This window comes from Balaenoptera physalus (genome assembly GCF_965194825.1).
Source record: "Balaenoptera physalus genome assembly, chromosome: 17".
Classification (NCBI taxonomy): Eukaryota; Metazoa; Chordata; class Mammalia; order Artiodactyla; family Balaenopteridae; genus Balaenoptera; species Balaenoptera physalus.
The window spans coordinates 4992234-5280591 of record NC_138895.1 but is presented as its reverse complement, the minus strand read 5'-3'; the positions used below and the strand labels follow the sequence as shown (position 1 = coordinate 5280591).

Here is a 288358-nt window from a genome sequence, read left to right as displayed (position 1 = left end):
GCATCCCACTCTGGGATCCTCACAAATCAAAAATATAGAGCCGGACAAAGTGGATAGAAATAGGGTTTCAGTGCAAAGGCGGAGCCTACAGAATGGAGTATTTATGGAACACCTACAAGTTGCCACAAACTTAAAGTCTATATTTTAATTATAAAGTATTAAACACAGTCAATAGAATATAAAATATAAATTCTATATTTTAATTATAAAAGATTATATTCAATAGAATATAGAATATTAAAGTCTATATTTTACTTCTAAATATTTTATCTATCTAAATACCAGACCAGGACTTCCCTGGTGGTCCAGTGGTTAGGATTCCTTGCTTCCACTGCAGGGGTCACAAGTCTGATCCTTGGTCAGGGAACTAAGATCTGCAAGCCACGCGGCTCGGCCAAAAAAAAAAAAAAAAAGGAAGGCCACAAAGGCATTCTTGGAAATATGGTGACTAGTAAGGAATCATGTTCATAAGTTTGATAAGAATTTGTACTTTGATGACTGGATGAATGGTTGGTTGGTTGACTATTATTTTTTTTTTTTTTTAAATTCAGGTTCTTTTATTTATTTATTTATGACTGTGTTGAGTCTTCGTTTCTGTGCGAGGGCTTTCTCTAGTTGCGGCAAGTGGGGACCACTCTTCATCACGGTGCGCGGGCCTCTCACCATCGCGGCCTCTCTTGTTGCGGAGCACAGGCTCCAGACGCGCAGGCTCAGCAATTGTGGCTCACGGGCCCAGTCGCTCCGCGGCATGCGGGATCTTCCCAGACCAGGGCTCGAACCCGTGTCCCCTGCACTGGCAGGCAGATTCTCAACCACTGCGCCACCAGGGAAGCCCTTGACTATTATTTTTGGTTAAAGTCTATGATAAAAAATAATACAAAATATAATATTTATTGAGTATTCTAAAAAATAGTCTTGCATTAAAATCAACCAGAGTTTTTATTCTTCAAACTAAAGAAGTTATATTCAACTCAAGTGCATCACAAAATAGATATTTACCCCTTTACCAAATACATTGCTTTGGTCATGTGTGAACATCAACTAGGAATCTATCCAATATTATGACATAACAATAATTAATTTTGGTGTAGAATATCCAGATCCAATTCACGTGCATTATCTTGTTTGACTTTCACAGTTATTAAGTCACTCCATTTTCTTCAGATCAGATTTCCCACCCCAGGGACATGACTGCCTTTATCACAGGCAAATTTGAGGGGCCTTAGTTAAGGGCTCCCTGTATCCCCTAAATATTTTTGCAACCTGCTCACGAAGGCTTGACATCTTTTCATAAGAGGTAAATCTTATGAATAAAGACCAAAAAAATTTTCCATGGGATAGGTGATACTTTATTCAGTTTCACACATAAGTGTGAAGGTAACACGGTAAATAAGAGTTCAGGCTCTAGACAGACCAATGATGAAACATGGGCTCAGCCATCATTAAACATGCTTCCTCATCTGTAAAAGGGAATCATGATTATGTATTATCTCTACCCCATGTGTTTTTTCCCAGGTTTCTTTTTTTTATAGGAGAGATTTATTTGAAGAAATATTGCAACATACAAAAACTACATAAAGTTTTAATTTCCATTCATACGGTGGTAAATTCGATACAATGTATAACAAAAAGAAAATTTTTTTATGCTTAAAGTACTGCACAGTTTGATCTCTAAGTCCAATTAGTTGATAAGCAAACCTCACAGAACAGCTTCATGTCAGCCAAGGCCACAAACTCAGTAAACGTTAGCTGTTCTTGCTCTCCTTCTTGGACTGATGGAAAAGGAGAGACAGTACGAAGGGAACCAAGCTTTCCAAGGGGATGAGAGACATAATCCACAGAGGAGAAAAGCACGCCAAAAGAATTAAGAAGTTCGTGTTGGGCATAGTGGACCAACAGGCCAAATCCCCAACTTTGCTTGTTAGCTGGTGGACCAGCCCAGGGCCAGTGAGTCTGACTCATCAGTGAGGCAGAGCAGCAGTTCACCACCAGATGGCAGCATAGACCAACTGCCATTTTCACCCTTGGGCAGCATTGCAGCTTCATGATGCAGAACTATATACAATGTTCCAAAGAAGAACCGGGTTCACAGCTATGGAAACAGGTATTAGCCCATTCAGACTCCCTTTACTGCACCACCTAAGACTGGAGCGCTGATGTTCCTGAATTCCCTTTCCATCCACTTTCCCTCACTCCCCCTTTTCTTCTTGCTGTCCTTGGGAACGTAGAATAACTAGTAAATCTGATTTACTACAAAAAAGAATCATTCCACTCCCAAATTGAAGAATTGCAGGGTCCACTCTGCGGCAAGCATCTTAGCCGTTCTTCCTAAACCCACAGTGGTTCAGCTACAGTTAAAACTTTTATTAAAACAAAACACCATTTGCTATGCTTAACAGTACCACCAGTAAGAGGTAAATCACATTCTGACAAAAGTAGTTCAAAACAGAAGACGCCGCAGAGATCCACTTGCTTTTTTGCAGAAAGTCAAGCATTATGCCATCAATATCCTTTAAGATTAATTTTCAGATACTGAATAGCTTCTAAATGGATTCATACAAATAAAGTATATTGCATTCAAAAACCCAAAGTCTTTATGAGCTTTCATTGTTGATCGAGGCAAACAGATCATTTTTCTTTATAGCCACCAACAGGAATAACATTGCAATGATCTACCATAGATCAAAGTACTCTAGGACCATCAGTCTGAATCCACTCATTTTTCATTCGCGCCAAGTAAGTCATTCAAGGAGAATTTCACAAATATACATAATGTCCCCCAAAATGCTATAATTTACATTTGCTGCTTAGATTTTGTCAACAGATATGAAAACGTATGCATCCAAATGATTCCCTAGAAAATACACATTATGCAGAAGTTGAAAACAACACGTTATTCTTGCTTATGTCACTGTTTACCTGTACCTGAAGTTTTCCCTTAATCTGCCTTTTTTGTTGCGATGGAACCTGGCCTGGTATTGCAGTTATGCACACATCCCTTGTTCTGTAGGTACACCTAACTTTAATGTGGATTAAATGTGAGCCCATGTTAATTTTTAGAATATTTCCCAAACTATCTATTAATAATGACACTACATTGAGCTGAAGACAACAAAAACATCTACTATTTGAAATATATAGCCTTACCCTTAAGTCAACATCACCAGTAATTACCCTCATCAGAGATACTAACTAATCACATCATGTGTGTCTAGTATGAGGCACCGGAAAGGCCACAATAGCTCTCAGATAGGACTCTTTCCAAAACAAAGCACAACCTGAATCCAGTCGTGAGGAAATCACAGATAAGCCCAAGCTGGAGAACATTCTACAGATAAATGGGTTGTACTCTTGGAAAATGACAGTCATGAAAGAAAAAAGGAGAAACTGACCCAGATTAAAGAAAACTGAAGAGATGTGGAAAAAACTCAGTGCAACGTGTGATCCTGGATTGGATCTAGAACCAGGGGGAAAAAATTGCTATATAGAACATTACTGGGACAATTGGTGGAATTTGCATAAGGTCTACAGATTAGATAATAATAATGTATCAATGTAATGTTCCCTGATTTTGATGATTGTACATGGTTGTGTAAGTGGAGGTCCTTGTTCTTAGGAAATATACACTTAAAGTATTTAGGGGTAAAGGGCAATGTACTCTCAAGTGATTCAGAAAGAATACATAATTTTCATGTGTAGGGGGAGAGAGAATGTGCAAACATAGCAAATGTTAACAATTGGTGGATCTGACTAAAGAGTTTGTCAAAGTCCTTTGGATCATTCTTGCAACTTTTCTATCAGTTTGAAATTGTTTCAAAATAAAAGGTAATCCTTTAAAAAATGGTAGCCAGAAAGTCATTCCAGGCTAAGATCCAGTAAAGTAATTTTTACTTATTCTTTTCTTAATGAAACAACATGTACCAAGACCAAAAAAAAAAAAAAAATAGAATATTTACAAAGAAAGTAAAATCACCCACAATCCACCTCCCTACTCTGAAGGCATTCCCATGATGACAGTTTTCCTCCCGTGTCCTTGCTGTCATGCATCTGTTGTCCCCTCTGTGTGGTTACCATCACCTGTTCCAAGACTCCATAATCTGTTGTCCAAAGATTGGGCTCCCCGCCTCTACATGTCACCTCCCCATCTATTCTCACCAGAGCAGCTGAGGTGTGCCTTTTGTGTTTGGCACTTTCAACAAAGTTGTGCACATTCGCCAGAAAACCTCACAGGAGGAGAGATCTGGGCGAAATACATAATGAAGTGTCTGGCTGAATATTCTTGCATTTGAAGACATCCAAGCTTTGTTTAATCCTAGTAAAATCCCTTCTCCTGTCACTCATCCCTAGAGTTCACCTTCTACCCAGTTGAAAAGGAGACCAAATGTCCCCACCTCCACTTTGGTTCTCCCCCCTCCACCCCTGCATGTATCTCACACTATGGCTCTCTACCTGGGCATTTCCGAGGCCAGGTGGCGGTGTCCAAATCTCTCAAATTAGATCAGATTGGGCTCTGCACTCCGAGTGAACCAGAACCCCTGGGTCTCACTGAAATCAGCAGGGCAAGGGTTAGGCGTCTGATCCTGAGTGGAACTCTGCCACTAGCCAGCTGTAGGACTTTGGCAAATTGTATAATCTTTCCTGTCCCCAATTTTCAATTAAGTAAAACAAAGGCAGGGTTAAATAACTTCTAAAATCACTTTTAATTCTGAAAGACTATGATCTATGATTCTATAGCCGGGAAAAGTAGAAATAATCAGATAGAAAATCAGGAGTAGAAAACTTTTGAAACACAGCAGAATGAAAGATGATTATGAACAACATAGGTTTACTTTAGGACCTAGATGCAGAAAATGGAAGAATAAGACTCTCCTTACACATACTGGTGGAATAGAATTAGAGACTGGGAATTGTACAATGAGATGATTAATGACTTAATAAAACAGTAGACCATGACTCTTACCAGCTATGGATGAATGACACATCTCCAAATGCTGTAATTAAATATCTCTGAAACCAAATTCTAGCGATGAGTAAGCTTTTCTTCCTTTATACTTTCAGTAGCTTAGGAAGGAAATACAGTCAGTTTTTTAGGTTATTAGATCAATGGTTCTCCAAGCATGGTCTATGAGTTTAGACCAGAGATCAGAGCATTTCAGAGGGAGAAGGGTTGATGACCACCAGCCCAACTTTTCAGTTACTGCACAAGGAGAGTAAAGACCAGGCTGGTTGAGTGACTTGTCGAAGGTCACACAGAACGGTGGTTCACTCCCAAAATGTCTGATGGGTAGGGTGTCCCACTGCCACACATCCTCGTCCGGGAAACCCTTCTCACTAGTCAGTACCAGACTGGTCTCTGGTGCTCTTATTGAAACCATGGCCAGGCTTCACCTCTAGCACTGATTCACACGCTTCACCCCTGTATACACTTCACCCCTGGGACCGTCAGGTTAGGCAGGTCATGTACAAGGAGACCTTTTGCTGTACTGGAGTCATTCCACCGCTCTGGGATGGCATCCAAGATGCACACCTTCTGCCTGCCTCCCTGATGTGGATCCCTCTGGCAACCATCCAGGTGTTTTCAATTTTTGCAACGGCAGTAGATGAAGGGCTCCACACTGCTCCAGGGGCATGTTATCTCCATCAACGTGTCCTCTAGAAATTTGGAAAGTTTGAAAGCCAGTACATGTTCTGACCTCAAACGAACATGTTCAAGAAAAAAGCCAAGTCCACTTATAGGAACACCCAACAGTATGTCTCTTCTCTGGTTTTGCCCAAAAAGTAAAGATAGAGTTAAGGGGGACTCCATGATAGAAGCTAATTCCTTGCATTATCGCTATTGGCAATAGTAAAGATAGCTTTCGTTACTTGACATGGTGATGGTGGTTTCCATTGTGGGATGGGATGGAACAAAATAAGCAAGCATCGTGCCTTTTGCTGGCCTTGCAGTGAGCTTTCCACAGCACCTCTTGTGTTAATCCCTAGACCCTGGCAAGGCTATATGAGAGCGATGCTTTTGCAGTTCACCTTCCTCTGGGCAGGGACCACTCTCTGCAAAGCCTCGGGATCCAGAGAGATAGTGCACCTGCCATCACACATCGCCTTGCAACGTTTTCTCGTGAAAACAGACATAACGTTTTTTACCTGGTAGGAAGCATCTTCAGTACAGAAAAGAATGTCATTCCTTGAATCTGTCAATAAAACCTCCCTAATCACCTGGAAGGTTTTTTTCTACACCTTTCCAGGTCTCTCAAGTTCTTTTGTAATCTATAATATTCCAGAGAAATGAAATTGATTTCTCACCAATTCAAAAGTTTGAGAATTCCTAGCCCAGAAATTTGGATTTCAAAGGACATGGATCCGAGGCCCTCATATGAGAGAATCTACACCTACAATTTAATTGGTGCGAGCATCCCCAGGAAGGGGAAGTGGTAGAACTATGGGATTCAATTTCCCTGTTTTTGTAAATCAGACTGCCTGAATCTGAATCTCTATTCTTTAACTTACTGGCCATGGGAACTTGGGCAGATCACTTCACCTCTTCAAATCTCATTTACATCATTTGTAAAAACAAGTTTGATGATAAACAACGAACACATTTCAGATATTACGGTTGTTATTATCATTACTATTAATTATTAGTTGTTCAGAAGGGAATATCACATAAAATTTCGGGTTGTGGGTTCTGAAATTACATTGCCTAAGTAACAATCCTGGCTCCATCCCGTGTTAATTATGTGACTATGAGCGAATTATTTAACCTCTCAAGTCACAGGTTTTTCTTCTCTTGTTTGATAATGAACCTTAAGTTCCAAGGACAGTGTAGCACATAGTAAGACTCGATAAGTATTTGCTGAAAAACAAACAAAAAGGTTTTTGCTGTACAAATGAATGAATGTCAAAAGATAGATATTTCTCTAATCCTCAGGTCATAAAGCACACCCTATAGACTGCTAAATCTTTTCCTTGCTTACTTTCCTTATTATTTCCTTGTTATGAAGAATCAATGAAGAAAAAATGCAACATATCCACAAAAGTACATAGCACAGCACTTGGTGTGTAGTAAGTATTTTTAAAATATTAGTTATTGTTATTATCAGTGGAAAGGCAGCAGCAGCAATGGCAGCAGGAGTGGTAGTAATACTGCTTTATTTGGGAGACAACTTGTAATTATTAACAGTGGAATATCTCTGGAAAATGTTCTTGGCAGAATTAATAGTTCCATCTTTGACTGGAGCTCATTACAAATACCCATCTTCTCTGAACAGCGCAAGAAGCTTTGAAAGAATGTTCCGGATGAATTGGGAGTGCACGGCATCCAGTAATGTGTAGACAGGGAAACATTTTTTTCCCTCCTGAACTGTTCCACTGGACTTATTAAAAATCTTTCATGTGTTACTTTAATAGTTGGGATACTAATAAAAACAATAACAATTCCTGCCAATATTTATAATATAAAATTTTTCACTGGTCTGACACTGAGTATTTTAAGTATTTACCTGAAGTCCAATTTATTCTCGCGAGGCACTATTACATGAGATGTGCGCTGGATTTTAAGTTGAAACAAAACCAAACAAACTGTATGTGAAACGCTCCTCCAGCTGCTGTCTTGGGTAGAATATTATGGGCCTGGACCATCGTCGAATATTTTTTCATCTGTTTCCTCCTCTTCAGTAGCTGCCCCTCCTGTCTTCCAAGGTGGTTATTGCAGATGAGATGAGGAAAACCTTGGATCCAATTGTAATTGAAGTTGTATAAATTTAAGTTGTTCTTATTTCAAGATGTGAGCTCACTGCCCCCCCCCACACTGGTTCTTGGATTCTGTTTGCACTCACTGAAAAACAACTCATTTGGTTGGTACATTTCCTCCACCGTCGGGGCCTGAATTTGGCTCGCAGAAAGGAGGACAGGCCGTCTCAGAACTTGCTGGAAGGTATCCGGGTGCACACCTATCTGCACTGGAAACAGGGAGGCCATGCTTCTGCAGCAGGAGCCTTTCCCAGACTCCTTTAAGGAATGTTACCAGGCCTTCTCAGAGCTGTGCGCAAGCCAAAATATATATTGACATGATAGACCACAATGGATTTAAGTGTTTAAAGTCAAAAATACACTTTTAAAAATAAGTACTTAAGTTGGCCGCTTGAGCAATACCTGGGTGCCAAAGTGAATTTGTTTAGAATAAACCACCAAGTATACTTTTTTTTAACATTTTTGCACGGAAGCAAGGAAAACCAAAGGGGAAAAACACAATTCCGTGGAACACTTCCTTGTGTCTACATTATGGAACAATTGCAACTTGTAGCAGAGTTCTATCGTGAGGCCAGCAAATTCTGACAGTCTCTATAAAAATGTTTAGCTTCAAGTGAAAATTAAAGATGCTTCTATGCTCCCAGCTCTGTGCCCTTCTCTCTGTCTCACATGTGTCCCTTACACTTCCTGTAATCCCCTTCCTGACGGCCAGAAAATCTGCTGCAAAAGAATCTCCCAAACTTGGGAAAAAATTGCAAAAATGTCGGCTGCCTATTTTTCACTGATGTGTCCGTGGGCGCACAGACTCTGCTCTCTCTTCCTTTGGTTACAGCACAAAGTTCCTATTACTCTCCCTGGTTGTCTCCATTGTTTTAATTTGGGTGGGATATTGTGAAATATTTTGACTTGGGCAACGTCTTGTGTGGGTGGGCTATGTAGGGTGTTCTGAATGTAGAGGTGAATTTGTCTCATTCACTGGGTTCCTTTTGGGAGACACCAATGCCTCCAGCATACTCTAAGAAGTGCTATTTTATTCTTTTGTGAGGTTTCAAGCACCAGCTTGAAGCATCAGAGGGGAGAAACCGTGTTGACCTAGGTAGGTGGTCAGAGCATTCTTGGTCGTATCATGTCCTCGGATACGCAGACACTTGGGCCATCACACTCAGGGGCGGGGTGCAGGGTGGCCCTGGGAAGGTCTTGGAATTTGCCACAGGGTTTCTCGTTCCTCCACTTCTCCTGACCCGGTTCTTCAGTCCAAGGCTGGGAACTGGGGAGCAGGGCCCGACTCTGGCATAAATGTATAGCAGTAGGTCAGAGGCGGTCAAATTCTCCCCCTGGCTTAGAGGGGACCTCTGCAATTGAGACTCAGATTCATCACGTTTGCTTGCCTCTGTCAGAGGTGAAGGTCCAATAAATAGTGTTTAGCAAGGTCCCCGGCAGCTAGGACAGGGCACAGCATGTTTCCTCAAAGGGAAAGAAGTTTTTCTTCCCTCTCCCTGAGATGACATTCCTCCAACCTCAAATGAGAATCCTGAGCATTTTCCCCCAGCCCCTGACCACAGCTCCGAGCTCGACCACGGGTACGCAGTGCCACGTCCTGGAGGAAAGAGAGAAACTGAGGCAGCCATGGAGGTGCTGCGAGTCACGTCAGCAGGCAGTTCACCGAGTTTCTCACTTAGGATCTTAGAATCCCCTGTGGGAAGAGATTTTCTTCAAAGGCGTTTAGCACTCTATCGATCCAAAATCGAAAGCGTTTTTGAATCCCAAACCTTCCTGCAGAGCCTTTGTTTATTTTATGTATGACAACAGCTCTCGCTCCTTGCTGCGTGTGGTTTTGGAGTTCACGGCACACTCTCACTGTCCTGCCTTCCCTGTTGTCCTTGGTTGCCTGGACCCTGGGAAGCTTCAACACTACTTTTCACTGTGCATTTCCATTACCTCGATAAATGTGATTTCCAGGTTCTTTAAATGCCTATTCCTGCTCTCCTGCTCTCCCAGGGACACTCGTATGACCTCTTTTACCTCCATATCCTAAAACCCAGGAGACGTTCATTAGAAAAGCAAAGTCAGAATAGCAAGAAGCAAAGTCACCCGTTGCGTGGTGGCCCCAACTGCTGCCGGAGGACTGAGCACACAGCATATCCACGTCCTCTCCCCCTCCGACACCCACTACTCCTCACCCGTCTTCTCCTGCCTTAATAATCCCTTTGTTCACAGCACTTATAACTTTCTAACACACTAGTTCATTTATTGTGTTTATTGCTAATTCATTGTCTCTCTGTCTCTCTGTCTCTCTCTTCAGTCATATAAGTCCCATGAGGGCACAAGTCTTTGTCTATCTTGTTTGGTAATGAACCTTAAGTTCCAAGGACAGTGTAGCACATAGTAAGTACTCGATAAGTATTTGCTGAAAAACAAACAGAAAGGTTTTTGCTGTACAAATGAATGAATGTCAAAAGATAGATATTTCTCTTATGCTCAGGTCATAAAGCATACCCTATAGACTGCTAAATCTTTTCCTTGCTTACTTTCCTTATCTCTACGTACAAAGCTTTGGCAAAATTTTAAACTTTGTCCATGTTTTTCTTCTGCACTCTCTACATCCTTCCATAATCCCTGTGGCCCAGAACTTTTATTTAACCTAAACAAAACCATTTCTTTCGTCCAGTCTGACCCATATTCTTCAAAGAGCCCCATGTTTCAATATATAATGCGTTCTCTCTCGGTTGTTCACCCCTTCTAAGTAAATCCATCCCATCATTTGTTTTATTGTTTAGAGAAGTATTCAAAACTTCAGCGCCATAAACACTTCAGGAGGTAAGTAAGTCTCTTCAAATTAGAAGAGAGTCAGACTATCTTTGTAAATATGCTACTGCCTTCTTGAAGATTACTAGTGCCAAATCATACAATCTTATGCAGCTGGCCCTCTCCCTTAACGATACCCAGATAGTAAAATTACTATAATTACTTTTGCAATCACTCAGCACTAAAGAACTCTTAGTCAAGATGAGGATGCTATTTTGAGAGTACAAGGAGTTCAACAACATGGAAATAAGTGGTATTGATCTACTATTCCCGTGAAGAGAAAAACAAAGTATAAGGTCTCTGATTTTCAAAATGTAATCTCCTTGAATGGAGATTTCATGAGGGTATTTTACTTCTCCTTCTCCTCAAAAGGGAGGGATACAGAATAAAAATAGCTGATACTTATTGGTGCTTCCTATGGTCCCGTTACTGTGCTAAGCTTTTTACAGACATCATCTGACTCGATGCTCAAAGGAACTATAAAATGTTGGCATTTTACAGTTGCAGAACTTGAGGTTTCTGCATCTAAGTAATTATGCAAAGCCCACAGCTTAGGACAGCTAGAAAGAAGTGGCGTTACAAATCGAGCCAGAACAAGGCAGAACCCTCACCTTCAACCACCAACCGCACGCCTCTCACCCTGTCCCTGATTTCCTCTGCTTTCCACATCTTCACCCCACCCCCATCCCCAAATGATAAATAAAGGGGTTTCTAGAGACATACAGGTAACTGACCCAAACACTGCTCTAAGCCGTCTTGTGCTGGATCTCGGGGGCCACGCGGCCATGAGGGGCTGGAGCCGTGCCTGCCGGGGAACAGGACTCAGGAGAGTTAACCAGGCGGGGTTTGCTGCTATTCTTGGCGTTGTTTGGTCTTGTTTTCCCAAGACGTAGAGAAATATAGTCTATTGAGGTTGTGAAAGACATTCTTCAAGAGTGGGAATTACATACAGAAGCTGTCAAGGCTCTGGAATGCTGCTCTACAAGATGACATCTACGTTGAAAGGGAGAAGGAAGCAGGGAGACAGATGACAACTCCAGCAGCCGAGCCCATGAACCACGAATTGAAAACGCCCCAACCGCTGGCCACAAGTCCCCAGTCTCTAAGGGGCATAGGTATGTGTCAGGAAGCACTTTGGCACAACAAAATGACAAAACCCATGTTTATATCCAGGAAAAAAGTGTGCTTTGCAGATGACCCAGACCTTGGCCTTCCTTCCTCGTTCTTCACGACAAAGAGCACGGTCATCTCAGCAATGTCACATCCCACTGTCACCTCAACGGCAGAAGGAGCAGGTAGGGTTGACAGGGCACCCGGCAGCAAACATTTGAAAGGCTTCTTAGAAGTTTAGTAAAGAATCAGTCACACAGTCACAGACGCTGATTAGTTTGTAAATTTCTTCCTAGAGTATAAATCCTCATTCACTTTTACATCCAGTGCAGAAGCCTTTCATTTGTGCCCAAGACTCAATAAGTACTAGATGGTGACATGAGTAGTAATTGGAATACCAGGCAGAGTCAGGAGCTGCAAAGGAAACGAAAGACGCTGAGGAGGCCGGGTCCACGCGGGAGAAATGCGAGGGTCAGGAGGCAACTGCACCAAACCGCAGTTTATAAGCTGCAAGTCTCACTCCTGCATCTGCAAGCCGGGAAGACCACCAGCTTCCCAGGGGTGGGCTGCGAGTTAAATACGACCTTGTTTCTGACAATACCTTGCAAACTGCAAGGTGCTGCACAAGGTACCGTGGCGGTCGGTCCCTGCTTTTGCAGTTTAGTGCAGGACGGGGACAACCTAGGTCTACAATCAGGGACATGATGGAAACCAGCATCTGATTAGGGCCAGAGCGGAGTAGAGCTGCACTTAGCGCTCAGGCAGCAGGAGGTGCAGAGGGTGAAGAGCCGCTTCTGGAGTGGGGCTGGGACTAGCGTGAGGCAGAGCTGACCCAGCAAGAGGCCAGGGCGACTCCTGAAGCGAACAGAGGACAGCTCTGGAAGAGAAGAGGAAGGAGAGGGCTCTTGTGCGCCGGCAGAGGGACCACTCAGCCCGCGCTCAATTCTATCCACGCACGTCGGGCCCTGAACGCCGATGCCTAGTAAGTTTCTTCGGAGTGACTTGGTAAACATTTCCTGTTCTTCTAATCTGACCCCCACCCCCAAAATGAATTTTTTTGTACTTGTTCTTGCTTATTAGAGATTTCAGGTATACATGAAGTGACTAGGATAGCAGTAGAGTGTGAGAAGAAAATGAGAGGAGAGAACATTCTGGCCCAAATTACATAATAAAACTGTAAAAGTGAGGGCGTGAAATAAAACAATGATCAGTTTGGCTTCTTGCAACCTCTTCTAGCAGAGATGGGGTTTGGGGGTATTTTTTAGGGAGGGCTTGAGGGAGGGGGTCAAGTAAGAAGATTGTAGTAGTTGATATTATGGTTTTCAGAGGAGACCAAAATCAGTCAGGCTTTTGCTGATTACATATAAATCCACTATCCATCTTTATCAGTGCATTTCAAATATTAATAATATCTACTTGAACAACACACGTGAAGTCTGCTTTGGGTTTCACAACAACCTACAGGACAGTTAGGGCGTATTCACAGTACGAAAGGCTCTAGAAGGGTAGGCGATCTGCTCAGGACTGTGCAGGCAGGCAGTAAGGGGCAGAGCCCAAACTCACACCTGGATGTTGTGACTCCAAATGCAATGCCGTTTCCACATCATGTTGTGTCTCGCTTCTGGGTATTAAGTGAGGTTTTTGGTTTAGGTTCTAGCGCTGGAAGCTTTACTTGCATTGTGAACGATCTTCACCCTCGGTGCCCACCTCACTGGGCAGCTCACTCTCTCCTCCCTCATCTCAGCGCCCTACACTTGCCCCTTCCTCATCCTGCCTGCCCTGAAGACGGGCCGGGAGACAGTCCCGACTCTATTCTTTCTCCGGGAGGACGATCGGAACTGGGGAGGAAGCCGAGCTGGTACCAAGCCGACCTATTTGTGGTCTCTAAACACAGTGATGAAATAGAGAGAGAATCTGAGCGCACCACCCTGCCGCCTCGGGCTTCGAGCGTGGACACGACCAACGACACAGGCAGCTCCTCATAAGGATGCCTGTGCACGAAAGCTGTTCCTGTGTTTATAACTCAAAGCACAACCGGTTCACCTCTTTCAGTCTCCTTCTCAGAATAAAGCATTTCACACTTAGGAGACATTTCTTTTACTCTGCTTCTGCAAAATAAAAACAAAAGGTGAAAACTTAAAAGCCCATCCGGGTGACTTTGCCTGGTTCTACCTCGTCTGATTATATGAACTCACAATGTGAGAACCACTGCAGCGGGGGGCTGAGGGGGGCGCGATGGGCCCTGACCGGGGCGGCAGGGAGGCTGCAGAGGGGGCCGGGGGCTGAAGGCCCTTTGAGACCTGACTGCGGCCCCGGGAGGCCTGGGCGCTCGGCGGGGAGGACCGGGCCGCCCAGGGGCAGCGATGGTGCAGGGAAGACACTGAGCCTGGAAGGAGTGGCAGGGACATTCCCGTCTGCCTCCCTCTCTGAAGTCTAAGGTCCTTGAGGACAGAGCGTGGGCCTCGTGTGTCCAAAAACACACCCTCCCCAGCCTCCTCAAGGCTGCACCCTTTACAAATGTCGCCAGATCTAGAGGACCTTGGAAACCAGGGGAAGGAGTGTGGCTGTCCGTCCTGAGGTAATGGCAGGTCTTGGGAAGTCTAAGCAGGGGGCTTGCTGGGGTTGCATTTAGGGAGGTCCTCCGGGCTGCGGTCCCAAGAAGGACCTGGAGCAGGGCAAGGGTTCCTGAGGGAAACAGTGTAGACGGTCGCAGGGATCCAGGGTCATCGCGATAACCTCTGTCTCAGCGCCTCCAGAACTATCCTTCTAAACACACATGGGACTTGACCTTCTCCATCTCAGAACTCTGCAGAGCTTTTCTTTCTGTACAGAGGGAAGTTTAAGTCCCGGGAACAGCATTCAGGGCCACACACAACATGAGCCCAGCCCGCCTGCCCAGAGCCCCTGCTGCATCCCCTTCACCTACTCTGCTCTAGTCAGTGAAGAGGACAGGGCCCCAGATATGCCCCACAGACGTGCCCCTTCGTGTCTGTCGAGGCCACTCACCCTCTGGGAAGCTTGCTCTGGCCGCTCCCGGGAGCATCTTGAAGTCCCCTGCAGCCGGCGGTACCTTGCTGTTCCCACACTGTTACCCCAGCGCTTTGCACGTTGCGGGCACCTGGCGAATGTTTGTTGAGCAGAATTGAACTGCAAGTGCAGTGCTTGTACTTGGATTCATTTAATATTTATTGACCACCAGAAACCATAGGCAAAAAGACTGATCTACTTAATTACCTTAAAATGTAAAACACTGCTCAGAAATGAAAACACAAAGTTAAAAGACAAACTGGGAGAAATATACAGAATACATTTGACTAAGAGGTAATTCCCTTACTATACCAAGAGTTCCCCAAATTGCTCACACCAACAATCTAAAAGAAAATGAGCAAAGGAAATAAATACGCCCATTCCATTTCTCACTCATCAACTTACAAGGATGAAAGTTTTAAAGTGCCCAGTGGGACTGAGGGCGTGAGGAACGAAGACTCTCAGGCTTTGCTTCTGGGCGAGGGAGTGTGCTTCCTGTGGGAGGGGGTTTAGCAACACCTACACGAGGCAAACTACTGAAACCTTCCACTCCTACACGCGTAGCGTACAGATAAAAACGGAACAAGCAAAGAACCGCAGCTGTCGCCTCGTTCCTAAGAGGGGACCCCTCAGTGGGAGACTGGTTTCAGGATGGTGTACCTGCACAGTGAAAGAACTAGAGGAAATCTGTTACCACGCATGGGGAATTGTTCCAAACTATATCGCTACGTGAGAAAAGCAGAGGGCCCCCGCTCGTGTACTATGATGTGCCTTTTGCGCAAAACAAATAAACAAATATGCAGATACGTTTGTACATACATATAAAACCGTGAAAACCCTTGACGTTGGCTGCTTCTGGGCAGATTTATTTACATTGTAAACCCGTTGGCATTGTTTGAACCTGCGTTTTTTTTTTTAATAAATTTATTTATTTATTTTTGGCTGCGTTGGGTCTTCGTTGCTGTGCACGGGCTTTCTCTAGTTGCAGTGAGCGGGGGCTACTCATGGTTGCGGTGCGCAGGCTTCTCATTGCAGTGGCTTCTCTTCTTGCAGAGAACGGGCTCTAGGTGTGCGGGCTCAGTAGTTGTGGCATGCGGGCTCAGCAGTTGTGGTTCGCCGGCTCTAGAGCACAGGCTCAGTAGTTGTGGCACGCAGGCTCAGTAGTTGTGGCACGTGGGCTCAGTAGCTGTGGCTCGCGGGCTCTAGAGCACAGGCTCAGTAGCTGTGGCACACGGGCTTAGCTGCTCCGCGGCATGTGGGATCTTCCCGGACCAGGGCTCGAACCTGTGTCCCCTGCATTGGCAGGAGGACTCCTAACCACTGCTCCCCCAGGGAAGCCCTGAACCTGCAAGTTTTTCAATGCGTTCAATTTTAAAAGCCTTCCCTCCCCAAACACATACACAGCTGTCGATCCTTTATTACGTACTAGACACTTGCCAGGAGTTATGGGCAGAACCACAAATGACATTGCTGCATCCTCCAGGAGCTTTCAGATAGATACAGTGATTCTCAAAAGGACTGTTTTTGCATACCACACACACATGGAACCTGCAATGAGACGCTTCCTACCAGCGTGAGACGCACGGGAACACAGAGTAAAATACCTTCTATGCATCTTGTTAGTCGATAGTTGCTTCCAAAGGCCTGCCTGACTCCCAAATTTCTCAAGGCACCTACTCACGTCCTGACACAATTAATTTATTAGCTTCACCTCTCCCAAAGTAGAATCTTAGAAAGAGAAATAAAAGAGTGGCACATTTAACAGTGATGACGAGGGAAACCCCTGGGACTCTGTCCCTTCAAGTGGTGCAACAAGATCTCTAACAACCAGCTTACAAGAATAGTGTCCTGAAGTCAGCAGGGTGTGTGCAAAGGTGTAAGCAAGAAATTAGGAAACTACTGAAGACAAAGTTAGAACTCAACAGTGTTGCCTGGGTAGAGCCACATTATGCTTACATATGTTAAGAGTTTGCTGATCAGAAATCCCCAGTTAGTCTGTCTTCCAACGTACTTCATAGAAGACACACCTATAGATGCCAATCATCAAGGAGCTGCACCATCACCGCAGAACCACAGTCATCAGGACGGTGCGCTACCGGCATTAGGATCAACACAGGGATCAGGGGGACAGAACTGAGGTCCAGAAACACGTTCACAAGTACAATCAGCTGCTGTGCCACAAAGGTGCCAAGACAACTCAGGAGAAACCACAGGCTTCTCAACAGAAGAGGCAGGGACGACAGGCAGGACAGCCACGTGTGCAACAGAACGAAGCTGGACCCCTACCTCACACCACATTCAAAAATTAACTCAAAATGGATCAAAAGCTAAAACCATAAAACTCTTAGAAAAACCACAGATGTAAACCTTTGGACCTTTTCTTAGATATGTCACCGAAAGCTACAACAAAAAATGAGTCGGACTTCATCAAAATTAAAAGCTTTTTTTGTGTTTCAAAGGACACCACGAGGTGAAAATACAACCCACACAGAATGGGAGATACAATTCACAAACCATGTGTCTTATAAGGGACTTGTATCTAGTACATAAAGGACTCTGACAGCTCAGTAATAAAGATACACAACCTAATTTAAAATGAGCAAAGGACCCGAAAGAACATTTCTCCAAAGAAGATATACAAATGGCCAATACGCACGTGAAGATGCTTGGCATCATTAGGCATCAGGGAAATGCAAAGCAAAACCACAGTGACATACCAGCTCACGCCCACTAGAATAGCTGTAATCAAAGGCAGATAATAAGGGTTAATGAGGATGTGGAGAAACTGGAACTCTGATACATTGCAAAGTGGTGCTGCCGCTTTGGAGAACAGTTTGCTGGTTCCTCAAAAAGCTAAACACCGTTACCATATGACCCAGCAATTCAACTGCTAGGTATACATCCAGAAAGAAATGAATGTCCACGCAAAACCTCGTACACAGAAGTTCAAGAAGCAACATGACTCATAAAATAGCCAATAGTGCAAACCACCCAAATACCAATCAACTGATGAGTGTATAAATAAAAGTGGTACATCCATACAATCGAAGGTTACTCAGCAGTGAAAGGGAATGAAGTACTGATACACGCAACAGGAATGAACCTTGAAAACATGAGGCTAAGTGAAAGAAGCCAGCCACCAAAGACCACATGTTGTATGATTCCATTTCTGGAAATGTCCAGAATAGGCAATGCTAGAGACAGAAGGTACACTGGTAGTTGCCTAAGTGTTGGGGAAGTGGAGGAAGGGTGGTGTTAGGAGGAAAGGAACAGTGTGTGCTAACAGGCACAGGCTTTCTTTCTGGGGTGATGCCTCCTGAAGTCCACTGTGCGGACAGCTGCTCAACTTCGTCAGTACACTGAAAACCATCGCATTGTACACTTTAAATAGATGGCTTATAGGGTTTACAAACTGCATCTCAATGAACCTATTAAAAAAAAAAAAAAAAAAAAAGAGCTAGGCCAGGACAAATAGCTACCGGATGAACGCTGCTGTTGGTATGCACCTTTTAAAAGGGTGACATTAAAATTCCAAACCCTTGAACAAGCTTCAAAGTACTGAAATGCTTCTTACACAGTACGTATTAGTTTCTTGCCAGCTCCTATTTTAATCCATCATTTTAGAGCAATCAGTACAAATCAAAGAATTTCTGAAAGAATCTATCTTTTATTCAAATAGAATCGCATCTGAAAATCAAGATCATATGGTTTAGAAACATCTGACCCCGGTTTTGGATTCAGACCAACGAGATGGATAGTCCGTTGTCAGCATCCGTTAAAATAATACTCTTGCTCCAGGACCAGATGAAAAAAAGGGACACAAACTATTCGTTTTCACTGACTTCATATATACATTAAATTTTATCAAATAATGTATCTTTTACAATTCTGTAAATGAAACAAACTGGATTTTAAAAGGCGGTGAGTTTGAGAGCTGCTACACAATCCACCCCGGTCACTATACTGAATGTTCCTGCTTTTATATCATAAAATGAAGCTGAGCTCCAGCCTCATCCTGTGTTGCAATCACCTGATGAACCCCAAACCCTCCTTTGTCCACCTCATCCTGCAAGTAGAAATCCTACTTCTGGAAGTATCACCTTTTCTTTCCATTGTTGTGGTTCAAGGATACTACGCCTTCACAAGGTTGTCCGGTATTCATAGATTTGAGCTACAGAATCCTTTGACTAAGCCTTTCCTTAAAGAAAGAAAATGAAGAAAGCCAGTTCTTTCTCATGCCACTTAAGCCAACCTTGCCTTTCCCCTGCTCCCCTAACCTTTTTAAACCGAGGTACGTGAGTGAAGTCAGGGCAGGGATCTTACTAGCACACTGGGATTAGACGCCCGCCACGCACCCACCCTGGACTTACCTTCCCGTCTTCTCCCCACCACTCAGTCCCCCACCTCACCCTCCAGGGGGACCGTCTACACACTGCGCTCCAGATGTGGCTCCAGCTTTCCCTCCATCATGTTGTCACTCACATCACTTCTCTTCCTTGGAAGCACTGCTCCCCTTTCACCCCCATTAAGTCCTTCCTCGTTCACGACTTACCTCTCTTTCGAAACCCAGCGGAAAAGCTCAACTCTTCATGGAGTCTTTCCTGACGCTCCCTTGCCTTCAGGAAGTCTTGTAAACTTGGTGACACGGCACAGCCAGAGTGGCCTGCTCTCGTTATGGCACTGAGAGCAAACACAGAGGACACAGGGCTTCCCCTGGTGGAATCTGAGATCTGTCTGGGTAAGGCCTGGAAGGTCTTAAGAAGTTACCGTAACCACTTATTAAACATATTCATCTGCTTCTGAGTTAAATAAACCACTTTAATGCAAACACTCAATAGGGCATCTTGCCCATTGCTCCCAAGATTATGTCTCTCTCTGCTGCTGTAGGCATAGACGGCTTCACTCCATTCCGTCTTCTCTGGATCATGATAGCATTCTGTGTGCATGTACAAAAAAGAAGAAACCAAAATCAGTCAAGTACTAAATGCTAATCAATTGCCAGTAACCTGCTATTGTGGTCTTCAAAAAGGAAACATAAAAAACCGAGTTTAAAAAAAAAAAAACAAAGAATGAATTCTAGGACTCCAGATACTGTTTTCAGACGATTGTCAATTAAACAGAAGTGATTATTCGCACAGGAATACGTTAACTGGAACTGGGGTGGGGACACACTTTGTAACTTCAGGCCCATCGAGAGGAGCTACGGAATAACCGCCGAATGAAACCAACAGGTGATCTAGCCGAGGGACGGGAAGCAGCTGCAACCAGCGCTCAGAGCAACAGAAATTCTACGGCAACGTCCGCCAAAAATGGGACCACGGGTGATGGCGGGAGAGGAGGGAGAGGAAAGCCAGCCTGATGCGCGCTGTGACGGGGTGAGCCACCCGTTCCGCTCACCTCCAGAAAACTCCACTTATAACAAGGCCATCACTTTAGGGCCGCAGACGCTTATGCACGTAGGGAAGACCCACCTCTATGACAGCTGGGAGGAGGGTGAGGCAGCTACTGAGAGCGCCCAAGGATCCTTCAGGGCACACGGAGGATCAAGCCGAAAAGGTAAGTTTCCGAGAGCCATCACTAAGGAAGGACTGCGGGTACTGACAAACTTCAGGCTTCAGTTTCAAGGCGGACAGATGAGTTTTAACATAAAGGTAACCAAACCAGGCTTACCCAGAACTTCCGGCAGTTTTTGTACTTCAGGAAGTGAGTGGAACACCTTCCCCTCTCATAGTTATTCTCATCCATACATCTGGTAGAAGCATCAGATTCCTTAAATACGGAAGATAGGTATCACTTAAGAGGTGGAATGGCATCTAAAAACAAACAAACTTCTGAAGCTGCTTCCCCCCCAGAGCAGGTAACGTGAAATAGTTCCTTTTCGTTCATTTGAACGAACAGATAATGAACAGGAACAGAAATATCTTTCCAACTATCCCAGCATTCGTTCTGCTCAAAGCAGACATCTTCCTTTTCACAGTTGCGTCCGTTCTCTGAATATCTGATCACAGGAATTCGAGTCGAAGCACTGACCGAGATCACTTAACCCAGTAACCGTGCAATGAAGAGGCCGAGGCAAGGTGCAACGTGCTCAAGATCACGATGCAAGGAGTTCCCTGGCGGCCCAGTGGTTAGGAATCGGCGCTTTCGCTGCCGGGTTCAATCCCTGGTCTCGAAACTAAGATCCCACAAGCCACGCGAGGCGGGGTGGAGCGGGGAGGGCATCACTGCTGTACACGGAAGCAAAACCCAGTCGCCCGACTCGGAGGGCAGCTCTCCGCCCCTCCAAGTTCTCGCTTGGACTTGAATGTTTGAGCTGAGGTGGTTTCCAGAACCTAAGTAAGTTGCTAATGACCGGTCTGCATTGAGGTAACTTAAATTAACGACAGTCATCTCAACGCATGTTCGGCTATCCTTTGCTCCATTACGCAAGTAAATACACTAGTATGGGAGCAATTTTAATAGGTATCATTAATATCACTTCAAAACCACAATGAGCAAGCAACACAGGGCTAAGAGTTCAAAGGAGGGTAGCTGCCATTTGGGAGTTAAATTTCAGCTGTCTGAACTGGAAGTAGATTGGAGAACAAACTTCAAAGTGAAAGGCATGATTCTGAGACTCCAGCTAAAGGAAAGTTTTAAATAAAGGGGAAGGTAACTTGCTTCACAGATCTAAGAAACAGGGTCTAGCTAAAGCTGTTAAACAGATTTCATATGTATGGCAAAGCTAATTTTCTAAGCTGAATATTTAATGAATGTGTATATGTGGAAAATGCATATAGGATCGGGAATATAATTTTCATAGCACCAGTCCGATGACTGCATTATTCAAGAGTGACAATGCCACAAGTAAGAACCGCTAATCTTACCAAATAAATGCCAATAAAACCTTACCATTACAAGAAAATGTTCTGTCTACATGGTACCTTTGTGAAAACCTTCAGGCTTTAAATAGCCTAATTCAGTTATCAGCCCTTATCCTAAGCCAGGCTGTCTCAGGGACATGATGAAATCATTGCTATCAAAACATAAATTTCAGTGACCGTTTAAAAATACCTACTTTCCATCTTTGCGTGTTTGGACTCAAGAATTTCCTCAGTGTTACACATGCTTGTCTAGTATAACAGTGATGTTATACAAATTAGGGAAACTTAAAAGAGATGAATCCTTGTTAGCTAGATTATGAATATCTAAAAATGCTCTACTGAAATAAGGACACACAGGCCAGGAATATTTCTTGTACAGAAATAACTTTATTTAAGAACTGCAGAAAACTGACGCCCACAAAATCAGAAGAAGCCTGTTTTTCCAACTTAATACTCGTGACAATTAAAAACGAACTGGCTTACCAACAAGCAAGGATTTATGTCAGGATCTCTCAGCCTTCCAGTTACCACGGACATCCTAACTGTCTTCTTCCTGCAGGCAGATGTTGGGGAAGAGTTACACAGCGGATGACAATATAAGCCAGTAAATCTCATCAGCTCCACAAGTACATGAAAAGTTAATTTTGGCATAATGATTATCCAGTGAGGAACTCATATAACCTCTGTATTTTCAGAGTAAAGACTTGGATGTGATTCTCCTTTGCACTGACGTGTGCCTCAGCACAAAGGCCTTATTTAAATTACTGAAGTGCATCTACTGAAATTTGATTACAATGTCCAGAAAGAAAGATAGTTCAGCTAAACTTTGGTTTTAGTTTACTCCTATTTCTAAAGGTTAAGCAATTAAATGTATTAACGAAACCTAAGAATACCGCATGCACTCTATTACTTCCTTATTATACATGGATTAGCACACAAAATAAGGGTGGAATAATTTAGTACAACCCAACTTTAGGAAAAACATTTGTTAACTAAAGTACGTGAATGTCTACTCCATGGCCGGCCCTGGGGTGGCCAATATACCAAGAACAAAAACAAAACAAAGTTATTACTTAGTTGACATTCTGAAAAGTTAAAAAAAGAAATCTGAAACTTAACTTCCAGGGGCATCTTCTATTTAACTGATACTTGCCAGGGTTGAAGGAAGTCAGGGAATGCTACTGTGGAGCATTCATCTTCCAACTAAAGCCGTATCCAGATACAGCTCTGAAGAAGCCTGTATCCATTAAAGACGATCACAGCTCTCTCAGAGCCAATCAGTGATTCCAAGTCAACTCATATACTCTTACAACAAGTATGTCGACTCTATCGCAGGACAACTACTCTCTATAATGAAGTTAATTGAAATTGGTATACTATTATCTTCAAAGACATGCCATAGAAATGAACTAAAAGAGAAAACTAAAAAAAAAAAAAAATCAACTAACTGTTAATTACTAAAAAGTAATTTTTTGTTTATTTCAACATATTGGCATACTATCGATGAAGCCACCCACAAATATTTTTAAACGCTCTGCACTAAGTTTAAGGAACTTACTCCTGAACGGTGTTCTAGCTTAACTGTCTTTTACCTAAAGATCAAAGGAGAAGCCAGCAAATAATGCAGTATGATTTACCAAAAACACCACTGAATGAAAACTGCATCAGTATAACCAGACAGAGCTCAGAATTTTTGTACAAAGTGGTTTCGACTTTCCTTCCCCAAGATGGGACCATCAAAAAATATCAGTTATGTTAAAATAAATAAAGTACATTCAGGAAAAACAATCAAACCCCACAAGCTCCTGAAAAGTGAAGGTATTCTGAATCTTGAGTCAACTAGTACCGTTTCTCTATTAAAAGACCAGGATGTCCAGGCTAAAGGAGGTAACCTTTGCAAAGAAGGATGGAAAAAAGTCTAATCATTCGGGGGTCTTTTCAGTACCCACTAAGTAATCCTTCTATTTTATGATCTTCACTGACCAATACACGAGTATACCTAGCTAGCAGAAACATCTTGGCAAAAAGGAAATTCAAGATGCTGTTCAACTATATGTAGAAGCTTCTTCCTCTCCTGAATACAATTCCTTTGCAGGCTTCCCTTCTTCTTATGAGAGGTGAGGGCACTAAGTAAATTCACAGTCTTCCTTTCTGCATCTGTCCTATGCTGTGAGAGCAGAGAACTCTGCTTAGCTGTTCATATGCCTTGGATATAATCTCAACAACAATCAGACGCAGACAGAACTCAGGTTGCCTGCCTTCTGTGAAAATGTTCTGCTTCGCATTTTATCATTGTCATGGGTCAGGAATTCTTTACAAGTAACACCGGGTAACATCACATATACCGAATCAGGTCTGCTGTAGGAGTTTATCCACCTTTCATTTCCTTTCCCTTCCGGATTCTAAATACAAGTCAATCTAAGTTTGGATTTCCGACTGTCACCTTCTTTGCATGAATCCTCATGTATCAACTGGAAATGAAGAGGAAATGTCAGTTTACAGTGAGGAGCGGGGCTGAAGTCGAGATCGAGTGTTCCGCCAGCGAGGCCTTATCTACTTAGTTTCTGAAGGTACCAAACAAACGTGACGAAGCTCTACTTGCAGGGGACAGTCAGAAAGAAACCAACGATTTGAGAGAGGGGCCGCAAAAGCACAGCACGTTTGAGGAATAGCTCTAAAACCTTTTCCAAAGGGCAAACTGCTTTAAAAAGTATTTCTTGATTTCCCACCCAGTGAGTGGTTCAGGTCCCCACTCCGAGCAGCTCCGCAAGGGAAGGGGGACGCGGACGCTGCTGACCCCTGCAACCCAGCCCTCCCAGGCTGGTCCTTGCCCTGGCAGGGGCTGCGGCCCTCCCAAACCGCAGGGCAACCGTCGGGAAGCTGAAACACGTCCTGAGAGGCCCTCAAGCCTTTAACCCACGGCTGGGTGCAGGCAGGCAGGGTCAGGAAGTCGCGGTGGCCCTGCGGAGGGGGCGGGGAAGGCGAGCGGAGAGCCTGGAGCCAGGCGAGCCCCAGGCCCCGCTGCCTCCAGCGAGCTGCCCGGCCCCCCGACGGCGGGCGCAGGTGAACCCACCTTGCTCCGACCTTCACCTTCGACGGCGCCCAGGAGGGCAGGGGGAGAGAAAAACGCAGGGAACTGGGGGCAGGGCTAGGCAGTTACGCTCCAAAGGCTGGGAAGAAGGGTGAAGGAAGGGCCAGGGGTGCCCAGGCAGGGGGCAACTTCCTCGTCCCCGGACCGAGGAGACCCGTGTTGCGGGGAGGATGTGACGGGAAGGGGCCCGCGCCCAGGCGAGGCCTGGTGGAAGCGGCGTCACGCCGGAGAAGCGGATGCGGGCCCCGCGGCGGCCCAGGCGCGCCGGTCTCTCCCCGCAGCCCGGCAGCCGCCGCAGAGGGAAGGGCGGGGAACTACTCACCTCGGGCGGCCGCTTCACCAGCGCCCAGGCCGTCTCCAGCTCCAAACACGTCAATGGCTCACGCAGCGGGACCTTAAGTAGCGCGCATCCCAACGTGCTGCCCCCGCTCCCCGGCGGCCGCCGGCCCAATCGGGGAGCGGCGCCGCCTGACTGACAGCCGAGCGGGGCCTGGCGCGGCGGGGGCGGGCGGGCCTCGCCCCGCCCCCGGCCGGCGGGAGGAGGGCCGAGGCGGGAGGAGTGGGCGGGGCGGCGCGCGCGGCCCCGCCCCCTAGCGCCCCCCCGCGCCGCGGCCCGCCTCTTAACACTTCGGCTTGACGGGCGGCGTGGCGAGCCAATCGGCGGGCCCAGCTGCGGCGGCGGCGGCGTCCAGTGGTCGACCCCGGGGCGGAGCGTGCGGGGGGGGCGGGCGCAGCGGCGGGCGGGGGCAGGGGGCGGGCCGGCGGGAGGCGGGGGCGGCGGCCGAGCGGGCCGGGGGAGGCAGCGGTGGGCGCGACGTCGGCGGCGGCGGCGGCGGCGGCGGCAGCTGCAAGTTGGGCTGCAGGGGCAGCGCATACACTACAATGGCTGCTGGAAAGAGGCGTAAGGAAACAATTTCCAGGCCCGCCGCGTCCAGCCCGAAATATGAGAAAAAAATTATTAGAAATTCCGCGGGCGGTGTAAAGGCGGCGGACGGGCCGGAGGGAGGATGTTAAAGCCCCGCGGTGAGTTCTCCCGGGGTCCGGGGCGGCGGAGAGGCGTTTAGCGGGAGAAATATCAGGGTTATTTAAATTATGGGACTCGCCGAGGGGGCAGAGGAGCCGCGGCGGCGGCAGGAGGAGGAAAAGTTTGTGCTACTCTCAGCCCCTGCTCAGGACCCCAGAGAGAAAAATAATAATAAAAAATAAAATAAAATCATTCAGCGGGGGTGCGAGGACTCCCGGAGTCGCTGCTGACAGGGCAGGGGGCGATGCGGCTGGAGACCCGAAGGTGAGGTCGGTGGGAAAAAAAAAAACCCCTTTATTCAGGGTCTGGAAAGTTTGAAAAGTTTTCCTCCTCCTCCTCCTCCTCCTCCTCTCTGGTGCTGTGAATATTGTGACAGCGGCAGCGGCAGCAGCGAGAGCGGAAGACATTAGAGACCCGAAAAATAAGGGAAAAATTAATATAAATTCAGTTTTACGAGTAAACTCTCCGCATTTTCCACCAAAACATCCCGGGGGAAGGTCGCTTCCCAAAGGGCCTGGCGGAAACCCGCAGTCGGCAATATTTGGGGGGCACTTTGAGTGACTTGGGGGAACTTTGCCCCTTTTTCAAAAGAGGTTTTTCTTTTTTGGAGAAACGGATTTGTTTTTGCCCTTTCCTCAGGTGGGCGAGTCGGGGTCGGGGTGCGGGGTCTACGGGGAGGTGTGAGCCCGGGGTGTGTGCCTGCGGGAGGAGGGGTGGTAAATGAAAGCAGGAGATCTGCACAGAGCAGGGACAGCTTGTTGTCAGTATCATAAACAACCAAAATGGAGGGAGAACTCAGGCATATAACCAAATAAAAATTTTTTAAAAATCGCAAAAAAATCCCAAAAAATCCGGGATGCTCCCCCTTTTCTCGCTCAAGGTAGAAGGATGAACCGCCTTTCCCCTGAAGCCCATTTTGACTTTGCAGGGACCAAGGAGTTAATATTTATTTATTTTTTAAAACTTTCGAAGGGCAAAAGCCTTTTATAACTCAACCGACAATGAGAAAACGTGAAAATCCGATGCTCGAGAAGGAGGGGGAGGGAGGGGGGGAGGTGGTAGTGCAGAAACTGCTAAACTTATTGGTAATGTGGACTGATCTGAGATAAGATAAACACTATATTTGCTATTTTATAACTCTCTTTTAATGATCGTTGCGGGGTTTCCCCCCCCCCTCCGTTGGAAAAAAAAGTGATGCCATTTTCTTAATAGAGTTAATATGTGTGATTGGAAGAATAAACCTTTCCGGCTTTAGATGGCATTTTCGTCGCATTTATGCTTCAGGTTTTGTTGGTGGCTCCCTCGTTTCTTCAGACTAGGCTCTACAGAGGAGGGGTAGAGAGGTGATGCTTCACACAGAGGCTGGTGTGCAAGGCTGGAGCACCTTTTGGGGTGGGGTGGGCAGCTGCTGGGTTTATCCCTTCCTGACACGTTTCCTTCACCTGCTCATCCTCAGGAAAGAGTGTTCAGCTGAGGTTTTCTGGTTTTACGTATAGAAAAGGATGGTGCCTCTTGCATCACATTGAAGTTAGTGGGAAAGTGCTGCTGATGTTGGTTCCACGTGGGATATGGGACAGAGCAGGGCATTTTAAAGGGACAGCTTCTCTTTTCTTATGATTTTCATCACCTACACAGAATCCCTGCGTGAGGACCAGATGCAGAGGTTCTGGGAGGGTGTGGTGATGGAAGAGTCTCCTCTTTCCATTACTCAAATGCACCCACCTTTAGCAGTGATGGAGGGAAAGGAGGGATAAGCAAGCCCAACAGAAGATGGATATTGTGAAGATCAGTTTGTATCCAAGCTGTTCTTTTGTGTAACAAGCCCTCCCAGGAACTTTGCATGTTACATTGCTTTGCTTTGGAAGCTGATTTTGGAAGGAATTGTGGAAAAATGGGAATAGTTTAAGGTGTGTGGTGTAATGGTATAGCATTATTGAACAGCTATGAATTCTGTGCAGTGAGATCAAAGACCTGTGTATGCCCATAATGTGATTTTACAGCCATTTTGTAAAAGCTGTAAAATACCTAATATTCAATTTGGCTTAAGGTACATTGAGGACTTCTGGTTGAAAACTGCAGACAGAGTGGTGGAGATTCTTTTACACTGTAGGCAGGAGACATTTCTTTAAGGGAAAAAAAGCACATACACCAACACCATGGAAAAGTTTACGCATACCCATTTTAAAACCCCATCCTATACATGTGCTGTAACTCTGCGCCTTGGAAATTGAAAGGTTTTAAAGTCCTGTGACCTAGCAGTTTGCATCTTTTAAGTTGAATTTATTTGTGTTATTTAACAGGAAATGTTTACTGATCATAAACTGCTATTGACTCCAATGGCTTAGATTTTCACAGTATTTCCAAAATTTAAAATGTGTAGGTTGTTTGCTGTCCTCTATTGGAGATTAAGGTTAATCTCGAATAGAATTTACTTGTGTTCCGTTTTCCACAGGTATATGAAGTTTCTGGAATAGATGCCTATTTTCCCTTGTTTTTATGATTTATAGAAATGGATTAAAATTAGGGCTGGATTTTTAGACTTCTTATACAGAATATTTTTTCTTGCCATACTGTACAAATTATTATTTTGAAGTCTAGTGTATGTTAACCTGTGTTCACCTCTGAGCTCTTATCTGCACCTTTCTGTAAACATCTCCATGACAGCATTACATTGGTGTAGTGTGGTTTCTGATTTTGGAAGCAATTGCAGCTTTCTAAGAACTCATTAAAAAATTAATCCCATGAACCACTGTTAAATCAAAATTGATTGGAAAGTGATTAAACTGTCAGTGGAGAAGAGAAACTCCCCCCCCCCAAATAATCTTTCCAGAGGTTTCAGAATGCCATTAATACTTATAAAACCTTTGAAATTTATCTTACATTTTCATTGTATTTTGGCTCAAGACAGTTACATTGACTATAAATGGTCAGAATTCGGCTATGTGTTTAAAATAAGTGAGACTTTTAGATCTTGAATAGTTGCCACTTTCACAAACCAGATACTAATATCAATAAATTCAGTTTCTGTAAAAGTGAAGGAAAAGTATTTCTTCCAGTTACATTAGACCATTGGGTTATTGAGGTTGCTTGGACACTTCAAGTTATGATTAGTTTACTGTCAACCTAAATAAAAGTGCTGGTATTGTGATTTTTTTTCTATCTCACAAAGATTGGTATGAAACTTACTTCATGTTTGGGTTTTACACAACTAGTTACTTTTCTGAATCAGAAAATGCACTCAGAGTGCACAAGTATAAACCTGTAATTCCTCAGAGAGTCTTATTTAGATAGAGCATGATTACTAATTTGAATTGATTGTACTGAGCTTTTTTAATGCCTAAGAAATACTACCTGTTGAACATCTTTTTTCTGAAGCTACCATTAAATTGTACCAATTTACAGAAATAACCTAAAGTTATTGTATACTCAAAATCTTTATTTCAGTTAGAATTAGAGAAACCTCATAGGCTGAGATTCTTATTTGAAATTTATATGCCTAATTTTGCTATTTGAAATTCTGTAAGGTATTTAGCTGCTGTGGAAGATGATTTATAAATTTGGGCTAATTCTGATAAAATTCAATACCTGCATATTTATTATAACCTAAATATTTTAATAAACAGACATCTTACAGCTAAATAAATTAATGAATGTTTTTATCAACATAGTTTCAAAATTTTAAGGATACTCTGTGTTTTAATATCATACAAAGGTGTTCTTTTTCTTTCCTTTGTTTTTAACATAATCCTGGTTGTCACTGCATACATTTTGGTTTGGTATTCTGGAAATTTTCCTTTGTAAGGATTAAATTGTTATTTGCTGAATGAAATACAATGCTCCTGTCTTTGAGATTTGAAAAGCCCGAGAACTGAAACATGTATCTATAGCTATCTTTGAAGTTTTGTTTTGATAATCATTTGCCCCTTAAGCTGTGTAATTAAAATATTGGTTCCTTCCAGGAATGTTTTAATGTTTTTTATTTAGAATCTTGTTCTTTGGAAAAATAATATATATAAAAAATTACCTGTTACACACACGTGCACACACACACACACACGCACACACGCACCCAAGAAAAAAGAAAAAAGTTCTACTGAATAACTTTACTTACACAACCTGGAATACTTGTTCTTTTTGATGTGTTTCCAAATGTATAGGAAATAAATAACAAATTGTCCTCTTTATGTTGATAACGTCTTAGATTCTTAAGTTATTTGAGTAGGGAAGAGTTTCAGAAGAAGGAAGGAACAACTGAATCTGTTCAACACAATCCAAGATAATGAATATGTTAAAGGTAAAAGGGCTAAAAATTGTCCCTTGAGCCATTTTCTAAATGCTTTAAGAACCTGATAAACACCTTATCTGAAACATCAAATACTTTAAAAATATATCAGACACTGCAAAAGAACAAAAATGGACCTTTGATTTCTTTAATTTTAACAGGAATTAATGTAGGCAGCATATTTAACCAATTAGTAACTGTTTAGGTAGCCTTGGAAAAGTATTTACAAATAAGTTAAATGTGAGGGCAGGGTACATTGGATTGATGAACTGTAAAGTTAACTATGATTTTAGAATCCATGCAGGGGAATTCTTTCCCATTGTACAATAAGACCACTTTGGAGGCAACTAATTTTTACTTTTGTATGTATTTCAGTCCCTAATTTTTTTTTTTGAAAAGCCTGAACCTGACACCTACTGTGTTACTACTTTTCATTTATACAGGGCAATTTTTACATCTCATTAGCAAATTTAATTTTTAAATTTAATTTGAGAAATTAAATGCAAAATTTGAGACCATAACATTTCATGAAAGTATTGGTGTGTACTTCCCATTTGAAGTTATGAGAAATATACGTGTGTGAAAGCCTGGCAGAAATGATTGCAGGGCCATGATTTGATCTTTACTTTTAAATCACTTGGCCTACTGCCCAGTCGTTGGCATTCTAGTCTGGGTACCCACCTGTCTCCACCTTGTCCCCCAGGGGTGGTACTGACAAGGGTATAGTGGCGAGGCACTGCCAAAGGTGCTTTGGTATTTTTGTTTTCTGATTTTGTGTATGTACTGGTGTTTGTTGTTGTTAAAGTGTTAAGGTTTTTGCTCTTTTTTTTTTTTAAATGCTTATCAGAAAACAAAATCACAATTTCAGAAAACAAATAATATCTCATTTTTAAAAAGTGAAGTGATGTGATACTGCATTAAAATTGTTAGTGTTTATAAGTCCCTGGATGTCTTGTAAACAGAGTTACTGCAGGGTCATGGTATTCAAACTAACCACAGTGTGGGGTCGGGGGGATTTGAGATGGCAACCTAAGAAATGGGTATGCCTGCACAGAATGAGTGAATTCAGGCAGTTATGTCCTAGCTTAATAGGAGAAGCAACTGGCTTGAAATGTTTCCCTGTATTTTTTTTTAAGTGAAAACTTTTCCTAATCTAAATACATAGAAAACCTAGAAATATGAATGTGTTAGAAAGCAAAAATGTTCTTTTTTGATGTCTTTAAAAAAAAATGAGTTTTCAATAATGAAAGTGTATTACAAGAACATAAGTATGGACTAAAATGTCCAAAATGAATGGGGAAGAACTAGAGGATGAGAATATCAGATTAAATAATAATCATGGTAAATCTAAAATTTGACTTCTGTGAATAAAGAATAACTAAATGCAAAGCAAATAATAATAAATTTACCCCCCCCAAAATGAGAGTGATAATTGGGGGATCTATAAGAGAGTATTTGTAATACAAATTGCTGGTTTTATAACCTTTTAAAAATAGATTCCCCCAAAGTTCTCCCTCCATATCTTTAGACCTGTATTAAACTAAATTAAATTCTAAGAATAATGTGTAGTGGTTATTTGGAATTCTTTATTTTTAAATAAGGAAAAACGATTTTTTGTTATTTTTTTAAAAGATTAAAGATTATTTTAAATGTGTACCTAAGTGAAGTGTTCTGAAAAATCTTAGAAACTGTTGAAAATTATTTTCTTCATTCTTCATCAGAAAGTTTAAAACTTTCTGTTAAGTTAATGAAATAAATTTTAAAACCTTAGTGTAAGAACAGTGTACTTTGTGGACTTTTTTAGGGCAATTTAAATCATTTCTTACAGACTTCATAACATTTAAAAAGCTCCTCACAAGGTAAAGATAAGAACATTCACAAACTTCTTAATTTCTGGAATGTTTTTAGGTGTAGGCTGACAATTAAAGGAATTTTCCTTTCCATTTACTAATTAGCAATTGATTTTCTGAAGGAGAATCTAGACCTGTTACAGTATTATGTTCGGGAGTGGGCTTTTCCTTCAATATCAGAAAATATTTTGAGGGTAGAGGAGGCATCTTTTCTTCACGGGTCTCTACAGAGTGTGATGATCTGCCATTGCAGAGTCTTGAGCACTACCTTTTTTTTGAGAGTGAGAGACTCATTTTTAGGCTTTCAGATATTAAATGTTTGAATTATTTTCTCAAACCAGTATTGGAATTGCACATGTGTTTATTGATTATTTATGATATCCTATCTTTTAGTTTCTGAATATGGGAATGTTAATTCTCAGATGAAATGCTACAACTAAAGGGCTGCCATCTGACTTTTTAAAAAATTATCTTTTTAATCAGTAGTTTGACCTTAGAGCCTTTAATTTTGAGATATATTTTTGGAGACTGTTAAACTAGAAATTAGAGAATGAGGAATTTAGTCCCTTTGTCTAATAGGCAAAGTTAGAAAAATGTTTTAGTCAATTTTGTTCATTTGAAGATACTTTAGCAAAAAGTTGATTGACTTGTTCTTGATCAGAAGAATTTTAAGAAATTGAACCTGAAAGCTTGAGGTAGTTCAAATGTGCAGGTTCAAAATAGCACCAGTTGAATTTTAGCCTGCTAGATTTTCTCAATAACTTGATTTTATTTTCTTGTATTGCCTTAATGCTGGAATTACACAGAGCCTGCATCACTTTTCATCATACTCCAAAAGAGTTATAGTAATAGGTTTTATTTTTATCAGTTTTAGGCAATGAAATGAAAATACTGTTTTATATAAGAGAGCACTGCCTTTTTTAAGCTACTTTGTGCAAATTCCCAGTTTCTGTAACTGTTCCATTCCAAAGAAGAGAAATTAGCTCCTTTACCTTAAAACTAAATTTGCTCTAAATTTACAGTTTATGGGAGGGTTGTCACTTTAGATATTTGGGTAAGATCTATTATAACCTAAAAAATAAATATTAATATGATCATCATATCTGATTATAAGCTACCTCTCAAACATGAATTTGCTTCCCTTGTACTTCTAAAATTATTTTCTAAATAAAACTGAGAAACTGTTTTTCATGTGTTTTTCTAATTTGATATTGTCTGAAGTAATTTAATTGGGTAAAATTTCAGTTTCAATTATGTTTCTCTTCTAATATTAATAGAATTTTACTTGAAAATTACTATTCAAATGCACAGTGTTTCAGCACTAAAATAGCATTAGATATATAATAAAATAGGTATGTTGATTATACCAAGAGTGGTGGAAGCAGCCCTAGTAGTTCTTATTTGGAATAGTTTAAAATGTTTCCAGCAAAGTGCCTATGAGTGTAAGGCATACCTCTAACAGCAGTTAGTGATATTTTATGCTTTTCTTTTTCTGCTTCATAAAATTTGAGCATCCTCAGAGCTACTGCCATGCAAACAAATAACTGATTTAACTATGCCCTGTGTAAAGTACACATATCAGGTTTAGCTTCTAATGTAACTTGCTTTAGCTTTCTTATAAGAAAATTGTATAAGACAGGTATTCCTTAGTAATAATTTGGTATACATCACATCTTAAAAGATATTGCAGGTAAAATATATTATCATAATCATTTACCCAAATCAAAATGAAAGTAAACTATCAAGTAATCGTTTTAATTAGACATAGAATGAAGGTTTTAAGTATTTAACAGGATAACTTGATGTACTGCTGAAATACAGGGAATTTTAGTTGAAAGTTGTTTTTGTACCCGAATCTATTTTTGTGTGCCTCGAAGTTGGTAAACAAAAGTGAACACATATAAAATCTGGCAGTTTATAGAAGTTCCTAAAACATCTATCCTTTGACAGTTAATGAAAATGTACTTTTCAAATACATGGGCAAAATTACTTCAAAAATCATAACATATTCAATTATTATAGTTATTTTTGAAAGAAAAATGGAGATGAATGGTTTAGTATTGCTTTTATCTACATCAGTTGAATATTCATTGTATTTGAATTTTTTAATCATTAAAGCATTTAATACTCTTAGGGATATTTTGGTGTTTTTTTTTTTTACGTAGTGTAACAGTGTTTTCCTTAAAACCCTTTCTTTTTTGGACATTATAACCTAATTAAGACAGTTATTTCAAAACTTTAACTGCTTTTATTTAATAAGAGAATTCCTGTTCCCTAGATCATATTATTCTTAAAAGAAGTTCCTATCTTGAAGCACTCTTAATCTAGCTCAGGTTATCTTTTTAAATCTATACTACATAGAAACTTTTCTTCTTCTAGAGTTAGGCATTTATCGCTATGAACTTACCTCTTAGAACTGCTTTTGCTGCATCCCATCAATTTTAGTATGTTACCTTTCCATTTTCATTTGTCTCAAGGTTTTTTTTTAAAATTTCTCTTTTGATTTCTTCCTTGACCCATTGGTTGCTCAGTAGCATTTTGTTTAATCTACATATTTGTGAATTTTCTGGTTTTCTTCATGTAATTATCTTCTAGTTTCATACCATTGTGGTCAGAAAAGATGCTTGATATGATTTCAGTTCTCTTAAATTTATTGGGACTTGTTTTGTGGCCTAACATATGATCTGTCTTGAAAAATGTTTCATATGTGCTTGAGAAGAATGTGTATTCTGTTGCTTTTGGATGGAATGTTCTGCAAATACCTGTTAATTCTATCTGGTCTAATATATCATTTAAGGCCAGTGTTTCCTTATTGATTTTCTGTCTGGGTGATCAGTCCATTGATGTAAGTTGAGTATTAAAGTTCCCTTCTATTATTGTATTGCTGTCTATTTCTCCCTTTAGGTCCATTAATATTTGCTTTATATATTTAGGTGCTCCTATGTTGGGTACACAAATATTTACAGATGTTATATCTTCTTGTTCAAATAAGCAGCTTAACTTTTAGGGATATTTTAGGAACTAGAAAAAGAGCTCAGGGAACTAGAAAAAGAAAGGAAGGAAACATCAAAGATTAGAGAAAAAATGAAATAGAGACTACAAAGATAATAGAAAAGAGCAATGAAACTAAGAGCTGGTTCTTTGAAAAGATAAATAAAATTGACAACCTTTAGCTAGACTCACCCTGCCCAGAAAAGAGGACTAAGATAAATAAAATAAGAAATGAAACAGTTGGTACAACTAATACCACAGGAATACAAAGCATCATAAGAGACTACTATGAGAGAATGGACTTGAGGACATGGGGAGGGGGAAGGGTAAGCTGGGACGAAGTGAGAGAGTGGCATTGACATATATACACCACCAAATGTAAAATAGGTAGCTAGTGGGAAGCAGCCACATAGCACAGGGAGATCAGCTCGGTGCTTTGTGACCACCTAGATGGGTGGGATAGGGAGGGTGGGAGGGAGACACAAGAAGGAGGGGATAGGGGGATATATGTATACGTATAGCTGACTCACTTTGTTATACAGACAGTTATACCAACAAATGGACAACCTAGAAATGGACAAATTTCTAGAAACATACAATCTACCAAGACTGAATCATGACAAAATAGAAAATCTGAACAGATGGATTACTGGTTAAGGAGATTGAATCAGTAATCAAAACCTCCCAACAATCAAAAGTCCAGGATCAACCAGACACCTTCACTGGTGAATTCTACCAAACATTCAAAGAAGAATTACAGGCATGCCTCATTTTATTGTGCTTTACAGATATTGTGTTTCTTACAAATTAAAGGTTTGTGGCAACCCTGCATCAAGCAAGTCTATTGGTGTCATTTTTCCAACAGTATTCACTTCTGTGTCACATTTTGGTAATTTTCACAATATTTCAAACTTTTTCATTATTATTATATTTGTTATGGTGATCCGTCATCAGTGATCTTTGATGTTACTATTGCAAAAAGATTACAACTCATTGAAGGCTCAGATGACGATTAGCATTGTTTAGCAATAAAGTATTCTTTAATCACATTGTTTATTAAGACACGATTCTATTGCACCCTTAATAGACTACAGTATAATGTAAACATAATTTTTATATGCACTGGGAAAACAAAAAAAAAATCATGTGACTTGCTTTTTGCAATATTTGCTGTATTGCAGTGGTCTGGAACCAGTCCTGCAATATCTCCGAGGTATGCCTGCAATTCCAGTCCTTCTCAAACTCTTCCAAAAAGTAGAAGAGGAGGAAACTCTTCCAAACTCATTTTACAAGGCCAGCATTACCCTGATACCAAAGCCAGACAAGAATGCCATAAGTAAAGAAAATTATAGCCAACCAATATCTCTGATGAACATAGATGCAAAAATCCTCAAAAAAATATTAGCAAACTGAATTCAATGATACCTTAAAAGGACCACATTCCATGATTAAGTGGTATTTATCCCAGGGATGCAAGGATGGTTCAACATCCACAAATCAGTATGATACATCATGTTAACAAAATGAAGGACAGAAATTATATGATCATCTCGACAGATACAGAAAAGGCATTTAACAAAATTCAATATTCATTTATGATTTAAAAAAAAAAAAGCTTTTAACAAATCAGGTATAGAGGAAATATACCTGAACATAATAATGACCATATATGACAAGCTCAGAGCTAACATCATACTTAGTGGTGAAAACCTTTTCCTCTAAGATCAGGAAAAAACAAGGATACCCACTCTCGCCACTTTTATTCAACATAGTATTGGAAGTCCTGCGAGGTCAGTTAGGCAAGAAAAAGACAATTGGCAAGGAAGAAATAAAATTGTCACTACTTGCAGATGACATGATAACTTTATATAGAAAACCCTAAGGACTACTCCCAAAAACTATTAGAACTAATAAATGAATTCAGTAAAGTTGCAGGATACAAAATCATTACAAAAAAAAAATCTATACATTGCATTTCTATATACTAATAATGAACTATCAGAAAGAGAAATTAAGAAAACAATCCCACTTAAAATTGCATTAAAAAAATACCTAGGAATAAATTTAAGGAGGTTGAAAGACCTGTGTGCTGAAAACTATTAAGACAGTGATGAAAGAAATTGAAGAAGGCACAAATAAATGGAAAGATATCCCATGCTCATGGATTGGAAGAATTAATATTGTTAAAATGTCCATATTTATTTGTAGATTATAAAGCAACCTACAGATTCATTGCAATCCCTATCAAAATTCCAAAGGCATTTCTCAGAGGAATAGAACAAACGGTTTTAAAATTTATAAGACGCCATAAAAGACCTGGAATGCCCAGTGGAATCTTGAGAAAGAAGAACGAAGCTGGAGGCCTCACACTTCCTGATTTCAAACTGTACAAAGCTACAGTAAAAGAACAGTATGGTATTGGAATAAAAACAGACACACAGATCCATGAAACAGAACAGAGAGCTCAGAAATAAACCCATGCATTGATGGTCAATTAATACATAACAAAGGAGCCAAGAATATACGGTGGTGAAAGCACAGTCTCTCCAATAACCCATGTTGAGGAAATTGGACAGCCACCTGCAAAAGAATGAGCTTGGATGACTGTTTTACACTACACACAAAAATTAACTCAAAATGGATTAAAGACTCAAACATAAGGCCTGAAATCATAAAACTCCTAGAAGAAAACATAGGCAGTAAGCTCCTTGGCATGGGTCTTGGCAATGATTATTTTAATCTGACACCAAAGGCAAAAGCAACAAAAGCAAAAATCAAGAAGTGGCATGACATCAAACTAAAATCTTATGCACCCCAAAGGAGATCATCAACAGAATTAATAGACAACCTACTGAATGGGAGAAAATATTTACATATCATATATCTGATAAGGGACTAATATTCAAAATATATAAAGAAGTCATACAACTCTAAAGCAAAAAAAACAGTCCGATTAAAAACGGGCAAAAGACATTTTTTCCCAAGAAGACATACAGATGGCCAACAGGCTCGTGAAAAGATGCTCAACATCATTAATTGTCAGGGAAATGCAAATCAAAACTGCAATGAGATATCACCTCACAGCTGTTAGAATGGCTATTCTCAAAAAAATAACTAGAAATAGCAGGTGCTGGCGAGGATATGGAGAAAGGGAGCCCTTGTGCACCCTTGGTGGTGTGAACTGGTGTAGCCACTGTGGAAAACAGTATGGAGGTTCCTCACAAAATTAAAAATAGAAATGTCATATGACGCAACAATTCTACGTCTGGGTGTTTATCCAAAGTAAACAAAAACACTAACTCAAAAAGATATATGCACCCGCATGTTCGTTGCAGCATTATTCACAATAGCCAAGATACGGAAACAATTTGTGTCCATCAGTGGATGAATGGATAAAGAAGATGTGGGGTGTGTGTGTGTGTGTGTGTGTGTGTGTGTGGTAAATATGTATATGAATATTATTCAACCATAAAAAAGAATGAAATCTTGCCATTTGCACCAACATGGATGGACCTTGAGGGTATTACGCTGAGTGAAATAAGTCAGACAGAAAAAGATGTATACCGTGTGATCTGTCTCATATGTGGAATCTAATAAATATATTAATTAATTTTTTAAAAACCCCAAGTTTATAGATACATAGAGCAGATTCGTGGTTGCCAGAGGCAAGGGGTAGGGGGTAGGAGAAATGGATGAACTGTTTTTGGTTTTGTTTTAGTTTAAATGGGAAACAAAAACAAAAAAATATACTAGAGATCCAGTTGGTCTACTTAAACATTGGGTCTGCTGTGACGCTTAAATTTCATCATACCCAGTTCACCTTTTATCAGCCAGTGAAGGAAGAGGAAGAGAAAGCAATTTGTTTTGAGAGAAGTGCAATTGATCATATTCAGAGGCTGACTCACAAGAGCTTTTCTAAAATGCATGATACCTCTGCCAGAATTAAAAGGAATTTCTTAATTAAAACCATAATACCCGTGTGTCTAAGAAGTGTTTTCATAATCAGATTTCAGGCACACTTGTATGCCTGCGCTGGCCATTCCAAGTGTTCTGCTGTTTGCACGTATTTTGCTCTCAGTGCTGCCACCCTGTGTATGGCAGTGCCTCGGTACTGTCTGCACTAATTTTCTGTGGTTTTTTTTTTTTTTTTTTTATTAAGCGATAACGTCCAAAACTACTTCTGGAAAATAAGCATGCATATTACAATAAATTTTAAAGATATTTTAGTATACTGTGCTCTGTGTTTAACGCTGTACTAAACCTAGATTTTTAAAGGTTACACAATTCAGAAGTATGATATTCAACTGCCAAAAACAAAATTTGGGAATTTTTACAGATAAATACCTTTATCTGTTTCATCTGTCACTTCACTAAAGGCGGAATTGGACTAGTATTCTAAATACAGCTTGAAATTAATCAAATATGAAAGCAGAGGGTTTGATCCTTTAAAGATGAGAAATATTATAAGATCTTTTCTCTTAGCCAAGTTTTAGTTAAAAGTTCTTCCTAGTAAAAGCAAAACCAAAAATGAGCACAAAAGAGACTGTTTCTGTTTAAAAGAAAAAGAAACTAAACTTGATTGGTTAAATTATTCCCCGAATCATTAGCCAACATGACTTTTAAATTATATCACCCCAAATATTTTGAGTATTAATACTGTCCGTCAGCCATAAAATACTTCGGCTGGATAGCAATCTCTGTTTTCACCTATATTATCTCACTTAATTTTTACAGCAGTCTTGTGAGATAGGAAGTGCAGGCATAATGTGTATGCAAGGAGCAGTAATGATTTCAGAAACTGGAATTCTGTTGCTTTTTATGAGTAAGTCTTTAGACTGGACAAGCCATAGGAGCTGAATACATTAATTTGCTAGAGTAAAACCTAAATTATCTCCATATTGAAGTTTAAATATTTATTTTAAAAATGGATTTGTTGTAAAAATAAAAATTTCAGTCATAAAGTTGACACTGAGTAACTCAAGTTAGAAAGTGCTTGCATGTCTACTTAATTTTTAAAAGTTATAGATAAGGGGGATAGTTTTTATGAATTTACTACGTTAAGGAGATTTTTAAAGATATAAACCTAAGCTTCCTTTTTTTTAAAAACATAGTAGACTATCTTTTATTTATTTTATTTATTTATTTATTTTCTTTTTGGCTGCCCCGCCCGGCATGTGGGATCTTAGTTCCCCGACCAGGGATCGAACTTGCGCCCCCCTGCATTGGAAGCGCGGAGTCTTAACCACTGGACCACCAGGGAAGTCCCTAAACTTTCTTTTTCAATGATCTTAAATAGGTACAGTTTTACTAATTTTTGCTTTAAAACACATTTATAGCAAAGCCTTCTGATTTCAGAATGAGCATCTCTTTTTGAATAGTTTCAGTTCAGTAAATAATGTAATTCTACATCATGACAACTGAAAATATTGACAGTAAAAATTGTAGGTCTTCAAGGGAGGGGGAGAGGTGGCACTTGAGGTAGGCTTTGAACAAGGCATGAGTGAGGAATAGGCAGAAAGGAGGGCAGACACTCCAGTGAAGTGAATGGTTTCAGCAGGGGTTAGGAGGCAGAAATGCGCTTGTTGTCAGCAGTCTCCAAGAGGACCAGTCTGACTGGAGAGGATGGTTCGTTAGGGAGCAGTGCCACGTAGGACTGGAAAGGTATGCTGCGGCCTGACTGTGAGCCATCTCGCCTGCCAGCCTGAGGAATCTGCGCTCTGGGCCTTAGGAAGGCACTGCAGCTTTTTGAGCAGGGGAGGGTGTTAGGAAAATGAAGTCGATTCAGAATCCAGAATGAATCGAGGCCACGGGTGTGAGACTAGAGTTACAAAAATGTTAGTATCATCCGGACTTGAGGTGGTGGTCCACTGCTGGGGGGATGACTCAGATCTCTCTCGCTAAGCCCATTCTCACTAGCAAGTTCCAGACCCTGATTTTCAAGGGCCTCTTGGACATAACCACCAGGCATGGGCAACCGGCATCTCAAACTCAGCATCCCTACTACTAGCAACTCAGACTTCAGTCCTTTTCTGAACGGCCCTACCATTCTTTCCGGCCCCTGGTCAGGAAACCATCTTTTCCGCGTTGAGTTGGAACTTCTGTTGTAGGCTTGGTACTTCTGTCGTAGAGACACAAAATGAAGTGGACACGTAGGGGGAGGAGTCGTTAATGCCAGTGGGAGGATTCAGTTGGCACGGAGGTGGTCCTGGAGCAGGGAGTCGGGTTGCGGGGGGGAGACAGCCGAGCATGAGGGGAGGATGAGGGTGCCGGCCTGCAGTGCACGCTGGGTGGTCCCCTGTAACTGGGGCCCAGCGTGTCGTGAGTGAAAAGAACGCTGGTAGATGAGGTGGAAAGGGAGGCTGGGGTCAGGCTGGACCAGATCTTCGCTGTTGAGAGATCGACCCCTGAGGGTCAGAGCTGGGTCTGTAGTGATGTGAAGCCACTCTCTTCGCTGGGCCTCCGTTCTCATCCCTTCACTCAGCCCTCCCATCACCGATTCCCAGCACCTAACGTTCTCCTGAGCTCCCCTCCTCAGCCCTCCCCCCAGGTCACAGAGGAGCTCCCTGCCTGGGGCCTCCTTAACTCTGGCTCTGAACTGGTGGCCTTCGGCCTTGGGAGAGCTGGTCTAGCGGGGGGCTGGGCCCCTCGCCTCGTTCCTGCCCCCGCCCCTCCCATCCTGGGGTTTCCACCTACACGGTGCGTTCAACCCTTCTTCCCCAGGCAGAAACAATATCCTAGAAGCCCTCTGCCGTCTTCACAGCCCCTCTTGAGTCGTCCTTCCGTCGCTGCCGGGCTCCCTGGAAGAGTGGTCTCTGCTGTCCGTTCCCGTCACCGCTTCCTCCGTGAGCCGTCCTGCCCCGCCGGTTGGAGGCTGTGTGTGGAGGGAGCATCCATGAGTAGCCCCCGGGTAGCACAGCCAGTGGCACCTGTTCCTTTTTGTCCCCCCTCGGCCCTCCTGCAGCAGGAGACGCGTCGTGCTCTCCTCCCCTCCTGCTCCTCCGGCAGCTTGGACGGTGCCCACTCTTCCCCGGCCGGCCCAAGTCACCGGCATTTCTGCGGTCCCCGGGCTCCCCTGGGCCACCTCTCCTCCCTCCGTGTCCACTCGTCCGCACCAGCGTCCGCTCCTGCGGCGCCCGCCCCGGCAGCCGGGTGGGGACAGCCTCGGCCTTCTCCCTGTCCCGGGACCTCCAGGCCTGGGACATCTCCACGTCCACGCCCGTGTACAAGACACTTCCTCCGTCTCCTCCCGAGTCAGCAGATTGACAGGCCAGGTACTGTGCCAGACTCTGAGCCAGCTGCCCCCCACCCTGTGCCTGGGCCCTTGCGGCGCGTACACACAGACCCCCTGTCTGCCACCAGCAGGCCAGCTTTGTAGTGGGTCTGCAGAGACAAGTGCACGTACCCCCGAGAAGGACAGACGACAGACTGGGGGGAGGATGCGGACACACCCGGAACTGGGGTAGACCCAGAATCCCAGAGAGAGACACACACACAGAGCCACAGGGGTCAAGGGGAGACGCGTACACCGGGGCTGCTGTATCTGTCTGTCTATAAATTATCGTTTGTGCTTCTGGAGAGACGGAGGGAGGAGCGAGCACAGCAGCTCCGGCCCAGGGAGGGGACAGACGCACAGCAGGGAGACATCCGTGCTCCCACGGGGTGGGCTGGGGGGAGACTGGTGATGCAGTGACACGCATCCAGAAGGTGGAAGATGGGGGAGAGAGACACCCAGAAAGGGGGGTCAGTAGACAGACCAGGAAGGGGTGGGTCACTCACCTTGGGGGGATGAAAGGGAGACACACGCACACAGGCAGGAGGCGGGAGAGTTACACTCACACCAGGATGTGAAGGGAGACTCACCCTCATACGCAGGAGGAGCTGGACACCCACAGAGGCACCCGGAGCCTGGGAGACACGCGTACACACACCCTGCAGGAGACAGACAGATGCCCAGAGAGGAGAGAGGGACACACGCGTACCCAGAGCGGGAGAGCGGAGCGTGCGCACACCCGGGGCGGGAGAGACGTGTCTACGCCCCCCGTTGGGAAAGCAAGACATGCAAAAGGGAGTTGGCACGTGACGCACGTGCAGACACGTGCGGGCGCACGTAGAGATGGTGTGCGGAGAGGCGCACAGACAGCCGCCGAGGAAGAGCACGTGCACGCACACACGCCAGGAGGGGGGGGCAGACGCGAAGGGGGCGCACACAGCCCCCCCGAGTCACGGAGACACGCAGCTCACCCGCGCCTCCCGTGGCCGCGCTCGCACCCGGGGCCCGGGTCGGGGGTGACGTGTTCTGACGCCCCCTGGGTTTTCCCGGAGAGACTCTGAGCGGACGTTATCACTTGACCTCTGTGCGGAGCTCACACGCCAGGCCGCCCTCAGGTCCCAGCTCCACACGGAAGGCCAGACTTTAGTGCCCTTAACCTCAGTAAAGGACTAACCGCTGCCATACGTTCCCATCCAAGTTGCATTTCTCCGAGGGTAACGTGCGTGTCATCGCAGACGTCTCCCGGGTCCGGGAGTAGGATCGCCATGGCTGTGGCCGGGACTCTAGCCCGGGCCCCGGGCCCCTGCCCCTCCCGGGCCCCTGCTCGCTACCGGCTGCCGGCCCTGGCGCACAGCTGGCTGGGACTTGCAGTGGCGGGTGTCCTTGTCGCCCATTCGTGGAACTAGGTCTTATTTGTCATGAAATCGCCCCTCACCTCTGCCCAGCGAGCGCGCGGGAAGCCTCGGGAGATGCCAGCTCCTGGGCTGAAACAGTCAAAGCGGAGTCTCAGGCCCCGGCTTCCCACCCGCCCATCGCTCCTCGGGGTCGCCCCTCCCGGCTCGACTCCTGTCCCCACCGCGAGCCAGGCCCCCCTCACCTCCCCAGCGGGCCTCGCCCGCCACCTGCCTCCCTGTGCTGCTCCCATCTCATCACGGGGTCCAGGGAGCCTGGAAGCTTCTGTGGGAGTCCCGTGGAGAGCCAGGTGGGGAACTCGGAACGGCAGCATCACCGGGCGTTACCAAGCGCGCCCTCCGCGCTTCCAGCCAGCGCGCTCACACCTGGCCACTCCTTCCAGCCTCATCACAAGGCCGCAGATGGGTGCTGAGCTCCTCCGAGTTCCAGGAGGGAGAAACGGAGGCTCAGAGGAGTAACCAAGTACAAGTAGTAAATGAGAGGATGCACGGAAAAGACTCAGCATAGGACCTGCTTCATATACGTGCTCAAACGGTTCTCATTGTCTGTCAGCCCTGTCGACTCAGTTCTGCGAAATTCTACCTGACAGTGGTAACAGCGATAATAGTTTCTCTCATAGAACCAGGACCTCTCAGAGTCTAATAGTCTAGTAATAGACAAGTATTAATTTATTGCATGATTCATGTTTTCCTTTTATTTATATCCCACTGTAATGTTTGATAGAATAGGAATACCTATTATTTTATGTTCTAATTAATACTAACCTATTAATAGCTAATAGTCTAATAGAGAGCTAATTAGAATTTATAATAGGCATTAGGTAACTTTGCCCAGGTTCACTGAGAAGATTGAGTCTATGGGGCTTGCCTGTCAGCAGCCTGTTCCCTGACCACCAACCCCCCCTGCCCCCTCATCCCCGCTTTTCTTGGCTGCCGAGCAGCTGTGCTCTCCTGCCCAGGGCTCACCATCTCTTTTCCTGTCCCACTGAGCATGGAAACGTGTTCACCCCACTGGCTCTTTTGCTCCGGCCAGTGGAGATGTGCAGGATTCTCCAGACCAAGCAGTTGGAAGCTGGGCTCTGCCACCTCCATCCATCCCGCCGTCCTTTCTCCTGCAGACCTTCGTGCCTTCACCTCCTTTCCCAAACCTCGCCACTTCGGGCTTCCACGTGCGTGAGCACGTCTGTGCACACGCACCACACACACCCACCCCATCGCCAAGCCCGGCAGGTGCTCCCCCCGGTGCTGTGACTCGGGGCCCTTCCCCTCTGGGGCGCCTGCCGCCTTCGGGCCACTGTGTCCAGCCCCCTCCCGGCCCAACACAGTTCTCAGATCTTGCTAGACTGATTTGTCCTCTACCCTCATTACAGTTAAAAATGACTCAGTCATTGTATGCTAAACGATTGTTTGAAAGCCTGAATGTTGAAAACCCTCTCCCAGAATATTTATTTCTAGAAAATAATTTACATAGTTGAAAGGCCATGACTAATAAAGGTATTTGTTCCTGTTACTTTTACATCCTCTCAAACTCCGAGCAGTAATTGCCTGGCTTCAGTAGAGTGTGTAGGACGGTTGGCTGGCCTGTGACCCTGTGTCAGGATTTCAGAAACGATCTCATGAACTCCGTCCTTCACAGAAATTGTGAGAGTCGGAAACTGCGTGTAAATCATTTCTGACTTCGTCATCATCAGCCAGGTTTTATTAAGCACCCACAGAGTTTGTAGTATATCACATATAGGTTTACTGTGGAGGTTAAGTTTAGTGCTGCCTTTAGAGATTTTTTTGTAAAAGTTCTTATTATAGAGTATTTCAAAAATACTGAAAAATCAAAAGTGGAGAGAACAGTAGAATGCATCCTCACCTACCCATAATCAGTTTCAGCAGTTATCACCTCAGTGACTAGGTCCTCCTACCCACACCCACCCCTTCTCCTGCCCTCTAATTTAATACAAAATTATTTCATATCACTTGTATATTTTTGGTATGTATTTCCAAAACGTACAGACTCTTTTTAAAGATATAATCACAATACAACTGTCACACCCCAAAAGAACAATAATGCCTTCATATCATCAAATATCTAGTTAGTGTTCAAATCTCCACAGTTGTCTCTTAGGTTTTTTTTTTTTTTTTAACAATTTGCATGATTCAAATGCAATAAGCCTGTTTATATAGTCAGTTGACATATCTCTCAAGTCTATTTTGACCTACAGGTTACCTGTTCCCTTCTCCCCACCTCTTAAAATTTCCTTGTTGAAGAAGTGGGTTTTTCAGTCTGGTTTGGTTTTGGTTTTGTCCTGTAGAGTTTCCCACAAGTCTGGATTTTGCTAATTGCATCCCTGTTGGGTTACTCGACGTGCTTCTGTGGCCCCTCATTTTGTGTAAGAATCAGGTTCTGCTTTTTGCCTCCAAACACGTTGAAGTCTCCTAGAAAGAAAAGTGGGGAAGCTGGAATGCGGAAGGAGTAAATTTTGAATGAAGTGCTACAAGCAATAAGAATGACATTGATATATGTGTGGTAAATCTAGATATGTGATCCCTTATTTCTGGTGGAGTATTGATGTTCACATCATCAAAAATTATGTTCAATACTAACAGGTATTTCCTTCTGGTATTTTTTTTTCTTTCAACCTGTGTAATACTTTTGTAAACTGAATTGGGATCTTCCTTGTTTTGTATCCTAACACTGTATAAGGGTTATTTCCCGTGTACTTTTATGTTACTCCTACATATTGCTCAGAAGCTGGACTCCTTTGAATGAGCACCTTTGAATTCAAAGCATCCTTTGAATAAGCACCACATTTACTTAGTCGTCCCTGTGGTCGGCCAGGTAGCTTATTCCTAGTCTTCACATAATGCAGTGATGGATGGTCTTGTGCATAAATCATTATGTGCATCTCAGGTTATTTTCTTCAGATAAATTCTTAGGTATGAATGAGTGGAGAAAATGATAAGTGCCGTCTTTTACTCGGCAGTCGTGTGGCCAGTTTGACTTCTGGAAGTCGCCATGGGAGTGCCCATTTCCTTAGCCCTCCCCGGCGTGGCCGTGACCACCGTCCATGCTTTTTTATTTCTCTCGTGTGTATTTATCTTTCATATCTTTCCCCCACTTAGCAGTCCCCTCTTGCCGCCATCATTAATTTGCCTTTGACACCTGAGGCTGCTAATCTTCCCTGGGCCAAAAATCTCAGCAACCCAACCTGCTGTGGTTTTGCCTGAGAGATTGGCCCTGAGTGAGGGCAGGCACAGCGCCCACCTCCGTTATGAAGTGTGTGATGTGTGTGCATGTGGAACAATCACTTTGGCTGTTCAGAACCTGTGTTCCCCCTTTCTCTTTCTCCCCCTCTGTTTTAGGTCATGGATGTTGCAGCTTAAATGAAAGATCACTGTGTATTAATACTACAAGTTCATGTTAAGCTGAGGGGGGAGAAACTCACCTGCCAAACTCTGAATCAATCGGAATTTGCAAAACACATAAATTAAGGGAGTAATTATTCACATTACCCGACAATTCCTTTTCTAAAAAATAAGGATTCAGATTGGCACCTCTTTTGGTACCTTTCACCATTTAACTACGTGGGGGGACGTCAGTTAGAAGTCTGAAGTCTTAGAAACATTCAAACGTCCTAATCAAGATGCTCTGAAATTACAGTACATCCGAAGAATACCTCCCATTTGTATAACGCTCTGCCACGTGTCATTGGCCCTTGAACCGCTGGCCTCTGCGACCAGATGACTCAACGGCGGCGGCACGTGAGTGCAGAGTCGTCCTGAAGCGGCAGCGGAGTCCCGGGCCTGCCGCGCCGTGACTTGGTGACGCAGCGCGGCCACTGCCAGCCCTGCCCCGGGAATGTCCCTCCCTCCCCGGGTCCCGCCCCCCAGCACCAAACTGCCGGAGGTCCTCGGGCACAGCAGTCTGGTTTCCTGTGGCCGTGCTCATGTTGGCGGGTTCTCCTCACGGTTCTAAAGGAATCGGTCAGTTTGGGACTGATGGACGTGGCCTGGGGCTCTTCCGTGGCAGAGGACTTGGTAAGTCCACACGGAGGCAGAACCACACAGGGGAGACTGAGGGCCAGCATCATCTCCAGAAACAACTTCAACAAAACCTGCACTGGAATGTTTTGAAATGCCATGTCCTCTGCTGGCTGGTCCTCGGGGACGTTCTCACCTCCTTTGCCCACGTGGCCGGCGCCCGCTCCTCCTTGCAGACTGTGCCCCGGGGGTCCCCCCTTCATGCAGCGGCCCTAGTTTCTGTCCTCTCTGTCCTCTGCCTGCACCCGGGTGTCCTGGTCCGGCGTCTGCACACACGCCGTCCTCCTGTGTATTCTTGTGCTGTGGGTGCCATCCTCTCTCATCCGTTGTTCTTTTACTCTCAGCCTTTCCTTCTCTACCTGGTCCTTCCTTTCAGCACTTAACGCATCAAGCCTCTGCTGTTGTAAAAACAAGCAACACGTGGTGACAGAAGGCTCTCTTTTTCTACCCCTCGCCCTCCAGCTGATGCCATTTCTCCAAAGAGCAATGCGTGCTGGGAGCCTCGGATTTCTCAGGTTCAGCTGATTCCTCAACCTCAGTGATCCATCCCGGTTCCTCCATCCCCTGAGATAGTTCTTCCCAAGATTACTAAAAGCCTGCGTATCACTCAAGCAAAAGGGAGTAGGAGGTAGTCCTTACCTTGACCACTGTCTGCATGAATCACTCTCTTCCTGGTTTTTCCTCCTGTTCAAGGATGTTCCCTCTGCAGGCCACCCTCTTCCATCCGTCCTGTAAAGGAGGAGTCCCTCCTCAAAGCCCTGTGTGTTGTCAGTGGCCTTCCTGCTGGGCCTCCCCTCTGCCCTCACCTGCCCTCCGGAGCCTTTGCTGCTTCTCCCTTGTCTGACAGATAAGCTGCCATTCAAGGTCTTCGCCTGATTGGCTGTTTCTTAACATGGATAGTGTAGCCCTTACTGAGTGCTGGTCACTGCGGTACGTGCTCTACACACGACATCACTTATTCCCCATAACAACCCTGTAGGGTTTAATTTTCTCACTTTTCAGCCGAGGAAACCCAAGCTGGGAAATGGTAAGTCATTCACCCAAGGGCTGGTTCCCTCGACCCCGTAATCACAAGCCTGCCTTTCCCTTGCCTACTCGGCTCCCTAAAGCGGAGGCCCTTCCTAACCTCCTGGTCTCCTGCTAGCCTTGCCTTTCCCTACGGTACCACTGGCTCCAGGCAAGAAGGCAGTGACTGCGCCTCCCATCGCCCCTGCTCCCCCAGGCGGGGCGCTGTCCTCTGTCCTGCTGCTTCCTCCTCGGGGCCACACTCCACAGGCCCACACCTCTCACCTCTCTCACCCCCAGTTTTTTCTTTTTAGAGACATTATTTTTTTTACATTTTAAAAACAATTTTTATTGGAGTATAGTTGATGTACAATGTTGTGATAGTTTCTGCTGTACAGCAAAGTGAATCAGTTCTACATATACACACAGCCACTCTCTTTCAGATTCTTTTCCCATATAGGTCATTACAGAGTGTTGAGTAGAGTTCCCTGTGCTCTGCCGTAGGTCCCTATTAGTTGTCTAGTTTGTATACAGTAGTGCGTATTTATCGGTAAGTGTGGTCGGACATCCCATTCCCCCCTCTGTGCAGGTGGGGGGACTGCCCTCCTCTCTGGAGGAAGACGAGCTTCTAGGCATGACCACCAGGTGGCACAGTGACTGCAGCATCCTGGTGTCGGTGAGCTTGGGCCAAGCCAAGAAAGACAGCAGGTGCTCTTGACTGCTGGGCCCCGGGGGAGACCCAAGAGAGTTTTCAGATTTAAAGCATTCAGCCTATTCCTCGTCATTCACAAAGGGAGTCAAGGAGGGTGGACCCCTGTGTTCCTTCACAGGTCCATGTGACCAGCAGGAGGGAAGGCTTCCCTCCTTCCCTTCTTCTCTTCCTCCTTCTATTCGTTCAGCAAATATTTGAGCACCTCCTTTGTGCATCCACTGTTCTAGGTAGGAGGGATATGGAAACAGATAAGAAAAGGCAAGATCTCAGCTCCGAGGGTGCCTACCCTGCAGCCTTCGCCGGGACCCCATAGAAGATACTGGAGACAGAACCAGGAGTGTCTTTGCTGTTTTTGTCACCCCCAAAGCCCCTTTTTCCCCTTGCCTCTGGCATGGATTGACCCCTAGTTTTATATTATCCAAATGGGTTTCAGTTTAAAAAGCAAAAGGACCACCAGTCAGTGTACTGTTGTGACTAATTTTGTTTTCTTCATGATTTTCTTTGGCCACTTGTGACCCTACTTCTCAGTTATCCCACTTAATCAAGAATTGACTGTGTTCTCTTTACAGTTAAAGATATTAAGGTTCAGAAAGGCCACAAGGCATGTTAACGTTGCATAGGTTAATACACGAAGAAATACATACTCAGGTCTCTGTATCATCACTCCATCATGATCAGGAACAGTGCCAGTGAAGTTTTTGGTTATTTTAATTTATTGAAGTATAGTTGATTTACAGTGTTGTGTACATTTCTGCTGGACGGTAAAGTGATTCAGTTATACACGTATATATTCTTTCCATATTCTTTTCCATTACGGTTCATTATATGATATTGAATAGAGTTCCCTGTGCTCTACAGTAGGACCTTGTTGTTTATCCATCCTGTATATCATAGTTTGCATCTGCTAATCCAAAACTCCCACTCCATCAATGCCAGTAAAGTTTTTAAAAATAAAAGAAAACAGGCAAGTCCAGGGTTGTGACAGGTACCTGTAGATAAATTTGGCAAACACTGCATTTTTGCTGGAGGGAGCTTGACAAGGTGGGCCCAATGTAAATTACTGAGTTAAAATTACATCTAGTGTTTAGAAACATTTCCTCTGCACGGGATGAGCAAGAGTGTGAGAGGAATGCACGTATGATCACTTAGAAACCTCAGAGATCAGGAGTTGCTTGTTTGAAGCTCGGGGAAGTTCCTGTCTGCTGGAGCAGCCCCCTTGGTGGGGTCAGCCTTCCTTGAGTACATGTGGACCGCCATCTCCTCCCGTGCCTTCCCTCCCTTCCTAATCCCTCCACCCGCCTGGCTCTGCAGCACGGCATTCAGTTCCCAATCCCTTGCCCACCCTGCTTCGGTTTCAGCAGGACGAGGGGAGGGGACGAATTCGAGATGCCATGTGACAGGGACATTCCCACGCTGCAGCATTCACAGTGTGGAATTTTGGTTTACTATGTACTTTGATAAAGTAGCTGTTTTCTCTGATTTTTAGTAATCGTCATATTTCCACAGGTGCGTGAGGATCTTTGACCACAATTCAGCCACAAGCAGGGGTCAGTCCATCCCCGGAAGGTCAGCAGTCACATATTCCCTGAATTACCATTCAACACAACTCGCAAAGTGACTGCTGGCCCCATGCAGATTGGTTTTGTTTATCAGTGATACGGGATTATCTGTGCCCATGACCACCATGAGATTTAAGCTACACCCCACCTCTCTCACAGAGACAAGACGATCAAAAGTACACTGCTTCACCAAATATCAGTTTTCATATGAATCTCACATCACATGTGCCGGGATAGTTTTCTTCATTTGGAGTCCTGCACTTGTCTGTCCTTCAACGATTCTGTTGGCTGTGATTCTATGTAGGAGCCTGTGCCAGAAAAGAAAAGAAAAAAAAAAAAAGAACCCTTATTTTCAAGTGCACATCTGGTCGTTTGGGGGCAGCACTAACTCCTGAGTCACCCACTGAATAGGAGAGTTTTGCATTTTGAGCCCTCAGAGCCCTGCTAGAGACCTCAGGTACGTCCCCTCGGTGAATTCTCATAGGACCGCACGGCGTTCGTTCCCATCCTGCAGAGACACTAAATTGTCCAAAATTACACTTAGGTAAGGGTCCGGCAGGATTCAAACCCAGTTCTGATTCTCAAAAAGCAGGTCCTTTGCCTCTGTGCCACTGTTCCCCATACTCTGGGCTCTGGACCATGTAAGGCCTCACACTGATGGGTTTACAATCCCTTTTTGTTAATTAGCTATCAGCAAACACTGCAAAGGCCAAAGTGAGTTTATAATTGAGGAAGGTCGCATTTCTTTTTTTTCTCTTTTAACTTTTATTTTATGTGGGAGTACAGCCGATTACCAATGGTGTGATAGTTTCAGGTGTACAGCAAGCAACTCAGCCATACATATACATGTTTCCATTCTCCCCCAAACTCCCCTCCCATCCAGGCTGCCACATAACATTGAGCAGAGTTCCCTGTGCTCTACAGTAGGTCCTTGTTGGGTATCCATTTTAAATATAGCCGTGTGTACATGCCAATCCCACACTCCCTAACTATCCCTTCCCCCTCACCCTTCTCCCCTGGTAACCAGAAGTTCATTCTCTAAGTTTGTGAGTCTGTTTCTGTTTCGTAAATAAGTTCATTCTTTTTAGATTCCGCATATAAGCGATGTCATATGATATTTCTCTTTCTCTGTCTGACTTACTTCTCTCAGTATGACAATCTCTAGGTCCATCCATGTTGCTGCAAATGGCATTATTTCATTCTTTTTTTATGGCTGAGTAGTATTCCATTGTATATATATGTACCACGTCTTCTTTATCCATTCATCTGTCGATGGACACTTAGGTTGCTTCCATGTCTTGGCTATTGTAAACAGTGCTGCAATGAACATTGGGGTGCATGTATCCTTTGGGACCATGTTTTTCTCTGGATATATGCCCTGGAGTGGGATTGCAGGGTCAAGGTCACATTTCTTTAAAAAAAAAAAAAAAAAGCTAACCTAAAAATGTTGATAGGAAAATCACCACTTAATTCTGTTTCAGAAAGCAACACGACACACAAAGGTTGGCTGTTTGCCGCATAATCTAAAAACGTGGCTGGGGATGGGAGTGGGGGGAGCACATTATTCAGGCCCCTACATTTAGGAGAATTTGTAAATTATGAGAATAATTTAAAATGTTCAGCCCTCGATAACGTGAGTCGTACGGGACTCCTCCACCATCTCCAGCCTCGTTCTGTCTCTCTCACTCTTGGCTCCAGAAATAACCAATTGCCTGAAGTTACCCAGATCCACCAACAGTGTCCAACTCCCCACCTGCCATACCTGCCCAGGCTTGGCTAATTCTTACTCATTCTTTTGTTGTCTTGGCTGAACAGTCACTTTATTTTTTTAATGACTCAAAGGCAGGCCTACCAGTCAGCGCGACACTTTTCTTTTCTAAGGCTACCACTAATTAACGTATTTAAAAGATCTGTACCCAGGCTGAAGTGAAACTCTCTGGTGAGTACTTCCTTTGGTATTTGATAAATGGAACCTATCCCAGAACTGTTTATTATTTGTAGGTCTCAGTTCCAGTTAGAGTGTATTCCTGGAGCCTTTAAATCACAGAGTGGGATGTGCCAGTGTGTAAGGGACAGGTGAGCTGGCCTCCTCCAAGGGCGGCAGCTGAGAATGTGGCTCTAAAAACTGCCTCGACATCTATCCTTTCGAGTGAGGATTCAGTGTGACCCTTACAGTTAGGCCAGTAGCCCACTCATCTTTTTTTTTCCCCCCTCCGCCTGGGGAGAAAAGATTTTAGCCATTTTGAGTCATAACCCTCATAAAGGATTTAGTTCATGAGTTTATCATCTCACAGAAAAGTGGGGTTTGTTTTTTTTTTTTTGCGAACTTCAGTAAATTCATAAGAAGATTTTGTTTCTTGGCCTCATTAATTTTAAGTCTCTCTCAGTATGAAAACTTGGCCTTTTTCATAACTTCATTGAAGTATAATTGATATTTAATAAACTGCACATATTTAAAGTGTACAGTTTGCCAGGTTGCGACATACATCCCTGATACCATCACCACAACCAACATAGTGAACATAACCGTCATTCCCAAAAGTTTGCTCATGTCCCTTTGTGAGTGATGCCTCCCGATCCCACCCAGTTCCCAATAACCACTGAGCTGTTTCCTGTCACTACAGATTAGCTTGTATTTCCTAGAATCGTATATAAATGGAATCACGCAATATGTCCTCTTTTTTTCTGCCTGATTTCTTTCACTCAGCGTGATTATTTTGAGGTTCATCCATGTTACTGTGTGTATCAGTAGTATATTCCTCTTCATTGCTGGTTATTAGTCTGTTCCATGAACCTGCTACAGCTTGATTATCCATTCACACATTGAGGGACATTTGGGTTGTATCTAGTTTTTTACTGTTACAAATAAGGCTGCTATGAATATGCATGTATAAATCTTTGTATAGACATCTGTTCTCACATCTCTTGGGTAAATACTTAGGTGTGAAATGGCTGTGTCACATACTTAACTTTTTAAGAAACTGCCAAGCTTTTAAAAAAGTGATTGTACATTTTTACCTTCTTGCCAGTATGAGTTAGACTTGTCTCACATACTCACCAGCACTTGATACAGTCAGACGGTCACTTTTTTTTTTTTTTTCTTGGCTACGTTGGGTCTTCGTTGCTGCGTGCGGGCTTTCTCTAGTTGCGGCGAGCAGGGGCTGCTCTTTGTTGCGGAGCACGGGCTCTAGGCGCGCGGACTTCAGTAGTTGTGGCTCGCGGGCTAGTAGTTGTGGCGCACGGGCTTAGTTGCTCCGTGGCATGTGGGATCTTCCCGGACCAGGGATCGAACCTGTGTCCCCTGCATTGGCAGGCAGATTCCCAACCACTGCGACACCAGGGAAGTCCTTTTTTTTTTTTTTTTTTTAGTTGTAGTCATTCTAGTGTGTAGAAAGCAGTATGTCCTTGTGGTATGATTTGCATTTCCCTAATGACCAGTGATGGTGCGCATCTTTTAATGTGCTTATTTGTCATCCATATATCTTTATTGGTGAAATGTCGATTCAAATATTTTGCCCATTTTTTTAACTGGGTTGTTTTATTATTGTTGAGTTTTGGAAGTTCTCTATATAGCCTGAATACAACTTCTTTACACATGCTTAGCAAAGTTTTTCTTCTAGTTTTCTAGTGGCTTGTCTTTTCATTCTCTTAACATTGCCTTTTGAAGAGCAGTTTTAAAGTCTGATGGAATCTAATTTATCAATTTGTTATTTTATGGGTTGTGCTTTTAGTATTGTAGCCAAGGAATATTTGACTAACTGAATGTCACAAGATGTTTATCTATGTTTCCTCTTAGCATTTTTATAGTTTTGGGCTTTACGTTTGTGTCCATGATCCATTTGTATATGGAATGAGGTATGGATCCAAGTTCTTTTTTTTTCCCCCAAAAACGTTTTTTTTTGGTAAAAAGATTTTTTCTAATTATAAAAGTAAGACATTTGTAAAATACAGAAGAGTATAAAGCCTACATCTTGCTAATTTTTTAATAACTTACCGAGGTACATTTAAAGGTATTGTGGCGGAGTGGGGAGGAGTAGTTCTAAGTGTGTACTTTACAAAATGGGAATCAGAGTATATTCCATGTCCTGCTTTTAAAAATTTTAGCATTATATCAGTGTTTAATCATGTGACTTAATGTTTTTTAAATGCATGTTTTTAATGGCTGCGTAGTTATCTTATCATATAGATATATGCTACTTTACCCCTTTTATTAGACATTATCAACATTTATTCTTAAAATATGCCTGTACTTAAATCTTTGTTTCTCAGCTTTTTTCCTTATACTTTTAGAAATGATTTATCAGGTCAACATACATGTACACTTAGCTTTGACTACCTATTTCCACAGTGTATTCCAGAAAAGTTTCAATGGTTTACACTCCCAACAGCAATAATTAAACCACTTAATTTTTAAAATTAATTTTAAAATCATTTTTTGAAGTATAGTTGATTTACAATGTTATATTGGTTTCAGGTATGTAACAGTGTTTCAATATTTTTATAGATTATAATCTATTTCAAGTTATTATGAAATATTGGTTACATGCCCTGCGCTGTGCCTCACGTCCTTGTATCTTAAGAAATTTAATTTTGTATGGCAAGTGTGTTTCTGTAAAAGCCTCAAGGATGCCCCTGGACACCCCTCTCTTGTCCTCCGCGGGGTCCCTCTAGCCTTGGCTGCTGTCCCCAGGCCAAGCGCCTTGCTCCTCCTGCCTCCTTACCAGACGCACCCCTCTCGCTTGGCTCTGTTGACACTGGCCAAGTTAAGCAAACTCCTTGCATCACTTACCCCTTTCACCAGAAGAAAACTTGCCTAGGTGAGTGTGCATCTCTCTTAGGTCTGTAATCATGTACGAGGAAAACGTCCCCGTTTCTCCCCTGCCTCTTTATCCTCAGCCCCGCAGCGTTCTCTGCTCTCTCCCGCCAGGCACCCCGACCCCGTCTCTAACCGACGCCCTACCGTTTTTCTCCTCCTCCAGTGCCCACCTCTCTCTTCCTCGCTGGAAGCCCCTTCCGGGCCCTCCGCTGGCACCCACGTGGAGGGGCGTCCCCCCCTCCCGGGCCCTCCGCTGGCACCCACGTGGAGGGGCGTCCCCCCCTCCCGGGCCCTCCGCTGGCACCCACGTGGAGGGGCGTCCCCTCCTCCCGGGCCCTCCGCTGGCACCCACGTGGAGGGGCGTCCCCTCCTCCCGGGCCCTCCGCTGGCACCCACGTGGAGGGGCGTCCCCTCCTCCCGGGCCCTCCGCTGGCACCCACGTGGAGGGGCGTCCCCTCCTCCCGGGCCCTCCGCTGGCACCCACGTGGAGGGGCGTCCCCTCCTCCCGGGCCCTCCGCTGGCACCCACGTGGAGGGGCGTCCCCCCCTCCCGGGCCCTCCGCTGGCACCCACGTGGAGGGGCGTCCCCCCCTCCCGGGCCCTCCGCTGGCACCCACGTGGAGGGGCGTCCCCTCCTCCCGGGCCCTCCGCTGGCACCCACGTGGAGGGGCGTCCCCCCCTCCCGGGCCCTCCGCTGGCACCCACGTGGAGGGGCGTCCCCCCCTCCCGGGCCCTCCGCTGGCACCCACGTGGAGGGGCGTCCCCTCCTCCCGGGCCCTCCGCTGGCACCCACGTGGAGGGGCGTCCCCTCCTCCCGGCCCCGGTCTCGCCCCGCCCGCCGCGCCCCACAGTCTTTCTTGCTGAAGTTTGACGTCCTCAAGCCTGAGTGGTCAACTCTGTGCGGCAATGGCAGGGGCGTTCCGGAACCCTTAGCAGCTCTGTCTTTTTGCGGGTTTTGCCACCTTTTCCTTCCTTCTCGACGCTCTGCCTGCCACTCCGCCTCTAAATGGCCTGGTTTGGTCCTGTCGTGGTGGTCAGGAGGCGCCACCGTGAGCCGACCAGTAACGGGGTTGGCCCTGAGCGAGAGGAGGCGACTCAGCCAGCTCTGTCCCCCCCCCCCCCACCCCGCGTGTCCTTTGTCAACACTGCTGGCTCACAGGCGGCCTCTCTCTGGGAAGGGCTTCTTCTTGCCGGTTTTCAGCTCGGGCTTTGTGCTCATCCAGCCCTGTTTCCTGCATCCCATCGAAGTCCCCGCCCCTCCACCTCCCCCGGACTTGTTCTCAGTGCCGTGGACCCCTTCGCTGTCTCACACTTGCTTCTCATCACTAGTACATGAGCGCAACGGTCCCTGCCCTGGGGCTCCCCTGCACTTTTCGCATCTGAACCCTTAGGACGTCTGTGACTACGCTACACGGGTCACCCTGGACCCTGTAACCGCAGGGGTGACCTGTGAGTCCTGGCTAACCGGCATGCTCGCCACACCCCTTTTCCCGTCTGTGCTGTGCGTCCTTCAGGGCGAAAGTCCACAGTATTCTTTTCCTTTTCTGACCTTCTGTCACTTGTTCATACCATACAGTATTGCTTTTGCTGTCGAGGGGTCACTCTAATACCACCTTGGGGCAGCTTTTACTTTAACCGTCACGCTGCTTGCCCGGACATAAGGCGTCCTTCCTGCAGCTGCAGCCCCTGTGCACCTCGAGAACAGCATCCCCAGTGATTCAGATCGGTGCCGCATGGGATAGAGGCCGGTAACAGTTATTACGTCGGTGTCAGCTGTCTGTCTTACCGGAGGGGTGGGCACATGTGGCTGCACGCTGAGCCCTGGTCCAGGGAAGTGAAGCAGGTGGTTTCTGCACAGAGGTCCTGGCGCCCCTTTCTTTCCTGGTCAGCGCCTGTAGGTGTAGGTCTTCATCACCCGCACAACGTAAGGAAGCTCAGGACAAGCACACACTGGGAGCTTCAGAACTCACTCGGGGTTTTCTTTGCGTTGAAGACGGGCTTGCTTGCCACCTGCGAATTCACTTTAAAACCAGTGGTAGCCTCACCGTGGAGAGCAGCACAGCAGCTGGGCGGTCGCCCCTCTCCTTGTTCTGCCTCTCCTTCGGGGCGCTCGTGGTTTGCACCCCTCCCTGAGAACACGCAGCCTGAGGGAAACACTCGTCCAGCAGGATTTCTCCCTCACCCGTTATTCAGAACAAAATATACAACCCAAGAGGTTCTTCTCAAAACTGTGTTACAGAGGAAATCATGGATGTGTTTAGAATACAAACGAAGAAAATAAGCTGCAATTTTGAGAAATAGCAGTAAACTTGGAATAATATTTTACCAATAAAAATACAAACAACCCAGATAATTTCATTGCAATTCGGGGGGGAAGTATATAAACCTAGGGATATTGATTTGTTTACTTTTCATTTTTCAACGTACTGTAAATATTTTATTTGCTTCACATTTGTTCCTAACAGAATTTGAGATAGATTTTCCAATAAAGTATAAAGATGTGAATAAGTGATAATGAATTTAAAAAAACCAATTTGGTTCATATGCCATTAACCAAGCTGGGTCTGACTTTTGGAATTTCAAACTAACTCTTCTTTTTTTTTTAGGTTGCCTCTTGGTGCTGCCTTGACCGTATTTGGCACCCAGAATGCTTCATTCTGTGATGGTCTATTAATAAGGTTGCCTTGCTAGAGTTTGGAGCAGGGCCCCAGGTAGGTGGCTTTTATCATTATATGGCATGGCTTTCAAAGTGATCGCTTATTCCAGCTTCGAAATAATATAAGATATGACATTAAAAGCTTTGAAAAGCCTGCCACATAATAAGCATGCCACTTACTATTTTAAGGTCCATCAAAATGTATCATGTTCAACAGGACTTCGTTAATAGTTACAGTCTAATGGAAGGATTGGAATCCTGGCAACGAGCAGTTTTTCCTTACCTTGTGCACAAAACGCAGAGCTGCTGTAAAAGCTTATTTGTCCATGTTCCCCAAATCACCCGCAGACAAACTCTTAAACTCTTCCCTCTCCGAGTCTTGCCCAGCGTGATAGATTATCCCATGGTATCACTGTATCTCTCTTTCCGTCCACTGGGAAGGGTCTGGTTAACTCTGGGCAGGTGGGGAGAGGAGCTCGTTCTGCTGGCTGGGATGCGGCAGATGCTAGAACGAGGACCTCAGTGGGACGGCAGCAGTTTGCTGGCTTTGTCGGAAAGAGGACAACTCAGGCTTCTAGATTTCCCAGCCTGTAAGGTGCAGCTCAGTGGCACAGATCAAGGTGTAGCGATACTTGGAAATCCAGGCACACATGGATTTGGTACCAGGTAAGTTTGTCAGTGAGACCTCAAATACGGGATGGAGGTTTAGGGACCTGGGCCCGGGCCAGAGGATGGGCTCGAGGCCCTGAACTCCACCGACGGTAGGCGGGCAGCACCCCAGGAAAGGAGGACGCGGTCGAGGCTGAGAGCCAGGCAGGGTCTCCCGGTGCAGAGGGACAGAGTTCTGATGGGATAAAAGACCCATAAACTGAGCTGGTTGAAATCCTCTAATCTCAGCACACTCTGAAGAATAAGCATGAAAATCAAGTCAGAATAAACTTTTAGTTGTTCGTATGTTGTAAGTATTTTTTAATTATATATGAAGATGTTAATGGTTTTTTAGTGTTAACGGGTTATGGATTTTTTTCTTTTTCTATTTCATTGTAGTTTTTACACTCTCTTTTAATGAAGCTCTTTTTGAGCAGTTAGAAAAAGAAAAAATGTTTTCATTACTTTTACTTAGCCAACTCTGTTTATGCAGATTCTCTCCTTTTTCATTTCTCTTGTATCTGTAACTAGTCAAAAATTTTCTCTGCCGTTTTCGGTTTTCATCCCCCCATTTAATATCACAGGAAGAGCATCCTCTTGAAAGATTTTGAACTTTACTTTGTTCCTTTTTCTTTCCCGTAAAACCATTCATTTCCCAACAATAAATCATAACGAGTACAGGTTCCATGTGCTCTTCGAGCTATGGAGCAGAGCATTTGACAGCAGAAACGTCCTGAAAATCCAGGCCAACTGGGTGCCGCCCAGGGGGTGCCTCCCTGCCCGTCGGGTCCCCCGCGGGCCTGTGAGTGGACATGCCCATGTCTCCCTAGCTTTAGACACCCACGGCCTCCCAGGGGCTGCAATGCTCCCCTAGGTTTCCACCCCTGTGCCAGAACTAACGACTTCATCCTATAGAGTTTGTCTTCTCAGTTTGCTTTTAAACTCATTTGAGGTTTCCGGAACCCCAAAACATGTTTACCTGCTTGCTTTGATTCCTGAAATTCCTTAAAGGGATTATAGTGTGTTCCACAAATATTCATCCAGTGTCACCACAGGCCAGGGCACCATGCCAGGGATGTGGGGTGACTGACGGTCTCCCTGTAGATGAATTTACAGTCCCCGGGGGAGAGACAGGTAATTTCAACATGAGTTTTACAATCCATGTTAGAGGTAAAAAGCTCAGAGAGGTAGAGTTCTGAAAAACTTCATTCTGAAAAAAGTTCATCCTCACTCAACTAAAATCGGTCAAGGAATATAATTCTCGGTTCTCTTCTAATTGTGACAGCTCGGGGGAGGGCACAGGTCCCCTGACTTGACAGTCTTGCCCAGAGCGGATCCCATTCACCTTCAATTCTGTGGGAATCAGTAGAAGTGGTCTTGCCCTGGACAGTCACACGGGTGCAGCTTGGGGAGGACAGGGTGATGGCACACGTAGAGCCTCCCCTGGGTGCGGGGTCCTCTGTCCTTATGTTGTCTGGTGCTCCTGAAGATTTTACACACACACACACCTCACACAGTTATGCCTTGTCTCGTGTACCACCGCATGGGCCTACGTTTAAAGTGCGCTTGACTTTGAGATGGCTTGAAACTAGTTCTTTGCATGAGCTTTTGTAACTAGGTGAAAGTTTCTTTCCTCGCCCCTCTTGTTTTATGGTGCGCTATCTCTGCCTCCTGTTAAATGTATAGGTAGAGACAGACTGAGTGTGTATGCTTGGGAAGGTCAAACCTGAAGCCTGGGAGATGCTATATCTGTGATTTTAATAGCATTAGGCAGTTAGCCATTTATGAACAGAGGCACGCCCTCCAAATGTTTGGGGTCCTTCAGTGTGAACATTTTTATGGTTGGTGTCAAGCGTTTTCCTTAAAGCCCCAGAAATTTGAGGGGTCAGTGGTAAGAAAAACATAAAAACAACTAATCATAATTTGGGACACATGCAGTTTTCAGATTGAGCTGACCTGCGAGCTGCCTACTTTATAATCCTAGCCTGAGCACCAGTATTTTGGAAATGCTTTATACAAAAAAAAAAAAAAAAAAAAAGGAAAACCTCTAAAAATAGTTAACGTGTGATTAAGCAATCTTACTTTGTATTCAGATGTAATTGCGATTCTTTGTGCTCTCTCTGTCTCTCTCTCTCTCTGGCATCATTTCTTTTGCACCACCATTCTGCTCTCATTTCCTGTTTGCAAATACTAATTGCCCATGTGAAGAGAATGAAAATACCCTGGTATACCACCTATCTGTAGTTTTCAGATTTTTTTATTTTGAAATGAATATACAACCATAGGAGGAAAAATCTCCCACATAGGAGTTAAAACGAAATGCCTAACTTCTAAGTTATGGATCCTTAAAACAGCTTTTAAAAGAGAAGAAAAACTTTATAACCTAACATGACATTTTTGCTCCATGAAATAATTAACCAAGGAAAACATTTCTGAATTGAAAGGTAAAATGTGTTTTAATAGTCCGTCTTCATCAGATTGTCTCTTCGCTTTTCTGGGGACGCTAGAAAATGAAATAAACAGCCACACCCAGGCTCCAGGTGGCCCCCAAAGGAACTTCCTTGTCGTGCAGATAAGAGAACTAACGTTGGAATTTGTTGATTGCACTTTGGAATTCGTTGACTTTTTCCTCTTGGCTCCTAAAAACAAATAGGTCTGCTACTCCTTTCAGGTCTCTGTTGGCTTTCAGTATTTGTATATTAAATATAAGCCTTTCTAAATATTGTAAGGCTAAGTTGCATGGTAAGTTTCAAAAGTGTTGTCCTAGAACTGCATTTTAATGAATTGCTCAAAAGTTGAAAATATCACATACAGTAATTCTAAAAAGGCATCCTGACAGTTGATTGATATCAGTTAACGACATCTACCATAGGAAGATAAGTTCTGTAATTTTTGGTATTCCGGGGGTGAGCCATTTGGGTACCTGCTTACAACTTGGGTGGGTCAGGTCAGGTGCAGCCCCGCTCTTTGCCATGTCTCCTGCTTCTGGGCAGGCGCCCTACTCCTTCCCGTCTTCTTGCGGCATCAGCAGCCTCTCTAACCACCTAACCATCCAGCCATCCTTCCTGCTCTATGCCAGGCATGGACGCAGGCTCCAGGCATGTTTGCACTTTGGAAATTTTTATTAGGAATGAATGTGGACCAAACTGATATTATACACTTGTACTAATTGATTCCTTAGCAGTAAGGTCAATCAGAGGATGCTTGTTTTCGGAAACAAAACGAGTATCTTAGACAGCTTTTACTGCAGTTACTATTGTTTTAATCTAAGGCCTTACAAATAGCTGTTAGGTTTAGGGAGTCCCTTTCTAGTAACTTATTTAGTGTGTTGGACCAAATTGTGTCCACACTGTATTATTTTTTACTTGAACTTAGATATATGTATTCTGTCCTGTGTCTACTGTGAGGGTTGAGCCTATAGTTCACTTCCTTGCTGGAAAGCACTTGTCCTGCTTTAATTATTTTCATTCACTCAACAAAAACTCTACTTCCTTTTATGGGAAACAACAGCGAATGAAACTAACACAGCTCCTGCCCCAATGCTGCCTACAGTCTACTTTTAATGCTGTCTTAGATTTTTATACTTGCAAGATATGTTTTTTCCTTTTATTAATAAGTGATTTTACAGACCTACAAAAATTGAATGCTGTACAAAATTCCACATTATCATACAGGATCAAAGAAGTGTTCTAAGTGTGCTGTTGCCCTTCAGAATTGACTTCAATTATGTTATCGTGTTAATAATTTCTTTCACATTATTCAAAGCTTTATTGTATTTTATACACGTAAAGTATTAACTACTGGTAAATTTCCTTTTGCAACCCACCTATTTACTCTATATGAAAAACATGTTTTAAGCAAATGTTGACATTTTCTGAATTGTTTACTAATGGCGTTTTATGATTAGCATGAAGGAGAATAAAGCTTTGATTATGATGGCATTTGCCCTTAATTTGCAAAGTATATGCTTGAGTTTTAACTTAAATATGAAAGAATTATTGATGCAGGTAAGTGTTGTAAAACTTCACAGCTCTTAGAGAAATGACTTTTAGAACTGTGAAATTTTAAGTACAGAAACAGTTTTAATTCAGGCCTGTTCTGTTGCCAGTATCCTCACAGGAATTCGTTTTAGTAGACCCTCTGATGTATGATTCATTTCGCTTGTTATTTTTTTGTGTGAGTCACCGTTTTAGAATGTAAAACACGGAGATAATAAACCTGTGTGTGTGCGGGCACACACACTGTATCCCCTTTAATTATTGTTTTTGTGTATGCAAAGTTGCCCTAGGAAAAAAACGTCTGTTCTGGTACCAGCAAAAACTGGGCAGGTATTCTGAAGTGTTACTTCATCTTAGGGCAATTTGAAACGGGTATATGTATATTTTCTGTGTTGCTTCATGATTCTTTAGATCAAGACAAAGAACTTTAATTATTTGAAAAAGCATAGTAACCAATCTTTGATATGTAAAAAAGAAAAACTGGAGTACAAATTTTGTTGCAGACTTTTCAGAATAGTAGTCACAATGCTTTTTAAAAGTTTTTCTTAAAAATCTACAAACAATAAATGGTGGAGAAGGTGTGGAGAAAAGGGAACCCTCTTGCACTGTTGGTGGGAATGTAAATTGACACAACCACTATAGAGAACAGTATGGAGGCTCCTTAAAAAACTAAAAATAGAACTACCATACGACCCAGCAATCCCACTACTGGGCATGTACCCTGAGAAAACCCTAATTCAAAAAGAGTCATGTACCACAATGTTCATTGCAGCACTATTTACAGTAGCCAGGACATGGAACCAACCTAAATGTCCATCAACAGATGAATGGATAAAGAAGATGTGGCACATATATACAATGGAATATTACTCAGCCATAAAAAGAAACGAAATTGAGTTATTTGTAGTGAGGTGGATGGACCTAGGGTTTGTCATACAGAGTGAAGTAAGTCAGAAAGAGAAAAACAAATACCGTATGCTAACACATGTATATGGAATCTAAAAAAAAAAAAATGGTTCTGATGAACCTAGGGGCAGGACAGGAATAAAGATGCAGACATAGAGAATGGACTTGAGGACACGGGGAGGGGGAAGGGTAAGCTGGGACGAAGTGAGAGAGTAGCACTGACCTATATACACTACCAAATATAAAGTAGATAGCTAGTGGGAAGCAGCCGCATAGCACAGGGAGATCAGCTCTGTGCTTTGTGACCATCTAGAGGCATGGGACAGGGAGGGTGGGAGGGAGACTCAAGAGGGAGGGGATATGGGGTTATACGTATACATATAACTGATTCACTTTGTTATACAGCAAAAACTAACACAACAGTGTAAAGCAATTATACTCCAATAAAGATGTTAAAAATAAATTAATTAAAGTTTTTCTGAACAGTATAAAAGAGAATACACAGGTAATTTTAGCTGACATTTTAGTTAGGATTCCATGAATGGAAACTGTGTATATATGTTTATTATACCAAGCCAAATAATAATGAACTCTAGATAGCTTCTGGTTTCCTTTGTTTGGGGAAATAATTAGCCACTCATAAGAACTCAAAATAATTAGGCTGAATTTAGGGAAATTAACCATGACTTTGGAATTATGTTTTGTGATAAAATGAATGAAAATGATATCTATTTGTTATTTTATTTCAAGCTGTAAAATATGTAACTGGGGTAATTTGTAGACTATTGTAACATTTCAAATCGAGAGACATACAATTTTAAACTGTACTGAAACATTTTGACTCTAAAGGGTTTTTATTACAAACGCCATTGAACAGTAAGCGTAAATAAAATTTTTATGGATGTATTTGAGATGCAATAAAATTTATATTGGTCAGGGGAAAAAAGAAAAAAATATGTAAGTTTATTGTTCACTAGTCAACTTTGGTTTTAGATTTTTTTCTACCCAAATCACTATCCACTAAGACAGATATACTAGTTGTTCTTTGAACTGCTATTTAAATTACTTAAAGTTTACTTTACCAACCGTCTTTATTTAAAAGAAGCTTTTTAAATCTTAAATGTGTTTCTGTTTGGGGATCGTATTGGCAGCTCCGATAGAGAAATAGGCACTGTCACCTGTTCTTGCCTTTTAAGTGCAATGACAGGATTTATGCACTCTCAAATTGGTTTGCCAATCAGCCCTTCTCCTAGAATGCAGTAGAATAAGAGTGATGTAGGGCACTAGCCCCTTCTTGACAACATATGTGCTGTCGAGATGTTCAGCTTCCCTGGGCCTCTCACCTTACAATGGATATGGTGATAAAAGCATCCGCCTCTCAGGCCCATTGAATTCCAGGGAGGTGATAGAGATGGAAACACCTTCCACTTGTAAGGTATTTACATTATCACAATAACATAATGTGCAAAATAGGCCTTCGTATTCTTAATTAGCCTACCCAAAACTCAGTATGTGCCCTGGGCAAGTAAGTATTTACAAAGTTAATTTTATTATTTTGCAATTTTGATGTGCAGAATTCAGTTCTTCCATTTATGCATGTCCTGTGCTTTACAAAACAATGGAGCTTTTGCTTTAACTTTTTAAACATCCTTTATTAGTCTACATTTTTATTTTTCTTGTCTTTTAAACTATGAGAATAATGCTGCTTTCAAATATACCCTTAGTATTTTTGTAATGATGCTTGAATGCCCTCTATTAAATATTTTATTTACACATCATCAAATTCTTAAAGTATGTGAAAATTTGATTTCAGGGGAAATTAATTAGATTTGTGTTTAGAATGTTAAGTAAAATTATTTTCATTTAACCTGTCATTGGTGAATCTTATTCTAACTATTTGATTTGTATTATCCCTCTCAAGTTGTCATAATCATGATTTCTGAATGGTCATCTTTAAACTATTCAGGGTTTACTACCCTGTACTCTCTATAACAGATAATTCTATTTTTTGTTTTGCTTTTTGACCATTATTCTTTTCACATTTACTTGTACAGTCAGAATTATTAGCAGATTTTTTTCTATGCGCGTTCTTAGTCTACTGAGGATCATGCTACTAATAGCATTTTTTAAGATATTTTAAGATTTTTCAACACTGATCTCTTAAAACCAAATGATGCTTTCTTCCTGACACCCATTCTCCTGTAGCAAACCTATATTTAACTTCCCTTGCATGCTTTTGAAATCTAAGGAGCACAGAGTTATTGCTACATTTCAGCAGCGCTTGCAGCATTCTGAGAAATAAATTGGCGGGTATCGCAGGTAACACAAGTGTAGCCCAGAGAAGCCCACGTTGCACAGCCGTGTGCCGTGTGAGCCTGGGTGGGAGGTGCTGTCCTCGGGAGCCTGCTGGGCTGCGCTCAGGCTACAGGCGTGCTCTCCTCGAGAGAGAACTGAGCTTGTCTCTTCCCGAATATTATTTAGCTTAATGAAAACTTGATCCGTTTGGTTTACAAATAGTAACCCTAATATCCATTTCTCTCAGTAGGCGAGTTAGGTTTAAAAAATTAAATTGAATTTGGGAAAGAAGTGGGGAGTCATTCAGCATCACCAAATGCCATTTATCTAGGTAATACTGTTTTACTTTTTGTTTCTGCCTTAATTTGGTCATGTAAATGTGCTTTGAACTAATAAAGATTTGCAATTGGTGAAAATTAATGCATGACTCTTCAGCAGAGTACGGAATGAAAGCATGTGTCATGAAATTGCCATTCTTTGATCCTGTATTTTCCGTCACTTGCGGACTGGTTCCGTTTAGAGTGTAGTCCATTCTTATTTTTTGTTTCCTAGATTGGCCAAAATGGGAAGGACTGGATTCCGCTCTCTTCCACGAAGAGTCAATGGAACTGGCTAAGATCAAGGTCTGACGCTTTTTCCATCTGTCATCAGGTATGCATTGAAGAGAAATCACTATAGTTTTATGCACGTATCTTTAAAGTATTTGATTGCTATGAATATTATGAATTTGGATTTTTATTCAATGTTGAGCTCGCAACTTTATGTTTATCCTGTAGTTTTTAAATGCACCTATAAGTAATTTGAGTTTTGTAATATATTGAGATAAAAGATATTGTTGGCCATGAAAAAATTTCAGCTGGTCTTAGAAAAGTGTAATATTTGAAATCTGCAATTCTTCATTGCTCAGTCTGTACATCCAAAGATAACAGAATTCATTTGTTACTCCATATTGAGTATCACCAATTTTCATACGATCAAATGTTTGTTGTTTCATGGTGCACTTTTAGTACATTCTTTTCAATAACTTAGAAGTTGTTATTTTTCTCAACTGGAATTCTCTGCCCAATTATGGTTGGGTCTCATAACACAATAATGGCAAAATATGACCAGTCTTTGAAATATTTTCAGATATTAGCTATATACAGGGATTTAGATACTTTGCATTCCATGTTGATTTTACAGTTGAAAATTTTATCTGCTTGTTTCCCACAATGTTCTAAATAGGTGCGCAAAAGCATCATGTTAGGAAATAAGAGAGTCAAAATTATTCTTTTTTCCTGCTTTGGCAGAATGCTTTATACCAATTTACAGTGTCATTACTGGTTACAGCAGAATAGCTGTTTAGATATTTCTGAGAGAGGCAGAGAAGCTGTCTCTTGAATGAAAATATAACAGGAAAAGAACAAGTCCTTGAGATGCAGAAAAATCTAAAACCAGAGGGAACATACTGTGTTAGCAGTAGTAACGTCAGTTGCATTAATTGTGTTAATGTCAGTTTTAAACTGCAAAGGAGACTTAGGCAATTTGAACAGCGTGAAGCAAGGCCTTGCCCGTATCTACCCACTGAAGAAGAAAGGCTGTGTGAACCAGACACCAATTAATTTACCCATATGCTGTACACTTTAATCAAATGAGTGGATAATTGCTATATTTTGCCTGTTTAACGATAGCCTCTACATTAAAATGCAATAGGATCTGTTGTAATGTACACTTAATTTTACAAAAATGTAGGTTAAATTTGGAGCTCCTGCAAAAGGATAACTGGAATCTGCAAAAGTCAGATCATCCATCTAGCTCGCGAGGGCAAGTGTCAGTCTGATGCCAAAACACAAGTGAAACAAAGAAATTGGTTTTCCTTGTTTTCTGAATATATAATAGGATGAGAAATCCAATTGATTAGTAGCTGATGACAGTCATTTAGCCACATGCCAATTTTCAATTTAAAATCAGATCTTTTTCAAAGAGGTTGCTGGTATTATTTCTGTGTCTCTTAAAAATAAATACCTTGCTAAAAACTAGCCTTCATGAACCTTGAGGAATCATTTAACTTGTTTATATCAATTGGATCTTTGGGGAGTTGGTTTCTTCCTCTGAGAAATACAGTTGATAATATTTCCTATCTCTTGTCCACAAATTTTCAAAGGTTTCAGTCAATTTAAGTTTTTGTTTAGGTAGACATACTCTTTGCCGCACAATATATACATTTCCTTCTTTCTCACAGCACCGATAATGAATCGAAACTCTGACACACCGTTTACAACCTGACACACCTCTACACTGATGTATCCCTGCACAGGTATTGTGCACTAAGCCACAAGGCCCACCGGTGTGCTCACACTCACACGGGTCACAGGTGTGTCAGAGACTGGTCCCCCAGCTCTGGCTCTTCCACTCACCTCGGGTGCCCAATGAACAGCATCATTTTCTGTGATGTGAAAAATGGTGGGGAAAATTACTTCAGCCAAATCATTGCTTCCACCCAAGAGACAGGGAGCCATGATCCTCATCTAATGTAACACCAAAAGGTTTTACCATTTCAAGAATGCATGTTCGTTATGAAGACAAGTCATTTCTGCTCTTGACTCAGAAATCCCTCTGTGTGTGATGACACTGGTATAAAGAATCAATTTTCAATTCGGGCGATGCGTTCAACTCTTTCAGGCCTCTGGTGTCTGTGCCTTGAGTACTCCTTCCCTGGAGTAAATGGTTCACAAGGTGCCTGAAAGAGTTTTCGGCTGCGAATCTATATTTTCCTCTAACACAGAGCGTGACTAGACCTGGCTTGCAGAAATTATTGAACAAATGATTTTTAGACATTAAAATATTTGCGGAAACATTTTTATGTTCTTAGCGAGATTTATGTCCTCTAGTCCCTTGTAAAAAGTGAAGCTTTAATAATGCCACTTTTAGTATCATGTCTTGATGCTTCCTGAGAGTTCCCGACTGCTTTCCCTGAGTACGACGTTTGTCAGGTGGGATTTCAGGGGATCTGTGAACTGTTCATTCTGAGCAATGCGTTAATATGTGTTTTGACAAATATAAAGAAGCCTACAGATATTACATTAGACCAGCTGAATCCATTTTATGGTTTCTTTTTTTTTTTTAATTCAAAAGCATCACATAGCAAATAAAACTTTTAAAAATTAAATCTAGTTACAAACTAGTTGTTTCTTATTTTTTTTTTCCAGTCCCTTTTTGCTTTCTTTTACGACCACATGAAACTTGAGAAGCCACCTAAAGCTAAATCATTTAGTGGAGTTGGGCAGTTCCCAAGTGTCCAACAAGAAGGCCTGGTTTAGGCTGCGATGGCCACTGTCATTCCTGGTGATTTGTCAGAAGTAAGAGATACCCAGAAAGTCCCTTCAGGGAAACGTAAGCGTGGTGAAACCAAACCAAGAAAAAACTTTCCTTGCCAACTGTGTGACAAGGCCTTTAACAGTGTTGAGAAATTAAAGGTCCACTCCTACTCTCACACAGGAGAGAGGCCCTACAAGTGCATACAACAAGACTGCACGAAAGCCTTTGTTTCTAAGTACAAATTACAAAGGTATTAAACTCTATTTGTCTTTCAGATTCTATTTTCTATTATGTTGGCCATTTGAAGCCATTGTAAACGTATATATTTGTATCCACATCTTTCCGCTGATTTGCAGAGAGAAATGTTAAGTAGATTAGACGTTGGCTAGTTTTAGCATTCTAAGTCACAGACTTTTATGTGTTAGTGTTTTTGGATTTTTTTTTTTTTAATGCAATGCTTAATGAGAGTAGAATTTCCGTTTGTACAAAAAGAAATTGCAAGAAAAGGGTGTGGACATTAACGTGAGTATATTCAGCCTTGCTCGTTAACGTTTGTAATCGCTAAAAACCAGTGAAAACTAAAGTGGCGACTTAGATGGCTCCAGCTCTGCAGTGTTTAGGTGTGGTAACTACACTCGTAGCAGATGCATATTAAGTTAAAAGAGTGTCCGAGCCGAGGGAAGTTCTGTGTTAGCCTAGCAGCTTAGCTTCCGTTTGAACAGTGAGGTCGGGCGGTTTTTGTCGTGATGCTGACAGAATATGTCTGTGTTCAAGGCACATGGCCACGCACTCTCCCGAGAAAACCCACAAGTGTAATTACTGTGAGAAAATGTTTCACCGGAAGGACCACCTGAAGAATCACCTGCACACACACGACCCCAACAAAGAGACGTTCACGTGCGAAGAGTGCGGCAAGAACTACAACACCAAGCTCGGGTTCAAGCGGCACCTGGCCTTGCACGCGGCCACGAGCGGCGACCTCACGTGCAAGGTCTGCCTGCAGACGTTCGAGAGCACGGGCGTGCTGCTGGAGCACCTGAAGTCCCACGCGGGCAAGTCGTCGGGGGGCGTGAAGGAGAAGAAGCACCAGTGCGAGCATTGCGACCGCCGCTTCTACACGCGCAAGGACGTGCGCAGACACATGGTGGTGCACACGGGAAGGAAGGACTTCCTCTGCCAGTACTGTGCACAGAGGTTCGGGCGCAAGGACCACCTGACGCGGCACATGAAGAAGAGTCACAACCAGGAACTCCGGAAGGTCAAGACGGAGCCCGTGGACTTCCTGGATCCCTTTACCTGCAACGTGTCCGTGCCCATCAAGGACGAGCTCCTCCCGGTGATGTCCTTGCCTTCCAGCGAACTGTTGTCGAAGCCGTTCACAAACACGCTGCAGCTGAACCTCTACAACAGTCCTTTCCAGTCCATGCAGAGCTCGGGGTCTGCCCACCAGATGATCACAACTCTGCCCTTGGGCATGACGTGCCCGATAGACATGGACGCTGTCCACCCCTCTCACCACCTTTCTTTCAAATACCCGTTCAGTTCTACCTCATACGCGATTTCCATCCCCGAAAAGGAACAGCCGCTGAAGGGGGAGATCGAGAGCTACCTGATGGAACTGCAAGGCAGCGTGCCCCCCTCTTCCCAGGACTCTCAAGCATCGTCGTCTAAACTAGCGTTGGAGCCGCAGATCGGGTCCCTGGATGACGGCACAGGGGACCTCTCCCTGTCCAAAAGCTCGATTTCCATCAGTGAGCCCCTGAACACAGCAGCGTTGGACTTTTCTCAGCTGTTTAATTTCATACCATTAAGCGGTCCCCCCTATAACCCCATATCGGTGGGGAGCCTTGGGGTGAGCTCTCCCCAGGAGGAGGCACATTCTTCTGTGGCTCAGCTCCCGCCACAAACCCAGGACCTTCCGGATCCCGCCAGCACCATAGGTCTGGGCTCTCTGCACTCACTGTCAGCAGCTTTCACCAGTAGTTTAAGCACAAGCACAACGCTGCCACGTTTCCATCAAGCTTTCCAGTAGGTTCCACGATGCGGATCCGTTACAGAAGTGTGTGTGTAGCCCTGCCTTAGGTGACCATTTTAATTTTAGTGCCTACTTTCAGACAGTATAAACATTTCTGCTTCTGTATAGTACCAGTTTTCATTAAGCCAGTATAAAATAGAAACTAGCTTTTTAAATGAGCTTTGGAACCATTTGTGTTCAGTTATGTTTACCTGGGTATTTTGTCCTGACTCACTGCCAACTGTCACATTTGAAGATGATTTCTCATATAGGAAAGCCATTATTAGTAGTAAAGTCTTACCAACCCCGTGTTCCAATTACTGTTAGATCTTAAATTTTTCATTTTTTGTCCAATAACAATGGCTCTACCTTTTGACATTTGGCTCATTAAAAAATTTTGCAGGAGAGTTAAATTTTCTAAAATGTATATGAATGACCTGAGTGTTGTAAAATTTTTACTAGCCTCTAAATGGATTAAGAATCAAAAGCTTCAAATGAATTAAGAATCCAGTCTGGGGACATGACATATGTTTCTTAGATAGACCATAATTTCAGGTCAGTATATTTTGAAGACTTGCTATCGTCTGGCTCAAATGTTTGCCGTCTTTATTATGCACATCTAAGAAAAACAAAACCGAAACACAAAGCACCAGTATCTGTAGCAAAAAGAGACCCCTAGTAAGGTGACACGGCACTCCACGTTACTTAAGAGTTGGCCTTAAATTAGTACACAGGATGTTTGCCACGTTTTATACTTCTTGCTCTCTTTCCGTTCGATTCATACTAATAGCGTATGGCATCAGAGTCTTCAGTCAGTCTCTAGATGGATCTCTTTCGTCTTTTCCACCTTACATGGCCAGAGGGTAGGTCAAGCACAGCCAGCAGTTTTCCTTGGATTGTCAGTGCACAGTCGGTCCAGAGTCCAGAGCCGTTGGGGAACACAGGTGTGTTTATCCCTGCAGGGGATGGGGGGAGGGGGGTGGGGTGGGGAGGGGAGGTGTCTCCGCTTCTAGGGTGAGAGACCCTAGGCAGGGAGACGGATGTGAGACCTGCAGCTCTGCCTGGGAACTTGTCTGGGGATCGCGTCCCCTGTCGCCAGGGTGGAAACGAGATCCCTTAGGAGTCTAGTCAAAGCACATCGCTTATGTCACTTCTTGCTGAATTTGAGGCAGTTCGTGGTCCCTAAGCACCAAAAACAGAAAACAAAACAACAGCCCTGCTCCCATGGCATCTTTCTTATTCAGTGCTAATTCATCTTTCCTTGCTATTTTTGGACGGAGACTTTAAAGTTAAATGCATTCGAAAACTATTTGAGGAATGACCACAAAGTCTTAAGCGACTAAAAATATATACAGTAAAACCCCACTTTTACACGTCCCTGGGAAATGGGAGGAACGTTGCAAATAAGTTGAATTTGTAGAGGGAGGGAGAAAAGTAAAGCAAAACAAGCATTATCTTAGTGATTGTGAAAAGAACAATCGAGAACATTGTGTTCAATGAATACAACAACAGTTACTGTGGGCTTTCTTCATGTTAGGCAACCAGCATATGTTCTCAAAGGTCGAATTATTATTCTGTTTTTCTAATAATCAGTTGGGGCATCAACCTAAGAAACATATCTAGTAAGCACTTGTTAACACCTTATTTGGGGACCCTGTCTGTTGGGGTGGGTATGAGGAGGGAGGGTTTATAGAAGAGTATATATCTCTTTAAAAAAAGAGAGAGAAAAATATTTCTGAGCACTCATCTGCCCTATGTGGAAGCTTCTTTTCCCTTTTATAGGGCCAATTATCACTGCAGATTTCGATGTTTACCAAGAATTCCTAAAAATGAGTGCAGATTACTGAATAGAATACATTATTTAAAATATTGGGGAGTAGTATAATTTGTGGAGAAATGTAAATTGTAATAATGTAAATGGGGGTTTCACTATATATATTATATATATGTACACACACATCGCACTTCATAGAATCAAAGTTGCTCTCTTAAGGAGCTTGGGCTCCTGATATTTTATCATGCTCCTATTTTTTTTTTTTTTTTTTAATCCTAGGAGCAGTAGTTTTTATACGTATGTATTTAAATGTTATTATTAAAAGTTACATTTTATTAAAAAAAAAGTGTGTTCCAAAGGCATTAAAATTATATATGTTAATAAGGAAATACATTTTTAAATTTTTCAAACTGCTCCTAAGCTTTTGATTAGGAGAATATTTGCTCTGAAAGTAGGCGTTTAGCTCTGCTTTATTACCGCCTCCTTTAGTTTCTATGAAACAGATTGCTTACTTAAATCACTAGTTGAATGATTAGTGTTCAATATTGCTTTAATCACCATTGGAAAAAAAAAAAAAGGAAAAAGAAATCTGGTGACAGAGCACAAATAAATAGAAAACCTATTTTTAAATAGAAATCACAAATACAAGTGTGGAAGCACTACTTTATTTTGTCTAAAATTTGCTTAGAGAGAAGTCAGAACAACGAACTGAGACGTTGGCCTTAGTAGGCTGTATTTCACTGCTAATTAAAAAAAAATTAAAAAGGGAGTACCAGGATTTATTAAATAAAGCATTTTGGAAATGGGGAATGGCGCCACGTAGGTATATATATTTTTAGCCTAATTCTCGCCCTGCGTGGAATTCAAATACATGGAGGCATATCTTCCAGGGCACCAGTGCTAAAATTGTGGACTCATATTTTAATATGTACACCCCTTTGCCTGTTGCTGCCCCACAGACTTGAAATAACACTTCCAAGTAAGAGGGAATTCAGCTAATTTGTTTTTTAAATTGACTGTAGTGGTCACTAAACCCCTTTTGAGAGAATCTATATTAAACATGAGGCTGACTCATTTATTTTAATTGCACAATGGTCTGACAAGGCTGTAACACCAAACTGACTCTTTTTTTTTTTTTTCCTAAAAAAAAAAAAAAAATTGACACATTTTTATGTCAACTGGATGTGATTAGAAATAATTGTCGCCAATGCTGTTTTCATTCTCCGGTGGCCATAATCATCATCCCTGGAATTTCTAGTAGTGCCTTTGCTTGGTTTAAAAAAAAAAAAAAAAAAAAAGGGATTATCATTAAGTAAAAAGATTTCAGTTTAGAATTTGGACCTCAGACAAGATATTGAACCTCATTCAGTTTGACCTTCCATGTGTTTGTACAAATTAGATCACCAGACACAGAAGCACGAGTGTGGAAGGATCTTGACACCGTAAGCAATATTCTCCACCGATGGATGCAAATATCATCTTTATAGCTGTTGGTCACTGTTACAATGTGCATCTTCAAATCCTATTACCAGGTTCCATTTTTCAGAACTTCAGTTGTCCTGGCAGATCATGCACTACTCTTTGTGCAGCTTTTTAATTTCATTTAGTGTTTCTTCCAAGCTGTGTATTTTTGCCTATTTGTTGCTTGTGCTTTATTATTCTTAGTCACTTGTGGAATATAGTGACATATTGTGTTAATTTGGACAGTAGCGGTTTTTAAAAACCATATACTGACTGAAACATGAGCCAGAGCTGATTGCTTTATTAAGCTAATAATGAATGTTAAAGAGTACATATTTTCAGGATCATTCATCTAGAAAGCAATACACATATATAGGCCAATATTTTTTTAAAAAATAGAGCTTGGTCAACCTCTATACTACACATATTACAAGATATAGCACTTTCAAAATGAATCTAAACCTTTACAGAAACTTTCTTATAGGTTATGCCTTTTATTTTAAGACTTATTATAATTTGTTTCAAGTGCCATTAGATGATATATATGTAGGCCTTTGATATATAATGCTTTGTGTTCAAAAATGGTAGATGGTATTTTAAACAGGTACATTTTTACAGTGTTTTCTTATCAATTTGCTATATTGCACAGAATCAGTGTGTGTCTTTTCATAAGGTTTTACAATGGTTTATTTTTTTACAAGGTTTACGTGTCTCAAAACACACTGTCTTCCCAGTATGTAAATTAAAAAAAAAAAATACCAGTTCACCCAAGTTGCTTCTAGCCTACTGAGATCCATGTGGCGTTGGAGGAGATCTTTCAGATACTGAGTATTCTTCATTAGCAGTGGCAGACTGTTATCTCTGAGAAATGAGTGCCTACGTTGACCTTGTCTTATTTTTCTCATACTGCGTCAGCAGCTGTCTACCACACAGATAGTCTGTTGTGATCCCATAGAGCCGCATAAGTTGTGTTGTGTAGTTCTGTGCTAAAAACCCATACAGAGCTCCTTTTTGATCATATAAATCGAGATGATCCCACCCACAATGGTAAAGGCACGCTCGGATCACCCCCCCAGGCCCTTCTCCAACGTTGTCAGCCCTCTGAGGATGGAAGGCAGTGTCTTTTGATAAGTTATCTAGCTTAGAAATAACAGAACTATTGCTAATGTATAAAACACTTCATTGTATAAGCTTCAGTGGTACAGATGAACCAGAATGAATGTGTATCTTCTCAGAAGCACTCCTTCAATATTCTGTTGGATCATGCTGCTAATGTAACTTGGGATACAACTCTTCATGGTGCTACAAACGTCTCTGTCTCATTCAGTCGTGTTTTTTTTATCCATAGGAAAAAAAAGGACTACATTAGGCGTAAAGGTGTACAATATATTTTTATACTGTGACTTCATTTGTCTTTAACAAGACTTTTACACCACCCACAACAATGTATTCATGTGCACTTGCAAAAGGAAATCTCGGACGTGCAGATGTTACCAGAACAAACCCAGCTTTGTCCACAAGGTGACTGTAACTCAGAACGAAACGTGGGCTTTATAATATGGTGTGGCGTGAAGAACATGCTGTATGTTACTAACAGCCCTTTGAATTTAACAAAAACTGGGAATCCATTCGGAAATGGATTGCATCATGCCTGAACATAAGCTGGACTGCTGAAATTGTATTTTTAGCTGATGAAAAAAGTGTTTGGACTAGTACTCTAAAAATGTTCTAATGATAAAGTTTTGAGTCAAAATAGGAAAGAAAAACTCTGCATTCCAGGCTGAATTTTGTATATTTTTATTGCATTTAAAATCGCTATTCTGTGATATGGGAAATCAAGTGGCTTATCATGTATATCATGTACTTAAAATGTATTCACAAACTACTGTTGTATTTGTATAAAATATAGACAAAGATCGTATTTTTTGTGTGTGTATAAGCTCTGTAAATTAGCAATCACATTACGAGGCTGCAGTGATAACGACATTTTAAACATCCACATCCAAAGAAGCAGGCTATTTATTGTCCAGTTACCCAGATATAAAATATTAATTTGCTGCTAATTAAACAATAGTGCTGCAGCTTCTTGTGGCCTACAGTGTTATGTTTGCTGTAAGAAAAAGATATGTGAACTCCACAAAATATATGAATAAAAATTATAGAATGGCTTTAGATAATGTAGATCTTCCTGAAATTTTAATAGATGATAAATTTCTATTCGGTATAACATTTTTTCCCTTTGAATTTTAAATATTTTCTCATTTGATAAATGTACGATTCTAATAGCTGCCTCTAGGACAATACTTGGTTGCTGAAATGAAATGTAAAGTTCTAGGGTTTCTTTTGTTTTATAACTTTTGTACCTTTCAAGGAAGGACAGAAATTGTAAATAAAAAAGTCGAAACATCATGCATCAAAACTTTAATCCAGGTGAGAATTCAAAACAGGAATCCCCAAAAGGCTGTAGGAATGTATAAATTGATCATGTTTCTCGTTCACGTGAGATAAAATTGGCATTCAGCATTCCTTTAGCCCTTATTGTCTGTCGGTCCTGCCTGTAAATTACCTTTATAGAAGTTCCCTTTGGGCTGCTTGTCTAAAATTTTGCTGAAAAGCCTCCCTTGACAATTCATCTGGACCAAAATGGTGAGCACACAAATGTCATTTCATCTAAAGTTCATCAGTTAAACAGTCATGCAGCTTCGAAAGAGAGACATTAATTCGGAAAATTCAGTTAATAATCTGGCCAGGAGCCAACTGTAGAATTTTTTTTTTTTTTTTGTATCTCACAGCACCTTTTTTTACTATGATAGGAAAAAATTCCTTCTTTACCTTTGGCTTTCCTATCTTAAGGCTGTCTGCCTTCAGAGAGGTAAAGAAAATGCACAGTGACCCCAAATTTTGCGGTTCCTCTTTTTACATACTTAATTCCAGCAAACCTAAAAGCATTACTTTGTTAATTCTTAGCATTAACACTAAATACATTTTCATTTAAATTCACACATATGAAATATTTCAAGGACTATTTATAGAAAGAAAAATGCTATCGCTTTTTATAGTTAGAATACTCTGAAAAAGGATGTTTGGGATTAATTCACTTAAGGTATAGTCTCACTTATGGAAAACTAATTAGAAATGCAGTTTGCTTACTGCACCATAGACCCAATGGGGCTAAAAGACTTTTTCATTCATGTTTTTGTTAACTGAAAGGTTCATACTGATGGTTTACCATTAAGGGGAGGAAAAAGTTCAGTCTGGCTATAGACAGCTTGAGTTTTGCTGCCACTTTTCCTTAATTAAGCATTTCTTAAGCAAAAGGCACTGCTTCGTGCTAAGCCCTAGGGCCGTTCCAAAGAAGTCAGCTTTACAGAAAGAAGGCTGTTTCCTGATCAAGCATCAGAGAGAAGACGACAGCATCACTGCAACTGTGGGAAAGTGTAAATATTGTATTGAGTTGTACCCAGTTACCCATTTTTGTAGATCAAAAATGGTCAAATATTGGCAATTTCAGCCTAAAACTAAAACAAAACAACAAAAAGACCCAGAAGGTCTTGACTGCATTCTAGTCAACACAAGGTCAATAATAAATCTGTCTAACCTGCAGGTGTTTGACTCTTGGCTAATGTGATGGTTAATGTGTCCACTTGGCTAGGCCATGGTACCCAGACTGGATGCCTGGTCTAGTCACACACTGGTCTAGATGCGGCTGTGGAGGTATTTTTTTAGGTGCGACTTATAATCAGCTGACTTCAAATAAAACAGACTGCCCTCCATAATGTGGGCGGACCTCATCCTATCAGTTGGAGGCCTTAAGAGAAAAAAGTGAGCTCTCCAAAAGCCAAAGGGAATTCTGTCTCCAAACGGCCTTTGGACTCAAGCTGCAAGATCCAGCTCTCCCCTGGTCCCCAGCCTGCTGGCCTGCCCTGCAGGTGTCGGACTTGTCAACCTCGACAGTCATGTGAGCCAATTTCTTAAAATAAATCTCTATCTCTATGGTATACATATCCCATTGCTTCAGTTTCTCTGGAAAACGCTACCACAGCTAGTTCCAACAACTGCCATTCTTTAGAGGTGCTAGTTTTACCTTGGAAGAAGTAGGAACATCTTTCTCTCTGATATGCTGTTATAGCAGAGAACATAAATTCCCAGGTTCTGACTGCTTTAGAAAAGAAACAGAAAAAGAGCACAGTACTTAATGGAGACTGTACCTATAAAGGATTTCTCAGACTCTCCTTTACCATACTGTTATTTTGGCTGCCATTATTCTTTAAATTTATTTATTGGAATCTAGTTGATTCACAATGTTGTGTTAATTTCTGCTGTACAGCAGAGTGATTCAGTTATACATGTATATATTGGGTTAGCCAAAAAGTTCGTTCGGGTTTTTCTGTAACATCGTCCGAAAAACCCAAACGAACTTTTTGGCCAAGCCAGTACATTCTTCATATTCTTTTCCACTATGGTTTATCACAGGATACTGAATATAGTTCCCTGTGCTCTACTGTAGGACCTTGTTGTCGGTTGCCATTATTGCAGATGAAAATGGTTTTCTCCTACTGAGCAAGTTTTCTTTTTAAAAAAAAAATGTAAACAGGCTAATCTTGCTCTGCCCAAGAGAGGCATACTTGGCACGTAAACCAATGTTTATTCTAAATGCACAAGTGGAAACATTTGTAGATTGAATCTTTTTTGAAAACATGGTCCATTTATAGTAATACCTTAGTCAAGGTCTTAAGGTCCTGAGGGAGATGAGAGTTGGAAGTGCAATGGCTCCTCACGTAAGCTGTGGAAGTTTCCTGTTTTATGGTAGTAGAATTTTTGCAAAGGTTTAACTTTTGGTTTATTCTAGCTGTAATTAGAGAACTTTAATCTTCTTCTTGGGGCCCCTTTCAAAGTGTCGTTCTTGCAAAACTGCTCTGTTTCTAAAAACATAATTGATCTGTTATTAGTATCCACACACACCTGGTGACATTTCTAAGATGGCTCCTGTAACCAGATTTTCATGCCCTAGGAATGTTCATTGTGTAAGTAGGTTAATAGCCTAAGCTATGCCCTATTTAAGATTTTAAGCTATGTCAGCTTTTCCCACCCAGAATTAGCGGTGATCAGTGGCTGTAACAAATATACACCCTTATAAGCATCTTGAAGACCATTTTGTTTACAGACTACAAGCAGCTGAGTTCACCTCATCCCTAGTTTTCTGTTACATTATCTCTCACAGGAGTAAAGTGCACTTACTGTTGTATTTTCTGTCATAAATTCTTTCATATGCTATTTCCATAGTTATTCCTAAATTGGATGTTTACTAAAAGAGCTTCAGATTAGTACTAGTCAGTGATTTGAAGGACCCTGAAAATTCTCTTCCATTCTTGACAGCGTCTGCCCGTTTCGTCCTCTTCCTCTTTCTGTCATTTTCATGTTAGGTCACTTGCTGTTCCTTGTGCTTACGCATGCCTCTGCCCTGTTCTCCATCCCTGGAATGCCTGCTTTCTCTGTTCCTGCCTGTGAATGCCACATGCCAAAAGCTTACCCTCCTCTAGCCCTTTCTTGATGATAGCTCTTCCATTCACAACACCTTCTTTGCTCTCACCCACTGAAAAGTATCTTATTTTCCCTATGAACGTTCATTAGATCTTCTCAGGGATGTGTCTGTCTTTTTTAATTCTTTTAAAGCCCTGGAGGTGAAAGCCCTATCCACGGAGTTCCCTGCATACGGCAGATAATCAACACATATTTGTTGCCTGAAGGGCAATGATGGCTCTTACCTTTCTCAACCATCTTAACAATTAGGACACATAGTTTAAAAGAAATACTCTTTCAAAAGTTGAACCTAGAAAAAATTTTACAGGATAATTTTAATGCTTGGGTTATCTTTGTTCTATAGAAAGTTTTATTTGATATACTAAAGATTGCGTGGGGACTTCCCTGGCGGTCCAGTGGTTAAGGCTCCTCGCTTCCAATGCAGGGGCCGCGGGTTCCATCCCTGGTTGGGGAAATAAAATCCCAAATGCCGCAGGGCGCGGCCAAAAAAAAAAAAAAAAGATTGTGTGATCATACTTAAACCTCACATTTTGTTCTGCCCTCCTGCATCAAAATGAGCAAATTCTACAATACAGCATCATTTCTTCAGAAATAAACCACTCTAAATGCTTTCACTGCAATGGACCAAAATTAGAGAGCCTTTGAGGATCCCAATTCTTGTAACTTTGTACTTCAACACTTCTAACTATGGAGTCTTTAGCTCTGTTTAAACTTCCTGGAACTTGAGTGACTAGAGATAAGCATCAGTAGGTAGGGTTCTTTTTTTTTTTTTTATAAATTTATTTATTTATTTATTTATTTTTGGCTGCATTGGGTCTTTGCTGCTGCGCGCGGGCTTTCTCTAGTTGCGGCGAGTGGGGGCTACTCTTCGTTGCGGTGCGCAGGCTTCTCATTGCAGTGGTTTCTCTTGTTGTGGAGCACGGGCTCTAGGCGCGTGGGCTTCAGTAGTTGTGGCTCGCAGCCTCTAGAGCACAGGCTCAGTAGTTGTGGCGCACAGGCATAGTTGCTCCGCAGCATGTGGGATCTTCCTGGACCAGGGCTCGAACTGGTGTCCCCTGCATCGGCAGGCGGATTCTTAACCACTATGCCACCACGGAAGCCCGGTAGGGTTCTTAAGATTTTATTTCATCAAGTACTAGGATAAGTTCTCATTAACAGAAATTATCATTTTGAAATCTCCTTAGATCTTATTTAAATTTTAATTTGCCTTTTATCCTTAGCAGTTAGGCCAGTGAGTAAAAAACCACTGAAGGGGAACCTTTTTATTTGCTTATTCTACATACACAGTGAAAATCAATTTGTTCTTTAAAAAAAAAAATCAAAACCAAAATAGACCTCTGAGGTTTTCCCCTCATTTTTACAGATGGGACCAGGAGGTTACAGCTGCTGTACAGGGCCACACAACTGAGACAAGGGCCCAGGCCTCCTGACACAATCTCAGGCTCCTTATGCTTTCAGATGTCTGAAGTTTTCCCACTGGAGCCAGCTCTGTTGGAAGGAAGAGGCATAATTCAACGTGCAAGGCTACAAGCAGAAATTTCTTTAAAGTTTTATGTGTTACCTGAAAATTTCAAATTCTGGGAAGATAATGAAAATCATGTGTCTTTGCCTCCCTTGTCAGTACTATTACTGTCCTCATTTTACAGATGAAGAAACTAAGGCTCAGTGAGATTGACTTGCTAGGAAGAGACAGGATTTAAACCAGGTTATTTGACTCCAGGGCCTGTGCCCTTTATCACTATAGTTTCAGGAGACCCAGTATCCGGGCATCCACAGGAGAGAAGAAAGCAGAAATTGAGAGTTCGGGAGACTACACTCCCAAAATAACATGAGAAGTTCTCCCCGGACAGGATTACCTAAATGTCTGTTCCACCAAGACAAGGAAAACACAACAAACTCTGTAGAGTGTATGTGTGTGTGGTATACAGGTAGATGTATGTATATGTAAATACACACACACTCACACATATGTTTCCTAACTTGCCTCCTGAGAGGGCTTAGAAGCAATGGTACTTATAGCAATGAGCACAGTAACACCCAGATCTTGGTTTCTAAGTACCATTCTCCACCAAAAGGTTTGGAGCTCCTTGGAAAGATGGCTGCTTCTAGGACCTGGGGCTAGGAAAATACAAGATGATCCTGGAACATCTTTTACCAGAAAACAAGGAAATGTTCAAAGAATGATAAAGAACATGCGAAAAACGACACAGGAGCCAACGTGAATGGGTACCCAGTGGCCTAATTTGGGAAACTTGGGGCATTAATAAATAGTTACAGTGATAAATTATAATCCATGGACTAAGACAAGACTATATGAGGTTATGGTGATAAAAATACAATGAATAAATATAAATAACTAGAGAAGTAGGATTACAAGTAATAACTGCAGAGAAAGAATAATGAAATTAGAAAACTATGAATTGGCAACTATCGGAGTAATAATTACTTCAGACGAGAATCATCCATGGGTGTGAAGTAGTGGGCTAAGCTACGATGAAAAACAGGATATTTATATAGGATTAAAGTATCTTCCCACAAAATACTTATTAATTACAAAAAGAGTAACTTTGCATTAGAGAAACCAGTGGACACCTATTTAAACAATTGATCAAAGTGAACCTCATCGGTAATCAGACAAGTCAATAGACCTCTTGATATGCTACACTGAGAAGAACACAACAGCATTTACTTCACTGGTATTCCTGCCAACATTTCATAACCTGAATTTAGTCATGAGGAAATATCAAACAAACCTAAATTGAGGAATATTCTATAAAATATTCTTCAAAAGTGTCAAAGTCATGAAAGACAAAGAAAGACTGAGGAACTGTTTCATATTAAAGAAAACTAAAGAGCCTTGGTAACTGGATTAGTTTTCTGCTGCTGCTGTAACAAACTACCACAAAATAAGAGAAAAGAGAGATAAGCTCAGGAAAGATCTACAAGATCCAAGACTTGCTGGCTTCAAAATAAAACTATTCTTATTTTCATTCGTTCCAAGATATTCAATTTGACAAAGGGCTCAGAGAGAAGATCAAATTCAAAGAAGGACTATAATTCCATTGTTAATATCTCAGAAAGATCTAAGACGGTACCTCAGAGAACCATTCAGCCAGACAAAATGCCCTCGAAGGCTCTTAAGGGCATGCCTCAAAGATCCTTTGCACTAAACAATAGGGCTTCTAAGAATCTTAAGTTTGTTGTCTCTAAGCAGCCTGACTGGCTCAGTGACTCTTGTGCATGGAGTGTTTTTTAATGGAATGGATTTGTAAATTGATTTATAGAAAATCCAGGATGTTTTTAAAGGAATTGTATCAGCATGACATGAAAGGGACAGAGACAATACAAAATGGAGAAGTGCGTGTCTCACAGACCTTCTCCATTAAACAGAAGGGCTTCTAAGAATCTTAAGTTTGTTGTCTCTCAGCGGCCTCACTTGCAGCCCAGCCAACAAGGTTTCAGGGTGTGAATTTTTTAATAAATTGATTCATAGGAAACCCACAAAGTTTTAAAAGGAATAGTATCAACGTGACTGAAAGGGACAGAGGCAGTAGAAATGAAAAGGGATTTTTACCCTCAAATCAATTAGGGCAAGAAGCAGGCTACAAAATTTCCTCAGCTGCCAACATAGCTACGTTTTATGAAAAAGGAAGACTAACTCAGAAGGCAGGATCAAGAACCCAGAGCCATGCTGAATCACCCCAGATGGTGGGCTGAGCCCTAATCAAAGCAACATGTGCCTAGCTGGATTTCAGAATTGTATAGACCAGTGATCCCTTGTGTGCCTCCTATTTTTCCCTTTATGAATGAGAGTTGTTCTACCATATGGCAGTTATTATGCCTGTCCCTCCATTTTATGTTGGAGGTGTGGGGTGCAGATCATTAGTCTTTTTAGTTCTCAGATCTCAGATTGAGAGGAGCTGTACGTGGAGAGTTGTATCAAGGAGCTGCATTTGAGACACCGTCCCCAAGGAGCCGCATCCGTATCTGGACTAGATTTAGATAACAGGATTCTTTTTTTTTTTTTAATATATTTATTTATTTATTTATCTTTGGCTGTGTTGGTCTTTTTGTTGCTGTGCGCGGGCTTTCTCTAGTTGCGGCAAGCGGGGGCTACTCTTCGTTGCGGTGAGCGGGCTTCTCATTGCGGTGGCTTCTCTTGTTGCGAAGCACAGGCTCTAGGAGCATAGGCTTCAGTAGTTGTGGTGCACGGGCTTAGTTGCTCCGTGGCGTGTGGGATCTTCCCAGACCAGGGAACGAACCTGTGTCCCTTGCATTGGCAGGCAGATTCTTTCTTAATCACTGTGTCACCAGGGAAGTCCCGATAACAAGATTCTTGACCTCAAACCTGAGTCTGTGCTGTAATTTTTAGGGATATTGGGAAGGTTATATGTAATCTGCATATGGGGAAAAAGTAAATAATTTGAGACCAGAGAGCAGATTATAGCAAATTTAAAACATGTCCACAAAATCTTTGATATTCCTCCCATCCAATGATGCTGTCTAATTCCCCTTCCCTAGAATATGGACTGACCTCAGTGACTCACGTCTAAGAAAAAGAATGCAGCATAAATGCTGCTGTGAGACCTATAAGGCTAGGCTGTGAAAATGATAAACCTTCCCTTGGTTCAGTCCCTCTCTAAGGACACACAACTTTGAGTGCCCTGGGCTGGCTTGTAGACGTCTGGCTGCCTAGAAGTTGCCGTATAGAAAAATAGTATTAGTATAAATGTTCTTCCTCAGGTCGGCAATGAAAATTGGCAAGTGCCTGGTACAGTTATCTATATATGTTGGAATAGTAGAGACAGTCCACTAGTTAATGATTAAATTGGTTAGAATGATAACCAGGATGGAAAGAAAGAAAGATGAAAAACATAGATAGATAGGTAAATAGATAGATAGATAGAGTGGATCTGACTCTCCCAGTAACATAGGCAGATTATTAGGCCCAGTAGCAGAAAGAATACTACTCATATGTATAGTTCTTTACCGTTTACAAACACTCACACAGCCATGATCTTCTTTTATCCTCACAAAAGGCAGGGCACTTTTTTTTTAATCTTCATTTTACAGAGTAGAGAAGTAACTCTTAGAAAAAAATAGATGAGAAATAGGTACTAAATAAATACAAGCAAAAAGACATCACAAGTAGCATTATTAATATCAGAACACATAGACTTAAGATTAAAACATTCAAAAAGGAAAAAGAAGAGAAAGTAATATGAAATGCACAATTTTAAAAGGAAGATGTAGTAGCTATAAATTTGTTGCACCAAAAATCATGGCAGCTAAATATATAAATGGAAACTATTCGAAATGCAGGAACTTAATTCCAAAAATTCTATTAGAATGAGAGATTAGTAATTCTTTCAGAATGAAATATAAAAGAAAAAAATAAGAAAGGACATAAAATAATATAATCAAACTTGATGTATATATTAAAAAAAACTTTGTCATTTGCAAAAGGAATACATACACCCTCATATGTATGTCCAGGTATTACAAAATCTCTTATGCAAGTGATGATAAATAAAATGTAAACACATTTTCAAAAGGATAAATATTAGGGCCACATTCTGTTAATAAAATTAGAAATAAATAACAAAAATATGACTTTAAAAAATATGTCACTACTTGAAAACTAAGAAACGTCATCCTAAATATCCCTTGGACTTAACAAAGAAATCCAAACTGAAATTACGAACTACCCAAAAAAGGCTAGTGAAAAGAAGAATATCCAAAGCCCCGAGTCAAAGTTTAAGTTGTGCAGGGGAAAAATTATGACTTGAAAATTCTTCATTATTGAAAGAGAAAGACAGAAAATAAAGGAACTCGGTGTTTATCTATGGGGGAAACTGGTAGCTAGCCTCCAGAATCCATTCTCTCCTTTTACCACAGTAAAAGAATAGTAGCCAGGCACATGGCGTGTCTAGTTGGTCTCCAACTACACTACATCCCCAAGACTCCCTTGCAGCTAGATGTGGCCATGTAACCAAGTTCTCACCAATAAAATATGAGTGACAGTGTTAAGTGCCACGTGTCGCTACGGGGGGCTTGACTTCTCCACATTTCCTCTCCCTTCCCCACCAGCTGGAATGAGGGCAGGGTGGTGACCCAGTTTTGATTATGCACACAGGACACTGCTCTAGAGCCGTGTCAACAAACTTTCTGAAAAAGGTCAAAGAGAAAATAATTTAGGTTTTGTGGGTCATCTGATCTCTGTCATAACTACTCATTGTAGCCATTGTAACTCAAAAGCAGCCATAGGCAAAATGTAAACCAATCAGCATTTTTGTGTTGCAATTAAACTTTATTTACAGAAACAAGCAACAGGCAGAACTGTCCCTCTGTTGTAGTATGCTGACCCCTGCCCTAGAGAATGGCAGGGTTTTCCCACTTGCTTGTGTCCTGAGTGACTTTATGGAACAGACCACTTACCTACCCAGGACTGTTCCATGAAAGAAAAATAACAAAGAAGTTTTGGGATCCCCTTGCTACAGCAATTTAGCCTTCATCCTAACTAACATATCAACTTAAGAGATTTGGGGAAAAGGACAATAAAGTAAGTCAGAAGAGAGTAAATAGATAAAATAAGTTAAAGGTGAATTCAATGAGGTAAAAATTAGCAAAACATAACTGCAAAATTAATGCTTTGCAACAAAAAAAGTCAGTAAGATAGATAAACCCTTGGTGATCCTTGCTAAAGAAAAGAGATAAGAGAATAAAAGGATTGTAAGAGACTAATACATCTAAATCTAATGAAGTTATTTTGAAGATTTAGAGGAAATGGATGATTTTCTAACAAAAAATTTAGAGGAAATGGATGATTTTCTAACAAAATATTAATTACTAAGACTCAAGAAGGAGCAGAAAATTGGACTAAATCAAATACCATATACAAGAATGGAAAAGTGATTAAAACTATTATTTGAAAAGACCAGCATCCCATGGATAAAACTCATAGCTTAGTTCCATCTAAACTTGCAAAAGCACGTATTCATTCATTCTATAAATATTTAAGGAGTGCTTACCACCTGCCAGACACAATTCTGGCCACAGGGTGAAAAGCAGTGAACAAAACAGAGCCCCCACTCACATGGAGATTACCTTTTACTGGAGGGAGACAGCTAATAAATAAACACACAAATAAATACATGTTGCATATTGTGATGATAAATGCTGTGGGGAAAAGCAAAGCAGGGTGTGGGAGATAGTGAGCACTTGTACTGATAGTGAGTTGCCCTAATGGCACGCTTTTGAATGCGATTATCTGTTACCTGCATATCCTCTTAGGTGAAATGTCTCTTCTTGTCTTCTCCCCATTTTTAAAGTAGATTGTTTGGTTCTTTAACTGCTGGGTTTTGAGGAGTTTTTGATGTATTCCAGATTCAAATTATGTACTTCATATTGAGTGAATTATGGTCGTTTGTATTTTTTTGAGGAATTGGCTTATTTCATCTAATTTGCCAGATTTACATAGAGAGAGTTGTTTGTAGTATCTCTTATTTTTTAATGCTTGCAGAGTCTATAGTAATACTCCCTGTTTCAATCTTAACATTGGTAATCTGTGTCTTCTCTCTTATATGACAGTCTTGCTAGAGGTTTGTCAATTTTGTTGATCTTTTCAAAGAGCTAGATTTTGTTCCATTGATGTTCTCCATTGCTTTTCTGCTCACAATTTCATTGCTTTTTTTCTCTCTATTATTTCCTTCCTTAAGATTCTTTTGAATTTATTTTGCCCTTCTTTTTCTAAGTTCTTGAGGTGAGGACGTAGACTATTGATCTAAGACTTTTCTTTTTTCCTAATGTGAGCATTTGGTGTTAAAAATTTCCTTCTGGAAATTCCCTGGTGGTCCAGCAGTTAGGACTCGATGCTTTCACTGCCGGGGCCTGGGTTCGATCCCTGGTCGGGGAACTAAGATTCCCACAAGCTGCGTGGCATTATCAGAAAAAAAAAACATTCCTTCTTAGCACGGCTTTAGTTGTGTCCCACAGATTTTCATATGCTATATGCATATCAGTTCAATGCTGTTGTTGTTTTTAGTTTCCTTTGAGATTTCCCATTTGACACCTGGATTATTTTGAAGTGTGTACCTTAGTTTCCAGGTGTTTGTTTGGAGATTTTCCTGTTACCTTTCTGTTATTCCTTTCTAGTTTAATGCCACTGTGATCAGAGAACACACTCTGTTTGGTTTCAGTTCTTTGTTGAGGTTTGTTTTATGCATGTGGTCTTGATATATTTCATGGACACTTGAAGAGAATGTGTTAGGTGGGATACCCTATCCATGTCAATTTGATGTGGTAAGTAATGGAGGACAAAGAGACATGTTGAAATACACCCATAAGTATGCAATCAGGAAAATCCAGATGGGGGAATGTCTACAGATAAAGTGGCCCACTTGCTTCAACAGATAAATTGTAAAGAAAAGAAAGCGATGGAGAGTCAGTCTGTAAATTAAAGGCCTAAAATATACATCAGTGTAAATAATGTGTGATTTTTATTTAATTTGTTTATTTATTATTTATTTTTGGCTGCGTTGGGTCTTCATTGCTGCGTGCGGGCTTTCTCTAGTTGCGGCGAGCGGGGGCTACTCTTCGTTGCAGTGCACGGGCTTCTCATTGCAGTGGCTTCTCTTGTTGCGGAGCACGGGCTCTAGGCACACGGGCTTCAGTAGTTGTGGCACGCAGGCTCAGTAGTTGTGGCGCACGGGCATAGTTGCTCCGCGGCATGTGGGATCTTCCTGGACCAGGGCTCAAACCCGTGTCCCCTGCATTGGCAGGCGGATTCTTAACCACTGCACCAGCAGGGAAGTCCTAATAATGTGTGATATTAACCATAGTGTCTAGGGATGGATACATGGATGATAAAAAGTATTAAAACACACACACACACAGACACACACAAGGAAGTGCTTACTATAAAGTCCGGGTAGTGGTTACTTTTGGAGAGAGAGGGCTGTGATGGAAAACATGGAGGGGTTACTGGGGTGGCCGGCAAAGTTTTATTTATTAGCTTGTGGTTTTATTTCTTTCCTTGGGGGTGGTTACGAGCAGTGGTATGCTGGTATTTAACAACTGACTCTCCAAGGGGAAAAGAAAGCCCTGACTTGTAGCAGTTTCTGATTTCCATCATGTAAATACTACCACCATGGCCAATTTCAAGCTACCAACATGATGTCATTTTATGTGGATCTGGGAAGAGATTACACAGACAACTCTTAGGAGGCTGTATGAGCCAGTTCCAGCACAACGCTGGAAGGGTGTGTTCCTTACAATAATTCACTGAACTGTACATTTATTTTTTTTGAATATTTTAAAGTTAAAAAGATTAAAAAAATAAATTTAGAAAAATAAATTGCACTGGATAAATGGCTGATTCTAGGACTGGAACGGGAAATATATAAAATGAACCTAGAGCATCTTGTAGGGTCAGAAAGTAAATTAGTGCTCATAAATAGAAATAAAAGCTCCATAGTGATGGGGGTATGTCAAAGGGAACTAGTAGCCAATTGAAGGAGTTTCCAATGGCCAAAGCCCGAACAATTTTAGCAAGAAGATAAAGTAGTGTTGGATTATAACCCGAAGTATAAAGAAAATATCCATGACTACCTACTGATATAAATAAATGAGTGAATAAATAAATAAGTGGGGGAGAATAGACATATCTCTTGGAGAGAAAAATCCAAATAATTTGTGTATACACACACTACATTATTCCCTGCACCTTAAGAAAGGGCTGTGCATAGGGACTTCTTTCTAATGAGTATAGTATGGAAAAGGGTGTAAAAATAAAGACTTTATAGTAGAGAAACCTGACAAATACGACCTCAGCCAGATGATCAAGAACAGCATCAACAGGGGTAAGTCGTGTTGATATTATGTACCCTCAATATGATGTGATGAAAATGGCAGTTGACTTCTGTGGTCTTCCTTCCAGAAACCCATCATCCCAATCGAATCATGAGAAAAACACCAGACAAATCCCAAATGGGGGACATTGTATAAAATACTTAACCAGTACTCCTCAAAACAGTCAAGGTCATCAAAAACAAGGGAAGTCTGAGGAACTGCCACAGGCAAGGGAAGCCTAAGTGGCCATGACAACTAAATGCAATGTTTCCTGCATGGGATCCTGGGTATTTGTCAGACACTGTCTCTAAGACTGAATGAAGCAAGCCTGTCACATCCAGAAAAACAACTGACGGCATTTGTTTCTTCTGATAAAATTTGCTTTCAAGAGAAAAGTGAAATTTTGGAAACGTTTTATCTACCACCTTGATTTGGTGGCTTCCCAGTATGATGAGATCAGGGGTGATATTAAAAAATGTGATTTTTTGGTATTGTGTAATGAAATGTGTCAACATTTGGAAGGTTTGCATAACTCAGTGAACAATTATTTTTTTCAAATGACCAATGTTACAAACTCATGCCTGGGTGAAAGATCCATTCAATGTTCAAGAGATACCATTGGATTTTAATGTAATACAGTATAAAAAGTACATTGTTACAGTTTCAAATTCCACATGGCAACTAACATGTAAGAAACTACCACTTGCCAAGTTTGGATACAGTATCAAAGTAGAATATCCACAATTATTTGAAAACACTAATAAAAAATGCAACTGTGCACATCTCGGTGACACTAGTTTTCTTCATGTATTTCATCTAAAACCACATCTCACAACACATTGAATGCAGAAGCAGGTGTGAGAATCTGGTTGTCTTCTATTAAGCCTGACCTTCGGTTAAATGTACTTGCAAAAATGTTAAACGATGCCACTCTTCTCACTAAATTTTTTTGCTTTGCAAAATAGTTGTTTTTTATTAAACAAAAATTCTACTCCCGGAGTAGAGGCAAAGAAAAAAAAGCTATGGATCTGTTTTTGTTTCGGTTTGGGTTTTTTTGCTTTGTTGTTGTTGTTGTTGTTTTTTTGAGGGGCGGGTGTTTTCTTGCAGTTAATGGTAGTCAGGCAACACCGTTTGTGGCAAATGAGAGGCATGTAAGGATAAAAGCCAAGCTCCCTCTGGGAAAGCTCCTGCTTTCCTAGCAAAATGACAGACACGGCTGGCTTTCTCCAACATCCTGCCCGGATGTAGCTGTAATGCTGAAGCCGGCACACTAACGTAACATTAAGTCCTCTGACAGCCCTGACCATCTCCTGCTATATTTCACGTTACATGAAATAATCCTTCATTACTTAAACCGATGTTAATTAGCTATTCTGTTACCTGCAATAAAAAGCACTTCATGCTGATACATGACCTCACATATCTGAGAACAGGTAAGTCAGGATCTTCAAAGGGACAAGAATTCTAATGCGGGAGTTGCACAATTCCGATTGGGTGAACTCGATTTCTCTTCCTTCTCCTTCCTCGTTTCAGGACCCCTCAAAGCTGATATCCATATGGGTAATAAGGACTTACCGAGTCAGGGAGGCTAAACTCGGGATTTGCACTCAACAGGACAGTGCCCTGGGTGTCCTCCATGGTCCTCCCCGGCCCCCCCCAGTTCTCCCCCCCGGGTCAAAGAGCAGACGCGGAGTGTGCATTGCTGTGTTTGTAGTGTCACCACCCTTGTGTGATGAATCCCAGTGAAGTTCTGAGTGGTTTAAAAGTTGGGGAATAATGCTTTTCAAACCTCTTATAATTGCTATTAAATCATAAACTTCCTGTCATTAATAAAACTAAGGACCAGTTGGTGGTGGTGGTGGCCCGTTTTCAGAGTCAGTCAGTGGAGTAGCACTAAAGCCTCGTGCGTCACATGGATGTTTGACAGAATCGGTGTTCGTCCAGGGACAACTGTATGCCTGCTGGACCCGCCCTAAGGGGTCAAGCTCCTCAATCTTTGTGTTTCTTGTGCTAAACCAGCAACTCTAGATAATGAAGAGCCCCGATTACTTTGCCATTCACTTATAAAATCCGGTAGATGCCCCAGAAATATCTTGGGACGTTCATTCAAAATTTAAAACTATATATATATAATATTACTCAGTCATAAAGAAGAATGAAATTCTGCCATTTGCAGCAACTTGGATGGGCCTAGAGATTATTATGCTTAGTGATATGTCAGTGAAAGATGAATACTGTATGATATCACTTAAACAAACAAATATATATGCAAAACAGAAACAGACTCACAGACATAGAAAACAAACTAGTGGTTACCAAAGGGGAGAGGGAAGGGTGAGGGAAAATTAGGGGTATGGGATTAAGACATACAAGCTACTATGTATAAAATAGAGAAGCAACAAGGATATATTGTATAGCACAGGGAATTATAGCCATTATCCCTTAATAACTTCTTTTAATGGAGTAAAAGCATCACAATGCTGTATACCTGAATCTAATATAACATTGTAAATCCACTATACTTCCATTGTTTTTAAATGCCATAATATTGAAACATCCTAGAAGGAGGAAAGCTATCTTTGAGAGTCTCCTGGACTTTGCCCTCCCCAGCTCTATGTATAAGTTAATACCTACTCATCAAGTCCAATACTGAGAACTAACAAACTGCTACAATGGATTCATCTACTGTAGGCTCCTATTCTGCGTGCAAGGGTCTATGCACATTCATCATTTTCCTGATTCTTCCTCATCACTACAGTGCAAGGTGAGGGGGATGGATAAAGTCTCTAAGTTTTACATGCCATATCATTAACTGATCACTCTCTAATGAGATTTCATGAGTCCTAGACTTAATCATCTTCCTGAGACCTCTCGAAAAGTCTACAGAAATTCAATTCAAATAATTGTTGAGCATCGTGGAGAAAACAGGCGTTTTATTCATCAGTGAGCAGACAACCCGCCTGGGTCAAGAGTTACATTTACAGTCCCCTTCTACTCCTCAGAACCAGAGATTTTCTGAAGTCAAAGTTCCTGGATCTGGGCTTCTGCTCAGCCTCTAACGCCCCATAGGCATTTGCTTTCAGAATAGGAAGAGGGTGGATTGCCAGATCTTTGGCACTCCCTGCTGGCCACATTATTGGGCCACCACTATTCAAAGGTTGAGAATTGTTCCAATGGGTGCCAGCACTGTTCAAATGCCTCTTTAGCTGGATGAGCAATTCTGGCGTTATCTCCTCACGGATCTGCATTATCCCTTTGGGAAGTTCCAATCTAAGCACATAATCCAGCAGTTAAGCCACTGAGACCCAACACTTCCAATCTCTATCAGGAGAGATGCTGAGATGCTTCTTATAAAATGAATCCCGGGCTCTTAAGAACGCTCTCTGTAACCACCGAGTTTCAAATTTCCTCTGTTTTCCCAGCCACCACCACCAAGTAACCAGCAGCCACCATAAATGGACACCTGCTAAGCAACCCACCTAAGTTTACTTTGTCAGCTCCAGGAGAAAACTCGGCTCCTGGGCACCTGCGTCATTCCCCCCTTGTTCCTAATGGTTCCATCCTTCTAAGGTGTAAGTCCTAGGGACCTGCCCCTGTTCCAACTAGCCAGGTAAAGGTGGAGCCCTACTCAGCAGAGTCCTGAGAACTCCATACAATCAGCTCTCGTTGGGGGAAAGGGTGCCACGGAAGAATCTCCCTGACTCTAACTTCTGAAGGCCTGTAGATCTGCCATCACATTACTGGGGGGGAATTTACTCTAAACTGCTAACGCATAAATGGTGAGTTTCATATCTAGAGAGAGAGGTACAGCACAGGGTTATAAAAACACCAATTTTCTCCTTAGGGACAGTTAGGATTTGGAGTGCCCTAATCAGGAATTGACATTGCAGAGTTAGAGAACCAGCACATCAAGATTATGATGGAAATATACATCCAAAGGTTTGTTAAGGGATACAAGGAAAGAAATCATTGGTGAAACTGATGTCTTCAAGATATGTGCCTAGTTACAGGCTCTGTGGAGCCCAAGACACTGAATGAATGAACAGAATTCAGATAATCCAGCACTCTGGTGTTGTTGGCAGCGCTCAAGAATCCCTCCACTTCTAGAAGACTTGGTGGGACGACCTGACAACCAGGTTGGAAGAACATGTGTCTTCCACAGAGCGCATCTGTCATGCGTGGTGTGTCTAGGGGACACTGAGGCACTGCCTGTAGCCCTCTTCAGGACTCGGAGTGTGCCAGGAGACCCCTCTACTGTCAGCCTTCTTTCAGAACTGCCTCAGTGGAAGAGCCCCCGCTTGCCCACCATCACACCCCTTCCACGAGGGGAGTCCTTACTCAGTAACCGGTCAGTGTATGTGTACAAGTCCCTGGCCCCCTTTCCTCAACTTGGGACACTTCTGCAAGATGATCCCAGCTCTGGAGCAACCTCAAGTGACTGCCTCACAGCCCAGCTTATCTCTCGGGCCCCTCCTGCTTCCACGGGTCCAAAGAACCCTCTATAAAGAACATCCTGCACAACAATCTCCATGTCAGCCCGTCTCCCAGGGAACCCACCCCGCTACAGTTGAGTCATTAGTGGTCTACTGGCGCTGGACCCTCCCCCCCTCAAAATGCGACGAGTTAGGACTCCTGGTAAGAGCGAGAGACAGGTGGGCTCCTGTACAAGGTAGCAGAGCAACTGTTAAAACTTTTACCTGTGGTGAACTGGGATGGGATGGTGCTGTGTACCCTGCCAGGCATCCTGTCAGAAATACAGAGTAAATGGTAACTATACCAGTAGTTGAATCAGGTGGCAGTTGCTAAAGGCAGTGGACTTTGACAACAGATGAAGCGTCTGGGACTGCTTAATCAGCAATTGGTCTCTAAGCGTGAAGGCTTCGGGCTTCCTAAGTAGAATAAAAACACTCATCTCCTACAGCCAGAAGGATACCAAGTATATTTATTGCAAGTATCTTTTTTCCCCACTGTAGGGCTTGCATTTTTATTTTCTTAATGGTATCTTTTGAATTGACTCCTGATTTCCTTGTCCTATCTTTGTCTAGCCTAAGACTGTGAAGATTTTATCCTACATTTTCTTATAAAATTTTTAGTTTTAGTGTTTATATTGAGGTCTGTGATTCATTTTATTTTTTTCATATTTTATTTTTATTAACGTAGCCCCAGTAAACATTCCTGCTAGAGGACCACAGCTATAATCAAGTGCCATTCTTCCTTTTTGGACAAGGACAGTGAAACCCACGTATGAGCCCTGAACATGCCCAAAGCCACATGTTACCTTGAGGTTTGAGCCCACTCTGAATCTGACTTCATTTCTCACCTTGACTGCATAGTTTACAGACCCCCATTGATGAAGACAGCAATACACCGTCCAATATGGCAAAGGTGGTTCAGAAAGACAAATATCATATGATATCGCTTATATGAAGAATCCAAAAAGAATTGATACAAATGAACTTATTTATAAAACAGAAACAGATTCACAGACTTATAGTTACCAAAGGGGAAAGGTGAGGGGGAGAGATAAATTGGGAGTTTTGGGTTGACATATACACACTACCATATACAAAACAGACAGCCAACAAGGACCTACTGTATAGCACAGGGAACTCTGCTCAGTGTTCTGCAACAACCTAAATGGGAAAAGAATGTGAAAAAGAATAGATACATGCATATGTATAACTGAATCACCCTGCCGCACACCTGAAAGCAACACAACATTGTAAATCAACCACACCCCAGTATAAAATAAAAATTAAAAAAAAAAAAAGGAAGCCTTCCCTGAATTAATGTATTAACTTTGGATGAGCATTCTTCAGGGCAATGTCTTTCTAAAGAGACCTAATACAAAAGTCATTTAAAAAATGTGTGGCTCTCTTGACCAAAATTCAATGTTGGTAAAATCCTATTTTGTTTTCATAGCACAGTCCTAGAGATAGTTTCAAAGTTCTATTAAAGCAGTTGCTTAACTGCATTGAGTAGTAGGGTCTCTTACTGTGGAGAGTTGAGATAAAAGAAGCAAAAGTAGAAGCCAAGTGCTGATGTGACTATAGCGGTGACCACAGGCTCCACAAGGGCAGAAAGCTTACTTATTTTATTTACCACAGCAAACCCAGTATTAAAAGTGTGATTCATTTCCATTTCATTTTTGTGGATGGTGTAAAATAAGGATCAAAGTTACATTTTTTTCTGTATGGATATCCAGTTGTTCCAATACCATTTTTTTAAAACACTACCTTTTTCACCTTTGAATTACCTTGGATACTTTGTCAAAAATCAATTGACTCTACATAGGTAGACCTATTTCTGAGTTTGTTATTATGTTCCATTGATCCATATTCCAACGTTATGCCAGTACCACAGTCAGGATTACTTTGCTTTATAGTAAGTCTTGAAATTAGACAGTGTTAACTGTCCAACTTTGTTCTTCTCTGTCAAAGTTATGTTGGCTATTCTAGACCTTTTGCATTTCCATAGATACTTTTTAAAATCAGACGATCAGGGGCTTCCCTGGTGGCACAGTGGTTAAGAATCCACCTGCCAATGCAGGGGACATGGGTTTGAGCCCTGGTCCAGGAAGATCCCACATGCCGCGGAGCAACTAAGCCCGTGCGCCACAACTACTGAGCCTGCACTCTAGAGCCTGCGAGCCACAATTGCTGAGCCCGCGTGCTGCAACTACTGAGCCCACATACCACAACTACTGAGCCCGCGTTCCTAGAGCCTGTGCTCCACAAGAGAAGCCACCACAATGAGAAGCCCGCGCACCACGATGAAGAGTAGCCCCCACTCACCGCAACTAGAGAAAGACCACGCGCAGCAACAAAGACCGAACACGGCCAAAAATTAAATAAATAAATAAAGTCAGACAATCAATTTCTAAACACAAGTGCTGGGAATTTGATTAGTATTGCACTGAATCAATGTAAAAATGAACGGTGACTGACATGTTAGTATTTAGTCTTCCAATCAATGAACACAGTACATCTCTCCATTCATTTAGGTCTCCTTTAATCTCTCTAAGCAACATTTTGTAGTTTTTAGTGTGAGATCGTACACACATTTTGGTAAACTTATCACTGTCGACATGTTTGCTGATGCTATTGTAAAAGAGTTGCTCATATACTGACCTTGCAACTGCCACCTTGCTGAATTCATTTATTATTTTTCCATTTGTTTTTTTTGCAGATTAAGATTTTCTGGTATAATGTTATAAGTCATAATTCTAGTTATTACTTTAAAATGTATATCTCAGAAATAACTAAATTTCCTTGTCAATTGCATTATTATGAACTTTCATCAAATCTTTAACCATGGTCATTTTTAAGTCTTTCGTCATTTACAGATAGTTCTGGGTGTACTCTGATGCCTTTGCAAAAATGTTCCTATGAAAAGGTTTCATCTTCAAGGAATTCATGGAAAAGGCTCTGACAAGTACAGGTTTCTGGTAACTGACTATACTGCTGAACTGAGTGAATAAGCATTTTCAGAACGCTAATGGAAAACTGATGAATTCATAAAAGTGCTAACAAAAGATCAAGATGAAAAAAAAAATTAATTACATGGGACTGAGTGAACTGATGAGGATGATTATAATTTTTGTGACTTTCTGTTTGAATTAAAAAAAAATCCCCCCCCCAAAAAAAGATTTTCTCCCTATATATCTATTCAAATTTAAACATTCACTTGTAGTTCTTTTTCAAATACTTATTCACTTATTTATCTTAGGCTGCATTGGGTCTTCGTCACTGCGCGCGGGCTTTCTCTTGTTGCGGAGCACGGGCTCTAGGCAAGCGGGCTTCAGTAGTTGTGGCACACGGGCTCAGTAGCTGTGGCTCACGGGCTCTAGAGCAGAGGCTCAGTAGTCGTGGTGCACGGACTTAGTTGCTCCACGGCACGTGGGATCTTCCCGGAACAGGGCTCGAACCCGTGTCCCCTGCATTGGCAGGCAGATTCTTAACCACTGCGTCACCAGGGAAACCTCAATTGTATTTTAAAGAAACTTTTTTTAAATAAGAAGAATCTTTTACATTTAGCCACATATTTACCAGTTCTGATCATCTTTATTCCTTTATGCATGTCCAGGTTTCCATATGGTATCATCTTCCTTTTGCTTAATGTACTTCCTTTAACACTTTTTATAGTGCAGGTCTACAGGAAGCAAAGTCTCTCCAATTTGTTTGCCTGAAAACATCTATTTTATATACATTTTGAGCAGTTTTTGCTAAAGATTAATAGATTGATGCCTAATCTTATTCTCAGCAATTTAAAGATTGTTCCCCTATCTTCTAGATTGCATACTTTCTGATGAGAAATCTGTGAAAGCAGAAGAAAATTATGTTGATTATAACAAACGTTACTACAGCCCCAGCTGAAACACTGATTGTTTTGAGAGCCTCTGAGCCAGAGGGCCCAGCTAAACTGCACTTAGACTACTGACCACACAGAAACTGTGAGATAATACATGTAAGACATAAATGCCACTAAGTTTTGGGGTAATCTGTTACGCAACAATAGATATCTAATTCAAAGAATATCCTAAAAACTTCCACAAACTAAAATCAGTTACAGGCAGAGCACCCAGAAAAAAAGGATTGGACATCTGAACAGCTGCTTTCAAAATTGTGAGAGAAAATTTATTCCAATATGCAGTTTGGACCAGACAAATTATTAATCAAATGTCAGGGTAAAATACATCATCAGACATGTAGGGACTGAAAAAATTTGTCTCCCATGTACCCTTCCTCAGTAAGTTATTGGAGGATGTGTTCCACCAAAACAAGAAAATAAAGCAGTTGAGGAAGGCATAGGATTCAAGAAAAAGTGCATCCAAACCAAGACAGAGGCAAAGAGAATTCCAAGAAGAAAAGTAAAATGCAAACCCAAGATGGTCGCTATGTGCTAGGCTAGAACAACCGTCCACTCTAGACTAGGACAGCTGCAGAAATGTGTGCCAGAATAGGAGGCAAATCCCCAAATACACAGTTTTAAAAGCTGAAAAGGGTTGCCTCTGGGTAACAAGTGAGAAAGAGAGATGGCGGTGAGCTCACATCTCACCAACCTTTAGGGAAATTCTATCTCAGTCACTATTGGGACATCCTGACACCCACCATTTCCCCAAATGTAATTTATTTTCTGGATCACATAAATGATGTGTCCATGAGAAGTGCTTGCTTCATGCAGAATTACTCCTAAGCATTCAAACATTGTTCATAGACCTCCATCTCTCTTTTACCAGATCTTTGCTCTGCTTTATTCTGCATTCACTTCTCTCTCAGGTAAGCATTCTCTTAAAGGTACTATTTCTTCACTACTCTAGAAAATTCCCTAAACTGAGACTCACCGAATCAATTATTATGGCCAAGAGAAAGAGAATATGATGATTAGGCAGGCCTGGAGACCCTAACAAAAAAAAAGCCCTTAACCATTGGAACTTATGGAGAAGTTAGTGCCCCAAATGACTAAATTGTGCTAACACTCCAAGTGGCTCACACATGTCTGCTGGTTACCCTGTGATAGTTTTCCCCTTCCCAGGAGTAGCGTAAGAACTGATTTCTTATAATCCTGAAGGACTACCCACGGGTGGTGGGTACAGTTGGAAGGGGCTGTTATTAGAGCAGCAGTCTTTAGAATCCTCTCCCGCACCCCAAACTATAAGCATGAAACAGCACGAGGGTGCCAGAGGACTGAACGTCATCACAGCTGAACATAGGACTTAGACGCACTAGGGTCATTTTTACCTCCGTGTCCCCCTTATTGCCCTGGGTTTGTCAGAGACAGGTCCCCTGGAGAGTGTAGAGGACATCTGTCACCTTTTGGCTGCACAATATCTAGACCTTCCTAACAACACATCGGTTTCCTTTTCTTAATTAATTTTTACTGGAGTATGGTTGCTTTACAATGTTGTGTTAGTTTCTGTTGTACAGCAGAGTGAATCAGCTATACATATACCTATATCCCCTCTTTTTTAGATTTCCTTCCCATTTAGGTCACCACAGAGCACTGAGTAGAGTTCCCTGTACTCTACAGCAGGTTCTCATTAGTTACCTATTTTATACATAGTAGTGTATGTACATCAACCCCAATCTCCCAATCCATCCCACCCCGGCTCCCCCCTTGGCAACCATAAGTTTGTTTCTTTTCCTTTTGAGAAATTACTTCTCCCCACAATGTTTCATGGTCTGATTGAAACAGTATATCCAGGTGCCTGCTTCCCACAGAGGGAACCAAAGCTTCATGTTCTAGTTTTCCCCATGCTGTACCACCAGGAGGGGAGAAAAGTGAACAAAATTGACCTGTGGGCTGCTCCATCCTAAGACTAAAAAAATGACTGAGGGACACTCAGTCCAACAGTTGGTATCTTGGCCCTACTTTTCTGCCCAGACTGGTACAGTGGTTCATGTTTCCTGGTTCTGTAGAAAAGTCTTGGTTCTTGCCCACTTCTGAGCATGGTTCTTCAGGTCCCCACTGAGTCCGTAATCCTGCAAAATCTTTCCAATAAACTTCTTTTTGCTTAAGTTGGTTTCTACTACTTTTGGGAACCTAAGAAGCCTAAGTAATACAGTGGTTAACTGTGGATTGTAGTAAATTGAATGAGGCTGTTCCTGCTGTGTCAATGTTATGCCTAATTTTATTTCTGTATTGAAAGATTATCCTAAATCCCCCTAATTTTTGTAAGCTTTTATGAATCCGGCTAATGCAATCTTCTCTCTCCCTGTAACACCACCAAAAGCAATGATAATTTGATGTATACACTCCCCAGTTTGTGTCATAAGGAGGTGCAATGGAATTTAAACTTATGTCCTAGGGCTTTCCTGGTGGCACAGTGGTTAAGAATCCGCCTGCCCATGCAGGAGACATGGGTTAGAGCCCTGGTCCGGGAAGATCCCACATGCCGCGGAGCAACTAAGCCCATGCACCACAACTCCTGAGCCTGTGCTCTAGAGCCCGGGAGCCACAACTACTGAGCCTGCGTGCCACAACTACTGAAGCCCGTGCACCTAGAGCCCATGCTCTGCAACAAGAGAAGCCACCACAATGAGAAGCCTGCACACCACAGCAAAGAGCAGCCCCCGCTCGCCACAACTAGAGAAAGCCAGTGCGCAGCAACGAAGACCCAATGCAGCCAAAAATAAATGATAATAAATAAAATAAATATTTTAAAAAATCTTAAAATAAATAAACTTATGTCCTAAACTAGATTCAAGTATTATAATTATCTATTACATTGATAATATATTGATTGGGGATTGGTGTACAAACATGGAAAATAGAGTGTAGGGTTAATTATGCAAGAAACAAACCAAACAATAGGAAAGCATAAGTTAAAAGCATTGGAAACATAGAATTGAGCAAGGGACAATACAGTCTAAAACCCAAAGCCATTCAAAATGAAGATTTATATGGGCCTTCCCTGGCGGTCCAGTGGTTAGGGCTCGGTGCTTCCACTGCAGCAGGTGAGGGTTCGATCCCTGGTCGGGGAAATAAGATCCCACATGCCACATGGCACGGCCAGAAAACAAAAACAAAAATTGAACAAAATGAAGATTTATAGTAATTTCATATCTTCTACTATGCTTCCCTGACCCTGCTTTTTCTGACTTTAGCTGTTGTTGTTCAAAGTTGGAGCCACGATTCTACTTCACCTGGATCAACACGCTTGCTAACGTGCCAACTCAACACTATTCCTTTTGGTGGAAAACAACACAAGTTACCGCCTGTCTGCTATCTTCTTTGGGGTCATCTGGGACAAATTATTGTGTAGCCACCCCCTTCCTTGGGTTGGGCTGAATGCAGGGGCCAATATGAGGGCAAGTTATTAATAACATCTGGTCATGTAATTGGACATTGTCTGTAGGCGAGAGCTGGGATTACACTCAATTGTGGAAGAGACCACGCTGTTCTTTTTTGGTAATTTGTAAATTAATGGTCTTTGAAATGTGTCAGTGTTAATTGGGACATATAAACCCCAAATCAGCCTCCGGTCGATCAGTCCACTGACAGTTTAAAATTATACAGTAGTGATCTAATACATACAAAAGCCTAAAATCAAATGTTTCTGTGAATAATGGAACATATGCACTTGACCCTTGGACGTCGTGGGGTGAGGGGCACCAACCCCCATGCAGCCAAAACTCCACGTATAACTTTACAGTCATCCCTCCATAGCTGAGGTTCCACGTTCTCGGATTCAACCAACTATGAATCATGTAGTATTGTAGAATGTACTTATTGGAAAAAAATCCACATTTACGTGGACCTGCATGTCCAAAACCATGCTATTCAAGGGTCAACTGCATTTAGTAAGTCCTCGCTGGTATCCTGAGTTGAGGCTCCAGGAAATGCTTAGGTAAAGATTCTACTCATTCCTCCCAGAAGCACCCACAACTCCCGTATGACACAGGAACCCCCTTTCACATACTTCATTGTTTCATAGGAGACCCTTGCACACACGCAAAAATAATTCTCAGAAATGTTCTGAGTTGCCCAAGTAAGTGGGTTGCTGAAGTTGCTAAATTAAGTTCCTCGCATTTGTTTCACAAAAAGGTGATTAAAAGAGCAAGCAAAAGATCCAGAGAAGGCCAGGAGTAAAGCCACTGATGTGTGTATGCTTCTCTATTTCTTCGTTCTGAGTACAGATTAGTAGTAAATGATGGAATCTTAATTTAAAGTCTGAGACCATGATCTTTATTTCCACAAGAATTCAGCATGGTCAGCAGAATTTGTTGCAGCAGGGGGCCTGAGCTCAGCCCTGAGGCTGCAGAATTGACCTTTGTAAGCCTCTGTCTTCCCCTCCCCACCTGCCCTTTGCTGTCTTAGGTCACCACGTAAGGACCCAGTACTCAACTCTGTTGAGTTCAGCAGCCTCTAGTCTCAGGTAAGAATCAGAAATTAAATCTTTTTGTCTAGCCTCTGTTTCTCACACACACACACACACACACACACACACACACACACACACACACACACACACACACACCTTTTATATCTTTCCTGTGACAGCCAATAAAGGGATTTAATATCCTGTTTTCCTTCCTAGGCTAGATTGACACAACATGGGTACCACCATGTCTGAATGTCAGAAAGGATTTTCCTGCTTTCTTCCACTAGTACCAGCCCATCACAGTGAGTGGTCTGTAAAATCCACAATAGTCACACTAGAGATGACCTCAAATTTTAAGTTCCCCTTTATGAATCCTGGGACTATGATATACTGAAACATCTAAAGGAAAACCAGGGAAATCACCATGACAACCAGACTGATTCACGGTATCACAGAAAGAGGAGACGAGGCTCTGACACACGCTACCAAGAAAGTGGCCAAAACCACACTAAACACGTTGAGAGAAATATTGAGGGGAAGCCCTCCAGAAGGTTCTTTCTCCACCTCCTGCCCAAATAGGACCCACTGAGACTGTACCCCAGGCTCCCCCATCTCAACAAGCCCCAAAGGCCTTTTAATACTTGGGCTCCTCCTCCTCCTCCAGATTCACCTAAAATCATCTTGTGTGGAGTTCCAAGTTTCCTGATGTTCCACTTCCAAACATGTGGGCCAGTGATGCCAGGAGCGTCACTACAGAAGCACTATGTTCTTTATCTCATATAAGATTAAGGTTTAAAGCATTAGCACTGAAATCCTCATGCTATTAAGGAGGCATGCCCTAGAAATAATTAGAACATTTTTTTTTTTGTCCATTAAAGATAGAACAGTTAAACAGTTAAGTATTTCAGAATACATGAACATGAAGTAAATCTCTCCTCAGATTAGTCTAGATTGCAGAAGGTCAGGTGAGAAAGGAGTTGTTTGCATTTCAAATTTAAAAGGTCTTAATCTAATAAGAGGCATTGAGAAGACATATATTTTATATAGATATAAATAGATAAAGAAATCATATTTTTAAAGTCTTAGTCTAATAAGAGACAGTGAGTAAGGCAATTTTTAATCACTAAAAAGAATTACATGTATATATACAAAAATTATCATCTATCTATTCATCCATCCAGACACACATACACAAGACTGTAAGCAATTCTGTTTTTACCAACTTAAAAATTGCCTTACTTCCAAAAAGCACTGGGGTGCTGTAAAACACAACTTTGTCTTTACTCCTTTGGTTGAATGTATATAACTATATATGTATTCGTATAAAGCTAAAATTATAAGAGTGGGTTTTAAGCAAATACACCTAATTTTTTAAAGCATAGTCAAGCTCAAAAAGAAATATAACACCCAAAGACTTCTTAAAATTGGAATTCTACACTGAAATTAAGGATTAGGATAGGCACGTCCCTGGTGATCCAGTGGTTAATACTCTGCGCTCCCAGAATGAACCAAACCTACGTGCTTGTGTTGGAGGGTATCCTGCAGAGGCGGGGGGTGGCTGTGGCTCACTGTGGGGACAAGGACACTGGCAGCAGAAGTTCTGGGAAGTACTCCTTGGCATGAGCCCTCCTGGATTCTGCCATTAGCCACACCAAAGAGCCGGGTAGGCTCCAGTGTTGGGTTGCCTCAGGCCAAACAACCAACAGGGAGGGAACCCAGCCCCACCCATCAGCAGACAAGTGGATTAAAGTTTTACTGAGCTCGGCCCACCAGAGCAACACCCAGCTCTACCCACCACCAGTCCCTCCCATCAGGAAACTTGCACAAGCCTCTTAGATAGCCTCATCCACCAGAAGGCAGACAGCAGAAGCAAGAAGAACTACAATCCTGCAGCCTGTGGAACGAAAACCACATTCACAGAAAGATAGACAAGATGAAAAGGCAGAGAACTATGTACCAGATGAAGGAACAAGATAAAATCCCAGAAAAACAACTAAATGAAGCAGAGACAGGCAAACTTCCAGAAAAAGAATTCAGAATAATGATAGTGAAGATGATCCAGGACCTCGGAAAAAGAATGGAGGCAAAGATTGAGAAGATGCAAGAAATGTTTAACAAAGACCTAGAAGAATTAAAGAACAAACAAACAGAAATGAACAATACGATAACTGAAATGAAAAATACACTAGAAGGAATCAATGGCAGAATAACTGAGGCAGAAGAACGGATAAGTGACCTGGAAGACAGAATTGTGGAACTCACTGAAAAAAGAATGAAAAGAAATGAAGACAGCCTAAGAGACCTCTGGGACAACATTAAATGCAACAACATTCGCATTATAGGGGTCCCAGAAGGAGAAGAGAGAGAGGAAGGACCCGAGAAAATATTTGAAGAGATTATGGTTGATAAGTTCCCTAACGTGGGAAAGGAAATAGCCACCCAAGTCCAGGAGGCACAGAGAGTCCCAGGCAAGATAAAACCAAGGAGAAATATGCTGAAACACATAGTAATCAAACTGACAAAAATTAAAAACAGAAAAAAATTATTGAAAGCAACAAGGGAAAAATGACAAATAACATACAAGGGAGCTCCCATAAAGTTAACAGCTGATTTCTCAGCAGAAACGCTACAAGCCAGAAGGGAGTGGCATGATATATTTAAAGGGATGAAAGGGAAGAACCTACAACCAAGATTACTCTACCTGGCAAGGATCTCATTCAGATTTGATGGAGAAATCAAAAGCTTTAAAGACAAGCAAAAGCTAAGAGAATTCCACACCACCAAACCAGCTCTACAACAAATGCTAAAGGAACTTCGCTAAGTGGGAAACACAAGAGAAGAAAAGGACCAACAAAAAAAAACCCATAACAATTAAGAAAATGGTAACAGGAACATACATATCAATAATTACCTTAAACATAAATAGATTAAATGCTCCAACCAAAAGACACAGGCTCACTGAATGGATACAAAAACAAGACCCATATATGTGCTGTCCACAAGAGACCCACTTCAGACCTAGGGACACATACAGACTGAAAGTGAGGGGATGGAAAAAGATACTCCATGCAAATGGAAATCAAAAGAAAGCTGGAGTAGCAATACTCATATCAGACAAAATAGACTTTAAAATAAAGAATGTTACAAGAGACAAGGAAGGACACTACATAATGATCAAGGGATCAAAACAAGAAGAAGATATAACAATTATAAATATATATGCACCCAACATAGGAGCACCTCAATACATAAGGCAACTGCTAACAGCTACAAAAGAGGAAATCAACAGTAACACAATAATAGTGGGGGACTTTAACACCTCACTTACACCAATGGACAGGTCATCCAGACAGAAAATTAATAAGGAAACACAAGCTTTAAATGACACAATAGACCACATAGATTTAACTGATACTTATAGGACATTCCATCCAGAAACGGATTACACTTTCCTCTCAAGTGCACACGGACATTCTCCAGGATAGATCACATCTTGGGTCACAGATCAAGCCTCAGTAAATTTAAGAAAATTGAAATCATCAAGCATCTTTTCTCACCACAATGCTATGAGATTAGAAATCAATTACAGGGAAAAAAACGTAAAAAACACAAACACATGGAGGCTAAACAATACGTTACTAAATAACCAAGAGATCACTGAAGAAATCAAAGAGGAAATCAAAAAATACCTAGAGATGAATTACAACGAAAACATGGAGATCCAAAACCTATGGATGCAGCAAAAGCAGTTCTAAGAGGGAAGTTTATAGCAATACAAAGCCTACCTCAAGAAACAAGAAAAATCTCAAATAAACAATCTAACCTTACACCTAAAGGAACTAGAGAAAGAAGAACAAACAAAACCCAAAGGTAGTAGAAGGAAAGAAATCATAAAGATCAGAGTAGAAATCAATGAAATAGAAACAAACAATAGCAAAGATCAATAAAACTAAAAGCTGGTTCTTTGAGAAGATAAACAAAATTGATAAACCATTAGCCAGACTCATCAAGAAAAAGAGGGAGAGGACTCAAATCAATAAAATTAGAAATGAAAAAGGAGAAGTTACAACAGACACCACAGAAATACAAAGCATCCTAAGAGACTACTACAGCAACTCTATGCCAATAAAATGGACAACCTGGAAGAAATGGAAAAATTCTTAGAAAGGTATAACCTTCCAAGACTGAACCAGGAAGAAATAGAAAATATGAACAGAACAATCACAAGTAATGAAATTGAAACTGTGATTAAAAATCTTCCAACAAAGTCCAGGACAAGATGGCTTCACAGGTGAGTTCTATCAAACATTTAGAGAAGAGCTAACACCCATCCTTCTCAAACTCTTCCAAAAAATTGCAGAGGAAGGAACACTCCCAAACTCATTCTATGAGGCCACCATCAGCCTGATGCCAAAACCAGAAAAAGATACTACAAAAAAAGAAAATTACAGACCAATATCACTGATGACTATAGATGCAAAAATCCTCCACAAAATACAAGCAAACAGAATCCAACAACACATTAAAAGGATCATACACCATGATCAATTGGGATTTATCCCAGGGATGCAAGGATTCTTCAATATACACAAATCAATCAATGTGATACACCATATTAACAAATTGAAGAATAAAAACCATATGATCATCTCAATAGCAGCAGAAAAAGCTTTTGACAAAATTCAACACCCGTTTATGATAAAAACTGTCCAGAAAGTGGGCATAGAGGGAACCTACATCAACATAATAAAGTCCATATACACCAAACCCACAGCAAACATCATTCTCAATGGTGAAAACCTGAAAGCATTTCCTCTAAGATCAGCAACAAGACAAGGATGTCCACTCTCGCCTCTATTATTCAACATAGTTTTGGAAGTCCTAGCCATGGCAATAAGGGAAGAAAAAGAAATAAAAGGAATACAAATTGGAAAAGAAGAAGTAAAACTGTCACCGTTTGCAGATGACATGATACTATACATAGAGAATCCTAAAGATGCCACCCAGAAAACTACTAGAGCTAATCAATGAATTTGGTAAAGTTGCAGGATACAAAATTAATGCACAGAAATCTCTTGCATTCCTATATACTAATGATGAAAAATCTGGAAGAGAAATTAAGGAAACACCCCCATTTACCACTGCAACAAAAAGAATAAAATATCTAGGAATAAACCTACCTAGGGAGACAAAAGACCTATATGCAGAAAACTATAAGACACTGATGAAAGAAATTAAAGATGATACAAACAGATGGAGAGATATACCATGCTCTTGGATTGGAAGAATCAATATTGTGAAAATGACTATATTACCCAAAGCAATCTACAGATTCAATGCAATCCCAATCAAATTACCAATGGCATTTTTTACAGAACTAGAACAAAAAATCTTAAAATTTGTATGGAGACACAAAAGACCCCAAATAGCCAAAGCAGTCTAGAGGGAAAAAAACGGAGCTGGAGGAATCAGACTCCCTGACTTCAGACTATACTACAAAGCTACAGTAATCAAGACAATATTGTACTGGCACGAAAACAGAAATATAGATCAATGGAACAGGACAGAAAGCCCAGAGATAAACCCACGCACCTATGGGCAACTATTCTATGACAAAGAAGGCAAGGATATACAATGGAGAAAAGACAGTCTCTTCAATAAGTGGTGCTGGGAAAACTGGACAGCTACACATAAAAGAATGAAATTAGAACACTCCCTAACACCATACACAAAAATAAACTCAAAATGGATTAGAGACTGAAATGTAAGACCAGACAATATAAAACTCTTAGAGGAAAACATAGGAAGAACACTCTATGACATAAATCACAGCAAGATCTTTTTTGATCCACCTCCTAGAGTAATAGAAATAAAAACAAAAATAAACAAATGGGACCTAATGAAACTTAATAGCTTTTGCAAAGCAAAGGAAACTACAAACAAGACAAAAAGACAAACCTCAGAATGGGAGAAAATATTTGCAAACAAATCAACGGACAAAGTATTAATCTTCAAAATATATAAACAGCTCATGCAGGTCAATATTAAAAAAACAAACAATCCAATCAAAAAATTGGCAGAAGACCTAAATAGACATTTCTCCAAAGAAGATATGCAGATTGCCAACAAACACATGAAAGGATGCTCAACATCACTAATCATTAGAGAAATGCAAATCAAAACTGCAATGAGGTATCACTTCACACCGGTTAGAATGGGCATCATCAGAAAATCTACAAACAACAAACGCTGGAGAGGGTGTGGAGAAAAGGGAACCCTTTTGCACTGTTGGTGGGAATGGAAATTAATATAGCCACTTTAGAGAACAGTATGGAGGTTCCTTAAAAACCTAAAAATAGAATTACCATATGAACCAGCAATCCCACTACTGGGCATATACCCAGAGAAAACCATAATTCAAAAAGACACATGCACCCCAATGTTCATTGCAGCACTATTTACAATAGCCAGGACATGGAAGCAACCTAAATGCCCATTGATAGACGAATGGATAAAGAAGATGTGGTACATATATACAATGGAATATTACTCAGACATAAAAAGGAACAAAACTGGGTCATTTGTAGAGATGTAGATGGATCTAGGGACTGTCATACAGAGTGAAGTAAGTCAGAAAGAGAAAAACAAATATCGTATATTAACACATACATGTGGAACCTAGAAAAATGGTACAGATGAACTGGTTTGCAGGGCAGAAATAGAGACACAGATGTAGAGAACAAACGTATGGACACCAAGGGGGGAAAGTGGTGGGGTGGTGGTGGTGGTGTGATGAATTGGGAGATTGGGATTGACATATGTACACTAATATGTATAAATTGGATAACTAATAAGAACCTGATGTATAAAAAAATAAATAAAATTAAATCCAAAAATTCAAAACAAAAAGCCTGCGCTCCCAATGCAGGGGGCCCGGGTTCGATCCCTGGTCAGGGGACTAGATCCCAAGTGCCACAACTAAAGATTCAACACGTGGCAACAAAAATCCTGCATGCCTCAAGTAAGACCCAGTGCAGCCAGATAAATAAGTAAATAAATAAACAAACAAATAAATTTTTTTTAAAAATTAAGATAATATACAATAACGTTTATTTACAAAATGATATCAGAATTTTTACCCCAAGTAGAGGCTCTCAGGCAAAATCTTTAAAGCATGTAATACTTGTATGCATGGTGGCCATGAAAATATGTCTCTCAGGTCACTGAATGCAGAAAGTATTACTTGCCAATGGCCCTGGAGCCACTCAGAAATCGATCATGATGTTCTCACTGAAGCCACGCTCCCCAGGGCTGCTCCCAGCCAGTGACTGTGCACAGGGACACCAAGCCAGCCCATTCCTAGGAGACACGGACTCCTCTACTGACAGCTTTGACTGAGAGAACCCGCATCAGCCGTACTGAACCTTCTTAGAACTACACTACAGGCTAAGACTCGCCCACCCAACCTTCCGTTCTCCCTGCGCCCTCAGGGTCAGACCTGCATCACAGTCTGGCAGCTCTCGAGCTGCCCGGCCGCCCTCCTCGTCTTCCGTCAGAGATGGTCCCCTAGTAAACCTCTAGCACCTCTAATCCTGTCTTGAGATCTGCTCCTCAGAGGACCTGGACTAACACAGCATCTTTTCTTCATAATAGAGGATCCTAAGAGTCTATGTCCTCCTTGAAGTCCCCCTGGAGGAAAATTGAAGATTTTGCCACTAGATTGCGATAAAATCAACTCAGAGAATCATTTGGATTTAGACGTTGTAAACTGTAGTATAACGTGATAATATTAAGTTGGTGGAAGAATGTTATATGTTATAAAAGGAAGTTAAAATAAAGAGAATAAAAAGACTTTATTATTAAATATTTACTAAATAAAATATTAATGGATACACAAAACTATTATCAGAAATTGAATAGAAGACAGAATTAGATTGCCCAACCAGAACTCATGCATATACATCTTATGCACATAATATTGCATTTGAAAAAAAAATATTGCATTTGGTCATTACATATGGACCAGCTGGTGGCTAAATGAAACTTTCATACAGAGCTTGGGAAATTCATTTGCTTTATTCCCCCTTTATTCCCTATCTCATAAGGCTGACTCTGATAATTTTTTTCTACCATCCTTCAGGATTTAACCTCCCAAAATTGAAAAAAATTAAACTAATCATATATGATATTTGTAATCACAAAACCTCACAAAATGAATTATGAATGACTCTACAAGAAAATAATTTGACTCCACACCCTGAGTAGCATTCAGTATAAGGATAAAAATAGCTGCAAAAAATCATCTTAAACTTTAATAATTTTGTCAGATAACATTAGTAATTATATTAATTTTGTTTGGAATTCAGATTTTAAAAGAAAGGGAAGGAAAATTATAAAATCAAAATGTTTTAATTAGGAACTATAATGTTAGAACTGAATTAGAAATATTGATACGAACCCATGCCTTTAAAAGAAAAAAAAGGAGTATATTTTCCAATTCTGTCAGCTAAAATGAGCTAGGAACAAGGGTTTAAGAGAAAGGACCTGATGTGTAAACTTCACTATTATGATTTCTAATGCCATCTTTCCAGGATACCCTGGGGAAATGGCTGATTCCATGTCTGGCGTAGGGTAGGTTATGAGCCTGGGGCAACTTGCTGTAACAAGACAAGAAATAACTCAGATTAATGGGACTGTGTCTAACTCCCAGGGATGCGTCAATTTGATCAATAAAAGACAAATTTTGCACTGGTTTCATTTCTGTAAAATAAACCCATGGTAGTAAAAAAGTTGCTTATGTTGATATTAATTGGCGTTCCACCCAAGATCAAATTTTGATAGAATGTTTGTCATATGAATAGGTAACAAAAAATATATCCCCCCCCCCAAAACGGAGGGGAAAGTAACATATAGGTTTCAGGTATTATTCATAAGTAAAATTGTTTTTTTTTTCTCTGAATTTCGTGATGTCTGTGTTGTCAGCTTTTTAAAATTTGTAACTTTTTGTGATTTCTCATCTAAAAAATATTTGCTTCCATATGTAATTTTAAAATCTTTTCCTTAAAGAGGGTCCCTCAGTTTGTACTATGCTTTAGGTCCCACAGAAGTTAGACCTCCCCCTGACCATCTTATGTTAGAAAAACTGAAGTCGCTCTATATGTACTGTACTGAGGTAGAAACAAGCTCACGATACATTGCTAAGACTAAAATTCAAATTTCAGAATAATGTCAACAGTGTAATCCCACTTAAGTAAAAAAAAAAAAAAAGTAACGTTTCTCAAGTTTGACTCTAAAATCCTCATATTTCAGCAAAGTACATGTATTCATCTATTAGTTTTTCAGTCCTCCAAAAAGCAAAAGTGAATTTTCGACCTTCATCCAGGCTTGTAAGTCTTAATACAAGACTTCAACGACTCCAGGTCGCCCATTCCTTCCCATTTCACAGCCTGAAGTTGGGTTGTAACCTGAGGTCTCCGGGAAACGGACCCCTGCATTGATGTCGCTGGTTCTCAGCCTGAGTGGAAGCCGCTAGACCCAGTGGCCTGGGAGGCGGCCCTGGACCCCGCACCCGCCCAGCAGGAGACACTCCTCCAACCAGCGCTGCCCTCAGTCTCTGTGATTGAAATCAAATTCAATAAGCTATTAATTCTGGCACCTGTTGTCACATCTTGCGATAAATATCCTGTCGCTTGCCGGATGCTGAAGGATCTCTTCACAGCCAGTCTGTCAATCAAAGAGCAGAAAATGCCAAGCCTCTATTTACTCTTAGAACCTGAGAGCCTTTTCTTACCTGTAGGTGCCCAGTCCCTCGACTTTCCTGTGTTTCATCTGCAATTCTAGGGGAGACAGTGCATCCTCTGTTTTCAACACGTTTTATTCTTTGCCTAATTTATTTCAGGGCAACAAAGTTACCGCATTTGATCAGATCAGTGTGAACCCTCCAAATCTTTAGTGTATAACAATAAGGCAACATGCCCTTATGTCTTTAACCTCAAACAAAATTTAAGTGCAGAAAAAAATACTCTAACTAAACTTTAAATTGGTTTAACATGATAAAATGATGTTACTTCAGCCCTGGTAGAGTACATTTTAAACCAATACTGTCTAACAGATCTTACTGTTATAATCTCATATACATCTTTTTATGAGTTTCATAAATAATAATTAGCATTTAGGTATTACTAATCAGGCCCTGATAGTATTTGGAACTCTGTTAATCTTGACAACAATCCTGAGGTAGGCATATTTTCCTCATTTTGCAGACAAGGAAACTGGGGGAAAGTAAGAAACCCAGGCCATTTGGCCCCAGAGATTGCATAGTTAATTAAATACTCTTGGGCAGATTGGCAGATGATAGATCTAAGGAACTTGGGATTTGTGAAGGGGCAGAGTACCATTATTTTCATAAATACCTTATATTTTATGTAAATAATGAAGTCAAACTGTGAAAAGTGAATTGTTTATGCTATTATCCTAAAAATAAAGATTATATTATAATAAGTCACATCATTTTGCATTGTGTGTAATACCAAGAAGGTTAAGGCACTCCACTGCTCTTATCTGGCTAATATTCACAGCATTCCCGATACCATATGACAATTTCCGAGCCCTAGATTATAATTCCAACTATACGATGGCTATTAAATAGATTTTGCAATATAGACTTATAGAATATAATTTTGTTACTTTCTTATTTTACTCTATTCACTGCCATCCTTTCATATTTCAGGTTTGACACAACTGCATTTCTACTAAAATATTTCATAGTTTACATTTTTTAGATTTTTGTTATTACTCCAGACAGGGCTCCCCAAACTTTGTTCCAAAATAAAAAAGTTTACTTTAATAATTATCCTAATTTCTTAAGTAAAAAGGTTGAGGCTCAAACAGGTTGAATATTATACGTGATAACACATGCTAAGTCAGAGGGGTAATATATTGATAGAATAGAAATCTTATCCTAGGGCTCAAAAGACTTTCAATGGCTTATGTAAATGGACTGTGTTTATTAGCATCTTCTTGGAACAAATATACTTCAGAAGCATAGACCTATCAATAGAAAAAAGTGGTTACACATCACCTACATGCTCTAAGTGCAGTAAGTCAGGACAGAACTTTATCATTTGATTTTTCAAAAGGTAGATCCTTTCATTTTCCTGTGTTTTTTCATGAACAGGGTAACATTGTCAGTCTTTGTTCCAAAGGTATGGAATGAAAATTGTTTTTTTATTATAAAAATTAGAACGGAAGAACTTATGGCTGGACAGCACGACGCTGTATTTAATTTCAACATCTGGTTTTCCACATTATAGGGAGGCACATTATATGATTCTGTGCCGCTTTTATTTCTTCGGATTTTTCCTCTCCTGGGATTCTCTCATATTTGTTATTATTTGAAGCTCTGGTCACGGCTCTGAATCATTTTTGTTCTTTTTCCTCCTCTACCTTCAAAACTGCTTCAAAACTTCTGTAACTCATTTGTTGAGAAGCCTAGAATCTCTTCTGCAAGTGAGCTGGCTGGGTGGACCTGAAGGATTGCTAGGGAGTTGATACGTTGCTAAGAATATAGCTGATTCACTTTGTTGTACAGCGGAAACTAACACAACATTGTAAAGGATTTATACTCCAGTAAAGATGTGGAAAAAAAAAAAGTCTTGCTAATTTGCTACATAAGCTGCATGGAGTGTCAGAGAATTTTCCTTTCTCCGATGAACTTAGGGGGGCTTGTGTTTTGAGCTGTATCAGTGATTCTGTTTGGATCGATTACTTTCAGGTTACCATTTTTTATCCCTATGTGAACGTTGCACCTAATTTTCCCTGTAATCGGTTCGACAAACGTCAGCTGTTCGTGTTTCAGTTCTTCCTGCCGATAACTGCTGGAAGTGATTCCATGCAGCTGGGGAATAAACTGACAATCATTAGAGCCTGCAAAGTGTGAAAACACTTCATTGCACTGTCGTGGTCTCTTTAGTCTGAGGACTGAAGATGCGCAGCGGATGAGACTTGGGGGGAAGAAGCCTGCTTTACAATGATTACAGAAATTGTGTAAAAGAGGGGTGAGGCCTGGGGCCGCTCGGGGCTGTTTATCCGGTGCACCCTTCTCCGGGGCTTCTTTGCATACGAATTCACTTTAAGCGTTGAAGGGAAATGCTTTCATCTGAATGGGATTGTCGTGCTTCGTTCGGACTGTTTCCCCATCTGATAAAACCCGTCGCTGAGTACCGGCACAGATGGGGCTCATCTGGAGAAGACGGAGGCGGAGGAGACAAACGCTGGGGTGGAGCACGGGGGGCGGCCAGTGACGCCTGCAGGCCCGCGGGGTCGCCTCTGCTCTGCCCGCTCACCTGCGCTCCGGCGGGGTCCGCGCGGCCGGAGGGATGCCCTCGCCTCTCCCGCGGCGCCCTCACCTGCCGGGCGACCGGTCCCCGTCGGGGGACTCGCGGCCCTGCAGCAGCCCCTGCGAGCTCCCGGGGCCGGCAGGGAGGCTCTTCGCGGGGGGCACCCCGCCCCGGGCCCCGCGCCTCCCGCGCCGGCTGGCCTGGTGCTCCATCGACTGGGAGAAGGTGCGCCTGCAGCGCAGGCTGGGAGCCGGGGGCTTCGGCTGCGTGTACAAGGCCACCTACCACGGCGTGCCCGTGGCCATCAAGCAGGTGAGCAAGCGCACCAAGAACCGGCTGGCCTCCCGGCGCAGCTTCTGGGCCGAGCTCAACGTCGCTCGGCTCCGCCACGCCAACATCGTGCGCGTGGTGGCGGCCAGCACGCGCGCGCCCGCGGGCTTCGACAGCCTGGGGACCATCATCATGGAGTTCGGGGGCGACCTCACTCTGCACCAGGTCATCTACGGCGCCACCGGCTGCCCCGAGGACCACGGGCCTGCCTGCGGCGCCGCGGCGCAGCTGGGTCTGGAGAAGTGTCTCAAGTACTCCCTGGACGTGGTCAGCGGCCTGCTCTTCCTTCACTCACAGAACATCGTGCACTTGGACCTCAAGCCGGCCAACATTCTGATCAGCGAGCAGGACGTCTGCAAGATCGGTGACTTCGGCTGCTCCGCGAGGCTGGAAGACGTGCCGTGCTTGCGGACCCCTCACCACCTGGGCGGCACCTACACCCACCGAGCGCCGGAGCTCCTGAAAGGAGAGCCCGTCACGCCCAGAGCGGACATCTATTCCTTCGCCATCACGCTCTGGCAGATGACCACCCGGGAGGCGCCCTACTCGGGGGAGCGGCAGCACGTGCTCTACGCCGTGGTGGCCTACGACCTTCGCCCGGCCCTCTCGGCGGCCGTCTTCACCGCCTCCATCCCCGGGAAGAAGCTGGAGAACGTCATCCAGCGCTGCTGGAGGGCCAGTGCTTCACAGCGGCCAAGTGCAGAACTCCTGCTGGTGGACCTTCGCGCTTTGCAAGCTGAACTGGACTGACTCTAAACCTGCATCCAGATAAGCCTTTGTCTTTGTTTGTATTCATTTTTAACGAAGTCAAGATGTAGGAAAAAACATATAGGTAGGATGAATTTTTAGAAAATAAAGTTCCTAAAAACTCCTTTCGTCTCAAACGCTTTTTCTGAGACAAACAGCACAGCTACAAGTCTAGTAGTCCTGGTGGTACTTAGGACCTAATCTTATCCCTTTACAGATACTTCAACAGTCCCATAGTATTGCACTTATTCAAATTTGTTATTGATAAAAACCACTTTGCCCAAAACAGAACTGAATTGGAAAATGCCAAAATTTTCTATAAATTCGAATAATATGCTCCATACCTAAATTTAAACTATTAGCAGTTTTACTTGCTCCCATACCAAATAAGTAAAAACTTTCTTTAAAAAAGATTTTTTCCCTCCTCCTCCCCCCCAAAACAGCTACTTGTTTGTAATGACCTTCACACGTAACAATTTACAAATTGAGATAAATTTATTTTTAAAGGAATAATGTTTTAAATGAGTTCTTGGGATATTTTGCACTTGTACGTTCCATGAGTAGAAAAATTTTGCTAAAATACTTTTAAACTGGGTCCCTTTTCCTGTTATTTGGACACAAAAGTAGATGACACAACAAAGAAAGGTTATATGATGTGAGAAGAAATGATGACCCCGAGGGACAGTAAAATTTAACATTGGGATGGAGGAGAGCAGACAAGGAGAAGCAGACTGCTCGTCCGAGAACTCAAGGCCATGGCTGCTGGTACATGGGTTTAAAAGAATGAGGTGCCTGGATCTTGTCGTTAGGACAAAATTGACTTCCACTGAGCGACAGCACTTTCAGCAAGGGCTTGATGTAGAAGCTGTGTTTGGACTGTTAAGGAGAAGAGAGAAGCAGAAACCTTTAAAAGGGTAAGGTACACAGAAATGTTTTGAAATTGTTGATTTGGTTTAGTTTACTTTTAGGATAAAGGCAGTGAATTTATCTGTGAAAGAAGCAAGAGGAGACAGATAACTGATGAAGTTTAAGAACTTGTAGAAGAAATGAAAAGTAATGCCCAGGGAAAGAGATTGTAGCCTTGGAGAGAAAGCATCTCCTCCTGGATGTGAGCAAAAGAGGGCAGGACAACTGCTATCACAGGTAAGATTTTAAGCAGGAAGAAGAGGGACTGGGGAAGTTCTCATCTGTGGACTTCTATTTTTTTTTCTGTTAAGAGTGATTAAGGGTAGTGGGTCTACAGAGTGAGGTCAGGATTTAGAACTGTTCTTGAGGGAAGCAAAAGGCGGCTGTCATGACTGTGTATAATATTGGTACAGTGCTGCCAGCTCTGTCCATGAAGCTGGGGACAAACCAGCCATAGACCAACACCAACAAATGCTTCCCTCTGTGTACTGTGGCAACAGGAGTTCATGTTGGCAAGTTTAAAATACAATGGATCAAAAAAAAAAAAAATCACAGTGGGTCAGTTTGTTCTACCAGGTGTGTTAAAAGAAGATTCTAATTCCAGACTGACAGCTATAGAAGGATCCCTACTAAAAATATTAAAGTCCAGAATTCACTTCCCTGAATGAACATGGCCAAGGCTTAGATTCAAATATCTTCCCTTCTCCTGGGAACCATTCAGAGTGACAAAGAGAACAAGGGAAGGGACCTTGTAAACTGCATAGTCAGGGACACTAGGAGACGTAGAAAATGTACAGACTCCAAATGTCAGTAGTGATGCCTAATGACTGGAGAGACCCTGTAGGGAAAGAATGCAGGGAGCCGTGCGGGTAGCTCAGGGGAGGACCCAGGGACCTATCGGTGGCAGATCCCAGAAAGACGTGGCAAAATAGATTCTCTGAAGAGCAGGTGGCCATGTGGAGTGCAGAAGTTGGGGACGAAAATCCTGAGATCAAACGGAGCTGAGCTTACGAGAGTTGGGAGGGAAAGAAGGAACAGAGAGTGCTGAGGAGGGTCTAGCCACGGCAGAACTCGGAAACATGTAGCAAAATGAGAGGGTCACCAGGTGTGGGGCAGGAGACACGAGACAGGCACAGAAGCCTCCTGAGCCCAGTTCGCTTGGAGGGAGAAAAAGGTGTGGCTGCCTGGAGAAACCCACAGAAAGGCCATTTTTGAAGGAAACAAATATGGTCTTCGTGGTTGCAGAGAAAGGAGGTCTTTGAGGTGTAGGAAGACTACCCAGAGGGGACGTAGAATAAGCGCATGGACTGTGCATTTGGAATCGCTAAGAGTCACAGGAAATTATCTAAAGTAGACAAGTCAAGTCAGAGGTAAGAGCATATTTAACAGTACAAAGATAAGGATTAAAAATACCACTGACTTAAACTGGGGTGGAGGAGGGGAGAGGGAAACGGACACAAGTTATCAATGTTGTCACTGTTTATACAAGTAAGCCCCCAGAGATGGTCTAAGACTGAGGACATTACAGACCGGGAAATAACAGAACAAAAATACAACAAACACGCTTCCTCAAAAGCAGAAGTACCAAAACAAAAGGCAAAAGAACCAAACACAGACGGAAAGACAACACTATAAACCATAAACACAAAATAATACAAAATGTCAGAGTTAAGATCAAACCTGCCATTTCATTAACTGTAAGTGGCTTAACTCACCTATTAAAAGAAAAGCTCTGTGCTGTGAGATAAACTTCTTTTACTCCAAAAGTAGGAGCCACGATTTTATCCTAAGATGAAATGGAATTGAAGCCAAAGAAGGAGAGTTAATAATGTTAAAGAATACAATTCACAATAAAGACATAAAAGGACTAACTGTGAACCAAATACCATAGTAACAATTTTCAAAGACTAGAAATAACAAGCAGTGTAAGGGCAAATCGAAACACTGTTCGTAGGAGACTAATTTACTTCACTCTGTCCAAAACAGATTAGATGGGCATGAAATAAGGGATGATGCAGAAGACTGACAAAATCAATAGGATACATGTGATTGTTACAAAATCAACAGGATACATGTGACATTCAAGACCCTACAAAGATAACTATAGCTTCTTTTCAAGCACCCATCAAAAACTGACCTATGCCATGAACAAAACCTCAAATTCCAAAACCTAAAAATAGTAGAGAGAAATAAAATTAAAATTTTAACAAAATAAGAAAAGAAGAAGCTCCTTTTTCTGGAAATTTAAAAACTCTTAAGTAACTGTGTGTCAAAATGAAATGCTAATCAGAACTGCAGGTCCTCTCCAGAGTGACAATAATGAAAACATTTATATTGGAACCCATGGGAGAACAAAGTCAAAGAAAATGTGCAGTCTCGAGTAAAACTGAAAAAAGAAAGAATAAAAACAAATGAATTAAGCATATGAGTCAAACTTAGGAAAAGAACAAAAAAAATCCAACTTCATATATATGTAAAAATATATATGTATATGTAAAATATACCTCTAATTGGAAACCAGACAAACTGACTCTAAAATTTATATGGAAAATAAAGAAACAGAGCCAGAAAAATTCAGAAAGAGGTCAGCAATAAAGGAGCATAACTCTATCAGATATTAATATGTAGCATATATATGTAGTATAAAAACTAAGTAATGGAAATGAATACACAGGCCATTGAAACAGAATAGAATGTTCAGAAAAAAGACTCAAACACTCAAATACGGGAATTGGTATATAAGAAAGACAGTGGAGAAAAGATGAACTTTTCAATGGCATTATGTTGGGACACCTGAGTGGCCAACTGGAGCCAAAATTAGATCTCACAACATACACTAGGATAAGTTCTCAATAGGTCAAAGATTTAAGTGTAAAAATGAAGTCATGGGAAGTACCAGAAGAAAAGTGGAAATTTCTTTTTAACATTAGAGTGGAAAAATCTTTCCAAATTCATAAAAGAAACAATTGATAGTCTCAACTACAAAAAGAGGGAATATATCTGCATGGAGAAAAATTAACAGTACGAATAAGGTCAAAGAGAAAGAACAAACTAGGGGAAAACTATTTGTACTTCAAATCATAGCAAAAAGCAAATCTCCCTAATATAAAAAGAGCTCTTAGAATTTGGTAAGGAAAAGACAAAGGACGAACAATGAATTCACAGAAACAGAACATGAATAACCCTTAAATAGATGAGAACTACTAATTAGAGATACTACTATCCATTATGGAAAATGAAAACATCACCAAAGTCTAAAACTTTGACAGATATAATTGGTGAGACATGGGGAATTAGGCCCTCTCAGATATTGCTAATGGGAGTACAAGTTGCTATAAACTTTATGGAAAGTAATTTGGTTACATCTATTTAAATTACAAAATCATTTATCCTGTGATCCAGTAATTCTACTTCTGGAAATTTGTCCTGTTGATATACTCATGGGTATATGCACACGTTCATTCACTGCAGCATTTTTGTAGCAGCAAAAGATTGAAAGCAAGTCAAGCATCCATCAATCAGAACTGGTTAGATGACAAGACGTCCATATAATAAAACACAGTGCACATGAACACAGAGAATAAATAAGGCTTTTACTGTTACAGAAAAAGCTGCATAATGTATTTTTAAAATTAAAAGCAACATGTAAGACAGTAACGAAGGAAAATGAGTATGCCACACTATGCTTCCTTTTGTGAAAGAAAGAAGGAAAATAAGAATACATGTTCATATTTGTTTGTATTGGCATAAGAACTCTAGAAGGAAAAACAAAAATGAAATAAAAGTGGTTATCTGTAGGAAATGAGGTGGGTGAGGTGGGAATATTCTTGAGAGTTTACGCTTCATATCTTCTATATTAATTTGATTTTTGAACCCTATGAATGTATTGCCTATTCAAAAATAATAGAATTCAACAGTAACAAATATTTTAAAATGAAGTCAAATCTCAATCTGCACAAGTGTTCCTTAAACCACCTTGAATCCTCTCTTCCAATAGCTCCCCTCTCGTGTACATAAAACCACTGTCATTACCTTCAGCTTTCCCAGCTTTCCTCGGGCCAACTAAATCATGGTAAACATGCTTTTCACTGTGCCGGGAAATTCACTTCTGTCTGACCTTTCTCAGGTTCAGAGCAGAGAGCAGCTGGCTGGGCTGTGGCCTTTGAAGGAAAAAGACTAAAACGTGTGCAGGTTAAGTTGCATCCGTCTGATGAACATCCAGATTTCACTCCGTCTCCTTCACAGCTCTCATCACTCTTGCAATCACTATCTTTGCTGCTCAGAAAAGTCATCATCATCAGGGCTAAAATTTATTGAGCATCATGTACCAGGAACTGTAAAGTATTTTACGTATATATCACATTAAATCCTCACAACTACCCTATCATATTTACTATTATTATTATTTCCTTTTTAAATTTGAGGAGAAAAGCACAGAGAGGTTAAGAACTTGCCCAGGGTCACACAGCTAAGTGATTGGGCCAGAACCCATGTCCTTAACCATTCCACTCCGCCACGTAAGATGGTGGTGATGTCAGGGAATACCCTACTCTTAGCTTCGTTATTTCAAATGTTTAAACGATGTATTTTATCTAATTCATAAAAGTCAACCAAGAAAATTGCTGTTGGAGGGCATTACTTGGTGCAAATATTAGGATAGTGTCATTGGGGATGATTTTTAAAGAGAAACAGAAAAGGTATCTGAGAAAAATAATGTGGTGCCCAATGCTGATAAAAGGAGATAGTTATAGAGTGTCCTTATTCCTTTCTTTCACATAAACCTGATCATAAGATAATGCTTATGTACATATTCAGCAAGCATATATTTCATCATCCAGTATATCCTCAGCACCATGCCAGGCACAGCAGGAGAAAGCAAAAGTATAGACCCAAGAGTTGATACTGCATTCTAGTTGAAGAGGTCATGCAAAACTAAATTTAAGATGTTGTGGATACCAATTTCATTATTGATAATATTAAATACATTTCCAAAATTTAAAGTTGCCTGACAGTCTTGGAAAATGTTGGAACGTCCAGGGAATTATGAAGGGCAAAAATACTCATTTATCTCTCTCTTCTCCCTCCTAATATCCTCATATGTGACAGCAGATAAATTTTTCAAAGCATTTAGTCACAAGGACAAAGGGAATGAGAGAGAAAATTACAGGAACAAAATTTGGGAAGCCAGTAAATTCAGTATGCCTTAGAAAGCTTAATCCTGAGCCAGCATCTCAGGTTCTCCTGAACCTGAGATGCCACCTGAGTTATACCATAGAATAGCCCAAAGTCTTAGCATTGGCTGTTTAAGTTCACAGAATCTGGCAACCAAGCTAATACCCTCTAGGCAGGGAAATATGAATAGTTCAAGAAACTAGACCTCAAGATACTGACAATGGAGATTCCCCAGTAAAACAGCCAGAATACCCTGCAGTGAGGCTTTCATTCTTAAAGGTACATCCACATGTGCACAGTTACCGGTCAGCTTTTTAGTGCCCCACTATTAAATAGGAGCAGGCAGCTTGGTTTATTTCTTTTATAAAAAAGCCTTTAATATGAAAGAAGAAGATCAAAAAAATCTTAACTATCCTTAGAGACATATAAAAGGAGCTATTGGCTACTTGAAAAAAACAAGGTTCTATTTTCTTTAACCTAGAAAACAGTAAAGAGTCCTTGGAAGTTAAAGCTATAATAGCAATATAAATTAAAATTCATTAGAAAAATTGACACATAAATATAAACAAATTTCTCAGAAAGTAGAAGAAAAGTAAAATATTGAAAATAGCAAGACAAGGCAATTGGAGGCTCAGTCTGGGAAGTCTAATATCCAAATTTTAGAAGTTCCAGGAAGAGAAAATATGGAAAATAGGAGAAAAGTATCAACAATTTAGGAAACAAAACTCTCCAGGTTGAAAAGATGTAATATTGATTTCCCAGACAATGAATGAAAACACACTACAAGAAGGCACATCACGATAAGATTTTAGAACAGTAGCGGCAATGAGAAAGTCCTAAAAGCTTCGAAAAATTTTTTTAAAAATCCAGATCACATACCAGAGATAAGGATCCTAAAAGATAATAGAGGCTACTACTTATAAAATTCTGAGGGAAAAACATTTCCAACTTAGAATTCTATACCCAGCCAAACTATCAGTTGAATGGACAAGCTGACTAAAGACCTCTCCAGACATGCAAGGTCTCAAAAATTTACTACTATGCACCCTTTCTCAGGAAGCTATCTGAGAGTTTACTCCACTAAAGCAAGAGTATAAACCAAAGAAGAAGAAAACATAGGATGCAGGAAATCAATACAATACAGAGACAAAGGTAATCTCCAAGGCTGATGGTGAGTAAAGATGACAAGCTGTCAATTGTGCACTAGTGCAGATTAGAGCAGGTCTGAAGACTCAAAGACGATAAAACAAATGAATATCTGTGTTTGAATGGATGGAAGGAACATTTCCACAATTTGAGGAGAGTTTGGATTTAACTTAATGATGAGTACAGAGAAAACAAAGCAAATGAAACAAAAAGTTTACTAACTTAAGGGGACATGAAAAGTTGGGCAACACAAGAAAAGCAAATGCTGCATAAGAAATGATTCAGTTCAAAATAGCCGTGTATAGCTCTAATAATGCAACGTTGTATGTTGATCTAACAAAAGCTATAACATAAAAATGATGAACAGTTCAATGGAGGGGAATTATGACTATAGGTAACAGGAATAGGAGTGAGAAAAAACTAAATGCTAATTTTCCAAAGAGAGAAATCTCTCTTTTAGGTATTAAATAATACCTAAAACTAAAAAAGTCAAGAAGTGTCCGCATAAGCACCCTAGTTAGAGGTGCAGACTTAGACACCAAAACTGACAGCAAAAGAGAGTTAAAAGTGGTTACAAGACTCTAAGAGTTGGTGTGGCACCCTAGAGGGATTTTGGGGGGGCAATAATTCTAGTGCGATTATTTGACTCTTCAACTGACCTTCATGTATAACTGATGAAAATCAAAACTAAATTTAAAAAATAAAAAAAAAATTGAATGTGTGGCTGTGTCTTAGGAGAAGGTGGAGATAGGGACATATTTTAATGTGCTTTCTCCATGAAAAGAATCTTAAGAAACAAACAATATCAAAATGATTGAACTAAATATTCCTTTTGATTACTCTGATACGTGTGCATCAACTCACTACGGGAAATCCATACTTTCTTTTTACTAGAGTAATAAAATAGTACAATCTCCCTCAAGAGCCTAAAAGAAAAAAAACAAGCCACCCATTCAGCTAAGAAAAGCAGAAGCTTAGTTTAGTCCTTTGAGAAGGACTAAACTAAGGCAGGACAGCTTCCTGAACACTGTTGAATAGGGCATCAAATTACAAAGAGGGAAAACCTAAAGGTCTATGGAATAATAGAGTGCAGCCAGAAGAAACTTAAAGGAGGAAAATACTTGACAGAATAATGGCAGCCAATGCCAGAAGCAAGTCCCCTTACAGAGGAGTCAAGTTACAGAATTTCCCTGACTTCAGAGCTGGAAGCAGGTTTTCCCCCGTTCAGGAATGGTGAATCATATTAGAGTACACTTCTCAGTCAGTCTGACCAAACATTTGTCAAACGCTGAGCAATCTTTAAGTCCTTAAGAAATGTCAATTCTGCCACAATATGAAGAATAAGAATCTTTTTTAAGACAGAAAAATAGCCTGTTTTCTCAAATGAACGTCGTGACAAGCGTCACACTGGTCTACTCTGGGTAGATCACATGGCTATCATTCACTGTCTACTGGAGTGTATCTTTCCACAATTATTGCAGAATTTCCTGCTACTGTAACTTGAGCTAGAATAACCCATTAATTACCAAGACAAACTTGTTTCTGCAACAGAGTCGATTAAATTCAGGCTTGAGTATGCGATTAGTGGATTGTTCAGGACCTTCTCTTTTGGCTTTCTTGCTGTCCATATTCTGGGCATTCTGGTACTTATCAGCCCCTCCACTAGGGCGTTAGGAGAGAAAATGATGGGGAGACATTCAACAGTTTATTCTTCTATTTTCTAACAGGTCCGCTATCTAGTATTGGCTCTAATTGGATCTGAGGACAGCTTTTAGATTACATTTATCTGCATTCTCCCCACTCTCCTTATTTTGCAGATTCCTCCTTAGGCAATAAAAATCCAATTTTAAAGAGGTGTTCTTTTGTTGTTTTTTTTTTTGGTTTTTTCCTAATTCTTTAATGAGGGTCCCAGAGTCAGACCTGTAGTTGGAACTCACAACTTCAGGCACGCATGAGAGTAGTAGGAGCCCCCATTGGTATTGTCTTTGAAAAAAGGCTTAAAGACTTCATGGAAGAGATCACTAAGAAGTTGGGACTATTAGTTGGTTGCCTCCCACAATCCCTCCGCCTCTCCCCATCAAAAAGACAAAAAGGTAACCAGGAAATAATGGCTTCTCCTTAACTGTGGAGGGGCTGTTCAAATGGAAAAGAAATTTACCCTGAAGAGGACGTCTGGGCAACGTAGCCTAGGCTACCCTAGAGACGGAAGGAGAAAGCTCTATGGAGGTGCCTTCTGGGAAATACTGCCAGGGGAGAGCGTGGAGGGGTGTATGAAGAGCTGAAATCAGAAGAGCTGCTGGCTAACTGCTGGGGTAGTCTTCTCCCTGCCTGCAAGTGTGGAAGGTGTTGGGGAGGGCAGCCCCTGGGGAGATGTCAGAACACTCAGAGGACAGACCGCCAGTGTCTCCCAGCAGAGGGAAAGGGGGGATCATCTCTCCTGACTGTAGCTGTGTTTGGTGATTCTTCTGTCTGGGAAAGTTGAGGAAACCAAAGAGTGAATCAGTCATACTTCCTGTTTTCAAGGAGCTTTTAGCCTACCACCAACAGTTTTACTAAAACTATATATTTTTTTAAATAAATACTTTACATACCACATACTAAAATCATTTCCAGATGGATTAGAGAGCATCTGTAAAACTGGAAGAAAATAGAATTGAATAGTTAATACAAATTTGCAGGAGGAAGGGATTTCTTTTTTGTTTTTCTTTTTTTTTTTTAAGCAGTTTTAAAAATTAATTAATTAATTAATTTATTTTTGTCTGCATTGGGTCTTCGTTGCTGCACGTGGGCTTTCTCTAGTTGCAGTGAGTGGGGGCTACTCTTCGTTGTGGTGCGCGGGCTTCTCATTGCGGTGGCTTCTCTTGTTGCAGAGCACGGGCTCTAGGTGCGTGGGCTTCAGTAGTTGTGGCACGCTGGCTCAGTAGTTGTGGCTCGTGGGCTCTAGAGCGCAGGCTCAGTAGTTGTGGCGCACGGGCTTAGTTGCTCCGCGGCAAGTGGGATCTTCCCGGACCAGGGCTTGAACCCGTGTCCCCTGCATTGGCAGGCGGATTCTTAACCACTGCGCCACCAGGGAAGTCCCTGGAAGGGATTTCTAACCTCTTATAAAAGCAGTGAAAAAATGTATAAAGGAGATTGCCAGGTTTAATTATATAAAAATTATAACTTCTGGATATTAAAATACAAATAAATAAAATATGGACAATGGGCTGAGAAAAATATTTAGCCAAAATGTGACTGAAAAAAAGGTTAATGTTCTTTCTATAAAGAACACCTACAAATAAAAATGAAAAATCATCATGCCCTAATAGAGAAATGGAAAAAAAAATCTTGAAAAGTCAATTCACAATAAAGAAAATGCATTTAGGGGACAAATATGAAAAAGAGGAAAATGTTATCTCACAAGTACTTGAAGAACTGCAAATTAAAAATAGGGTGTCTTGAAAGTACATACATGCGCAAAATTCTTAATGCTAATGAAGTGGTGGTAAAACAGGATCTTCCATACACTGCTGGTGACACTACAGAATACAATTTTTTGGAAAGCAGTTGCAGTTTGGCAATGTATATCAAGATTCTCAAAAACATTTATATTCACTGACTCAAAAATTACGTCTCTGGAAACCCATCTTAGAAAATACTACAAAATAAGCATTTTAATTAACAGAATGTTCATTAAGGGTCATTTATTCTGGAGAAAAATTCAAAACAAGGTAAATGTCCGAATGATTAAGTAAAGTACAATACACAGTTGATTCAAAATATTATGATGGTGGTAATAACATAGAAATACCTGTACTACATTGTTAACTGAACAGGGCAGCATCCAAAACTTTGTAACAGTTTGATTATTACCTTTTTTAGATCAACACGTTTTTCTTAAAACATACAGAGAAAAAGACAGAAAGCAAAGTTTTGTTTGTCTGAGGCTGGCTGTCTGGGGGACTGTGGATGTCTCCTTTAGTTCTCTCTTTTTTAAACTTCTCTTTTTTTCCAATTTCTAAAAATTCTTTATAATATAAACATTTATTTAAAAATGAATAGTCACAAAAATCACTTGCATTTCTATACATTAACAGTGAACAACCTGAAAAGGAAATGAAGAAAACTCCATTTATAATACATCAAAAAGAATAAAATACTTAGGAATAAATCTAGCCAAGGATGTGGAAGACTTGTTCACTGAAAACTACAGAACGTTGCTGAAAGAAATTAAAGAAGACACAGATAAATGGAAAGACATCTCATGTTCATGGATTGGAAGACTTTAATATTGCTAAGAATGTCCATACTACTCAAAGTGATCTACAAATTCAACACAATCCCTATCAAAATCCAAATGGCAATTTTTCAGAAATAGAAAAGTTCATCCTAAAATTCATATGGCATTTCAAGGGACTCCTAATAACCAAAACAATTTTGGAAAAGAACAAATTTGAAAGCCTCACACTTCCTGTTTCAAAACATATTACAAAGCCACAGTAAGCAAAACAGCGTGGTACTAGCATAAAGACCACATAGACCAATGGAATAGAATAGAGAGCCCAGAAATAAACCCTCACTTATATGGTCAAATGATTTTCGACAAGGGTGCCAAGGCCACTCAAGGGGAAAGGACAGTCTCTTGAACAAATGGTTCTGGGAAAACTGGATATCCTCATGCAAAAGAATGACATTGGACCCTTATCTTATACTATACACAAAAATTAACTCAAAATAGATTAAAGATCTTGGGACTTCCCTGGTGGACCAGTAGTTAAGAATCTGCGCTCCCAATGCAGAGGGCCCGAGTTCAATCCCTAGTCAGGGAACTAGATCCCGCATGCCGCAACTAAAAGAGCCCACATGCTGCAACTAAAAGAGCCCGCACGGGGCAACAAAGATCCCACATGCCGCAACTAATACCCAGCACAACCAAATAAATAAATTAAATAAATATTTTAAATAATGGATTAAAGATCTAAACATAAGACCTAAAACTATAAAATTCCTAGGAGAAAACCTTCATGATATTGGACTTGGCAATAATTTCTTGGATATGACACTAAAGGCACAGGCAACAAAAGCAAAAATGAATGAATGGGACTACATCAAACTTTATAACATCTGCACATGAAAGGAAACAAAGTGAAAAGGCAACCTAGGGAATGAGAGAAAATACCTGCAAATCATATATCTGATAACGGGTTAATATCCAAAATATACACAATTCAACGACTAAAATCAAATTCCTTGAATTTAAAATGGGCAAAGGAATTAAATAGACATTTCCACCAGCAAAGATATACAAAGCATATGAAAAGATGCTCAGCATCACTAATCATGACAGAAATGCAAATCAAAACCAAAATGAGATATCACCTAACATCCATTAGGATGACTAGTATCCAAAAAACCTGAAATATCAAGTGTTAAGGATGTGGAGAAATTGAAACGCTTGTGCACTATTGGTGGGACAGTAAAATCATGCAGCCTCTATTGAGTATTGAAACAGTATAGAGGTTCCTCAAATAATTTAAAAAGGAACTACTATGTGATCCAGCACTCCCACTTTTAATATATATCCAAAAGAACTGAAAGACAAACAGTGGTTATTCAGACACGAGTATTTGGCACACATTTCCTCGGGAATGAATGAAGTGAGCCCATCAACAAGGAAAACAATTAGTAACCAATTATCAATGATAAAAATTTGGGCTTTAAGCAAAAATTAGAACTTTAGAAAACTTGTATCTGCCACCATGAACTTCACAGCGTCCCAAAACATTACAACTTTTCTTACAAGATAAGTAATGATGTTAATAGATGTGGTTTTTTAATATTATATAATGAAATATGTCAACATTTAGATGTCTGTAAGTCAGTGAATCAATATTTTCCAAATGACCAATTCACAATGTTGCAAAATTATGCATGAGTAAAGGTAAAAGATCCATTCAAGGTACAAGAGAGACCAATATTTTTTAATGTAAGAAAGTACAAAAAAGTCACTGATATGGTTTCAGACTCCCATTGTAACTAATCTTTAAGAAACTACCACTTATCCAGTTTTAGTGTATCAAAGAATATCCACGAGTATCTGAAAAGGTTATTAAAATCCTCCTCCTTTTACCAACTACATATCTGTGCTTCAACCAAACAACATACTGTGACAGATGGAACACAGAAGCAGGTATAAAAATTGAGCTTTCTTCCTCTGTTAAGCCCGACTTAAAGAGATTTGCAAAAATGTAAAAACAATGCCATTTTTCTCACTAAACTTTTTTGTTGTGGAAAATATCCGTATTTTTCATAAAAATATGTTAGCAATTAATAAATCTGTTACTATTTTTAAATAAGTGAATGTTTTTAAATTTCCCAATTTTTGTCTCTATTATAGCAAATATCAGTAGATATAAGCCACAAAAGCTCTTTGGGGTCTTCAATAATTTTTAAGCCTATAAAGAGTTCCTAATACCAATAAGTTTGAGAATCACTGTTCTAGAAAATTATAAATTGCCAAAACTGACCCCAGAAAAGGGAGATCAAGGTAAATCAATTACCACAGAGAGAATTAAAGGTTATACTTACCTCTCAATAAAACACACATTCTGCCAAATCTTTAAGGCACCCATAACCACACTACTCCATACACTTTTCTAGGGCATGAAGGAAAAGCTTCCTAATTTGTTTCTTTGGCACCAGTATATCAATATGCACACACACACACACAGATCTTACAATCTCATTTGTAATATGCTTTGTGAAGAACAAAGCATTATTCCAGGAATGCAAGAAAGGCTCAATATTAAGACATCTATTCACCACATTAGTAGACCAAAAAACAAAAATCATATGAACACCTGCTTAGTTGTTGAAGAGGCATGTGATAATATTCTAAATTCATTCCAAAAGGAAATCATAAAATTACTAAAAGAAACCATGGGATAATTTTTTAAAAATAATCACAGAATGTGGAAGGTCTTGCTTAGCAATCAGTTTCTTGATGAGTCCCAATCCAGTGGGGTATAAACATGGAAAAGTTTTAATTTATCTTCAAGCTACTGGTTTCAGTGGCATTGTTCATGTCATCTCTTCCCATCCCTTAATAGAAATCTAGGAAAGAGGGCTTCCCTGGTGGCGCAGTGGTTGAGAATCCGCCTGCCAATACAGGGGACATGGGTTCGAGCCCTGGTCCGGGAAGATCCCACATGTCGCGGAGCAACTAAGCCCGTGTGCCACAACTACTGAGCCTGTGCTCTAGAGCCTGCGAGCCGCAACTACTGAAGCCTGTACACCTAGAGCCTGTGCTCCGCAACAGGAGAAGTCACTGCAATGGGAAGCCCACGCACCGCAACAAAGAGCAGCCCCCGCTCGCCGCAACTAGAGAAAGCCTGTGTGCAGCAACGAAGACCCAACACAGCCAAAAATAAAAATAAAATAAAATAAATAAATTTATTAAAAAAAAAATTCTAGGAAAGAGTCTGTGACTTTCTGGTAACTTCAAGTTACTAAAACTCATTCCTGTTCAGTTTAAAACTCTAAACTGATCCAAATTCTAACCTTTCCCCTCCACTGTTACCAGTTAGACTTGGGCTTGAGTAAGGAGACCATAAAATTTATAATACAAATTGGGCACTCTTGAGTGAAAGTTGGCACTAATAATAATAATACCTTGGTCAGGTACTGAAGCTGTTCTGGCCAAATCGGATGAATGGCCACCCTGGGTCAAAGGACTTGAAATGGGAAGAGGGGACCCTCATCTGCTACTTCAAGCCTCCTCCCCTGTGGATTCTGAATCCAGCTCCTCCCGTGTTGGGGAGCAGGAAGGAGAGACAGGAGAGGCCAAAGTCATCTTGTGTGTCTGGCAATATGTTGATGGTGGAAGTATCTCCTTGCATCTGTTTGCTTCCAGGAAAGAGCCTTTCAAAGCTGGAAGATCACCAAGTTCAACACCCTCCTTTCACAAACAAGAAGACTGAGGCTCGTGCAGATGAAAAGACACTCTTGAGGTGGCACACCCAGTAAGTGGGCTTACGCACGTCCTCACAACCCCTGTCCAGTGTCCCCTCTGCTTCTCTTAGATGTGCCATCAGAGCCAGGACCAGGGCGAGGCCTTGGGACGTGCTCACCCCAAAAAACTCAGTAAGTGAGAAAAACCATATCACAATGCCATGTTTTTTAAAAAGCAAAATAATCCATGACAGAGTATCCCAATTTTAAACAAAGCATTAGTATCACTGACTCGTCCTTCCGCCTTGGGCTTTAACATCTACAGTACACGTGGCCTTAGAGATCTAACACTCATCTCAGACTGAACTCGGCTCTAACAGAGCTGTCTCCATCAGCACAGAGATCAGCTTCCAGGGGTGGCTGAGGCAGTGGCTTCGATACAGCGTCCTGTCTGCAGCTGGGGGCAGGAGAGCCTGCTGCAGCCCGGGGCTCAGCCTCAGGTACTGCCTGGGGAATTGCTCCTGTCGTGGGCTCTCCGGGGGGTGGCTCTCCCGCCGTGCTACACGTTCTCCTACTACATTTTAACCTTCCCAACGTGATGCAGAAGTGGTTTCAGTAGCTTGGAAACCAGGACCTTGGACTGATGCGCCCTCACGGAGGCCCTCCCTAACCCCGCAGCCTCTGCCCCACAGTCGTGCTCTACCCACTCCTCCTGTGTTGTTTTCCTCAAAGAAGCGATTATTGTCCGAAATTCTGGTTGGTTTTGCAGCAAGGCCTGCGTCTCTTCCGCTAAAATGCATGTTGCCTGGGGTGGGAATGAAGTGCCTCATTTCCCGTTGTATTCCCAGTGTCTGGAACTCGGCAGGGACACAGCAGTCAGCCCATGAGTATCTGTGTAAGGAGTAGCCCTGGTCTGTGATTTTCTTTGTTGGTGGTGTCTTTGTCTGGTTTTGGTATCAGGGTGATGGGAGCTTCACAGAATGTCTTTGGGAGTGTTCCCTCATCTTCAGTCTTTTGGAAGAGTTTGAGAAGGACCAGTATAAGTTCTTCTATGTTTGGTAAAATTTGGCTGTGAAGCCGTCTGGTCCTGGACTTTTGTCTGTAAGGAGTTTTTTAAATTACAGATTCTATTGTACTTGTAGTGATCGGTCTGTTCAAAGGAATAGCCTTAAGAAAAGAAGGAAAAAAAGATAGAAAGAAAAAAAGTCGCTACTCTAAGTGGGTTTCAAATGACCAAGAACTTATCAGTGGAGAATTAAGATCTCTCAAGTTGCAGTCATGAATTCGGCTCTAAAGGAACTTGAAAGGAGGTACGGCAGTCCCTCTACGGTGACCTCCTCAGCCGACAGTGTCAGAGGCACCACTGGAGACGAGCTCATCGGCGGCTCTGAGCTCAGGATTAAGAGGAAGAGCTGCCACCGTGCTGCTGGCAGGGAAGCAACGTTTCTCAAAGGCAACAAGAAGGAACCCCGGAGGACAGGGCTCTCCTACACAGCAGCTCGTAATTCCACACCCCCTGTGACCACGTGCGCAAAGCAGTTCAGAGCTGGCTAATCACATATTGCATCAGCTTGCCCTTTGGGGACCCCTGATGACCGTTTTCATCTGACTTCACCAGTATGAAGATGTTGTGTATTCACAATGTCGTAGTTATCTACTGCTGAACAGAAATTTACCGCACAGTGAGCAGATGAAAACAACACACAGTTACGACCTCGGTTCCCGTGTGTCAGGAATCCAGGTGGGCTCAGGAGGGTCTCCCGTTCAGGGTCCCTTGTGAAGGCTGCACTCAAGGTGTGGGCTCCTCCAGGGAGAGATTGGCTCCCAAAGCCCACGGTTGTTGGTAGCATCTCAGTTCTTTGGGGCTGTCGCACCGCGAGCCTCAATTCCTTGCTGGCCGTGGGCCACAGGCTGCCCTCGTTCCTTGCACGTGGGCCTCTCCATCCCACAGCTTCCACGTGGCAGCCACTCCACCAAAGCTGCAAGAGGGGGGCCGGCCAGCAGGGCAGGGGTCAGCATCTCAGTTAATCTATTCATGGAAGTGACAGCCCAGCGCTTTCCCTGAATTCTAGTCTTTAGAAGCAAGTCCGAGGTTCCCACAATCAAGAAGAGGGCGTGAATCACCAGGACGGGAATCACAGGTGGTGGAGGCATGGGGTCGCATTTGAGGGTGTCCACCACACAGGAGCAGCGTGGCAGAATTCGTGTGTGGTGAAAACCAGGGGCTCCGAACTTCTTTTTTTTTTTTTAATTTTATTTATTTTTTATTTATTTATTTTTTGGCTGCATTGGGTCTTCGTTGCTGCCCGCGGGCTTTCTCTAGTTGCGGCGAGCGGGGGCTACACTTCGTTGCGGTGCGTGGGCTTCTCATTGTGGTGGCTTTTCTTGTTGCAGAGCACGGGCTCTAGGTGAGCGGGCTTCAGTAGTTGTGGCACGCGGGCTCAGTAGTTGTGGCGCACGGGCTTCATTGCTCTGTGGCATGTGGGATCTTCCCGGGCCAGGGCTTGAACCCGTGTCCCCTGCATTGGCAGGCGGATTCTTAAGCACTGCGCCACCAGGGAAGCCCAAGGGGCTCCGAACTTCTCACGAAGGACGGCAAATGGTAGAAATCTTTTCTAAAAATTGTACGAATTCTATATAACATGGGAAGCAGAAGTCCGGGAAAAAGTGGCTGATAGATGAATAGAGCCCTGGCTCCCTTGCATGACATCAGAATCAAAAAGTGTGGCCGTGGAAATCCTCTGCAGTTTACCTGTGAAAGCTAGGAAATGGCATGTGTGATTCTTCAGGTTGTATATTTCAAGGAACCTTAGAATCTCTAGGGCCACAGGCCTGGGACTAGGAGGATTACGGGGGGGGGGGGAAGGGGGAGGATACTAGGAGGCCTAGAGGGCCGAACATTCAGCTCCACCCCTACAGAGAATTTCGGGAGCTCGGCAGTTAAATATGATTGAAAAGTACCACCCCCAATGCATGCTGCATATGAATCATTCTCAGTGAAAAGATCTTCCTGCGTCCCTGGTTCTGTTCCACTGCTCACTTTAGTGAACAATGTTAATGAGCAAATAGAGTTAATTTGACTGTGGGTATCTACGGAACTTCAAACTCAGAATTGAAAGAGTTAAAAAATGGGGATTCTATGGATAAAGAAGATGTGGTATATATATATACAATGGAATATCACTTATCCATAAAAAAGAACAAAGTAATACCATTTGCAGCAACACGGATGGACCTAGACATAATCATACTAAGTGAAGTCAGACAGAGAAAGACAAATATCATATGATATCGCTTACATGTGGAATCTAAAAAAATGGTAAAAATGAACTTATTTACAAAATAGAAATAGAGTCACAGATAGAACTCTAGAAAACAAACTTATAGTTACCAGGGGGAGAGCAGGGGACGGGGTGGGGAGGGATAAATTAGGAGATTGGGATTGACATATACACACTACTATATAAAAAATAGATAACTAATAAGGACCTACTGTACAGCACAGGGAACTCTACTCAATACTCTGTAATGGCCTATATGGGAAAAGAATCTAAAAAAGCGTGGATACATGGATACGTATAACTGATTCACTTTGCTGTACACCTGAAACGAACACAACATTGTAAATCAACTATACTCCAATAAAAATTTTTTTTTAAAAAAATGGGGATTCTACCTTAAAATGAACACATATTAGTAGCTCAATGAAATTTCTGACCCCAACTCAAGTGAAATCTATAAAGCCCTTCTATGTCATTTTATTTAACATAATAGGATTTTAACCTCTCAGATATACTAATGCTACTAGTGATAAAGATTAGACCTAACATATACTGAGAAATAGTCTAGCATAGTGGCCAAGACGCAGGCTCTGGGGTTCAAACACTGGCTTTTCCTGTGACCTTCCTGTCACCTAAGCTCAGCTTTCTCATAGATACAAAATATGAATCCAAGGTTGACGCAAGGATCAAACAGATAGAGGTTAATACAGGTAGTCCATTTGCAACAGTGCTGGCTACTATCCTATGCTCTAATCCTCACCTGTAACCCTAGGAAAGCCAAGGAACTGCCTCTACATTTCACCCCCTTAGCATACGGCACGGGTGGGCACAGGAGAAATTTCTTATTCTTTTTCTTTCTGGCTTTTATTCTGAAAGTTCACACTGATGAGTTTTCCCACCAATTTTATTTAGATCAAAAATTATACGAAAAAATAGTGTCTAAGCAGACTCATCCACATTCATTTGACAATCCGTCTTTAGCATTTTCTTCATACACGTATACACGGGTACCATGAATTGAGTCGCTTTTAACTGCTGTTAATTTCCTTTTGGAAGTGTAATAGTTTGATGACACTGTCATTGCAGCGAAAGACCAGTAGATGGCTGTCCACAGAAAGACACAAATACCTGCTTTACAAGATACTTTTCAAAGAACTACTAAAATTAGTGAAGGAAGGCTATGGATACAGATATTGAAAACACAGACTTTGTAATGGTCTGAAGAATAATTCTTAAACAGACGTGTGGTTCCCAAGGGGAAGGGGGAGTTGGGGAGGAAAAGATTGGGAGTTTCGGGTGAGCAAATGCAAACTATGATATACAGGATGGATAAACAACAAGGTCCTACTGTAGAGCACAGGGAACTATAATCAGTATCCTGTGATAAACCATAGTGGAAAAGAATATGAAAAAGAATACATATATTCTGAATCACTTTGCTGTCCAGCAGAAACTAACACAACATTGTAAATCAACTATACTTAAATAAAAAATTTTTTAAAGAATATTTTTAAAATGAGACAGAAACTTAATTCTATTTTTCACACTGAAATCTTCATTGCACTGCTGGAAGAAGTATCTACTGGGGCGTAACCTTCCCAGAGGGCGATTTACTTAATACCAAAGTATTTAAAATATGCTTATTCTTTGACGAAGCCACCAAAGAATAAGTGTATATCTAGTCATTGATCTAAGGCATTAAGGCTGAGTTGAAAGATGTGTCTACAGCAGTGGTTCTCATCTGGGGGTGGTCTTGCCCCACAGGGGATATTTGACAATGTCTAGGGACATGTTTGTCACAACTGAAGGGGAGGGGCTGGTACAGGCATCTAGTGGGCAGAGGCCAGGATACCGCTAAACATCCTACAATGCATAGGAAAGACTCATGTGTCCCCAAATGTCAACTGTGCTGAGACTGAGAAATCCCGGTCTAGAAGCATGTACCTCATGGTACTGTTTGTAAGAGTGAAGCGGGGAAAACACCTTAAGTGTCTAAAAACAGAGGACGAGTTCAATAAATCATGAATGACCCATCCATACAGTACAGTCATTAAAAGGAATGTTGCAGAAGCATATTTATTGTGCAAAATATTCTGTGGATAAAGCTAACCAAACTGTATATACAGTATAAGCCCACGTTTTAAAGGGATATGTATGTATCTAAAAGTGTAAACACGTGGTCTATCTCTGAATGTGGGATTCTGTATTTTCTTCTTCTTTTGTGCTTATTGTTAATTTTTAATTTTTCTCCAATGACTATCTCACATCTAATGTTAGAATATTACCTTTTTAATTGAAATCTGGGGACTACCACAGTTGATAACTTTCAGGAGGAAAATATGACAAAATGTTTGAAACGAAATCTTATAAACTTCAAAATAGTGATCTTTTCATTGCATTTGTCTAATATCTCAACCAGCTGTTTCCTTAGTACTAGTCACATCAATCATTTTTCCCATAAATGCTGGGCCATATTTTGCCTTTTACTATGCTGAAGTTCTTTTTCTATAATCAAGGAAACCGAAGAATAGATGTATCAGATTTGTTATTGAAAAAAACCCACAAATGTACTTCTCAAACACTCCACCATTGAATTTCTGGCTGTCTTTTGAGCACTTGTAAAACTTGATTGCTACTCAAGTAAGCTTTCTCTGAAGATTCGTACTCGGTATTAATGCAGCGGTGGTTGATCACCGCCCAGGGAGCTTGGGCAACTGCATTTTTGTCTGTGGCTGGTAGCCATGCCAAGACGTGAAAGCCCTAAGTTTCGAAGTCTCATTTAGGTTACAACTAGTAAAACAAGAATGCGGGTTTTTGGACTTTCTGCTGCAAATTCTACTAATAAAGTATTTACAGCCAATGCATGACATTTTAAAATAACTGAACTGGAAAATATCCGAATTTTGACATTTATTTGTTAAATGGAAACAAAATCTAGTAGATATTCTTTGTGAGCCAAAGAAAGCCAGGTATCAGCTGTGCCTGATTATCACCAAATAAGTAAGTCAACGGTATTATTTGATATACGTTTTAAGTATAATTCCCCTCCAAGGAACAGAAGTGAAAGGCTCAAGAAAGGCCCCTAATTGGAGGGGTCAGATCTGTGGGGCTGAGCAAATAACTCTTCTGCCCTCAGGTTCACCTGTAAAACAATACGAGGTTATTTACTCTTGCTTCTGCCCCGTATCAAAACCCAACTCACCTATTTCGTCCCACGTAACCACTCCGTCATCTTTAAGAATGTGGGTCCTCCTCATCTCTCCTGGCCACCCAGGTCAGCTGCCCGCTCTCGGTCTGTCCACTGTACTTTGTCCTAGTATTAGGGAGTATTAGGGAGGTCCTCAAGGGTCTCATCCAACATCACTTTATCCGGACAGAGAGGAGATAACACGCTTTGGAATTAGGCGGAGAGCCGGGGTCTCCAGGCGGGGCCTGGGTTGCACGACACACCCCGGCGTAAGCGCGGCTGCCCGGCGCGTTCGCCCTCGCGTCCCGGGAGGGGGAAGAACCACGCTCAGGTGCTTTTCAGAAACAGACCGCACGTGCTTCTGCCGGTCTGGGAAGCCAGAAGATGAAACACCGCGAAGGAATGTTCCAGGCTATGAAAAATGACTGCTAATTTATAGAATAAAAACTGACCCAGGTTATCAGTCATTTCCCCTAATATCCACGTGAGTTAACTCAGAAAAGTTACCCGTCTGCTTATAGCACGAGTGATTCGGTTTGTACGGGAAGAAGCTTTGCAGGGTAGAAGCCACAAGCACAGGAGTCATTCTGACTCCGCAGAGGCCGGCGGTCGGCGAACCAGGACGGAGGAGTTTGTGGAGTTTTAGGCCAGGTCGCAGTCTCCCCATCATCCCCGCCAGGTGCCCTGAGGACCGCGGCGGCGCCCCACCCGACGGCGCTCTGACTCCGCCGGGCCGGCAGGGGGCGCGCGCGGCCGCGTCGGGCCGCCCCTCTGCTCGCGCCGCCGCCTTAGAGCCCGCAAGGCGATTCCTCTTCCGGGGCAGCGCGGAGGGCCGTGCGGGACCCGGATGCAGACGCGAGCGCGGCTATATAAGGGCCCGGCAGGCCGCATGCGTGCCTCTTGGAGGAAGACGCGGTCGCTGTTGCTGCGGAGCCTTGGGCTTCTCGCTCCCGCTCCTGACTCACCGCTGTTCGCTCTCGCGGAGGAACAAGTCGGTCAGGAAGCCGCACCGCAGCCATGGTGAGTCGGGGGCGTTCCGGTCCGGCCTCGGCGGGGGGTGTGCGGGGGAGGGCGGGCGCGGGGGATGCCGGGCTGGCGGGAGGAGACGGGACTCGCTTGTCCGGGGAAGGGGGCTGGTGAGCGCGCTCGTCCCCGGGAGGTGATAGGCTGTCTTAGAGGTGCTTTTTCTCACCTGTGGGACAACAGGCTTTTAAGGACACCGGAAAGACTCCCGTGGAGCCCGAGGTGGCGATCCACCGGATTAGGATCACTCTGACCAGCCGCAACGTCAAGTCGCTGGAGAAGGGTCAGTGCGGTGGCTCGGGGCCGGGGGACGGACTCGGGGCGGGAGCAGCGGCGAGCTGGGCTTGTGAGGCTCGCGGTGGCGAGGCGCGTCGCCCGAGGCGGTCGGCCCCTCGGCGTGGCCCGCGCCCTGCCCCCGCCGTTGGCGATGAGGAGACGCTTTCTGGGTTGAGGTCCGGTGATAGTCGCGTACGCTATTCTGAGCCGGCGGCCTTGCGGGCCGGTGAGGCCACCCGTGTCGTGAGCGAGGGCCCAGACGCTTTTCCCCGCTTGCAGTGTGTGCCGACCTGATCAGAGGCGCGAAGGAGAAGAATCTCAAGGTGAAGGGGCCGGTGCGGATGCCCACCAAGGTAAGAGCCTTGGCGCTACGGGGCGCGGGGGGCCGCCGGGCGGCTTCGGGCCGAGCGCGCAGCCCTGCTGCTCGGAGCGCCCCGCCGGGAGGTTGGGGAGCGCGGCGCTCCCGCAGCCTGGGTGTCTGGTGTCCTCTGTCTTCCGCTGCAGACCCTGAGAATAACGACGAGGAAAACCCCCTGCGGGGAAGGTTCTAAGACTTGGGACCGTTTCCAGATGAGGATCCACAAGCGCCTCATCGACCTGCACAGCCCTTCCGAGATCGTCAAGCAGATCACTTCCATCAGCATTGAGCCGGGAGTCGAGGTGGAAGTCACCATCGCAGATGCTTGAGCCAGCGGCTCTAATAAATTGATAATCGGCCGTTAAGCTTCGTGGGCTCTTATTCCGGACCCTGACGGGCCTTAGGGAGGGAGTCGTGCCCCGGCATTCATTCCGCCGTGTAAGCAGGGTGACTAGAAGTCGGTGGGTAGCGCGGGTTCTGCTCTTCCTCGTTGCGTCTTGCAGGGCCCGCTGAGTGCGCTTGCACGTGACGTTGTTTGAACGCCGCGCTGCGTTAGCTACAGAACGTGTGAGGCCTCGCTTGCGTCGGTGGTGAGCACGTGCAGTGTGGCCGCCTGTGGGAGCCCTTCCCAGACACACGGGTCCGCGTGCTACCTCGGAAGAGCTGACCTAATAGGTACCGGGTACCGTCCAAAGCTCCCGGGGCGATCCTCGCCGTTCAGCCATGGTGAAGAGCGTGCGCGCTAGAGGGCAGGCGGCTCCTTAGGTTTCCAGCCCCGCCTCTGCCAGGTGCTCAGGGCTCCTTGTAAACTGGGCGAGTTTCGAAGTGTTTTTGAAACTTTGTTAATTTTATAGATGGCTGGTGCCTTGGTATTTTAGATTAGGAGAGAAACAGTCGCAGTGCTTAGATTAACGTTAGGTTACGTCTGTAGACGAGCTTTACATAAGCTCCTTGCAATTATCTTTCACTGAACGTATGTGGGTCGTTCAATAGGAAGCTACGTTAGCATGTAGTTTGTACGTAGATGTTAGCTTCATAAATTTATGTCAGCCTTAGGTCCGAAAAGCGCATCGCATAGGTGACGTTCCGTTTATTCAGGCCCCCGTTGGTGCAGTAGAGGATGACACCGCGTAACTGCTGGGCTCTGCTTACGCGTTACGTCGTCTCGAATATTCCCGTTGTGTAGACACGGGAACTGGATTTGAGGTTTAACTTGCCCGGTGTCCGAGGCTTAATAGCACAGTTGAGATTTCAGTGGGCCCATATGGGTTGAGAATCCATCTAGATGTCCCATTAAAGGTATTAAATTTTTGCTATTAGTTTATAGTCCGATGGATTTGCTAAATACGTGTATTTCTGTTAGAGAAAATTTGAAGAAGTATCTCTTACAAGTATATAAGCATTTTACAAATGATAAAATTCTCCTCAGAAAACGGCCTCGCGTTTGCTGCTCGTAGTAGGATCACAGTGATGAAATGCCCGCCTGTCCCCTGGGCTGCGGCCTAGTCCTCTTTGCACCGCCCCGTTCGCGGGCTGCAGTGACCGCCTGTGCGGTTGTGTGCAGACTTCCGTGTACGCCCGGCTGTGTGCCAGGCGCCAGCGCCTCAGCGCCCGCAGACCCGCCCGCTCTGTGCTCCCTCCCAGCGCGGCCACCACGTGCCGCGCAGCCGTTCAGACGTGGCGGCTCTCATCCCTTCACCCGCCCCTGTGTTCCTTCCAACATCCAGCTCCTTTTGATTCCGCGTTTTTTCTCTTAGCAGGTCTCCACAAAACACGGGATTTTGAAAAGGGATTTCAGTGGCGCAGAACCTGGAAGGAGCTATGCTAAGGTTAACCATTTGTAACAGCCTTGAGCCAGATAGATCATCAACTTTCATTAAACTAATTAGCTTGGGGAAACAGGAAGAATTGAAGGTTTCATTGTAACTGTTCTGTAGGCATTGGGCTGTAAAGACTTCAATAGGAGTTAGACAGGAGGAGTCTGGTTTGGTGCCTGAGGCCAGCGGGGGTCCCTTGGCCTTTCCTAGAGAAGCTGCTGTTCTCAGTTTAGCGCTAGAAGCCGGGAAGGAAATGATCAGCCTGGCAGCGAAACTGCTAACTTGTCCTCCAGCCCAATTTTCAGGACTCTCTGCACTAGAAGTGCACAGAGCGCTGTTACGGTAGCGGTTAAGACCATTTTAAAACTCAGGTACCTGGTAATGTGTGGTCCCCAGATGGAAATTCCAGCAGGCTTGTTTCAGTACTCTTAAGTGTATTGCAACTCCGAAGTCTTTGGAGTATGTGATCAATAAATATCCTGAGAACTGGTTGTAAAAAGATCTCAGTTCTGTGAAAACTAAGCCACTTAATGGCTAAAGAGTAGATTATTGTGCAAAATATGCCTTCGTAAGTCAGAAGGTATTGAAGGAACAGCCTAATGGCTTTCATTCGGTCTGAAGTTTAGCCGATGGCATGCGCAAGTGACTGATGCTTCACAAATTGTAATTTATCACACTCAAATAGTTGGAGTTGTATTAAGCTGTAAGCAGTGCTTAGGGCCTGTAATACAGCTAAAATATGGCACTTAAGATTTGGGGAGCTGCCATTATCTTCAATCCCTTAAACATTCAAAATGCCTGCTTGGAAATAAAACCCCTACAGGGCCTTCAAGTGTTACCAGTAACAAACCAAAGTAAAGGTAGTTTACATAGCGGTGGTGATGCCAGTGATTCTGTGTCGTAGGCCAGCTTGTATGGGTTAGGGAGGGAGAGGAAGGTTGGAAATGGGAGGCCTCGGCGGTCCTTACCTCGTTCCCTTTAGGGTTGCAGAGTACTTCTCCGAGACACGGTGGCTACACGTAACGCGACAGGAACATGAGGCTGTGCGTTGCTAGATCACATTTTTTCACCTGACATCCCTAAGTATGTGTTCAGGATCTGGGATGTCAAGTGAATGGGCAGGAGTGTAGAATTCTTGGCCATGCTGTCAAATCTGTTCCCAACGTAATTGCCTGGATATGTGGGCTTGATAAGATACCTCTTGGAGCCTCAGTTCTCATGTGCAAAATGAAGGTGCTTGTATTTATCTCAAGGGCGTGTTGGGTGTTCCTTTGTCTCTCTGGGAGACATTTTCCAACAAAACCAAGACTGGTTTGCTAAGTGCATAGGTTTCTCCCACGGGGACCCTGATTCCCACAGGGTATGTGGTACACTGCTGACCAGTGGTATTGGTCAGATTACTTACAAGGGCGTTTTGAGAAGTGTACTTGAATCCCCAGGGGCCTGGCCTTTCTAACTGCATCCTTCACCAAAAAAGTGACTAAGCTGGTCTAACTCTATTGGAGAACCCAGCAGAGCCAAAATTTCAACCTTTTGAAAGAAAGAGGAGCTAAGTTAGTTCTTAACTTCCTTCATTCTCTGAACAGTATATTTCACTTTCTTAGCAAATTAAACTTCCAGAATGAAAGAACTTGATCCTTCTGTACATTCTGTCCTGTAAAGTGCTTTTCTTTCTTTATATAGAACCCATCCCAAAAGGTATTGTTAATATTATATTCAGAACTTTTCATGTGAATATAGTGTATGTGATTTTTATCTATCTCCTCTTAGCTATATAAAATCTATATCTCCTTTTTAAAAATACAAATGAGACAATACCAAACATCCTGTAAATTTTTGTCTTTATGTATCTGGGAGATGATTATCTGCACATACCTCATTTCTTCAGTGAGTACTGCCTTGTATGAGTGCACCTTAATTTATTTAACTGGACTCTTCTTGATGGACTTAATAGACACTGCCCACATTTTTGCTATTAAAAGCACCACTTCAGTAAATACGCTTTTAATATTTTCTTTGTTCACTTGTACAACTATATAAGATACGTTCCTGGAAGTTGAATTGTAGATATGTATATGTAGTGGCTGATATAAAGGAATTAGAAAGTCACGTATTAAAGAACATTTACTATGGGTGTGTATATGAATGTTTTTCTAGGGTAGGTAAAAGAAACTTTAAGATACTATCAAGTGGATGCCCTCAAATGACTGCCCATTTATATTCCTACCAGTAGTGGAAATGCAGTAACGTCCATCTGCTGGACAAAAAAATCTCATTATTTTAGCTTTGCCCTCCATTTGTTTATTTTCTCTTTCTGAGGCTCCTATTGATTGGATAACCTTCTGGAGGTCCTGTGTGTTGCTTTCTTTCATATGCTCTTTTAGTCTTTTATTATGTGGGCTATTTCTTTGACGTTCTCATCTAGCACTTTTATTGATTTATTTTTTCATGTTGTCAATTTTTTAAAAAAAATTCCTTTGTCCTGGCAAATTTCAAACATACGCAGTAGAGGGAATGGTATAATGAACCCACTCAGCTTTAAGGATTGTCAAGTGATGCCAGTCTTACTTCATGTATAACTCCATCCTCTCCCCCAGTCAGCCCTCAAATTATTTTGAACTTAGTCCCAGACATATTTTTTTTTATTCAAACAGAAAGTCACAAAAATTATAATCATCCTCATCAGTTCACCCAGTCCCATGTAATTAATTTTTTTTTCATCTTGATCTTTTGTTAGCACTTTTATGAGTTCATCAGTTTTCCATTAGAGTTCTGAAAATGCTTATTCATTCACTTCAGCAGTATAGTCAATTACCAGAAACCTGTACTTACCAGTCTTTTCCATGAATTCCTTGAAGATGAAACCCTTTTATAGGAACATATTTGCAAAAGCATCAGAGTACACCCAGAACTGTCTGTAAATGACTAAAGACTTAAAAATGACCACGGTTAAAGATTGGATGAAAGTTCATAATAATGCAGTTGACAAGGAACCAGACATTTTTGATGCACATTTTTCAGTGTATTCACTTCAAAAAGATAAGGACTTTTTTTTTTAACGGTTCAGTAATGTTGAGTATATTCACATTGCTGTGCAAAAGCTCTCCAGAAGTTTTCCATCTTGCAAAACTGGAATTTTACACCCATTAAACAACTCCCCATTTTCCCCTCCCCCTAGCTCTGACAACCACCATTCTAATTTTTGTTTCTGAGTTTCCTACTTTAGATACTTCCGTGTAAGTGGAATCCTGCATAATGTCCTTTAGGTTCATCCCTGTGCCATGAGATTTTCTTCTTTTTTTAAGGCTAATAATTCCATTGTGCTTATATATATACATATATATACCACATTTCTTTATCCATTTATCCCTTGATGGACATTTGGCTTCCACCTCTTAACTATTGTGAATAATGCTGCAGTGAACACAGGAGTACTAATATCTCTTCAAGATCCTTTCAGGTCTTTTAGATATATACCCAGGAGTGGGATTGCTGGATCATAGGGTATAACTATTTTTTTTTATTTTTTGAGAAACCTTAATGTTTTCCATAGTGGCTGTACCATTTTACATTCCCACGAAGGGTTCCAATATCTCCACGTCGTCATCAACACTTATTTTCTGGTTTTTTTGTTAGTAACCACCCTAATGGGTGTGAGGTGATAGCACATTGTTTTTTTTGTTTAACTTTTTAAACATGGCAGAGTATTCAATATTGAAATATAATAACAAAGAAGCTGGTTTTTAATTGCATTTCCAGTTTATACCTTGAGTATTATATCTTTGAGCCTACCAAATTTTTCCTACCGCAAATTTTTTCTTTTGCTATAGATTTCTAGTTTCATTCCACTGCAGTAATTTTGTGTGTCCATTTCTTTCCTCAAATTTAGAAATGTTTTGGCTGTTATTTCTTCAAGTAAGCTCTCTGCCCCTTTCTCTCTCTCTCTTCTCCTTCTGGAACTCCTATAATTATTGCATTGATCTGCTTGATGGTGTCCCAGAGTTCCCAGGCTCTTGTCACTTTTTCATTCTTTATTCTTTTTGCTCCTCTGACTCAGTAATTTCAAATGACCTGTCTTCCAAGTTTGCTGATTCTTTCTTCTGCTTAATCAAGCAGTCAAGACTGCCACTGAATACCTGTATTGAAATTGTCAGTTCAGTTTGTGTATTCTTCAGCTCCAGAATTTCTGTTTGGTTCATTTTATAGTTTCTCTCCGTTTGTTGATATTTCTCACTTTGCTCATGCATTGTTTTCCTGATTTTCTTTAGTTGTCTGTCTGTGCTCTCTTTTAGCTCATCGGCCACCTTTTACTATTTTGAATTATTTGGTAATTCATAGATCTCTCTAGGGTTGGCTTCTGGAGATTTATTTTGATCAGTTGGTTGGGCTGTGTTTCCCTTTTCTTTGTATGCCATGTGATCTTTTACTGGGATTTGGGTATTTGGAAAAAATCAGCCACCTCTCCCAGTCTCTATGGACTGGCCTCGCATGGGGGAAGTCATCTCAGCTAGAGATTTGGGGGACCTCTCAAACCTTTTCTGGGCTTGTGTGTATGATTTCCTAGTTAGAGAGACTTGCCACTGTTTTCTTCTCAGGAGCCTGCAATCTCTTACTCCCTCTGGTGTCTGTCTGTGGTACTGCATTCCCCATGGTATAACTTGGACAGAACAGGACTTTGTTCTTAAGGGCCCCCAACCTAGCATCCAAAATCCACTTCCTTCCCATCAGTGACCTGAGTCAGAGAGACAGAAACTAGTCCCTTAGGCAGCCCCTCAAAAAGCCAGAACTTTGGACTCATGTTTCACTCTCTTTTTTCCCTCCCAGGAGAGAAGCTGGGAGTTTTCTTCTGGTCTGTCTGTCCTCACTGGGGGAGTCGGAGGGACTAGGGCAGGCGAAATGCGAGGAACGTTCTTACATCCTGTGATGTGGCTCCTCTTGGCTTTGTGACCACGTGGTGCTGCAGCCTCTTACCTGGTTCCTGGAGTTCTCACAAGTTCTTACACTGTGGTCTGTACACCCCTGCTAGGTTGGTGTCTCTGCGTGGGAGTGAGGGTCTGGGGCTTCCTCTTCCTCTGTCTCTCTGACGTCACTCTAAGGACTCTTGCTGAAATATAATCAAATATCATTGTTACCACTAAAAATAGCAATAATCTCTTAATATCCTTAAATATCCAGTAGTAGTCAAATTTCCTTGAGTGTTTTTACTGCGTGTTTATTTGAATAGGGATCTAACTGGTTGATGTGTTTCTCAAATTTCTTTCAATCGAGTGGTTCCCCTTCCATCTAAGAAATCATTTAAATACACACAGGCCTCACTTTGCATGGGACCAGAGAAAATAAACATGCAAGCTGAAAACATGCGAAATGGTCCTAATAATCAATAGGAAAAAATTATGATTGTTCTGTGCCTAAAAAATTTTACAAAATATTAAGTCTTTTGCTTTCAGTTATAACTGTAAAGGGAAATGTAAAATAGTAGAACTGATATTTAATATACTATCATCTAAAACAGTAATATTGAGAATGAAAGTATTCTGTCTTTGTTAAAAAGAAAAAGCAAAAAACAAAACCCCAAACTTCATCAGTAGTAGTTTGAACTGTGCTTGCCTTCTCATCACATAACTTACAAGCATTTTTTTCTGTGCCTTGGTGAGTTGTCATATTTCTAACTCTGGTCATGAAATATTTCTAGATTCTTTTTAATGTGTAGCTTTTTAATGGTATCCCTCCTCTGGGACATCATCGTCCTTCTCATCACAACAGCTTTCCGTATTCATCTCAGTAAGTCTGTCTTCACTAAGTCCCTTTGGCTGCATCTCTGAGCCTCTCAGTGTTGCACTGTCAACACGCCCATGGTCCACTGTGTGTTCCATAACCCCGTTTACATTTGATTCAGACTTCACTTCCATCGTTCTCACACTTTGTTTCTTTGCTGTGCTTTTGTCTGTTGGCCAATTTCCTGTTCTAGCTCTCCATTTTTGTAAAATGTCACGTGGGTTTATTGCTGGGAGACTCGGCAGCAACGCAACTACATGCTTTGTTGCCTTTGCTGCCTCTGAAGATTGAATAACAGATGCATGGTGACCAGTCACTAGACTTCGAAAGAAATGACATTGCTATGTGTGCGTTATTCACTCGGTGAATTGTGGACTGAAGAGCTAGCCGCAGAGTTTATCCTCTGTGCAGTTATTCACAGATGATACACTGTGGTAGCTGATACAGGAACTGTGTTGGTGGGGGCCGGTGGTGTCTGCCTCAGCCGTGATAACTGAAGCTCGCGCTTACCAGAACCTTGCAGAGCAAAGACAGCCTGCAATTGTCTTAGGATCATCTTATGTCTTGGGGGCAGTTGTCCATTTACTTTGGCTTTTCCTTTTGAAAGTCTGGGGATCTTTGTTTTCTTTTATTCATAATTAGGAATTATAATTAAGCTTTTCTTTCTGGTACTGGTCTGGATTTTCCTTCTTGTGTAGATGGACCTGGTTCTCTGATAGGCCTTCCTTCACCATTAGAAGGATTTCCATGGACTGGAATTCCCAGTAGGGCACGCCTATAGGGAGCCAACTGCTATACTGGGGACCTCACAGCAGACCCCACTCATGTGAAGAGCAGCAGTTGGTCACACTTGAGATACTTCATCTCTTCCCAGGCATCATTCAACTTACAGATTCTTCCTCATCCAGGACGCCTCTCGTTAGGAAGAGAGGTGGAGTAGCGTGGTGTGGGGCAGAGGCTCCTAAGCCAGGCTGTCTGTCCTCAGAAATGGACTCTGCTCTTTTCTAGCTGAGGCTGTCAGTTATTTATACTTTTGTATCTTAACTTTTCTCAATAAAATAAGAACAGTAGTAGAAAATGCCTCGTGGAATTGTTTGAAAATGGCATGAGTTAATATTTTTAATGTACGTAGGACAGTGGTTGGCGCAGAGTAAGAGCTATTTAAGTGTTTGAAAATGAATAGCTTTGAATTTCAAGAAATGAAATGGATCTGAAAATATGGCCCCTTTAATTTCTTGTCTCCACATCTGGAACAGTTCCCTGAATACAAGGAGGTTTAAGAAAAATTTTTTTTCTTGATTAAAAATCAACTAGGTTCAGTGGTGACTGCTTTTGCAGTTAAGTAGGCGGTTAATAAAAAGTAAATGAATAAGTTTAAAGGACTAAGTGTGTCCCTGACAGGCCACACAGGCATCATAGTAGCAATTAAAATGAATTTATCGTACAGCCAGCAAAGAGAGGGAAGAGACACAGCAAAGCTCAGTGACAAGATTCCAAACATCTGTTTGCTTCTATTTTTGGTAATCATTGCATTCTCACAGTACTTCAGTCAGAGCTGGAGGAAAGCAAGAACACTACCTATTCAAAGCCCAACAAAAAGGCCGTAATAAAATATTCAGCAAAAGTTCTAACAGAGCTGTATTAAACAAACAAAAAAAGAACTATGGACGTTGTTGTCCTGTGAGCACTTGTCAGGTGTTTTTAATCATATTATTCACTTATGATTGAGCATATTGTACATTATCAAGTCTCAAGTGTCTTCATTTCTAAAAGCATCAACACTGAGCAGGAATCTTTTTCAAGGACAAATCCCATAAAACTTGGCTTTAAAGAAAATGAGGGAAAACCCACGAGAGCAAGAAGTAAATTGTCTTTTAAAACAGGACAGAGAAATAAACCAGTTACACTAAAAATAGGAAGCCTCACTGATCCCAATTCAGCCAGTTGTTGCCATGATGTCAGAAAATGATGTTGACAGACGCATGTTCCTTAAAGATGCTTTTTATTTTTCCTTTGAAACAATCTCAAACTTGCATAAAAGCTGCAAGAACAGTACAAAGAACATTTCATCAACCATTTGGGTAACAATTATCAAGATGACATCATCATCCAAATACTTCGGTGTGTATTTACCCCCCTCACACACAACCGTAATAGAGCCGCCAAAATGAGGACGCCCGCCTTGACCTCATCCTCACGTCTCGTTCAGGTTGTGCCAGTTGGCCTAATTTTGCTCTTTACAGCACAGTACCCAGACCAGAATCGGGCATCACACTGAGTTAAAGGCCTCTTTAGTATCATTTAGCCCAGACCTGTTCCTCAGTTTCCCTTGGACCTTCATGACCTTGGCACTTCTGAAGGCTACAGGCATTGTAGTTTGGATGCCTTCCTTACCCTGCTCAGGCTGCAGCACCACTCAGGACTGGCTCCTGCAAGTCTGCCCTCCTCCTCCACTGAGATCTTCCCGCTCGGCCGCGATGCCCTGGGCTAGGCTGGGCTGCTGCCCCCCGCCACCTCACCCGCTCCCTGGGTGGAGGGTCACACCCACGGCTGAGCTGCTCGGGGAGAGAGGGACAAAGGGGAACGAAAAGAGAAGGAAGAGCCTTCGATAGTCTAGAGAAACAGGTTTTAGTATTTGTCTAAACGTGAATTGTAGCAGACAAAACTTCGAACCCGGTTGATGAAGTCATTCCAAGCAGAATCACAAATTTTAAACAAATACCTTTCCATTTATGTCATGAATCTCAGGGGAGTATTTTGAAGGGTTAAAAAGTGGTCATATTTGACTATGATTATTCACTTGGTCTTAAGCATTTTATGTGTGTACCCCAAAATGATATTCAATCTTTTGCTCAAACTGAAAAATGAAATCGGTAAATTATTGTATAAAACATTTAAAGTAGTTACAAGTTATTATGAAATTTGGGTTTATATTCTATAGTGATGTAGTCAGGGTTCTCCAGAGAAATAGAACCAATTTTATATATATATATATATTTATATATATATATATATACACACATAATGAAATTTATTGAAATATATTAAATTTATTGAAATGTATGAAATGTATTATAAGTTGTCTCAAGTCCCAAGATCTGCAGGGTGAGTCAGGGAGCAGGAGACCGGGAGGGCTGGTGGTGTAGTTCCAGTCTGAGCCCAAAGGCCTGAGAGCCAGGGGAAATCAATGGTGAAGTTGTAGTCTGAAGACCAACAGGCTGGAGACCCAGGAAGAGCCAATGTTTGTGTTCACGTCTGAAGGCAGGAAGAATCCATGTCCCACCTCAAGGCCGTCAGGCAGGAAGAGTCCCCTCCTGCTCCCAGGAGGGTCAGACTGTGTTCTATGCAGGCCTTCAACTGACTGGATGAAGCCCACTTGCATTAGGAAGTGCAATCTGCTTTACTGTCTACAGATTTACCTATTAATCTCATCCAAACACAACTTCACAGAAACCCCCAGAATTATGTTTGGCCAAGTACCTGGGCACCTCATGGCCTAGTCAAGTTGACATAAAATTAGCCATCACAGGTGGCAAACCGTGTTCCCACGGGAAGTCCTCCTGGGACCCCTGTAACTACTAGCCCATGCCACCATCACTTCTTTTTTGCTGTTTTTTACACCTGTAACAAAATTCAGCATCTTAACTGTTCTTTAAGTGTATGGTTCAGGGCGTTAAATATATTCACATTGCAATGAGGGAGATCTCCAGAACTTCATCCCGCAGAACTGAAACACGATGCCCATTTAGACAACAGCTTCCTTTCCCCACCCTCCCTCCATCCTGAGGCCACCACTCTGTTTCTCAGGGCCTGACTATGTTAGTTGCCTCACGTAAGGGAAATCAAACAGTGTTTGTCCTTTTGTGACTGGATTATTTCACTTAGCACCCTCCAGGCTCATCCCTGTTGTAGCATGTGACAGGATGTTCTTCCTATTTAAGGTTGAATAATATTCCATTGCACCTATACCACATCTTTATCTGTTCATCGATTAATGAGCATTTAGGTTGTTTCCACCTCTTAGCTATTGTGAATATGCTGCTATGAACATGGGTGTGCAAATATCTCTTCAAGACCCTACTTTCAGTTCTTCGGGATAAATATCCAGAGGTGGCGTTGCTGCACCACGTGGTCTGACGTCACTTTTTTACGCGGGCTATTGCAGTGGCCGCCTCGCTGCTCTGTCTCCCTGCTTTCACTCTCGTCCCCACCCGCAGGTTCATTGCTTTTTTCATGAGTGTTAAAATTATTTTTTAAATATTTAAAACAGATCATGTCATTTTTCTGTTTCAACTTCTCTAATAGAGACTTCCAGTTTCTGCTTGGGAGGTACAGAACTAGAAAGAGAGTCACTCCCGCCCTTACAGCAGTAAGAAAAGCTAAACAAACCTCAAGTTCATGACTTTTCTCAAATTCATCAGGGAGCTGAAATTTTAAGGCAACCAACTAACCAAATCTGAGGAGAAACGGGTGTCTTCTGGCAGAAACAAGATGCAAGCACTTGCTTACCTGGGGCAGATACAGCTGCCACGAGGAATCACACATATTTCATCTTTTATAATTTCTTATTTATTTATTTATTTGACTGCGCCGGATCTTAGTTGCGGCACACAGGATCTTCATTGCAGCATGTGGGATCATGTAGTTGCGGCATGCGGACTTCTTAGTTGCGGCATGCATGCGGCATCTAGTTCCCCGACCAGGGATTGAACCCAGGACCCCTGCAGTGGGAGCACGGAGTCTTACCCACTGGACCACCAGGGAGGTCCCCTTTCATCCTTTATAATTTCTGTTTCAGAAATACCTCAATTAGAGAATGTTGCATTCAGAAAAATAATTTTACAGATAAAGTTTAATCCTTTAATTTCCAGAGCTTTTCTTTTATTCATTCTTGGTGGAACTCTTCTAAAATGTGCTATAGTTTCCCCTGCTTTATTAAATAGAATATACCAATTATTTAGGCTTTATAGGCTAGAGGACCACTCTGTACCTCAGGTGCTAGAAGACCATCTGTCCTCAAGGGCCATGGCACCACGAGGGGCTCTTGAATTCACTTAAAGAGATGCTGCTGTAGCTGTTCTTCTCTTCTTTCAGGAAAGCTCCTCAAGGCTGTCTTTCCAGTGGCACAGTGCCTACTGGAAAAGCTACTCTTCGGAAAGAATAAAGCCAGAGTTTAACTACTCTAGCTCTCAGATGGAAGGTACCAGTAGGCTGAGTAGGAATGAACTGGAACCCATCTAGGTCTCTGGTCAGCCTTGTACCCATATGATTGTATCACCTGCCCTTCCAAGGCTTGGAGAGCGTGCATGAGGTGCTGCACACCCACTAACCCCCAGAGAGTGTGCCCGCCCATCCAGGTCTGGTTATAAGGCTTTCCTAGAATTCTGCATGATATTGTACCATGAGCTCTTATTTGACAGAGAGCTCTTTGCTTAGGAGCTTTGGCTCTCTAGACATCTGTGGATGGACTCCAGTGAACTCACTTTGAAATTATAGACAAAATTTTGCATGTGCTTATGCCTGACCTTTCTGGAAAGAAGATCCAACAGTTTCATCAGATTCTCAGAAGGAATGAGATGGGCTGAGATGTTACCCCTCTTACTCCTAAGAAAAAGAAGTGATGAAGTGAGGTAATTAGTTTTCTGGACAGGTTCAGTCTGAGATGAGCATCTGGTATAAACAAAGCGATAGAATAAATTGCTAGGGTTACCTCTATAGAATGAGCCCCTGAGGCACCCAAGTATGTACATCACACTCAAGTTACAGTGCTCTCTATACCAGGTCCTGCACCTGGCTTTCCTTCACTTATATATCATAGACATCATTTTATTTTTGCTTATAGAACTATTCTAATATTTAAAAAATAATCACATAAGATTCCATTGTATGGCTATACCACAATTTATTTATCTGGCACCCCACTGATAGATATTTAGATTTTTTATTCTAGTTATTTTGGGTCATAAACAACACTGCCCTGCATGTCTTTGTACATATAATTTTGCACAACAGAGAGCTGCGCCTTTTTGCTCATTCCCTTCCAGTGCAGGATATCATGATTATCTTTTGAACATTTTCCTGAATGATAGGTGAAGGCTGTGTCTTTTACTTTTGCTATTTATTTATTCTCTTAAAGATTTTCATATATTTATGGATTATCTGTACTTGTTTCTCCATGAAATGTATGTTAACATTTGCTGCAATAAATGCGGTCTGTCTAGAGTGTTAAGTGTTATAAGTGCAAAGCCCAGAGTGTGAGGGGAATGGCCCCCATTCACCAATGGATGTGTGATTCGATCCTGCTCTAGAACAAATTATCCATGTCTCTGCTTTCTCTTTTCGATTACTTTTTGCAGAATCTGTTAAGGACAGCTGGAAATCTGATAGAAAAGTTAACTGCCAAAAGAGTAACAATGCACTGATGCACTAAGTAAAGATTTATTAATATCCAAAGTGACATTACAGGATATAATAGGAACGGAGCAGATTAGGAGGTGAACAATTCTATAACATGACCCCAACTGGAGCTGACTATGAACCTTCTTAAGGAAATACTCATAGCAATCACCATATTTCTGGTTTTTTAAAGGTAAAGAATGCCTTGTTGTAACCATAGATCTCATTAGTATCTATAGAAAAATAATTTTATGTCCTATAATGAAAACTTATAAAACTTCAAAAGGGTTGTGATTTTTTTTTTTTTAAAAGAACTTCACTTATTTATTTATTTATTTATTTGTTTTTTGGCTGTGTTGGGTCTTCGTTTCTGTGCGAGGGCTTTCTCTAGTTGCGGCAAGCGGGGGCCACTCTTCATCGCGGTGCGCGGGCCTCTCACTATCGCGGCCTCTCTTGTTGCGGAGCACAGGCTCCAGACGCGCAAGCTCAGTAGTTGTGGCACACGGGCCTAGTTGCTCCACGGCATGTGGGATCTTCCCAGACCAGGGCTCGAACCCGTGTCCCCTGCATTGGCAGGCAGATTCTCAACCACTGCGCCACCAGGGAAGCCCCAGGGTTGTGATTTTTCAATGCAAACTTTGAAGTTTTATTCCTTGAGTAATCTCCCTGCAGGTTTTTGGAAGTTGGTCTGTTTCTTTTAATACATACTTGATTCTTTAAGAGTATATTAAGAATTTGGCTCCACATGAGGAAGAGGGCTGAACTCTGTGTTGAAGGCAGTGCTTGGTAAATCATCTGCTTTTCTGTAAGTTTCAGTTTGGCTATGATAAAATCATGGTTTCAATTCAGTAAGTATTTGTTTTGTTATCTGCACAGCTCAAAGCTAGATGTTTCACCTAATTCAGATTTTAGAGTTTGCCAGGAGCCTGTTAGCATGTGAAATAAACGTCAGAATAAATTAAATTGTAGATAGGGGCAGCAAGTAGGGGGAGTAGGGGAAGTGCCAAGGAGGAGGAGGAAAATAGGGGAAGGAGTGTTCCAGACAGAAGGACCTGCTCACAGCTGAGAAAGAGCATGGCATGGTGAAGGGACTGAGAGAAGTTAGGTGTGGATGAAACATCTAGTCTGGGGTTCATGTGAGGAGAGAGAGAAGGCTGGCGAGGTAAGAAAAGTCAGGTCATGCAGGGGCTTTACTCTATGCTGAGGGATGTAGACTTTATTTTCCAGCAAAGGGTAGAACGTTGGAGGGTTTGGTCAGAGGCGTAAGGTGATGAAATACACTGTTAAATGAGAGGGAGAGAGAAGCCTGAAGGCTGACAGACCATTTCAGGTGTCCGGCCAAGGCCTGAATGCAGCTTGAAGTAAAACAGAGGGACTGGGGCTGGAGAAGGTTCTGTTACTATGAGAATTCTCAGAAGGAAGACTCTACCGTGGCTGTGAGTAGGTTGACTAGGAGGAAGGGTGAATCAAGAGGGAGGCAGTGTCTTGAGCGTTGAATAGCTGACAGAGTGCTTACAGAGAACACTGAAGAAGGTTTGTAGGGCTGGATCTGACATGCTGAAGTGGCCATGTGATATCCATGTGCAGATACTTGGTAGACAGCTGGGATCTAAAGATTAGGAGAGGGATCTGAGATGGAGAGGCAGACGTGGGAACCTCAGCACGAAGACGGTAATTGCAACTATAGAGATAGGTGAGATGGCCCAGGGAGCACAAATCAAGTGAGACAAGATGGGCTGGGGGGAGCCCTGGAGAAGACAAATCCTGAGAGGAGGGGAACCCATAAGCGTGGTCAGGAAAACTAAAGGACCATATGAGGGAAGCCAAAAAAAATTATTTCAAGAATGAGGGAGGTGTCAACTGGACCAAATAAGACACAAGTCAAATAAGATGAGTCTATTAGATTTAGCAAAAATATATAAACGATAGCTTCACAGATGTATGGGGATGTGAGGTGGATTATAGAAGGTTGAAGAGTGAGGGGAGTCTGAGAGAATGGAGGCAGTGAGCACAGACAAATCTGGAAAGTTTGGCTCTAAAGGAGATAAAATAGAGAAAGAGCAAGAGGGCAACAGTGTGTGGTTGAGAGTGGACTTTTGTGTTTTTTCAGAAGAACTTAAGGTATGTTTAAAGGCTGCTGGAAGGAGGCAGTAGAGAGGCAAGACCTGAACACATGGGATGAGAGATGCTGGATGACATCATGGGAGGAGGAGATGATGAATGACATCATCGTGGGAGGAGGAGATGATGGGTGACATCATGGGAGGAGGAGATGATAGATGACATCATCATGGGGGAGGAGAAGATGGGTGACATCATCGTGGGGGAAGGGATGATGGGTGACATCATCATGGGAGGAGGAGATAATGGAATGATGGTCCTGAGAAGGTGGGTGGGAGGGAATTCAGAGACAGGTAGAGGGATTCGAAGAAGAGGGGGGACACCTTACCCCTTTTCTATTGTAAGTAGAAGGAAAGAGGTAAGGACATGGTCTATTGGCAGGTAGGTTCACTTGTTTACTCCTGAAGTTCAGTAATTTCTCAAACGTTAATTCCCAGTGTCTCTGTGACTTGGAGAAAGAATCATGAACACATGAGTAAGGAGGGAACTGGTGGGATCCAAGATTGGAAGGGAAGAGAAGGTGAAAAAGCTTGAGGGAGACTAGGAGAGAGAGAGCTGACCAGAAAACAAAGGATTACTGGGGTAGTAGGACCTTGATTTTATAATGGCACCAATCTGAGTCATTTTATTACTTTTTCTCTAGTTGCCCTTGGTGATCAAGATTTTAAAATGGGGAAAGCAAATGGTTATGTTGATTCAGGATTGGGGTTTGTCAGGTCATGACAGTGGTGGAAGACATGACAAGGGAGTGGAGAATAATATCAAGAATATCACCAATAGAAAAAAAAACTGATAACCCAATTTGAAAATAAGCAAAGAACTTGAGTAGGCATTTTTTTCCCAATGAAAACATATAAATGGTTAACAGGTATATGAAAAAATGCTCAATATCACTAATCATCTGGGAAATGTGATTCAAAACCACAGTAAGATATCACCTCACAACTGTTAGGATGGCTATTATCAAAAAATCAAAAGACAGCAAGTGTGGGTGAGGATGTGGAGAAAAGGCAACCCTTGTGCACTGTTGGTGGGAATGTAAATTGGTGCAGCCGCTACGGAGAACAGTATGGAGATTCCTCAAAAAATTAAAAATGGAACTACTATAGATCCAGCAATTTCACTTCTGGGTGTTTATCCAAAGAAAAAAAAACACTAACTTGAAAAGATATCTGCACCCCTATGTTCATTGCAGCATTGTTTACACTAGCCAAGATATAGAAGCAACCTAAGTGTCCATCAGTGGATGTGTGGATAAAGAAGATATTATATATATTATACATTATATATATATACACACACAGAGTATATTGATAGTATGTATATATATATACATACCATCAATCACATCTTCTTTATCCATACACACACACACACACAGGCACAATGGAATATTATTCAGTCATAAAAAAGAAGGAAATCCTGCCATTTGCAACAACATGGATGGACCTTGAGGGCATTACACTAAGTGAAATAAGTCAGACAGAGAAACAAAAACACTGTATGATCTCACTTGTATGTAGAATCTAAAAACAAAAACAAAAACTGAATTCATAGATACAGAGAACATATTGGTGGCTGCCAGAAGTCGGGGGTGGGATTGGTGTGGGCAAAATAGATGAAGGGAAACAAAAGGTACAAACTTGGCAGTCATAAATAAGTCAGGGAGATGTAATGGACAGCATGGCGACTATAGTTCATAGCACTATATTTTATATTTAGAAGTTGCAAAGAGAGAAGATCTTAAAAGTTCTCATCACAAGAAAAAACATTGGTAACCATGTGAGGTGGTGGGTGTTAACTAGACTTACTGTGGCGACCATTTCACAATATATGCAAACACCGAATCATGATGTTTTACGTCTGAAACTAATATAAATTTCTGTGTTAATCGTATCTCAATAAAAAATACTTTTGGAATAAGATCGACAAATTCAATTAAACCTTACACTTCATCTATAGAAAGACTTTAAAAGTCTGCCTGCATAAATCACGTCTCTTCTTTATATAGAAAAAGATATATATCAAGCCACAAACATCCCATGTGAGGAGACAGTTATTGACAAATTCTGTTAGAAGAGTAAGTGGGCTTTTATATTTAAAGAGGTGACAAAGGAAATAACACCTGAAGGATAAAATGGTTTAAAATGGAAAGCTAATTTGTGAAATCTATAAAAGTGATACAGATGAACTTACTTACAAAACAGAAATAGACTCACAGACATAGAAAACAAATGTATGGTCACCAAAGGGGAGAAGCAGTAGGGGAGAGATAAATTAGGAGATTGGGATGAACAGATACACACCACTATATATAAAATAGATAAACAACAAGGTCCTACTGTATAGCACAGGGGACTATAGTCAATATTTTGTAATAACCTATAAGAGAAAAGAATCTGAAAACGAACAGCTATATATGTGTAACTGAATCACTTTGTTGTAAACCTGAAACTAACACAACATTGTAAGTCAAATTTACTTCAATTTTTTTTTTTAAAGATTTATTTATTGATTGATTGATTGCTATGTTGGGTCTTCGTTTCTGTGCGAGGGCTTTCTCTAGTTGTGGTGAGCGGGGGCCACTCTTCATCGCGGTGCGCGGGCCTCTCACTATCGCGGCCTCTCTTGTTACGGAGCACAGGCTCCAGACGCGCAGGCTCAGTAGTTGTGGCTCACGGGCCTAGTTGCTCCGCGGCATGTGGGATCTTCCCAGACCAGGGCTCGAACCCGTGTCCCCTGCATTGGCAGGCAGATTCTCAACCACTGCGCCACCAGGGAAGCCCCTACTTCAATTTTTAAAAAATCAAATTAAACCAAAAAATAATATGGAAGGCTCTCCATTCTGCTGAGCAAAGAAAACAGCCCCCTGACTCTTCTTACTCCCCGAGACTCTGCCCCCCACTTCTCCCCAAACACTGATCCTAACCATCTCCCTACCCAGCACTCCCAGATCCACAGGCACACGCTCTCTCCTCCCGGGAAGCAAGGTCTTGACCAGGATTCAGAGAAGGGGGCCCTTCCAGTAGTTTATTTTCATCAACTATTAAGATACACTTGGAGGGGGGAAAGAGACGCTGCAGATTGCATCCGAGGCCAAGGAGCCAGTGCCAGACAAAAACAATTTTTAAATACAGCTCAGAATCTGTTCATCTCCTGCCCAGCCTACACGAACACCAGATTGTCGTGAAAGAGGTTGCTGTAACAGACAGAAGAAAAGTCCCTGTGAGTCTGAGAACAAAGGGGAGCCTTGGTCCCTAAGCCAGGTAACAATTAGGAGTGAGGGGTGTATCCCTCGAGGACACACCCGCCTTGGTGGCAGGTGGGTCCTGCCCGTGCTGGCGCCTCTGAGTGGCAGCAGCATTGGTGGGCCCCGCAGTGACACTCAGCACCTAGGGCAGGTTCGGCAGCATCTGCTTATTCACGTGCCACACGAAGGAAGAATCTGGAAGAACTGCAGGTTGTAAAACAGTTGGAGAGCAGGGTGAGAAAAGTATTCCTTTGTTATTGTTATTTTCATCCTATTTTTTTTCCTGGGCTGGTATATTCTAGGGTACTATGGATTACAAGAACTTCAGACCCCAACTTTAAAACATCTTCGCCCTCCATCCCTTCTACTGCCTTCTCTGTATCACTCCTGAAGCCTTCTTCAGCTCTCAGCTGGACTTCTGCAGTAGCACCCCAACTGTTTTGATTGCCTCCAGCCCCTCCTATTTCTAATCCATCCAACACACCTTCATCAGATTGCCTTCCTGATGAACCATCGGGATCAAATTAAGTACAAACCACTCACCATCTCCCTGGTAATCTGGTTCCGGCCCTCCTCTCCAGCCATCAGCTCTGGTCAAGTGACCTCCTTCCCTGCTCCTGTATCCTATACTTATGTCTCTGCCTCTTTCCCATCTGAGTCTGTTATGATCCCATCACTTCTTCGAGGTTTGTCTCAAAGAACACCTTCTCTGTGGAGCCCTCCCTGATTGCCCAACATCGCCCTGCTCTCACCCACCTCTGAATCCCCATAGCACTGCTTGCACCTCTCCCCTCCAGCCACAAGCACTTATGAAGCATCTTTTCTGTGCCAGGCAAGGATGCACAGACATGGCCTTGAGGAGCTTGTGTCTGGAAGGGAGAGAGACACTTCAACAGGTGAATTGTATGACAACCTGATAACTGATGCGTGAGAACTGAAACGCTCTCTCACTGAACCCCTGATAGCACTCTTAGGTAAATGGCAAATTCAGTCTGGTCCTGAGTTAACTTGTGTATCTCCCACACCTCCTACCACCAGTGGACTGCAGCTGATTGTGCTTTCTCCGGGGATGTGTTTTACTCCATCTGGAACCATGGCAGCAATTCACACAGTGCCTGGCACACAGACATTTTTTTCATTCAAATGAGTTCCAGTTGGAATAGAAGGGACAGAAAGTCCTGTTCATCTCCAGTGCACATCCCGCTAGCATCCCCAGTGGCCTAGGAGACCCACGTTCACCTCGTTCTCCAAGCAGTAGAAACGGTAGAGCTTGACCATTTATAGGGGTGCTGGATAGCCTCAACCACAGCTACATCCCTGTCTGGATGTGAAAAGCTTCCCTCACAATATCAGACTCTAAACTAGAAACGATTTTCCCCGAGCCCCAATGCCTTCAAGGCCTTCGAAACAGGAACAAGATGCAAAAAATAAAACACAGGAAACAAGGAACAAAACTAGATAATCACATCAGAGACAGGACAAAAAATATTTAAATTCCACAGTATTGGCATGAAATAAAATCAGAGAATAAAAATAAAAACAAAACAGTCAAACGCAGGGGAGCAAAGAATAGAATTGTGGCTATTTGTGGATGTGGGGAGGGGGAAATGGAAGTTGCTAGTGAAATGTATAAAATGTCAGTTATGCAAGATGAACGCGCTCTAGAGATCAACATTGTGCCGATAGATAATAACACTGCATCGGACACTTTAAAATCAGTTACGAGGGTAGATCTTATACAGAGTCTTTTTACTATAATTAATATTACCAAGTGGTAGACCAAGAAATCCACAAATGAAATGGAAGATGTCCAAAAAAGGAAGATTCTGATCATTACATTCCAGGCAGCATGAAAGAAAGCCAGAGTCTGTGATGAGAATCTCACAGCAGTGGACACGTCGTGACTACATATATGCAAACATGCACACAACGTGGAGCTGAAAAGTGCACAGGACTTTGTATCGGGAGACGTGGGTTCCAGTTCTGTTCTTCCTTCTTGTTTGTCCTTGAGCAAGTGATTTGACCTCTCTGGGACTTAGATGCCTGGTATGTCAAGGTTGAGACTAAGTGAGATCTCAGCTTTGAATTCTAGAATTCTATGAGTATATTAAAGAGAAATAGTTTTTCCCTAATCCTAAATGGATGTGATGCGAACTTCCTCCCGTGACTATAGAGCACCATTAGTAGGAATGGTGTTATACTCCATAATCATAAGAGGACTCTCTGTTGTTTTAATTCTGACTAAAGATCTGAGAATACTGGCATTGACAACCTTGGAGAAGTGCCAGGATTTTTATTTGAAAGTGACTACAGTAAAGAATCTAGTAACACTCAATAAAACAAGTTTTTTTTGTTAGAAAGCAGCTCTAGTAAATAACAGATGCTAACTTATTTTTCATCTTTAAATAAATGTAGACAGTACTTAAAATCCAAGGAGATGCACGAATTTTCCCCATGTAATTAATGAAACCTCTCCCTTTTACTCTCAAAAATGTCCTAGTTTGGATGCTAAGTTATAAGGTCACCCTACTGTTAGGAGATTCCTTTCTGCTTTGCTTAATTCCAAATCCACTTCAAAGATATTCTTCATCTGGTTCTCAAATGTTTCTTCAGATGGGCCTTATGAAAATCAATTGCAACCAGAAGAGTAGATTTTCCTCTTTCTCTATTTTTAATTTCCTAGCTGCGGCGTTGTCTAAGAGCCGTGTTTGCCAAGGTGATCCAGAATGCTGATGTGGTTTCTGCCCTGACAGGTAAAGAGTTCAGAAGTCGTTATTCCCCTCCTATGACAAGAAAAAGCTGGACAAATGGCAAATTGAAGAATTTCCTTGTACCCTTGTGAGAACTGCAGCCACAGGGCAAACCACCCGCCCCAAATCTGGAGAGTTGGTCACAACCAGAAAGATCCTTGGGGCAGAAGCTACGGGATGCCAAGCCGGCGGGAATATTTAAACCAGCCCTCAGGACCCTCTCTGCCCTCTCTCCCCAGCCTGCTTCCTGGAGAACGTCCCTTCCGTTCTCCAGAAGGTTCCAGAACTCACAGCACACTATATGTGTTTTTATTAATCCCAGGGACTCAGGATTGGCATGAAACTTATTAGAGCGAATTTAAAGCATTGCACAATTTTACTGCAACTTTGAAGAGATTCCTGAGGGATTTTTTTTTTTTTTTACTTGAAAATTTAATAAAATAACCCCTTGGTCATGAATCTTTCCCCGGGGAAGTTGATGGGGAATTGTGTTCACACCTGCGGTGACGTGTACTCCAGACTCGATTCAATTATAAATCTCTGTGACCTCAACTCACCTACAGGTGGCACTGAAAGGCATGAAAATGGTTCAAATCTACTCTAATTACAGTGACGTATACAATTCTGCAAAATCAATGAACAATTGCTGAAGTTGCCATACAGCAAAATGGCGAGGAACTGCATGAAAACCGAAATCCTACTTCATTCAATCAACAGGGAAATGTTTTTTTTTTTTTTTTAACATCTTTATTGAAGTATAATTGCCTTACAATGGTGTGTTAGCTTCTGCTTTATAACAAAGTGAATCAGTTATACATATACAATATGTTCCCATTTCTCTTCCCTCTTGCATCTCCCTCCCTCCCACCCTCCCCATCCCATCCCTCTAGGTGGTCACAAAGCACCGAGCTGATCTCAGGGAAATGTTTTTATTGTCTCTAATTTTCATTTATTTTAAAATCAACTTATAATCATTGTGAATGGACGTTTCTCAGAGAAAATTCAACTAAACTCACCATCCCTTTTGCTGTTGGGAGTTGCAGGGAGGGGTGTATCTGTTGAAACCTCACTCTCTCAGGAGAGCACAGAGGGATGCATTCTGTCTTCCTAACCGAGGACCCACTATCCTGCGAGAGAACATCTTAGCGCAGCGAAAGGCTGTTCCTTCCCAGCACCACGAAGACTCAGCCCACTCCTGTTAAAGGCCCAGCCAGGGTCATTCTGTGCCTGTTTTTGCTGGAGGTGATCTTGGAGGCAGCTCCTTCTCCTGGTGCTTTGTCCCGGGAAAAGCCACCTCTCCTCCGCCTGTCTGGGGCCTGTTTCCCACCCTCTCAAAGTCCTGAGACTCTGATGCTTGGAGATCCTTAAATCTGTGAAAAGCAACACAGTACAGAGCATTCACGGTACAGACCCTGAAAGGAACGCACGGATTCCCAGCTTTTATTAAACAGGTAACAGCAGCTCCAGTGCTGTCTTTGTAACGTCCTAGAATTGGAGGAGAAAACAGCAAAATCTTCAGAATCATAAAACCTGTGTTGCCATAAAATAAACGTCTGTCCGTGTTTGATCATCGTAAGACCCAGGCTCTATTCTTCCTCTAGGGCCTGGGTGTCAAAGGTGTTTCCCTTCGTGTAACAGGGGCCGGTCTTGTCTCCTGGCTGACCTTGGCCCGCTTCAGCCATGGACCCAATGTGATGGTTGTTCTGATCTGTTCCTGTTGTGAAAGGAAAGCGTGTCCGAAGGACTTCAAGTAACTGCCCAGAGCGTGTTGGCGGGAGGAAGCACCCAGCCCCTTGGGCCAGGACTTCTGGGGCCTTCTGCCCGCCGCCCTGTTGCAGCTCACCTGTTAGTCCTGGGTCTCCTCTTTAGCCAAATCCCCGCTGTTTGTTTAGAGCCCGGCGGGCAGGTGCCCAGCCCAGGCCAGAGCCGCTGCGGAATCAGGCCGCTGACTCCGTTTCTAACTCCTGGTTTCTGCTCCAGACTCACCCCTGGGTGAGGCAGCTTTGCGTTCTGTTCGTTTCTCTCGCCAGGAAAAGTGTTCAGCTTTTGCCTTCTGGACCAGGGGGAGACCACCCCTGTTTCATCTCCTGAGTGTCACCTGTTTAGATGCAGCCCAGAGAACCTGGCGTGGGCTCAGGGCAGGGGGAGGCTCCGGCTGGGCCTCTGCAGCCGGATCCCAGGTGAAGGCCCCGCACAAGAGCCCCGGTGCCCGGCGGGGCGCACACGCTTCCCAGGAAGAGGCGGGCAGTTCCCAGCGATCACAAGGCCGACGGAGCCTCAGGGTTTTGTCCAAATCCTTGTGCTGTGCTGTATGACCATGCAGGCTGAAATCTGTCCTCAGGAGAAAATAACCCACGCCTCTCTGCTCTGCGTTTTGCATCTCACTGTTGGGTTTTGTTTGTTTGTTTGGTAGCTGGTTAGTTATAATATTCCCAGGGGAAAGACATCAGCTATTATGATGGGGTAAATTGCCAGCTGTCACATCACACCTCAGGTACCATCATTTAAGTTGGACAGTCAGTGGCTTGGTGTCAGGAAAATGATTAAGCCCCAAAGCTAAGGGAAATTTCTGTGTGAAAAAACAAACGAAAAAAGCTAGAATAAATTATAACCTGGATAAATTGTTAACAGGGCCTTTAAGTTCTCTCTTAACTAAATCTTAGTGAAATCTGAAAAACAAAAGCAAAAACTAATCTTAACTGGAAGATGACTTCTTTTTTATTTTTTAAATTGAAGTACAGCTGATTTACAATGTTCCAAGGTGTACAACAAAGTGATTCAGTTATATATACATATTCTTTTTCACATTCTTTTCCATTATGGAAGATGACTTCTTTATCCAAGGACATATCTCTTAATCCAAGGTATGACAGACAGAAATAATCACTTCAGGGGCCTAACTTAACATGCCTTTGTGGTCAGAAGAGGGCAAGGAGTGTCAATCAAATTAATAAGTGAAGTGGAGTTTTTTCCATCTATTCTATATGCGAAGTACATAGGAAATTAGTGGGGGGAATAAATTTTTGCCATTTATATTCTAGGCAAACTGCTACTTTGGTTATTTGCAATTGAAAGGTGCCAGTTATTTCAGCTGTGTTTGCTATGACACATTTTGAAAAAACATTCAGGTTTAAAACCAATATATGTTAATTAATCATTTGAGGTTTTTCCCTTGAGACGTTTTAGACCATAATTGACCCCAATTTTCCTCTTTTAATATTTATTCTTAATAAAGGTATAACTTTATGAATAACAATCTGATATTAATATAAGCATGGACTTTTTAAACAAGGAAACTTTATGTAAGTGTTGGGTTAAATAACACAATATTAATATATAGCTTTATGGTTTTTAGAACTGACACTTGGAATTAAGAGCTGCTATCTCATAAGGCTTAAGTTATTTTGTAACTGTTAAAAGCAGCTATATTATTACACTTTTTCATCAGTTTGTATTTCTGATATGATATCTTTCATGCACATTATTAGTGGACTGAAGTTTTGAAAATCAGGCCTTTATCTTATAAACAGAAAGATTCTAGGCTGAGGCTATAAATGAAACCACGTTATTGCAATTTGATTACTCAAGTCATTTGGTATTAAAAGGACTTCTGGGAGGGATGGGGGAAATGTGCTTCCATTTCATTTTTCTTTTCAGTTTTGAATTCGGATTTAAGGTAATGTATAGCCGACGAAAGAGAAGTAACCAGAACTACCACTGGTTCATTTACGTGACGGAACACTAGGTGGCGCTGTCTTCCGCAGGAATTGGCTAGAATTGACCTAGCGTCTCTTTAAACCCATTTGTCAGGGATATGTGTGTTATTTTGTGTTTTCCAGAAGTCAGATAAAAATACTCCCTTCACTTTCTGTTCTTAATGAAGTGTTAACTTTATGAATAAGCACCTACGCTTGTAACAAACTGGACTTCTTGAATAACGCAACTCTGAGTAAATGACAGGTTGGTAACTATGGCTTCCGGGTACGAAGACTCAAGGAACTTGTTTACCTTTCAGTTGTTGTTGCTAATAAACTTTAGAACAGTTTTAGATTTACAGAAACATGTCAAAACTAGTACACCTTGCATCCAGTTCCTCAGTATTAACATCCTGTAACACTTGTCACAGCTGACGGACTGATGTTGATAACTTACTATTAACTGAAGTCCAGATTTTATCCCGATTTCCTTAGTTTTTACCTAATATCCTTTTTCTGTACCAAGGTCCCATCCAGATGACCACAGTACATGTAGCCATCCTGTCTCCTCCAGCTCCTCTTGATGACCTTGACGGTCCTGAGGCTACTGGCTGGGAATATTGTAAGATGGCCCTCAGTTTGCATGTCCGATGCTTTTCTGGTGATCGAGCCGGGTTATGGATTTGGTGGAGGAGGACCACAGAGGTGCCGGGCTGTTTCATCACCTGGTGTCACGCCGTTGATATGATCAGTCACTGTGCATGTTGACCTTGGTCGCCCAGCTGAAGGGGTGCTTGTCGGGTTTCCCCACCATCAAGGTACCTTTTCCCTCCCTTTCCGTACTTTTTCCTCGGAAGCAAGTCACTTTGCACAGTGCGCACTTAAGGAGGGGACGTGAAGCTTCACCTCTTTGAAGGCAGAGTATCTACATTAACTGTCTGGAAATCTTCTGCATGGGAAAAATGTCTCTTCTCCTCCATTTATTTACGGAATTATTTATTTATACCGGTGTAGACTCATGACTATTTATTTTACCCTCTGGTTTATAACCCAGTACTACTTTATTTTGTTACTCCAATTGTTCCAGCTTTGGCCCTTGGGAGATCTTTCAGTTGGCTTCTGTGTCCCTTTGACATACCCCCATATGCCCCCATCAGTGTGGTTTCTTTCTTTTAAGCAACTTTTAAACTTTTAAATAGATTCTGTTCAGTCTACAAATAGGATTTAGCTCCGTTATTCTGTGAGCATGTCTCTTTTCCATTATTGGAGTAATATGTTGATAATGAAAATTGAAAGATACATGAAAGTAGAAGGGAAAAAGCCCAATTCAATCTTTGTTATTCGTGTGTTCCCTTAAAGTGTTTCTTTTCTTCTCTCATTTTTACTATTTTGCATACTTTTTGACATTTCCTCCTTAAAAAACGGCTCTACTCGTTCTTTGTAAATAATTTCGTATTCTGATTATTTCTATTTAACAATACATCATGGATATTTTTCTATTTTATTATGTACATATCACTTAAAAAGTCCTCCATCGTTCGATTAACCTTGCCTTTAGAGTTGAATTGGCTCATAAGTATCTTTAGTGCATAATTCTGGACGCAGAGCAGGCCTTTAACACATAGGGACTGAATAAGTTATCTATTGAAATTATCTGTTTCAATATTTTGGAATTATATATAATGAAATGAGTACACTTGAGTGTACACTTGAGTACACTTGAGCCTATAAGGTCTTTAAGCACTTTTACATTATTTCACATATTTAAGAATTCTAGAAGTTGAGCTAGGTCCAATAAGAGCAGCAATATTTTTGAAGCCCTTGATTCACAATTAGATTTTACAAAATTGGGCAAATTGTATGACGCTAACCCAGGGAAAGAAAGGGGAAGATATTGTCCAGACTATGCAAATAAGGCAGGGGTCATTGGTTGAGAAGCGAAACAAAATGAGCCGATTATTAAGAAATAAAGCTTTTCATAGAAATGACATCTGGTTCAGAGCCTGGGTGTCACCCTTCTCAGCATGAATTCTCACTGCTCTACTGAGAAATTATGCAACCGACTTAATTCAAGTTAATTCAAGAAAGGACGGGAGGAGGGACTCCACATCCTGAGTGGTGCTAGTCACCTAAACCTCTCCAGAGCTCTCGTAAGTGGGCAGAACAGTGAGAATTCACATATTTCCCTAAGATCTCGGCTTAACTACACTACTGTGCTGTCCAAAATGTTCATTAAAAAGTTAACACAGGTACCTGAAAACACCAGAAGCTAGACTCCTACATTTGAAAGGAGGCTGTACATTAAAAGAATAAAAAGAAATGTCTTTCTGTCCTTTTTTGTTTTAAAATTATTTTTCTCTCAGAGGAGAGCATCCAGCCGTTGTTTTGCATTACGTGGTGTAATAAACATGGGCGTTTCATCGTGGGGATTCACATTCAGACGTTAAACCTCACGCACCTTGTCGATGTTGGTTTGGGGCCGTGTGTCTGGCGGGGAATCCTCACCCCTGATTCTCCTGTGAGGAGCCTGAGGGGTTTTCACTTCTTCCTGCTTCAGTTTTGTCCTCCTGGAGAGGGGACCCTCTTTTCTCATCCACAGCTCTTGTCCCAGAAATGTGTATATGTGTGAATTCACTCCTCAAAGGGCTTCTTTGTCACACTATTGACTAATGAGGAGAAAAATATTTATTCTGATTTGATTCTTTTTTCTAATATATAAATTTATTTATTTATTTTTGGCTGCGTTGGGTCTTCGTTGCGGTGCGCGGGCTTCTCATTGCGGTGGCTTCTCTTGTTGTGGAGCACGGGCTCTAGGCGCGTGGGCTTCAGTAGTTGTGGCTCGTGGGCTCAGTAGTTGTGGCTCACGGGCTCTAGAGCTCAGGCTCAGTAGTCGTGGCACACGGGCTTAGTTGTTCCGCGGCATGTGGGATCTTCCCGGATCAGGGCTCAAGCCCGTGTCCCCTGCATGGGCAGGCGGATTCTTAACCACTGCGCCACCACGGAAGTCCCTGATTTGATTCTTTGGAGTTGAGAGTTTTCTTCTGATTTTTAAGTTTTTCACACTCTCTTTTTCTTTCTTTCCTACTACAGGCCCGAGCAGCTCTTTGGAGTACGGCTGGGACATTTTTAAAGCTGCTGACCCATGGGGAGCTGCTCTTCAGAGAGGTAAGTGACAGCGTAAATGACTGCGGGATGTGAGCGGGGTGGGGGGATGTTCTGGTCCAGGTGTCCTCAAAATGAAGTACATTCCAACGAGTCCAGCACCCAGCATGGTGCCTGGCACAGGGCAGGTAATCGATAGCTAGCCGTTGATTGAATACATGAATGAATAGCTGGTATTTTATTGGTATACGTTTCCCATAGTGGAGATTAATTCATCCTATTTCCCGTCCACGAGTTCTGGCTTCTTTAGGAAACGGAACTCATTTTAAATGACGGCATCAACAACAAAATACTACAGTTTCTGAGGACTGTGGCAAAAAATAATAGGAAAGTGTTCTGTCTCCCAAAATAGCTATGTTTCGAAAAAGAAAAAAAAGCTTGGCATACTTACATGTCCCTTGGAGTAAAGGTGCAGTGGAAGATGACGGCTTCCCACGATAACCGCTACCTGTGTGTGTGCGTGTGCACGTGACCGTGGACAGACACCCACGTGCTCCTTGCATTTTCCCATCACAAGAAGCAGAGATGCCCCGAGGTTATCACTTTGGCTGCAGGGCCCACTCTGTCCCGTTTCCTCCTCCCTCTGGGGCTGTTGGGCCCTGGGTGGGCTCAGCGGGCACGCCCTCTCCTGGGCCGTTCCTCTCCTGCCCTCCCCTGCCCTCTCCTGCCCTCCCCTGCCCTCTCCTGCCCTCTCCTGCCCTCCCCTGCCCTCTCCTGCCCTCTCCTGCCCTCCCCTGCCCTCTCCTGCCCTCTCCTGCCCTCCCCTGCCCTCTCCTGCCCTCTCCTGCCCTCCCCTGCCCTCTCCTGCCCTCTCCTGCAAGCCCCACACCCTGCGTCTTGGTAAACTTGGCCTCACAGCGTGGTCTGTCTGTGCAGTGATTCTGGTGGCAGCCCTTCCCGCTGACCCCAGCACACAACCCACTGGGGACCGGGATGCACTCGCCTCCATGGCCCCGTGCTCACGGCAGGGTAGGACTGGGGAGAGCCAAGGCTCTGAGAGGTTTGGGCGTCCTGGGTTAGGTTGGATGGGCGGTGCCAGCCGCCAGGCCAGGCTGTGCGGGGTCCTCGGCCCCTTGGCAGCTGCAGGAAGGGCCCGAGTGGTGAGCCGGCTTTGACGTGTCCCAGGGAAGCCTGGTTCATAACCGGCCCCGCGCTGGGTGCAGCTGGATGTCATCTGTCCACCTTTCCAGCTCATGTTCTCTAGTTCCCAAGACTGGGTGTCATGGCCGATTTGTGTCCCCCGAAAGTTCATACGGTGAAGTGCTAACCCTCAGTAACTCGGAGTGTGTTTGGAGATGGGGTCTTTACAGAGGTAACGAAGTTACAATGAGTCTGTGAGGGTGGGTCCTCATCTGATGTGACTGTTGTCCTGATAAGGAGAGGTGATTAGGACACATGTGCACGGAGGGAAGGCGAAGTGGGGACACAGGGAGAAGGCGGCCGTCTGCCAGCCCAGGAGAGAGGCCTCAGGAGGAGCCCACCCTGCCGACACCTTGATCTTGGACTCCCAGCCTCCGGAACTCTGAGAAGTGAATGACTGTTGTTTAAGCTGCCCGTGTGTGGTGCTTGTTACAGCAGCCCTGGCAAACTACCCACTGGCTTTGATAGAGGTCCCTGAAGATTCCGGGCCGGGGCAGGAGCGTCCCCAGAGGTGACCAGGGCACAGCTTCCGGTGTCAGCAGGTGACCAGGGCAGGCAGCTCTGGGTGATGCTGTCTCCTCCCAGGGCACCAGGAGGACCTTCTGAGGCCATGAGGAAAGCTCTGCGCAGCCTCTCCTTGGCTTGCAGATGCCGTGTTCCCGGGTGTCTTCACACGGCCCTCCCGCTGCGTGTGCTCTGTTTCCTCCCACGATGGTCTGGTATTAGGCGCCTACCCGGGACACCATCTAAGCTTAACTGATTACATCTGTACTGACGCTGTTTCCAAACAAGGTCCCATTCTGAGGTCCTGGAGGTTGCGACTTCAACATACCATTCTGGGATGACACAAGTCAACCCATAACTGTTGCCAACCCCCAAATCTAATTCCCTAGTTGAGTTTCTCAGGGTTATAATTTGAATATTTAAATCAATATCACAGATGGGGGAGGTTGCTAAAAATTAAAAAAAACCACCCAATCTAGAGAAACCCGATCTCTGGGCGCCGGGCAAGGGTCAGGGCGGTGGTCTGCATCCACAGGGTCCTCCAGAGCAGCCCTGGGGAGTCTGGGAGCTTAGCCTTTCTCCACTTTCCTGCCGTAACTGCCTCCTCGTGGGCTTTCCTGCCCATCCATCCCTCACACTGCTGGCCGACTGGACTTCATCACGTCTTTATTTCACGAACACATTGACTTAATTGTGTGCCTGACCCATAATGAGATGTTACTGCATTCATTCCTTGTAGCAACCACATGAAGTGAGTTCTAATCTTACACCTATTTGGGAGCTGAGCTCAGTGAGCAGAGCTGGGCCAGGAGGCAGGCGGTGTGGCCCCGCCGTCCACGGGCACGGGCCACAGGCATCAGCTCTGAGCTGGGCCACCGCCCCGCCCCCAGGCTCTCAAATGCATAGTGCTGCCAGCATGGCTTACCTGGGCCTCCACCTTCTCTCCTCATGGGGCCTCGTCCCCGTTGACTGCGCTGCCCCCCTGCAGAGCGAAGGTGGCCCAGGACCAGGCGTACCAGCTGCCTTCTCGGGCCCCTCCCCAGACCTCCAGCCCAGAACCAGAATCTCAGCGGGGGATGAGGAGGCAGGGATTTGTGATAAGGAGGTGATTCTGAGACACTCTCAAGTTTGAGAATCACACCCAAGCTCCACCCGTCTGGGAGGCTCTGTCCTTGAAGCCCCCCGACGTCCCTGCCCCACCTCCCCCCTCGCCGCAGCCTTTCTCTGAAACTCCCTGCAGCCTCTTCTGCTGCCGGCGCTCGGTCCCTCTTCAGAGCCAATCCTGAATGTCACTTCTTTATGAAGCCCGTTTGCTTAATCTCCGTGCCTGTTCTTGTAAGCAGCCCTGCGGTCTCTCCTCAGAATGACCTTGTTCACCTTCTGTACCTACTTTTCCCTTAGGATAGTCTTCTTGCACTTGCGCTGTCATCTCTGCACCTGCCCCCTTAAAGCCGGCCGTCTGAGACTGCTCAGGACCGTGTTCAGCAAAGCACCGTATTGAATGACCACTATTAACCCATGGAGAACCTGCTTCAAAACTAAGTACATGGGCAAAAAAGAGATTAGGAGTGATGATCCCCTTTGGGGAAAAACTGTCTTACAAAGAAGGATTCAAAAGATAATCCTTTGACAGGGCAATTGTTTTAAAGTGATTTATCTCTCCCATCAAAACACCTGGGCTCTGGCTCCCACCGACAGTCTGAAGGCTTCCGTGTCTGATGTGCTCCCAGTTCTGTCACATGTCCCCGCTTGCCCACATCAGAGAGACTCTCTCAGGGCACTTAGATTTGGGAGTCCGCCATCTAGAGCTCAGAGTTGAATGGAACGCTCCCGCATGGTCTGACTTTCGTGAAAGAGCATCTCTTTTTGTTCGTGGTCCTTTGCCAGCTACTGCACTCTTTATTTCAGCAACCACAGCTCACTGGCAGCTCTGTGGGCAACTAAAACCACTAGACCTCTCTCCTCACTTGAACTGCAAAGTCTCAGACCTCCCTGAAGTGCATTTGATCAGAGAGTATTTTAACGACTATGTTGTTTCAAAGAGATGCATACTTTGCATCCTGGAACATGGCTGCGTCAGATGAGTTTTGAGTAACCACAGCCCCCGTGTCGTCTGTTTGAACTGGACTCACCACTGACGCTGAAAGGTCCTGCCTGCCCTTCTAGCCCTCTGGCCCGTCCCCTTCGCCGCAAAAGCCCAAAATACTCCAACCCAAGTTTTTCAAGAATTCATTTGGTGGTAAAACCTGATCCAGAGCTATTTATAGGCTATATTCATCCCACTTCCTATGAATTCAGGCATTTTTCTCTGCAGAAATGTTTTATTTGATTAATGGTTTCTTCTCTAGTGTTCACTGAGGGTTTGCCACCAAATATTCAGCATGTTCATTGTATTAACCTTTTAAATAAAAACAAAAACAAAAAACAAACCTTAAATCAAAAACACATCTGACCCTGAGGGTAGCAGATGAGGGCTTAAGGACTTGTCTGAGCCCCAGCATAAATGTAATTTAAAAAAATTCACAGATTGTTTTCTTGCTTTGTGACACGGTATTGACTTTTGGTGCTGTAAATAAAGCCACCTTTGGTTCTAGAAGTTCTGTATTAACATTGTACATTGGCCAATCCAGATTATATCTGACAAATCTCTCCAACGGCCTAGAGATGGAGGCCACCAAGACTGCCCCCATCATTTCCAGATTTAAGGGAAATATTCACTATCACTCGGTGGCCATCTTGGGAGCCTTGGGACATTTTTGGCACTTGCTCCTACTCAAAGTATTTAGATTCTTAAGAACACAGGAAATTAAATTGGAAGGCTTTCCTCCTACACATTTATCATATTAGAACTTTCTGGGATAAAATTTTATCAGTTTAATACAGCTTCATGATACGAAATGGAGCACAAATGTTATCAAAGCATTTTATTCAGAAGCATAGTCTCTGTAAGTTGTTTTTTTAAAAAGTGTAAATGGTGAGTTAAATTATTGCATGACTTTTCTCCCCAAATTAAAATTTTTAGAAGAAATTTCCTCTCACATCTGTGTGGACTCCAGTGGGGCATTTTTAAAGTAATTCCTTTGCCCACTTAGAATATCCAACTGAGTCAGGAATATTCCACTGTAAAGGTATTTCACTTGTTTTATTTTGCAAGAAAACATGAAGAGAAGCCAATCTATTCCTTTTGTGGCCCTGAATGCCTCTGATTTCTCAGCCATGCAATAGTGCTAGTACCATCCAGAACTTCCGGAGTGATTGTGTGAGTTCAAGGTAATTTTTTTAAGTGCCAAAGCACAGAAGAGAACAAGGAGAGAATGGTGGGTGTATGGGTATCTTTGTGTATTTATAGTCGTCATTCCCATCAGGAAGAATGGCAAGGTGTCCTCAGTTCATCAGGTAGTCAAAGTGTAGAGATAGAGAACTGAAGTCTCAATCAACCAGCAGAAGAGGAAAGGTGGGTGGTGTGAGCTCATCTGAGAGATGCTCTGGGCAGAGAACACAGGAAGCTTGGGTGTGGAACGTGACAGTTAAAATCATAAGGGTGGGGGGCTGAGCAATTGTTTTAATTCAGTGAAGCTTGTCAGATGCTGGTGTTTTGCTACTGAGTACCTTTCAGCAGCTACTGCCCAGGATGTAGTTTGTTTGAGCAAAGGGAAAGCCTTCACCACAGGCAAAATGAGAAATGAGCTTATACTTATGTTTCAGTGCCCTTGATCTTTCCCACTGTGTAAGCAAGTAAATATGGCCCCTCCTTTAATTGACCCCCTTCTACACTCTTGGGACAGGAGTCAAGGCATCTGTGGTGTACATAGTGTGTCCCCTAAAAGAAGGCCTGAACATGCTTTCCCAGTGGGATTCTGACAGCACCTCGGGAGGCCTTCTTGGAGGGGCTACAAAAGTACCAAGTGTCCCCTCCTCCTCGGGACACGTGTCAGGCCTACGAGCTTTACTTTAGGTTCTGTGAGCTTTCCATACCTAAGGAAGGAAAAAGGCACATTTCCTCCTCCTTATTCCTCCTTTTTGACTACATCCTCCTCAGGGAAACTGAACTATCTGGGGAAAGAGAAGGTCTTCTTTTGAGCAGATCACTTCGCAATATGGGTCAAAGCTGGGGGGCGGCTCTCAAGCCTGGGCATGCATTATACTCACCTTAAATTCACTGGGAAGCTTTTCAAGTACACTGACACATCCCCTCCCCGCTCCCCCAGGGCAGAACAACAGAGTCTCGGTCTTGGGGTGGGGGTGAGGATTCCGTTTTTCAAGTTCTCAGTGACCTGGGACGTGAAGATGTAAGCCAGCCTGCACGCCTCTGCACACCGAGATTAAACAAACACCTACCCAGCCCCTGATTCTGCCTGCCAGGAACCCTAATGGTGAGTGCTGTCCCCCGAGCGCCCTGTGTATGGGCACAGGCTGAGAGTAAGCCAGGAGGCCCGAGGTGGCGGAGGAGATGCTGGGAGCAAAGGAGCACAGACTTGACCGAGGGGGGACAGTGGAAAGTAAAATGGCCAAAGGAAGCAGAATTGAGGAGAAAAACACGGTGAAGATGAATTTAGTAATTTCTTAGAGACTTCTTTTTGCTTTAGGGATTCCTTACACTTTCTCTCCACGTTGGGTCACGTGTGTGATTCTGAAATAAAGCGTGAACAGGTGAGTGTTTGTAGAAGATGCACCGTGGCGAATCAGGCGACCAGCTGTGCAGGCATTAGATGATAATAGTTCACCTTTGCGAAGATGGCTCTTGTGAATTGAGAATTTTAGACTGTTTTAGAAAGGACCTTTTTTTTAAAAAAAAAAAAAAGATCACACAGGAAAAGAAGTTAAAATTTAGGGAAAGCAAAATATTCCATCCCTTTCCCCAGGCACCCAACATCTAGGCAACACAAACAAAGTGAAAATGTAATGGTGCTTGCTGAGCCTGTTTGAAAACAAATCCTGTTGGGCCCCCATAAAGGGATAATCAGGTGTCCAGCCCAGCAACTCCTCAGTTCTCCAATCTGAAAACACTCAAAGGATGGAGGTAGAACTTGTACACAATTTTTTAAAGGATGTATCTAATGGAATCACCTCTCATCCCACCCCCACCAACTGGTACTCATTTTTATATTGATGACAGTAGGAAATGTTAAACACCAGTGAAAAGCTTCATGTTACTGGGCCAGGTGTATTAAAATAAAATCAAAAATTGAAATATTAGGTATATACACAACAGCATAAGTGAAATGTGATGTGATAGAGCATTTTCCATTCAAAGCTTACAGTAGAAAAATTTAATAAACAAAACCTCGTGTCTCTCTTGCTCCAGTGGCTCAGTTGAGCCTCCTGACTCGTTTATTTTCCATCATATCTTCATATAAATAGTCTCACACAGACCTTACACAATTTAGAAAAGATTGCTGAATCACAAAAATAGCCCCCAAATATGGCACTTTTACTTCCTAGAGTATGACTAAAATGAATACTTGATCATTAAAACAATATTCAAAATCATTTGAAGCAATAAAGAAATTCTGATGTTTTGTAAGGCCCTAGAAGTTTCTGCAGAGATCAGAATCTTATTGTTCTTCCAAACTACATTGTCCAAAAAAGTCTGGATACAGGAAATTGTGGAATTGAAAAGCTGAACCATTAAAAAGTATTCCTTCTTACGGCAGAGCAGTTTCTAAAGCTCCTTTCCAGGGTGGTCTGGGCAAACCCCGGCTGCTGGGGGGAGGTCCATGTCGCTTAACAGGGCTGCCCTGTCTGCTTGCAGGTGACACTTTCAAGAAAAGAGACCCCTTCTTCCCAGCTGGGGTTCTGAGCGGTCTCCACCAAAGGAAACATTGAACAGTCTCAGATGTCAGGGGGTGGGAGATCACTGAAATCTGGGAACGACACTGAAGCTTCTGACTTCACCTGCAAAATCTAACAGGTTGGATTAGTAAATTTTTTTTTTTTTAAACAAAGAAGCTAAAGCATAGAGAAAATACAAAGAAGCGTCACGAAAGGCATATGGTTATTTTACTTTTATAAGTGACTTTAGCTGTGCTCCTGTCTGGGATTTACTGAAATGGCCTCTGAACCTCTGAGTCACACGTCCCCTTGTAAACACGAGGCCGGTATGGGTGCACTTTTGGTGGGACAGGTGTTTTCTTCTCAGAAGCCCGTGTCCAGATGTTGGTCTAGCGAGGCCGGACCGCCCGCGGGGAGCAGGCCAGGCCACGCGCTGCTGGGCAGCGGCCCTTGAGAGCAGAAACCTTTCCCATGGGGCGGTGTTCTTCCTGAGTGTTAGCCTCGTGTGTGGGAAGCAGGGGTGGCCGGTGACCCCAGCCCAGGAAATAACTAGTGGGCAGGGATTGTTACGTTTTCCTTTTAGGAAGGCAGCCGTCCCGTGAGTGGCCTGAGTCCCCTGCGCCCTAAGGCTGCTGTTGGTACTGGCCCTCCGTGGCCGTGTAGAAGTCGTCCAGGACGCTCTGCAGGTAGTCGAACGTGGGCCTCTCCTCGGCCTTTTCTTTCCAGCACATTTTCATGATGTCGTAGAGCTCGTCCGGGCAGTTCTCCATGCGGGGCATCCTGTAGCCCTGCGACAGGGCGGTCATCACGTCGGCGTTAGTTCTCCCTGAGGCCGAGAAACCACAGGTACCATTTAGAAGCCTGACCCAGGCTCACGCACTGCAGGGGTGCCCACCTCCTGCATCAGCGGTTGAAGCAAAGCTTCGGAGGCTGCCATGGGCTGAACTGTGTTCCCGCCGTGCCCTCCCCTGCAAACTCCTATGCTGCACTCCTAGCCCCCAGGACCTTAGAATGTGACCATTTAGAGACAAGGCCTTTAAAGGGGTGACCAAGTCAAAATGAACCCTTTAGGGTGGTCCCTAACTACCTCTGACTGGTGTCCTTATAAGAAGAGGAGATTAGGAAAGGCCCGGGGAGACACATGGAGAAGACGGCTGTCTCAAGCCAAGGACAAGCCTCGAGAGAAAGCAAGCCTGCCGACACCTTGATCTTGGACTTGCGGCCTCCAGAACCAGGAGAAAATAAGTTTCTGTTGTTTGAGCCACTCAGTTTGTGGTATTTTGTGCTGGCAGCTCTGAAAACTGGTACAGAGGCTAAGGAAATTTCTGTAAGCGATGAAATAAATGTTAGTACGAAGGAGATCAAGGCAGCATTCAGTTGCCAAAGTGAAAACAGGCAAACGTGGTAAATGGAAGACAAAGTGAGTTCTAATGACAAAAGGACACTGGACTTGACAGACCTTGTGAATGAACAAGCCCAATCCTAACACTTAATCTCACTTTCTTTTGTAGTATTTTTTTTTCCAGCTTCTACCTGTAATACCAAAAAAATCATTTTCCCGTATAGTATCTCATACCAATACTTTTTCAAAATTAGCTTTTCATCGTAAGTGTACTTAAAGAAGTCAGGATCCTTAAGTCAGCCGGACCAATTGCTTAATTCCCACTCCTCAGATGGTCCCGGCCTTCAGTACAGGAAGACGCAGAGTCTGCCAGGCTGCGGGAAAGAGCACATCTCAACAGCCGGCGAGGGAACTAGGCTGCCCGCTATTCCTACGGGGCTCTGCAAGAGAGCTGACCGTGGAGGACGGCTTTTACTATGGTCACATGTCTCAGGGTAGTTCAGATGCCGAACTGTCCATCTTTGATACTGAGAATAGCTTTAAGGAAAAAAAGGTCATTTTACTAACATTTTCCTCCAGTGCTAAAATGGGGTATCGACCCACGCCCACCTAGCAGTTTTAGCAGGACTTACCCACGTCTGGGTGTTTTGCCTATTTTGTGGCTGCCTTATTCTGTAGGGACATGAGCTCCTCTAGTGAGGGGCTGCATCTCACGTGGAATGTTTTCATGCGTAGAAGACATATAATATCTGGCACACGGGGAACTCCATTCATCCCAAGCATTTCCTTTCCATAGTTATCTCCTTTCCATAGCCAGAGGTTTTACCACTAGTGGCCACGGGAAAGATCCTAAAAGATAACTAGACACTTTAGGGGAAACGTCTTTGACTTGATTGGAAACAGAACCTTCTTTGAATTTATTCTCAAATCTGTGTTTTTCAAATTGTGGGTCACCACCCATTTGGGATCAATAAATTGATTTTTGGGGAGCTACCAGTATTTTAAAATATAAATTACCAATATAACAGAGTAAAATAGGAAAGATCAGAGTGCGCTGTACATGGCAAAAGTTAGTGTGGTTTTGTGAAACTTTCGTTTTATATATGGAGCGGGTTTCTGTCTATTTCTTACCGTGGGTCATAATCAGTGATCTCTGCACTCCTTTGCCCTTAACTAACCTTTCTTCTTCTAAGGACACAGTGACTGAGGGGCCCTGCCTGGATTTAAACCCCTGAAAAAAGACACGATTATTTCTGTCTTGGAAGAGCCCTTGTTTTTGAAATGGAAAGATCCAAGCCAACCTTATAACTGTTAAGATCTCTTGAAAGTTGTTTGCATGGTGAATTAATTTTGCTCAAGTCTACTTCTGAAACATCATCTTCAAATATTTGTGTAACGGGAATGTTCTAACTGGAACACTTCACTTGCTTCTCATTGCTTGAAGCCAAGGGGCTGATTTGCATCACTTTCTTTAATTGGGGTTCTGGTCTCCATAAATTAGGTGGCTTCAGCAGTGCTCTGGCTTCTGTAACTAGCCAAGCTCACTTGGATAAATTTCTGAAGAAATATCCGTGTTTACTTCTACATGGGCGTTGGGGAAAGTTCTGGGGTCCTGGCAGGAGGATTAATATCCAGGATAAAGGAAATAGCAGCTGGACCTGCAAGGCTGGGTAGGAATATCTCTTTCACCTCCTTCCTGGAGAAGCCCCAGTTGCAATAAAAGGTCAGAACGTGCCCACAGAAGATAAGTAAACCTTTCTAGGGCCCACACTGCTGCACTGTAGATTTTTTTCTTCCTTGTTCTTATATGTTCTCCTAACTCCGAAGAACTCTCTCAATGATGCAGACAAAGGCCAGGCACGCTCCAGCCTGCCTGGGGAATTTGACTTGATAAGAGGAATAAAAAGAAGGAAATCTGAAGTCTGTCTTTTTATGTACAAGTAAATCTACCAAAAAATACGGCTATCAACTGACAAGTCTGATGGAAGAAAGAAAGAGAGGAGAGAGACCCTGACCGAACCCTAAGATTAAACCCGGTGCTGGTCTGTTGCTAGGTTGAAGAAAGCAAACACCCATTGGCTGGTGATCTTTAAAGGCAAGCAACTTCATATTCCATCCTCCCTCCTTTCGACAAGCGTGTAGTGAGTACTTCCTACGGGTCATGAGCTGGCACTAAGCTCTGAGAGATACAAAGATGACTAAGACAGAGTCTTGTCCTCAAATGGCACACAGCCCAGTGGGGAAGCCAGCTCAGGAGACAGAGCTGGGGGGTGGGCAGGAGGTGACATCTGGAATTGGTAGGAATTGGCAGAGACTAAAAGTTGGTGAAGGAGCAAGGGAGGGAGAAGAACGCAGTACAGCAGAGATGAGAAAAGGGACGGGGGTTAGCAACAGGAGACAGAAGCCCAGGCGCTCCAGGAACCAGGACAATCTTTAACGACAGAGCGGGCCTGTATGTGTGAGCAAAGGAAGTACAGCCAGCCCGGGACTGCAGTCTCCCGCCCAGTGGGATTTCCAAAAGGGCAGATTATTTTTTTCTGAGCACTGCTTGTGATGGAGCATTTACAGCAGGATGAGTTTCCTGATTCTGGTTCACATACAGCTTAAGATGCTAGATATACCTGGCAAGAAGCAGCCAGAAAAGACACGATGCTTCCGAAAGCTTCGTCTTTTTCAAACCTCCTTTCTCTTTATAAGAGCAAAGCAAAACAAACCCCCAACCACAAAGGTCCCCTCTGGTTTCTTTAGAAAATTCCTATACAAATATGACTACAGTTTTGCTTTTAAGATAGTGAAGTAAGAACTTCCCTGCTGGCGCAGTGGTTGAGAATCCGCCTGCCAATGCAGGGGACACGGGTTCGAGCCCTGGTCTGGGAAGATCCCACATGCCGCGGAGCAACTGGGCCCGTGAGCCACAATTACTGAGCCTGCGCGTCTGGAGCCTGTGCTCCGCAACGGGAGAGGCCGCGACAGTGACAGGCCCGCGCACCGCGATGAAGAGTGGCCCCCACTTGCTGCAACTGGAGAAAGCCCTCGCACAGAAACGAAGACCCAACACAGCCATAAATAAATAAATAAATAAATAAACTCCAATCAAAAAAAAAAAGATAGTGAAGTAAGGATCTTTTTGCCCCACCTGCCTTTTTCCCTTTAATTCATCCCCAAACAAAAAGAGAACAAGAAAGAGAAAAACGGCGTCTCTGATGTAATCAGGAGACACCTGTCAGCCAGAGGCAGAAGTGCTCTGAGCCCAGAGGAGGAACGTGACCCTGGCGCCCGCCAGAGAGGAGTCAACAGTGCATGTCTGGTCACCACATCTTGGGACGGGGCACTCCCGGGCTGAGGTCGGTGCTGCAGGCAGGACTGGACCTGGAACGTGCCTGGCAGGTGCCCAGGTTAACGCTGGAGAAACGGAAGGAGAGAAGATCCAGGCCCAGTGGAGGGGGTGCAGGGGGGGCGGAGAACTGGGAGCAAGGAGAGTGAGGCACATGTGACCCGGGCCACAGCCTGGCTGAACCTGCGGACCCCACGCTGAGTGAAATGAGCCCGGCACAAAAGGACACGCACTGTACGGTTCCACTTACAGGAGCGCCCGGAGCGGGGAAATGCCTGGAGACGGAAAGTAGAACAGAGGTGACCAGGGGCTGGCGGGGGCAGGCGGGATGGGGGCTTAGTGTCTGGTGACCCTAATGACCACAGTATCAGTTTGGGAAGATGAAAAAGTTCTGGAAATGAATAGTGGCGATGGTTGCACAGCACTGTGAATGTACTTAATGCCACTAAACCGTACACTTAACAATGGTTACGATGGTGAATGTTATTCTCTGTTTCTTTTACCACAATAAGAAAACCCACAACAACAGCGAAGAAAGACACTGATGTCCGCTCCCCAGGGCACCTCCGGAATGCTGATGGCCGGGCGGTACTCCCAGCGGCAGGGCCTGGAAGATCCTCTTCAGAAGGAACTAAATAGTCCCAGAGGACAGACCTGAAGATACTGCCGGGGGAAGATGCTGACAGCGAGCCCGGTGGTCCAGAGGCCCTGGTTCCCACACGTCGTCTCACCGAAGCCAGGGGAGCAGGTAAGCCTCAGAGGACAGGACGACAGGGACAGAAGCGTAGACAGGGGGCTCTGAGGGTCACCCCAGGACGTCTACTGTCCTACCAGCAAGGGATTTGGAAAGAGGCGAGGAGCGAATTTTCAAAGAAGCAATATAGGAACACTTCCCCAAATCTATGGCTACAAGTTTCCAAATCAAAAGAACAAAACAAGTACCCAGCATAACATAAAAATGACAGAAGTGTCACACCAAGGTACATGGCCATAAATCTCAGGGACAAAGAAGGATCTTGAATTCTTCCATAGAGGAAGCAGGATCCTAGGGAGAAGATAGGTACAGAAGCCATCAGCCTTCACGCCAGCCACTCGAGAAGCTGAAGTCAGTGGAAGAAGCTGCTTAAAATTCTAGGCGAGGACGTTTGGTGGAGTAGCGTTCATAACGTAAACGAATTTGGTAATTGTACTTATTTAGCTATTTAAGTATATTTCGGACACGAGTCTCTCAAAAAGAAGTCCTATTTGGAGTGGAGTCTATCTTCTAGGTATGAACTAGAAGAATATTAACTTTGATGCCTCCAATTTTCACAAGACAATCTAGGGGCTACACGTTTAAATTCATAACTAGGGGCTACACATTTAAAAACATAACAATAAAATATGGTTGAAATGGACTAACAGTAAATGAAGACAAAGGAGTTTTGAGATTTGCCCCAAATACAACGAATAGGTGCAAAGCCCTTTCCTAAAAAGCAGGTTGTGGAAGAGCCCTTTTCTGCATCACATCCTATGTGCACAGAAGTTCGTGGTGTCAGCTGTGGCAGCTCAAGGCGTCTATTCAACGAGTAGGACTGCAAATGGGAAATGACACTCTCATGCTCCACTAGCACTTGCTAGTATTTGACGACTAGAATTTTGATAAGTTTATTAACAACATTGTACATTTTACGCTCCTATTCCCAGAGTTTGTTTTATGTCGGTGCTATCCGTTTTGGCATCCAGTCACTCTGTGTATTTGGTACAGCCCTAGTTATATATGCCTTCATATTCCTGGGATGCCTCTGACGGATGCACCAGAAATTGAGAACAGTGGCCGCCTTGGGGGCAGTGGTTGTGTGGCTGCAGACAGACGCACCTGTCACCTTGCACCTCTTTGTATCTCTTGGACTTAGAACAATGTGACCATATTCTTATTTGATAATAGCTAAAATGGAGGAAAATCTTTACTTAGGAAATAACAGTCTGAGTATAATATTTAGAACTATGAACAGCAAATATTAGGATAAATAACCAAGATTCCTGAAAGCCAATGCCTCTGAGGAGCCAGCAAGAGTGAGACCCCGGAGGCAAGTTTTCAGCAGAAGCCTTTTGCACTACCTGATTTTTAAAATATATTTTTTAGACAAGAAGTAAAATGTTTGATAAAAACATACTTGTAAAAAGTTAGCCACTTCAGGAATTTATTAAGAAAAAAATAATGTAACCTGTTATTTCATTGCTCAAGGATAGTAACATTTTGATATATTACACCTTTTAGTCTTTCTTTTTTCCTCTGCTCACTTTATAGGAGACTTTCTTATTTCTTTTCTGTTTTTATTCCCCTTTTCTTTCTCTTAGTGCCTTTTTATTTTGCAAAGCTAGGCATATAGCTTCTAAACCACACAAAAAAGAGACATATCCAGCACTTTTCCGGGTAAAGAAAATATTCTCCGATAACTTAATTGTCAGTGGGCCTGTCGTAAGCAGTTTTATAACAGTGATGGAACTGGCATGTATTGTCTATGTTCACCAGGTTCCATGCTCTCTGTGAATCGAGTCCTCTGATAGTTAAGTAAGTAGGACTGTCCGCTCTGTTCACATGTCCTAATGCTAGAGGCTCTCATAACATACAACGCTTGTGACTGGGAAACCTCGTCAACCCAGAACTCCCGAAAGGATGACATATCCCTGGTCCTCTCAGAGGACTAGAGACTGCAGAATAGACCAACTGATGCTCTCTGGTTGGTCCTGTCAGGTGTGTGTGTGTGTGTGTGTGTGTGTGTGTGTGTGTGTGTGTGAGTCTCACTGCTTTTCTACTGGTTATTTTAGAGTTTTTATGGTTTTTCACCCCAAGTATTTTCTAATCGTGGGCATTGAGCACAGCAGGTCAGAGTGAGGAGGCCGGGATTCCGCAGAAGCTCCGCCAGGAGCTCGTGATGCAGTTCTGGGCACGAGTCCCCTTCTCAGAGCCTCAGGGCCTCGTGTGCACATCACTGTGGAGCATGCGGTACATACCACACAACATGTGTGAGGCTGCATGTTTATCTGATCAGATGTCATATATATATATATATATATATAGTCTGAGTGTATAATCTTTCTCTATAGGTTATAGGTTATAGATATATAATGTCAGATATCCGGGCTGATCAAGAACTACTGTCCCCATATTTTTGGAGTGGTGTTATTCATGAACTTCAGTGTCTAGAACAGAGCGGCCGTCAGAATATGAAATGCGGGCACCAGAGGGGTTTCGCGGTACGGTCAGCCCACTGTGCAGGCACCGCTGAAGGCCGTCCCCTCCGGCGGGCCCCCCAGGCCCCGGCTTCTCCACGGCTCAACCCCAGAGAGCAGGGAGGGTGATCGGGAGCGCGAAGACCACGCGACTGCTCTGCCCCAAAGCTTCCGGTCTCCTAGAGTCAGAGCCGAAGCCCCTGCGTGGCCCCTGAGGCTCGCATCCGCTCCAGCCCAGCTCCGCGCCTCCTGCCCCGGCTCGGGACCCCGTGGGCCACCCGGGCCCTCCTGTCAAGTCACCGAGTCCCTGCTGCTGCCGGGATCACCTGCAACCCTACCCCACCCCCAATCCCTACACCACCGTGCCCCCTCCATGGCGCCCCTCCCATCCTACGCACCGGCCCTATTACCAGTGATTATTATTAGTGATTGTTATCAGTCTCTCCCCACTCAATTAGCTCTCGAGGGCACAAGCTGGGACTGCTCCATCCGGGCACCTCGTGAGTGCCTGGCACCCTCAGATAGTTTTTGAATGAGGGAATGACTTAAACATTAAAGATTTAATTTTAAATTGGCCGTATCCATTAATTTTGTTAAAAGCCAAACATTAACAAGAATGTGACAGCTTGGGGAAAAAATCCCTCTTCTTGCACATTCCAGCATGGATCCTGGAAAAAGGGAGAGCCGGAAGAATCTGGCTCCGAGGAGGTTAGGAATCTGGAAATACTGAACGATGTCCCCACGTCCAATAAGTCAAAGATCTGAAGAATCTTTCACTCACACACAGAGGTGCTTATTTCCTGAAGAGGCAGAGACTCCAAAGTACCTTGTATGAACTTCTGTTTCAAAACTGACCGAGAAAGAACTGTAAAACCCTCATCCCAATGTCCGTAACCTCCTCCATCAGGTGGACTGCTTGGGAGGGGCACCTGTGTCTAATCCTCTCATCCATCCTTATCAGCAACACCTGTGATGGTGCCAGGCACATTCTAGGCAGCAAGTGGTGGAATTAATTAGCGAAGCAAAAGAATATGCACTCAATCAGGCAAGAAGGCAGAGAAGTTTCTAAGCATATTTTAGGACACCTTCCAGTAACGACAGTCAAAATAAAGTTCTAGCACCATAAGCTTACTTTACTTTTGGATATAAGTTTATCTTTTTATGACTCGTGCCACTTGGCTTTTTTCTCATATATACCAAGTGAATGGAAATAGGTAAGTAACTGATACCTGGGTAGGGAATTTTCCCATAGGTGACGATTTCGTACAGGAGAATTCCAAAGGACCACACGTCAGACTTAATAGTGAAACATCCAAAGTTGATTGCTTCTGGAGCTGTCCACTTAATGGGGAACTTAGCACCTAGGGCAGAAGACGCAGGTGTTTTACTTGGGTCTCTGAGCTGAAACAAAAGAGTCATGGGCGTGTGACCCTCACACTTTCCTTTGGGGGGAAAATTTTAATGAATTATTTTGAACAGGTTAACACATACACACAGTAGAAAATAGAGATGGTACAAAATGTCATACTAAGAATGTTTGCCTCCCTCTGTTTCCCTCGTGGCATTCCCCTCTTAAGAAGCAAAGTTTCTTGTGTATTCTCTTAGCGAAATCACAACTAGCACACTTGAAACATGAGAACATGACAGCAAATGGAAAGGCATCTATTCTTAGCCTGTACACCTGGCCCTCGACATCAGCCTTCTAGAGCGCGTATCCTTCATGTTCAAATTTTCTCTAATGACCCAGAGCATGTTTATATGGAATGTAAGTATCTCGATGTGTATATTCTTGTGGATAAATCTCTTGAAGCCTGTACCAACGGGGGATATTAGATGCTACTCCAAGCTTTCATTTGATAGGACCAAACATTACTACTCTTCTAGGAACTGTGTAGGATGACGATCTGCTCAGAGTGAGATGATGAAACTAGGTTTCTCACGAGAAGCTGGTGAGGCTCAGGTCGACTTAGCCGCCGGGTCACATTGGGAGGCAAGCCTGGCCCCGGGGAACTCGCAGGGTCACCTCGAGGGAAGCAGGGACTCGGGCACTTCTACACCCTGGAAAGGCAAGGGCTTTCCACCAACTACTATAGAATTTTTAAAATACATTTGCCTTCACGCGGTCTTTGCTTTAGACTTTTCTGTGGAGTCCAGACCTAGCGCACAAGGCGGGGCCAGGAAGGGCGGGGCCAGGAAGAGCGGGGCTGTGGTTGGGGCGGAGCCAGGGGCGGGGCCTATGGGTGGGGCGTGGCTGGGTGGAGCCTGGGGTCCAGCATGGCCTTGGTGGGGGTTTGACTCCCGGTTCTGCTGTTTCCAGCCAGGTATGACCCCGGCAAGACACTTACTGTTTTTGTGCCTTCTTGGCACTTCCATCCATGAAATGAGTAAACAGCAGAACCTCCCCGGTTGCCGTCAGGGTTAAGTGGGTGGGTCTGCATGGTTGGCACAGAGGAAATACCAGTGAGGGTAAATATCATTACTTTTGCCCTGAGGTGACCTGACCTACTGTTTCCTTCTAGAACCCGAGCTCTCTGCATTAGGCCACCTGTTTCTCGTGAGAACAGTTATTTCTGTGAGACTCTGGGCTTGTCAAATTCTACAAAACCGATGTAATAAATTCTGACTCATGCACTTTGAGGCCACATCTCCTGGGTTTGAGTTCTGGCTCTAGCACTTACTATGGGGCCTCAGAAGCTTCTGAACCTCTCCTTTTTTCTCATCTATAAGGTGGAAACAATAATACTACTTATCACATAGGGTTATTGTAAAGATAAATGAGATGATGTATGGAAAGCACTTAGAATAGCCGCTGCCACACTGCAAATGCTCGCTACCTTTTAGCTACTTCTCCTCGGACTATTTTCCTTGACCTGCCATTTTGCTGAAGATAATTAAGGCCAAGGATAAATTATAATCCACCTAAGAGAATGCAAACTTGAGGCAGGAGAACTACCGTAAGTATGACGAATGCAGGAGATGCTAGACAAATCAAAACGATGCTTTCAATCTGTTTGTCACCTCTATAAATTCTGTGGGTACCTTCCAGAAATAACACACATGTAGTTAAAATAATCCTTGTTTAATAATTCTTAGGAATGTCAAGAAAGTGCTTGGCTCTTTCAGAAAAGAGAAAGCACTGCAAAAAAACTCACTCAACTTTCACGAGTGAGACCATCAGAATCCTCAGATCATAAGCAACACAGAAGAATCTTCAACAGGAAAGGTCAGTGCAGCCCCAGACAGGGCTGGCCCCAGAATGACAGGCCAGGGACTCGGAGATTTACTCTGTGCGTTTTTTGGTTTACATATATAATATGGAAGGTGGGAAAATAAAGGAGTGTATTTTTGTAGTGTTATATTTACTTCTGTGTGTGTGATAATTTCCATGTTTTAATTTGTAGTTAAAAGGCCAGAATATAGAGTATAGACTTATTGTTACAAATATTTTCTCGATAGTTAAGGAAAGCATACTTCACTGTTCTGGTGAAAAGCTCTAACAAGTAATATGAACAAAGAATCATGACCCTGTCAAATCTCATTTTGTTTTGCCTTGCTTAATCGAAATACAAACGACAGCATTTGTAAATTTTATAAACGTATCTTGCAGAGCTAATCAAGAGAGTAATTTTTCAAAACAATTATTAGAATAAACTGCAAACAGCAACTATGGTACATTTTGAATATTGTACCAAATGAATTATTTTACTAATGATGCCTATTGTAACTGCTTTGTTAAAAACAGGCAAAAACAAAATAAAACTAAACAACAACCAAACACCTCAAGATAGTTCCGGGAACGTACCTTCCCTGGCTGTGTACTCGTTATCCTCAATCACTCGAGCAAGGCCAAAATCTGCGATTTTGCACATGAGGGACTCGGAGACCAGGACGTTAGCGGCTCGTAGGTCCCTGTGGATGTAGTTCTTCCTCTCAATGTACGCCATTCCCTCCGCGATCTGCAAACAGAAAAAGGCTCTCCTTTAGATGTGCCATTTAGGCCCCTATAGGGACGTATGGAGGAACACCAGAAAACTTCTGAGCTCCTGGAATCCTTTCATGTACGATATTCTGATCGTTCACATTTTTAAAACAGTGGGTAAATTACAATCGCCATTTTGAGCCCTTTCTGAAATAGCTGCCCCCAAACCTCCAACGATGGTAATCACTCTCAACATGGTTATTTAAATAGCTATACGTCTCAACCTTTTTTAAATGCGTGGAGACTTTTTTTCAGATCCTACTAAATCCCTGCATGTAGATACACAGATGTTTGTATCCCAGTTTTTCAAACGAGGAAAGAGAGCCAGGGAAGTGCCGCGCTAACACAAATGCATTACTGGGGTGTCAAGAACGGGCTGTCCCTGGTCAGCGGCATCCTTGCTGTCGGGTCAGTCGACTGCCCACAGGACCCGGGCTCTAAGCTCTCTCTGCACAGTCCCTCCAGGATGAGAGAAAGAGTCACCCAGACAGAAAGCTGACAGCAGGAGAGAAGCAAGGACAAAATGATAAAACAGGGGAGGTGAAACTGCTACTCATCGCTTCCTAGGAAATCGGGTCTTTAAGGAATCAAAATAGGATTATTAAGGAAAACATTACCAAATTATAAAGATAAGAATCAAGAAGGAAGGAGGAAAGGTAGGAAGGAAGGAAGGAAGGGAAGGAGGGAGGGAGGGAGGAACCAAGTAGCTGTGTCTGGTGAGCAGTTAGAGGGAAAACTAATTAGGATTGTGTCACACAGGAATGAATGTATTCTGCGGATTCTACCTTGAATTCCAGGCGGCTCAGCGTGGGGGACCTGAGTACTCCCACACCCCATCCTCAACAGCAACCTCCTGGCTCAGTCAAACGCCGCCGTTTCAGCCAGGCCCTGTGGCTTAGCAAAAGCTTTTTAGCTCCTTTCTACGGGGGATGCTTCTCCTGACCTCCGCCTGGAACGCCTTGCTTCCCCTCTCGGCCAATCACTAGGCTTCCTTCTGGCCAGAGGGCCTTCCCTGAACTCCTCTTGATAATTTCACTCCACACCCACCATCAATGGTCAATTTGTACAAAAACCATTTGCACCTCCTGACCATGGCTTTGCCATTATTTTGATGCTGTTTAAGGTGCTTACTGCTGTCCTGCCATCCAGACAGCAAACACCACCAGGGAGAAGCCACCTTACATCTTTTCTGTTCTCACTTGTATCTACTGGAAGCTTCAGCCATGTCACTCCCCTCTTCTCAGAGCCAAAGAGAGTTCTTTGGTAAATGTGTTGGGTTTTTAATATTACCAGGATGCTATGTTGTTTGCTCTCTGCTGCAGGAATTTGCCAGATGCTATTTCTGTGGCCAGAAAATCTGCTGTATAATAATCAGAATACACCAGCTCAGTCCCGAAGTCCTGGCAGACCAGGGGCTCGCCTGTGACTCGCCCTCAAAGAGTCTTGAGCAGATAAAATCATAAATCCGAAAGAATAGAAGAGGTCTGAGCATCTTCTTTAGTAGAAACGACAGTTTGATAATGTGCACCTTGACTATGACCAAGAATAACGTGTGTGGCACGCAGGCTGGGCCGGTAGAGTGGAGAAGACCCAGGCCACGCGACACCTGCTGAGTGGACTTGGGGTCCAGCCCCTGCCTGGACGGCTGGGCCAGCCTCACACAGCGTCCCTCGACAGGAATACTTTAATCCTTTGGGCAAGTCCACCCAGGTCACTCCCTGCATAAAACTAGCCTCCAGACCACGTCTGAACCCCTTAGCGCTGCTTCCAAGGCCCTGGGTGACTGGTCCATCATACTCCACCTCCCACCACTGCCTCCCTCCAGGATCCTGGCTCCCGCAGCCCCTGTCGCGGGGCAGTTCATCCCGCAGGTCTCAGGGGAGACGGCCCTCCCGCTGAGAGGCCTTCCCTGACCCTCCTTCTCCTCCAGTGTGTGTGTCCCAGGGCCCCCTGCTCCTCACCTGTCTACCTGGGCATCGCAGGAATGTAAACCCCTTAGGGCACACTCCTGTTCTTGAGCCCGTATGTAACATTCCAGTGATTCTAGACAAACTGGGCCAGGAACCGGGAAGAGCCGAAGCTGGCCGCGATCCCAACATGTCCACATGCCGCAACTACTGAAGCCCGCGCGCCTAGAGCCCGTGCTCCGCAGCAAGAGAAGCCGCCGCAGTGAGAAGCCCGCGCACCGCAACGAAGAGTAGCCCCCGCTCGTCACAACCAGAGAAAGCCTGGGCGCAGCAACGAAGAATCAATCAATCAATCAATCAATCAATCAATCCTGGGAACTTGTGGGTAAGGCTTTTATCACACTCACCCGAGTTCTGCATTTACACAAACCCGAATGCATTTTTTAACATGATTCTCTGAAATAATAACAGACTTGCAGCAAGCCCAGCTTAGTTTGGCTTTCTTTTCCACGTCAGAGTGCTTTAAGGGGCTCATATTCCAAACAATAATAATAGCGTTCACCAAGACCAAGTTTCGAAACAACAGCGCTTGCCAAGTGGAATAAACAATAGATATGAGAGCAAAATAAAAGCTTTTGGATAGGGCTGGTTTTGAGGTCAAAAAAGACTACAATTCTCTTCTTATATAAAAAGTATTATTTCCTGGTCTATATGTATTTTTCTTTCTTAGTTTCTTTCTTTCTTTTTAAAACCTTAATCTTTTTTTTTTTTTTTTTTTTTTTGGTTGTTGTATTTACTTTGGCTAAAGTAAATCCAACTCTATTTCTCTATTTCGCAACAGCAGGAAGAAATCAGAGACCACTTTGGCTAATGGAATCTAGGATCAGCTTTGCTTGCACGAATATGTCCTTGCTCCTCCAGGCCACTTAGTCTAACCGTTGTCAGCACTGCAGAAAGAGCTGTTGCATAAATGCAGCCCCCCCCACCAGGCTCAGCCATCCTCGGGGACCCGGGGAGAGGGGGGCGCTCGCCTCCTACTTTCTTTTTAATTAAATAATAGTTGACTTACAATGTTTCAGGTGTAGAGCAAAGTGATTCAGTTATACATAGGTGTATCTGTATTCTTTTTCAGGTTCTTTTCCATCACAGGTTATTACAAGGTACTGAGTATAGCTCCCTGTGCTCTACAGTCGGTCCTTGTTGTTTATCTACTTTATATATAGTAGTGTATATCCGTTAATCCCATTAGCTCAGAAAGGCTGATCTGTGAAGGAGTTATGTGGAGTCACTCAGGTTTGGTGAGGACACAGTCTGATTCAGGAGATTGCTTTGTGCCCACATATTTTAGTTAGATGATGATGGTAATAGGTAGGTGGGTGATTGATAGGTAGGTAGGTGGCTGATTGATAGGTAGGTAGGTAGATATATAGATGGATAGTTAGACATTAATAACCACTACTTCTCCCACCACTAATGGAGCACTTTTTATGTACCAGATACTATTTTACATCCATTACACCCAATTCACGTTTCATCTGAATAACAAATCTATCCGGTAAGTTTTATTTCCATTGTACACATGCAAATGAAGCTTAAAGAGGTACAAGAACCTGCTGAAAGCCAAGAGGGAAGGAGAGAGCCAGGACTGACACCCAGGAGTGTCTGACCACCAGATCACATTCCAGAATGTTCCATCAGCAAGAGAGCTCATAACTAGATGCTTCTGGAACTCAAATTTTTCATCGAGAGAATACTATTTAACTGAGAAGAGAGAAAAATGCTTTTGAAGTTTCCTCCTGGAATTCATTGCTGTTAAGCCCAAATTTCACCTCTCAGAAAAGCTGCCACAAACCTTCCCCAGGCAGAGCTCAGGATACCCATCTCAGGAAGGACATACAAGCTTGGTTTGGGTTGTCTTTGTCTAGAACAGGATTTCTCAACCTTTTTCCATTATCATCTCCTAAGGAGAAATTTTTAATTAAATTAAAAATTTAAAATTAAATACAAAGAAGTTAAGATTTTGTCAGGTAGGTCTGAGCTCTGGAGGGCCACAAACTGTCGTAATACCTAAGATTTTCCCATCTGCCAAGAACCAATTTTCACTCCCTGGGGGGCAACTTGCCCCATTTTGAATTCTTGGTCTAGAAGAAGCTAAACTGAGCAAAGAAGGTATAAAGCCCATTTTGCCCTATGACTCAAAAGAGAGAAATAAGATGGATGATGATCTATTCTTGGCTTGAATGAGGTTAAGGCTCTGTCAGAATGAAAATAACCAGGCTAAAATTAAGCAGGAAAATATTCTTTCATTCAAATAACCCTATATATTGCAAAAAAATCAATAAATGTCTTTCCCTTTGGAAATTTGATGGGGCTGAAAGGAAATTACTTTCCTAGGGTCACACCACAGGTTAGGGCAATGGTTTGGAAGTGACTTCAATTTCCCTTCTGTGCATTTAGCCATTAAATGAAGTTTACACCCTTACACCAGTATTTCTTAACTCTGGCTGTGTACCGGGCATCTTATCTTAACCCGGGTCTCATCCTAAATCACCTAAACCTGCATCTCTAGGAGTGAGGCCTCCCTAGGTGGTTGTGACCTGCAGTCTGGATGGAGAATGGCCCTTGTCCCTTACCACCTTCTGGGAGCTTGATTCTGACCCTGATTTATTCGATCAGAACCCGGATTCTAACAAGCTCTCTGGGTGACCTGTATGCACACCGAACTTGGAGAAGAACTGCGTTAGATCCAATGCTTTTCAACTTCAGCTATTTTAGGATTTAAAGTTCTGGACGGATTGGAATGAAATCTCGGTCTCAACATCACGAGTAGATGGACTGTTGCCCTCCTAATGTTGGGGAAAGGAATTCTCCAACAACTCAGCTGAAGAAAAAGAAGGAGCAAGATGGGCAGAGCCAGCAGGGAAAAGCCCAGGCGGGGAGATGGGGGTGTCATGCTGGAGCTGGGGTGGTGGCAGGCCAGATAACGGGGGTGCGGGCTAGTCCTAGGACATCAGCAGCTCAGAATGTGCGTCCTGAGCCTCTGTTTTTCTTGTAACTAAGGGAGAAGGACTCCAGCCTTACAGCTCAGAGGCAGGGAATCCGGAACCTCTTCCTCCACATCATGGTTCTGGGGCCGGGCCACGACTTAGAGGGCTTAGGAAACTGATTTAATCTTTCAGCTTTAAATCATCTGAGGGGATTCTCTACCTCTTGGGCCATGCCAGCGTCACGCCAGCATCAGGCTCAGTGATGCACAAACATGAGAAAACCTTGACTTTCTAAACCACCTGCCAGCACTAAAGAAGAACTAAAAATGTCTCGTCTCCATGTGCTAATTTCCAACTCTGTATTAGAGAGTCTGTGTGTGAAGCTACTGGGCATTTGAAGTAAAAAAGCACCCCTATTACCTAAAACGAGAATAATCATACAAGGAGATAACTTTAGTAATGTGTCTGTACTCCTGGATTAAAGCTACCTGATTCAGGGTTACATGTGCTTGTCATTTCTTGAGCTCTTCAGCCCAAATAGCGTGGCGGGTGTACATTTCCTAGTTCCTCTTTTTGTACCTTCAGTGGAAACATACGGTGACATGTTCTCTGTTTGATGTTTCTATGTGTGTGTGTGTGTGTGCATGTGTGCGTGTACACGCATGCACTGCTGCCCTGGGAGGACAGAGAGGAACTACTAGGCAAGCGAGTGACCCACTGGGATCCCAACCTGAGCCAGTAACACAGCGGCTTCTGGTGAAATCCCAGGCATCTAGTACCCAGTGAAAGTTCTAGGCACAGAGGAGATATTAAAAATGATGCTTCCTGGGCTTCCCTGGTGGCGCAGTGGTTGAGAATCCGCCTGCCAAGGCAGGGGACACAGGTTCGAGCCCTGGTCCAGGAAGATCCCACATGCTGCGGAGCAACTAAACCCGTGCGCCGCAACTACTGAGCCTGCGCTCTAGAGCCCCCGAGCCACAACTACTGATCCCACGTGCCACAACTACTGAAGCCCACGTGCCTAGAGCCCGTGCTCCACAACAAGAGAAGCCACTGCAATGAGAAGCCCGCGCACCGCAATGAAGAGCAGCCCCCGCTCACGGCAACTAGAGAAAGACCACGCGCAGCAACGAAGACCCAACACAGCCAAAAATAAATAAATAAAATTTTTAAAAAAAAATGATGCTTTCTGAGTGAGAGGCCAACCTCATCTTGTCAGGTGCGAAATAAGCCGCCCCCCAGCCCCATGGCCATCCTCCAGGGAGGCCTTTCAAATGTGCTGTGAGAAGGAAAGGCGTGACCATCGGGCACCCGCCAATCAGCTTCCCAGCCAGGGACCTGAAGGGCTGGAAACACACATGTGACCACAGAGGACACTCTGACCCCAAATACTGGGGATCCTGCCTCTCCCACTGCTGGTGTGAAGGCGACGCGCCAACCCCCCCACAGACGCACCCTCAGGGGCCCACAGGCACTGCCTCCTCCAAGGGGAAGAGACCCAGCCTCACCGGTCGGTGGGTGCACGGCATCCATCCCCGGCATCTGAGACCCCCAGCTGGTGGGGCATCTCGGAGGATCACCACGGACACTCCCTCTCTATGGCAGTGTTGCCAGTGTGTGTCTATTTTTCAGTACGTCAGTATCCACACACGTGATTTTACACCCACCCACAGGCATACACACCACGCAGATACATACAAACTTCTGGGACGTTTTCAGAACCCAACATTTCATAAAACATTATCCTTCTGCTTCCTCTGCCTATCATTTTCTACCCAACCCCCCGACACGCACACTTACATATGCACACACTTATGATGGGCAGGGTGGCGACAGAACGCAAAATGCTTTGCAGATGAATGTTTCCTGGGGTATGAGGTCAGAAACGTTAGATCAGAACAAAGTTTCCAGAAGCACCTGAGGTGAGCATACTCCTTTATATTCCCTCTCCAATATCCACGTTTAAGTAGAAAGTCTGTGTCCCCGTTCCCCAGATGAGGAGGAGACCCTGGGAGCGGCCTCCGCAGACATCTACACGCACCCCTGCCCGCACTGCACTGCGGAAGGCAACCCAGGACCCTCCTCTCTGGTCATCAAATACATTTACTGAGAAGGGAGTTGCCAGGGACCATCTGGGGCTCGCAGGATGGCGATGCTTGGGGCAGGAAATACCTAACACCAATGCCCGTTGGGTATATACAAGACAGACTTACTTTATGTGGCATACAACGCTGGAGAAGAAATCTCAATCAAGTTTTACAGACCAAGGCAGACTCAAATAATCCTCCTTGCAAGTGACCTTCCCTGCTAGCAATGACCACAGAGGTCACGCATCTTTTTCTGTTTTTCCCAGAAACCCAATCAATGCTGTGACCCCGGCATCCCACCCAGCCTGCCCCAGCCTCCAGCAGGCTCCCTCCATCTGGGGCTGAGGCTCTGAGCCACAAGCCTGTTCCCACGCATGCGATCAGTGCACGGACCGCGCAGGTGTCACCAAGGACCATGAAGGAAGCTCTGGACACACAATGGAGTGTTTGCACGGATGACCTCGCCGTGTGAGTCTTGCTTTAGGGTTCTGTGTTCGCCCGAATTCCTACCGCTGTTCTGAGAAACGGGCAAGTAACAGGCTATCTTGCTTAGTGAGTGATTTTTAAAATTTTAATGAGAAGAACCCACATGTGAGTCAGACGAGGGAGGAAATAAAGGAATAAAGGAACCTAATTGAGGGACTCGATGTGATCTCTCAAGCAAAGCTAAAATCTGCCCCAGGAAATTCCAGCCTGAATGAGAAACTGGAACCGAAAACCCAATCTGTCTTAGAATTGGCCGGTTGGAAAACATTTGTCACTTAGACAAGCAGTGAGAGAGATTGCACAAGAAACCTGCCAGAAAGCAGGAAAGACTAAATTTTGGGTTTCCTGTGGCTATACCTGTTCCATTAGGCATTGCTTGCCTCACTCTTTAAATATGTATTTCCTTCCTACACTTGGGGAAAGTAGAATTCAAATAATTAATTACTTTCAAAAGCCTTAGGAGGCTTACAAAATAATAATAATGCTAATATTAATAAGTTGGAACCAAACAAATGGGTTAAACCTACAGTCTCTCTGATGGGGTCTCAAGCCTCTCTGAAGGGTCCTCTCTATCACCCCTGGGGTCAATCCCAAACTGACCTAAAAAGACCATTTAATTACAACACAAAAATAAAATGTAAAAAAAACCAGGGAGTTTAAAGTGAGAACACACCTCCTCGGTACTCCAAACATGATGGCATTTGTTTTGTAGTACGTGGTAGTTTCTATAGATGTACTTTTCTATCTATTAATATTCATTGATCCTCCATACTGGATCCCTACACTCTTTAATCCATAATTTGGATAGAGGAAGGGATGGCATAGAGCTCATTCCTTGCTATGTTTGGAGGTCAAATTTCCTCGTATGTTTTAGCTTTATTGGGTTATTAAAATATTCTTCTTCATTCCTCTTTTCCAAGCAAAACTTCTAAGAAATAGTGGAGTTTATTGCTTTGATGATGATGATGGTGGTGATGATGGTGATACTGATGATGGTGGTGATGGTGGTGATGATTGTGGGTGATACTGATGATGGTGGTGATGGTGGTGATGACTGTGGTGATACTGATGATGGTGGTGATGATGGTGGTACTGATGATGATGATGATGGTACTGATGATGGTGGTGATGGTGGTGATGACTGTGGTAATACTGATGATGGTGGTGATGGTGGTGATGATGGTGGTACTGATGATGGTGGTGATGGTGGTGATGATAAGGGTGATGATGATGATGATGAGGAGGACGGTGACAGCTGCCATGTACTGGCTGCTTAGCCTGCCCAGGCATCTTGCCAGGCATTTATAATCCCTAAAACAAGCCTATGAAAGTAGCCAATATTCATAGTAAAGATGAGAAAGCTGAGTCTCAGAGAAGTAAAAATTTTTCCTAGATAGACTTGGATTTGAATCCAAATCTGGCTGGTCCCACCTCCTGTGCTCTTAACTATTTATCTATACTAGCTTCTTCCTTTAAAAAGAGCTACAAACAGTAGAGTGTTTGCAAGCTGACATCAGGAAAAAGGAGAGAAAGGAGAAATAATAACTAGATCATTTAAAAAGTGGCCATGTTAGGGGCTTCCCTGGTGGCACAGTGGTTGAGAATCTGCCTGCCAATGCAGGGGACACGGGTTCGAGCCCTGGTCTGGGAAGATCCCACATGCCGCGGAGCAACTAGGCCCGTGAGCCACAACTACTGAGCCTGCGCGTCTGGAGCCTGTGCTCCGCAACAAGAGAGGCCGCGACAGTGAGAGGCCCGCGCACCGCGATGAAGAGTGGCCCCCACTCGCCGCAGCTAGAGAAAGCCCACGCACAGAAACGAAGACCCAACACAGCCATAAGTAAATAAATAAATAAGTAAATAAAAAAAATTTTTTTTAAATAAAAAATAAAAAAAAAAAAAGCGGCCATGTTAAAGTCTGCAATCTGTAATACCTTCATAGCTGAAAGATGAGGGCAGAGCTTGACACGTACAAACTTAGGGCTGGTGAGGTTTCTGTGACGGATCAAAATTCAATCAATCCAAAAGCATGCAAGGCCCCATAGAGTCTCAGGGAGGCATGAGTTCCACATAGAAAACTGCACTGAATAACCATATTTAAACCAGCAAGTTTCCATTAAAGAGATTTACCTTCATTAGCAGCAAAGGAAGAACCATTTGTCAACTAATTCTCATAGACTTTCTCTTGCAAAAACTTATTGGACCAGTTCATATTCATTAGGATGGCTATTATAGAAACAAACAAAACAAAAAAACAAAAAACCAGAAAATAAACAGTGTTGTTGAGGAAGTGGAGAAATTAGCACCCTTGTGCACTGCTGGTGGGAATGTAAAACGGTGCAGCCACTGTGGAAACCAGAATGAGTGTTCCTCAAAAAATTCAACATCGGATTACCATGTGACCTATCAATTCCACCACTTGGTATATACCCCAAACAACTGAAAGTAGACACTTGTACAATATCTAACTGATATTTGTACACCCCTGTTCATAGGAGCATTATTCACAAAAGCAGAAAGTGGAAACAACTCAAGTGTCCATCAATGGATGAATAAAAAAACCAAAATATTTGGTCTATGCGAGCAATGGCATATTATTCAGCCATAAAAAGGAATGGATTCTAACACAGGCTACAACATCGATGAACTTTAAGGACAATATGCTAAGAGAAATAAGCCAGTCGCAAAAGGGCAAATACTGTATGATTCCACTCATACGAGGTACTTAGAGTATCAGATTCACAGAGACAGACAGTAGAATGGTGGCTGCCAAGGGCTGGTGGGAGGGAGGATGGGGAGTTAATGGGTACACAGTGTCAGTTCTGCAAGATGAAAAGGGTTCTGGAGATGCTGGTGGTGATGACCGCACAACAACATGAATGTACTTCATGCCACCGAACTGGGCACTTAAAAATGGATGAAATGTATGTTATGTGTATTCTATCACAATTGAAAAATAAAACTGGGAGCTTCCAGCTGTAGGGAAGCAGGAGCAGAGGTGGTAAAGGCTGTTGGCCACAGGGAGAGCGGGCAATGCCCATCACCCACCCCTGCGCAGTGTGCTGACGACCAAGGAAACGCTTCGACAGCTTGTGGTGGCACCCTGGATGGGGACGCCCATGCACACCTGGGGGACCAAACCACACTAGGCAGCGGTCAAGGCTCCTCCCGCATCACTTCGGCCCCGGGCCGCTCCTCAGTCTACCCTCAAATAAACCCGGCCTTGACGTGAACACACAATTAGGGATTAGAAGGAAGTAGACCAATGATGCCTCAGAAGACAGTTGGACAGTTGTGACTGTGGATCAGAGACTTACAATGAGTCATCTTGGATTTTATACAAAACGGGGGCAAGTTTCTTCTCAAAATCTCAAGTTTTCCACTCTGCAAAGTGGTGATAAGAATAGCATCAACCTGGTAGAGTCCAGATGAGACTGAAAAGGAGAATGCAAGGCTGCTCAGTGCATGATGGAGATGAATGATCACTATGACTAATATTAATACCACTACTATTCATAGCGAGAAGACCCACATCCAGACCTGGTTCATCATGGTGAACTGACAGAAGGGCTGCTCTCTTAGAGCCGAGGGGCTGTAGGTGGGAGGCTGCCCAGAGGCGCCCGAATGCAGCCTCAGGCACACTGCTTCCCCGCTGCTGAGTGGCTGTCGCCACCCTTAGGAGAAGCTGGATCCAGACTCTGCATCCGCTGACGGGGCTCCCTGATACCGGCTGCCTGAGGTTGTAAAGGGATGCCCTGTCGGGGTCACCCACCGCCAGTCAGGGAAGGGACTCCCCACTCTGTACCCCCAGGACAGGGCAGTCAAGAACCTACACTAAGATTAGAAATCTCCTTTGCTTACTCTCCCCTCTTCTGCATCAATTTCACCGCTACTACTGTCATCTAGATGACCTACCCCTGGATATCCCTGGTGGTTCAGTGGCTAAGACTAAGTGCTCCCAATGAAGGGGGTCCTGGGTATGATCCCTGGTCAGGGAACTAGACCCCGCATGCATGCTGCAACTAAGAGTTCGCATGCTGCAACTAAAGATCTGCGTGCCGCAACAAAGACCCGGTGCAGCCAAATAAATAAATAAATAAATATTTAGATGACCCACCCCTGATCTGCAGCTAACGAACCACGCTTATCACCCTGGAAGGAGAAGAAGGAAGCAGAACGTTCTCAACTTATGCAAGGGATGGAGAAACAAGAGAAAAGCCATTGGCACTTCTGTCCAGTCTTCTGCAGGAGAGAGGATGTGTGATGGCCAGATCAGTGCTGCCTCCGACGAGGAATGTGGCCTGACTGGGTGCGCCCCACACACCTGCAGCTGAGGAACAAGTCACTGGGCACAAACACGCAGTTCTGCTCGCTGAAAACAAGCTGTGACTGTCAAGTGACTCAGAAACACTCCTACTCTGATCTCTTATCTGGCTACTGGGGCCTAAGGACATACATGCAGAAAGTAAAGTTTTGTCCACAGAAATGTTTTGTATTGTTACTTACATTAGTGAAAAAGTAGAGATTCCCCAAATGTTCGTCTACCAGGGAATGGTAAGGAAATCATGATACAGTCACAGGAATAGAATATTATATTGTAATAGGTACATACATGTTTATGGAGAGTTTTCAATAAAATGAAAAACTGTAACATTCAGTTCAATACGTACAAAACAGCACATACGGTACAAACCTAACGTGTAATGAAAAGAATAATTAGAAAGGATGGATAATGATGAACCAATAACAAAAAATGGGTAAAAAGCTTAAAGAAACAGTTCCCAGAAAAATAAACTGCAAACAAAGAAGAAATAAAGGAAAAGATGCATGACCTCATCTATATTAAATAAACACAAATTACAGCAAGGAAATATGGAAGTTTGACCTATCAGACTGGATTAGAGAGAGTTAAGACTTATGTCTTAGGGGCTTCCCTGGTGACACAGTGGTTAAGAATCCGCCTGCCAATGCAGGGGACACGGGTTCGAGCCCTGGTCTGGGAAGATCCAACATGCCGTGGAACAACTAAGCCCATGCACCACAACTACTGAGCCTGCGCTCTAGAGCCCGCGAGCCACAACTACTGAGCCCACGTGCCACAACTACTGAGCCTGCTCTCTAGAGCCCACGAGCTACAACTACTGAGCCCACGCACCACAACTACTGAGCCTGCGCTGTAGAGCCCATGATCTACAACTACTGCAGCCTGTGAGCCACAACTACTGAAGCCTGTGCGCCACAACTACTGAGCCTGAGCTCTAGAGCCCGTGCGCCACAACTCTTGAAGCCTGCACGCCACAACTCCTGAGCCTGCACTCTAGAGCCCGCGAGCCACAACTACTGAAGCCCGCGAGCCACAACTACTGAAGCCCACGTGCCACAACTACTGAGCCTGTGCTCTAGAGCCCACGAACCACAACTACTGAAGCCGTGCGCCTAGAGCCCGTGCTCCACAACAAGAGAAGCCACCGCAGTGAGAAGCCCGTGCACCGCAATGAAGAGTAGCCCCCGCTCGCCGCAACTAGAGAAAGCCTGCACACAGCAATGAAGACCCAACACAGCCAAAACTAAGTAAATAAAATTTAAAAAAAAAAAGAGGTCTTAGAGCAGCACTCTGGCTGCTGTGTGACAGACGGGCTCTGGAAGAAGCAGAGCTGAAGCCCAAGGCTAGTTAGGCAGCTACAAGGTCATTCATCCTGTGAGTGTTCAACTTGGGTCAGAGTGACAGCGGGGAAGGAGTTGGGGCCTCTCAGCTCGCGCCCCGATTCCAAGCCCAGGCCCCACAGTGAAGTCCCTGGCCCCCCGGACATGTCCCGCTGGGTGTCCCACACTTCAATCCCCACAGCAAAAGCGACGCCCGCGCCCCCCAATCCCGGCGTCCACGCCCATCCAGACACCGGGCGTCGCCCTCGCTTTCCCTTCTGCACACCTGGGGTGGGCGGGGCTCCGTTCGGCCCACCCCCCTCCCGGGACCCCGGGCTCCAGCCCCGCTCCCTCCGCGGCACGGCTGTGCCCGGGGCAACGCAGGGCGTGCGGAGCTCGGCGCATCGCCTTCCTGCTTAGACGTTCACGGGCCCCCGTCACGCCCAGGACGAGGAGCAACCCGCCCGCGTTCGCGGCTGGGCTCCCACACCCGCCTCCTGGGCAACGCGGGGCAGCCTCCGGGTGGGAGGTTCGGTCCTCCCCGGACTCAGCCTCTTCAGGTTTCGGTCCCCCGGGCCAAAGTGCTCTTTGGTTTGGGGGCACGGGGGTGGGGAGGAGGCCGGGGTGCTGAGAAATCTAACTCTGATGGAAAAGCTCCAGGACGGTTCCTGCCCACGTCACGGTGTTCCCTTTAAAGACGAGCTTGGATGGAGCGCAGACACGCCCCTGCCCCCTCCTTCCACCTTTCGGGGTCTCAGGTTTACAGAACACAGCAGACCAAACCAAAGTCAGCAGCAGCAGAGTATCTTCGGAGCAGAGCACCTGTGGTTTCTACAGCGAGCACGGGGTCGGGGGTGGGGGGGGCCGGGGTTGGGGTGGGGGGAGGTCAGAGGCCAGTGGGGAGGCCCAAGGGCACGTGACAGTAAATGCAAATAGCACCCACGGATTCCTCAAAGGTAAAGTAAAACTCCCGAGAGACCATCTGCTGAGCATAATCATTTTCCCCTTTTCTCCAATACGTACATCTCTTCGGTTACCTACAAATCACTTAACTGCTCCTCCCGCGGAACCCAGGGGTTGGCAATGCTTCCGGCTTTCCTTAACGTCCGTGTCTAGCTCTCAGGGTCCCTGCTGCCACCCCGTTACCCCTCTCCTGTGCCCTTACGCACCACGTTCCCTCAGCCAGAGCCGCCTCCCCACATCCGCCCCTGCCCAGCCTCGCAGGCCTAACGCTGTCTGCCAGGCTCACCGCCCAGGAGGCCTCCCCTCCTGCCGTTCCCGCCCCGCTTGGGCTCCACGCTGCTCCTCGGGCCCTGAAGGCAGCCCGCAGCGCGGCCCGCTCAGCCCGGGCCACGGCCCCAGCGTGCTGCCCGCTGCCAACCTGCCACTTCCCCTCCTCCTGCAGCAAGCCATCAGCTCCCTGACACAGGGATGCGCCTTGCTCATCCCAGCCCTGGCGCACGCCTGGCTGAGCGCAGCACACGCTGTGGTGAAAAGGGGGGGTACCGAGGGGGTGAGGGGAGCACGGGGAGTGCGAGCGACGTGCTTAAGACAAAGAGCAACTGAATTGACTCTGCAGCCCCCCTCCAGTGCGTTCACGTCTGCGTTTAAAAATAAGCAGCTGGTAATGAGCCCTGCCCGCTCCTAAACTACTTTGATTTGATTCTAGCCTTGCGGGCTTCCAAGATGAGTATTTGAAGAGGAAATTATTTTGTGACTTATAGTCATGCTGACCAGAAATTGCCGCGCCTGGATAAACTCATACCCAGATAAGAGGCAGAGCTGGCACGTAGACCAGAAGTCCCACCACCTCCCCCTGGACATGAGCTGAAAGCTTCCTATTGGTGCTAGAAAGGTTTCCAGTCAAAATTAAAGCAAGAATAACTTCTTCTGCCTTTTCTGCTATGTTAAACAACCAGTCGTGCTTCTTCTGCTTAAATATGCCAGACACCCCAACCGCCTAACAGAAAAAAAAAGTTCCTGTTTTACGCTATTTTATTTTATTTTTTAATTAATTAATTAATTTTTGGCTGCATTGTGTCTTCGTTGCTGCGCACGGCCTTTCTCTAGTTGCAGCGAGCTGGGGCTACTCTTCCTTGCAGTGTGCAGGCTTCTCATTGTGGTGGCTTCTCTTGTTGTGGGGCACAGGCTCTAGGTGTGAGGGCTTCAGGAGTTGTGGCTTGTGGGCTCAGGAGTTGTGGCATGCGGGCTCAGTAGTTGTGGCTCGCGGGCTCTAGAGCGCAGCCTCAGTAGTTGTGGCGTGCAGGCTCAGTAGTTGTGGCTCGTGGGCTCTAGAGCACAGGTTCAGTAGTTGTGGCACACGGGCTTAGTTGCTCCACGGCATGTGGGATCTTCCAGGACCAGGGCTCGAACCCGTGTCCCCTGCATTGGCAGGTGGATTCTTAACCACTGCACCACCAGGGAAGCCCTTTACGCTATTTTTAAATGACAGCTTCCTATTCTTCCAACTTTTTCAGAAGGAAGCTGCGTATGATCAGTTTTGCAATGCTGACAGTAACTCTACTTTCATTTGTCCATCTTGTAAGTTTTCATGGCTGAAGTTTAAGTCTCAGACATAAAATTCATTATTCAGAAAAGATAATAGAGGATTTACGTGCCTGTCACCTGGGTACTACATTTGTATGATGCATTCATATTCCTTTGTTTAGAGCAATGTCAAAATCTTATATCAGCATCCTCTGAATATACTCAGAAGCATTCATTTTAACTTTTGGGTGATAATTGACACAGATATTCTAAGTAGGAGGAGATTTTCTTAGTCGTAGAACATCAGAGCCGAGGCAACAGGAAAGCTGACTGGTGACTCCCTCTCACAGAGGAGGACCCCGGGGCCAAAGGGATGATTCTCCCCAGGCTGGAGCAGGTTTTCCAACTCTCAGCTCAATGCTTTCTCCACCATTAACATCATCAATAGCTCCATTCACAAAATGACACTGATACTTCTCCTATTGTGTAGAAAGAGAGAACCACCGTGTCTATAAGACGGTTTACATTGGAAATGGCTTCCAAGCAGTGGTTCCTCAATGACACACAGCGAGGGACCACCATGTCCTGATGGCCGTGTGACCCCTCAGCAGGGCGGACCCGGCTCAGACGATTTTGTGGAATTAACTGTCTCTGCAGTGCTGGCCGCTTCCCCTGGAGGAGGGTCTTGTGGTTGAAAGAAGAGCCGAGAACGTGGGGCCTCCCTAGAGTCACGTATGAGAATTCCCGTGTAAAGAGGGGAGATCAAATATGAGGTGGAGAGGGGACCCAGCCTCCCGGATGAAACGCAAACCAAGTCTGTCACCTGAGTTTCCACGTGCCACTGAACCCGATCCGGCGTTTCGATGTGATTCTCCCTCCAGCTTAGCTAGATTAAATGTGATGACACTGTTAATTAGGGGTTAATACCAATAAAGGTTTTGAAAATAACGTAGTTGCTTCATTATGATATTATTTGTGGGTGGGGGAGGTATGGAGGGGAGCCTTGAGCTGGACAATGAGATCCTAACTTATCTTTTAGATTCTTTACAAAGAGACAGAATGAGGAGACCCACTCATGGGCAAGTACTCCAGAAACTTCCCCACAACAGCCCCCTCCAGACACTTCAGACCCCATTTACCACCAACAGACTGGTGGGTTCCAACTTAGAGTTATGACAACGGATCCCCAGTCTATATGCTGTTTTCTTGGTCAGTAGATACCGTAATGAGGGCGGACCCAGAAGCTCTGATGTCAAAGGCCTTTGTACTAAACTGGCTGAGAATCACATGATGGTAGACTGAGGTATCCTACCTGCCTTGCTTTCCCAATTTCCAACTTAAATGTGGCTTAAACTTTAACACTAGGGGGCAAACTGTATCTTGAGCATGATCACTTTGTGATAGAAAAATCTACATCTTGGTAATAGAGATTTTGGGGGGAAAAAATGCTAAATATATTATTAATTCTGATAATCAAAATCCTTAAAAGGGGAAAATGCATATCAGCATAGTGTCAGGTGCAAAATCATCACAGGGGCAACTCGGCTCACGGAATGACAGTGGGGTGCAGAGGAAAGAAGCAGTTATTTACAGTCAGAGGAACCAGGATGGAGCCCAGTAATTTCTACCCACTTGTCTGTAACCTTGGGCAAGTCCAAGGTAAAATGTATTAAAATGTATCCTCATCTGTAAAATGTATTAAATAACAACATAAATGCTTTCAAGCTTGTTGGGCTCAAATTTAATGATGGAACCAGAAGTGTTTTATTATCTAGAAAGAGTTAAAGAAATGTTACTTGCTGCCATGATTATAACAACAACTTTGATTCTCCCGTTTTTATTACAGTTTTACTCACACCTAATTGTCCATTTCGATTTTGGTACTTTTTATAACTCAGGGATGTTGCCTCCAGAGACCAAGAAATGCTTTGATTCCCTGGCCTGAATTACAACATGACTTATCTGACTTCCATATTGCAACTGTGAATTTTCCACTTCTTTTTCCTCTCCGTTTGACAAGTCTACGATTCCATTTCTGCCTTTGCTGAAGGGAATTCCCACAGATTTCACCCCCTCCTCTTTTCAAGTTCATTTTTCTTCTCTCACATGAGGCAAGGGCTGGAAGGGAATTAGGCAAAGTCTCTCTGCTCTGAAGTTATCAAACTTTCTTTGCCAAGGGGGCATTTTCCTACTTCAGCGCAAAAAGGCCAAGATGGCTTCATTTAATACAAGAAGGAAAGCACTGGATAGAGCTGATTTAGTTGGGATTTCTTAATCTCCATTAAGTGAAGAGGAAGGCGGGTGTGGCCTGAGACATGGCTTGCGGGGTGTGGATTATACTGGAGCTGCGAAGAGCCTTTCAGAACTCATCCTGAGACAGGAAGTGATGAAATCAGCTCTCACATGAACAATCACGTGCCCTCACCTCCTTCCTGTCTCGATGGGCCCTCAGGGAGAATAGGGAGGGGAAAGGAGCATGGGGAAGTAGGTGGTGGGGAGAGGGAAGAAGAGGCCAGAGGAGAGTCTGGGAAAAGTCCCAGCGCTGCCCCTCACATACCCCTCCCCCCTCCCATCTCCCCCGTTTCCTTATTCTTCTGGAGCTGGGAGTCAGTCAACTGGTTTATTTCTACTCTCAGTCTCCCATTGTGAAAACCTGCTGCATTTAACTACAGTTTCTTGTGCACACTCAGTTTCCCAAACCTCAGATGCCATTGACAATGCAAATGGAAAAAGGAAAGTGTAAACGTATTTTACAGGCTACTAATTGTTAGCGTTCAAACACCACATGGACTCACCGATTCTTCTGCTTTACCCTATTTCCACTCTAAATAGTCAAGTGGAGAAAAGGGGTAGGAAAGGCTGGATTATTAGGTATCCGGGTGTCCTGTATCCCCTTCTTTTTTTTTTTTTTTTTTTTGCCGCACCACGCATGTGGAATCTTAGTTCCCCCACCAGGGATGGAACCCACGCCCCCTGCATTGGAAACACGGAGACTTAACCACTGGACTGCCAGGGAAGTCCCTGTCCTGTATCACCTTGGGCCAGCTTTATTCATATTTACTATTCTTGAGTTATTCACTATGGGAAAGCTACAATGTTAATTACTGGCACATGATGGAGAGGAAAAGGAGAAAAAATTCAGAGATGACTTTCTTTGTATAGAGATCATTTCAGAAAGGCACATGAAGACGGAGGGGTGTTGGTTACTGCCAGTCATAAAGGGAACAGGCGGTATCCCAGTGGGATGGGGCAGCGGGCACGGTTAACGGGAGCAGGTGTGTGTGGTATATGGTCTCAGACTGAGACCGGGGCTCACAGGTCCCACCCTCGTTGCCAAGGTGCAGGCCCCTCCAATATTATAATAAGAAAAGCCACAAGCAGATGAAACAGATGATAAGTAAGGGGCAGCAGGTCTCATGCGCTCCCCCTTGAGGGAAGGGCTGGGGAAGAGTCTGGGCAAGGTTTGCACCGTGAACAAAGACGGACTCGAAAGGACACGGATCCCGTTGTAAAGACCATGAGTTTCATGCTGACCCCACCTGCTAGGGCCTTTCTGAGTGCAGCTGCCTCTCCACGGACACTCAACACTCCTGCACTTAGAACTAGATGTTGTACCCAACAGTCACTGCTGGGAAAGCCAGCCTGAGACAGGTAAGCAAGAGCACCATCCCGTGAGCTGGCTTTGGTACTCTGGCTTGGATGGTGACCAGTGGCAGTGGCTTTGATTGCACCCGGCCCCTCCTGGAACCTACAACCTGAAAGTCATGGTCAGTGCCACGCTCTGTGATAACTGACTTGGCGAGTTACAAAGGTTTAGAAAGCAACCTTTCTCCACACCTCATTTCTGTTAGAAAAAGTTAACCTTTGTAGTAATAGGAGTAATTTAAAAGTTAAAGACTAGAGACGGAGGCCTTGACTTGGACCTTAAAACCTCCGAAGATGTCAAGGTACTATGAGATAAGCTATACAAAATCAAATACAAAATGCCCACATGACAAGATGAAGTCCTACTCAGGTGTAGTACACGCCCCGACATGCTCATTTCCACCCTACAGAACGGTAGGCACAGATCAGACCCTTAGGGCTGGGGCGGGGGTGACCACTCAGGCCTCCAGGCCACGTGCCCCGCTCCTCCACACCCCTGTCAGCCCCTTTCCCTTTCAGGAGCCTTTACAACCCCCTCTCAATGCCCTCATCCAACAGGGCGAGCGGAGGGCCTCGTTCATCGGTGCCAAGAGGGACCCAAGCTTTGACTTTAACCCTCGACACATCTCCTTGAAGCAGCAATGACCACGCGCCTCGGACAAGCGAATACACTGACCCAAGGAGGCAAAGGCCCTCCTGACAGTGGCTACCGAGTGGCCGAGCCTCGGCACCAGCTCCAGTCGAGGACACTGGGCTCCGGCTCTGCCCCCGACACTCTGCTGCACAGTATGTGTTCTGGGTCTTCCTCAAAGCGCTTGACCCGTGGACTAAGTCATTCCTTCAGCCTCATCTTCCCAAGAAGGCCTTATCAATTTCCCAAGTTTTAAAAGAGGGTCTGAGGAAGAAATGGGCATAAGAAATGAAGACCATAACGACCCCCCTTTCCCAGAACTTCTAGAAACCTCTCATGCTCCTTTGGGCATTATGGTATGTGGTCTTCCCAGCATGAACCACCCATGACCAGTATCAAGAGACAAGCAAATCGCTGAACATGACTGACGGACACAACGAAACCCTGAAAAGTCAGTAGCTGGCAACATGCAAATGTGCATTTCCTTGCGATGCCAGGCACAGGGCTGGGTTTCTGGGTAACTTCCCTCTTCTCTTAAATACACTTCAGAAAACATCATGTGGTTCCAAACTAAACAAATTTGTAACTTTTAGGCTAGTACTAGAAATGCTATAAATGAGTATTTCTCAGAATCCTAAAGACACACCAAACAAGAAGGAGTGAAAGGGGGTAGAGAGGGAAGGAAGACAGTTCCTCTGTTTTCGGGAACACTGAGGACTTAAAAGCATCAGTACTTTAGATCAGTAACTTAAACACCACAGATGCATCACTTAGAAGGTGCTGTGCTTACACCCCGTGGAGTTCTTCTCCAAAATGCACACAAAGTGATCAGCTCAGTCGTGCTGTTTCTATCTCTCACGCAGAAATGAATACAAGTATAAAGAGGTGGACCTGGGTCAGAGACGAGGGCGTCCAAGTCAACACTCGATACGTGCACACACACATTCCAAGGGAAACACCCATCGCCGCCTCCAAAGACACGTCCTTTGGGAGATCTTTTTGTTATCACCGCTACCGGGAAACACAACGCAAAGGCCTTCTCCCTGGAAGTACAATTCCATCCCGAGTCTGAAGCAGGGAGGTTTTGCAAATTTACAGCGTGCCGGTTTTTTCATACTTCACCTGAGCAGAGAAGTCAATCAGCTTTGGAAGCAGCACTTTGCCCCCTTCGTCACTCTTCAGGAAATCCAGCAAGCTGCCTGTTGACAGAGGAAGCGATCGTTAGTGTAGTTCAAACACACAAGAAAAAAATCCAAACAGAATTCAAAAGATCATTCCTACTGGCAGGGCAGGGCGGGGCGAGGGGGACCACGCAAAATGACTGCTTTGTAAATCTGTGTGGTCACAGCGCCTTTTCCTGACGTGGGTCAAACCTTGTCCCCTTTAACTTGTCTCCTTTGACCTGATGTGAAATGTACATGAGCTCCAGGTAAGAAAAGGTGACGGTGGATGCTGCTTTCTCGCTACTGAGCACTTCGTACCTGCCACCACGGTACACGTCCTGTAGCACCTGATCTCCAGAGCTTCGCTGGCACAGAAACGAGCCAGTCGGCCTGCCTGTGTCCACAGCAGCCGCTCAGTTGGGCTACTGCCCTCCGTGTCCAGCACGGATCTCAGCCATGCCCCAGGCGCCCAATGAGCATTTGATGAACCAACTGCGCTCTGGAGGAAAGTGAGACCTTACTTAAAGGGGCGCGTGCCCACAGGCAAAGTCTCCTGCTTCCTGGGGCTTCATCTCTAAAACACGACCTGCTTCTTCTTCTAGAACTTATGGTGCCAACCTGAGGGTAGGCTTGGGCCAGTTCTGTACCTCGTCCGAGTCCCTTTCAAGAGAGGGCAGGTCCCAGGAGATCTATCAGAGTCCGCGGGAGGACATGTTTAAAGCACGTGCCAGGGAGCTGGCAGGTAGTAAGCGCTCAATTAATCCACAACAAACACTGCTATATTTAAAATGGATAACCTACTGTACAAGGTTACAATGGATACAAGGACCTACTGTATAGCACAGGGAACTTTGCTCCATATTACGTAACCACCTAAATGGGAAAAGAATTGGAAAAAGAATAGATACGTGTATATGTACAATATAACTGAATCACTTTGCTGTACACCTGAAACTAACACAACATAGTTAATCAACTATCCTCCAATATAAAATTAAAAGTTTAAAAAAATTAAAAATTTGTAAAAAAATCCACAACTCAGAACAGTGGTACTTAGCCCTCAGACTGCTGGGAAGATTGAGTGAGATCCCCCAGGGAAGACGTCAAGAGCAGTCTGACATATAGTAATTGCTCAATACAAGGTAGGCACTGTTATCCGGAGAAACTCATGTTTACATTTATGATTAAGAAATATTATTAGTTAATTAACCCAACAAGTATCTACTGAACTGCTGCTTAAATGTCTGACCCTGAGCCTGGTTTCTGGGTTGTAGCAACCTAAGCCACAGGCAATAGGGCTTTTTAAAAAACAATGTTCTTTATTGGAAGGACTCTGGGGGACTAATATTCTGAAATATTAACATATATTAAATAAGAAAATGCAATAATCATCTATCTAACCTATTCAGCTATGACATACACTATAATCTCCATTCTGCAGGAGACCACTGTTAATTCTGGATTATGGCTTATGTGTCTTTTCTTCCTTCATTCCTTCCGAAGATTCTTTAGAAATCACTTAGCAGTTTATTAGTATTTCTACTGAACTGGAGGCAGAAGGGTGGTGGTTCCAGATCCTTCATCTGAAGGTGACAACAATGGGAGAAAAGCTGGTGGCTCGAAACCTCTTCCTCAGGGATTCTGTGATGACACAGGAATTTGACCTTGACAAGCTTTAAAAATATTTACATTTTGAAGTGACACCCTGAACATTTAGGTGACACTAAAGAGGAAATGGAACTGGTTTTGAAATTTTGAGAACTCACATTTTGAACCCATAACAATAATACTCTTACTTGAGATCCATATTTACTTATTTGACAGATACTTCCTGGGGGCTGACTAGGTATGGGGTGCGACTCTTGGAGCTAATGTGTACATGGAGACAAGTGCAGAGAAACTAGGAAGACGACAGATTCATTTTATAACAGGTGACTTCCACTGATGTGGTTTATGAAAAGGCTTCAGTCTCCTATATGTGCTGATGCTTTGGTAGGGAGCCTGCTGTTTTACAATTTGAAGTATCTGCATCTTCTCGGAACGCTTAGGTGTTTTCCTTTTTGAGGGTCTGGCCTCCGCAAGCACGGGTGCCGGTGGGTGGCACTCACCCTTGGCCATGTACTCGGTGATGATGTAGATGGGCTCCTCCTTGGTGACCACGGCGTACAGCCGCACCAGCTTGTCATGCTGCAGGGTCTTCATGAGGTTGGCCTCTTCCAGGAATGCTTGCACAGACATTGTGCCTGGTTTCAGGGTTTTTACAGCCACTTTGGTACTGTTGTTATAGTAACCTAGGGAGAGAAAAGAAGGGAGGCCGTGATTTATCAAAAACTTCATGCAGACTTAGAAGAATATTTAGTTATAGACAGAAAAAACTTCTATGAACTCTACAGTGTTAACATTATCTAAAACCTGTTTATGTAACATTAGGGGCAGCTGAGTAAAGGGTAAATGGGAATTCTCTGTACTATCTTTACCAAAAAACCCCTAGAATTATTCTGAAATCAAAAGGTTTTTTTATAAAACAATGGTAAAATAAAGCTCCATATATGCACTGCACCATTTTCTCTAATTAATAAAATGTTCTTTATCCAAGACCAAAAAACCACACACACCAAAGCTCTATATACTCCTACGTACACACAAATCCTGACAATGGTATGGAAGAAAATACACCAAAATACACCGAGGACTGGCTTAATTATGGGTGATTTAAATTTTGTTCACCATACCTTTAACTCTTTACCAAATTTCCTGAAATGAATATGTATTATTTTTATAATCAGAAAAGAAAAAGCTTTGCACTTGAAAAAAATTTACTAACTTTAAAGTACAAACAATACACTAGAGTCAAATAAACGTTTCCCAAAGTTTTCAAAGAGAACTGGATTCTGCGTGAACGAAGGGCTCTGGGCTGAACTGTCCGGGGACCATGGCCCGCCCCACTCGCTGTGCCAGGAGATGCAGCAGGAGTGCGGACAGTTCATCAGGGAAGATGCCTGTCCGAGTCGATTAACTGCAGCATTTCCCACACTTGCTTGAGCCCGGAACACTTCTTCATGTACCTTTTCACACCCCACAGAACGTACTTTGGGAAATACTGCCTACTTAATCTAGTTCCCCCAGGGCACCGCTTTTCTGGGACCTGCCTCAATGATGTGCTTACTTTCAAGCTTGATTTTTCTCCTGGGAAAGCTTTTTCTCAGTTTGTAAAGCAGAAGTAGAGATAATCACATGCCCCTTTCCTTTCCTTTCTGTTTCCATAGTTCTCGAAGGGTAAGATGTGACAAAGAGAGAGAGTGGCATGGACATAGATACACTACCAAACGTAAAATAGGTAGCTAGTGGGAAGCAACTGCATAGCACAGGGAGATCAGCTCTGTGCTTTGTGACCACCTAGAGGGGTGGGATAGGGAGGGTGGGAGGGAGGGAGATGCAAGAGGGAAGAGATATGGGAACATATGTATATGTATAACTGATTCACTTTGTTATAAAGCAGAAACTAACACACCATTGTAAAGCAATTATGCTCCAATAAAGATGTTTAAAAGAAAAAAAAAAAGAAGTACAAAAAAGGGTGAGGAGGGAGGGAGTGGCAGCTGGTCACCACCACGAGTCATCCTGCAGGTCACCTCTACTTGGTGGGTTACAGCCTGATAGCACCTGCCCCAAGAAAGACACAAGTCTAAGGAACGGCGATGTGAAAATGTCCAGTCCCTTTTCAGGTCACACGATTATTAGCATATACACAGCTTATGCTCAGTGAAAATCAACAATGGTGGTTGGTCTTTGGGTGGCAGAATTTGGGGCAGCTTTGACTTTCTTTTGTTCTTTTTTATTTTGATTAAATTTGTGAATGAGTATATATCTTTTTTTTTTTTTACAAAAGGAATTATTTTTAAAAAGAAAAGGAAGTATGTTTCTACTTCCACACCTTCCAATGGGTAAAAAAAAGTATTAGTTTACAGCTAACAGTCAACTCTAGTTAGTGATTTTTCTTCTTATCATTAATACTGCTTTTTCTGCTAAAACTTTTCCTTTTATATTCTCCTTTGATTTGTACTTAGTAGTAGCTTTCCATGCATTACAGAAAAATGAAGAATGCAGTATATAAAATAAAGTAAGCGTGGGAACACATGATAAGACAGTAATATAAAGCTGACAAAATATTGTCCTAGGTCATTATCAAAAGCCACAACCTACACAAAATAATGGAATTACGAATATATTAAATTGATTTCCATCTCCATGCATAATTACAAACAGTACGACCTTTCATGGCTGTAAAGAGTAAATTGAAAGTAAATCCCACAAACAAAAGTCCTTTTAATATTACATTTGCATCAAAAAGGTTCCATTATAATTTGTTTAAGAGTTCATAAATAGGTCTTCATTTACATCGATATATCCGTGGCAAAGTACAGCAAGGCGTAACAAGAAAATATACCCTCTTTGATATATAAAACTGACAAAGGACTAGTGTCCAGAATATATAAAGAATTCCTATAAATCAATAAGAAAAATAGAAAAATAGGCAAAAGCTTGGATGGGCATTTTAAAAAGAAGAAATTCTAATGACTAACAAACTTGTGAAAGAAACTCAATCTAATCAGTAATCAGCGAAATGCAAATAAAGCCACAGGGAGAAACAACCACCCAGCAAGACAAAAATGACAAAGTCTGACAATCTTGAGTGCTGGTTAAGTGCCGGCCCCTTGGCAGGGGAGCTGGCGCAGTTCCTGCAGGTCCTTTCCTGGGCTCTTTTCTGAGCATCACTGAAATTCAGTCGTAAAGCTTCTGTCTCCAACAATATCCTCAAGGTCCCTCGAAGGATGTAGACACAGCAGACTCCTTTCTAGTGCAGTTGTGTTGAGTGACCACCCACTCGGGCTGTGCCGACCTGGGGCCCACATCTACCCAGTACCACTGTGCTGTCAGGAAATGGAACACTGCCGACCCTTGTACGTTGCTGGTGAGAGTCTAACCCGGACGAGAGCTTTGGAAATTAAGTCAGCAGCATTTCGTGGAGCTGAAGATCTTCACGGTTGAAGATCACACTTGTGATCCAGCAAATCCGCTCCTGGTCATCTAGAGAAACTCATGTACCCGCGCACCAACCAGCACAAAGATGTTCCCAGTAGCCTTGTGCACAGTAGCCAAAACGTGGGAGCGACTCCAGGGCCATCAATAAATAGTGAGAAATAGGTAGGATTCCTTTACATAAAGTTCAAAACCCGGCAAAACTAACCTATAGTGTGCACACACACCTCCATATTCAAAAATAGCAGAACTACAAAGAAAAGTCAGGAAATTATGGCAAAGTCAGAACGGCAGCTGCCTTCGGGGGACAGGCGGGGTTGTGACCGGCAGGGGGTGAGTGGGCGCTTCGGGCTGCGACCTCAGTGGTCACCACGCAGGTTTTCATGTTGTCATTAGTTACGAAATCCAACATTTGTGTGCTATGCACTTTTCTGTCTGCTTGTTACATCCCGTAGCAACCAAAGAGAAAAGAGCAGAACTACTCTCCCTTTGTCGTCATAAAAGCCATGGGACTCATTCAGACTTCCACATAAAATAAAATTATGGGTAAAGGATGGAGAGAAAAACGCTTTCCAAGCGTAGGGGGAAAAGTTAGCAGGAAATACTGCAGCTGCTAAAGATATTAAAAATGCTGATAAAGAGTTTGAGACGAACAGTGAATAAAACAGCTGTGTCAAACACAGCTCCAGGATGGCCACAGCCTCCGCCCGGTGGCCTCTTAGGGCTCTGACATTTGCGCGATAGGGCAGGTTTCCACCTGCACTAAAGGCATGATTTTTATTCAGCGCTAAGGATCAAACTGTACTGTACCAAGATATCCCCTGGTAGTGGCAGGTTCACACCAGTCACAGAGATTTGGATTGTCATTACAGATGGAAACATACACACCACTATGTATAAAATAGATAGACAACAAGGACCTACTGTATAGCACACGGAACTCTGCTCAATAGTTTGTAATAACCTAGAAGAGAAAAGAATCTGAAAAAGATTCTTATATGTAACTGAATCACTTTGCTGTATACCTGAAACTAACACAACATTGTAAATCAACTATACTTCAATAAAAAATAAATAAATTTTTAAATAAATAAATAAAAAGGGAGTTGCAAAGCGATTTTAAAAAATCTTTTGAAGGTAGTAAATAATTTCGTGTGGGTGCTGTTCTTTGCCACAGGTAAAGAAAGCCAAGAAAGCTCCAACTCCAGGTGTGACTAACTTGTCAAAAAGAGGCTGACTACCACATAATGGAGGGTGGTTTTACAAAAGATGCACGTAGTTGATTTTAGAAGGCGGCTGGTGATTCATGTCAATGCAGCTGTGGCTCCTATGAAAACTGATCCAGCAAAATTCAACGCAAAATCAGCTTCCTTTCTTTCCCAAAGTCTCTTCAGAGACCGAGTGGCAACAGGAAACATCACCCTTCGTGTCACTGATGGGTCAGTTCCCTGGGAATCCAACAGCCCACTGAGGAAAACGTGTCTCCAAGCCAGATGTCAGAGGATTACCGGGACAAGAGGAAACAGCTTGAGGGAGAAACTCCTTTCTTTTATTCCCCACCCCTTGCTCCCCCACCCCTCCCCAGGACAGACCACATCCTCGTATTTGTCTACGGTGCTTCAGACCAAAAAACCCAGACAATAAAGCGTGCCTGGGAGTCTATGAGCCACTTCTCACACTTGACGAAAATATTCACTTACTTAGTTAACAGGGTTACAATTTTTAATTTGTTGTTCTTTTTATATCAACGAGCAAAGCTAGCCAGCTGATTCCTTGAGAAGTAAAATCTAAATTCTGGCAGCTCTAAATTGCACAGACCTTGCTCTTAATGGGTCCCTCGGTCAGAATGAGACGTGCAGACACACACGGGAGAGGGGCATCCTGTGACCTGACAGCACCCACCAATATTCTTTTGGTCTTATTCCCCAGCATTCCTCTGCTAAATGCATTCAACAAATTGACGTAATTTCAGTGGCTAAGGAAGAGCTCCCTGGCTGGCAGCCAGAATCACAGAACCATGCTTGCACGAGATCCCAGATCAAAATTTTCTATTGTTTTCCTTTTCTCTTCTTTCTTTTCCTTCCTTCCCTCCCTTTCTTCTTTTCTTTCTTTAATACAAAACTAGAAGGAGAAAGGTACAATTAAAAAACAAACAACTTTCGATAGCAATATCCTGGCAGTGATAGTATGCCATAGTTTTGCAAGATGTTACTATTGGTGGAAACTGAGTAAAGGCTACATGGGACCTCTCTGTATTATTTCTTTTATATATACGATAGCTTTATTGAAATATAGTTCATATACCATATCATTTTCCCATTTAAAATATACAATTTGGGGTTTCCCTGGTGGCGCAGGGTTTGAGAATCTGCCTGCCAATGCAGGGGACACGGGTTCGAGCCCTGGTCCGGGAAGATCCCACATGCCATGGAGCAACTAAGCCCGTGCACCACAACTATGGAACCTGTGCTCTAGAGCCCGTGAGCCACAACTACTGAGCCCACGTGCCACAACTACTGAAGCCCGTGAACCTAGAGCCCATGCTCTACAACAAGAGAAGCTACCGCAATGAGAAGCCCGCACACTGCAACGAAGAGTAGCCCCCACTCACCGCAACTAGAGAAAGCTCTTATGCAGCAACAAAGACCCAACGCAGCCAAAAATTAAAAAATAAATAAATTTAAAATATACAATTCAGCACTTCCCTGGTGGCCCAGTGGTTAAGACTCTGCACTTCCACTGCAGGGGGCACGGGTTCAATCTCTGGTTGGGGAACTAGAATCCCACATACCGCATGGCATGGCCAAAAATAATATTAATAATAATAAAATAAATTTAAATAATTTATTTTAAATAAATAAAATTTAAATAAATTTAAATAATGACTTAAAAATAAAATATACAACTCACTGGCTTTTGTATATTCAGATTTGTGGCATCATCACCACAATCAATTATTAGGACATTTTCCTGGCCCCAAAGGAAACCCCGTACCCATTAACAATCACGTCTCCATCCTCCCATCCCCCAACCTGAGGCAACCACTCATCTACTTTGTCTCTACAGATCTGCCTATTCCAGACATGTCACAGAAATAGAATCACATGATACATGGTCCTTTGTATCTGGTTTCTTTCCTTTATCATCATGTTTTCAAGGGTCGTCCATGTTGTAACATGTATCAGGACTTTATTTCTTTTTATTGCTAAATAATATTCCATTGCATGGATACACCACATTTTGTTTATCCATTCATCAGCTGATGGACATTTAGGTTGTTTACGCTCTTTGGCTATTATGAATAATGCTCTTATTTATGAACATCTGTGTAAAAGTGTGTGAACAGATGTTCTCATTTCTGTATTATTTCTGATGACTGCACGTGACTCTATAGTTATCTCAAAATAAAAAGTTTAATTAAAAAAAAAAACAGCAAGAAACAGCTTGTGTTGAGGGGGGAATCCTGGGTAATTTCTCGTCTCTATTTCATAGCCTTTGCTCTAATTTATCATACTATCTTCATAATAAAATTAAGTATTTAATAATAACAACAGTTCTTAAATGCTGTCAATTGTATTAAATGCTTACCTGCATCATCTCATTCAATTTTTACACCATCCCTACAGGCTAGGTTCTATTATAACCCCCATTTCAAGTAAGCCTCTGCTATCTCTCCCTTTTCAAACATTATTAGCAAATCAAACAAACAACCTAATTTTAAAAATGGGCAAAGAACTTGAACAGACATTTTTGCAAAGAAGATATATATACACATCGCCAATAAACACATGAAAAGATATTCAACATTACCAATCATTAGGGAAATGCAAATCAAAACCACAATGAGACACCACCTCACATCCACTAGGATGGCTACTAACAAACGAACAAACAAACAAAAACTCCACCAGAAAATGAGAAGTGCTGGGGAAGATGTGGAGGAACGTTGGTGGGAGTGTAAATTGAGGCAGTCACCATGGAAAACAGTATGGAGGTCCCTCAAAAAATAAACATAGAACTACCATGTTATGCGGCAATTCCACTCCTGGGTGTGTACCCCGCCAAAAATGGCAGCAAGGTCTCAAAGAGATATTTTTGCACTCATGTTCACGGAGGCATTATTCACAACAGCCAAAAGGTGGAAGCAGTGTCCATCAGTGGATGAACGGATAACCGAAATCCATTGTTTATGGATTTCTATATGGTAATCTATATTCCTGTATAATTAATATTCAGTGGAATATCATTTGGCCTTAAAAATGGAAGGAAATTCTTACATACACCTACAGTATGGATGAACCAGGAGGACATCATGCTGAATGAAATAAGCTGGTCACACACACACACACACACACACACTCACACACACACACACACACACACAAATAACTGCATGATTTCACTTACCCGGGGTCCCTAGAGCAGCCACACTGTTAGAAAGTAGAGCGGTGGTTAACTGGGGCTGGGCGGAGGGGGCAAGGAGAGTTGTGTTTAACGAGGTTAGAGCCCCAGTTCTGCAAGATGAAAGTTCTGAAAATTGGTTTTACAGTGTGAATGCCCATACCAGTCCTGAACTATACACTTAAAAATGGCTACGGTGGTAAATTTTAACACAAACACACACAAACATGATCAACAAACCTATCCAAATGCTGAATTTCCCCAAGATTTTTAGCCTCTTTCAAACAGTCTAAATAAAAAGTAGCACTCTGGAGAGACCAATTCCATCTTTTCCATGGTCCCATTCTCCTCTCCTCTACACCTCAGTTTCTCCCAGGCACCACCTGGGTACACGTTAAATAAAACTCCTCTAAAATCAGCATCGACATTGAGCATGTGGAAGCCCATGAATGGGAGAGGGTGGAGGGGCGGGGGGACTTAGCACATCTGGAATTGGAAGCAAAGAGGTTTTCTCCATCCCAGAAAGGCCCAGTGGCTTGAGCTCCAGGTGACAATTTCAGCACAGCCTCGAGCCGCTGAACAGAAATTGGCTCAGAGGCTCAGAACCGGGCTGAGAGCAGGTCTTCTCAGGCGTGGGCCCTCCCCTGCTGCCTTGCTCTGAGGGCCTGTGAGCTCACACCCTCAGCGTGTTTGGCCTGTACGAGCTGGGCTGGCAGATGGCACCGGTGGGCACCCCCATGGTGGAGCTGGTAAAGGGCTTACCATTCCACTTGCTAGTAGCCCTCGGGGAAATTTTAAGAAAACACAAGAGGGCTATCACAATCTCTTCCTCCTGAAACTGGTAACTTCTCAGACCAGCCGATCTGATCTCTTGGGTGCAAACAGCATGCAGTTCAATGCCTTTATCCCACTTCACAGCTGAACGCAAGGAGGGTGGAACAGACCTCCACACGACCACTCCGTATGCAGGGTCACTGTTTCAGAGCAGACGAGGACACCCCAGCAAGCTCCCTCTACTTTTTTATCCTCAAGACAGATACGCAATGCCTTCGTCACCAAATATCCATAGGAAGGTCTAACTGGATTATTTATAGTTTGAACTTGTAATTAAAATTGGGGGAAAATCCACTGAAATATAGCTTCTAGTGACTATAGTCAAACATGGTAAGATGACAATAATAAGAAAAATAGAGCACACACAGAGCCAGACTCTACAGGAAACACTTCAGGTACATAATCTCATTCTTCCTTGCAGCAACTGATGAGATAGTTGTTTGCTCATTTTCCTGATGAGGAAACTGAGGCCAGGGAGGTCCAACTAACTTGTAGGTAGCTTAGCAAGAGAGCGAGTCCGAGTCTCTGGGAGGCCGGGGCAGCTGGCTTCTTCCCCGCCTTGAGTGACTCTGGGTGAGTTGCTTCCTTGCTTCTCAGGGCCCTCCCTCATTCATCGATGGTGACGGTGACTCCTCTCTTCCAGCCCTACTGCTGCGAGTATGTGAGACAGCGGATGAAAATGCACTTGGAATGTGTAGCTGGGACATTCTTTTCTCCTCCCCTCCCCCTGGACACTCATCTCCTCCCCACTCACGTGCAGAGAGGCAGGATGGACTTGGAGACCTAGAGGGCAGTGAAATGTAATCGTGAATGTGTATTTTCCTGCCAATAAGCTCACTAAAGACACGAGTCTGGAAAGGGGAGGCGAGGGACGGAAGGCAGAGTCCTGGTTCCCGGCCTGAGCGGGAGGTTGGAGTCGCCGTGTTTAGGGGAGGGTGGTCAGAGGACAGACGACTGCAGCTTTCACAGAAGTATGGCCTCTAAGAGGGATGAGAATCCAAATGAGCAAGTAATGCTGAAAGCATCTGGGGAAAGCTCTTCTGGATATTTACACAATTTTAAAGAATCTCCCTACTGATTATTCATTAGTTACAACAGGGAATTAAAAAGTAACATTCATAATGGAGAAATATGGTGGACCTCCTTAAAATCAAACAGAACATTGGCAATAATGGGACCAACCTTCATTCTGTGTCCCAGTGGACGCAGGAAGACACGGCATCGCTTAATACTTAGATGCTATTCGTGCCCAAGGGCGTAACCTGGACCAAGTCACGGGAAAAATCAGAAAATCCAAATAAGGGGCATTCTTCAAAATGACTGACCTGTCATGAATGATGGAGATGGGCTGGGGGACCGTTCCAGATTCAAGGAGACTACAGACAGGTCAACTAAATGCAAACACACGATCCCGACAGCCATGAGGACACCACTGGGACAATGGGGGGAATTTGGAATGTAGACTCTACACTAGACAGTGTGGACCTACGTGGAGCTTCCCGAACGTGATCAATATGCAGTGTGAGTTGATGGCCTTGCTCTTAGGAGACACCTGTGTAAGTACTTAGGGGTGAAAGTCATCACCGTTGCACCTTACCCTCAAGTGGCTCCATAGTAACAATAAAATATGTATGTGTGTGTGTGTGTGTGTGTGTGTGTGTGTGTGTGTGTGTATAGAGAATACAGCAAAATATTAAGTGGTGAATCTAGGTGAAGAATATACAGTGTTTATTATACCTGCCCCTATTCTGTGGATTTGGAAAAAATATATTAAGAAGTAACTGCAAATACCTTGGGGGAAAGTGGCAATAAAAAAATTTAAAAAAAAGAGCAGATACCAGTTTGACAGTTCCTTCAAAAGTTAAACATAGAATTACCATGTGACCCAGCAATTCCACTCCTAGAAGGATGTCTATACCCAAGAGAAATGAAAACATTTGTCCACACAATAATTTGCACACGAATGTTCAAAGAAGCATTATGCATAATAGCCCAAAGGTGGAAACAACCCAAATGTTCATCAGTGGATAAATAGATAAGCTGTAGTATATCCATACAATGGAATATTGTTCAACCATAAAAGACGAAAGAAATTCTGACACAGGCTACAGCGTGAGAGAACCTTGAGGACATCATGCTGAGTGAGATAAGCCAGACACAAAAAGTCAAACATTTGGGGCTTCCCTGGTGGCGCAGTGGTTGAGAGTCTGCCTGCCAATGCAGGGGACACGGGTTCGAGCCCTGGTCTGGGAGGATCCCACGTGCCGCGGAGCAACTGGGCCCGTGAGCCACAATTACTGAGCCTGCGCGTCTGGAGCCTGTGCTCCGCAGCAAGAAAGGCCATGATAGTGAGAGGCCCGTGCACCACGATGAAGAGTGGCCCCCGCTTGCCGCAACTAGAGAAAGCCCTCGCACAGAAACAAAGACCCAACACAGCCATAAATAAAATTAAAAAAAAAAAAAAAAAAGTCAAACATCTGTATGATTCCACTTACACGAGGTCCCTAGGGTATCACAGCCATAGAGGAAGGAAGCAGAAGGGTGGGTGTCCAGGGGCCGGGGTCGGGGGGGGAAGGGGAGTGTCTAGCGTTTCCTTCTGGAGTGACGGAAGTATTTTGGTACTAGATAGAGGTGGTGACTGCACAGCCATGTGAATGTAGTAAACGTCACTGAATTGTCCACTTTAAGATGACTGATCTTACATTACATGAATTTTACTTCAATTAAAAAAAAAAGGTGGATAGAGCAAGGAGGGGGAGGAGGTGATGATCTGGGCCGCAGAGTGGTGGCAAAGACACACTTAGAGCACGATCACACCCCCAGATCTGCGGGCCCAGCCGGAAACAGACTGCCAGGTACACACGCAGACCCCAGTGAGCAAGGTGAGGTTGTGTAATCGTGATTTACCTGAATTCCGTTATCATGTTCCCACAGACTTACAGCGCAGTAAGAATTAATTATATGCAGAGGCATATTTAAACGATACTTTGGCTAAAGCAGTGACAACAGAAGAAAATGGGCAAAGCTGTGATCCCAGGGGCCGAGATTTTAGAGGGAAACCTCTCCCTCGCAGACTGGCTGGGCTGGGGCTGGATGGGTTTTAAAAGCTGTCTGCCCCTTTTCTTTAGAAATCATGTTGGCTCTCACTCACACAGTGCTGGCGTGGAAACCATGATCCAGTAAAAAATAGTTTTAAAAAATTCTTTTTACAAAAGAAAAAGGAATTCACAGTCATTATAAAAGCTTTAGAAAAGACAGGTGGGCAAAAAGTACCTGCTGGAGAAAGCCACTGTTATCATTTTGGTGCTTTTCTTGCCAGCCTGAGAAGGCAGTACTTAACAGTAAGGAACGATTCTCTGATGGTGGAATTTTGAGTATCTTTACAAAGTTTCTTGGTGAGAAACTGCAATACCTGTGAGGCTTCCTATTAAGCCCACTAGTAAGGTTGGTCCTAACCCAACTGTACCCTTCCCTGAGATGCAAGCACATTCCTGCACTTAACATGTGTGTCCAGAGAATCTGGTGATGAGAGAATCACGGAAGAGTAGACAGAACCACCAGGATAAATGCCCACTGCCCCCTTCCTTGTAAACATTCATCCTTGGGACTTCCCTGGTGGCGCAGTGGTTAAGAATCCGCCTGCCAATGCAGGGGACATGGGTTCGAGCCCTGGTCCGGGAAGATCCCACATGCCGCGGAGCAACTAAGCCCGTGTGCCACAACTACTGAGTCTGTGCACCACAACTACTGAAGCCTGCGTGCCTAAAGCCCGTGTTCCACAACAAGAGAAGCCATCACAATGAGAAGCCCCTGCACTGCAACGAAGAGGAGACCCGCTCGCCACAACTAGAGAAAGCCCATGCGTCCAGCAACGAAGACCCAATGCAGCCAAAAATAGATAAATAGATAAATTTATGAAAAAAAAATTCATCCTGAAAGAGAACTACTAAGTCACGAGGAAGAGGAAGAGTCTAATCACGTAGGTTGTGTAGCCTGGTTCTTGGCACAGGTGGACAGAGGAAAACAAAAGCAGTGATACTTCTGAGAAAACTGATAGAAATCGGCCGGAGCCCTTATTTCTCCTGCCGTCGCCCCCAGGAGGGACTCTGGCTCCAGAGCCACACACTCACCCATCCAGACTTCCCCGAACTGCCCGGCGCCGAGCTTCTTCACCAGCTTAATGGATTCCCGGGGGATCTCCCAGGCATCTTTGTCCCACGGCTTCTGTGGTTTGGGACTAATGCATGCCTTCTCCAATCTTCTGCACAAGCCATCTGACTGCTCTAATTTGAAAGAGAAAATAAACGTGGAAAGAGTCGTCCCTTGTGTTTTACCAGTATCTATAGGGAAGTCCGGACTATGAGTCTTATCATTTTCAACTTGCCAAGGTCTACGAACCTAAGATGCTTATAGGGTTATCTTCTGCATAATCATGACTTTTGAAATTCTTAAATGAAAGACAATTTAAGACAGACTTGATTTTATTCATTAGTAATGCTAACCTATAAATATAAAAACAACAAAATGAACAGATAAACAAAGGCTGACACGTTGTCACACTTAATAGAATATAATTTTAATTACAGAGCCCATGTAAGCTCTCCAGGGCACATTGGCGGGAACTTGGTCACATCACCAAGGGGCCCCAGTGCCAGAACAGGGCCAGGGCTCCACAAGTCCTCAACACACATGCCAGATGGATAAATGGATGCGGGTAACAGAGAGGGAAGGAGGACTCCACAAAATCTGGGGTACTTGCTCTCTCCATATTTTGGGACCTAAGCAAATTTTATGCGTAATCCCTTGGAGCAGGTTGAAGAGATAAGCAGTAACAAGAGTTGCCCACTACAACTGGCCTCAAACACACAGTCATGGGTTCAGCTTAGCCAGGCTATAGAGCAGATTGGCGACAGAGGACCACTGACAGGCCACTTCTAAATATTTTGGTGTTATTGTTATTTCTGTTTTCTTTTACCAAGAGTAATACGTACTCGTGGTATGTACTTTACACACACATAGACATGTATACACTAGGACACAGTTCTACAAATTTGTATTCCTACTCCAGATATTTAAAGATGCATTGTAAAAATACGTACTATGCGAAAATAATATCCATTTTTCTCTTTGCAGTTCTGGAACATTAACTCTTAAACAGCACAAACTAGGTGGGAAGGACTAGGATAATTATTCACAAAGATCAAATCTGACTTTGAATATATACTTATAGATTAATTTAGAACCAACTATAGAATATCATCCTCCAACTTTATCCAAAATAAATATGATACATAAAACATTTTATTCAACATAGTATTGGAAGTCCTAGCTACAGCAATCAGACAAGAAAAAGAAATAAAATGAATCCAAATTGAAAAGGAAGAAGTAAAACTGTCACTGTTTGCAGATGACATGATAGTATACATAGAAAATCCTAAAGATGTGACTAGAAAACTACTAGAGTTCATCAATGAATTCAATAAAGTTTCAGGATACAAAAAAATTTAATATAAATGTTTGACACCATATATTTATCATAATAGATGTATCTTTTCTTGTCTGACCTTGCATTTTCACTTACTTTGGTAATGCTTAATCATGTCACTGATACAAGGAAAAGTGATTCGTGGGGAGATGTAATAACCCCCATTGTCCAGACTTCTGATTTTGTAGTGCTTAATAACGTCACCATGCACGGGGTCATAATCTCTGACAGACAGGGAGTAACTTCCTGTGGGGTAAGAAGTACAAGCAAAGATTACACTTACATTTTGTAAGTAAGATTGGCATTATGGGGGAGGGGAGGATTGGGAGTTTGGGATTAGCAGATGCAAACTAGTATGTATAGGATGGATAAACAACGAGGTCCTACTGTATAGCACAGGGAACTATATTCCATATCCTGTGATAAACCATAATGGAAAAGAATATGAAAAAGAATATATATATGTATAAGGGAATCACTTTGCTGTACAGCAGAAATTAACATAACATTGTAAATCAACTATACTTCAATAAAATATTTTTTAAAAGGTTGGCATTATAGATACTGTGGACATATTTTGCCATAAAAATATGCAAAATATAAATTGAGCATGTATATAGTGCATAATTTTAAAGTCATAAAAAGTCTACTTGACAAAGCTAGTGTTTTGTTTGCTGTGAAGCTTACCAACACACTTTTTCTTCTTTGTGATGGTTTTTTAAAAATTATTTTGCTGAATTGAAAAGTTATTTTGATTTTCTTTCTCTTAAAATTTCAAGTTTTATACTAAATAATAATTTAAGAGGCTCAGTAAACATAAAGCATGGTAAAAAAATAGCCATAATTATGTCTGCTTTTATGTTACTTTTAGTAGCAAAACTAATAATTTAAGCTTCTTATTTGTTATCAAACTATAAAACTTTCACTACCAGAACATAGTACAGGCATATCTCAGAGATATTGAGGGTTCAGTTCCAAACCAGCTTAAGAAAGCAAATACCCTAATAAAGTAAATCACACAAACTTTTTGGTTTTCCAGTGCATTAAAGAAGTTATGTTTACACTGTACTGTAGTCTATTAAGTGTTCAATAGCATCAGTTTAAAAAACAACATATATGCTTTAATTAAAAAAACATTTTACTGCTAAAAATTGCTAACCATCATCTGATCCTTCAGTGAGTCATAATGGTAACATGAAAGATCACTGATCACAGATCACCATCACAAATATAATAATAAAGAAAAAGTGTGAAATACTGCAAGAATTACCAAAATGTGACACAGAGACACATTTGCTCATGAAGTGAGCAAATGCTCTTGGAAAAATGGCACCAATAGACTTGCTCGATGCAGGGTTACCACAAACCTTCAGTTTGTAAAAACCTGCAGTATTTGCAAAGCACAATACAGTGAAGCCAATAAAACGAGGTCTGCCAGTAATTGACTTTTTTTCCAAAAAAAATTCTTTTTTTTTTTCAGAATTCTAGAATCGTTTCTAAGAATGATTTCCTAAACAGTGTTTTATAAGAGGCCTTATGTCACTTCCCACCTTTTAATGTTTCACTTTCTCTGATAAGAAAAGCTCCAGCGCTGTTCCCTGGTGCCAGAAGCTGCCTTTCTGCATCTTTCCTGGTTATATCCTTGAAAAACCATCTGAGAAGACATATTAACATTTCATGGGTGTTTTAATCCCAGGAAGGAAAAAGACGAAGAATAAACAAGAAACCCAGAGCGACAAACGGAACCATCGCAGACGACACGGGAAAGGACTCACTCTTCTGTTTCCAAGGTGTTGACTTTGGCTACGTAGTTGCTGGGGATGAAGCCTTCTCTCTTTGTCGAAAGGGATTTAGCTTTCCACCATTCTCCATGCCTGGAATAGAAACACGCATCCAAAAGGGTTTGTATTCAATGACTCAAGAACTACAAGAGCAGTTGTCTTAATGTGTCTGTCTTGCAGGGTGAGGGAGGGCGGGGAAGACCCCTGGAAACCCAGAATCCAGGGAGAAAGTTCATGCTTCTTGCTAAAACATAAATACGTTCAGTGATGGAAGCAAAAGAAAACAGTCTCACGACTGAAGTGTGGGTCGCTGTGCTCAGAGCTGCCCAACGGGAGTTGGTGAAAATGGTTCCCATCTTGCAGAAACGAAAAGTTCACAACTAAGAAATGCTTTAGGGGTCCTTACAGAAACGGGAGTCAAGGGAATAAAGGGCCATAGTTCCTATGTTATAAACTCCTTTGTTAAAACGTCTCATTTCCATAGACACAAGCCATGGGAAAAAGAAATAGAAAACCATAAAATAACCCCAAGCAGCTAGGCCTCATCACCACACTCTCACCTTCTGTGAGAGGCGTGGAGTGGGGAAGGGGCTGGGGAGGGAGGAATGGATGGGTCCCTGTGAGCCGCAACTATGTTCCCCATCAGATTCCCACACCCAGACGGGACCCTCGTCTGCAAGACGTGAAGGACAATTACAGCTGCCACCAGGCCGTGGTCCACTACATGCCTGTGCCACGTTTATATATATGTACACACATAACCTTCACATCAACCCCATGACAGAGGTATTGCCGTTCCTGGTTCATAAGTGAAGACACTAAGGTGTGGAGTGGAAGTGACTCGTCAAGGTCACACAGCTATCAGGTGGCAGGGCCAGGATTTGGCTCAAGTTCACACTCAGCCAGGAACTGACAACTGCTCTCAGCCACTCAACACCATAAACTTAATCAGGGTCTCCCTCCTCCAACCAACCAAGGGTGTCGCGGTTGGCAGGCCAAGGTGACGCCATATGAAGGATTACTAGAATTCTTGGAGTTCATTATTCTCAGCACATTGCTGAGCCCTGTGGTCTGAGCAGGGCCACAGGTGTGCGAGTCAGCCTGGAGGGGTCACGGAGATGATCTCCAAGCATCTTCACAGAAACGCTGAACGCTGAGTGGGGACTCTCCCGAGACGACCACTGCTTCAGCACCACGCCCTGAGGAGTCACACCCAGTTGGACCCATACACCCAGTCTTAACTTGAGTAAAATAACGAAATAAAAATGGTAAGGGGCTTCCCTGGTGGCACAGTGGTTAAGAATCCGCCTCCCAATGCAGGGGACACGGGTTCGAGCCCTGATCCGGGAAGATCCCATGTGCCGTGGAGCAACTAAGCCCGTGCGCCACAACTACTGAGCCTGCACTCTAGAGCCCGCGAGCCACAACTACTGAGCCCACGAGCCACAACTACTGAAGCCCGCGCACCTAGAGCCCATGCTCCGCAACAAGAGAAGCCACCGCAGTGAGAAGCCCGCGCACTGCAACGAAGAGTAGCCCCTGCTCGCTGCAACTAGAGAAAGCCCACGCGCAGCAATGAAGACCCAACACAGCCAAATAAGTAAATAAATAAATCAATTTTTTTAAAAAATGGAATTTAAATAACATGCAAACGCCACATAGACCCAGACCTCTTAAGGCAGCACTGATGGATAAGGAAAGAAAGGGAAATCCCTAGGGAAGTGCTCACAGCAAAGCCTAACAGGAAAATCTCTCCAGCCCTGCTCCCTCGGGCAGCAAGGAGGCTGGGGGCCCCATGCCCACCCCAGAGGGGTGTCTGCTTCACCGTGCTGCTGGCGGCCAAGCCAGGGCGGCAGGCCGGGGGGGATGCCCGGGCGCACTTACTCCTCCAGGACTTTCATCTTCTCTCCTTTCTTGAAGGACAAGTCGTCTGGGTGGATGCCATCATAGGGGTACAATGCGACCACGATGTCTCCTTGCTCCTCTGGATCTGAAAATGAAGAACGCAAGTGAAGACCTTTGAGAATCCACAGCAGAAATGTTGTAACAAATTGTCATGGGGCACAAAGGATGCGGTGAGGCGCTGAGAGATGGGCAGCTGGAATAAAGACCCGCTTCCTTCCTAGTGGGGCTCGGGGCCCACGTGGTCCATGGTCGGTCACATACTGCGCACACCGGTACAGTGTTTGTTATCTCAAATCACATAGACCTACGACCACAATAACTTCCAACTCTAGGTTTAAGAAATGATACACCCATGCTCACAGCAGAGTTATTTACAAAATCTAAAAGGAGGAAACAGTCCAAACACACTGTGACGAACGGATAAACAAAATGTGGTCTATACATACAACAGAATATTATTCAGCCTTAAAAAGGAGGAAAATTCTGACGGATGCCACAACATGGATGAACCTTGAAGACATTACGCTAAGTGACAAAAGCCGGCCACAAAAGGACAAATACTGCTTGATTCCACTTAGGCGAGATTCCTGGAGTCGTCAAACTCATAGAGACAGAACGTAGAATGGCGAGTACCAGAAGCTGGGAGGAGGAGGGATGGGAGTTCCATGTTTGATGGGCACAGAGTTTCAGTTTGGGATGAGGGAAAGTTCTGGAAATGGATGGAGGTGCTGGTTGCACAACAGTGTGAAGGTACTTAATGCTACTGAGCTGAATACTTCAATGGTTAAGATGATAAATTCTATGCTATGTATATTTTTTCACAATAATAAAAAAAAAATCAACAAAAACACCCAGGACAACTACTTTACAGAGGCTCTAACAGTAAAGAAACTTCCATGCTGCCGTGAAAACATACCTTTATTTTGAAACCTCTGTCCCGGTAAAAGCTGAGAGTCTGCAACCTACGAGAGAATATTTGTTAGAAACATACATTTTTATGTTTAGCTTTTTACACTTACATTCGTGTTGAATGTTGCATCATTTTCTAGCAGAAGCGAATGGGGTTTAGATTTGTTAATTCATTAAGCCAGAAAGAAGAGGAGTACCGAGGAGCAGTCCTGTGGAGCTGCGTCCTGACCTCCACAGCCCAGGGAACGGCTTCTCCTTCTCCAGCGGCCATGGGCCTGGCGGCAGGAAATGACCAGGGCTCTGGAGACTGGCTGCGAGCTGCTGACCCAATCAGCACCCTCCCTCTGATTTGGTACCAGACCCCTAATATCATTGGGGGAGGCAATGTGCCCAGCTAAATGGTGATGCTTTCTGATTCTCCGGCATTCTGTGCAGATGCAGAAGGAGTTTATCTGCAAGCAGGTTGTGTGGGGCTTTGGGCCTGACTCTCGTATTCCCTGGCCCTCTTCTTTCTGCCTAGAAGAAGGTAACGAACTGGGGTCTCAGAAATATGGAAACCAGTCACCAGAGACAGCAGAGAAAAAGATAGAGAGGGGCCCTGGTGACCTTGTGGAAGTGCCACCCGGCCCAGGACTGCTGATCTTCACAACTCCCAAACTTGTCTTAAAAACTTCAGTCAGGGCTCGGTCTCTAGCAGCTGAGAACAAGTGCTAACAGACCCAGGCTTCCTGTGGCCGACCCTGATTCTGTTATGGGGACAGATGGCATCTCTGTTATTTTAGTTGAGAGGTGAATTATCAGGAAGGGTCTGGTGGCACAAAGGCCACCTCAATCACCTTTTAAATCAAATCCCTTTTTCCCTCAGTGACCGGGGGGAGGATGTGTAAGACCTCTTGAGCTTCTTTTAGAGAAGGTACTGTCAGAGGCTTACACCCACAAATCATGTTTCTCCTTGATTAAAGCGATTTAGTGGAATGGGGACCAAAACAGTTTGTACTGAAACTTAAATTTCTGATGAAAGTCAGCCCATAAAATCTCCGGGGGTGGGGGGCATTACGTTTTTCTAGTATCAGAAAATCTTGGGTCCATATTATCCTTCAATGCTGATTTCAAGAAGCTTTACACTGATTTTTAAACTCATTTAGATGTGCATAATTAGGATGCATGATCAACTTTAAATGAGTTCGAGGAAACAAGATGAGAAACTGATTAAATCATTTTGAAAGCAGCAAGCTGATTTTCAAATATCAAAGAGTCCTTAGTTGACAAATGTTTTAACACACTTTTTATAAGACCAAAACACGTGTATGGAACTCATCGATCATCACTCTTTTTCTTTAAAATGTCTTTTCCTTAGAGTGTTGTTGAATTTGCCTCAGTTCAGCCTTGATGTCACATCACACCGCCTGTAATCAATCCAGGGGTGGATTTTGGGCACGTCTGGCCGGAGCTGGGTGTTATCTATGGAATAAGGCCAACTGTCTGGTTCGTAAACAAGGGCATCTGTGACCACAGAAGGCACAAGGAAGCGTTCCCGGTGTGTGGGACTGAGCTGAGAGGCTTCCAACATGTTTACTACTTCTGCTTTCTAACTTAACTTTTGAACCTCCTTTACTCTTAAGGAGAGGGAAAACGGTGCATAAGTTTGTACTGTTTTCCTTTGCTTTTCTGAATAAAGGACATCTTCTTTCATCACGTAAGAAAAATGGGGGTTTTAAAGCATGTAAAATCTATAGCACATGATACCAGAAAAAGCCAGATCCTTTTTATGAGAACTTTGAAGTCTATAATAAGAAAACTATTTGTGAGTCCAATTCCTGTATCATTTCACTTTCTATAAGTCATATTTCCATAGACTAGTTCCACATCTATACCTATTTATGTGATGTTTTTAAATATTACATTTATATATTTATGCTCACCAAATTATTAAAGTTATCAATAATCTTACACATTTTAAGTTTCTATATATAAAATTACAATGTTAATGTATCTGTCTAGAAATATCAAGTATGGTAATTAACAGCATAATATATTCACTCTTCATCTCCACTTCTTTTTAGGAAGGCCAACAGTGACTTACCAATTTCAATAGTGACATGTGACTTTGGCACACGTCAACCTGCAGCATAATGGGGAATGAGGGGGAGAGGGCTGGCAGAGGGCGTGACAACAATAACATACTTCTGGAATGCCAAGGCATTCAAAAACATGTCAGATTAGAGAAACTATGAAAACTCTTAATGAAGGCATTTGGGCTAACGTGGAATAAGCTACTTCTAGCTTAAATGCTGAGGAATTCCATAAAAACCAGGCAATGGGAGATATACATACATACATATAATGAGTGAATAGATGGAGAGGATATAAAATCTGAAATAAAGTGCATTTAAGGTTGTAATTATCCAACTTATTATTATTATCCAATTAATAATTATCCAATTAATTATTCCTCTCTCCCATGAAATGCGGCATTAGTCCTTCATCTGCCAAGCATTTCTCGGATGCATCAAACAACATATCACTCATATAAAAATGTTGGTACAGATATCTGTGTAAGGTTAGAAGGCAGAATTAGTTATGCTTTTAAAAAAAAAATCTTTTAATTCTCTGTAATAAGTCATGGCAACTTCAGTGTTTGTACTATTTTGAATTAATTAAAGAACAACAAGATGGGATAAAGTATGATACACCAAAGGACCTATTTTGGCTTCTGACTTGAATCCAGCATTTCCTTCTAATCTCACTATCTATCCTAAGTCACACCAGCTCAGATGCATATCTTTATATATAAAGAGTGGGTCTTCACACCAGGGATAGGAAAGGTGATTATCTCCACACATAAGAAGGTGACCAAAGCCCTCTTTATTGTACATTAAGTGGCCTGGTTATCCTGAAAATATTTATAAGCTCTTTAAAGGATTAAGTTACAAAGCATATCAAAAATTATTGGAGGCCCAAGTAATTGACATGATTTTTTTTTTTTTTTTTTGGCATGCACATGGTACAGATTTGGTGTTTAAATTACGCAGCCATGCTTTGATCCTGCTGTGGGAATGCTCCCCTGAGACTATCTACTTACTGGCCTTTGCTGTTTATTGGACGTTGGATCTCTCACATAAATAGTTCGGTCAGTATTACGTACTGGTTGAGTCTTCAAATCTATTCCATCGTCTTTCAGATTGTCTTTCCTTTTTGATTTTATACATCCCATAGTTCCTGTTGGAATACAAAAGCCATGGCATTGTTTTACCATTCCAGAACTGGCTTCAAGCCACCAAAATCTCTCCATTAACGAAGAGTTAAAAAGTACGCTTTTATTCTTCATTGCAGATGGTTTAACAAACTCAAAGGTGGATACTGTTGACAAACTGGCTGCTTGTTCATACATTTGTTCATTCATTCATTCAAAAACTATTTATTGAGCATCAGTTTTATGTCAGCAAGATATAATTCTTGCCCTAAAGACACTCATATTCTTGTGGTGAAGATAGGTGAATTAAAATTACAATACAATGTGGCAAGTCAATGACACAGGCTGCGCAGGACATAGGAAAAGACATCGCACTCAGGCAAGAGGAAAAGGATGTGGGCAGGAAAGTGTCCTGAAGGAAATGCTCTGTGAGTCAAAATGGGAGTGATGTCAGCCAGGTGGCAAAGTCAGTACAGGGATTCCAGGAAGAAGGAACTTCACATGCAAAGTATTGGCCCTGAGATAACAAGGCCCCTTCAGGGAACTAGTTCAAGCTGACCCCCTCAGGGAACAAGGAGGGAAGTCCAGGAGTTGGGCTGGAGAGGGAGGTACAGACGAAGACAAATGTCACTGTGCAAGGTGAAGTGAGGCGACCTGGAGCTTCAAAGGCATAGAATCTGCCTCTAACCAAAAGTGGCTTGGGGCCTGGGGCAATGGTGGTGGCCTTCACCAAGACTGGAAATAAAAGAGGAGGCACAGGCATAGAGAAAAGATGCTTGCAGGCACACCCAAACAATCGCATCCTGTATGCTTCCCAGTGAGACTAGTGAGCCTGGAGACCAGGAGAGACGGCCGGCCGAGCCAGAGGCACAGAAGGGTGCCGTCAGCAAGCCTAAGGCTTCAGGGAAGAACCGCCGACAGAGGGGGGGGCTTGTGCGGGCAACCAGACAGGCGGAACCACCCCTCTGAATGCTAGACTCCTATTCGTCTATTCAGTTAACACTAGGATGTGTAGAGCGCCACCCAAAGCACTCTGGGGACTCCAAAGATGATTTTTAAACTGAAATCAGATGAATATTGCCGTGCAGTACAGCCTCATGGTCGAATTTATACACTGAAAACAAAACAAAACCTGTTATGAGCTCCATGAGAAGGTCTTAGAGGGCAGAGTTCCCAAACCTGAAGGCACACCAGAATCGTCTAGGCTCACCTGGGCCCGGGGAGGGGGGCGGGGGGCAGGTGCTCCCCAGTGATCTGTGTCCTTCTGAAACACTGCCAAGGGGGACCCCTGCCTAGAACTTCAGAGGACGATAGACGGATGGTTCCGCGTGGGGAAGGCGGGCGGTGGGAGCTCGGAACAGCTCCTGGCGCACAGAGAAGCCTCAGGGGCTCTCCTCTGAACTGTCATCCTTTCTGCATTGTCGCCCCAGCTCATCCTGCGTTTGGTCCTGCAGGCTTCCAGGAGGTCTGCGACCTTCACCTTGTTCGTCATTTCATTGGTTGACGTAGGAGGCCTCTAAGGACAGTCACACCCCTTTCTGAAACTAGCGAGCTGTGGTTCCCAAAATAAAGGGGAAGCAAGTACTCCTTTGACTCAAAATAGCACAGTTTTTTTTTTTTTTTTTTTTCATCTGCTAAAGTTTCTGAAATGGAGATGGGTTTTCTAGTTGATCTGTAAATAAACAGGGGAGTTCTTTTCGGACCAGGCCCACCCTCATCCTCCAAAGAAGCTGTGTTTAAACCATCCGCATTAAAACGGGGATGCCTGAAGGAGGGAACTCGGTAGCGGAAAAGGCCACCCCGCGCGGACCCCCGATTGCGCCCCGAGCTGCGAGGGGAGGAGCCCGGCGGGTGCCCAGGACGCACGCGCGCCCGGCCCCGGGCAGCCCTGGCTCTCCCCGCGCCCGCTTTTCTCCCCAGGCCCTAGCCGGCTGGGTCACTCTCCTTTTTCCAGATCTGGACCCAAAGGTTACCTCCCCAACAGGTCTTCCCAACCACCCTACTGAAGAGGTCACCCCTCTGCCCGCTCCTCACGCTTTACACTCTCATTTTTCTTACTAAGACGGCCATTCCGTTACACGTGGGTTTCTTTAAGGTCAGCTCCCCAGACGGAACCGAAGCAGACGGGCCGGGCTCCCAACCTGCCCCTTCGCTGCAATGTGCCTGCTCAAAGCAGGTGCTCCGAGAGGGTTCACGGAAAGAAGGGAGGGACCAAGCGCTCTGGCTGCTGCACGGGGGGCTTCCTGTGTGCTCATCCCAGCCCCTCCTGCTCGAGGTGGGCAAGGAAAGGAGGCGCCCCCGCCCCAGCCGTTGTCGTTTTTATTAGAGACAGAGGGACAGAGACCTCTAGCACTAACTTCTAGTTCATAGGAAGCACAGAGGTTAGAGGAACAAAATGATCAGACAAATCCACGATGTGCCAAAAGCTGGGCACCTCAGAAAGGACAGGGGAGGGGAAGGGGCGGAGCTCTATCTTGAATGAGCTTTGAATGAATGGGGGGGGGGGAGGGGGGAGGACATGGCTGGATCCTTGGGGGAATCTGAATACGTGTGAACGTGATCGTGGGCAACTGTGCGCTTTAAAGGCGTGATGACGGTACTGCGCTCACGCCGGAGAAGGTCCACATCCGAGGAGATGCACGCAAGGCGGGCAGGGATGCAAGCTCAGGGTATCTGCAACTTTCAACACTTCCGCCAAAATGAAAAAGAGAAAGGGGGCCGGGGGAACAAGAGGAGGGGACAAATGTGGCAAAATAGTAAAAAAAAAAAAAAAAAAAAAAAAAAATTAGTGAATCGATGTGAGGGTATTCTTTTTTTTCTGTAGATTCGAAATTTTCAAAATAAAAAGTCGGATAAGGGAGAAAATAGGAGGATGGTACGAACAACTTGATGAAAAAAAATTTTTTTCCAAAATATTAGGAACCCCTGTAGTGCGTATGTGTGCGCGCGCGCGTTTGTGTGTGAAGGCAGGAGATGAGATTAGAAAAGCGCTTTGTGGGTCTTAGTTACAGGGCGCAGAGAGAGGAATCGCTGACCCAGACCTCTGAAGGGGTGACGGCGATGGTCCGAGGGCCCGCTCCGTGGGAAGGAAGACGGAGAATGAAAATAAAAAGCAGGCGGATGTGTGAGGAGGTGATATAATCCGCAGATGATCGTTTATTTACGCTTATGTCATGATTTCCCCTCCCCCATCACATGGATAATTGAGAACCAAAAGGACGTACGGTAGAGGAAGACCCCAACCCACGAGCACTGAGCTCTGAGTTTGGGTCCCTGCAATTCAAACACTCCAGCAAGAAAGCTCAGAGAGCATCTTGTTGCGTCAGGGGATAAACACCACCCGCTCACGTCAGGTCCTCAATTCTTTTCACTGTACGAAGGTACCAGAAAAGCACAAAACACACGCGCCCCCAACAACAACTGAGAGCACAGTTACGTGTTTGCAAGTGACAGGAGCTACGCTTTACAATGATTTACACCTTAGTATTTTTTCAATTAAACATTTGTAATTTTCTGAGCATCTCATTTAATCCTCGAAGAAACCCCATGACCCAGGTATTATTAACCCACTTTACAGAGAAGTAAACTGAGGCTTGGAGAGATTAAATGGCTGGCCTAAAGCCATTGCACAAGTGAATGGTGGACTCACATAGCTTTAGCCTAAAGTCTGTCCTTTTTCTTTTTTTTTTTTAAATCACCATGTTGCCCAACAATGGCTATTTTGAAACATGCATTTTATCTCCTTATTAATAATACTAAAGAGATTGTTTTTATAGCCTCTTCTTTCTCAAAAGGATCTGAAATGCTTTTACAAAAAGTGAGTTTAATAAACTGGAAACAGAAAACTCGAGGCAGGGAGAAGAGGAGGATGGGATCTGGTACTGCAGATGGCAGTACCCGGTGGGCACCAGATTTGCAGTAGCAGGCTTCCTGGCAGGAGGAGCCAGAGGAAAGCCCGCATCATCACGCTTTCACCGGGGAAAGAGGAAGCTGACCTGGTCCTCACCAGGCAGGGAGGCCCCGGCATGAGAATTCTAAAGTTTTGTATGGTGGGCTTTACATAAAGTGCTGTGGATGATGTAGATGACAACGTCTTCAATTTTTTCGTTTGTTTGTTTAACAGTAAATGAAGGCACATTTTACATGTGGAGACTTTGAGTTACTCATAATAATACCTGAGTGTCTGACATGCAAATACAGCCCTGGGATGTTCACACATAAGCTCGAGTAGGTGATCTAATGAAACAGAGACAGTGGGCAACCCTCTGTCACAAAGGGAATATGAATGAATGTTCATATCAGTCTTATTTATACTACAGACAGAGACAAGGTGTCCATCAATAGGGGAGAGTCCATTAAATGAGACCAAACTGACATATTATGAGACTGAAGTGGGTTAAAGAGAGAGATTTGTATAATTTGGATGTTCTTGACCACCAATCATTATTGACTCAAAAAAAATCATATATATCAACCAATTTATATAACCAATCAGTATATACATATATATATGCACACACACATACCCATATATATTTAATGTCCACAGAAAAAAGTCTGAAAGGATACCCACTACCGTGTTGGTTGGGTTCTGAAGTCCACTTGTAAGGTGCACAATCGTATACAGAAATTTTCTCTTAAAAATTCCTAAGGAAGACACCACAATTTGCAAAATATTTTGGAGTAAAGGACTGTGAAGTTGGATTGCTCAACTCAGATCCTGGGTCCCTCAATTATTAACTGTGTGAACCTGGGCAAGTGGCCTAACCTCTGTGCTTCAGTTTCCTTCTGAAAAAATGGAGATAACTTCATCGAGCTCATTAGGTTGTTACGAGGATTAGATGAGTTAAATCAGTTAATATTTGTAAAGTGCTTAGACGTATACTTAAAGCAGCACACAGTAAGAGCTAGATACATCTTTGTTAAATACATAAATAAATGTGGTCCAAATGCCAGTTTTCCCTCCAACATTGGAAGAGAAACAATCCCATGATGAGAAGCACAAGGAAACCCCACCTCACCCCAAAGAGGGAACGGCAGAAGCACATCTCCCATCTCAGCCTCAGGCTGACACGTGGGCCACTTGCATTTTCTCCCTCTCTGCCCCTCCCCTCTTTTGGGCAAGGTACCCTATATGCCATGTTACTCTGCTGTCCACTTTTATAACATGATGACCTGAATGTAAATGTGTGTATTACTCTGTCATTAAGGGAGAAGCGAAGGAATTGTGTAGTGAAAGAGGTTCCTGAGTTTGGATCTGTATAATATACATTTTGGGTAATATTTTGTTATTCATCATAAGTTTCACAAGTTTAAAAGATATTCCATCATGTCTATTTCAACCTGAAGTCCATACAAATTCACCTCCCTCTCGGCTATACAAAGATTTTTAAATCGCCAATTTCTCATATTCTGAGAGCTTAAAGGAATCAAAAACAGGAAATTGGATGCCACTTCCCCTATAAAATCTGAATCCACGTTTTAACAGCTATTTCACACAATCCTAGATCTTAAAATTTAAAAACAAAGGTACTAGAATTTAACCCCTGAGAACCTAAATTTCTCACCTCTACAAACTGCTACAAAAGAAACTGTTTTTGTTTTCATTTTTATTACGATTTATGGATTTTTTTTTTGACAACTGATGCATTTTCTGCCTTTATCCTAGCAGCCAAAAAGAAATTAGAAACATTTTTTTCCCACTTCGCTGCAACTTCCCAAGCTGAGCTCGTAAATTTGCATTGCGTTTTCCCAGCAGCGAGTGAATGACTCATCCACAGGCTCTGAAGTCTCCCTGCTGTCGCTGCCCTTCTCTCGCCTGACCTTGCAACATCAAGTGGTCGTGTTCTCGAGTAACCAGAAACATCTCTAGGGTAGGAGACAGACGGCGCGTGGGAAAAAAGAGGAGGGCGTGGAATTGCTTGCTGTGTGTCTGGCGCAGCGCGTACCAGGATGACACCCTGACAGATGGACCTGTGCCTGGCGATCAAACGTCCCCGTTAAAGTGGACCTTGGCCCATCGGCCTTGAAGCTGCACTTCTATCCACCCAAGCCTCCTGCATGACTGTGGAGGGAGCTCATCTCCAAAAGAGGTTTCTGAGTTAGGCAGCCTAGAAAGAGAAAGGAAGCCCCAAGGACATGGAGATGGGTGGTAACGATCCCCCAGACAAAAGTGGCCTTGAGCTTCAAAAGTAGGTTGAGTTTGGTTCAAGGGTCATTCACAGGGATTCGTCCTAAAACAATTGTTATCCATGCAGTCTGCGACCAGTTGCATAACTCAAGGGATGTACTTTGCCCACCCAAACAGAAACCTTTTAGACACCCTTTGATTGTTTTCCTTCTTACTTTACTTTCAAGGATGAGACTTTGGAAGCTTTTTTAGAGAAGCAAAGTCCACGGAGGAGTTGCGATGCTTTCTCCAAACTACTTATCAGAAAGAAAGGGGGTCAGACAAGCCTCACAGTTGTCCTCGGGAGGGCAGAAGAGGAGAGAGTGCCAGAACTAACTCCGCGACCAATGCCATCACTTCCAGCCTAACTAGTTGTCTTTTGTCAATTTTCCTAAATTCCTTTTGCAAGAGATAGAATTGAAAAGGGTATAGCCAGACTCTCTTTACTTAGGCAACTAAGGTTTTTGTTTCTTATACACCGTGGTAATCATTTTCATACATTCTTGATATTTTTCCTCAATAAAATCACCCAGAAAGCCATTGTCAACACAGTTGGAAAGCTGGTAACCCAGGTCCACCTGGCTCCAGAGCCTGGCTTTCTTACTTGACCAGCCTCTCCTATAAAGCCCTCCCTAAGGTCTAAATACCTTATGAAACAAGAACACTGTCTTGGGGCAACTAAGTCGATGTCATTTTGGTACTTGGCAATCCCCAGCTCCCAGTTCTTCTCTAGGTTCCAGGTCAAGAGCAAGGCTTTGACGACTTGGCCCACAGAGCTGCTCCTGTGGTATGAATGTCACCTCCAGTCTGTGACTAAGGTTGAGCCATCGGGCTTCCCCTTGAAGGAAGGGCGATGGGATTTAAAAGAAGTACTTTTTGATTTACAAGAATGAGAAAGAGGAGCCTGAAGAGGAGAGCATTGGAAAGACTGGGAAAGACTGGGAGAGAATCAGTGTCCAAGGGGTCAGCCATCCCCATCCATTTTTTTTTTAACTGAGCATCTCTGGCTTTCTTGCTTCTATGTCATTTCTTTATTATTATTATTATTATTTAATTAATTTTTATTGGAGTATAGTTGGTTTACAATGTTGTGTTAGTTTCAGGGGTACAGCAGAGTGAATCAGTTATTCATATACATATATCCACTCTTTTTTAGATTATTTTCCCATATGGGTCGTTACAGAGTATTGAGTAGAGTTCCCTGTGCTCTACAGTAGGTCCTTATTAGTTGTCTGTTTTATATATAGTAGTGTGTATACGTCAATCCCAATCTCCCAGTTGATCCCCCCCCCCTTACCCCCTGGTAACTGTTAAGTTTGTTTTCTATGTAGGAAACATCCACTTTTCCTATTAAGAAGCAGCTGGGGAAGGGGGTGGGGTGGGAAGTGGCTTCAAGACTATCTGGATGGTTCCAGGTCCTCTCCCTGCTTTGTGTCTCCCACACGGTGGAGCACGAAGGAAAGGAGGTGTCAAGACAAGCCTCCCCTCACTCAGCCTGTTGAAGGTTTGAAGGGGATCCAGGTGTTTCTGACTGTCCTAATGTGATCCATTTGCTTGCGGGGGTGGGGGGCGGGTGTCAGTGTAACGTTCCCCCCAGTCAGCAGTGCCGGTCCTATCAGCAGGCACACCAAGAACATGGAAAGAATCTATGGCTTCTTTCTCCCCAAGTAACACAAGAGAGACCTGCATCTACCTACATCCTGGAAAGGAGCAGAAGAAATGTGAAGGACCAAGCTCTTCTCTTAAAGGAATAGACTCATGATGGAAAAGAGACTATTTAAAATGGAAAAGATCTGAACCCACTTGGCAAACTGAAGGCCATTTTTCCACCTGCTGCTACTCAGAGCGCTGGAGAGAGAAGAGTTAGACAATGTGAAGCTTGCTTTCTTGCTTTCTTTGCACAGCTGAATTGCAATTGTAAAGTCTGCAAGCCTGCTACACACAAGATGCAGTAGGTTCTGCAATTAGATAGTGGTGATGGTTTTACAACTCGTGAATACACTAAAGACCACTCAATTGTACACCATAAAAGGGTAAATTGATGGTATCTTAAGTGTATCAATAAAAAATTAATTTAAAAAAGTTACCCCCCCCCCCCGGGAAATGAGAGCTCCACTGCAAGTATGGCTGATTTCTTCTTCATTAACTTTTCTTTATGCCTTTGTGATCCAAATCTGATACATTTTAATTTATCTCGTGTTTGCTGATGTCTTTATCTGGTTTGAAACCATTTCTTTATTATGTGCTTTAAGACACAGGCACGACTGCAGGAAGACCCAGGGGTTAGGAGTCAACTATAACATGAATGTGTAGCATAAAAATGTAAAGCTAACCTGACACGAAGATATTTTGAAATAATGATGCATAAATACAGCAACTTGACTGCGTTTATCAGAGCTTTAATAAACCAGTACAGTTTTAATCACTACATGTACTAGAATAAGTCCAGAAAAGAAGTGCAAGACAACTCCAGAGATAGACGAGGTTCAAACACCTGGAGGTTTGGCGTCCAGGACAGAGAAGGTGGAAGAGTAACTCGGCTCTTGCCTGGAAGAGAGAGCGGAGAGGTCACGAGAGGTGCAGGGAAGTTAGGAGTCGGGACGCCTGACTGCGGGGTCCAGCCTGGACTGTCCTATAATGATGGACAAAACCACTCCCGTCTGTGGCCTCTAATCTCCTCACCATGAAATGAAATTTCTGGGCTTGGCAGGAGAGAGTAAGTGATAGTCTTCACCTTGACAACACTTATCAAGGTCTTTAAAATGTATCCACTTCCCAACACATCCTCACCTCCATAAATAAGTGATTTTTAAGAAAATAACTGGGCAGTTACACAAAGCTCTGTAGAAAAGGATTTTTATTGTGAGACTGTTTGTAATACCATCCAATTAGAAATAGACTTGTTTGACATGGAAGCAACCTAAATGTCCATCGACAGACAAATGGATAAAGAAGATATGGTACGTGTATACAATGGGATATTACTCAGCCTTAAAAAAGAATGAAATAATGTCACTTGCAGCAACATGGAGAGATTATCATACTAAGTGGAGTAAGTCAGACAGAGAAAAACAAATAGCATATGATGTCACTTATATGTGGAATCTAAAAAAAATGATACAAATGAACTTATTTACAAAACAGAAGCAGACTCACAGACTTAGAAAACAAACTTATGGTCACCAAAGGGGGAAGGTTGCGGGAAGATAAATTAGGAGTTTGGAAGTAACATATACACACTACTATTTATAAAATAGATAACCAACAAGGACCTACTGTACAGCACAGGGAACTATACTCAGTATTTTGTAATAAGCTATAATGGAAGAGAATGTAAAAAAAAAGAATATATGTATATATATATAGTATACAACTGAATCGCTTTGCTGTACACCTGAAACTAACACAACATTGTAAATCAACTGTACTTCAATTTAAAAAAATAAATTAAAAAAAGAAAAAAGAAATAGACTTGTTTGCCAAATAATAGGTCATTGGTTAAATAAATGTAGAACAGTTCTCGAAATTCATTTCACCCAAAGCCAGTTTTCTGAGGATTTTCATTTTACAAGATGATCAGTTTATCAAAATTTGTATCTTTTAACTATTTGTGAGGTGTATATAATTTCATATTTGATGGGATGTTTTAACAGCTTAGTTTACTGACGGTTTGTGTTAGTTTTCAACAGCTTAAGGGTATAACAATTCTTATCAAATGTAATTGCTTTAAAAGCTTTTGAAGATTTCTATGATGCTTTTTTTTAACATCTTTATTGGAGTATAATTGCTTTACAAGGGTGTGTTAGTTTCTGCTGTATAACAAAGTGAATCAGCTATACATATACATACATCCCCATACCTCCTTCCCTCTTGCGTCTCCCTCCTTCCCACCCTCCCTATCCCACCCCTCTAGGTGGTCACAAAGCACCGAGCTGATCTCCATGTGCCATGCAGCTGCTTCCCACTAGCTATCTATTTTACATTTGGTAGTGTATATATCAATGCCACTCTCTCACTTCGTCCCAGCTTACCTTTCCCCCTCCCCATGTCCTCAAGTCTATTCTCTTTGTCTGTGTCTTTATTCCTGTCCTGCCCCTTAGGTTCATCAGAACCATTTTTTTTTTTTTTTAGATTCCATATATATGTGTTAGCATATGGTATTTGTTTTTCTCTCTGACTTACTTCACTCTGTATGACAGACTCTAGGTCCATCTATGATGCTTTTTTAAGGAATGCTCTATTTTTAGAAACTAAGGATAGTTGAGTCTTCTTAGAACTATATTAGCCTTAGTTACTAGTAATTAGTAGCCTAATTATTAAGAATAATTATGAGATAACTGGAGAAATTTGATCATTTACTGAATATTTGATGACAGCAGAAATTATTGTTATGTTTAATAATGGTATTAAATTTATGTTGAAAAATGATTCTTTATCTTTTAGAAATAAAATTAAACTATTTATGGATGTAATTTTAGAAATAGTAACTAGTAGCTTAAATGTAATATGAGATATGTTTGTTTCTGTAGTTTCCTAGTTCATTTCTTAACTTTATCTTTACGTTTTAAGCTAATTTCTAAAAATTCTTTGACCCTAGTAACATGTTTTTGGTTATGTTTGAGGCTCAAGTCTTCTGCTTCTTTCTAGAAATTCTTCTACACACCTTCACTTCCTTTCCGCATCTCAAAGCTGTTCCATCCTTTCATATCAAATGATTTTACAAACAGCTGACAGATCAACACAGCTTCATTTCTCCTTAGAATCCAGAGTTTTAGCATGCTATATGTGTTGGGAATGTTTGATCACTTCCAATTTGTTTCTGATGCTTCTAAATTGAAATCTAAACTTAAATTAAAATTTTAGTTTTTTTAATTGCACAACCCTCAGACTTGATATGCCATTTGAAGAACTAGCAGGAGAACATTAAAAATGTACAAAGTTTCTTTAAAAAATAGAAATAGGGGCTTCCCTGGTGGCGCAGTGGTTGAGAATCTGCCTGCTAATGCAGAGGACACGGGTTCGAGCCCTGGTCTGGGAAGATCCCACATGCCGCGGAGCAACTAGGCCCGTGAGCCACAATTACTGAGCATGCGCGTCTGGAGCCTGTGCTCCACAACAAGAGAGGCCGCGATAATGAGAGGTCCGCGCACCGCGATGAAGAGTGGCCCCCCACTTGCCTCAACTAGAGAAAGCCCTCGCACAGAAACGAAGACCCAACACAGCCATAAATAATAAATAAATAAATAAATAAAAATTAAAAAAAAAAAAAAATAGAAATAATATTCAAATAGTTAAAAGAAACACATCTTCTGGTAAATTGAAACGTTTGATAAGTTCATCAAATTGGCCTTTAGGCAACTGGCTTTTGTAAAATTGATCTAGAAGATGATACCTCAACACGAAAGAATACTAGTGGTCACTAAAATACTGTACATTATATTTGTTGACATAAAAAGATATTCACAATATATTTAAGCTAAAAAACAATACATATAGCATAATACCATTTTTGTGAGGGGAAAAGATATAAATAGGCAGGAAAAGAGTCTAGGAAGAAAAATCCTAAAATATCACAATGTTCATCTACAGGTGATGGGGCTGCACGTATTTTGGGGTTTGCCTTTTTCATCTTCCTATCATATATATATCTGTGAATAGGAAATTATATATATACATTATATATATTTAGATATATACAATTATATATATACACATTTTATATACATATATATATATATATAATTTCCTATTCACAGATAGATATATGTATACACACACATATCAGAGTCTGAAGGACCTTAGGTCACATTATTATATAAGGGTAATTAATTACCCTTATTCTAAAATTTTAAAAGATTTTTTCATTTTGTGTAAATTATATGTATTTATATATATTACACACATATATACGTGTCTTTATTATATATATATGTATATATATAAAACATGTAATATACACACACATACATAAACTTGTACAAAAATGGATAAAAATTTTAAGACAAGAGAATCTGAACCCATGGCCTAAGGTCCTTCAAGCCCTGTTAATCTGCGAGAGTAAGGAATCTGGGGAGGATGTAGCTGGAGCTGTCGTCTCTGCTAAGATTGCTAGGAAAGGAAATGTCAATCATGAGACTGTCACAGACCTCAGGAAAACGGCTCAGCGTCCAGGAGATGCAGCCGAGTGCACTCTGGATGGACAACAAGGGCCTGCTGGCTGTCTCAGGAGATAACAAGCACTCAGGTCCCCAGGTGTGCACAAGAGGCAGGTTCAGCTGATACCTACAAGCCCCCTTCTCTTTGACTCCAAGAAAGTTGGAAGGTCGTGCCCAGATCCATGATGGGAATGAGGTGAGGGGCAGGGAGGGAGCTGGTGAGGCCGGGGGAAGGCTAGGGGCTGAGCTGTAAGACAGGAGGTCAGGGTCCTGACGCTCTCATGACAACAAATACACCGAAGACGCAGTGACGCCCCCGGAATCAATGCGCACAAAGCCGATCCCCATTTGCATAACTCTTAGTTGAGCAACTTCACACAGAGGAAGACACGGGGGATTGCTGAAACGAGCGGGGGTTTTTTGGTTTTGTTTCTCTTAAAAATAAAAGGGAACACTATGAAAACAAGATGAGCTCATGGAAACTGAGGTATCGCAGGGAAATGTATCATTTAAAGGACCAGAAGAGGAAATTCAAAGCAGAGTCTGAATTATGTACTACAACCCAAGAAGTGGAAGAAACATCAACCCTGTTTCTAGCCTCAGATTTTTATGATCAATGATCCAGCCACCTATCTTTAGAAATATATAAAATGATATATTTAAATTTTACTTTAAGAGGTCAGTCAGCTTTACATAAATAGATTTAACAAAAAATAGAAATTATTATGAAATTGAGAAAAAGTGAAACCAAGCCCAAGACAGCGAAAAGAAGCTGAAGGTTATATCTTACCAGAAGTTTCTGCACAACTGTTAGATACAGACCACAAATCTCCAAAAGTTTAGGTTTTCTAGAGGCTAAACCAAAGATGAAAACATGCCGCGGATAAATCTGCTTCTCTGCAACAGGCTTTCTCAGCCTCAGTACTATTGACATTTTGAGCCAAAAAATTATTTGTTGTGAGGTTTGTCCAGTGCACTGTGGTGTAGTTAGCAGTGTCCTTGGCTTCTACCCACAAGATACCAGGTATGACAACAGAAACGTCTCCAGACATTGCCAAATGTCCCCGATGAAAGCTGCATGGCAGGAAATCTGATGTTTCAATTACTGGTAATGATCCTAAGTATAGATATTTTCTGTTACAGAGTGGGGCAGAACAATATGCTTTGTCACTCATCAGTGAAAGATAGGTTTACTATTCCATTATAAAATGTAAAGGGCATAGCCAGAAATCTTGTTCAATAGAACTCTGCCACTCTGCTTATACACACAGAAAGATACAGACTCACAAAGACACACGCACACAGACCTGGTGTTTGTTGGACTAGACCCAGAAACTTTCTATGAGAAAATCATCACCCTGACGCTATACTTAAATACAGACAAACTAGTCTCATGAGATAAAGCTAGAAGAAACAGTAAGAGAATGATCTATTCTACCCACCCCCTCTTATGAAGAAACTAAGACTCAAGGAAGTCAAACCAAGATTAGTTACTAACAGATTTTATTTTCACTGAAGGTAACAAAAATAAACCCTCATTTAAAAGTACAGTAAACAGAATAAAGAGTCCAGAAATATAGTCAATTGATCTTTCACAAAGGAGAAAGGCAATTCAACGGAGAAATGACAGCCTTTTCAACAAGTACTGGCTGGAAAAACTGGACATCCACCTGTAAAAAGACAAATTAATCTAGACCCAGATCTTACACCTTTTATAAAAATTAACTCAAAATGCATAACAGAACTAAATGTACAAATGCAAAACTATAAAACTCCTAGAAGATAACATAGGAGAAAATCTAGATGACCTTGGGTTTGGTGATGACTTTTTAGATACAAAACCAAAAGCACGAGCCATAGAAGAAAAAAATTGATAAATTGGACTTCATTAAAATTAAAAACTTCTGCTCTGCAAAAGACAGTTAAGAAAATTAAAAGACAAGCCACAGACTGGGAGAAGATCTTTTCAAAACACAAAGGACTAGTGTCCAAAAATACACAAATAATTCTTAAAACTCAATAATACAAAAACAAACAACCCAATCAAAAAATGAGCATGAGATCTGAAAAGACACCTCGCCAAAGACAGAGAAATGGCAAATAAGCCTATGAAAGGTGCTCCACATCATATGTCACGAGGGGGATGCAGATTAAAACAATGAGATACCACCACGCACCTATGAGAGTGACAAAGATCCCAAACACTGACACCACCCAAGGCTGCGGTAGAGGTAGAACAAAAGGAACAAAAAATGGCGCAGCCACTTCAGAAAACAGCTTGGCAGTTTCTTACAAAACTAAATATACTCTTAACATATGGCTCAGTAATTCTACTACTTGGTATTTACCCAAATGAACTGAAAACTTCGGTTCGCACCAAAACCTGCCCACGGGTGCTTACAGCAGCTTTATTCACAATTGCCAAAACTTGGAAGCTACCAAAACATCCTTCGGTGGGCGACTGGAGAAACAAACTGTGGTCCAACCAGACAATAAGATATTATTTATCAATAAAAAGAAGTGAGCTATCAAGCCATAAAAAGACATGGAGAAAACTTAAATGCATATTGCTAAATGAAAGAAGCCAATATGAAAAAGCTACATACTATATGATTCCAACTCTATGACATTCTGGAAGAGGCAACACTATGGAAACAGTTAAAAGTTCAGTGGTTGCCAGCAGCTGAGGGAGAGGGAGGGCTGAATGGGTGCAGCACAGGGGATTTTTGGGGTTCTGAACTATATGACACTGTAATAGTGGACACATGTCATCATACCTTTGCCAAAACCCACAGAATGTACAGCCCCAAGAGTGAACCCAATGAAAACAGTGGACTTTCGTTCAGCGTAATGCATTAATACTGGCTCATCAATTGTAACAAATGTATCACACTATGCAAGATGTTAATAATTAAGGGAAACCGAGGGGGTGGTGAGTACTACATGGAAAACCCTCTGTACTTTCCACTCAGTGTTTCTGGAAACCTAAAGCTGCCCTGAAAAATAAAGTCTATTAATTTTTTTAAAGTATATTGTGATAGAATAGGCATCAAGCCACATACTTCTGAGTGAGTATTTCAGAAAAACGTATCCCCAGTTTTGAAAAGACTATTGCCTTAAAATATTTCTGCTGAGAAAAGTTGTACACAGCTTCTAACGTGCCCCTTCCAGGCACCCAATATTCTTTACAATGATCAAGGGCAGGCTGTTACCTGCTCTGCCTTAATCATCGTGATGTAAAACACAATCGAATTTCATTCAGTCTTCTTGACTGAATTCCCAAACGTCTACAATTTTAGCTTGGAAAAATAACTGGCAAGAGGTAGAAGTTCTATTAATGTTTAGTAATAAAGTGGTATTCCTAACAATATGCCTGTAGCCATTTACGATAAATGCAAGATACGACTGATTTAGACATAAAAAACGGCGGGCAGAGACCATCTGATAACGCAGCCTTGAGTACGCACACGTATTTGCATAGTGAACAGGATTTTATCAGAAATTAGTACTCCTGCAGAAGCACCGCTGTCAACCAGTAGTTCAGTAAGTCGATTAAGTAAAAATAGGACGGGTGGCAGATGCGTAAACTACATGGTACCATTCAAGGGACTATTGTAGAGCCACTGAAATTGAGGATAAGAAAGTGGTTGGATCTGGCGAGTAAAACTGGATCAGGGACGCTAGGAAGGAGGGGTAGGTGTCTGATGTTTCGTGTTAAAGCTTTTTAGTTGTTTTGCTTTTTAAATTATGTGCAAGTATCACCTTGAAAGTGATACGCACTCATTTTTAAGGATGGCTAAAAGAATTCTGTGACTAAATTTTAAAAAAATGTTTATAGTGTAATTTTTTAACAAAGCAAGGTTAAAATTTAACCTACATTGTGATCACATATGTAGAAGAGAGTTCAGAAAGGAACATGGAAATCAAATTAAATCAAAATGGGGGGAGAATCAGTACAGTGTTATGATATATGATGGGTTTTTAAATTACAAATTAAAAACACTTGCTTATTACAATAAAAGAAACTAATCTTTAGAAATTTTTTAAAAAATTAAATCAAAGGTAAAATAAAAACACTTTCACACTTCTATGGTCAGTTTTTATTTTTCTCCCTCTCCATTGCCAACACGTCTATGACAAGCTACACTGTTTTACTTTCATAAAAATATAGTGGTTGAAAAGAAAAAAAAAAAAAGGGGACTTCCCTGGGGGTCCAGTGGTTAGGACTCCGTGCTTCCACTGCAAGGGGCATGGGTTCGGTCCCTGGTGAGGGAACTAAGATCCCACATGCCGCATGGTGTGGCCATACATTAATTAACTAATTAATGAATGAAAAATACAGTGGTTGAATTAAACATGAAACACAGGGAGCCAGTTACTTACGCCAGCCATCTCAATGCAGTGTGGCCTCGTAGAGTCTGCATGAACTGGGAGGCCAGCGGCCCCAAAGGTGCAGTTTCTGTCCTGCTGCCTGGATGGCAGGGCCGCCTCACTTCCCTCCGATGCAGTGGGGGAGGCATCGCATCATCCCCACGGGGCTGGGCTGGAGTTCAGGGGCGTCCAGGGAGACAAAGGCACAGAAGGCCCTTCCTTCCCGTGGCCTGGCTCCCACTCTCACCCCCCAAGCTTGTGGTAAAGTGTGATGGCTAAAAGCCAGGCAACGACTCTAACCTGGGAGACCAGAGGTCACGGGGGCCAAGACTTCTTTAAACAAAAGAAGTAAGGAAGAGAGAGGATTGGAAACCTTTCCCTGGACTAATAACCTTGAGGACAAAGCCCTGACTTACCAAGAGTAGTGTAAGATCCCAGATGCCGGCAGAGAGGATCACTGTACACTCACTCCAGGAGTTTAAAAGTGCAAAAGAGGAAACTGAGGCCAGGGCTGGGTCCACAGTTACTTTCTTAAAATAGGTGTGGCCCAGAAGTATCATAAGCTGGAGGAGAAGAAAGAGAAGGCAGAGAACAGGCCTACACCGTGGTTCCCAAACAGTGTGCCGAGGCACCCCAGGGCGCCACGGCGAACTCCCAGCGTTCCTGGGGATATTTCACATTTTCAAGGGAAACACAAGGGCCTCTGCTGGACACTGCGAGAACTACTAGCTCCACCTTAGATTGTGCTGTGCCCCTTTCACCCGCTCACATCTGCCTGAAAGCGGATTCTCTGGGGTTGCTGCGATAAAAAGCAGCTATCCCATGAAGATAAAACTGGGTCAGGAAGTGAGGATGGTGGGATCCAACTAAGATCCCAAGAGTTGAGAGGGCATGTGGCACAGGTACACACACCCCCTCAGTCATGTCCATGTGGGAGAACAGACAACTGTTCTGTTTTTGCTTTCGGTGGGTGTGTATCATTTTTTCAAAGGGTACTACGTTGTTACAACAAATGCCGATGAAGCGGTTTGGACCCACCTCCCTAGTCACTGGAACCCTGTGGTGCCTCTTGTGCTCTAGGATTGCTGTGAGAAAGTTACTGTGAATGTAATTTTCACTGGCTGTGAACCAAGGGGCTTTGGGAACCTATGAGCCTGTACCTTTAAAAAGGGACGAGCACCAGGAGAGCCTGTGGCAGGTGGGTGCTGTCAGCTGGAGCTGCCAGGCTGCAAGAGCACAGGGTGCGGCCCCTGCGGGTGCACCTGGGGGGAAGGGGGGCGGGGCGGGCTGCCCTTCACGTCGCCTGCCTGCCCTGCTCTGAGGAGAAACCACCGATTCCCAGGAAGTGCTGACACTGGAGAGGATGCCCCTGGTCACTTTCGGAAAATTCTACACCACCTGGACAGCATGATGGCTCTTCTGTTGAATTTCCATTATTCTTAGTGCAGATTTCTCCTTTTTCTCACCACCCTCATCACCCAGGCTCAAAAGCTCTGTCATCTCTGTGACATCCAGGTCCCATGTTATCCTCTGGAGTCAGGTCTCCATGAAGCCCTGTCGTCTTCACAATGTAACCATGCTGGGTTTCTAGACTTAGGGAAATGCATGGACCAGACAAACAGTGTCATTCTGACAGTTTTCCCCTACATTGGTCTTCTTTCTCTACTTTATGGTATGAATGATATTAATGACTCAAAGGTCCACTTTAAGTACAACTGTTCTGGGTGGTGTGGTCACCTCCTAGCCGGCCTCTGTGGCATCGGTCTTTTCCCTACTCTTTGCTCAAGTTTGTGAATTATCATTTCATCATATCATTGATATTCAAAATCCTTCAGACTGCCTTCTACTATTTACCTGATTAAAAGAATGAATACATACGTGTACTCAGAGCCAAGCTTCAAGATTGAGATGTCCTCTCACTCACCGCCTCCCTGCCCACCTCTTCATATTTACATGACATGAATGTAGATTACAAGATCTATTTTATCATCTGTCTGTCTCTCCTTGCAGGACTGCAAGCCCCGTGAAAGTAGAGATTTTTGACAGGTCTGTGCCCTGTGGTATTGCCAGCCCAGAGAACGGTGCTTGGTGCTTGGAAATGCGCTATACGTGTTCATCATCGCATGGAATGCCCAGTAGAATAAATGCTCAAGAAGTGTTAGACATTATTATCACTACTATACCACCACCTCGAATTCTGCTACCAACACCTCTCCTATTGCCAACAGGATAAGATCTCAAATATTCAACTTGCCCCTCACAGCCCGGCTCCGCTCTACCTCGACACCGACCGTGTCCAGGACAGAAACGTGTATTTATTGACATGGCGGCACCATCCTGCCTTCCCCGTTTAGGCAAATCCCACTGATCCTCCAAAGCCGCATTCAAACCGAGTCTTGTCTACATCCTTCTCTCCCAGACTACTTCTCTCCATAATCGATTCAGGACATCGCCACAAGCCCCAGGACGCCTCTGACGGTCCTGTTTCACGTGGTTCTGTAACTCTTGCATTGGCTCTTGTTAATGTGTGGGCGGCTCTCTCCTCCATGGAGACTGTAAACTCCTTGAGATACTATATCTGCTCTGCCTCTCACCCTGCTTCCACCGCCGAGACACACACAGCCCCCTTACCTGGCCACCATGATGCAGCAAAACACCTTCGTTGAATTAAAGTTGAACTTGGAAACCCCATGGACTACAGTTTGCGGTCAGAAGCAGTTCTGTACGCAGATCCCATTCTTTTTACTAGCCACAACCTCTCTGGTTTATAACAGATGATCAGAAAATGTTAGTTCCCCAAACTGCTTTAGTTTCAGACATATCTAGACCATGACTGCCGCCAAGATGCCCCCATTCACTGAGAGTCTGCGACCATTTAAAGAATTCGGGCTGAAATCTCTACTTAATAATTTTGCCCAAAATGAAGGAGCCCAGCGCTTTAGGATGAGGAAATGTGGGTCCAATCTGGTTCCTGCATTTATTAAGAGCCATATAAACATCAGCAAGTTACTTAATTAAATGTCATTCTACTTGGGACTTCCCTGGTGGCGCAGTGGTTAAGAATCCGCCTGCCAACACATGGTCACGGGTTCGAGCCCTAGTCTGGGAAGATCCCACATGCCACGGAGCAGCTAAGCCCGTGCGCCACAACTACTGAAGCCCACGTGCCTAGAACCCGTGCTCCGCAACAAGAGAAGCCACCGCAATGAGAAGCCCACGCACCGCAACGAAGACCCAATGCAGCCAAAAATAAATAAATAAATAAAAAAGAAATCTAGCACCAATGGGACAATCTGTTTAAAAAAAAAAAACCTTCATTCTACTCATCTGTACAATGTAGATAACACTCCTCCTTCAAGGGTTATTGTGAGGATTAAATGCAAGAGCCTAAGTTAAATGCCCCGCCTCAAAAAAGTGAACAATCGGTTACTTCCCGTTTTCCCTCCCTGTCCCCCAAAACAGGGAGAGCCAGATTATAGTGACACTATCGCATGTAAGTGAAGAAAAGGCTCATGTGACTTTTGGCACAAAAAAAAATTGCTAAATAAAAATTGCTAGGGAGGCTTTAGCTCTATACATGTAGCTGAGGAGTGTGGATTCCACTGCAAGTAAAGCACTGCAGTTTCCACAGCACTGCAGCCGACCTTTAAGGAACCCCACCTCCAACTCCATCCCAGCCCTCTGTTCCCATTACTGAAATGGAAGTGGTCCAGATTTCAGACCTCTCCCCATCTCACACTGGGCTCCCCTCAATGAGTCCGCTCAGTTCTCTGACTGTCTTTACAGCCTCACTCACCTACTTGGCAGGCAAACGAGTTCCGTATCTGCAGCTCTTTCTTTTTCAGTTGGCTTTGAGTCTTTTCTCTGATTTTGTCACCGAGAGAGTAAAAACCCGAAGAATTCTATTTTGGGCCTCAAGGCGTGTTAGGCTGAAGGACCAAGGGAACAAAGGAGCAAAGAGCTGGAACCCAACTCAGTCCTGGGTTCTCCACTCCCCAGGTTTACACCAAAGGATAAAGCCGCCTCTATCCAGCTTCGGTGCCTTCAGAGCCGAGGCCCAAGCCCGTCACGGCAGCCACTGTGTCCTGAGTTCCTCCTGCAAGGTGGCCGTTCTCTGCCCATCACCCCTCCACCTCCGGGATGCCCTCCAACCAGCCTCACGCTGAGCAGGAGGGTCAGGACGGGCACATTAGGCCTTTCAAGCAGCCCCAGGAGGAAGAAGTTTCTTGTTCCCACGGGCCTGGGTTTTTCTCTTTTGGGTGTGTTTTCTCTTTCTGAAACCAGGAAGCTCGATTTGCCTAATGGTCAAACCCAAAAGGATTACAGATTCTTTCTGCAAGAACCCACAGTCCCATGGTCCATCCCCCCCTGTTAAAAGCAGTCTGTTTCCAAACCACCCCGACACAAGGGGGGCTTTCTGTTCTCCCCAGTGAAGCCTGTTCTACACCATTATTTTGATGAAAAATACTATATTAACAGATCACTCATATTTCTGTTTGCCCCCTCTCACCAAAACGCTAAAAGTGCAAACACTAAATTATATCTCAATTCCCTAAAGAGACAGAAATCACACTTTCTTTTCCCTCTGCCTCTCAGTGCACTCACTTGCAAACTGAGGCCACTGCCCCCTACCCCCAGGGCCAGCGTAGGGGGAGCTGAGCTGGTCCCCAGGGCACCCACTCTGGGAAGGCTCTTGTCAGCAGCACTTATGCGCGGTTACCCACAACTGCCTGGTTCTTCCCAAAGAATCCTTTCTGCATTTGTCACTCTTAATTCTTTTAAACGTATTTTCAGTTGCACTGGCGAATGCAGTACGTCCTGTGTTTGGTCCATCAATGTATTTATTAGGCCACGATTCCTAACCTGAGCTGCGCATTAGAACACCATGGGGGCTTTTAGGGGAAATGCCCCGGCTCTACCCCAGACCATTTAAATCAGGATCTCTGGGGGTCAGGTCTGGGCGACAGTATTTTAAAGTCTCCACAGGCGAACAAGTAACTCTAAGACTTTTAGGTGGTGGTGAGTGCGATGCAGAAAAAGCAGGGTAGCAGAAGCAGGAGGGACGGGATGGTGGGTGAGCAGGTCTTTGTGAGAACGTGCTTAAGCTGAGGACCCCGTGGAAGGGAACGGCCCCGCGGAGTCCCGCATGCGGATCAGAGACGGAGTGGGCGGTGGGCTGGGCTGACCCAGCATGAGAGGCAGGAGGTCGGCGAGGTGCCACGTCCCCCAAGCACCCTGGCTGCTTCCCACTGCAGACTTGCTTACTCAGCCCTTCCTTCACCTTGGGGCACTTTTGTGCAATACCTCAGCTTCCTTCCAATACTTCCCCCTTTCTGCTTACTAGAGCCAGAGGAGGTTTCCATGGAAACCCAAAGAATTTCTACTAATGCCGCAGGTTATTTAGTTTAAATTCATCTTATGCACGGAGTCATAGTTGACAAACATGGAACTTCACATTAGGAAATCTGGGGGAATTTATTACAGCCTAGACCACTGAGTATCCCAAAAGTGTTCCTTTACCTTGCCTGGACCTCCATCTCCTCACTTGTATATCACAGGGGTCAAACTAAACACCCACCTCTTCCAGCTCAAATTCTGCGCATCTATGCATCTGGGGTCATTGTCACTTGTTGAATCTAATGTGGGAGAGACATAGGAGGCACAAATACCTGCCAGACATGGGCCTCTCCCCAAGGAGCCGAGGGGATTAGTCCTGGGGTACATGTAGGCTAATTCCCCAGGGTGCACATACTCGGGGAACTCTTTTCTTCCCTTCTTTCTTCAGCTCATGTCACCAGCTCATTAGCACAATCTCCCCCTCCCACACTCCCTCAACTTCACAAGTCTGATAAAATATTATTAGTGTCTGCACTGTGTAGAAACATTTAAAGAGCATTTTCAAAGCATGACTCTCCCTGACCTCAGTCATCACCCCAAATTACCAAAACCTGGTCTTTTATTTTTCTGTCTGTACACACACACGCACACACACACACACGCACAGTGTTACCATCTCCACATCTCTAGTTTAGAGCCAGATAGAGGTCAGTGTGTGCTCGTCTCTCAGGGGTGGGGCATCGTGACATTCAGCACACAATGAGGGATTTATGTCTTCCTTCACATCTGGTGCTCAGGAATCACATCAAAGGCAGGACACCCATTTGGAACCATTGTTCCAGGGTAAGTGTCTACACCACTGCCCTCTGATGTAAATGCACAGCTCCATTGCTCTATGATCTACACTCTGCCCACGCCTTCCTGAGTGGTGTCATGTTTGGAAATCAGGCATAAATCTTTCAGAATCACCCAAAGTAATCTGATAATGTCCAGAAGCAGCAGAAAGTTTCTCCTGAGAAGCACGATGTTTAAATGAGAAAAGAGCATATGATGGGAAACACAGCCTCATCAGTTCTAATCTACTGGTTTTAAATAGCTAACGTCTATTTAACTCTTACTGTGTACCTGGTACTGTGTCAAGCACTTTACGTGGACTCTTTCATTCAGTACTTAGGACAATCCTGCATATACTACTATCATCTCCATTTAACAGATGAGAAAGTTGAGGCTTAGGCAGGTAAAGTAACTTTTCCAAGGTGACAGAGGCAGTAAACAATGGAGCCAGAGTTGACCTGCTCGCTTTCGGGTAAGCACCATTTGCCCAAAAAATCCTAAGAGTCCACATCTGAGCGCACACGGTGAAAGCGAGGACCGCCGTGCCCCACTGCCCACCCAGAATGGCTGCCTCTGGGAGTGGGTGAGACTGGCTGTCGGATACTGGCAGGTAGAGGGATCCTTAGTGGGTGGGGTGAGGCTGGCAGAGGGCAGGAGCAGGAAAGAGCGATTACAGAATACACCTGTTCAGGGCAGAAATGGGCGGATACAAACATCTACTCAAGAAATGTTACAAGTGCCCTCCTGATGCTTTACAGAAGAAGACAGAGTCAACATTTCTGAGCTGGAGAAGACTGAAGAAGTCATCTAGGCCAGCAACCTCAGCATCTCCTGGCAACGGCTTAGAAAGGCCAGCTCCCAGCTGGACCTCAGGCATCACTGTCTCGTCTATAAAACAAGGAGGTTGGACTAGTGAATCAGTGGTTCCGGAACTTCAGCAGGTGTAAGAATTGCTGGAGGGTTTGCTCAACCTCAGGTTGCTGGTTCCACCCACAGAGGGTCTGATTCTGCAGATCTGGGCAGTGGGTGGGGGGGGGGGGGATTGGCATTTCTAACCAGAGGCTTGAGGATGTCTGGAACGGCGGAACAAAATCGTAAAAGGTCAGGCAAAGAATGGTAAGAGTTGCAGTGGAAAGCAAGCAGCATCCAATTCTAGAACTCAGAGAGCTTGGACAGCCTCAGTGCACTGTGATGGAAATTGAAAGGAAAAGACACATTTTCAAAAGGAAGAACAGTTAACAGATTAGGCTTTAAGACAAGGTACAGCCTCAGTCAACCCATGTTTAATATACGAATTATAAAATGGATCTTTTCATCTAATTAACAAACCCATCTCTACTCCCTGTCTATTTGGACGTCATTCAATTATCCCAATTCAAAGCAGGAGAAACCTCAGGCACACAGAGGGCTGAGAGCCCCTCCAAGTCCAGCGGCCCTGGACCCCGCCCCCCGACACGAATCCACTGCCCCTGTTCACCTTCTCTGCGTCTGTTTGAAACAGCTCCTTTGTTACAGACAAAAGGAACAAGGTCAGGGGGTGAAAAAGACAAAACAGCAACTGCCTTGATCTTTCTTCCTTTACCAAGTAGGTAAGTCTTCTGGATTTTGTTCTGAGATGGTGTTTTCTCATGTCTGGGAGGGGAGAGGGGGGCTGGCGGGAAAGAGGTCCAAGGAGCACAGCCTCCACGGAGATTGCTCTCTGGATTCCCAGTAAAATTCTGGAACGGAGGCCCCAGGGCCCCAGGGCTTGGGCTGGTAGCTGGACGCCTGCAGACGGTCTCAGCAGGGCCCAGTCAAGGCTGCTGGTCGGCCTGACCCACGCACATGGTCCGTCCCTCTCTGAGCCCCAAAGGGGCCCGACACTCTCACACGTGGAAACAGGAGCATTCTTGCTTTTTCTTCTCCACTGTCACTTGAAGGGAACATCTGCCCCCTAAGGCGTGGGGTCATCCCAGCAGGTTTCACGTTAACACATAAAACGCTTCTAGGGAGCAGAGGCTGGCCTCCTGAGGACACACTCAGTGTCCCCGAGCCCCTCAGCATTAGGGCCTGGACCCCCCGCCTTACCTCAGAACCCTACACTACAAACAGAGCTGAATTTAAAACTCTCCAGGGGCTTCCCTGGCGGTCCAGTGGTTAGGACTCCACGCTTCCGCTGCAGGGGGCACGGGTTCGATCCCCGGTCGGGGAACTAAGCTCCCGCATGCTGTGTGGTACGGCCAAAAATAAAGAAAAAAATTAAAATAAAAAACCTCTCCAACCTGGCTTTCCTTCCTCTTGCTTTCCCTTTACCATTCTCCCACCACCCCCTCACACACACACACACACACACACACACACACACACACATGCTCACGCAGATTCACACTCAAGTACACACACACTCGCACTCACACACACACCATCCGCCACGCTGCACGCTGCTATTTCCAGTTACCTTTCCAAAAACAACGACAGCTGTCCCCCCCGTTTCCTTGTTCCTCACAGGACAGGGCTGGGCAAGAATCGCCCTTCACGACAACCTACGTCCCGGGCTTCATAAGCCGTCTGCATCATCCCGACACACCCTGTGGACCAGCCCCACGGAAACCCAACGCTGAGGCCTCCATCCTCCTCTGAACCACCGCACCTGCTTCTTCCTGGAATAACCCCTGCCCTCACCCCTCTGCCCACCCCATAGCAGCCTCCTTCTTCTTGTTTCAAGTGAACCATTTCAAATCCCGCGTCCTGTGTGGAAAGCTGTCCTGAGCTGCCAGGCAGAACTGCCCATCCCTCCAGCCTCACATCTTACCCACGTAGCACCCTCAGCACCCAGGACGCTGCCAAGCCCATCAGCAAACACTCAACAAACTCTGATGAACGATTTAACTAATACAATCATTTATGTCCAATTATTTCACCTTCAGCCTCTCAAAAGGCTCTTTCACTCACACCTTCAAGACAGTTGCAATTCAACAATTATTATTTTTTTTATAATTAATTAATTTATTTTTGGCTGTGTTGGGTCTTCATTGCTGCACGCAGGCTTTCTCCAGTTGCAGCGAGCAGGGGCTGCTCTTCATTGTGGAGCACGGGCTCTAGGTGCGCAGGCTTCAGTAGTTGTGGCACGTGGGCTCAGTAGTTGTGGCTCGTGGGCTCTAGAGCGCAGGTTCAGTAGTTGTGGCTCACGGGCTTAATTGCTCTGTGGCCTGTGGGAACTTCCCAGACCAGGGCTCGAACCCGTGTCCCCTGCATTGGCAGGCGCATTCTTAACCACTGCGCCACCAGGGAAGTCCCAACGACTGTGTTTTAATTCTTTCACTCAAGCCAGTGTTTTCCAGATTTGCTAGTTCACAAGAATGACTGAGATATTTGTTAAAAATACAGATTCTTGGGCCCTGCTCTAGGCAGACCCCTGAATCCGAATCCACATGGAGAGTGTGGGCGTTTGTAGCAAACAGTACAGGTAATTCTTTTACTGATTTTGACTACGGGCATATTTTGCCCCCCACTAAAATGTGAGCCGCTTTGGAAAGAGAGCAACATAGTAAACTCTATTGACTATTCGTACCTTAATGTGAATTTTTGGTAAAATGCTTTATTAAAAGATTTAAATAGAAGGGATGGAGAAAAAGAAAAAGTCATGGGATGGGTCCAGTTTTGATTTTTGCAAAACATTCTCTGGATATGAGGCCACTTTACAGCCAAACCCTCTGTAATCAAAATACTTATCTAGTCAAGTGGCTTCTTCCTGTATAAGAATAAAGTCAAGGTGAATGAACTTTTTACAAGGGCTGCTTTAAAAGAAATTATAATACTTGTTGTCCATTTTTTTAAAGATGTATCTTTTTAATCAGGAAATGCAATATCACAGCTCGCGTACTCTTGTTTTTCCCTCATAATGATAGAATTTCTTATTTAGGCTAAAATGTCAGAAAATACTTAAGTGCAGCCATGCACTTAATTGTAATGTTGGATCTTATAATTGTAATGTTGGGTCTAATTGTAATGTTGGACTTTATAAAAGTTGTGACTAAGACACTTCTGTGTCCGGTTTATCTCGGCTGTCCTTGGTCACCCACATAACCACTTCATTGCAAAAATTGTCTTGTTTCATTACGCCTATCGATGGATCCTTAAAGACACATTGCAAAAGAGGCACACATCACAACTACTGAAGCCCGCGCGCCTAGAGCCCGTGCTCTGCAACCTACAACAAAGAATAGCCCCTGCTCACCACAACTAGAGAAAGCCCGCACGCAGCAACGAAGACCCAATGCAGCCTAAATAAATAAATTTAAAAAAAAAAAAGAGGCACACAGAAATCTGTTACATAATGAAATAGAAATATTCTTTAGTCCAATTCCTAGGAAGTACATTTCTTTCTTCCACTGTTTCTCTTAGCAGCAGCTTAGCTGGGGTCTAAATATTCATCTAGAAAATAGCTTGTCCCAGTCACACTGTGTCCTGAATTGCTTATCTCTCTTCCATTGGAGGAGAGAACAGGGGAGGGGGAGGGGAGACGGCTGGAGGGGTGGGCCTGGACGGGGGACAATCCAAGAAACGTCCACGTCTTCCTGTTTACGTGCCCTTAAATAAGGCTTGTCAGCCTCACAACGCACATGCTCCCCTCCCTCATCTTCTCCAGCCCAGTAAAGGAACCCCCAGGTGCTGAGGTTGGAAACCCAGAAGTCACCCCAGGTTCCTCTTTGGCTCACTCCCCAGATCCAGCTCATCAGCGAAGTCTCCCCGTGGACATCCACCGCCCGTCCCCAGTCTCACCCCCTCAGCTCCGCCACCATGGCCTCTCACTGCCAGAGAAAATGCAGGACACCCAGTTACACTGGCGTTTCACGGAAATGGCAAATCATTTTTTAATATAAGTATGTCCCCAATGTTGCATGAGATATACTAAAAATTCATTCATTACATACCTGAAATTTAAGTTTAATCTGGCATTCTGTATTCTTATTTGCTAAATCTGGTGACCCTATCTGCCCCCGCATTCCCTACAGGGCCAAATCTTTATCTGTTGATTAAAGTCCTTCCACAGCTTTGTTCGGAAATAAGATTTAAGTTCTTTACCGAGGGCTTCAGGGCCCTTGGCTGGAGAAGGCAGGAGAGGTTGGAGAGGCCCTCTGCCTGCCTGTTTACCCTCTCTCACCCTCATGCTTTGGCCATCAGAAACCTCTTTCTTCTCTGCAGACACCCAAGCTCATCCCCACCTCAGGTCCTTTGCACTTGCTGTCTCCTCAGCCTCAAGCCCTCCCCCACTGGGTGTCTCCCACTCTCCTCATCACAGCCCGGAAACCCCACGCTCCCCTGGCAACCTAGCCAAAGCAGCACCCCCCGACCCCCGTGCGCCCTCCATCGCAGTACTTAAACTTTCCGCAAAGCCCTTCATCCAACCTGGAAGCGGTTACTGGTGTATGGTCTCTTTGTCCTGACTGGCAACGCCTGCACCTCAGAGCAGAGCCTGCCTCTTGTTCACTGTCTCCAGGGCACCTAGACCTGAACCTGGCATTGAATCGTCCCTCTAAGACCTATTGCTGATGAACGAATGAATGAGTTTCCCGCCTGTGAAATGAGATTTCCTTACATTCTAAGCAGTCTTCACTTTGGCATGTTCAACTTTCATAATAATATGTTGACATCCCTAAACAACCTTTCCTGCCCCAGACTCAGACTTTTCCCCATCAAACAGCGAATGCACAGTTACACGGTGTTGCTGCTTGCCCCTCCAAGTTCAGTCACCAGGACCCCTGTCTCAGTCAGTACCCGGTGCAGTGCGTTACTTGAGTGTTTCATTGTATTTTAAACTGGTAATTAAAAAAAAAATTTAGTGGAAAGCCAAAAGACCAAGGTGTTGATATGAATGCTATAAAAAGCAACAAGATGAAAATTACAAGGTAGATTGAAAGCAGGGACTCTTCAGCCTTAAGCAAAACCCTCTTTTTGGTGTAAGCTCGTCGCCTTATTGTGAAGAAAATGCACGCAACTTGAGACCATGGGTGAAATGCTGAACATATATTGATAACTGAGTCTAAACAGGAATATGGAATTTCGAAATGGTACAAATTGTTCAGCTGTCCGGGAATGGAAGCCCTTATCACATACGACTCTATTTCTGGCTTTCGGGCTTAGGAGAGGGAGAAGGAGCTGCTGCGGACCGTCTGCGGCACAGCTGAAAAGCGAGGCAGTGGGTCCTCACGCTGTGGCGTACGACGACCCCTCCTGTTATTTTGTAATCCTCTTGATTCCTGGCAATTGTTGGAGTTTCTGAAGAAGAAAAACCTGAAGTTTTCGTTTGGACTCTTCCGGGCTGCTAGAGGAGTAGAATATTGGCAGTGGTCATCCAGGCCCTTTGGGTTGTTTAGATCAGCAATTGGAAGGCGGGCCAGGAAACCACAGGTCACAGGAGGTAGGGAAGTGCCTAAGGCCCCGTGTTGGGTGGGAGAACCCGTGAGCTGACTCCAGCGAGAAGAAAGAAGACACACAAACACACACGCTAACTAGAAGCAATCGTTCCAGGAAGTCGTGCAAAGTGCTCCCCATTTCAAGATTCTAAATGCTCACATGGTTTCTTTAACCATCTAACAGATAGAGCTGTGAAAGATACAGGCACCTATTTTCTTTGAGAAAAGCTTGGAAATGGACCAGGCCGAGTCCTGACATGGGGACCACTTGGCGTTCAGCACACGTGCACGAAAGCCTTCCTCACATGGATGCCAGGGGAGGGCGATGAGCAGGACCGTCTCCATCCTTGGGAGCTCGGGGCCAGTGGGAGAAGCAGGCAAATCGACACTGACTCTGATAGAACAGGTGCCCAGCCGAGGTGTGTGCCGTGCGCTTCGGGGCCGCAGAGGGAAGCAGACGGTCCTGCGTGCCCAGGCTGGCTTCCCGTATGCATGAGGCCAATGCCTCAGTTCCAGCTGAACTGACCTCACCATATGACAGTGTTTTTACTTTGCTTTTCTTATTGAGGCAAAACGCATACAGAATGTTCTGGAGATGAATGGTGATGATGGTTGCAGAACAGTGTGAATGTTCTTAATGCCACAGAACACTTAACAATGGCTAAGAGGGAATTCCCTGGCGGTCCAGTGGTTAGGACTCTGCACTTTCACTGCCGAGGGCTCGGGTTCGATCCCTGGTCAGGGAACTGAGATCTTACACGCAGCGCGGAGCGGCCAAAAAAAGAAAAATTAAAACATTTTTAAAAATTAAAAAAATAAATATGGTTAAGATGGTAAATGCTGTGTTAGGTCTGTTTCGCCACAATAAAAACAAACAAGAAAAATAAATTTTAATTATTACCCCCCCAAAATGTGTACACAGTGAAATGCACAGATCTTAAGTACTGTATGAGATGGGTTTTGGTAGATGTCTCCACCCACATTCCCACCTTCCAAAACAAGACACAAAACGGCCCTATCACCTCAGTCCCCTTGTGTCCCTTTCTAAGTCACCCATTCCCCATGATCACTGTTTTTGACCTTCATAGAAAGGAAGTCAGACAGTATATGTTTCTTTCTGTCTGACTTATTTCACTTAATACAGTGTTTTGGAGATTCAACCAGTTGTTGTATGGAGAAATATCTTTTTCTGGTTCAAGTAGTCCCATTTTATGAATATATCATCCACATTTATTGAACCACTCTTCTGATAATGAATATCTGAGAATTTCTAGGGTTTTTGTTTTGTATGTATATATTATGAAAAGAGCTGCTATATACATCACTGTACACATCTTTTTGTGGACATCTGCTTTCATTTCTCTTGCATAAATACCTAGAAGTGGAAAGGCTTGGCTGTGAGGCATTTGTATGTTGAATTTTATAAGAAATCGCCGAAGGGCTTCCTGCAGTGGCTGGACCATTTCCACTCCAGTCTCCCCACAATCTCGCCAGCACGCTGGGATTGTCAGTATTTTTTCTTAACGGACCGTGATGGCTCACTGAACCAGCATGAATGATGCCGAGAAAAGGGTAACAGCCCTCGGACAGGGCTACTGGTTTCCCGGAGGGCTACTCCTTCCATCCAGGCCGGAGGGCTACCACCCCTGGCTCAGCTGGAGTTTAAATGGGGCTCATTTATTTTCTTTCCTTTTCTTTTTCTAACAAACCACTTTCGCATACTCTTTCACAACCAATCCTGATAAGAATTCTAACAGATGGTGAAACAGCAGCTCGGAGACGGGGGTAATTGGCCCAGGGCTCACAGGGAAGACCTCGCCATCCCAGCCCTCTGCCTGAACAGGTGCCCCATCTCTGAGACTTTGGTCGATCTGGATGTAAAAAGTAAAAGAACAATAACAACTGAACGAGTTATGACGGCACGATGCTACTTCCCGGTTCCTACCACGTACTACCTTCTCGCTCGTGGGTGGCTTTGATGGAGTCTCAGTCTGCAGAGGTCACGAGCGACCTCTGAAACCTCCTCTGTGTCCCGGGGAGAGGTAAGTGGTCCCCCAGCACAAGGGAGATGCTCCGGGCCTGAGTGTGAGGTCCCCCACCGGAGCAGGAGGGGCTCTGTGTACCGACACAGCTCACAACACAGCCAAGACATGCTGTTTTGGAGGGTGAGGCTCTCCCAACAGGTAGGGTGTCCCGTCCAGATGCTTCTCAAGTGTGGGAGGAGACTGGGGTTAGCAGGCCCTCTAACCCCAGGAGACTCGCCACCCTCCTAACTGGTGCCCAGTGTGGTCGCCTCTCCTCAAGGGACGGGGAGCTATTCTGGGCACGTATCGGCTCTCGGGACATGTGATGTTCTGAAATGGACCATCCGAATTCACCGATCTGAACATTATCTCCTAACAGCCCACAGATTCCACAACGGCTGGATCTGGTCAAATGGTTGAACCTTGGTACACAGCGGGGTCTCCAGGACAGCTCTAGAAAGCACTGATGCCTGGGTCCCCCACTGTCCCCATTTCATTGGTTGGGGTGCAGCTTGGGCCTGGGGAGGATTAAATGCTCCCCCATTGACTCTAGTGAGCAGCCAGGGCTGAGAACCACTAGAAAAGCCCTGCTCCGGAAAAGAATTCACAATCCAATAGTGTTGGGATCCTTTTATCAAATACTGGACTCCTCGCCAGAACTGAAATCATAGCAATGGATGTGCCATAGATGGTTTAACTTCAGATGCCCTGTCGGCTAGCTGTGACACAAACTATCCCGTATGGCATTACAATTCCATGCCCTTATGCCAGAGTGGCGTTGGAATTTATCCACTGCTAACCTAACCCCATACCCAATTCAAACCAGAAAAAAATGTTCCGGAGGGGAAAAAAAAGGCTCTGACTGATGAGTGGAACCCACTACTGAAAATTTGCTGGTGCAGTAAAGTTGACCTTCCTATCATAACTAGGCTTCTGTGAACATTAGTTTTGTTCTATAAACCTGATGGCCCCAAATGGAGAGTTATTTAGTCCTGGATTTGGTTACACTCTAGCCGTAAAGGAAATGGTAGTATTTACAAAGTATTAGCTTTGGGGTACATTTTATGAAAAATATAATTCACTTATACTTATCTCAGATTTATCTATTACAATACCATCACTATTTATTCCTTTATTTCAAGAGTCATTCTACCTTATTGTTTATAATCAGCACTCAGAGAACAAATGTTTATGATTGATAAAGCAATGCTACTTCAAGTTTCAAACCCCAAGATCTACATAAAGGATAAAACACTATAAATTCTACATAAATAAACAATAGTCAGGCTAATCATCACTTACAAATGTGAAAGTCTCAATAAACCCAATGAATTCAGATTAGACTATCAACACAGAAATAGAAAGAACATACAGTAAAGAACAGCTTCCTAGGAAATAATTTATCCCCTGATCTTAAAGGTAAAACTTAGAACAGCAGAAAAATTTTAACCTGTTTATTTCATGAAACACTGGCGATCAAAAACATATGTACAGTTGACCCTTGAATAATGTGGAGTTAGGGCTGTTGACTCCCTCGCAGTGGAAAATCCACGGTAACTTTACAGTCAGACCCCATATCCGTGTTTCTACGTCCTCGGATTCAACCAAGGCAGATGGCATAGTACTGTAGTATTTACTGCTGAAGGTCGTCCAGGTATAAGTGGGGCCATGCAGTTCAAACCCATGTTGTTCAAGGCTCAACTGTAATTCAATTCATTATTCTTCTCTTGTTGAGGTTTAGTACATCTTGTTCAACTTTACCCCACAAGTCTGGCACACAGGAGCCTTAGTAATTTTCCCTGTTCCCCACGAGCTCACGTTGTTCTCTTGAAGCTATTAAAGAAACAGTCAAAGAGGGGCTCCATCTAACATCTGCTCTACTGTTCGTATAAACGCGATGAGACATTTTTTTAAATGATGACACATCATCACTCACTCATTTGGCTTTTCTCACCCCAGATTCCTGTGTCTGTCTAGGAATGAGTCCATTACGAGCCTGGGGTAGTTTATTACCCAAATCATGGTCCTAATGCCCTTTTTGGCTTAGGTTCTTCTCATCTGTTTATCTTTGGTTGAGCCAGGAAGTGCAATTAGACAAAGACTTAGCACGAGCTACTCAAGCTAGGAGTCCTCTCCTGCTGCATCCAGCCCAGCCTCTGAAAGAGCTCAAGTTCGTGGCTGGTCCTGGATGCAGCTGTGGTTCTACGGCCTGAAGATTCTTACAAGACTAGCAACGGGTCCAAACTGTCAGTCAACGGGGTGTATTTCAGTGTATGACCCATGTTCCTTCTGGATTGGCATGGAAAATATGGATACAAGACTCTGCCGGCTCCACCCTCATCCCCACAGAAAGCAAGAATGACACACCACCTCTGCAAACGCCCAGGCTTCGGGTACCATATTTGGGGGCTTTTGGTCCAGGGAAATCCCCAGAAGTGTTTCCAGCCAGGCCACAAGATGGACCAAAAGAGGATCCTGTGGGGTCCCAAGAATGAGCACAGGACTGATGGAGAGATTAAACGGCAACGTTTATGCTAAAGTCAATGTCAGAACACTTCTGCTTATACCAACTTCATCAAGACCAGAGAAAACTGGGGTTTTACTTAAAGAGTCACCTGACACCCCAGGAACGAAAGGAAATAGAGGAATCCTAATACATTTTCCCTTCTAAAGAAAAAGTTAAAGTCTTATCCACTTTTAACTTCTTTTTGGAGAGCTATCATTCAGAAATGGAAATAGCCATTTAGGAGCCATACAGGAGACATCAGGCAAGGGGTACGCAAGTGCTGAGTGAAAACACTGGCTGGATAGTTGACATGCTTCCCAGGGAATAAACTGGTTTAGCCCTGGCTTAACCATCAATGATCTTAAACTCATTGCTGCAAATGCCACAAAGAACAGAGGAAGGGAATGGGCCGAGGACAGCTGTATGACTTACCAGATCCGTATATTCTTTGCCTATTATCCAACCCTTTGCCATTAGTCATCTATTAACTACAGTCTTAATAACCTTTCAAATACAGCTTTGAAGCTGTTTTTTAGAGAGTTATGAGAATGTAAGATAATGCTTAATAGGAAGAAAAACACAAGCTGGATAAGTATTGAGCAAAAGAAAATTGTGGGGTAACTGCTGAAGGAAAGGCTAATCCAATCATGATTCAAACTTAGCTATAAAACAAATGATTTGCTTTGCTTTGCCAGCAGAGGAAAATCATTCTCTCCCAACAAATGGTGACCAGGATAATAGAGAGAAATTAAGTCGCCAGCTGAAGTTAATGCACATAAATTCAACTGGCTTAATCCTGATCATGCTTTAAACTCTTAATGTTTAGATTTTTGGTGCGATTTCAATGAATTTTTTTCTTGGTCTTTGCAAGCGGTGATGATAGTAAGAATGACACCAAGTTGTCAGAACTGGGGGGGGGGGGTCTTTCTAGCTTTGGCTCTACTACTGGTTTTGAGTGTCTGGGCTTTTTTCTCCCGCAAGTCAGAGAGGTTGCACCTTGGATTCATGTAGTAGTAGAGTTGGGCTTGAGAGCCAGACTTCCTGGGTTCAAGTTTGAGCTCCACCCCATAGAGACATGATATTGGGCAAGTTAATTAACCTTTATTTATCTGAAAAAAAGGGGATAGTAACTGTATCGATTTCATAAGGTTGTTGGGAGGATTAAGTGAATAAAAACTTAGCAAGCGTTTAGAATAATGAATGACGCACAGCCTGTGCCCAGTAAAAGTCTCTGCCCCATATTTATTATTAGTCTCCCAGGAGAAATCGCATTCCTGTGTTTACATTTAAGTTAATGTATAAAGTCAACATGATAAACTATCAAGGATATTACCGCTCTTAGACAGCCTCATCCACCAGAAGGCAGACGGCAGAAGCAAGAAAAACTACAATCCTGCAGCCTGTGGAACAAAAACCATATTCACAGAAAGACAGACAAGATGAAAAGGCAGAGGACTATGTACCAGATGAAGGAACAAGATAAAACCCCAGAAAAACAACTAAATGAAGTGGACATAGGAAACCTTCCAGAAAAAGAATTCAGAATAATTATAGTGAACATGATCCAGGACCTTGGAAAAAGAATGGAGGCAAAGATCAAGAAGGTGCAAGAAATATTTAACAAAGACCTAGAAGAATTAAAGAACAAACAAACAGAGATGAACAACACAGTAACTGAAATGAAAAATACACTAGAAGGAATCAATAGCAGAATAACTGAGGCAGAAGAATGGATAAGTGATCTGGAAGACAGAATGGTGGAATTCACTGCTGTGGAACAGAATAAAGAAAAAAGAATGAAAAGAAATGAAGACAGCCTAAGAGACCTCTGGGACAACATTAAACACAACAACATTCGCTTATAGGGGTCCCAGAAGGAGAAGAGAGAGAGAAAGGAGAGAGAAAATATTTAAAGAGATTATAGTCAAAAACTTCCCTAACATGGGAAAGGAAATAGCCACCCAAGTCCAGGAAGCACAGAGAGTCCCAATCAGGATAAACCCAAGGACAAAACACGCCGAGACACATAGTAATCAAATTGACAAAAATTAAAAACAAAGAAAAATTATTGAAAGCAACAAGGAAAAAATGACAAATAACATACAAGGGAACTCCCATAAGGTTAACAGATGATTTCTCAGCAGAAACTCTACAAGACAGAAGGGAGTGGCATGATATATTCAAAGTGATGAAAGGGAATAACCTAGAACCAAGATTACTCTACCCGGCAAGGATCTCATTCAGATTTGATGGAGAAATCAAAAGCTCTACAGACAAGCAAAAGCTAAGAGAATTCAGCACCACAAAACCAGCTCTACAACAAATGCTAAAGGAACTTCTCTAAGTGGGAAACACAAGAGAAGAAAAGGACCTACAAAAACAAACCCATAACAATTAAGAAAATGGTCATAGGAACATACATATCAATAATTACCTTAAACGTGAATGGATTAAATGCTCCAACCAAAAGACACAGGCTCGCTGAGTGGATACAAAAACAAGACCCATATATATGCTGTCTACAAGAGACCCACTTCAGACCTAGGGACACATACAGACTGAAAATGAGGGGCAGGAAAAAGATATTCCATGCAAATGGAAATCAAAAGAAAGCTGGAGTAGAAATACTCATATCAGATAAAATAGACTTTAAAATAAAGAATGTTACAAGAGACAAGGAAGGACACTACATAATGATCAAGGGATCAATCCAAGAAGAAGATATAACAATTATATATATATATGCACCCAACAGAGGAGCACCTCAATACATAAGGCAACTGCTAACAGCTATAAAAGAGGAAATCGACAGTAACACAATAATAGTAGGGGACTTTAACACCTCACTTACACCAATGGACAGATCAGCCAAACAGAAAATTAATAAGGAAACACAAGCTTTAAATGACACAATAGACCAGATAGATTTGATATTTATAGGATATTCCATCCAAAAACAGCAGATTACACTTCCTTCTCAAGTGCACATGGAACATTCTCCAGGATAGATCACATCTTGGGTCACAAATCAAGCCTCAGTAAATTTAAGAAAATTGAAATCATATCAAGCATCTTTTCTGACCACAATGCTATGAGAGTAGAAATCAATTATATGGACAAAAACGTAAAAAACACAAACACATGGAGGCTAAACAATACGTTACTAAATAACCAAGAGATCACTGAAGAAATCAAAGAGGAAATAAAAAAATACCTAGAGACAAATGACAACGAAAACACGATGATCCAAAACATATGGGATGCAGCAAAAGCAGTTCTAAGAGGGAAGTTTACAGCAATACAAGCCTACCTCAAGAAACAAGAAAAATCCCAAGTAAACAATCTAATTTACATCTAAAGGAACTAGAGAAAGAAGAACAAACAAAACCCAAAGGTAGTAGAAGGAAAGAAATCATAAAGATCAGAGCAGAAATAAATGAAATAGAAACAAAGAAAACAATAGCAAAGATCAATAAAACTAAAAGCTGGTTCTTTGAGAAGATAAACAAAATTGATAAACCATTAGCCAGACTCATCAAGAAAAAGAGGGAGAGGACTCAAATCAATCAAATTAGAAATGAAAAAGGAGAAGTTACAACAGACACCGCAGAAATACAAAGCATCCTAAGAGACTACTACAAGCAACTCTATGCCAATAAAATGGACCACCTGGAAGAAATGGACAAATTCTTAGAAAGGTATAACCTTCCAAGACTGAACCAGGAAGAAACAGAAAATATGAACAGACTAATCACAAGTAATGAAATTGTGATTAGGGTGTGACAAACCCACAGCAAACATCATTCTCAATGGTGAAAAACTGAAAGCATTTCCTCTAAGATCAGGAACAAGACAAGGATGTCCACTCTCGCCACTATTATTCAACATAGTTTTGGAAGTCCTAGCCATGGCAATCAGAGAAGAAAAAGAAATAAAAGGAATACAAATTGGAAAAGAAGAAGTAAAACTGTCACTGTTTGCAGATGACATGATACTATACATAGAGAATCCTAAAGATGCCACCAGAAAATTACTAGAGCTAATCAATGAATTTGGTAAAGTTGCAGGATAAAAAATTAATGCTCAGAAATCTCTTGCATTGTGATGAAAAATCTGAAAGAGAAATTAAGGAAACACTCCCATTTACCACTGCAACAAAAAGAATAAAATACCTAGGAATAAACCTACCTAGGGAGACAAAAGACCTGTATGCAGAAAACTGTAAGATACTGATGAAAGAAATTAAAGATGATATAAACAGATGGAGAGATATACCACGTTCTTGGATTGGAAGAATCAATATTGTGAAAATGACTATACTACCCAAAGCAATCTACAGATTAAATGCAATCCCTATCAAACTACCACTGGCATTTTTTACAGAACTAGAACAAAAAAATCTTAAAATTTGTATGGAGACACAAAAGACCCTGAAAAAACAGAGCTGGAGGAATCAGACTCCCTGACTTCAGACTATACTACAAAGCTACAGTCATCAAGACAATACGGTACTGGCACAAAAACAGAAATATAGATCAATGGAACAGGATAGAAAGCCCAGAGATAAACCCACACACCTATGGTCAACTAATCTATGACAAAGGAGGCAAGGATATACAATGGAGAAAAGACAGTCTCTTCAATAAGTGGTGCTCGGAAAACTGGACAGCTACATGTAAAAGAATGAAATTAGGACACTCCCTAACACTATACACAAAAATAAACTCAAAATGGATTGGAGACCTAAATGTAAGACCAGACACTATAAAACTCTTAGAGGAAAACATCGGAAGAACACTCTTTGACATAAATCACAGCAAGATCTTTTTTGATCCACCTCCTAGAGTAATGGAAATAAAAACAAAAATAAACAAATGGGACCTAATGAAACTTAAAAGCTTTTGCAAAGCAAAGGAAACTACAAATAAGACGAAAAGACAACCCTCAGAGTGGGAGAAAATATTTGCAAACGAATCAACGGACAAATGATTAATCTCCAAAATATATAAACAGCTCATGCAGCTCAATAGTAAAAAAACAAACAACCCAATCAAAAAATGGGCAGAAGACCTAAATAGACATTTCTCCAAAGAAGACATACAGATGGCCAAGAAGCACATGAAAAGCTGCTCAACATCACTAATTATTAGAGAAATGCAAATCAAAACTACAATGAGGTATCACCTCACACCAGTTAGAATGGGCATCATCAGAAAATCTATAAACAACAAATGCTGGAGAGGGTGTGGAGAAAAGGGAACCCTCTTGCACTGTTGGTGGTGTAAATTGATACAGCCACTATGGAGAACAGTATGGAGGTTCCTTAAAAAACTAAAAATAGAACTACCTTACAACCCAGCAATGCCACTACTGGGCATATACCCTGAGAAAACCATAATTCAAAAAGAGTCATGTACCACAATGTTCATTGCAGCTCTATTTACAATAGCCAGGTCATGGAAGCAACCTAAATGCCCATCGACGGATGAATGGATAAAGAAGTTGTGGTACATATATACCATGGAATATTACTCAGCCATAAAAAGGAACGAAATTGGGTCATTTGTAGAGACATGGATGGATCTAGAGACTGTCATACAGAGTGAAGTAAGTCAGAAAGAGAAAAACAAATATCGTATATTAACGCATATATGTGGAACCTAGAAAAATGGTACAGATGAACCGGTTTGCAGGGCAGAAATAGAGACAAAGATGTAGAGAACAAACATATGGACACCAAGGGGGGAAAGCGGCCGGCAGGGGGTGGTGGTGTGATGAATTGGGAGATTGGGATTGACATGTATACACTGATGTGTATAAAATGGATGACTAATAAGAACCTGCTGTATAAAAAAATAAGTAAAATTCAAAAATTCAAAACAAAAAAAAAAGGATATTACCTTCCACATGCTATAATCATGATTTTTTAAAAATAACCTTTCAAGGTTAAATAAAACACATCAACCTGGGAGTCAAGCTGGCTTGCATCCCATTTACTTAGCAGCTAAAAGAGCAAAGTATTATCTCTAAGCCTTGGTTTCCTTATCAATACCAAGAATATCAATAACACACCTTGTAAGGAATTGGTCATCTAACAGAGGACACACACTCAATAAATGAATGCTATTTTTATTATGTTTTCTGTAAAAGGTAATTATGGCCTGGTACCAAGGTCAAGCAAGTAATAACTGTGCAGGTGTCATTATAAGATTCTTCCGGGAATTCCCTGGTGGTCCAGTGGTTAGGACTCGGTGTTTCCACTGCCATGGCCCAGGTTCAATCCCTGGTTGGGGAACTAAGATCCTACAAGCCACGCAGCCAAAAAAAAAAGAAAGAAAGGAAGGAAGGGAGGAAGGAAGATGTTATGGAAAAACCCAAATGAACTTTTTCTCCAACCCAATAAGATTCTTCCAATTAAGAAAGAAATTGGGGACTTCCCTGGTGGCGCAGTCATTAAGAATCCGTCTGCCAATTCAAGGGACATGGGTTCGAGCCCTGGTCCGGGAAGATCCCACATGCCGCGAAGCAACTAAGCCTGTGTGCCACAACTACTGAGCCTGCGCTCTAGAGCTCGCATGAGCTAAAACTACTGAGCCCACGTGCCACAACTACTGAAGCCCAAGCGCCTAGAACCTGTGCTCTGCAACAAGAGAAGCCACTGCAATGAGAAGCCCGCGCACTGCAACGAAGAGTAGCCCCCGCTCGCCACAACTAGAGAAAGCCCGCGTGCAGCAACGAAGACCCAATGCAGATATAAATAAATAAACAAGCAAACAAATACATAAATAAAATTAAAAAAAAAAAAGAAAGCCATTGGCTTTCCCTTCTGTGCCAAACTAACCACTCCTAGCTCCTTTTCTCCTTGAGCCTCAGACATCAGTCTTTGGTCTGAACAAAGTGAGTTCAGTCTGGATCTTGAGGCTCATCATTATCTAGTCTTCAGAAAGTAAGACAGTCTAGATTCGGGGGCCTATGAGCCAGAAAGGTCCTTTAGCTCCCTGCAGAGCCCAGGCAGCATGGAAAAGTTAAGTCATCCTGGTGTGGTCCCTCCTTTGTCCATCGTTCATGCAAACATTCTTTCCCTTAGCAACACACGGTGCTTCTGAGCTTGGACAAACATTTCAAAATGCACTTCGGGCTCAAGTCCAAGCGCGCATCTAGGTTCAGAAGACCACAGCCTTTGGAAAATCTTTTCAGTCGTTTCCATATCGTTGCACAGAATAAGCTCCCTAAAGACTATGATGGCCAAAAACTGATTACTTGGGCAAAAAGAAAAGCAAATAGGAAATGTTTGTGAGGCCTCTATTATGTTTCAAGTACATCCACATAAATAATCACAGATGAACTTCAAAAGACCTTCTGTTATGAATCTTCACATGACCCATGGCCACAGGGAGATGTCGAGAAGTCAGGTGACTTGCCCAAGATTATATCTCCAACTGTGAGAATTCATACCTGTGAAGGTGGAGCCAGGCCATGTGAGCGGGTCCGCTGTCTGTCATCCCCGGAGGACGCTCCTCTCACAAAGAAGAGGAAGAATTGGCTCAAATGATCCCATTTCACCTGAGGCCTGTGAGAGCCCACGAGAGGCTATGGTCATGCCCGTTCTCCAGGCGGGGAGCTGGGGCTCACAGACGCTGCCCCCGCCAAGTAAACCTGGGGGTTGAGAGCAGTGCCATCACCCCCGGGCAGCAGGGGCGGGGTGGGGGGCAGGTGGGGAGGCAGCAGAATGCAGCAGGGCAAATGCCCACACTTCACCCTCAGAACTTAAAACACCGCTTCCCAGCATTCCCTCCCTAGGAACTTCCATCCAGGCTTAATAGCACTGCCCTTTACTACCATCCTGGAAGATTCTGCTGGAGAGGACCTTTATTTATTTTTTTAAGTAGAAGAGCTAAAAGAGAGTAACTACTACGCGTACCTGCTCCTCAGGCATGTCAAGGCAGCCGTGGCGCGACACAGCCACGCAAGCTCCTAGACTGCTACCAACGCACAGCCCACCACCTCCAGCAGATGGGTAAGGAAGCCGGCTAAACTGTTTCCCCATCTTTTCTCTTTCTAGTCTCAGCTGAGGAATGCACTTCTTCACCGGAAACCTGCCCTGCTCTGGCCGGTCCCCTTGCTAATCCGCCCCTCCCTCCATCCCCAGCTTCCCTCCCGGTTCCAATCTTCCGGATCATCCAACGGTGAAGACGCAGAGAGCAAGCATCAGCAGCTGTGGCCAGAGGAACGTGAACCTGGGGCTGGAACTGCAGGCAGTCAAACCATGGGCTCAGTGACCCCCCTGGGGTGGGGTCATTCCCAGCCTTGACCTCGGGACCACAACTGTGACTTCTTCGCAGGAAGGTGGGCACCTCCGTACTCTGCTGCCTGTGTGCGTTCTTCATATTTCATATGAAATAGAAAGTTATACTCCTCGTCCTACTTTAAAAAATAGTTTAACTTCCTGAGCATATTGGAACAATTCTACCATTCAGAACTAATGGATGGGAGGGCAAGTCAAATGCATGCATATTCATGACCGGCGAGCATCCAAGAAATGTTTTCTGAATCATGAATAGATGAAGCATTACTTCATGGGCTAATGCATTCCGCAGGTCAAACGACAGCGCTCTCTCACCCCCAACAAAAATAAATGTCAAAACTACGAGAAGCAGAACAAACAGTCAGTCATAAGGGTACTGTGTTTCTTCACATCAAAAAAGAGAGTCCCATTTTATGAAGACCGTCATAACTGAATTCACAAAGCCAGTTGGTACTTTTAAATGTCTGTGTGCACACTGGCTCTGTGTCACACAGCAGGATGTTTGATTACTTGTGGGTCACTGGAAACCACCCTTATCACACCCACGTTTCTAAATTTGCATTTATACATTTACTGAGCTATGCAGAGATGGGTAGAAAAACAAGCTATGTATGGCGAGCGCCATCTAATTTTACTAACTAATGGTTGAATAAACAGGTATGTAAATAAGGCTCCGATCAAACCCAGTGTGAGAATTTTAGCAACTGAATAGCCAGGGTATAAAACCAGACCAGGACTTGTCCTCCTCCCACTGAACTGCAGTCATTCAACACAGAGATGCCGATGCCAGCCAAACCCACAGCTTGAAAAGCTGTTCATCTGCCAAACCAAATGGCTTTGTACTGCTTTTCAATTTCTAACACTTTATTGTGAAAAAACCAACACGGGAAACTCAACTAAAACTTGCCGCAGGAATGTAGATGCCTTTGAGGACAGAGAGCGTGGGGAGGTGCAACTGGAGACACTGTGGGTGAGCATCGTTCTGCTTCCCCATCTGGGGGAAGTTACATGAGGGTTTGCTTGGAGCTAGGCTTACCTATGTGTTTGCATTTTGCTACATGTACGTTACACTTAAATTAAAAGAAAAAAACCACCTCCACACTGGGAAAGCGTAAAAAAAAATCCTCCTCTTCACATCTATGAAGAAGAACTCCATTAGGAATATTCTTTCCTATTATGTGATTTGGAACTGGGGGTCCGTGGCTAGAAATGACAGAATTAGCAAATCAGAAAGCACCTTTCAGAGGCATCTAGTTCACCTTTTCTGAAAGGTCCTGCAAGAGAGTCGCTTAGCCTGTGCTTACAAACTTCTGACTTGTAATGGAGAAGGACCACTTCACACCCCAGCCGGGTCCCCTGCAGGCAGCTCTGATTGTTAGAAAGCTCCTCCTTACTCTCCAATCCCGAACCCTGCCTTGGTAAAATTCTCCATTATAAACTCACACCACAGCCATTACAAAATCTCGTCAGCCATCAATCCACATGGCCCTGGATTAACACAGAGTTAGAGACCCCGTCCCCTTCCCCGCAAACAACTGAGCACCAGTCAGCTAGGTGGGCAAATCCCCAGTCAGAACAAGGGCAACTCAGCAAACTCAATGAAATGTCCTCCAGACCACCCTCATCTATTTGTACACATTTCTGCTTATCGAGCAACTTCTTAAAACTCATTTTTTTAATTGTAATAAAATATACATAACGAAATTTATATGTTAACCATCTTTAAGTGTACAATTAAGTACATTCATAACCTCACGCAACCATCACCATGCATCTCCAGAACCCTTTTCATCTTGCGGCACCGGAATTCCGGATCCATCGAACAACAGCTACCATTCCCCTTCCCCCAGCCCCTGGCAACCACCATTCTACTTCCTGTCTCTATGAATTTGATTTCTCTAAGTACCGCATATGGATGGAACCATACAATATTTGTCCTTTTATTTCTCTTAACATACTGTTCTCAAGGTTCATCCGTATTGTAGCTTGTGTCAGAGTCTCCTTCCTTTTCAAGGCTGAATGATATTCTCTTGCATGTATAGACCACATTTTGTTTATCTGTTCATCTGTTGATGGATACTTGAGTTAGCTATTGTGAATAATGCTGCTATGAACATGGGTGTACAAATATCTCTTCAGGACCCCACTTTAAATTTTGGGGGGTCTATATGCAGAAGTAGAATTGCTGAACCAAAAGGAAATTCTGTGTTTAATGTTGGGAGGAACTGCCAGACTGTTTTCCCCAGCATCTGCACCATCTTATTAGTCCCACCAGCAGTGCAGAAGGGCTCCAATTTCTCTGCAGCTTCACCAGCATTTGTTATTTTCTGGGTTTTGTTTCTGTGTTTGGTTTTCTGGTTAATTCCATATCCTCCCTATCCTGTGCTCTAACCACTTACACACTGCCTTCCTTCTTACCAGAACTACTTGTTTTCTGTGCACTGATTCAGATGCCCTGGGATTTCCCGAGCAAGGTGATGGTCACACCCACGACCACAGCAAGTTAGTTTGTCAGCCTCTGGTGTGTGAACGGCCCAGAGAGAATAGAGCACGATCAACTCTTTAGGACAGGAAGTTCACACTTATTAAGGTTTATACCCACCACAATGCCTAACACACAGCACTCAATAAATATACATTTCAAAAATCCACTGTGATTACAGAAGCCCAGTAATCAGCATTTGCCACACCAGCCTGTGTGACTAGGAGAAACAAAGAGCAGACAACCACCTACTGTGTACATCACAAATTAGTAATCAGGATAACCTATACTATCTTCCTTCTAATTTCCTGACTTTCACATAAGGCTTTTTTTTCTTTATCCTTTATCCATGTCTCACTTCCCTTCTCTCCTCCCTCCCCCACTCCTTTTCTGTTTGTATCTTAGGACCATCTATGGAGCATTATTTTTTTTACTGATTACCGTCCAACCCAAAGTACACCATTCATGAACCAATCACTTGCAAGAATAAGAGCCTTTGACCAATCAGGGCCACCCTGTAGATGGGGACGCAGAAAACGTCTGCAGAAACTTCAGTGGAGAAGATGGATCCTGATGTGATTTGGGTTCTGTAGGGAAGACAGGCAGAGTAATAGTGCTGGGTGGACAGGCCAACAGTCGTGTCCCTACACATCCTGTACTTACAGCCACAGTGGATGGATATTCAGTCAATCCGACAGCGGCTGGCTTCAACTGCGCAAAAACAGTGCAGAACTAGAACTGACAAGCAGAAACTATGGAAATAAAACATTGCAGCATGAGAGAAAAGCTTTCTAATCTCCACAGCTGGACAAAAATGAAACGGGCTGCTTTGGGCAACAGGAATATCCCTGTCACGGTGCTTTTCACAGTGTGACCTCCTTACCTGCGTTAGAATCACCTGGGACAGACCCTAACTTTTGAGACCCAATGTTCAAGGGAGAGTGCCTATGTGTGAGACACACTGACAAAATCTCTTCCTTCTCTCAGAGTCTGTGCTTCTCATGCTTGATACTAAGGCAGATGGGTGATGTCAAGAGCCCGGTGGTTGACACTTGACGCCAGGGGGAACACGTCATTTGTTAAATTGGGCTGTACTGGGCTGCCTTAGTTGAAGACATTAACTACAGCAATAAGGTAACATTTGAGTCATTTACCAAAACGTCCAGAAATGTTTTTCCTACTAGACTCTTGAAAGGTTACCCACTGGTAAAGGAATTTATGGCAAATGACAATTAAATCCTCATTTAGTGGTTATCTTCATTTATTTAAAGCTTTTAAAATAACTGAAAACCATAAAGTAAAATATACGCAGGCAGTTATGAAATTGTTGAATTTTCTTTTTTAAATAGATTTGGCATCGTTACATTTGAAACAACTGGAAAAGTCAATGTGGTCCAGAGAGACAAAAACGAACTCTTTCGGTGCATGTTGGATTATCCTGATGACCGTAAACTGTATGTTAGAAATTTCTCTGAAGCAGGGACTGCATCCACTACCCCCATGTCCCTCCTCAGATTATGAAGTCTCTCGTTCTTTAAGGATGCCTCCCTTCAAAGCCTCCGACCGGTGAATTCCTTCTCCCCCCATCCTACACAGCTCAAGCATCGTCCCCTCGCTGCCACCAAGAGCCCTGTCCTCCTGTGTGCAGAGCACTCTGTACGTACACGTCTAGGGCAGCACTGAGCAGACTCTGGAAACCACATTTACGCCCCCATGTCCCACTCCTGAGGGCATCTTTGAATGCAGAGGCCATCCTGCTCACGCCTGTAGCCTCCGGCAATTCCTGGTACCTCAGGAAGATCACAAGTTCAGCTGACCCACGACAGCGGAGGCTCCAGCCCAGGGCGAACACCGTGCTGGGAAGGATGGCCTAGGGCAGACTCCCCCGCTAGACTCTGAACTTTACAGATGCTGAGACAGCGTCTAAACCTTGCACTATTATGTGCCGGCTGTGTACCAGAAACAGCGTCAGAGGTTACGGATCCACTCTGCTAATCCCCACCACACACCTGAGAAGCAGGTGTGGTACTGTTATCATCGTCTTATAAATGAAGAAATGGTGAGAATAAGTCACAAGTGTTGGAGCGCAGATTGGGCTCAGGTTCGTCTAACTTGGAAGTCCATCTTCTTTCCACCGTATGATATACCATCTTTTCTCAAGGTTAAAATGAATAATCCCTCGTAGGCACCGAACACATCAGCTATTCAACATGCCATGTGTGATTATGCAAGGGCGTTCCTCGCATAACTGCCAAATTATGCCATTTTGTCCAACCGTCGCCATTCCTAACTATGGTGATGCTTTTAATACACTAATTTGTACGTGGCAAGAACACTGCCAACACCGAGCTGCCGCCGTACAATAACTAGTCTCCATTTAAATCAAATGGAAAATACCGATAACCCCACAGAAACTCAGACCTCAACTCCAAACTTATTTCTTCAGCAGTGTTGCCTCATCAGGAAGATTCAGATAAATGCCTGGGCAAGCGCCTCACCATCCGGGGCAGTCATCAAGTTCCTACGCGCTACTGACTACAAATGATGTAGTCTGATGTCACGTCAAGTAGCAATAAATGTTACTTTCTGGCCCCAGATTAACCTCTGTGGAAGTCCCCGTTCCTCCCCCGGGTTAATCATCCTCCTATTCAGAGCAGACAATGAGTGTCTCAGTGTCGCTTCATTTTTTGGCGACATCACCAATACTTTATTATGGAAGAATCTAGGCAAGAAGTTGATTGTGATGGGAAAAAACGGCTGCCCATAAAAAGGCTCCACCATTCACCTCCGTCTACACAGTGCAATGCAACACTGAGTCCTGGGGACAAGGGTCCTCGGCGCCTGCGCGAACAGCCCCACCCCTGCCTGGCCGCCCAGTGATGCCGCACGAACCAGTCTCTTCTCCCCCGGGCCCCCGCGGCTCCTTCTCCCCTGCGGGGTTTCCTACTGATGCTGGGCCTGACTCATGGTGGGTTCTCAAGAAACTCAGCCCTAAATATAAGTAAATATAAGTGTACGCTTCTTTAGGAAAATATCCTGTCTACTTACAACGTTTGCAACGCATGAGCTCCTCCAGGGTCGGGTCTGCCTGCAATGATATCCACATAGCTATCATAAGGGCTACTTTTGCCCCAAAGTTTCCTGATCGCTCCAACTCCCCTCTGCCGCCACGCTGGCTTATTACACGTCATCGCCCCTTACACCGCTGTCCTAAAACCATATAAGTCATGCTCTTTGTAACAAAATAGAGATCTACAAAAAAGAAAAATCAGCGTTCTCCCATGACCCAGAAATAATCAGTGCTGAAAACTTTAGTATCAAACAATTACTGACGTGCAGAGCTTATAATTATGCGTCACACAGAAATATTTTAGTTCAGAAATGGTCATATATATTACGTCTCAGTTTGTGTTCAGCTTTTTAAAAGCATCTTTCATATCGGGAAATGAAATTTCATTCTATTTTTAAAGACATTTGCAAGGTGTACCATTCATCGTATGGATGTATCTTAATTTATGTTTGTGTAATAAACCCCCTTACTGGACTGCAGCTTGTGGAATTGCTGGGACCACCTCTGTGCATTTTATTTTATTTACTTATTTATTTATTTTTGGCCACCCCACTTGTGGGATCCTAGTTCCCCAACCAGGGATTGAACCCAGGCCACAGCAGTGAAAGCCGAGCCCTAACCACTGGACCGCCAGGCAAGTCCCACCTCCGTACATTTAAAACACTGCCCCATCTCACCAAGCCGGCCTCAGAGGACTGCCTGGGGTCAGACTTCCCCAACAAGCTGGGAGGAGGGGCTTTTCACCAAATGTTCTTTCTTTCTTTTCTCTTCTTTTTGGCATACAGATGGATGCACATTTGGGCCCAAGGTAAAATATGATGGTTCTTGCTACGGATCAAGGTTAAGAAGTTTGAAAGTCACTGATCTATCCCAAATGTTTAACAAGAGGCTATAGCTTGAGTAATTTTTAAAATAGCACTCAACACTGTAGTTAGGATTAAGAAATTATTATAATACCTGAACATTAAAAGATTTCAAAACGTCCACTCAGACTTTTGTAACAGTTTCCATGATGCAGAATTTCAAAACGTCCATCTTTCTGTGGCTGAAAAACTCCAGCATGGCCGCCGCGGGGCTCTGCCCGAAGAGGCTCCACCCTGAGGGCGAGGCTCATTCTTTTTCTCCCTCCCCTTCCCTTCCCCCCCCCCCTTCCTTTCCCCCCTCCCCTCCCCCATCTCCCCTTTCCCCTCCCCCCCATCCCCCCTTTCCCCTCCCCAAGGACAAACTGAAAAGGAACAGAGCAGAAGGTGCTAGAAAGAGCCCGAACCCGCAAGAAAAAGCAGTGCGGGCTGGTGCCGAAGGCCAGGGCGGGCGTTGCTTCCGGGCCGGCCTCCTCCTGTCGCGGGCCTCCCGCGGCACTTCTGCTCTCCGGGCCGCAGCTTCCCCGTGGAAAGCAGAAGTGGGCCTCCCTCTCCAGACGGCCTCTCTGAGGCCAGCTTCGCCCCCGCGCCTCCCCGCCCCCGGGGGTTAACATTCACCGGAGACTGGAGCCACCCCGAGGGCCCGAACCCCGGGGGGTGGGGGGGCGCCCCTGACCCGAGGGAGAGGCGACAAAGAGCTTCCAACCAGCATGACTCGGGGTCAGTAAAGAGAGCGCCCTTCGGGGCTCACAGAAGCGGGGCCGTGTGCGCAGGCCCAGCAATACCTGACTTCGTCTCAAGTGTGGACTGTGAAACGGAAATGAGACACACGTAAAGACCCCCTGAGCCTCGGGATGAAGACTGCTTCCCTGTGTGTCCTACACCTCACCAAGGGCAGGCAGAGCTCCCAGCCTTGAGAAACGCCCACTCCGATGGACTCTATTAATGTATCCCCGTCCGTAGTTATTGTATAGAACATCCCTTACACATCTTAGCGTGATGAAGAATGAACCCAGTTACCCCGAGATCAACCAACAACGGTCACCTCCTATCAACGCATGACTTGAAGGCTCTGTAGAACAGTGGGGAAAGAGTTGAAGAGGGGAGTTAGAGAAGAGACACTGGAAATACACTGAGGTTAATAAAATGCAAATAAAGCACAGTTAAAGAACCAACACTTTGGAAGAGTTCTTTACAAATGGAAACTATACCTTGATTATAAATCCAACTTTCCCGAACTAGCTTGGCAGCAAATAAGAAATGTTGATGCTTACTCAGTACTAAGGGAAAGTAAAGTTCAGGACAAGATTGAAGAAGCAGCCCAGGAATTAAGAACCAAGGCTATAACAGGCCCCTGCAACCTGTCAGCATGGATGAGCCTTTTAAACACATCGTCCCAAGTAATTCCTGAAACTTGCTGTTCTAAATTACAAGGGAGCCCTTCCAGCTAACGGAAGCCAAGGATATCTAAAATAAGGTTCAAGTCCTTAAACTGGCCTGTTCCAAATATTTGAATCCCTCAATGGGCAGATTTCCCTACTATTTTCTACACTTGGGCTTCTCCCCCAAATGGGAACTTACTCAAAATAAATGTCAGAAATGATGAGAGAGTGAACTCAAAGTTTCACAACTTAAGTATCAGGAAACCAGACAGCTGTAAGAAATCTTTCAGTACTTCTGACCAACTTCCTCTTCCCTGTCCTGCTCTTCGTCAATCTTAAAAGACGGGAGGGAATGTCTATCTAGTGTAGGAGTGTGGGTGTAGGACGAGCCTTGCTTATAGCAGGTACCCAGGAAACGGGCAGTGTGTCTCCATGTGCATCCTGTGGGCCCTCTCTCCTTACTTTATATTTTGCCCTCGAGTGACAACTCTCCCTATTATAACAACCACACAAGGAGGCTCGTAGGGTTTCTAAAGAGGCTGAAGGGAATCCCTTTGCAAAGTATTACTTGGGTACTTCTATAGTAACCAGTAAGCACTGGTGAGCCCCCAAGGCAGTCACTAGAGCTGCTCTGACAGCAGCCAGGATAGGTGTCACCTAGGCAGCTATCAGAGCTCCCCCAGCCCCAAGCAGGAAGCCGAGCTGAAAGGCACAGGAACTCAGTAGAGCCTAATAAGTACATCTGCTCTGACAGCCCCTTAGTTCAGACAGTTTCCAAGTGATAGAAGAAAATTACCTTGTGATTCTGTCTTAAACATGTTTATTAAATGATAAGTTAATTTATTTACTTCTAAGTAGTTGAGTACCTACTACAGGTCCAAAGGCAGAAAAGTGCGGAAAACTCTATAGAGTTGGAGCCAGAAAACATACCTACTATGCCCAGCGATGCCACTTAACCAGGCTTGTGACCTTGGATATGCCTAAACTCTTTTTTTTTTTTTTGGTATCTGTCCCTGCCTGCCCTCGGGGGTCATGAGAGGTTCAAATGAAATCACAGTTCAGAAGGCTTCAGAGCCCTGGATAAGCAAAAGGTATCAGCACCATCATTGCCAGGAAGAGCCCAGGAAAGGTAGGAGGCTGTCTCTGCCATCAATGTGTCATTGATCAATGCCCCAGCTAATGACTGTGATGACCTTTCCGTGTCAACACTGTCCATGCCTGAGGACACAGAGGTCACTGAGATCCGCAGTGTGAGGGGGCTGTAACGGTGTTCCATGATGGGGACATATATTCCTATTTATACAAATTTTAAATTAATATGGTTTTGTTTATGGATAATATGGTCCCACATTTTTGTGTTTTTTTTAATAAATATTTATTTATTTATTTATTTTTGGCTGCGTTGGGTCTTTGTTGCTGTGCGCGGGCTTTCTCTGGTTGCTGCGAGCGGGGGCTACTCTTTGTTGCGGTGCACGGGCTCAGTAGTTGTGGCACGTGGGCTCAGTAGTTGTAGCTCACGGGCTCTAGGCGTGTGGGCTCAGTAGTTGTGGTGCGCGGGCTTAGTTGCTCCGCGGCATGTGGGATCTTCCCGGGCCAGGGCTCGAACCCGTGTCCCTTGCATTGGCAGGCGGATTCTTAACCACTGCGCCACCAGGGAAGCCTGATAATGTGGTTTAATTTTGTAAGTTACAAGTCCATATATTCATTTGAACCAGCTGGCATCTCAAATGTTTCAGTGGTTTATTTTTGAATACAAATATAATGGAACTAAAAGGCTTTGGAAGTCATTGAATCACAACCCCACTGGATCACTTTTCTGCTAAGAGAATGCCATGGGTGGGGATGGGACACAGATATCACAAGTTCTCTACAAAAGGGTCCAATACCGATGATTGTAAGATAAAGTGCATCTTTTTGGGCAACATCTTACCCAGATGTAGTCTTTGCAGGCTACCTCTTACCACTCCAAATCAAGACTTCTCTCCCAGTGATACACCACAGAAACCAGTCCTGAGTGGAAATGCCCACTTAGTACACTAATGCTGGGATAACTTGACAGTCAAAAAAGTTCCTCAAATCCCCATTTTAGAATCCAGTACAGAGAGGACCAGTGAGCTACAGATGCCTTAGGGGCCAGCCTGTTCTTCGGCCTTGCACAGGGCCAGGCTCGGAGCAGACTTTCCTTCCTTCTTCCAAGCAATCTCGACCATGTGACAGGCACCAGGGCTAGCATTTTGGACAAGACTGACAAAGCTGTTTTCACAGGGATTTCACCGTAGTGGTGAATGCAGACTATACGCATATGGGCAAATCATAATATAACTCTAGTTGCTGCTGTGAAGGAAATACTGGCGGAATAAATGGCCCAAGTAATTGAGCCCAAATCACAGCTGTGATAAATGGTGGAAGAGACCCAAACTCGGGTTTCCTGGCTTCTTTACATCAGCTGCCCTCTGTCCTTCACTCAGGAAGAGGGTTTTCCCATTCTGCATCCAAAGAGGCCCAGCCGATATATGTATACATATAGCTGATTCACTTTGCTGTACAGCAGAAACTAACACACCATTGTAAAGCGATTATACTCCAATAAAGATGTAAAAAAACAAAACAAAAAACAAAGAGGCCTAGTCACCAAAAGCCCCTTGTGATCAAATTAAATTTCTTCAAGCCTCAAAACGGCTTGACTTCCTTACTTCCAAATGAGAACCAAGAGCTACCTGAATCCTACCCTTTTCCAGCAGAGCTTACCTTATCAGGACGTACTTATGAGTACTCAGTAAGCTCCCGTACTCTCTCAGCGCATATTCCCCTCCGCACAGCTTTAGATGGTGCTGCCCAGAGAGAACGCCCCTGCCCTCCTGAACCCTACAGCCGCTGGGGGTAGCCAAGAAATCAAAAGCAAGTCAAACCTCCTCATTGGCTAGTTCTTAGGGTGAGTCAGACTCCGGGGCGCTGCTTTGGGACAGCACGTCTCAGGTGTATTTATTCTGCAGATTTATTAGTAAGGTCAGGTGGCTAAATCTGACAAGCAGGTTTAGGTGTAAAACCCATCAAATTGCAAAGAACCAGGGAGCCTCGTTGTTATGGACAAAATTATTCGCAATAATAACAGCACCGTTTATGGAATGCCTAGTATGTGCTTGGGGCTTTACGTGCAATAAATAGTTCAGAAGGTAGGTATGTTCTCCTAAAGATAAGGAAACCCAAACCGAGAATTTCAATAATAGGCCCAAGTTCACACTCAGCTAGGAAACTGCGAAACCCGGGTTGAACTCGAGTTTCTGAGATGGCAAAGAAGTTGGGGTAATTCAGACACTCAGACACACACACACACACACACACACACACACACACACACACACACACACACACAAAACCACGCCGGAGATAACGCAGGAAAGTGAGAACTGACGTTCACACCCTTCCCCCAAGGCGAAGGAAAGGCAACCCCTGAATTCTTAAAATAACTCTCGCTTCCTCTCGGCCGCCGGGGGCTCGGGACCGCCGCCCCGCAGGCCGGGAGGCGCCGGGCTCCGCGGGAGGGTGCGCACCGCCCCCGCCGCCGCGCCCGGACGTCACGCTCCCGCCGGGCCACCGGGGAGGGCGGCCGCCCGCCGGCCTCGGAGGGCGCCTGGGCCGGGCCGCATCGCTCACCTCGGGGACCCGGGGCCCGGAGGGGACGGCGGACCGTGCCAGCGAGGAGTCCCCGCGGGACCTCCGCCGCGCGCGCGCCCGCCGCGTGGACAGGGGCTTCCCCGCCGCGCAGGGAGCGGCCCGCGCGGGGACAGCATCCGGCCCTCGGGGCGGCGCCGGAGGGCCCCGCGGTGCGCCCGCCCCCGCCCGCAGCCCGCGCCCCGCCCCGCCCCTGCGCCCCGGGCCGAGAGACACCTGCGGAGACGCCCGCCCCGGTCCCCCGCCCCCCGGCTCCCGTCCGCGGCTCACCAGCTCCGGGTGCGAGTCGCGGGGCGGCGGCGGCGGCGGCGTCGCTCCACGGTGGCCGGGGGTCCGAGCGGGGGCCGCGACGGGGCGGCCCGGCGGGGCGGGGAGCGCGCGGCTCGGGGTGCGGGCTGGGGCCCGGGGTGGCGCGGCCGCCCCGCCTGCCGCGGGCTGGAGGCTGCGGCGCGTCCGGCCCCGAGGCGCCACGGCCGGGAGCGAGCGGCGGCGGCCCGGAGCGAGCGGCGGAGGAACTGGCCGTCGCCGAGCTCGGCCGGGAGGTCCCAGCTACTTCCTGGTGCTCGGATTTGCATACCGCGCCTGGAGGGCGGGGAAGTGACCGTTTGGCCCCTGCCCAAGGTTTGGGGCTTTGGCGTGGCCGTCGCGCCGAGCTTTGAAGGCAGAGAAACCTGCATCCCAGCCCGCAGCTCCGGAGCGTGGAGCCGCCCCGGGCCCGACCTCCTCCGGCGGAGGCGGACAGAAGGACCTTCCAGGAGACCCTGTGGCGCCTGGCGTCCTGGCACAGCGACGGAACCCCTCGCGTCTCCTTTCCTTCCCTTCCAACCTACTCGCTCGAGTGTTAGGAAGCGGGGTGCCCCTGGCAGCAGAGGGGCGCGCTCTGCTCCCCCAACGTTTGGAGTTCTCTAGAGAGAGGATGCTCAGGGTCTCCTTGAGTTCTTAACCAGCAGAGTCGCTCCTTGAGGGTGTACACGGGGGTGTTCAGGGCGTTGGTAGGGGTGGGGCGTGGTCGTGGACTTAAATGGCCTGGGGGTTCCTCAGTTCCTCAAAACTTCAATCTCCTCCCGGAAAAATGGAGACAGGGTACTGGGAGCATGTAAAGGGCTCGCCCTGTGCCTGGCACACCTTCACCCCCGCGTGTAGCGCGGTGCTTGGCGCACAGCAGGTGCCTGACCGTCGTTTGCTGAAAGAATGACTGCATCTTCAAGCTCATGGTCCAACTCAGTAAATGCCACGTACAAACCCAAGGTAGATTATCAGTCTTGTTCTAAGCAAGATTCCACTCGCTGGGATCTCAGCATTGCACTGCAGTGTAGCATTTACGAGGAAATAAACAGCTCCCTGTAGGAGATTGGACTTTGTGTGAACAATAGCAGACACCTACATAGGGCCTATTGGGTGCCAGACACGGCCCCAAGCTCGTGAGACCGATGACCTTTTATTAACAACGTTCTTGAGAGGCCGGCCCACCTGAGACTACAGCCATAGTCCAGCGGTCCAGTCTGCCGTCTTATAACATGACCCAGGGAGCAGTCATTTATTACTGGTAACAGAGGAAAAGGTCTGCAGCCTACTGCCTTAACCAACAACAACAAAGTAGGATGGTTTCTACCTGTGATGATCCCTGGTATGTAGTCGGTTAGTTTCCTGTTGAAGACGAGGGATTGGGTTACCTGTTGCAAAGTGTGGGTCATGTCATGAATCCTATGGAATAATTCACTACCTGAGGGCCCGTTTCCTGGACTTTTCTTCAGAATGACCTCTTAAATCTCTTGGCCTTAATTTAAAATCTCTACCATTACCAGTGAGTCCTTGAGGTCCTGGCTAAAGGCACTGGCAAGTAGGCATGGGACACACAATGTTTGGTGTTGCCTAATCCACCTGGAAGGCCCCGCTAGTGTTTATGGTGAAAGGGCTCCTGGAGCAATAAACAGAACAGCAGCAGGCAGAGCTGGGCTTGCACCAAGCTCCACCACTTCTTTTCTTGTGTGATAAAAGCAAGGATCTCCAAAAGAGGTCCCCAGAAGTATTATTTATTTATGTATTTTCAATTTTATTTTGTATTGAATGAAATTTCCTTTAAATTCTGCAGTGCTTTACAATTTTCAAAAGTTTCACACACATGATTTTTTCTAATCCCTTAATAATCCCTTTTGCTTTTTAAATCCCTTACCCCTAAAATAGCCCTCCCCAAGCTCCACCCCTTCTATTTATTTATCCATTTATTCATTCATTTGGCTGCACCAGGTCTTAGTTGTGGCACGCAGGATCTTTTAGTTGCGGCATGCAGGATCTTAGTTGAGGCACTCGGGATCTAGTTCCCTGACCAAGAATCGAACCTGGGCCCCCTGCATTGGGAGCATGGAGTCTTAACCACTGGACCACCAGGGAAGTCCCAGCATTGCTTTTT

At 43.5% G+C, this 288358-nt stretch overlaps 6 protein-coding genes and 1 long non-coding RNA gene across 19 annotated transcripts; 5 read left to right on the top strand and 2 right to left on the bottom strand.

The window, feature by feature from the left end:
• Nucleotides 1-19485: 19485 nt before the first annotated feature.
• Nucleotides 19486-25116, bottom strand: CHCHD7 (coiled-coil-helix-coiled-coil-helix domain containing 7). Its single transcript, XM_082433116.1, has 4 exons — nt 24965-25116; nt 22035-22104; nt 20359-20457; nt 19486-19624 (listed from the first exon to the last, which is right to left on the bottom strand). Exons 2-4 carry the CDS (start codon nt 22086-22088, stop codon nt 19520-19522), a joined length of 258 nt encoding a protein of 85 aa, XP_082289242.1. The 5' UTR covers nt 22089-22104; nt 24965-25116; the 3' UTR covers nt 19486-19519.
• Nucleotides 25117-25436: 320 nt separating this feature from the next.
• On the top strand, nt 25437-77050 carry PLAG1 (PLAG1 zinc finger). Of its 6 annotated transcripts, none has more exons than XR_014255428.1 (5): nt 25437-25665; nt 66650-66748; nt 69286-69644; nt 70169-71476; nt 75992-77050. XR_014255428.1 is itself a non-coding variant. In XM_082433028.1 (5 exons), exons 4-5 carry the CDS (start codon nt 69403-69405, stop codon nt 71424-71426), a joined length of 1500 nt encoding a protein of 499 aa, XP_082289154.1. In that variant the 5' UTR covers nt 25437-25665; nt 58201-58305; nt 66650-66748; nt 69286-69402; the 3' UTR covers nt 71427-72374. The 6 variants fall into 6 exon arrangements, 4 of the variants coding, with proteins under 4 accessions (XP_082289154.1, XP_082289153.1, XP_082289156.1 ...); XM_082433028.1 differs by lacking the exon at nt 75992-77050 and adding an exon at nt 58201-58305 and having other exon boundaries at nt 70169-72374; XM_082433027.1 differs by lacking the exon at nt 75992-77050 and having other exon boundaries at nt 70169-72374.
• Nucleotides 77051-111682: 34632 nt separating this feature from the next.
• Nucleotides 111683-116465, top strand: MOS (MOS proto-oncogene, serine/threonine kinase). The gene has a single exon (XM_082433075.1). The coding sequence runs from the start codon at nt 115234-115236 to the stop codon at nt 116272-116274; it is 1041 nt and encodes a 346-aa protein (XP_082289201.1). The 5' UTR covers nt 111683-115233; the 3' UTR covers nt 116275-116465.
• Nucleotides 116466-138763: 22298 nt separating this feature from the next.
• On the top strand, nt 138764-139914 carry RPS20 (ribosomal protein S20). Its single transcript, XM_082433112.1, has 4 exons — nt 138764-138912; nt 139099-139198; nt 139471-139544; nt 139696-139914. The coding sequence occupies exons 1-4, from the start codon at nt 138910-138912 to the stop codon at nt 139876-139878; spliced, it is 360 nt and encodes a 119-aa protein (XP_082289238.1). The 5' UTR covers nt 138764-138909; the 3' UTR covers nt 139879-139914.
• Nucleotides 139915-162580: 22666 nt separating this feature from the next.
• On the top strand, nt 162581-190191 carry LOC309646587 (uncharacterized protein). 5 transcript variants are annotated; one of them, XR_014255434.1, is made up of 4 exons: nt 162581-163838; nt 168444-168518; nt 169893-170166; nt 171561-172588. XR_014255434.1 is itself a non-coding variant. In XM_082433107.1 (4 exons), exons 1-3 carry the CDS (start codon nt 165891-165893, stop codon nt 187015-187017), a joined length of 261 nt encoding a protein of 86 aa, XP_082289233.1. In that variant the 5' UTR covers nt 165170-165890; the 3' UTR covers nt 187018-187046; nt 189850-190191. The 5 variants fall into 5 exon arrangements, 4 of the variants coding, with proteins under 4 accessions (XP_082289233.1, XP_082289234.1, XP_082289232.1 ...); XM_082433107.1 differs by lacking the exons at nt 162581-163838; nt 169893-170166; nt 171561-172588 and adding exons at nt 165170-165975; nt 186917-187046; nt 189850-190191; XM_082433108.1 differs by lacking the exons at nt 162581-163838; nt 169893-170166; nt 171561-172588 and adding exons at nt 165170-165975; nt 186917-187046; nt 187566-187642.
• Nucleotides 175415-286335, bottom strand: LYN (LYN proto-oncogene, Src family tyrosine kinase). 4 transcript variants are annotated; one of them, XM_082433018.1, is made up of 13 exons: nt 286219-286335; nt 232276-232412; nt 229201-229246; nt 228264-228369; nt 226374-226472; nt 226149-226252; nt 224695-224844; nt 223244-223396; nt 210947-211129; nt 208798-208874; nt 187626-187779; nt 185053-185184; nt 175415-176757 (listed from the first exon to the last, which is right to left on the bottom strand). In XM_082433018.1, the coding sequence occupies exons 2-13, from the start codon at nt 232405-232407 to the stop codon at nt 176555-176557; spliced, it is 1539 nt and encodes a 512-aa protein (XP_082289144.1). In that variant the 5' UTR covers nt 232408-232412; nt 286219-286335; the 3' UTR covers nt 175415-176554. The 4 variants fall into 4 exon arrangements, with proteins under 4 accessions (XP_082289144.1, XP_082289147.1, XP_082289145.1 ...); XM_082433021.1 differs by having other exon boundaries at nt 232339-232412; XM_082433019.1 differs by lacking the exon at nt 286219-286335 and adding an exon at nt 285025-285194.
• On the top strand, nt 176764-184394 carry LOC309646607. The gene is made up of 2 exons (XR_014255463.1): nt 176764-179368; nt 181167-184394. It is a non-coding gene; the product is annotated as an uncharacterized lncRNA (long non-coding RNA).
• Nucleotides 286336-288358: the final 2023 nt, after the last annotated feature.

Coding starts and splice junctions, on each gene's coding strand:
- CHCHD7 (XM_082433116.1), bottom strand. CDS start 22,088: ATGTCCGTGGTAACTGGAAGGCTGAGAGATCCTGACATAAATCCTTGC. Junction 20,458..22,034: donor ACATAAATCCTTGCTTGTTG/GTAAGCCAGTTC, acceptor TCCGTATTTAAG/GAATCTGATGCTTCTACCAG. Junction 19,625..20,358: donor AAAACTGCCGGAAGTTCTGG/GTAAGCCTGGTT, acceptor ACATGCACACAG/AATGCTATCATGATCCAGAG.
- PLAG1 (XM_082433027.1), top strand. CDS start 69,403: ATGGCCACTGTCATTCCTGGTGATTTGTCAGAAGTAAGAGATACCCAG. Junction 69,645..70,168: donor TCTAAGTACAAATTACAAAG/GTATTAAACTCT, acceptor TCTGTGTTCAAG/GCACATGGCCACGCACTCTC.
- MOS (XM_082433075.1), top strand. CDS start 115,234: ATGCCCTCGCCTCTCCCGCGGCGCCCTCACCTGCCGGGCGACCGGTCC.
- RPS20 (XM_082433112.1), top strand. Junction 139,199..139,470: donor CGTCAAGTCGCTGGAGAAGG/GTCAGTGCGGTG, acceptor CCCCGCTTGCAG/TGTGTGCCGACCTGATCAGA. Junction 139,545..139,695: donor CGGTGCGGATGCCCACCAAG/GTAAGAGCCTTG, acceptor CTTCCGCTGCAG/ACCCTGAGAATAACGACGAG.
- LOC309646587 (XM_082433105.1), top strand. CDS start 165,891: ATGACCACAGTACATGTAGCCATCCTGTCTCCTCCAGCTCCTCTTGAT. Junction 165,976..168,443: donor GGCTACTGGCTGGGAATATT/GTAAGATGGCCC, acceptor TTCCTACTACAG/GCCCGAGCAGCTCTTTGGAG. Junction 168,519..172,067: donor GGGAGCTGCTCTTCAGAGAG/GTAAGTGACAGC, acceptor TCTTTATTTCAG/CAACCACAGCTCACTGGCAG.
- LYN (XM_082433018.1), bottom strand. CDS start 232,407: ATGGGATGTATAAAATCAAAAAGGAAAGACAATCTGAAAGACGATGGA. Junction 187,780..208,797: donor TGATTGACTTCTCTGCTCAG/GTGAAGTATGAA, acceptor TTCTGTTTGCAG/ATCGCGGAGGGAATGGCGTA. Junction 176,758..185,052: donor TGGGAAAATTCCCTACCCAG/GTATCAGTTACT, acceptor TCTCGGCCTCAG/GGAGAACTAACGCCGACGTG.